General features: G+C 46.5%; 25 protein-coding genes, 4 long non-coding RNA genes and 1 pseudogene across 62 annotated transcripts; 21 read left to right on the top strand and 9 right to left on the bottom strand.

The window, feature by feature from the left end:
- Positions 1 to 50618: 50618 nt before the first annotated feature.
- Positions 50619 to 58435, bottom strand: THNSL2 (threonine synthase like 2). Of its 3 annotated transcripts, none has more exons than XM_085545854.1 (9): positions 58377 to 58435; positions 57277 to 57785; positions 56413 to 56607; positions 56006 to 56158; positions 55308 to 55538; positions 54392 to 54540; positions 51938 to 52063; positions 51225 to 51376; positions 50619 to 51098 (listed from the first exon to the last, which is right to left on the bottom strand). In XM_085545854.1, the coding sequence occupies exons 2-9, from the start codon at positions 57560 to 57562 to the stop codon at positions 50843 to 50845; spliced, it is 1548 nt and encodes a 515-aa protein (XP_085401980.1). In that variant the 5' UTR covers positions 57563 to 57785; positions 58377 to 58435; the 3' UTR covers positions 50619 to 50842. The 3 variants fall into 3 exon arrangements, with proteins under 3 accessions (XP_085401980.1, XP_015718385.2, XP_015718384.2); XM_015862899.2 differs by having other exon boundaries at positions 55994 to 56158; positions 57277 to 57524; XM_015862898.3 differs by having other exon boundaries at positions 57277 to 57524.
- Positions 58436 to 65003: 6568 nt separating this feature from the next.
- FABP1 (fatty acid binding protein 1) lies at positions 65004 to 68295 on the top strand. The gene is made up of 4 exons (XM_015862881.3): positions 65004 to 65108; positions 65735 to 65907; positions 67529 to 67621; positions 68142 to 68295. The coding sequence occupies exons 1-4, from the start codon at positions 65042 to 65044 to the stop codon at positions 68190 to 68192; spliced, it is 384 nt and encodes a 127-aa protein (XP_015718367.1). The 5' UTR covers positions 65004 to 65041; the 3' UTR covers positions 68193 to 68295.
- Positions 68296 to 69788: 1493 nt separating this feature from the next.
- On the bottom strand, positions 69789 to 89406 carry SMYD1 (SET and MYND domain containing 1). 5 transcript variants are annotated; one of them, XM_015862876.3, is made up of 10 exons: positions 89226 to 89406; positions 81407 to 81583; positions 80520 to 80733; positions 79984 to 80114; positions 78064 to 78102; positions 75314 to 75506; positions 72961 to 73053; positions 72301 to 72464; positions 71374 to 71542; positions 69789 to 70182 (listed from the first exon to the last, which is right to left on the bottom strand). In XM_015862876.3, exons 1-10 carry the CDS (start codon positions 89360 to 89362, stop codon positions 70024 to 70026), a joined length of 1476 nt encoding a protein of 491 aa, XP_015718362.1. In that variant the 5' UTR covers positions 89363 to 89406; the 3' UTR covers positions 69789 to 70023. The 5 variants fall into 5 exon arrangements, with proteins under 5 accessions (XP_015718362.1, XP_015718365.1, XP_032300257.1 ...); XM_015862879.3 differs by lacking the exon at positions 89226 to 89406 and adding an exon at positions 81919 to 82058; XM_032444366.2 differs by lacking the exon at positions 89226 to 89406 and adding an exon at positions 81895 to 81938.
- Positions 89407 to 90847: 1441 nt separating this feature from the next.
- KRCC1 (lysine rich coiled-coil 1) lies at positions 90848 to 100603 on the top strand. Of its 3 annotated transcripts, none has more exons than XM_015862873.3 (7): positions 90848 to 91069; positions 93698 to 93813; positions 95584 to 95694; positions 95784 to 95955; positions 96472 to 96675; positions 97160 to 97274; positions 98108 to 100603. In XM_015862873.3, exons 1-7 carry the CDS (start codon positions 90913 to 90915, stop codon positions 98859 to 98861), a joined length of 1629 nt encoding a protein of 542 aa, XP_015718359.2. In that variant the 5' UTR covers positions 90848 to 90912; the 3' UTR covers positions 98862 to 100603. The 3 variants fall into 3 exon arrangements, with proteins under 3 accessions (XP_015718359.2, XP_015718360.2, XP_085401978.1); XM_015862874.3 differs by lacking the exon at positions 90848 to 91069 and adding an exon at positions 92165 to 92396; XM_085545852.1 differs by lacking the exons at positions 90848 to 91069; positions 93698 to 93813 and adding an exon at positions 92288 to 92396.
- Positions 100604 to 103057: 2454 nt separating this feature from the next.
- On the bottom strand, positions 103058 to 106539 carry LOC107314051 (uncharacterized). Its single transcript, XM_015862921.2, has one exon. It carries the CDS (start codon positions 106537 to 106539, stop codon positions 103837 to 103839), a length of 2703 nt encoding a protein of 900 aa, XP_015718407.2. The 3' UTR covers positions 103058 to 103836.
- A 46-nt stretch (positions 106540 to 106585) lies between these two features.
- Positions 106586 to 110101, bottom strand: LOC146761174 (protein NYNRIN-like). The gene has a single exon (XM_085547748.1). It carries the CDS (start codon positions 110099 to 110101, stop codon positions 106586 to 106588), a length of 3516 nt encoding a protein of 1171 aa, XP_085403874.1.
- LOC107314049 (uncharacterized) lies at positions 109866 to 112596 on the bottom strand. Its single transcript, XM_015862920.3, has one exon. The coding sequence runs from the start codon at positions 111944 to 111946 to the stop codon at positions 110249 to 110251; it is 1698 nt and encodes a 565-aa protein (XP_015718406.1). The 5' UTR covers positions 111947 to 112596; the 3' UTR covers positions 109866 to 110248.
- A 2645-nt stretch (positions 112597 to 115241) lies between these two features.
- On the top strand, positions 115242 to 120844 carry CD8B (CD8 subunit beta). Its single transcript, XM_015862945.3, has 5 exons — positions 115242 to 116249; positions 118263 to 118613; positions 119857 to 119952; positions 120329 to 120418; positions 120502 to 120844. The coding sequence occupies exons 1-5, from the start codon at positions 116183 to 116185 to the stop codon at positions 120540 to 120542; spliced, it is 645 nt and encodes a 214-aa protein (XP_015718431.2). The 5' UTR covers positions 115242 to 116182; the 3' UTR covers positions 120543 to 120844.
- Positions 120845 to 124757: 3913 nt separating this feature from the next.
- On the bottom strand, positions 124758 to 190476 carry LOC107314060 (uncharacterized). Of its 10 annotated transcripts, XR_014946073.1 has the most exons (7): positions 190187 to 190476; positions 190010 to 190087; positions 165209 to 165280; positions 146489 to 146882; positions 141770 to 141855; positions 131884 to 131969; positions 124758 to 126049 (listed from the first exon to the last, which is right to left on the bottom strand). It is a non-coding gene; the product is annotated as an uncharacterized LOC107314060 (long non-coding RNA). The 10 variants fall into 10 exon arrangements; XR_014946076.1 differs by lacking the exons at positions 165209 to 165280; positions 190010 to 190087; positions 190187 to 190476 and adding an exon at positions 150959 to 151590; XR_014946075.1 differs by lacking the exons at positions 165209 to 165280; positions 190010 to 190087; positions 190187 to 190476 and adding an exon at positions 146985 to 147204.
- On the top strand, positions 127435 to 130753 carry LOC146761173 (uncharacterized). 2 transcript variants are annotated; one of them, XM_085547527.1, is made up of 5 exons: positions 127435 to 127798; positions 128376 to 128741; positions 129024 to 129119; positions 129489 to 129605; positions 130337 to 130749. In XM_085547527.1, the coding sequence occupies exons 1-5, from the start codon at positions 127753 to 127755 to the stop codon at positions 130351 to 130353; spliced, it is 642 nt and encodes a 213-aa protein (XP_085403653.1). In that variant the 5' UTR covers positions 127435 to 127752; the 3' UTR covers positions 130354 to 130749. The 2 variants fall into 2 exon arrangements, with proteins under 2 accessions (XP_085403653.1, XP_085403652.1); XM_085547526.1 differs by having other exon boundaries at positions 127435 to 128741; positions 130337 to 130753.
- Positions 132678 to 133840, top strand: LOC107313873 (uncharacterized; annotated as a pseudogene).
- Positions 134621 to 136132, top strand: LOC146761172 (uncharacterized). Its single transcript, XR_014946080.1, has 3 exons — positions 134621 to 134743; positions 134901 to 135020; positions 135868 to 136132. It is a non-coding gene; the product is annotated as an uncharacterized LOC146761172 (long non-coding RNA).
- Positions 137955 to 140525, top strand: LOC146761171 (uncharacterized). Its single transcript, XM_085545954.1, has 3 exons — positions 137955 to 139009; positions 139379 to 139495; positions 140222 to 140525. The coding sequence occupies exons 1-2, from the start codon at positions 137955 to 137957 to the stop codon at positions 139389 to 139391; spliced, it is 1068 nt and encodes a 355-aa protein (XP_085402080.1). The 3' UTR covers positions 139392 to 139495; positions 140222 to 140525.
- On the top strand, positions 142480 to 145997 carry LOC146761170 (T-cell surface glycoprotein CD8 alpha chain-like). 2 transcript variants are annotated; one of them, XM_085547552.1, is made up of 6 exons: positions 142480 to 142548; positions 143126 to 143491; positions 144049 to 144129; positions 144522 to 144605; positions 144763 to 144882; positions 145730 to 145997. In XM_085547552.1, exons 1-6 carry the CDS (start codon positions 142503 to 142505, stop codon positions 145744 to 145746), a joined length of 714 nt encoding a protein of 237 aa, XP_085403678.1. In that variant the 5' UTR covers positions 142480 to 142502; the 3' UTR covers positions 145747 to 145997. The 2 variants fall into 2 exon arrangements, with proteins under 2 accessions (XP_085403678.1, XP_085403677.1); XM_085547551.1 differs by lacking the exon at positions 145730 to 145997 and having other exon boundaries at positions 144763 to 145328.
- Positions 147484 to 150197, top strand: LOC107313872 (T-cell surface glycoprotein CD8 alpha chain-like). Of its 3 annotated transcripts, XM_085547532.1 has the most exons (5): positions 147484 to 147552; positions 148131 to 148496; positions 149079 to 149171; positions 149329 to 149448; positions 149893 to 150197. In XM_085547532.1, exons 1-5 carry the CDS (start codon positions 147507 to 147509, stop codon positions 149907 to 149909), a joined length of 642 nt encoding a protein of 213 aa, XP_085403658.1. In that variant the 5' UTR covers positions 147484 to 147506; the 3' UTR covers positions 149910 to 150197. The 3 variants fall into 3 exon arrangements, 2 of the variants coding, with proteins under 2 accessions (XP_085403658.1, XP_085403657.1); XR_014946061.1 differs by lacking the exon at positions 149893 to 150197 and adding an exon at positions 149778 to 149804 and having other exon boundaries at positions 149079 to 149448; XM_085547531.1 differs by lacking the exon at positions 147484 to 147552 and having other exon boundaries at positions 147577 to 148496; positions 149778 to 150197.
- On the top strand, positions 151653 to 154606 carry LOC107314071 (T-cell surface glycoprotein CD8 alpha chain-like). Its single transcript, XM_085547556.1, has 5 exons — positions 151653 to 151746; positions 152125 to 152493; positions 153089 to 153187; positions 153343 to 153462; positions 154310 to 154606. Exons 1-5 carry the CDS (start codon positions 151701 to 151703, stop codon positions 154324 to 154326), a joined length of 651 nt encoding a protein of 216 aa, XP_085403682.1. The 5' UTR covers positions 151653 to 151700; the 3' UTR covers positions 154327 to 154606.
- LOC116653328 (uncharacterized) lies at positions 154201 to 159555 on the bottom strand. The gene is made up of 2 exons (XR_014946082.1): positions 159371 to 159555; positions 154201 to 155464 (listed from the first exon to the last, which is right to left on the bottom strand). It is a non-coding gene; the product is annotated as an uncharacterized LOC116653328 (long non-coding RNA).
- Positions 156424 to 158919, top strand: LOC107307678 (uncharacterized). Of its 2 annotated transcripts, XM_085547529.1 has the most exons (4): positions 156424 to 157111; positions 157662 to 157754; positions 157912 to 158028; positions 158632 to 158919. In XM_085547529.1, exons 1-4 carry the CDS (start codon positions 156478 to 156480, stop codon positions 158646 to 158648), a joined length of 861 nt encoding a protein of 286 aa, XP_085403655.1. In that variant the 5' UTR covers positions 156424 to 156477; the 3' UTR covers positions 158649 to 158919. The 2 variants fall into 2 exon arrangements, with proteins under 2 accessions (XP_085403655.1, XP_085403654.1); XM_085547528.1 differs by lacking the exon at positions 158632 to 158919 and having other exon boundaries at positions 157912 to 158597.
- On the top strand, positions 160738 to 162485 carry LOC146761169 (uncharacterized). The gene is made up of 3 exons (XM_085547562.1): positions 160738 to 161411; positions 161829 to 161921; positions 162078 to 162485. Exons 1-3 carry the CDS (start codon positions 161075 to 161077, stop codon positions 162326 to 162328), a joined length of 681 nt encoding a protein of 226 aa, XP_085403688.1. The 5' UTR covers positions 160738 to 161074; the 3' UTR covers positions 162329 to 162485.
- On the top strand, positions 165649 to 169587 carry LOC107313871 (T-cell surface glycoprotein CD8 alpha chain-like). Its single transcript, XM_085547555.1, has 6 exons — positions 165649 to 165893; positions 166471 to 166836; positions 167384 to 167476; positions 167883 to 167966; positions 168124 to 168243; positions 169083 to 169587. The coding sequence occupies exons 1-6, from the start codon at positions 165848 to 165850 to the stop codon at positions 169097 to 169099; spliced, it is 726 nt and encodes a 241-aa protein (XP_085403681.1). The 5' UTR covers positions 165649 to 165847; the 3' UTR covers positions 169100 to 169587.
- On the top strand, positions 171404 to 172102 carry LOC146761168 (uncharacterized). Its single transcript, XM_085545953.1, has one exon. It carries the CDS (start codon positions 171419 to 171421, stop codon positions 172100 to 172102), a length of 684 nt encoding a protein of 227 aa, XP_085402079.1. The 5' UTR covers positions 171404 to 171418.
- LOC146761167 (uncharacterized) lies at positions 172781 to 176081 on the top strand. Its single transcript, XR_014946081.1, has 3 exons — positions 172781 to 173027; positions 173652 to 173768; positions 174748 to 176081. It is a non-coding gene; the product is annotated as an uncharacterized LOC146761167 (long non-coding RNA).
- LOC146761166 (T-cell surface glycoprotein CD8 alpha chain-like) lies at positions 176934 to 181557 on the top strand. Of its 2 annotated transcripts, XM_085547554.1 has the most exons (5): positions 176934 to 177750; positions 178329 to 178694; positions 179276 to 179368; positions 180081 to 180197; positions 181179 to 181557. In XM_085547554.1, the coding sequence occupies exons 1-5, from the start codon at positions 177705 to 177707 to the stop codon at positions 181193 to 181195; spliced, it is 639 nt and encodes a 212-aa protein (XP_085403680.1). In that variant the 5' UTR covers positions 176934 to 177704; the 3' UTR covers positions 181196 to 181557. The 2 variants fall into 2 exon arrangements, with proteins under 2 accessions (XP_085403680.1, XP_085403679.1); XM_085547553.1 differs by lacking the exons at positions 180081 to 180197; positions 181179 to 181557 and having other exon boundaries at positions 179276 to 179864.
- On the top strand, positions 183589 to 184998 carry LOC146761165 (T-cell surface glycoprotein CD8 alpha chain-like). Its single transcript, XM_085547561.1, has 2 exons — positions 183589 to 183737; positions 184294 to 184998. The coding sequence occupies exons 1-2, from the start codon at positions 183692 to 183694 to the stop codon at positions 184728 to 184730; spliced, it is 483 nt and encodes a 160-aa protein (XP_085403687.1). The 5' UTR covers positions 183589 to 183691; the 3' UTR covers positions 184731 to 184998.
- Positions 185026 to 187832, top strand: LOC107313870 (uncharacterized). Its single transcript, XM_085545952.1, has 5 exons — positions 185026 to 185035; positions 185204 to 185296; positions 185673 to 185756; positions 186336 to 186452; positions 187429 to 187832. The coding sequence occupies exons 1-5, from the start codon at positions 185026 to 185028 to the stop codon at positions 187443 to 187445; spliced, it is 321 nt and encodes a 106-aa protein (XP_085402078.1). The 3' UTR covers positions 187446 to 187832.
- A 225-nt stretch (positions 190477 to 190701) lies between the features above and the next one.
- CD8A (CD8 subunit alpha) lies at positions 190702 to 195213 on the top strand. Of its 2 annotated transcripts, XM_085547530.1 has the most exons (6): positions 190702 to 190841; positions 191342 to 191710; positions 192023 to 192118; positions 192772 to 192888; positions 193319 to 193349; positions 194350 to 195213. In XM_085547530.1, exons 1-6 carry the CDS (start codon positions 190796 to 190798, stop codon positions 194402 to 194404), a joined length of 714 nt encoding a protein of 237 aa, XP_085403656.1. In that variant the 5' UTR covers positions 190702 to 190795; the 3' UTR covers positions 194405 to 195213. The 2 variants fall into 2 exon arrangements, with proteins under 2 accessions (XP_085403656.1, XP_015718418.3); XM_015862932.3 differs by lacking the exon at positions 190702 to 190841 and having other exon boundaries at positions 190987 to 191710.
- A 2635-nt stretch (positions 195214 to 197848) lies between these two features.
- Positions 197849 to 218441, bottom strand: RMND5A (required for meiotic nuclear division 5 homolog A). 4 transcript variants are annotated; one of them, XM_015862854.2, is made up of 9 exons: positions 218172 to 218441; positions 213641 to 213783; positions 207797 to 207931; positions 207526 to 207626; positions 204786 to 204952; positions 204443 to 204608; positions 202106 to 202208; positions 200851 to 201005; positions 197849 to 199538 (listed from the first exon to the last, which is right to left on the bottom strand). In XM_015862854.2, the coding sequence occupies exons 1-9, from the start codon at positions 218311 to 218313 to the stop codon at positions 199475 to 199477; spliced, it is 1176 nt and encodes a 391-aa protein (XP_015718340.1). In that variant the 5' UTR covers positions 218314 to 218441; the 3' UTR covers positions 197849 to 199474. The 4 variants fall into 4 exon arrangements, with proteins under 4 accessions (XP_015718340.1, XP_015718341.1, XP_085403649.1 ...); XM_015862855.3 differs by lacking the exon at positions 218172 to 218441 and adding an exon at positions 214622 to 214911; XM_085547523.1 differs by lacking the exon at positions 213641 to 213783.
- Positions 218442 to 221349: 2908 nt separating this feature from the next.
- RNF103 (ring finger protein 103) lies at positions 221350 to 236334 on the top strand. 3 transcript variants are annotated; one of them, XM_085547521.1, is made up of 5 exons: positions 221350 to 221686; positions 223230 to 223369; positions 232664 to 232779; positions 234265 to 234675; positions 234967 to 236334. In XM_085547521.1, exons 1-5 carry the CDS (start codon positions 221461 to 221463, stop codon positions 235835 to 235837), a joined length of 1764 nt encoding a protein of 587 aa, XP_085403647.1. In that variant the 5' UTR covers positions 221350 to 221460; the 3' UTR covers positions 235838 to 236334. The 3 variants fall into 3 exon arrangements, with proteins under 3 accessions (XP_085403647.1, XP_015718117.2, XP_085403648.1); XM_015862631.3 differs by having other exon boundaries at positions 234265 to 236334; XM_085547522.1 differs by lacking the exons at positions 221350 to 221686; positions 223230 to 223369 and adding an exon at positions 232233 to 232363 and having other exon boundaries at positions 234265 to 236334.
- A 185-nt stretch (positions 236335 to 236519) lies between these two features.
- Positions 236520 to 239681, top strand: CHMP3 (charged multivesicular body protein 3). Its single transcript, XM_015862633.3, has 6 exons — positions 236520 to 236614; positions 236883 to 236943; positions 237380 to 237559; positions 238333 to 238454; positions 238828 to 238942; positions 239132 to 239681. The coding sequence occupies exons 1-6, from the start codon at positions 236570 to 236572 to the stop codon at positions 239263 to 239265; spliced, it is 657 nt and encodes a 218-aa protein (XP_015718119.1). The 5' UTR covers positions 236520 to 236569; the 3' UTR covers positions 239266 to 239681.
- A 1408-nt stretch (positions 239682 to 241089) lies between these two features.
- On the bottom strand, positions 241090 to 266294 carry KDM3A (lysine demethylase 3A). Of its 5 annotated transcripts, none has more exons than XM_015862629.3 (26): positions 266181 to 266294; positions 265488 to 265680; positions 263019 to 263174; positions 260965 to 261075; positions 259955 to 260057; positions 258939 to 259063; positions 258374 to 258446; positions 258201 to 258289; positions 255614 to 255765; positions 254056 to 254588; positions 252706 to 252907; positions 250699 to 250913; positions 249527 to 249679; positions 249310 to 249405; positions 248849 to 248976; positions 247273 to 247459; positions 246830 to 246999; positions 245963 to 246199; positions 245379 to 245550; positions 244952 to 245042; positions 244685 to 244815; positions 243967 to 244086; positions 243713 to 243852; positions 242316 to 242492; positions 242099 to 242233; positions 241090 to 241952 (listed from the first exon to the last, which is right to left on the bottom strand). In XM_015862629.3, the coding sequence occupies exons 2-26, from the start codon at positions 265656 to 265658 to the stop codon at positions 241872 to 241874; spliced, it is 3948 nt and encodes a 1315-aa protein (XP_015718115.2). In that variant the 5' UTR covers positions 265659 to 265680; positions 266181 to 266294; the 3' UTR covers positions 241090 to 241871. The 5 variants fall into 5 exon arrangements, with proteins under 5 accessions (XP_015718115.2, XP_085403643.1, XP_015718114.2 ...); XM_085547517.1 differs by having other exon boundaries at positions 243713 to 243849; XM_015862628.3 differs by having other exon boundaries at positions 265488 to 266271.
- Positions 266295 to 277680: the final 11386 nt, after the last annotated feature.

Below are 277680 nucleotides of genomic sequence, written 5' to 3'. Positions count from 1 at the left end.
CAAGACAGAGAAGGGTCATGTATTAAAAGGTTATTACCTTTGCATGGTTTCTTGTACTTGTTAAGTATGAACAAAGTGTGCTAAATGCCTCTAGTATATTTTCCTGTTCTTGTTCAACATCTTCCAAATGATCATTTAGCACACAAGACATGAATATACAGAGGTGAGATGCTGAAACATGCCCAGTGGATGTGAGCACACAGTCAATGCTCTGCAATGAGCTCAGCACTCCCTGTCATTCATTGACATGGGGAGACCTACGGATATATTTCATACTTGACTGTATAAAATTAACTTCATTCGTTGTGATCGTGCCACACCTGAATAGCCTGCAACATTTTCTGGATCTAAATTACAGAATCATTTCTTCTGTTACCATGGAGAATGAATGAGATTTCTAGATTTGGTTTCACGTGGGGATATTTCAGAGATTTTTATTGCCACCAGCCTGGATTTCTGCATTATGACTGGGAATCTAACTCATCATAGTGTCCCTTCAAATTTGTTTTGAAATCATCTTCCAAAAGGAAAGCTGTCATTAAGGCTGGTGTAGAGATGGATGAACATGGGAAGGATGGCCAGAATGTGATGAGAAATGTGTGTCACTACAAGTGATGAGAAGGTTTAACATCTTTTAATGCAAAAGTAACTCTCCAAGCCCCCCAGCCTCCTTTCCAGTTTCATAACCATTTTATTTTATTAGGTAAATGAGAGTTTGACAGCTTCTCTGCTGCTTCACCATTATGGGAACTTTCACACCCAGAGCAATTTTGTGGTCAGAGCCCTGGGCTAGTAAGCAGAAAATTAAGTTAAGTCGTGGCTTTGGAATAGATGTCTACATGCCTGAGTCAGCTCCCCATCTAGAAATCTAAGATATTGATGTTTTCTTATTCCTGCTGACTGTCTTATGTTCTTAGCCCTGATGGTTTCTGTGAGAACAGTGGTTCCAAATGGAGCCATCATGGAGTGGGATCTGATTTTGCTCAGACCCTGTGGCTGCACCTGTACCCATTTCCTCCTTCTTCAGCAGCCCTCAGCACAGCAGGTGAGTTCCTCTGTTCACTAAGACACAGGCCAAAGACTCTGAGACACTGTTTTTATTGGGAGATTGCTGTCTTCAACTGGTATTTCTGCTGAGAGAACCTGAAGACGATACCATGCCCTTCCCTTTTCTATCTGCCGCAAGAGACTCTAACTACAAGTTGAAGTTCTGGCACAGAGGTACTCAGCTCTGCATTTCAGAGGCTGAAAGATCTCAGGGAAAAATCAGCACTTCCTTTGTAAATAAGTAGACTTTAAAGCACAAGAGAAATCTTCAGTCTTATCAAAACTGTGAAAATGAATATAATCCTGCAGTTCAGTAGACCTTCACTACACGTGTACTCAGTTCTGTGCTATTAATGTGCATTGGCATACTTTCATTTTCAGATTCTTTTGTTACCGATGGTGATGCTGAAGCGTTGAATGAAAATTCTATATTTCAACACAGGTTTGTTCTCTGAAAAGAACTGTCATTTAGCCACCCCTGAGATGATGCAGTCTTCATTCACAATAGATATGCAAACACATTTATGGTCTCATGGTTCACAGAATCATAGAATCACCAAGGTTGAAAAAGACCTACAAGATCACCCAGTCCAACCATCCACCATCACCAATAGCTCTCACTAAACCATGTCCCTCAACACAACATCTAGTCGTTCCTTGAACACCTCCCGGGTCAGTGACCCCATCACCTCCCTGGGCAGCCCATTCCACTACCTGACCACTCTTTCAGAGAAGCAGTATTTCCTAACATCCAGCCTGAACCTCCAATGTTAAGATTACAGACAAATCATATGGTATTTCTTTTGTTCTTTGACATATTGATAAATTTGACAATCATTTGGATATTTACATTTGCTATATTTCTGCACAAATGATGCTGTGTGACTTAGACATGAATGATGTAGCATATATAGAACGATGGAGTCACTATGGTTGGAAAAGACCACTAAGATCATGTAGTCCAATCATCAACCCAGCACTGTCGTACCTCATTGAACCAGAAGGTTGAAGAGGCCATGTGGTGAGCTGCATGTTTTTGACACCTGTTAAGGGAGTACATGGTAATCAGTGACTACTAATTACAAAATACCACAAAGTTTTTGAAGTAATCTACACTAGAATTTCACAGGCTACTCAATGACTTGTATAAGCACTGCTGTCACAGCGAGCAGAGTTTGATACCAAATGACAGCTCTTCTTAAAATATCATATCTTGGTATCCCTATCCAAAAGTGGTCTGTTTTTCTTCTTAAGTAGATTTTAGAAGTCCAAATGCTCTTACGAATGCTTTTAGGAAAATGACCTTACAGTGCTACTACTACTTATATTGCCATTAAGGGCATGTGTATCAACCATGGGTGCATTTCTGTGGTACTAAACACAGAACATTTAGTGAGCAACAGGCAGAATCTGCTCCATGTCAAAGATTGTTACGTATTGAAGGCAGTGGCGGCAGTAACTGCTTGTGGTCACATGCAGTCAGTGGGTAGCAAAGAACCGTGCTGTGTGCGGTGCTCCTTTTGGGGGCTGATTTAGTAATGGAAAAGATTGGTAACCTTCTCTCTGTAGAGAGCTTATGCTATCTCTAATTTGGCTCCTTGCGCAGTTCCCATGGTATAGAAGTACAAGTGTTTTCTGCCGAAAATATTTGATTCATTAATTGCATTTCCTCAACCCAAGAAATTCCTCAGCATTCTTTTAGCTGACAGCTTTCCTACCTTCCACTCTAGGACTTTGTCAGCACTTGGCAAGCTGGACACTTTCACCTCTCATGATCTTTATCCCTAACACAGCCTTAGTGAGGACTTCATTCCTGCAGTTAGTGCTGGGTATCTGATTCATGGCTCCTAAATCCATTCAAGTTGAGTCACCTGGTAACAGGGAGCTGCAAGTAAAATTGATGTCAGCATGTCTAAAGATGAGATCTGTTATTTACGACTGAAACGCTGTTTCTAGACTTCTAAGATTGAGGACTGTGCCTTTAATGGTTCTTTCTTATTTTTAATGAGGTGCAGAGGTAACTTCCAGCACAATGAGTTACACCAGTGCCTAATTGCAGAGCAAGGAGGAAGCACCAAAATACAGAAACATGCATGGGTGTGACTTTTGCATGACTCTGATATGCCGCGTGCTGTTCTGTCACCTTGAGAAATTGAGCACCAATGCTAGATGTGGGACAAGGCTGAGAAGCCAAGTGAAGCCTTGAGGCTGCAAGCACAGTAGCCCTGGTGGCTGTCAGCACTGCATTCACAATCCCAGGAGGCACGAAGAGGGCTTGCAAAGCTGTGCTATGTGGAAACACATAGCTCAAAGGCTGCAGAGATCACCAGAAACCTGGAGGTTTTTCTCCCGTAGCAGGAAAAGGAAGGGCGAGTGCAAGGACAGTTCGAATCCCGAGATTACTATTCTTTTGCTAATGTGCTCCACGCTGTTCTCTTTATAAATTACTGAATTATCCTTAGGAACAAAAGGTATTAGGGTCCTGTAAGCTTCTCTCAGTTTGTGGTAGGACTAATTCATTAATGTGGCTCCAACAGGAATGTGTGCAATGTTCTTTTTAATTGGACATGACTGGTCAAGAATGACTCGGCCTCCATCCAGATCACACTGTCACTTATGCTGTATAATAAGCTACTACTACTGGCCCATGAATCAATTTTTAAACAATCTCCAGTAATGAACTTGGACGGCCCATTGTTGTTGACAAAGAAATGCACAGTCCCACTATTGTCAAAGGGCTCAATTATGGGTTCTTGCTGATAAAATAGAGGAGGGGGGAGAAGGGAGGGCGGTCTGCGGACAGTAGTGACAGACTGAAAGAAGTGTTTCATCTCTGGGGTCCTTACTGAGAATGACAAGCCAAAAGGTCAGTTTCATAGAGGTTTAACTTGAAATGTCTGAGGACAAAAAAGGCATCTGGAATCATTAGGAAATGCAAAGTTTGACTTGCACCATTGGAAATCCTTAATATATTATTTTAACTGTAGCTCTGACAAACTCTTTGCCCGCTGGGTGGGAAAAAAGAGGTTAAGGGAAGTAAAACCTTTATATTTATCCAGTGGTGGGGAATAAAAAGGTTAATTTTAGTAACTCTGGGAAGAGTCTGTGGGGGAACCATCAATGCTTCAGCCCATTCACCATTGTCCTGAGCCAACAGAGTCAACACGGGTAGCAGGAAAGGCTGCTGCCGGCACTGGCTGCTGGACACCAGGCTCTGAATGTTTTCCCCTCAAATAACCTCATCAGTCACCGAAATGTCAGAGCTCTGCCCAGTTCCTCCTGCCTGAAGCAGCCTCGCCAGCACAGCAATACTGAGCCTCTTCTTCTCACTTTGTTCAGGATTACTCGCACGTTACCAGAATACTCTGAGCCCTCCAGCATATAAAATGAAATAAATTTATCTGCAGTGGTTCCAGCAAGCTGGGTCTGGCACGGCGAAGCATGTGCTTGCAGTACTCTTTCCAGTTGACCAACACCTTACAAAGCGAGCTCTTTGTCATTCCCAATGTGGAGCAACACTGCCAACTCCTACTTTAAAGACTCAAAAATACCACACGATATCAGAAATTTGGTTCCAGGTTTCTTTCAGTGGTAGAGGACCTTGGGGTATGCACACCCAAATTCAAGAACAGGTAGGGTGTCCATTTGCTAAGGAATATGGGTGTTTGGTCCATGGGTCAAAATCTTCCCCCTTTCCTGGAGGTTTTGCAACAGCACATGAGTAGAAGGGCAAATTGCAGCCTGCATTGACTGCCACATATTTCCCAGGTAGATGAGTAATTTCTCCATCTGGATAAGACACTTGGTCTCCATTCTCCAGCCACAAAGAAAGACTGCCTTGGTACATTTGGAAGGCCATGCTTGAGCAAGAAGAGTGGGTGAGATTTAAGCAAGAATAGGGGCTGACAGCCCACCTATATTCTTCAGAGAATTAGGGAATCAAGCCAAGGCTTTGCCAGAGCAGGAATGAACGTGGACGTGCATGGCTAAAACCTAGGAGAAGGTGGAGTCTGAGCCACACCTGCTGCTGTGAAGGTTGCTGGGGCTTGTCTGGCAGATGGGCTCATCTCTCAGGTAGTTCTTCCAAACGCCTTCAGAAGAAAGGAATGGGAAAGTGCTGAGAGGACGTCATGCTCAGCACACCCCAATGTCAGTTTGAGCCAAAGATAGGTGTTCCAGAACCACAAAGGGGAACCTGGTGGAGCTTGTAGTGCTGGTACTTCATGAGAAAGCACCCCATGTGGAAGCATAGAGGTTGCTACTGTTGGCTTTCTGCTGTTGACCAGACCTACAGAATGGGTGAAAAAGTCTCCTGGTGAATTAGGAGTAGTGGGACCAAGTGTAGGGAGATCCTCAGTAGAGGAAAATGCTGGACAACAGACTGCAAGGACCTTGAAAATACAAGCTGTGAGTACTGGGATTCATCCTTAGGGCAAGCTTCATTCTGGTGGCACTCTCTTACTGAAGTTCCAAAACAGACATTGTGCAGATGGTTCTCAAGTTTCTCAAAGAAAGAAAGAAAGAAATTTTCCTTTCCTTTTCACCCAACTGTTAAGAAAAACCCTTTTTCTCCTCCCTAATAATGTACACCTTGACCTCTGGTTGCCAATGGTCTGTGATTCACCAGGCAGGAATGCATCTCTATGTCCAAGCACTGGGCTCTGGTTTGTCCATTTCTTCCTGGGCTGCGATGGAAAATCAAGCAGAGGGAAGGGACCTGAGTCCAACAAGAGAGAGAGGAAATGTAGGATTAAGAGCTACAAGTGAGGACTGGTTTTCAATGGACCTACTGCTCATTTTGGTCATGAGAGAGCTGAAGAGAGCCCTTGAGCCCACAGGCAGTGTTTTGAAACTTCTCCTTCCCTGGACAAGCTGTATTGCAACTGCCCTACAGCCCAGGACAAAGCCAAACGTTCTGGTGGAAGTGAAGCCTGAATCAGCCAAACCTCCAAAGGGTTTGAGTGGAGAAGGGTCTCAAGAGCTGGAGATATTTGGGCACTGGGTGAAAACTCTCCACTTTCAGAGCCAGAGACTGCAGGGGCTGTACTCGGTGCCTGACTCAAGTCTGGGCAACCCTGTCTGTTCCCATCAGGAGGCCCAGGCGGTAAATTGGGCCCTGAATATATAATTAAGCAAAGGGCACCATCCTGAAGCCAAGGTTCACACTGGTCTGTTGTGGCTGGGGTGGGAACAGCCCTTAGCAAATCGGTCTCAGGATGTTGCTCCTAGTCAGCTGGAAACTTGGTAGCTCCACTCCATAAAAGCTGGATCTAACGCTTCAGCTCCCCAGCTGGCTTCGGCATCCTGACCGGCACGCAATTCTGTGGCTTGCTTTTCTGCACGACAGTCTGGAAACCTTCCTTGAGAGCCTCTTGTTTGCAAGCTGCCAGGATTTGCCATGCAGATTCTTGCCAAAGGGATAATATAAACAAAGCATAATGTCAAGTTTCCCACACAAGTAAGATGATCTATTAGCACTGCACTTTGTACTAATTATTGCACAGTGGGTGGGGGCTTGTGAAAGGAGATTTATGCATTCAGCTAGCCTCACTTTTATTATTTGTAAGTACTTTTTGGCAAGGAATGAGCGAGATATGTATTTTATTGTTACGCTGTTGCAAACATCCTAATCTTCCACACTCATTAAAACCTCATAACAAATAGTAAGAATGATATATTGCAGCCACAGTAAACGTCTCATTCATCCCCAGGTCGGGGGGAGGGGGCTGAGACACAGGAGTGAGGGAGGATGGGGGAGATGAGAATGTGGTTTTTTGGGCCATGGGCATAATCTCAGCACATGGAGATCCAGGTGCCCCAAGGATGGAAATAACATGTTAGAGGTGGTAAGGTTGCTGGGGTGATAAGGCAGATGGAGGGCTCTGAGGTTAGCTCACCATGACATGGAAGAAGACAGTACTACCTCAGAGTATGACTTATTACTCTCAGAAAGTAAGAGCCTTCCTGGCATGAAGCAATTCATCTCTACACCCATCTACTCTGGAGGAGCATGTCAATGTCACCATCCATGGAGCAGCCTGGATTGTGAGGTTTGTGCCCATGTGTCAGGATATTGCTTGAGGAATAACCCAGGAAGGTATCTCAGAGTATTCCTGCACTGCCTGGACAAGTAGGAAAGGCCCCAGAAGTTGCCCAATAAGTCAGTTTTTCCTTAGGTAATACACTGCTGGGTGACGAAGGCTGGATGTTGCACTGGTGCAGTTGGGTCAGTGTGAACTGATTCTCTTTGATAATCACCCTGATAATCTCTGATTGTGATCACACCTCACTAGTGCAGCCCTTGGCTGGTAACCCAGGAAGGAATGGGGTGAGCTCAGAGCCTGATCCAGGGGACGTACAGGTGACCACTCAGCTGGGGATAATTCTGCTGTGCCAGCTTCCTTTGAAGACTCTGCATTCTCTGCCCACTCTCACAGCATCCAGTTAGTATTGGTAGTAATGCAGAGCCAAGATGGACATGCCTTGAATGTCTTCATATGTGAGCAGCTCACAACAAGGGTAGGAGTACGATAATACTCATATTCTCATTTTCCAAACCAAGTTTGAGAAGATCTGCTCCCACCCAACTTTCCTCATGGCAACAGGAGGACAGGTACAAAGGGTGACCATTGGGTGGGGTGGTGTAGTACCCTTTGGGGAGAGGCTGGGTAAGAGCTAAAATAAGATAACCAGCATTTTAGGAGAACAAATTCAGTGCAAAACAGAACTTTTTCACAGGTGGAAGGGCTAAGATGGCACCTCCAGAGCATCATGACTGTTACAGGACATTTCTTTACCAGTATTTTCCAGGTGAAGTCCAGAAAAGGCAACCTGGACACCTGCATATGACACACTGAAGAAGACACAAAGAAAAAGGAGGAGGTGGATGGTGTGGTGTCTCACTAGTGCTCCCACCCAGGCCTGCAAACCATGGCTATCAGAGCCAGCTGTGTCCCATCCCCTGGATCACACTTACTCAGGATGGTAGGACAGATTGGTGCTCTTCTTCATAGGTTCTGGGTTTTGACACCATTTTTTCACATATTTGGAGCCCTTCCTGCTGCACATGACACATTTGGAGGTATTGAGAAGGACTTTCATCCTCGTTGTTCACTATTCCTTTCGATATGAAAAGAGTATTTTGAATATGCCAATGAGAGCTTGCCCTGAGAACCAAGCCACTGCTAGCCCAGGACCATTCTCTTATCCTGTTTGTTCTTCAGTTTTAGGCAAATAAAATCTTGTGAATGGTTAAAATTCATGAACTAAAAGTTCTGCAATACCTGGCAAATGTTTCCTTGCCACATTGTCTTCGCTCCCACATCTTTCTACATTTTCCAGATGGTGCTTTGTTAGCTCCAGGATGTTGCTAGAAAAAGAAAGGTGAGGCAGAAGGGGAGAGGAGAGGTTGAGCTTAGGAAATGAGAGGTATTGGTTGGATTTTGAGTTTGTGACAAGTACAGAAGGAAAGAATGTATCTCACAGACTTTTAGGGGGCTGTATTTTGGAGATGCTATTTCTAATTCTGAGTTTCATCCTACCTTCCTCTAATTATCACTGTTATTATCATGGCATTGTTCTCCAAGTATGTCCCCCAAGGAAAAAAACTCCAATTTGCCCTTCGATAATATATATAAATGGAGGTTTAGGTCAAATCCTCCATTTGTTTTGGACACTGCTGGAAGACAGCCCTGGATGAGAGGTTGGCTCCCATCCATGCCATTGGGATATCTAACACAGGACACTGTGGAGATGTTTTCAGGAGAAATCTTGGCTCTTCTCTGGAGAAAAGAAGTAGAGCTGTTGGAGGGAGAAACCTGGTGTCTGAGATGGGAAAAAATGAGGATTAGTAAGGATGTTGACATGAGGTAACTCGTCTTGCAGGCTTAAGAAAGTTCCAGGTTGCCATAACAGAGATCACAGAAATGCACCCAGCAAAGAAGGGCTTGATTCTTTCTTGAGAGCCATGGGTGTGAACATAAAAGTGCTCTGCTGAAATCCCAAACTGCAGCACCATGCAACTGAAGGAGCAATTGTTGAGGCTGCTGTTGTCCTCAGTGATAGTAAATGTGCTCCATCATGGTATAAAACCCCAGATGGACAACTTTATTTCACTCCCAGCCATCACCAACAGCCTCTCCCGTAGACAAATTCTGCCCCAAGCCTGTCGAGCCATAAATTGGTCATAAAGTTCATCCAGAAACAGAAAACTCCCTCCTTCAAGCAGTGCCTATCACTATTTTTCATCCTCATCTTCCTCCCCAGCCAGCCCCAGCACAACACAGACAGTTGCCCCATCCCTTCTGTCTCCCCCTACCTTCACACTCCCGCTCTGTCTGCACAAGCTCACCCTGAACAAGCCTCTTTTGTTGGGCCACCCCACACAACAAGAAAATTAGCATCATTCGGGCATGTTGAGGCCACCACAGCAGCTACAAGCCGTGATTATGGTGCATGTGGTTAGCACAGCCTGCAACATCAAACAGCTTGTTTACAACAGATGTAATCCGTAATGATATAACAGGTGTATAACAGTCAATACCAGCATTGTAGCGATCAAATAACTTTGTGGCACATTCACATTGATCCAGTATTAATCCAACTCCCTCGGGGTTTTGGTCTATGATTTATATGACTCACTGGGAGGTTTCGGCAGCTATTTGGCACGGCACCAAACACCAGGTAGGGATCAGTATATAATTTACCTTTGCAGTGAGAGCTTTTAAAATCCGTGCCATTAGCAAGTCGGGTTTGTCAATGGCACTTTGAAAAGGAGGGCCTGTTGGAGCACGCAGAGACACGTTTCCTTCAAAGGATGATTCATGCGCTGCAGCTTCAGCGACTGTCCTGGTTTTACACGCTTGAATGCTGATAAATTAAAGAAGTAACAAGACCTTTGTCATCTCTCACAGGCCCGTGCTATGAATTCCCTCCACATCCCTTTATACCTCTGCCCAAACTGTTTACCTTAGTGAGGAGGCACAGAGGAGAGGATAGGATAAAAGCATACCAAGGGAAGGAGGACCGGGAACTTCTGAACGGGCATCAAAGCGAAATTCCATGGTGGCACATCCAAAACTGGAGGGGGAAATACTTTTCCACCCAGGCCCTGGTTAAATGTTTCCCACTGTTGAAACCAAAAACTGGGCAAGATTCAAGAAGATGATAACTATTCCAAGGGATAACGAGAAGTTGTCCAGCCATGTAGGACATGGGTTACTTGCCCAGGGCAGGAACCAGGACCTGGCCCAAGTTTTGCTCTTGTGTTACAAGAGCCTTTGAATAGTCAAGGGTCCACATTTAAAAATTCATCACATGCCTAATTTTAGTTAGCACCTCTACAGGCAATTTGCAGGCAAAACAGTGGTGATCAAGCATTCACGGCAAATTAGAAGCCGTCTTTTAATAACAAGAGTGAAATATGTTGCTGAAGGAGCATGGAAAGGAAGCTGGTATTGCGTGTGCCGTAATCCAACAAATGAGCTTCGCTTGCAGTGATGGCAAACTGGTAACTTTCATGAGTATTAAATGCAATTAAAGAAACAAACACTCTCCATCATTCCCCAGAGTGAGAGATATTATCAGTTGCGGCTTTGTATTTTTACATAATCACAGTTTAAAGGAACATTTTTCCATATGTGGAAATTCCCTGTTTTCTCCTCCAAACGCTAACAAAATCCTTGCCGCTGGCTGGCTGCGCTCTCTTCGTGGCTCTGCACTATGGCACTCCTGCTTGCCCCAAGGCCTTGGGGAGAGGAGATGGGCCCAAAACAACAGCCAGAGGTGAACGTGCTTGAGATCCAGTCCTACACCCAAGCAGTGCACGTTCCCTCAGCTTGGGGTGTTTTTGGAAAATTCCCCTCCCTAAATGTTAAAAAGGCTTTTGTGATCTCCAGGCCCTCCTCTTTTGGGTTGCCTGCCCATGCAACCTGATCAAGAAGCATGGCTCCCTCCCGCTGCATCATTCGGCCCCACTGCCCCCAAAGCAGCGTCCCCCTTGGGGTATGCAGCATAAAGGGCGCAGCACGCCCGAGCTGCACTCCTGTGACCTCCTTGAACTCCAGCCTGGCTGCATTAAACCCACCACATGGCTGGGTGGACACCCTGGGGCTTGGCCAACCACGTCAGCTTTCTCCTCTGATTCAACACAAGGCCTTTGAGCATGGCCGTGCTCCAAGACGAAACAGGCCATGCACGGGGCTTTGACTCAGAATTCAGCTGCTCTGAGGTAGCTCCGCGCTCCTCACTCTTTGACCCAATGACCGAATTGTTTGCCCCCTTGCCATGGATCAAGGTTGGGTACAGCAGGCTCAGAGGGAGACTCAGGATGCCTGTAGCTTGCACTAACATGTTCACAGGCCTAAGCTGTCTCGCACACCCATCTAGTGTCCACACATTGTTGTCCTTGCATCTATCCACACCCTAGTCCAACCGCAATCACTACTCCCCATGAAGACAGATGTGTTTCTCCCACATCTTCACAGCCTTGGCCCAACTACCCTTTGCACTGAGCGTTGATTTCTGGCTTGCTTGCATGGCCTTTGCTCGACTTGTTTGTTTATTTGCCTTGCGTGTTGTTTGTGTGCAGCTTTCCTGCTGAGCTTTTCTCTGCTGGCACTCAGTATGTGGGCTGCCTGCTCCACTTCTGGATGCCATCTCACTTGGTTGTGAGTCTGTAGAAATTTGTTGTCTCTCCTGTCCTCCACCACATAACCCACGAGCAAGCCCACAGCATGACCAGGACTACTACAGGTGGCTAAGGTGAAGAGCTTGGGGCATCCCAAGTTCTCCCACCACTTCTACACAGCTCCCAGACAGATTCTTTGCAAGATATACACTCATGCATCAAACCTTGAAACTGCAAAGGTCTTTTTCTCTGATGGCAGGAGAGGATTTAATGGCAACAGCAAATAGTGAGTGGAGGTATTCTGCTCTCGTGACCTCCATGGGCACTTATGGACCCTTAAAAAAGTGTAAGAGTGTGTAGCAGCCTCTCTCTGAGCTGTGTCGTTATATAGTTAGAATTCATAGAATCTTGTAGGGAAGAGCTTTAAGGTCATCTAGTCAACCCATCATCACCATCACCATGCCCACTGACCGTGACCTCTGTGTCTCATCTTCACAGCTCCTGAACACCTCCAGGGGCAGTGATCCCACCACTCCCCTTGGTTTGCCTGTTCCAATGCCTTACCACTCATTCCAAGAATAAATTTTTCCTAACATCCAGCCTGAAATTCCCCAGGAAGGTACCAAGCTCTGTGAAACACCAACCCATACTATATATTCACTCTGTCCTGCATACATGTTCCCTGTTTGGCAATAGGCAGACAAGGAAACCCTGAGGCTTTGAGGCTTTTCTCAGACCAAGGTAGTGACTGCTGTTATGTTCCATTTGGTGAGACTTTGAGGACTTCTGGCAAATTCCAAACATGTTTTTTTGGAATGTTACAATATCAGAAGACATTTAGATATTAAGCATCACTGTTTATGGGAAAATCTTGTTAACATGGAACCACCATCAGGAGCTCTCATTAAAAATTCCTTTCTGCTTGATAAGGGCTTTCCTTATCTAAACAGTGGTTTGGTTTCCTCCCTCCAAAGGTTGGTGTTGTGTCATGGAGCTTGGGAAAGCTCTTCCTCTTGGGCGAAGTTGAGAAGCCCAGACAAGCACTCTGCCATGCCTGTCAGGAGACCAGTCCTGGTTATATCCTAGGCCCTGTGTGGACACAAGCTCTACCTAAACTAAGACTTTGCTGTAGACTTGGACCATTTGCTGGTTATGCACTCAACCCAGTCCTAGGATCTGGATCAGCCACTCCATGTGTGACATGCTGGCTGATGAATAAATGCAGAAATGTTTCTACCATCTCTCTATTTTTCCCTCCTATTCTTCCCTTGCCAAAACTGAACCATCCTGGATATTGATCATCTCTGATGTTCATGCTGATTCAGGCACTCTTGCTAAATGTTGCTGTTGCTACTTCATTTTATTTCAGGTTCGTTAGCTTTTTCTTTTTAACTAATTCCTCGTAAGCCCTTTTTAAGCAACTCAGAGACTATCCAGGACTGATCTCCAGCCTGAACTTTCAGTTCCTATTTTCTGTGGGACAAGGGGTCCTAAGGCTTTTGGATTGTTGGCTTGCAATAAGGAATCTGAAAGCCTGGTGTAGATACACCTATATATTCTCAATCTATATGTCTGGTCCATAAATGCTTGCTGAAGCCCAGACCTTCCCTGCAGAGGGAATAACTGAGGCAGAGTAGTTTGGCATGTTTCTAGAGTGTTTCACTTTCAGGGTCCTTTGGCTGTGGCCAGGTTAGCCTGGATCTCCCACATGCAGCGCTTGTCCTGGAGGGACCTCCATAAACCAGATCCCAAATATTCACTCAAACCCACCTAAGCAGACCAACCACTGATGTTTGGGAACCTGGTGTATGGCCATGGCAGATCCCACTAAATTCTGTTTGCTTTAAGCTTGGGAATATCTGCAGTCCTGAGCAATGCTGTATTACCTGAGCCTTTATCACTCCTCTTCCTCCAGCTTGCAGAGCTACAAGGTGATTCCCTGCAATAACTGAAGGATTCGTTGCAGAGCATTGCTTGCATTTTTGATTATGCAGTTCCCAGCCCTCGAAAGAGCCCTGCAGCCACTTAGCTCATGATGACGACTGATACCAAACACCGTTTCCTCTTATTGCAAGCAAGTAAAAATAAACAACATCCTACTGTACCTGCCTCTATCCAGGAAAGCACAGTAACCAGTATTTATAGATAAACAGAGATACATTGCCTGCTAGGGTCTGCTGCAATGAATTTAGACCTGAAGATTGAAAATCCAATTGTGTTTATAAATCAGCTGTGACATGCCAGTGTCATGTCATCAGCAGAAGGCAAAGGGCATGTTTACTACAAGCAAAGGCACACGCTGCAGTCATATGCATAAGCAAGGCTCTGTGCAGACAGGTTATTTTTTGCATAGTGGTTTCTTCATTTTTACATGACTTAAGGATAATGCTCTAGGAGCCTTCTTTTTTTCTTTGTACATTTATTTTTTTATAGTAACACTTGGGTTGTTTTTTTTTTCCCTTTTGTGATTGACTGGAGGTTTTGTTCTTTTTTTTTTAATGTTCTGGAGAGTGTTTGTGCTTTTTTTGGCATCTTATTGCATACCTCAAAAAAAAAACAACAACCACCTGACTGCAGTCTGGCTGCTCGCACTGCTCCTGCCAAAAGGAATCTGTGCTTCTCTAAGTGCATTGTTTCCATTTCTCAATCTAATCTTTTTAATAATAAATACAGTTACTAAGAATAGCTGTTTACCACCTTTGTCAGATCCGGGCTTCTACTTGGGCTCGGGTCTTGTCCTTGGGTTAACTGTTTGCCTTGAACTAAAATCAGCATCATATGAAGACCTTGTGTGGCCCTAAGAGAAAATTGCTAACTGTCCTTAGGATCCACCCCATGGGGTCTTGCTGCAGCCCCATCAAAGCCCTCCTGTTCCTACCCATTCGGGATCTGATAGGTGCTGTGATATACATAGCCAAGCCCAATTTTCCTCCAAGAATGGTGACTCCCAGCCTCTCTCTGTCCATCACTTTGTCTTCTCCTTCAATATGTGCTGCTTATCACCAGCTCAACATCCACCTCCAACCATTGCAACAGACAGCTGATTTGGGGTATTTTTGCTGCCTTTTTTTTTTTGTTGTTATTCTCCACACCAAGCCCTCTTATTAGTTGTACCCTTTCCACTGACCCTGAATTATTACTACCCATGGTCTCAGAAGAACAGCACTGTTTGTTAGTCTAGGACCACATGTGGCAACCCTCTTCCTGGCCAACACCAGAAGGTAAAGCGAAGAATCCTAGGCCAAAAAGCAGCAAAAGGCACTGAATGCTCATGGTGGGGTCGGAGGAGAATGAAGGAATCAGCATCTATTTGGGGACCTGCTGGAAAATGCTCATCAGAGAAATATGCACAAATTCAGTTTGGAGCATGCAGAGCTTTCCCCAGTGGAGTGGCAAACATCCCATTCCCACTGCCATGGGGCTGCCAGCAGGAGATTAATGCCCAGAGTTTTACTAGGGTTGGGTTGGGGCACGGAGTGCCCAGCAGTTGGGACGCTCACAGGGAAGGGCATCTCGGTCCAGAGTTCTTTAGGGCTTACAACAATTTGCAGATTAGTGTTGGCACTTCCAAAGCTGGGCTGGCAGCGAGACCTTTAACCAAGACAGACAGATTCCCTGCTGAGGCACTGTTCAGCGGCTCTAAATGGAATAACGACATCTCTGCAGCTTGGGTGATATTGGGTCAGTCTCCTCTGTTCTGCTGTGTTCTTCCCCTCCCCTTGCTGTGGGTCAGCGCTGCAGCCTGCCTGCTCACTGCTGCCTTTGTGTTTTGGGGAGGCGGGGGGGGATCATTTTTATAACCAATGCAAGCAGAGCTAATGGTAAAAGGCAATCAAATCTTCTGCTCCAAGGCGTAAGCTGGTTGCACGCAGGGTCAGGGAGGGATTTTGCCCTCCCACCTCTCCAGGGCTCGGCAGCGGTACAGTGTGAGCTTCACCCCAAGCAACTCTCTGATTCTCATCATGCTTTCTTTTTAATTTTTTCCATGTTCCATAGCCATGACCATAATTATGAAAAGGCTGATAGGTGCTAATGGGGCCCCGGGGGAACGTTGCACGTGGGGGACAAATAGGGGGCTCCTGGTGGTCTGCTGGACAGTGAGCAAAGCCATTTGTCTTGGGAATTTTGATTGCTTCCCTCTGCTGTCCTACATCCATGGCACATTTTCCTCTTTGAGGCCTTTCCTTTTTTAATCCAGACCCCATTGGCTCACTCAGGGTGCTGGTCCCCTGGACTAAACCGCATGGCAAACCCCAAGGTGGGCAATACTCCCACCACCGCCCCTTACCCAAGGAACAGCTCCAATTCATGGAGCACACCCAGCTTGGTCAAGGCATACCAGTAAAGCACACGGCAAAAATGCAAGCAGGCACAAGCCGAGAAACAACCGTTGGGAAGCCAGGAGTTCAGAGGTAAGCCGGCTGTCCTCGGGTAACAAACTCTGGGCCACCCACATCAGAGCCCCAACCTCAGCTCCCTCCCAGCAGAAATGACCAGGGGCAAATCTCAAAAGGCAGAGCCAAGGTGCGAGATGTGTGTTTCTATCGGCATGGGCTCATGGGGAAAGAGCAGCCATGAAAAGGATTGTGGCCTCTTCTCCCAAACTACAGCTGGCTTGGGATGCTGTGGTGGGCTCTGGGCTCCCCTATTGTCCAGCCAGACCCATGGCCACTGCACGCAGAATGGAAAAATTATACGGATGTGGAAAAGAGGTATGGGAAAAATATCTTTCTTTTTTTTTCTTTTTTCTTTTTTTTTTTTTTTTCTGTTTGAGTTCTGAAGCCATGTAGAAAAAGAAACCAATAATTAAATTTAAAGAAAATAATAGCAATTAAAGGAAATTAAGTATGAGGTCTGGGCTACCGGTTAACTCAAAAACAGCAAAGGAAGCACTTCTGTTGGGAGTCCTGAACATTCACCTGGGAGAGGAAAACAAGAGAAATCAGGGCTGAGCAGAGGAATATCAGACCCCTTGGAGCTGCTGTAAGGGATGTGACACCACCTTCCCACCCTCAGTGTGCAGCACTTGCAGCTTTATTTTTGCTTTGCCATCTCCAACATGCATGAATTGTGTTTTGAAATGCTGCCCTAAAATCAGAGTGCTTTCAGTCATTCAAAGGGATGGAGGAAGAAACGTACAAGCAATCCTGTGTCCAAGAGTGCATTTGCACCACTTATCTGTCCTGATTATCTTCTTTTGGGCGTTGGCATCTCCAGGCAGAAAATCCCACTATCCCTTACAGTCCTTCCTACCTCTTTTCCTCACCTTCTAGAGGGTGTTTGGGGTCTCTTTTGGTCCCAGCCACTAAATTAATCCAAACCTAGGGTAACTCCAGCATACACCCACACACCATAGCCACTGTGTCATCCCACTGGCATGGGTGAACACCTGGATTGCCCCAGGCACATCTAGCTCACCTCTTTCAGCCCCAGAATGTATCCCTGGGCTCCACACCTCCAGAGAATGAAACCCCATAGCCTGTCCCTGTCATAAACTGGGGCCAGCCTTCCAAACTCACCACTGCCAACACCTCATCCTGCTGATGGTGTGTGAGTTGTGCTGTCTGACCTGTAGAAAAACAAACTCCCAGATTGCTTTTATTTTTCATACTGGGACTTTCTGCCCCTCCCAGTGTAGATGAGAATGAAGGACTGGAAGGCGCCTGGCTGCCCACTGTGGGCGCTGGAGAGCATAGTGATATAAAACATCCCATTTTCTTGGCTTTCCAACTTTAGGGTACCCCAAAAGAGAAGACCATCTATTCCAGGGCACTCTCAAGGATGGGGTGGCAAAAGGCATCTCCCTCATCTTCTCCCCACAGTCCACTGCCTGCAGTCCCTCCATCAGCCCCTCACCCATGGCCTTTCACTGGAGGAGCCGCCGCGCGGCGCATTCTGCCCAGGGCTGGCAGATCCGCACCCAGAGAGAGACATCAAAGTCTCTCCTGGAATGTGTGTGGCTCTGCCGGGCTGTGAGAGATACAGAGCCAGGGATCATTAAAGAGATACTGTGATGGTTATCACCCCAGCAAATCAAGGGGAAGCTGAGCATCAGGCTTGCCAACAATACCTGTTATTGTTCCTCCCCTGCGCAACACTTTATTAAGCGCTGTGATCATTTTAATATTCATGTATCTCCGCAGCCATTCCACCCCCCTTCTCCTCTTTGCTTTTCAACATATTCCACATTGGAAAGTGCCTTTCTTGCATTTCCTGGGAACTTGCTTTCCCTCCGGGCAGCAGGTGTCTTGGTCCACAGCACCCAGGCACCGTCCCTCTCTGCTCTGAGAAAAGGGGATTTTCTCTCTGTCTTTTGCTTTGCTCTCCCCTCACCTCCCTCCATCCACCACTGCCTGCTTTTCCTTTGAGTACAAACTAATTGAACACTGCCCTGCTACACAATGGCATTGTTTCATGCTCAGTGCTTAGAGACATGGTTTAATGGGCAATATTGGCAGTAGGTGGATGGTTGGACCAGATGATCTTGGAGGTCTTTTCCAACCTTAATGATTCTATGACTCTATGATTTCATGTGATGCGAAGCTGGAAGCTGCCCATTGCAAGGTGTGGAGTCACGCCAGGATATCCCATCCTGGGATATCTTGAGAGCTTTCAGATGTGTCCCCACAGCCATGCTATTAGACAGATGTTCTCCAGCAGCCACACATGGAGCTGGAGTTTGCACTCAGCTACTGGGACTGTGGGTGAGGAATTGAGGCACAAAAAGTTCTGGGGGTCCTGGAGGGCACTGAATTGAGTGTGAACCAGCAGTGTGCCATGAAACTGTTCATTGCAAAGTATGGTCAAGAGAGGTGATCCTTCCTTTTCACTTAGCATTAATGTGGCCTCACTTGGAGTGCTGGGTCCAGTTCTGGGACCCTGGTACAGGGGAGACCTAGTATACTAGTAAGAGTCCAGCAGAGGCCACTGAAGTGCTGTAGGGACTGGGGCAGCTTGGCTGTGAAGAGTGGATGAGAGAATCAGCCAGGCTCTGCTCACCCTACCCATCCTGCAGCACTGCTGTGCTGGGCCATGCAAGAGCACTGGCACAGGGACCAGTGGGGTGTGGGGTCTCCCCCTTGGGGAAGTCTAAAATCTGCCTGGCTGTGAAACGGGGCATCCTGCTCGGGATGACCCTGAGGTGCCTCCAGCCTCAGCCATGCTGTGGTTCTGTGAATGGATCGCATCACCTTGGCAAGATGGGAACTGTCTGTGAGGTGGATCTGATTGTGGGTACTCTTCAAACCAGGGCTCTGCTTCAAAAACATCCCTCAGCCCTCACAGCGAAGACTCACTGGGGATGTATGGGATAATTTGGAGAATCATAGAATCATAGAATGGCTTGGGTTGAAAGAATCTTGGAGATCATCTAGTTATAATCTTCTGCCATGGGCTGGTTGTCCCCTGATAGACCAAGCTGACCAGGCCCCCATCCAACCTGCCCTTGAGTACCTCCAGGGATGGGACACCCACAACTCTCTGAGGGGGCATTTTGGGGCAGCTAAATCCATTTTAAAACACCTTTTAAGACTCTTTCCCAAACCCCAATTTTCTGCTTGAACTACTATTTTTGGGTAAAACCTTCTCCAGTTAGGTGCATTGGGAACACCTCTGGCCAAGGGAACCTGTGTGCTTTTGGCTTCTGGTGAAAACAGTGGAGGATCCTAAAACACCACGACTCACGGGGAGACAGCAGCTCCCATGTAGAAAGAGGAAGGTGCCGGCACATACCATGACCCAGCACCTGGTTCTTTCCCTATCACCATCAGCTCAGGACAACCCACCACAAAACAAGATGAGGCTTCAAGGTTCCTGGCCAAGAAATGCGCTGCCCATCCTGTGAAAACCCCTTTTGCTGCAGCAGGGCTCTGGGCAGGCGCTCAGCCCCATGCAGGGTGCAGGATGCAGCCCCTGGCTCCTCCAGCTGCTGCTGAGGTATGCACAGCTGGGACCACGCACCACTGGGGAGTTCCCCCAGGTTCAAAGCACCGCTGCTCACTTTGTACCCCACTGGAAGACTCTTCCCCTCACCGCCTTCCGGGTGTGATTTCATAGCTTCAGGAGAGGGAGCTTTTCATCCTCTGGTCTCAGCCTTCTTTCTCTTTCTTTTTTCTTTTTTTCTTTTTTTCTTTTTTCTTTTTTTGGTAACAATATCCTATATAGAAAGGAAACAAACAAATTAACCACTCAGACTCCAGGCTTAGCAGCCTCACCCACACCCAGCAGCCATCTCCCTTGATCCCCCAAAGCACTCATCCCTTGCTGACGTGCAAACACGCCTCTTTCCCACTCTCCTTCTGCACAGTTTCTCTTTTGAGCACAGAAAGTAACAGGTACTTTTACCAGGGAAAGGAAAGCAGCAATGCTAAGGCATATTGATATGGTTATTTTGGTAACAGTCATGCCTCACATCTGCATTTGGTGCCCTCCATCCTTTTGCCCACCCTGTCCATAAGCAGTTCATCCCACGAGGCTCAGACAACACTATCTCCATTAACTCAAGAGCCCCCTGGGAGCCCTCAGCCCCTCTGCAGGTGTTGCCCATGGAGCTGCAGAAGTCCTTGGAAATGCATCATCAGGGATCTTCCTGATGGCACCACAGAGGGCTCCAGTTAGGGCATAAACCAGATGCTATGAAGCAAAAGTGAGTCCTCGGGGCAAGCAATACTACAGAAGAGGGATGATCTGCTCTAGAAATGTACCTCTCTGATTTAGAACACCTGATGATGCCTACCAGTGCACCCATCCTTTTGTGTCTGTCGCCCCATAGGGCAATTGGGCTTGGCCAGGATAGCATCCCGATTGGTGGGTCTCAGCAAATGCCCATGAACAAAGGTAAAGACAGTGAGAGAGAGGAGGAAATCCATACAAGAACTTAAACACTGGGATTTGTGAATATGCCTATTTTCCTTCTTCATCAGTCACTGTAACTTGAAGCCTTCAACAGAGCAGAAGATGTAGCTCAGCTCTGGAGAGGGGAGCAGTGGGAGAGCAATTGGGTCTATATGACCAGAGCAGTGTAGGACCATGGACTGCAGAGTGAGTATGTGGCTTTAAAGAGGAAAATGAAGCAGTGCTGGCACTGATGCACTGAACATGAAGTAAGGCAAAGTCATGTGAGCACCAAGACTCCTCAAGCACAGTTGCACCGACATTATTTCAAGACACAAGAACATATTTTGGCAATCATGCACTGGATGACCAAGATCCGCTTCCTGATTCCCAAGCAGTGTAATTCTAATATTGAACCAACAGCATGAAGCAGCCTAAGTTTATCATGGGGCACACGGTCATGCAAACAGCTTACAGTAAATATGAAAGTCAGACAGCTGAGTGGATAACGATCATGTTCAGGGTCAGGGTATTGTTAGGAGCTGTTCTACACAGATAAGATTTCTGACATCCATCATTGCTTCTGTCATACCAGAGAGGCTGTGAGCACGATAAGAAGCTGTCGTGGTTTCACTTTGTTAGGCTTTCTTGAGCACAGTGAGGAGGCTTTAGCAATGATTTGCTCTTCAGTGCAAGCATGTAACAGGCCCTAAAGCATCTTAAACTGCTGTCGCACAGCTACTTCAAGAGGCAGTTCTGAGAAACATTACACTACTTCTATAATCCATCTATTTTTATCTATTTTCTATCTTTTTTATGTAATTTATCCAAACCCACCTCTCAGCCCAGGAACTCAGCCCAGGGAAGAGGTAGAGTCACTGTTCCCAGGATGCTTAAGGAAAAGGTAGATGTGCTTAGGGACGTGGCTTAGTGAGCTATATTGGTGGTAGGTGAATGGTTGAACTTGATCTTAGAGGTCTTTTCCAACCTTTATGTTTCTACAGTTCTATGATTCATGGGCAGCAGCATTATGGGCATTTAACAAATGACCACTTGTCAGTCAAGCTGCACTGATTTGCCATAAACAGGATAATTCACCCCAAATCTCCCTCACTGATGTTTTCTCCTCATTGGAGCAGCTCTACATTGCTCCTGGCCTCCTCATCCTCTCCAGGAAGCAGAGAAGAAAACCTCCCTATACCAGCAGCTCAGACCATAGAAAAAAACCACACAGAGGGATTTCAGTGTATAGACATGTGGTGCATCTTCAAAGCCCAGCAAAGAATCTGCTTATACTGTAAATAAACAGACACAAATAGCGGGTGGAATCCTTTTCCTTCTCCCTATCTTCTCTGGAGGAGAAGTGCAGCTCAAGAGCTGCTGTGTTTGAGTGCCACAGCTGTAAAACTCTCCTTATTCCTTTTTTGTGGGATAGAAGGGGACCTATAAAATGACTTGAGGCAAACAAGCTGAGTTGGCTAGAAATGGTGAAATAGCAGGATCTCACTGTCAGCAGCATGTGGTGGTGGATTTGTTTCTACATCCCCAGATGCTGGAGTTGCTCTCTGAGAACATCCTGCTCTTTCATCAACATGATCTGCACTGGGAAACAGTGGAAATTTGAATCTGATCCCATCGATCCCACCTGAAATGCAGGCCTGGTGCTGGTTTCCAAGAGAGAAAAATAGACTTTTGATGAGCAAGAAGTGAATCATTCACTGCAGTCTGATTATTAAAAGAAAACCTAGGACAACAGGTTTAGTGAGAAGGAGAGCTCTGGCTGCTGGTACCATGGTGCAGCACAGGCGTAGCATTCCTCTGGCATTGCTGCAGGCTGACAGGGTTCTGTATGTAGGAGCTACAGAAATGAGCCCCAGAATCAGCCCAGAGTGAGCTGTGGAGGTTGGGGAGGAGGAATGGCTGAGTAGGGAGGGGAAAAAGGAAGGGAAGAAAAAGGCCATGGCACAAGAGCGAGGTGACATGAATAGCCACAGGACATTTATTGGGGCTTTCAGATCTATTGGTCCCCTTGAATTGGCCATGTAGCACCCTGACAATAGGCTTTGAAAGAAGAGAGCAGAGCAGGAATGCTGTAAGCCTGGACATGCAAGAAGCATGAGATTTTGATACGGCCAAAGATACATAGCAGCAATCAGAGATCTGTGCCCAAAAGAAGGTGTGAAGCAGTTCTGCAGGGTCCTGGTGGATTGGCTGGCATTGGGTGGACCAGCAGCTTTGCAGCACATCTTGGCTCTTGGCCACTCAATGCACTTTCTTCTCCTGTCCGGCCCTGTGGATTAAACTTTCTTCACCAGGTGCTCTGTGGTTGGTACAGGGCTTGGTGAGGCTGGTTGGTGGTAGGCGAGAGAGCTCTAAAATAACACAGGGTGTGGACATCTCACCGGCAGTTGTGTTCTCAAGGGCCTCACTTGCCCAAACAGGTCTAGCCCTGTGTCCTCAGACCTCAGCAGTGGGCACCTCCACTATTGCGGAGGTAGCAGTGGGTTCACTCCCATTAATGTGAATTGGGAAAGATCGAGAGTGCCCATGGTGCGCACCAAAATCATTCTTCATGGGTCTCGAAGTAGCACAGCTTTGAGTCAGATTGACCCAGGGCTCGTTGCCAAGCCTTGCAGTGCTGAGAATGGGCTAGATGATGTTTGGATGTCTCGCTTCACCTGAATTATACTGCAGGAGAAGCTGCTCTGTGCTCTGTGTACGTGATTATCTGTTCTGTAATGAAGTTGTACCTGAAGTTCCTCCAGATATGTCTTTTGTCATGCTGACTCTTGTTATGAAGATGCTACCATCCCAAACAGGGCAACAGGATCCTCTTGTAATGTGTTACATAATGGAGGTATGGGAAGGTGAATGCCCAGGTCCAGGGATGGGATACCACCAGAAATCAGCCGTTGTTTATGGGGTAAGAACCCAATCCCATCACATCCTGAGAGTGTACAGCCAAGCCAGTAGGACACCTGCATGGTACCTGGTCTCCAAACCAGGCTCCAGCCATGGCCATCCCCACCTTTGTGTGTTCATTTCCATCTTGACTGCTGCTGCTTAATTCCCTACTACTGTCCCAAACCATTTCTACCATGGAGTTGGTTCAGAGTATCTCATCTAGTCAGCCAAAATTGGTGAGAGGACGAGGTGAGTTGAAACACCTGCTTCAGCTCCCTCCTGCTGCCAGCACAGCACCATGGGCCTTGCAGCTGCATGACAGGAGCTTTTCAACATCCAGCTCCTCACTCCACCAAGGTCTCTGCATCCCCCAGTGCCATCGTCAGTGCTGTCTTTGCATGAGAGAACACTAATGATGAGATCCCATGTGTTTGTATTTGTGCTAGCTTTGCTGAGATAATTGACGGCAAACACTGCAGCTTGATAAGCAAAACATTGGCAAGCTGCAATTTCTAAAGCATCTTTAGCTAAATTTGTAGTGGTTGTCTCCAATTTGCAGTCCTGTTTGTGTCTGTGAAGAAGACACACACTTTCTCAGCTCCCATCTCATGTTCTCACTTGCCTCTCACAGTCATGGAGGTAGAAGGAGGATTCCCCTCGCTTTATGCAGCTTGGCTTTGACTGAATAGCTTCCAGTTACCTTGAAACCTAATCTTCTTTTGAACTCATTTTAAGTCAGTTGCATTCTTGGAAGGAGATGAGCCTATGAACTTGTATCATCAGATGAGAGAGATAACAATCCTGCAGAACCTACGCCCAGTGGCAGGCACAAGCCAGAAAACATCTGCACCTGCTCACATGGAAAAAGCACCCGGGTATTAGAGGAGGCGATTTGCCTTTCATGAGTTTTGGGATGTTTATTCCATCAGGGAGCTTCTCATATGTCCTGGCTGCCTGCATTTGGGCAACCTCCCACCAGTCCTACGTGAGATCTGGGATGTGATGCAAGATGAACCTGAACTCCTCCAGATGAAGCTGAGGTTCACAACTTGGGTTCTTGGGGGCGGTTTGGTGCTGTTTCTCAGCTGGTAAAATCAGTGTATGGGACAAAGCTGAGAGCTCAGCCTTGCTTAGATCCAGGTTTCACAGACTTTGCTGTTCCCAAAGTAGGGACTGAGCAACAAGATATGCACAAAAGCAGACTCCTCCTTGACAACAGTGAGCCATGGCTACCAGCAACCATGGAGGGAGTCCAGGAGTTATGTAATTTCTAATGTCCACGGGCTGGTCACCCTGTTCCTTACTGAGTCTATGGAGATGCTCCCATATTTGGTCTCAGCCCCTACTCCTTGGGTTAAGATATGACATTTGGGTAGTCAGTCTGGTTTCTTACACCTAGGTACTTCCCTGTAAACATCCAAGATTCTCTGACATATCCGAGCTTTCACCTGCAGGAGCATGGGTTTGGTGTTCAGCAATTCTTCATGTGGAGACAGCCTTACTGCCATAAGTTTTGCATTGGTAAAGATATGACTGCTAAACAATGAACTTGAGGAAGCAAGGAAGGAGAAGCAAGGTCTACGTGAGAGAAGGAGCCAGCTCTGTTTGTTCTTGCCCATTCCTCCACCCAAGCTGGTCGTGAGACAAAATGGCAGCCGCAGTCTTTGGTCTCATTATGGAGCATCAAAAGAAAGGAGGGCTAGAGAGAGGGACAAAAGATGCTGTGTTTGACATTGGGAGGCAAGGCTGGGCACCGAACACAAAGCAACCAACAACTATTGCAGGGCAAAGACCTGGGCCCTGGGGACTCCCTCGGGGAATAGGGATTACACCATTTTTTTGGTGAGCCTTTTGTGTTCCTTCATGGCTCCTTGGATCCTCAGCTTCAAACACAACTGCTTATCTTCCTACATTACTCAGTCTTTCCCTACCTGTACTCTAATGCAGCTTCAAAGCACAGCACTTACCACAGTGAACAGACCGGTTGATTATATTAGAGCAACATCTTCTAATCATCAATGGTAGAGACTGCAACTCTGGAGAGAAGTTTTGGGGTATCTGGAAATAAAGTTGCCCTAAAAGTGCTGGTTTCATTGTGAGGCAAGACCCACACTGACTTAGGAGCAATGTGTAAGGTCTCAACTTAGAGGAACCTTTGCAAGAGCAGACGTGCACTGATGGGTTTTCCCTTTTTAGTAGTGTGATCTCCATCAGGATGATAAAGGGCTCTCAGACCATCTGGGCAAAACTGCTCCTTCCCTCAAAACCCAGGGCAGTTCACCAGCCCAATCCATTTGCTCTGGGTTGTTCTCAACGTGCTTTGAATTCCCGATACAGGTTTCAAACAGTAAGAAATGAGACAAAACAGCCGTGCCTTTTCCCTCCTTGGAATTCCTCTGTGCATTAAAAAGAAGGTGAAAAAGGTGTAAGTCTAAAGATTGGATCCAGGCTGTGTGAGAGCCCTTGACAAAAGCTTTTGCTCCCAACAACCTCCTGACCATCCATGTCAGGATTTTCTTTTGACATATTTCTATTTTTTTTTAACCGTGGCGTTGCTGTTTATTTTCAGTTTCATCCAAGATGGCAGTGGCTGCATTCTCCAACAAGGGGTGACAATGTTGGTACTCCCCAGATGACAAGAGAGGCACCTCATCTTTGGGTAACCCAGCTGGAGTCCTCCCAGTGGGTGACGATCACATGATGGTTGTGAGGCTATGGGAAAGAAGGCAAGTGGGAGTGGGACCGCCGGCTGCCAGAACAGTTCATACAGCCCACAGCGTGCTCCTGCCCACATCTAAAGAGCTCTGGGGAAGGTGAGTGAGAAGGAGTGAGCTGCGGACCAGATGGATTGCTCTGGTGGGCCGTATCCAGCCTGCAGGCCATCGGCAAGGCACGCCTGCACCAACGCTCCTGGCAGCTTTTCTTTGATAGGTGCTGCGGAGTAAGATCGTGCATTGGAGAGAGCGGTGGAGTGATCCAGTCCGGGAAGTCTTGTCTATCTTTGTTCTCCTCCTACCTGATTGTGGGATGACTCATCCCCCTTCAAACCAGCGAGGCTATTTCTGACATGAGGTGCTACTTGGCGTGAGTAAAGATGGAAAAGCCTGCCCCATAACTTGGATGATAAAAAGGATAATAATTATGCTTTATATAGCAGACTTACAAATAATGGCTTGCTTCTTTGGCTGTTCAAGACCACACACGCTTTTTTTTCTTTTTCTTTTTCTTTTTTTCTTTTCTTTTCTTTTCTTTTTTTTTTTTTTTGCAGGGGGAGAGGTGTGGGGGGTTAATTTGGGACTTTTTTAGCTGGAATGGGAGATCTGTGTGGTCCCGTAGGCTCCTGTATAATAATTCTTTTAGCTTAATATCTTTTGATCTCCTCCTAAGTTATTCATCAGCCCTGAATAACACACTGCTTGACAGTCAGAACGTTTTATTGGTGAAATGGTGCTTCATTTCACCTTCAAACAAAAGCAGGCTCAATGCTGCACCTCCCCAGTTACTGCAGGAACCCATAGACAGGTGTCAGTGCTTTAGGAGAAATGGGATATTAAGTGGAGACAGGAAGGAAGGGCATGAAAAAAAGGGAGAGAGGTCAACAAAGAAAAGCGCAGCTTAAAGGAACAAAAGGAAAAGAAAGAATATCCAAAAGCGTGAGAGCTGCTGGAAAGGTAACAGCCAGTAACAGTATTTGTTCATTTGCTTTAGTAAAAAGAGCAAAGGTCTGAAATGAGGGACAGGTAAAGAGGATGATTCAAGACTTCACAGTGCCACACAGAGTATGGAAGTTCCTGCAGTGGAGATGGGTGATACCATATGCAGGCAATCAGCAAATTGTATGGAAAGTGACAGCTGAAGAGAATGGAGGTCATTAATCAGTAATCAATTAATCAATAACAGATCCCCAAGGATCAGCTTTGGAATTCATCTCAAGTCCTCCTTGGTGACTTCAGCACAAAAAGCAGCAGTATGGTGCTAAATCAGCTGATGGCAAATAATGAGGGAGGGAGGAAAAATATCATAATTCTGGAAAAGGATATGAAGTCCAGAAAAACCATCTACCTCCAAGGATGGGGACAGCAGGAATAGGGTGGCAAGGAAAGAAAGGCACAGAAGGCAAGGTCATACATTTAGAAGGGCATTCATTCTGACCTTGCATTGGCTGTCTGAAAGCAGTCCAAGCCCATTCTACATCCAGTGCAGAGAGAAAGGCAGGTCCTGAGGGCTGTTTGCTCCACCTAAGCTGTGTCTGACTTTTCTGTGTCTGAAATTAATGGCAGAAATGAAGGAAGAATGGCTGTTTCCGTACATACACCGTGTATGAGAGCATCATGCAAGCCTGGATAGGAGGAAAAAAATGACTGCTCTAATATGTGGTTTTCCCCATGGAGAGCCACACAGAACAGGGTGCAGGGCAGGGTGCAATCACAAAGACACTGAGCCCTGTGGATACCGCCAGTGTCACTGCTATAACTGCTTTAGGAAGTGATGGTCACACAACGGTGCTGGAACATGGAAGTGTGGGAGACCACAGTAGTGCGGAGAACACTTGGCTATCCCAGGTGGCTGCAAGGATGGCTAATCAGCTTGGGGCTGGCTGCTGGCACATCCCCAGCTCACCGTAGTAGGGATTTCAAGTTTCATCATCAACTGTAGTTGGGACAATGATCATTCATCCTCAAGTGTCCAGTAGTGCTGCTTTAAAGGCTGAGGGGTATTTGTTTCCTGGCAAATGTGGAAGATGATATGACTCTTCCAAGGCCTTTGAAGCTTGTGAATATTGTAATATTCACTTCATCTATCCCAGTAGGGAGAGACTTCAACATCATCAGTTGCTGGGGGATAGTATTTCCTTTCCTTCCCCTCCAGGTATCTGTATCTCTGTCCTGCTGGGTATAAAGAGTCCAAAAGGAAGTGAAATGGACAGCCTGGTCTAGTGAAAGGTACTCCTGCCCTTGGAAGAGTGTTGGAATTAGATGGTCTTTAAGGACCCTTTCAAATCTAAGCCATAGGATTCTATGAAATGAAGGCCATCTCAAGACATCCATAACAGGGCTACCATGCTTCTGAGCTGAGGGACCTGCTGCTGCCAGGCTAGAGATACCCTTCCTGGGAGCAGATATTGGGAAGCATCTCTACACTTTGGTGCCCAACATATGTCCTTGTGCTGAGACCAATCTCCAGATAGAGCCCTGGGCCAAGAGCAGAAGAGAGCAAGTAACTTCTAATACCTGGCAAGCAAGGGAATAGATGCAGCGGTCAGTTTCTCTCTCCAGGTTTTAACTCCATCCTTCCAGCACAATAGACAGGTCAAAGCCTGCTTTAAAGCGAAACTCAGGCAGTAACCTATATGCCCAGACAGGCACGCAGCCAGGTTCACACTGAGCATTAACACAGGCTCACAGGGCTTGTGTGTGGACAGTCTGGGCTGAATGCTTTGGTGGAAGAGTCAAAGCTGCGTGGGAAGGGTTGTCCTCAGGAAAGGGGCCAGTGGTGCAAAGGCTGCAGTTTAGCTGGCTGTTGAATGGTAGAGATTGAACTGGTGAGAGTAAAAGCAGGGCTACAGCTGCCCAAGAGATGAGAGATGAATCTGAGGATGAGAACTTGCAACCTGAGAGGCAGCCGAAGCCTTTAGGAAAGCACTGGAAGGGGGAATGCAGGAAGGCAGAGTCACTAATACACAGTCTGAATCTGGAACACCTGCAAGGTTGCAAGCAGTATTGATATTTTGGTTTGGTTTATTAAAGTCAAAGAGTAATGCATGTTTTTTAGGTAAAGATTAGAAAGGAACAGTAAATACTGGGCAAGAATAATCAGGAACTGGATGATTTCCTGTGACAAATGACAGAGGCAGGAGCTAACTACAAAATCAGGATTGAGCAGCAGAAGGAGGGATGCAAAGTAAATTGGAGAGGCAGACTGGCTAAAAATCTCCCATATTAAGAGAAGTGTTGAGGTGCCATCAAATATCACCTCAGCCACTGCTCCAGAGGAGCATCAGTCCCCTGCAGACACATGAGACAGTCCATGGGGATGTGTATGTTCTATGATTCTATGATTCTATGATTCTATGATTCTATGATTCTATGATTCTATGATTCTATGATTCTATGATTCTATGATTCTATGATTCTATGATTCTATGATTCTATGATTCTATGATTCTATGATTCTATGATTCTATGGGTGGGCTTCATTTCCATGAGGCTCAAATCATCTTTGCTACATTTGGATGAAGGCCGTCACATCAGTTTACACCTGCTGGAGAAGTGGACCAAAGGAATTTGAGGGGAACTTCATCTGTTGTGACTCCACTTTGCAAAGCCGGTAGTGAGGCCACTGATGGAGTGAAACATTCAGATGCAATATGATGCAGCACTTCCATGCTCAGAAGAAAAAACTTGTCCTAGAAAGATCTTAATAATGAAAGGGTCACACTGTTGGGCAGCCACTGTCCTCATTGTGTCTGCTGAAGAAGATCTACCGTTCATCCTGGTGCGCAAGTTTTCCTGTTAAACCTGACTCCTAGGAAAGACTAATGCGGAAGGAGATGCAATCAAGGCAAGCCAGAGGAAAGATAACCCATCAATTACCCAGCGGCCTGGGATATTCCTTCAAAGGCCCATTCAATCAGACATCTGATTTGCATGTCTTTCCCATTTGCTGCAGGTACTCATTAGGAGCATTTAAATACAACCCTGACTGCAGCCCCACAAAGCCTTGGGTGGATACTTTCGAGAACCTCATTTTAGTTTATCAGGGTTGTCAGAAGTTGCAATTACTGTAGAGCATGAAACAAAGTCCTTTATCACCCCTTTGAATCTGCTGGGATTAACATCTCCCCCTTGCAAAAATAAGTGTCTTCACAGTATTTAGAGATCCCAAAGATCTGCATCTCTTCTTTTAAGTCCCATCAGGAAAACAGTCACAGTGACCCCCAAACACTGGACTGATGTGATGCTCAGCTCAATGGCACCATCTTTTCCCCATTTTTTAAAGAGCTTTGTACCCCAGAGATTGATTGCCAGCCTGGTCTGTATCTACTCATACCCATGTTCAGACTAAAATAGGGACAGCCTATTTCCCTTCAGCAGGAGACCAGAGCTGGGTCCTGCCTATCCTCAGTTGCAATAAATTGCTTTTTGGCCACAGAGATGGAATCGCTCTGCAACAGGTCAGTCCTGTCCCTCCTCCTCCTTGCCCCTCACTTCCCTGTCCCAGCCTTGCACATTGTCTCCCCACTTTGCAATCTGAGCTGCTATTTCAACATAGTGCCATTTGGACTTCAGTCCAGCTACAGATAGATATTTGACCAAGAGTTTGGATTCTCGGGCATTTAACAAAATGTCCAACCCCACCAAGCTTGAGCCATGGTTTGGATGTTTGTGCTGTCTCTCTCCTGTACATGCAGACCGTGATCTCTACCAAGGTCAAATCTACCTGGAAACTGCCCAGGAGTCTATTTTCATGTAAGATGTAGGAACTGAATGTCCTCCAGCCTGCCTTCCCCCTGTAAATTTGCTTGAAGTCAGCCCAAAGCTTCAAAGGTTACCGTGGAAGGAGAAGGTTGAGAGAGATGATAGACCCTTGAGGAAAACAGTTATAAAATCACTCCTCCCTTTCTCCTTCCCCCCTTTGGCAGAGCAACACAAGCAGACGTGGTGTAGACACAGCTGTACCCACACACGAGGGCTTCGGTCAGCATAGTGTGTTATTGTGGGAGGCAGCAGAGCAAAACACGCTCTGGCAGGAGAAATCCTCGCAGCATTGGCCCAGCCTCGGTCAATATTTGTCCTGAGTTTGCTCGGAGTCAGTCTGTGGTTGGCAAGGACAGCTGCACTGCCTCACACATCTGTGGGTTGGTAGCCTCCAAATGCAGAGATGGTGCTGGATGGGCACTTCAGGAGGTACAGGAGAGGAACCGATAACCCCAACACCAAAATCCCAACCAGTTTGGTCCATCTGAACCTTTTGTGCCCCTCTCCTGCACCAGCATCCCAAATAACAGCAAGAAAGCTTTTAAAGGAATAAAACCATGTTATCCTTACGCCAGCCTTTGATTTCTCCTTGGATGCTCTTGTACGAGGTATAAAGGTAGTGTCTCTAATGAGATTACATATCATAGTCAGTCGGGAGCTGTTAAAGAGCTGTTTCTAATGGGATTAAAATGTATAGCACCCAGTTATAGCTGTAATTGCATTACACCCGTAAGGAGAGCCTGCAGTGTAAACCAAAGGCAGGTCAGGGATTCGGCGCACACTGCTTCGCTTCAGCATCTCCTGAGATGCTTCCCTGTTTTCCCCTTTTTTCTCCCCCCTGTCTTGGATGAAGAACAAAGAGGGAGAAGATTTAGCAGAGTGTCAGGAAGTGACTGGAGGCTAATCCCTCGCTGACACTCCCCAGCACCAGGGGGAAGTAACTGAGATCAGCCAAATTGGCATATCAAAAGCCTTCTAATTATGTCACTGGTGTCTTGAGCCAATTCCTAACATTCTTATTCATGGAGTTTCCAGCACAAGAAAACCCTTCTTAATCCAAGCTGCTGTTGTGCAGAATGTAATGTCATGGATGGGGTTCTCTTTGTCAGCGCTGGGGGGCCACCGGGATGGCTCCTACCCTTTGCAACGCAGAGGGTGAGCTCTGGGTGCACCCAAAAGATCAAATCCTCCTCTTGCTCACTTGCATGTTGGTTATGGAGTGCTCAGCTCAATTTTTTTTTCCCCAAAAATATGATGGGGTGAGAGCAGAGCTTCTGCCACCGAACATCATGCCACTAAACCCCAACTGGGAGCAAAGCCTGCATGGTGACCTGATGCTGCTAAACCCATTGGAATAAGCATTTCAGTAGCTCCAGCCCTTAAAAAAAGGTTCTATGCCAGGCTTGTGTTCCTTTCTGCAACCCCAGTTAGCAAGGTCCTCACATGGGATGGTGAGCAAGCACACGATAGATTTGCCCACAGCCACTGAACACTCAGCAGTGAGGCTGAGCCTAAAACCCAGTGCAAAGAATTATTGAATAATTTGAGTTCGAAGGGACCCTTAAAAGCCATCTAATCCAACTCCCATGCAATGAACAGGGACATCTGTACCTCGGCCAGGGGGCTCATAGCTTGGTCTGATCTGACCTTGAGTGTCTCCAAGACAGGGCATCCACCAAATGGGACAGGGCATCTTGGCAGCCAGAGTCTGTCCTACCTGTTGGGCTGCACGCTCCCTTTCAGCAGGGCTGGGCAGCTGACTGGGAGGGTGTGAGTTAAGCAGTAACAGCGCCGGGTCTGTAGGTAGCACTTTTCATCTGCAGTCTCCAATCTCTTGACAAATATTGCTCGCAGTAGTGAAGATCTGAGAAGAACAAAAGGATTGGATCTGTGCCCATCTTTCTTCTTTGTAATATGCAAAGAGGGCCAGAAATCGCTTTGTTCATGTTAGATTTTGTTTTTTGTTGTGTTATTTTCTTTCCTAAGGTATTAGAAATGCAGATCTTTATTGCTTAAGAGAAAACAACATGTTCACATTGTGAATAGACACTGAGCAGGTGACACTCAAGCAAACAGGGAAATGATTTGTTCTCAAGTTATTTAAATCACTACCTTTTGTGTCTTTACTGTTGTTGTTGTTACAGCTCAAGAGTCAGCAAAACACTTGGGAGCAAAGAGACTTTGAGCAGGACACTGTCATGATGCTCACCGCCTCTGCCGGCCTGGGCTTTGTGTCCACGGTTGAACATGGCTGCTATGATTTTCTGTCAAACTCCTTTTTTTTATGGAAAGCCCAGGGGACTTTTCTGGAATTTCCAGGGAGAAAAGCCAAACGTGGCCTGAATGGCAGAAAGTGGGGACAGGCACCTCACCCTCCCAATTCCACTGGTAATGCGTCATTCCTATCCTAGAACCACCCTTCCTCAGCACCCCCGAGACAACCCCATTGTGCAAACTACTTCTCCAGGCTCCCTCTGCCAGCCCTGGGACACAGAATCTCTCCCAGCCCACACAAGCCAGGGCAAAAATCTGACACCCACTCACTATCCAACAGCTTTCCATGAAAGGGAAAATGTGTAGAGCGGAGTTGGATGGCCAGGGGGCTCCTGGAGAGCGTAGGGTGAAGCAAGGTGTGTTGGTCTTCCATGGGATGTTTGGGGTGAGAGGGTCCCATCTTACGCAGCAGTGGCAGAGTGGATGGAGTAGTTGGTTGTGGTGATCAGAGATGGGAGAGCAGTGGGAGAAAAAGGACCTGGCCCCTGTTTTTGTCAGAGAAAAGCACTGTGGCCCCATCCGTTCATCTGTCTGCCATCTCTATATCAGCATCTCCAGGACAGAGAGAACACCCCCTCCCCAGCCACAGCACAAGTCCTCCCTTGGCTTTGCACTGGAGATGCTCAGGGCTGGGGGACCCATTTCCAGCTTTCTTCCTGGCCAAGCAGCAACAGAAAAGAGTCACCCAGCTGCCAAAACCCCATGATGATGATGGCAGAATGGGGCTGGGGGTGGGTGTGCCAGATGCATGCTCCATCCCCTACCCCAGGCGCCTGGTCCGACTCGCCTCCCCCAGCTCCAGCATCACCTGCCTGTTTATACGGGAGATTTGAAAGCTGTTACCTCCAACTCTTTTTATACCCTGGTCTAATCTAGATACTGTTAATGATATTTACTTTCAAGACGCTCACCTTAGATTGGCTTTTCAACATCTAAATTAAGTGTTCCATCTCAGTCTTTGATATCATGACGGCACTTCAGCTACCTTTGATCATATCTACTAAGTATTCTCATTAGTAATCAACATTACTTACTTAAAATAAACACATGTTTTCTTGAAGCTTTGCGGTTACGCTTAATCAGCCGCAAAAATTCCCCTTAAGACGGTTTGTATCATTCAAGGGCATTTGCGTCCATCACCCCATAAATAGCTGTTGTTTTCTGTGCTCTCTCCCAAATGCTGTCTGTTGAGATCTGGCTTTCCATTAAAAGGACGTGATAGTCGTAACATCCCCCCTGCCTAAACCATCCAGAAATTACAGTGGATGTCCCTCTGACATGCGGAAAATGGTGAGAAATCATTGTGTTTTAGATAAGCTGTTTGTGATTGTAGTCACACCGCAGTTCAGAGTATCAGATCTATACTAAGTCCTGTCTCGGTCAGAGCTCTGTATACAGTATACACGAGCATCCCTGCACCCATCCGAGGAAGACACCAGGGGAGGCAAATAGGTGTCTCTCACCTTCCAGCCCTGAAAATGTCACTGTATCCCACGCTCTGAGCTCCTGTGAACCCCACATCTCAGGGCCTCAGACCCACTCAAATTATCACCAGCCAGGTGGCAGGGAGGAGGTGACCCCTCAGAAACATCAGTGGTGATACTGGGCTCCCACAGTGCCTTCTCAGTCCAGCGGGACAGGACCAAGGCACCTCCCTGCCCGCTGGCCATGGAGGGATTAGGGACACTAAGCCCCTGCCAGGGAGGGATTTGGCAGAGTTTAAGTCTTTCCTGCTGCTGATAACGTTTCCTCCGGCTTCACCCCATCCCCTCCGCCCTTTGATGTCAACTGGAGGCACCAGGTCTAAAAAAGCCACTGCTGTTGATTAGACCTAATTAGTCCCTAATGCCCTCTTAAATCCCATTTAAAAAAAAGGAGCCATTCAGCATGCCCAGGGCCAAAGGAAACGGTAAGGTGTCCATGATCAAAAGGAGGGAGAGTGCTCTCCAGGTAATTCAAGATGAGCAGTGTGCTTACGGTGGGCACCAGCCCTCCTAGCAAAGGCTCATGCAGACTGAGGGCAGAGGGCATCCCCAGTTCCTGGGGGCATTCCAAAGCCATGTGTTCTCCTCCCCAAGCCAATTCTTAACCTAGTATCCTCCACTGGGGCAAGAGGCTGATTTCCAATGCAGGAAGCTGCATCAGTGAGAGGAGGAAAAGGGATGAAAGCTCCAGCATTCCAAGAATAGTGGTTGAGTTCTCAAATCTTTTTTCCTCCAGATGTCATTTTAGCAAGGAGTTACACCATCCAGTCCTGTGAACTGATAATCCTCGGGGGGCCTTTCCTTGTGTGGGGAGAGGTGCACAACCTCCCTTTACCCACCTCCTCCCTCACCAACACAAAAGGGAACAATACAGCCAGGACTGAGAGATTAGGGCATTGGTTTAGGAAGACACAACCGGGATGAAGTCCCATTTATCACATGCTTGAGTCCCACTAACCTCAGCAAGTCCTTGCTACTCCATCCTCATCCCATCTCCTCCACCAGGCTCAAGAGCTGGGAATGAGATACTCCTCATCCTGGGTCTTTGCCTCAGCCACACGACCAACCTCCCGCCTTTAGGTCCAACTTTCTCTAGAAACCAGGCCTGCATCCAAATTAATTTTCTGTATGTGTTGTTGGAGCGATTAGATCTGCAAATCAACATAGCCACAAACTGAATAATGCACCAGCTCTTAGCGCTGTCGGGGCAAAGCCCCAAGTTCCTCATCAAGTTCAGTCCTGCAGAGCCTGTAACTAATGATTTTTCTCACTTGGCCAGGAGTCAGCGCTGTATCTCTCACATGCACATACAAACATTGTACGTGTGCCTTGTTAGCATAGAGCGATCTGTAGATAAGGGGCAGCAGAGTGGAGCACCATGGGGCACTGGGACACTCACACGGCACCTCATCCCCAGCTCAGCTGTTCATGCTGAGCCTGGGAGAGCCAGCTGAGGGCAGGAGGAACATCTCACCACCCACAGCTCTTCATGTTGGGATGGTTATCTCTTGCTGGGAAGTTCTGAAGGTCTCTTATTAGTCCCAGTACTAAGAGCTGGCCCAAAGCCCGCTGATGTCAATGAGAGCCAAGAATGAGTTCAGTCTTACACAGCAGAGTCATCTCAAACCTAGGTTTGAATTGCTGTTGACCTGGAAGGCCCCACCTGCAGGTACCACCACCCTGACCACACCAGCATGGAAACAGACAGGGACTGCAGCTCCCAGGAACTCCCCAGGCATCACCAGGGACTGAAGCTGGGTGAGATAAAGGTTTAGATTTCTGCATTAGAAACAAAGATAACCAAGGCCCAGATGGAACTAGGGTAAAAGTCCCATAAAATGAGTTTAAGGAGTGAAAAAATAATCACCATAGGGATGTCCCTGCTTGTGCTGGTGACACCTCAGGGCAGAAGGGACAGCAGTGGTGAATGACATCTCCAAGAACAAGGTGAGTGTTTAGCCTAAGCTCCTCACTTCACCTAAACCCCAAGAGAGATGCCACTTTTCAGAACTACCTCGATGTTCTGTGGAGGAGCCTCTTTGTGATTGGCTCCATCTCCCAGCCTGGCACCTCTCTGTCATAGTCATTATGTTTAGTGCAAAGCACCACAGCAAACTTCATCCCCTGTTGCTGATTAGTCTGGGCTTGACTAGAGCTTTATCCATGAGCATAGAAGAATGGAATGGAATGGGATGGGATGGGATGGGATAGGATAGAATAGAATAGAATAGAATAGAATAGAATAGAATAGAATAGAATAGAATAGAATAGAATAGAATAGAATAGAATAGAATAGAATAGAATAGAACAAAATCCAATCATAAAATCATTCAGGTTGGAAAAGACCTCTAAGATCATCTTATCCAACCATCAGCCCATCACCACCATGCCCACTGAGCTATGTCACTTAGTCCAACACTCATTTTCTTGAATCAGTTGGGTTACCCTGTTACCCATTTAATTTCCTTATAATAAAACTGGTGCTTACTCAAATGATCATTTATGCTGTAAATCAGCTGTGATACCTGTTATTCTTCAAATTATACCTCCTAAAAGCAATGGTGCTTCCAAAGTGACAGCAGGACCTGATCTACCTCCATCAATTTCTTGCTCCTGTTCCATGAGTTGGGCAAAACTGAAAAGGATGGGAGCATCCCTTAACACTGTTTGTTGTTGTGCAGCACCTCTAAATACACTCCTTCAAGGTCTGCTCAAAGGATATTGCCTTACCATGAATGTGGAGACTGATGGTGTTTGCTCACACCAAGCCCATTTCTCAGTCCTGATCTCTTGATGTAGCCCCAGCTCACACCAGCAGGAAGGGAATGGAGTCCTGCTCATGGGGCTTGTGCTGGCTTGCCAGGCAAAATATCACTGCAAAAGAATGTACCTACAATTATAACTTCATGTGTTCTCTTTAAGGCCTATGATATTGTAGAACTATCGACCCAGCTGACAGAGGTTGACAGAGCAAAGGTTTGGGGTGAAGTCATCCTCCGGAGAGAAGAAGCCAAGAGAACAACTGCCTTGGCCTGGTTTTGCACTGCTTGCATGGCCACAGGAGGGACACCCCATGGCTAACAACAGACATCAGTCAGCCCAACTCAGGGCCTCTGCTGGACACTGTTCTGGTGGAGATCTCTTTCCACAGTTTTCTTCTGGGAAACAAAGAGATGGAGAAAGCCATGTGGGAACAGATTATCCCAGAGGCCATGGCTTGCATCCACCATTCAGTCTGAGTACTTTCATGGACAGTGGGGTGAAATCAGTGTGTGTCCAGCAGCAGTGCTTGCACAGACACCCATCAAGAGAAATGGTAACCTTCTGTAGCCCTCATCTCCTCTTGGGTGGCATCTGAGTGGCTCGTGCAGTGAGATGTAGCACTAGGACAAGGACATAAAGGCGATGCATCCCATCTTTTCCATGGATTGGATCCTGGCATGGGAAAAGCATCCTGGAGCTGGGCTCAGCCACCTACTCATGCTGTGGTGGGAGCTCAGTATCTCCTGGTACCCCATCAGGCAGCTTCTCCTCTCAGCGCCTTTGCTCTGCAGTGAGATCAAAAGGCATCCAGCCCACTGATGGCTCCGTTTGTGTCGAAAGGCTCCCTGATTACCTCACCATTAGCTGCACCCATTAAACAGAATCTGAAAGGTTTTAGACAAAGCTGAGGTTTCAGATGAGAGGGTGAAGGAATGACTCAGTGCCTTTAAACGCCAAAGTCTTCTCCTCCGTCCTGTTTGTACAGCACCTAACACGAGGGGTCCAGGTGCACGCCTAGGGCTCTGAAACACCGCCACAATTAAATAATAAGGGTAATAGCAGCTGTACTCCCACCAGCAGGGTTTTATTATTTAAATATTCAGTTGTGCTTGGTAGCACCTCGCAGAGATGCAGTTTGTTTCAATAAGTAGGAGGGTGACCCCCCGGCCAGACATTGGCACCTAATGGGTATGGCCATAGCCCATGGGGCAGGAAGCAGTGACCCCAGGGTCCTGACCTTCCCCAAAGGCTGGATGGGGCCGGCCAATGACTTTCCAACTGATATTAGCTGCCCATGGAGACTATAAGAGTGGTGAGCCAAGGTTTGGGTCACCTCCAAATAAAACCTATGGATGGAGGTTTATCTGTAACCAAGAGCATCCAGGGGTGGCAATCACAGAGACATCAACATGAAGCTGAGTGCAGGTGAAGAAGAGCAGGCAGAGGCACAGAAGCTGTTCCCTCCTCCCTTTCCACCTGTAGAATTAGCAATAAACACCAAATTTCAACCCTTAAAAAAGAACTGATAGAAAGCAAGCAGTGTCGTGGTTTGGCAGCAGTGCCTGAGGTTTGGGCTGGGGATTGTTCGCTCCCCGTTGGGCACCAAACCCAACACAAGAGCAGCCTTCAGGAGGACAAGTCTCTGCAGAAAAGCCCTGGAGACCCTCTGATTGGATCCTGCCATTGGTTGACCATGGTCCCCCCCCAAGATCCCACCACAAAGCTCTTCCCAGGGTTGAGGGGACTCTTGGGAAGCAGACTGCCTCCAGCCTGGTCCTTCTCCTCAACATGGCCCAGGGCATCCTATCTCAGGGTGGTCCTGCTTGAGCATGGGGTTGAACCAGGCAGACCCCGAGGTCCCAGTGCTTCTCCTGCCAGGTCCAGCTCACAGTTCAGATTCCTGGTGGGAATCACCTGCGTTTATCACAGAAGAAATAGTGCCATCTACTGACATTTATATCCATATTCCTAGAAAGCAAATGTGGATCCTTATCTCCTTTATGCCAATGAACATTTGGCTTTATTTCAGAAAACCCATGGAGTCAGACTGGTGGTCATGTAAGTGATCCACATCCTAGGTTGGTACACACTGGCAGCCTGAGACCCCCATAGACATCCAGGGTAACCCCATTGGCTGCAGTGTTCTGTAGGAGTGGCCACAGCACCAGGGACAGACCCCAAGACCCCCTGGGAGAAGGGCTGGAGGTGAACACGCTGTTCACTGCTGAATTTAGTTTATCTTTATCCTCTTCACTGCAATTCTTGAACAGAGCTAAAACCTTCCAACAGGCCGCCCTTCAAAGGTTATCCCCTACACCATTCAATTTCCTGGTATAGTTTTTCAACCTTGATCTGCGGTCTGATTCCTATGATGCTGATGGCTTTTGGAGTTACTGGGGCACCCAGAGGTGATAGGGGCTGAGATATCTCTTAGCGGTCCTTCTTGACATCATGAAAGCTTCAGTTCTCATGTGAATATCCAGGAGGTAACAGCACTTAGCATGATGTGAGCTCAGAAATGAAATAAAGCTCAACTTCCTGTTTTGTTCTTCATTATTCTACACATTATATGTATTATATATGATAAGTAGTTTATTATACTGTGTGCTACTCTATTATCATATGAACACCAGCCCCTCTGTCTTGATCCATCGCTGAGGCCACCAGGGAACATGATGGAAGACATCACAGGTCTCAGATTCTGGCAATGCAAAAAAAAACTCCACCAAAAGCTGCTCCAAAACCACTGGGAGAAACCACTCAACCCTTCTCTCCCAGTGACAGGAAAGGCCCAGGATGACAGTCTGCAGAAGCCCCTTGTTGGGGAGAGGGTCCCACCCCCACCACATCCCTGGGGACGTGTGAGTCACAGAGAGCAGGTTGAGAGCAAGTCAACATGAGAGTCAACAAAGCGGAGTGAATCTCAGCTTGGGAACTGACCGTGGAAAGCAAAGCTCCTGATTTTCTGATTTTCCAAGCTGACCTACCAATAGTGAAACCATCAAAGCAGGAGGCACATTCCTGAGGTTTGACCCAGCATGGCAAAGTCAAGGGAAGGTTCCCTCTCAATGGACACTGGACCACAGCCACAGAACTTGCAGGTAGCCAAGATCTATTTATTTTTCTCTCCTATGGTTTTGTCTAAGGCTTCATCCTGCCAGGGCTCTGTCTCATCCTGCAACAAGGAAGTCAAGTTTCTCCTACAGAGGTATTTTAACATGACAGATAACCAAATACATATAGTTAGAAACATTACCAAGTATGTATGTATAACATATTTTGTATATACATACAAATAACCTTCTAAGTGAGAGGCCAGCATAAAAGACAATCAGAGTAAACACTGTAATCGTTCTAATTATGCAACATATTCTGCCTAACATATTTATTTTTAATGGTAGTCATTTTAATAACTCTAAGGCCCTGAATTAGTCCAATATGTTCTTAACTATGTTCACTTTAAATACAAATGATAATTACTTTTTCCAGAGGGTCCAGCACCATGGATGGGCTTGCTGAGCACCGGTCTACTCTGCTTAACGTGTTTACTTTTAATAACAGGTTTAATGATGTTGTTGATGACGAGTGCCTAATAACCATGTTTAGTCACAAAGAGAAAAAACAACTACAAAATACCTTCTCTACAAACTAGGCTACAGGGGACCGTTGGCCATCCTTCAATGCATCTCAATATGTTTCAGCTCTGCTGGCCCCCAGGCAGGGTGCTGGGATTTATAGGGAGGGCTTTGGGGTGACCAACAAGAATAGGGTGCTGCAGGGAACTCAAGATACCTAATCTGGCTTCACCTCCTCCCACCCCCGGTGCTCAGTGGATGGCTCTGGGGAGATGAATGGAGAGGGCTTCAAAGGGAGGCTTCTGTGGGCATCATGGAGCTCTTGATGATGGAGATGAGCCAGAGAAGAGTTTGCTTGAAAATCACACCCACTACGTGTTAAAAAAATAATAATAATAACACAGAACCAACACCACCAAAACCTCAACTCCTACCTTCGACTTTAAGCGGATCCCCAAGAACTAGAAAGGCGATTAAATCAAGCAGCAGATGCTCTCTGCTCTCATGCTTGAATCAAATAATTCCCCCCAGCCCAATTCTGGGGACAGGTGGGACCCCTTGGGCACATCCAACCTGGCACAGAGCTTCTTTTCCTAGCAGAGCACTAGATCCCCAAAATATGCTTCACAATGTGTTGTGTCCAGACTTGTCCAAGCCCAGAGCTATGTTCAAACCTGTGCAATATCACACAGCAAGGAGATGCTTGGAGCCACATCCCACATAGGATCATCCCTTCCTGTACCAGATTTGACGCCCATTGGATGTCACATAAATCCCCAGTGCACAGCAATGTTTATGTTTAGTCATCATGGATTCATCTGTGTTGGAAATGACCTTCAAGATCACCAGGCCCAACCTACTGAATCGCTATCCAGTGCCATGTCCACGCATCTTAAATACTTCTAGGGATGGGGACCCCACCACTTCCTTTGTTCCAGAGCCTGTCCACCTTTTTCATTTGAGAAATCCTTCCTAATATCCACCCTAAACTTCCCCTGTTACAACCTGAGGCTGTGACATTCTGTCACTTGTCAAAAGCCAAAACTCCTCTGGGCATCATGATTCTTACCCCGGCCCTTTAGCATCCCACGACACCCAACATGCACCAAAACCCTTCCAAACGATCCTAAATAGAACTGCCACAGATCTCACCAAGCTTCAACCCTGATTACGTGAAAAAACACTTGTAAGACTTGAACCCGCTCTAATTTGTATGCCTCCTGCCCCAGGGCTCACACAAAATGGGAGGGTGGAATCCAATAGCGTGTTGTGCATAAAAAGATGATGCCAAAGATAACCTTATTGCTAATAATAACTGTGGAATCCGTCCCTGTGAACAGGCCCCATTGAATGCCCAAACATAAGCATTCCTTGGTTAGGTTTTTCTGCCTACAAATATTTCGTTGGGAGTCTTTAAATACTAATCACAGAAGTCGGGTGAATGCTTTTTATCTTCAAAGTGCTGCAGAAAAAAAAAAATAAATAAATAAAAATAATATAAAAAAATAAAATTAATTCATTAATCAAAGATAATTATAGGGCACAAAATATGCCTTGCCAAGAGCAAGAGTCAGCCAGCAGCCCTACACAACACCGTCCTGAGGACTCCAAGCATCGCTTCGATACAGAGGTGATTTTCCCAGCGCAGTGCCCGAGCCGGATCCCTCTTGTTACTGCTCAAGCTGTCCGCCTGACATGTGTTAGGCTGCGTGTCTGCCGTGCAGGAAATAGGGTTTGAAGCTCACAGCCAGGAGCAAAAGCTCCGATTGAGGCTTTAATGAAGCTGGGATTGAGTGGCGAGGGTGGTTCAGTGAAGCAGTAAATGCAAACACATTATCACCTGAGAACTTGCTCCAATTTCACACCAATTAACTAGGAATGAGAGAGGGCTGGGGCTGGCTGCAGAGATGGCTGATAATCCCATGAATGGGCAGAAATGGCTCCTGCGCAAGAGGCTGTGCCAAAATGAGCTTGTTAGATAACGGCAGGCCCAGCAATTTTGTCTTGGGGAGTAAGCATGTCGTTACTAGAGCTGCTTTTATTAGCAAACGCTACAGACGTGCTCAGAAATACAGATGCCTGTGAGGGAAACGGGGTTGGAAGGCAATAAAGCAATAGCTTATTATCTCACCCCTCTGCCAATGCAGCGTACAGCAGGAGAAGGCAAGGATGTGTGGGGAACTGAGCTTGGGATGCACGGGGAATGACCTCTGGGATATTTTGGGGTAAAAAGATGCTTTTGGGTGGGTTTTAGTTCCAACAAAAAGAGATCTGCACTTGCTAAATGGGTCTGTAGAACTTGACCAGGGGTCAAGAATCCCCATCCGTTCTACCTGCACCATTTTCAACATGTTTCAATGTTTGAGTAATTTCCCTGTTTTCCCACTGGGTTTTACTTGCAGGTTAGGAGAGAAAAGGGAGGCAGTTTAAGCAAAGTGCTCTTTAAGGGAATTTTAGGGATTAAACACTAAACCAAATCACACACTGAGTGTGCAGAGCCCTCCCTTATCCCTTCATTAACTGCTGGGCTCGATGCCTGCAGCCAGCCTGACCCTCGCACACCGTGCCACGAGGCTTCCTACAATCAGCAGCATGAATGAGAGCAAACTCTAGTCCTTGAATGAATATTTGAAGTCTCATCTTCATTTTCAAATACATGGTCTACTGCAAATGCACGTGAAAGGATGCCTTGCTGGGCATCACAGTGGCTGCAGATCTCATGAATGAGTGGATATTGGGGGTGGTTTCCATTTGGGCAGGAAATATTTCAGGCTTGATGGAGTCTCCCATCTCCTGTTAGGGAAGGTACTAGGATGATGTGGAGATTGCTCCTAGTCTAATCCAGCTGGTCAGTCTATCAGAGCTGCAGTGATGGGCTTCTCCCATATCCTTTAAGCATGACCCATAGCCCATCACTGACCCTTCTGCTTCAGAAGGGACTGGGATGTCTACCTTAAAATTCAGGAAGGTGTTTTCTCTGAATGTGGAGAATGAATGGTCAGAGACCACATTATATCCTAATATCCTAAAAAAAAAAACCACCCACACGTATTATTCACTCTGAGTTGAGTTCTGGGGTTGTGTGATAATGCTCTCAGCCCTTACCACAGCCCACCCCAACTGGTCAGCGGGTTGGGAAACAATAGATTGGATAACAGGAAAGATTCATTCTCAGTAAGAGTGGTCAGGTATTGGAATAGGCTGCACAGGAAGGTGGTGGAGTCACTGTCCCTGGAGGTGTTCAAGGAATATGAAATGGCATTTAAGAACATAGTGGGCATGCAGGGGATTGGGTTGACTGACTGTGATTCCATGATAAAAGAGGGGAAATTTAAATTGAATATAAGGAAAGAAGCTTTTTACAATAAGGGTAATGAAGCTCTGGCACAGGTTGCCCAGAGAGATGGTGGATGTCCCATCCCTGATGATACTCAAGGTCAGGCTGCAGGGGGCTCTGAGCACCTGATGGAGCCGTAGGTGTCTCTGTTCACTGCAGGAGAGTTGGACCAGATGATATTTAGTGGTCCCTTTCAACTCAAATGATGCTATGATTCTAACAGTTTGGGTTAGTGACCAACCTGCTAAGCCATTTAACCCTACACCCCCAGCCAGGAGATGCTCTCTGTAGGGTACCCAACTCACTCTGGGGTAAATCTCCTATACTGTGAACAAGCCCCAGTGTGAATCCACAGGACTCTTCCTACTTGCTGCCCCTGGCCTGTAATTATCTTAAAGGTAACAATTAAACCATTGCATGCATGCGAGGGGTTGAGGGAGCACAGTGCCTAATCCCTGTGAGCATCCCAGAGCTGGGATGGTTGCACTCCACAGGGCAGTGGGGTTGAGATGGGCTGAGCCTCAGCAGTGCCCCGGGGCAGCAGGAGCCCCCCAAAAGCCTACAGATGCAAAGGGTCCCATTGTGAGCACCTGATGGAGCTGCAGGTGTCCCTGCTCACTGCATGGGAGTTGGACTAGGTGGGCTTTAGAGGTGTCTTCCAATTAAAATGATTCTGTCGTTCTCTAATTCTATGATTTCTCCCCCCATCAATTCCTCCTCCATTCAGACACTGCAACTTTGAGAAGGAGGGAATCCTTCACACTAATGTACCAATAGGTACCATTTTCACTGGACAGGGTGTTTTAAAGATTTCCAAATCTCCCAATTTTTTGGTAATAATCTCTTTTTTCTCCCTTCCCCCCCAAAATTAAATACAATTCCAGCCAATTTGAGTAAAACTGAATCCATATGTACTGAATCTCTATTTAACTCAAACTAGGTTTTGAAGTACATGGTCAAAAGCAGCTCATTATGGTGGAACAAATTGCTTTATTATAACCCAAACAAGTCCAAATCCCTTTTCAATTAAGTATATAATTTCCAAACACAGCCAGCTTTTCTTTCTTCCCTTCCCTTTCTTCTCCTTCTTCTTTCCTTTCTAAAACAGCAATAACTGGGGAAAATCCCCATCTGGAACCCTTGTGCTGCTGGACCAGGCACCGCTGTAAATAATGCAGTAAGTGAAGGTAGGATATCATCAAGTCAGGAGTAGTGTTGGGTGTAGGTGCCATTCTAGATCACTGAGCACTTCATTTATGGGGTTGCTTTCCATCCTGTGAGCATCTGAGCTTTTAATTTACATTTCTAGAGGGTGTTTGCATTGAGTTTCTATTGGAAGGCAGAGAGGTGAGGGGAGCAGGTTGGTGGTTCTCCCCACCCCCTCAGTACTGACCACAGGAGCAGCACTGGGATGGGCACTCACAGCACAGCCAGGTAGAAAAAGCCTAAAGAAGTGAGTGGGAGGGATGGACTCTTATCTGTAGATCTTCACATCAAAATATTCACTAGCCAACAAGTTGCTGGGCTCGATGAACACGGCAGCGCTGTACTCAACAGCCGGCCTTTAAATGCATGAAGCTGCAAAATGTTGAGGGCATACAAACTTACTTTGATTGCAGGGCTGGTATCTTGGAAGCTGCATTCCTTTAATTTCCTTTGACTGCTTGCTCTCCCCATGAAGGACATGCACAGGGTGTTGAGTTTGCAGTGGAAACTGGTTTTGCCTCATTTTCCACTTCTCTCCTGCTACAAGGAAAGAAGTGCAGCACTTCGGAGGCCTTCCTGCCTCTTTCTATGCAGACAGAAAGGGCTGGGTGTCTGTGTTTAATTACAGCCTGAAAGAACTGCATTTAAAAGACAACAGCAAGCTATTTAATTAATACTTATCATTAGCACACATAGGAATGCCTAGCAGCAAATTGCAACAACAAAGCAATTCCTTTTTTGTTGTGTTTTTTTTTTCCTCCTTGCACTTGGGATAAATTAATTAAAAAAGAAAAAGTAAACAATTTGAACCAGATTTGGGATGACTTTTTGTGTAGTGATTGCACAGGGATAGTAGCTCTGACCCTAACACAGCCCGGATCTATAGGAGCCTTCAATCCTCAGCTTTACTGGCTAAGGAGCTTATCTTCATCTATCCAACTATCTATCTCTCTATCTCGGCATTCACACTGGGCTCATACCCATGTCTGAGCGCCTACTTGTCTTCATACCTGTCCATAAATTATACAGTGCCCCCGGGGCATTATAAATAATAATTCAACTCCCAAACCTTCAGAACACTGTTTTAAAGAATTGGCTTATAATTCAGTGCACTGTGGACTCCTCCTTCCAGCCTATAAAGGCGGTGCTGGAGGAGGACGTGACACAATGGACAGATGAGGAAGTGCCCCAAAATCAGGCCTGTGCATAGGAGGGACAGGGTAGATGCCCATGGGCAAATAGATGGGGATGAAGGAAATCTGAGCTGCTCTGCTGGTGTGAAATAACATCCTCATCCTCAGCCTTTCTGAGATTTGTAGAACTCATTTCATCTCAGCTTGCCCTGCAAACATCCTGTTGTTCAATGCTTCCCTTTAATTAATAGCATTTTTAATGACGCTATCAATGACTGGGGTGATGAATTGCAGTGTGGCACTGGTATCTCCAGCATGAGGCAATGACCACTAACCTGGAAGCAGATGGCTTCAAGGGCAGAACTCCATGTTTAGGTAGGCAGACTCAACCCATACTAAGAAAGGGGTCCCACATCCCAAACCCCATATTTCATACACCAGAAATGCTCACAGGACAGCAAGATGTGGAATGCAGGAACTATGGGGTAGAAAACTCCAGCTGAGCAATGAGTGACTGCATTGTGTCCCAACACACTGTATCCCCATCCCAATGCATCTTCTTCTAAACACACTGCACTCATCCCAACACAATACAGTTCCATTCCAACACATTGTATCTCTATCCCAGCACACTACAGCTCCATTCCTATACACTGTATCTCCATCCCAATACACTACAGCCCCATCCCAACACAATATGTCTTCATCCCAACACACTACAGCTCCATCCCAACATACATTTTCCCATGAAATACATGGGAAAAAGCCATATTGTCCCTTAGTGTGAAGAGTGTCCCAGTCTCTAGGGAACATCCCTGGTGAGATACATGGTCCCCATGGAGGATGAATGGAGGCTGTGGGCATCACTGTTTCCTGGGACGCATGGATCAGACCTACTTGGGGAAGTTTTTGCTGGGGAGAAGGATAAGCAGCTGATATTGAAATGAATTATTTCATGATACAGCCTGGATTTGTGCACAGCTCTGGAGGCACAGAAGTATTTGTCTAACTAAGAAGGATGTTGAGCTGCCAGAGCCCTCAGCCACCTGTTAAGGTGTCAGATATGGAGGCACCACCAGCATCCACCTTTCCACATGTCCTTCCTCCTCACATCGTTCATCTTCCCATCAAATAAAAGTTATTCCTCTCCATTCAGCCAGCGCAGAAGCTGTGAGCACTGATTTTGGGGATGAATTGTGTCCCTGAGCCTCTCATGGGAGCAGCTGGGAGATGCCCCCAGGCCTGTCCCCACAGCAGGGCTGGGTTGTGTGGCAGTGCATTGCCCTCTGCAGGGCACAGCAATCCTACAGCATCCCTGCGTGCCGCGCTATGCCTTCCCCTCCATCCACCAGAAAACACAGAATATCCCAATATCATAGAATATCCTAAGTTGGAAGGGACCCATAAGGATCACTTTGGCCCCACACAAACCAAACAGGCTTTTCCTGCCTTGAGAGCATTAAAGGATGTTCCATGGTGCCCTAGATTTGTCCACCCTATAGGATATTTGGGAATTAAACCCCCTGCATAGGACACTATCTCCAACAGGATGTTTCAGGGATGATAAAGGAGAAAGGGAACCTATTCACCATTCAGTATTCCCTTTCTGCTTGCAAACAAAGCTCAGTGGGACCCCTCACCCATGTATCCTGCTGCTCCCAGCCAGCTGGATTTGCAACCTTTCTCTTGGATGCAGAGCTGCCTGCAATTTCAGGCCTCTCCCCCCCTCACAGGGTGGGTTAAGTTATGATTAAGAGCTAAATTACAGCAGGGCAGTTGTCCCTGTCTGAGAACCACAAGGTTTGGGGAGGTGGCTATTAGAGGTGGTGGAGTCCAACCCATATAACATGCAACAAAATGTAAAGACCTGCTGATGGTGGGGGTCAGATGGCATGGCGGGGGGGGGGGGGATACACAGTTGTCACCATCACTGCCATCATTAATTAAGGGTGGTGACGCACTGGAACAGGTTGCCCAAGGAGGCTGTGGATGCCCCATCCCTGCAGGCATTCAAGGACAGGCTGGATGTGGCTCTGGGCAGCCTGGTCTGCTGGCTGGTGACCCTGCATATAGCAGGGAGTTGGAACTGGATGATCATTGTGGTCCTTTTCAACCCAGGCCATTCAGTTATTCTATGAAAAAGCCAGCACCAGGAGCAAGTTATTGCCAAGGAAGAGGCTGCATTGTTACTCCACTATGAGGCCTTTAGCTGTGTTTGTTGCATCAATTTTAAACGCTTCATTTTGGGGATGGAGGTGGCCTTGCTGGAGGCACAGATCCCTTCTCTCCTACTGACTTTGGATGGGAAGCAAGCAGCGGGTGGTGAAGAGCCAAGGGAAAGGCTGCCTGGGCATGGCAGCCTGCAGCCCAGGCTATGCTCCCTGCTCTCCCCACACACCCTGCAACCCCCCGTGCTGATTTACTTCAACAGCATTTTCTTTTACCCCACTAAATGCCACCAAACTTCAGATTAACCCTCCCATTACAGGCCTTCCTTTGATGTCAATGGGGAATTTTTATTATTATTTTTTTTTTTTTTTTCTATGGCAAAAGGGGATTTTTCCCCCCTGGTGTAATTATTCCCTTATTTTTTTTCTTTCCCTTTTTAGGCACAAAAGAATCCTGCCAGATGCATGGCTTGTGGAGACAGCTCCCACATGAGGTATTTATATATTTATATGTATATGATGGGAACGTGGTATTGAAAGTCCTGAAGTTTCAGTCTGAAGATAAGGGGAATTTCCCATTTCCTATTTCTTTCAGTGGAAATTGCCCTGGAAGAGCCTGCAGCAAGATTTGGACCAAAAAGCTGAGAGATACAGCACTAGAATGTAGTTCCAGTGGCTGGCACCCCTATAATAACCATACCCAGGGGACACATCCACTATTTAATACTAACACTGAGCAAGTTTGTGTAGCTGGGATGATTCCTACAAGCAGATTCACTCCAGCCCTGGGTTCATTTCCAGCAGTTATGGAACAGAGGCATTTACTGCTTTGAACATTCTGGGCTATTAAACGTGAGTTAACCCAAGGGCAGCGCGTTGCTTTGAAAGATGTGTATTGCTGTGAGGTCGATTCCAGCTCAGATCCCTGATCCTATGCTGTTTTTTCTCATCCACTTTACCATAAAAACCCACTAAATCTTTGCCTAAGCTCTGGGAAGTGGAAAAGCTCTGTGGGCAGCACACGAACCTCCTCTCCAAAGTGCAAACAAGCACCTTGTAATCCAGCACAGCACAACTTTACAGGATACAGCTCCCAGAAGTGCCCAGTTCCTATCTCGGTACCCAAAGATGGTATCAAATATGTCACAAGTCCTTGCAATGGCAATTCTGCTTCCTAGAATGCTTTCACCCAGCCCTGTAGCTTCATCCTTACCTTCATATGTGCACCACTTGCATCTCAAGCCCCATCTATGTACAGTCCAGAACCCAGCAGGTACCACAGACCTCTTGGGGTGATCCCATTCTCAGGAAGGTCTGGGAACCCCTCACACTGCCCTCATGCTGTTTGAGTCTGCTGTAGGATATATCCAACTACTAGATGCCATCCATGCAAACAAAGTAAAACAAAACACAGGAATCAGTGCAATAGAATCGTAGAATGGCTTGGATTGGGAGGGACTTGAAAGCCTACCCAGCCACAACCCCTGCTATAGGCTGATACCCACCAGGCCAGGCTGCCCATGGCCCCGTTCAACCTGGCCTCAAGCACCTCCAGGGATGGGGCATCCACAAACCCTCTGGGCAGTGTTCCCATGCCTCAGCAACCTCTGAGCAAAGGATTTCCTCCTAATACCTAACCACAGAGGCTTGACAATGACACCCAGCATTACTCTTTCTGGTAGGTCTGGAACAAGAGGGACAGAATCACTGAATGATGTTCAAGTGGGTGATGATTGCGGATAATTTTAAGGGAGATTTCTGTGATGGCTAACAATGACAAGACAGACATGTTTCTTCTGCATTTAAATCAGCATTCATGACTTCACAGGAAAAAAGAGAATACAATTGCAGAGTTCTGTGAAAAATTAAAAAGTCTAAAAATTCAGTGTCAAAATACGTCCCTACTAATGATTAGTTGCACAGAAAGTGAAGGCTTCTATCCCAGTGTAACAAGGGGCTCGCTGGGGAAAGGAAAATGAGCCCTGGGGGCATCATCCAGCTACATTCCTAAAGCTCACGCCTGTCCATTGACACCCTGCAGTCCTGGGGGAGTCAGACCAGCACCCTGCTTCCCCCACCACTGCTCTACAGCTGTGATGCGATCCCGGAGCACTTGTGTCCAATCCTCGCCTCGCTGTAGGACAGCAAACCGGGTCTCCATTGCCTTTAGGGCAGTGATTTCAGGAGGGATTTCGGGAACCAGGCCGGCTCGCAGCACAGCATCCTGAAATTTGGCAGCAGAGGCTGGAGCCAAACAACACCGGGGTGTGCTGAAAAGGAAAGCGAGAAATCTTTGGATGTCAGCCCCAAGAGGTAGGCAGAGAAGCAAGCTGGAAAGTGATGCTCTGGTCCTTTGACACAGCTGACCCACACACCCATCCCCATGCAGGACCTACCCACTGGCACAGCTGTCCAGATGTGAGTAGTGGTAGTGAACAGCCACGGCTGAGTGTGGGCACAGCAGGTAGTGATTCTCCTCCCAGCAGCGCTTCATGGCTTTCACAATGTCCTCATCAGAGGCTGAGCATGAGCGCAGGGTCTCCGAGACCTACAGCAAGGGAAACAGAGGTTCTCAATGGGCATCATCACCTCACGTGTTCCTTTCAATTGAGTTGATGCCATGGGCACTTGGGATCTCACCCAAAGAGCTTCACAATTCAAACCTTCACTTTTCTCTTGTATTTCATGCTGCTTTGTACTCACAGTCCCATTCACTGTGCTATCAAGGCACCCATTCCCAAACACCACACTCAATTTGTACCAGTCCACCCTGGCCTGACTCACTGCACTGATACAAATGCACTGACATAAAGCTCCTCAAAGATTTTAGTTTGGAAAGTCTCCCAAAAATGTGATTAGTTTTTTATTCTGAAAATGGGTCATAGAGTCATAGAATTATAGAATGGCCTGGGTTGAAAAGGACCACAATGATTATCCTGTTTCAACCCCCTGCTATGTGCAGGGTCACCAACCAGCAGACCAGGCTGCCCAGAGCCACATCCAGCAAGGATGGGGCATCCACAACCTCCTTGGGCAACCTGTTCCAGTCAAAACCAACTGGAAACAGTAAATCTCCTTCCACACAGAGGAATGGACACGAAGGACTGACCTTTCTGTGTAAACCCTCCGGCAGCTTCAGGCTTTTGGACACAGTGAATTGTTCCATCAGAGTTTTCGTCAGGTGGCTGTCAGAGCCTGAGAGCAGCCAGAGGATCCTCTCCACATTGTAAGGCTCCTGGGATGACAAGGGTACGTGTGAGTAGTGGAAACAGGAATATCTATCTCAGGGTGAGAGCAGCTGTATGGATTCTCTGATGTCTAATTTGGGGTGAGGCCCTGTTGCTCCCTTTTCTTGCTGGTAGGCTTTGTGCCTTCTCCCTGCACACCTACATCCTCAGGTTCTCTTTGGGAACTCAATGTCCTTCAGACTCCTGACCTGTATGAGTAGTCTGGCAGTGACCATCAGATTAAAACTTAATGAGGGGACAACTGATAAACTGACAGCGAGACCACATCTGTATGATCACCTTGAGGAAACCAAGTTAATAACATGCTATGTATTTAAGAACCAGAAATATACAGTGGTTTTCTGAGTGCTGCAGATGCTGCTGTGAATCACACAGCTCCCATGTTACTTAATGAGACACTCAGCTCCCTGCAGGGCTGACCGATAATCTTTATAAACATATAAGGAACATATAGGGCCTGACGGGACTGTACAGCTATGTAGCAATCGGCGTTGCGACACTGCAGCAAAACTCAATGCAATACCAGACAAAAGGGTCCCAAAGGGATCTCACTGCTTGCTCTTTCATTCCCATGTGCTCAGAATCACTGAGCAATGTTCAGCCAGGTGGTTTGACCAAGGTATATTATAGGAATAGACAGGATGAGGGACACCAGATACAAAGTCCTCACCACATCTCTAAAATTCCTGCTCTGTTGCAGTAAGTGCTGGCTTTAAATGAGTTCTATATACCTGACAGTGCCTATGACCTCTTGTCTCTCCCCATCCTGTCCTACCTTGGCAAGTCATCAGGACTTACTCAGCCTTTGATGTCCTTATCTGGGTGGCTTACAGCCCCATTCCTGTTCTACATCTTCCCACCAACATCTTCCACTGCCTTCAGCCTGTAATCTTCATTGCAGTTTGGGTGTTGCCTGCCCTTTGCTTTAGGCTGTCCCCTGGTTTAGGCTGTCCTGACCCAGGTGTCCTGAGAAACTACATCTTAGCACGCTTGGACTTTGATGACCTGCTACCAGAGGTGCCTCCAGCACCATCCTCCTGATGCCTTTTCTGCACCCCTTTCTGCTTTTCCCACTCCCAAAAGTTTCCCTTCCACCTCCATCTGTTTCATCCTATGCTTTCCACTGCTCCTAGACTCAGCCAGTCTGGGCTGGACCACCAGTGGAAGCCTTGATCTTCACATTATCCATCTCTGTGGTCTGTTTTTGTCCCATGCTGCCCAGGATACCTGGGCCCACTTCAGAGGAAGGATCACGCTGAGAACTGTTCTCAAGGAAAGTTTTGGCTTGTGAACAAGAGCTAAGTTGTGCTGTCTGACTTCAGACCCAGAAAATGAACCCCTTGGTTGGCTTCTGATGCCAGAAGTCACAGCATGCCCTGTGATTCCCTTGGAATTGCTCCTTAAAGGGGTCATCCACACTATAAGCTCTGCTATATCTTCATCTTTCCAGTTGGTCGCTGGCTGGAGACTGCAGAAAAGGCAACTAAACTGGAGAGAGAGCCCCACATATTCATGCTTCGAGAGGAACTTCAAGCTGCAGGTAACAGCAGCCCAGTGATGGGAGAAAATAACTTGCCCTCTGCAAAACACAGCATTCCTCAATGCTCCCAAGTCCTCCCACAGTGTTTGAACAGCACTTGGAAAATTCTAGTAGCTTAAGGCCATGGTGATACAACACCAAGTATTTCAGACCTAGGTCACTTGTTTGGAAGCAGCTCCAATCCCTGTGGATCACAGGGCAGGTATGAAAGAGTATTTGCTGTTATTATTTCCTGGTATTTGTCTCCAGGCACCTTTCTGTCCCTCCATGACTTTTTATTTCTGATGCCTTTGCCTGCTGGGACTTGTTTCTCTCTGTACAAACTGCAGACAGCCATAGATGAGGCATTTCTTCAGGGCTACTCCAGCTTCTTTCCTTCTTCTCTTGCTCCTGATGGAGCCTTCCAGAAGCACCAACAGAAACCTCAGGACATGACAGGATTTATACTTTTCCAAGTGTCACAGAGGTTTTGAGAAAATGGCCCTTTCTTTCCAAGCCTGTACATAGCAAATCTCCAGAAATCCACCATTTAGCAACAAAGATTACCAAGGAGAGCCTTGAAAAGTATGAGAGAAGGTGGTGTTTGATGTATCTCAGCTCAGCAGTCTGCAGCATCAATGCTAAGTATGATTCTCACCTCCCAGTGCATCACTAAGAGGCACTGCCAGTGGCAGAATTACAGTCTTATAAACCAGGTATAGCAAAGTACAAGGAAAAAAAACACCTAAAAATGTGCACATTTCTTATCTTCCATTTGCTCCAATTCATCATCTACCTGAATATCCATGGCTGATGCTAATGTAGCCTTCACACGACCTGAGAGTGAGAAATCTCCATCTTTAACAGTCCTGTGAATGATGTCATTGCTGTTAACCACAGCAACCAGCTGAATTGGAAGACCCATCTTCTGGGCAATACAGCCAGCTAGAAACAAAAGTGAAAAAATACATGAATATTTGAGAAATAAATGTTAAAAGCAGATTGAACAAAGAAGTGTCTGGGTAAGTTGACTAAGTATCCAAAGTTCAGAAGTGAGCATAAATGACAATCCCTAATAAACCTCCAGATATCTAGCTTAAACACCTTGGAGAGCCCCATATTGTAAAATCCTAGGACACAATGTGTCTCCTGGCAAACCAGCCCAATGAACGTCTCTGGATCTGCAGATGGAGACTGAGAGGTCAGACAGGTGCCACTCAAGCAAAAGAGATGAAGTTTGGGGGCTCTTCATACTACTGCTGTGTGTCTAATTCAGAATAGAGGTAATCAAGGACTCACAATGAAAGAGACAGATTAAGCAAAATTAGGAGTGGTTCTCTTGACAGCACTATCTAAATCAGGTAAGATATGGGAGAACTTCACACCACTATTGAAGTCTTACTTGGGAAACCAGAGCCACAGTATTTTCCCTCTTTTCTGTATCAAACATGTTTTGTCCTTTTCCAATGTGTCCACCCTCAAGACAACTACAGTCATCATTAAAGGGTGGGTTCAGATTTTCTGCACCTTGCGAATCATCGGTGACACTTGAATGAGTAATAACCAGACATGAGTAATAAAATATAAGTGGTTCTGAAGAAATCCTACCAGAGAGTGGGTGTTTTAATAAATAGCAATGCCCAGCATTTGCAAAACATTTTCAGGTCACAGAGCACTCTCTCTCTTCCCTAACCCATCTTTCTTCCCTTCACCTGTGATATTTCCTCCCCCTCCAGTTGGCACAACAATTTCCACCACTGGCAGTGGGGTGCTATCCAGGGTCGGGGTGCACTGGAAGTAAGCGTAGAAGTAGTGAGCAATCTGCACCATAATCCTTGACCAGTTGACTGAATTCAAGCTCATCACGTTGTTCCTTCTGGCAAAATCGACATCAGCAAACACTTCCTTGATAGGCTCATCGATTTCATCGCTGTTCCCATGAACTGTCAGAAAGAGAAAGGAAAGGGTAGATGTGCTGACATCAGGGCATCAGTATTTCTGTTCAGAAATAGGCCCAGACTGAAGCCCCTTCAGCCAGGATTGTCCTGAGCTGTCTGTCTGTCTCAGGGGCTGCTTGAGTTGGGGTTACTTAAACCATAAAAGTGAGGGGAAAAAGAGGTAGGTCACCCCTTCACCCTTTTAGTTTCAAGAAACAGTGTTCAATTCAGTGCAAGTGAATGGAGAGGGCTCTAATGTGAGTCCAGGAGAAGAGAAAGCCTTGAACCACTCGGTCATCAAACTGGGGACACTTGCTAAGAGCCTCTCCTTAGCAAGACAGCAGGGCATAGTGATTGTGATGGAAATGACCCTGCTGGGTGCAGCAGCAAAAACAGCAGCGCCTGGAGACATTTAGGGTCACAGTTTCAACACAGCAAGGCCACAACACGGACAATCCTACAATAATGCCAACCAACAAAGACGTGGACATTGTCTTCAATGACGGTGGTCATCTGAAGTTCCTGTATCTGGGTGCACAACCCTTTAGGTAGCAGAACAAAGATGTCCACATTCTTCTGCCCTCTCACACTCTCAATTGCTGAGCTCCCCGTGTCTCCTGAAGTCCCTGTTTTAAAGCAACGAAGAAACAAGCAATGCAAACATTGACACGGCAGTCAAAATTGCATCACCAGACTTTAAGATGTGGAGATGCTCCGGGAGATACTTTGGGTTAGAGGAGCCTCCTTGGCATTGACCAAATCCCTCACCAGCCACCCAACACCACTACTCAGGGGCATCCACATGGCGGGCTGTAGGATGATGGCTCTCAAGGCAAAGACCTGCCCAGGAGCTTTACCCCCTCCAAAGAGAAATACTCACCCACCAGAATAGTGACATGCTTCTGCTTTTTCTCCAAGAAATATTGTAAAAACTGCCCAGTGCAGGACAAGGACAGATCCTTGAAAGCATAAGTAACCCCATGCCAGAGCTCCAAAACATTCAGCCCATCCTTCAGCCTGGACAGATGGACAACATCCTTGTGTCTGAACTTGCTGAAAGCCCTGTCAATCAGATCTAGAAGAAAAACAGTTGAAAGTGCTGTCAGAATAGGGACAGGATAACTTTTCTTATCCGTGGTTGCCTGCATCTGTGCTCTGTGTGCTCCTGAGAAGCACTGCCAAAGACTCTCTGTTGCTGGAGAGGTGACATATCCAAGTTGTTCTTAGCTATTAGGAGGAAGCCAGCCAAGCTCCACTGCCTTCAATAGCTCTACAATGAGGAAACCGGACACAACCAAAGCAAACTGTGTTAAATCACAAAATAAAGGAAACCCAAACTTGTATCATTAGCACAGTTGAGAGAGAGGTTGTAGCTGCCCTCTGGTGGAAAGGATTACAAAACATTACAAATGGAATCACAGAGAGCATGGAGAAGCTAAAAGCCATTGGCAGGAAGGTAAGGCTTGGAGCTAGCACTGCACTCCCCCAGCAGTAAGCAGGGCCACAGCACTAGCAGTTCCTACTGCAATCACCACAGTTCCCATGTGCATGCAGGGTACACATATTCCAAAAGGTAACAAGCCCCAGCAAGGTGATAGAGGAGCAAAGGGCAGAGTAAAGGTCAGGCAATAGAGCAGCAGACTCCATCTTCTGGACTTTATGAAGATGATTAAGCTAAGGCAGCATCCAAGCATCCCCAAATCCTCATAGGCATCTCTGCAAGCAGCTCCCACTTGAGGCTCACCGCTAAGTGTGCTACGTGGGATCAGCTCAGGCTTGACAAAGAGGAAACATATCTCCTTCACCAGCTCTGGGTACGAGAGGCTGCTCCATTGCTGCAGTGTGGCCCTGTCCAGCGAGGGGATGCAGCTGGGCATGAAGAGCCCACCATCAGGTGCATAGCCAGAGAAAAGGGCTCCCTCGAAGTCCACGGCCCCCGTGCCTCCCCGTGTGCTGATGTACTCCATCGGTGCTGGGTGGGCACTGTGATTACTGCCAAAGGCATGGATTATCTGCTCTGCTGGGAGCATTCAAACCGACCCTCAAATATATCCCATGTGGACACGCAGGGCTGGAGGATGGCATTACATGGGGTTCTGTGAGCAATTGGGTTTGCACCACAGTGGCTGGGCTGTGAGGAGCTCACATCCAGCTCTGCCTGTGCCCTTCTCACCCCACCACTGACATGTCTCTGCTGGTCAGGCACCGTGCGGGCACCTGATGGCCCCTGAGGGCTGGGTGGAAAAGCTGGAGCTTTAAGATAAAATGAATTAAGAAATTAAAAAGCAAAGAAGGAAATGGGAGAGGAGACAGTAAGGGGAGGGATGGGAAAAAAGAAGAAAAAGGGAGGGACAGGAGGAAGAAAGGGGGGGAAAGAGAGGGAAGGGGAGGGGAAGGAGATAAAGAAAAGGGGGCGAAAGGGGTAAAGAGAAAGGAGGTAAGGGGTAGAAATGTGGGGGGAAAAGAGGGGAAAGGGGGATAAATAGAGAGGAAAAGGGGGAGGAGAACAGGGGGGGGAGAAAAAAAGGGGAAAGTTAAGGGGGAAAGAAAGGGGAAAAGGGAGAAGATTGTGCTTCTGGAGCTGCCTGATTTGTTTCGAGGGTGTTAAACTAAGGACGGGATTTAACCCAAAGGGTGATCAGTACAGCAAACCTACAGGATCTGTGGGGTTTTATTGCGGGGGAGGGGCGAAGGCAGCCGGGCCTTTTTCAGCCACAACATTTCTGTCCTTCTCCAACCCTTTCCCACCATCCCTCCTTCCAATAACCCATCCCGGTTCCCCCCCTACCCCATCCCTCCCCTCCGGGCCCACACGGCTCCGCTCGGCCCCGGGGCCTTCCCCACCTCCGCGCTGCGGCTCCGGGCCTTCCCGAGCCTCCCGAGCCCTTGGCCGGCTCCGCCCCGAGCTGTGGAGGCGGGTCGGGTTGTCTGCTGTATCAGCAAACAGGTCGTTGGGTGGTTTTGCTGTAAAAGTCCTTCTCGTTTTATTCAAAGTAAAAAGGTCGATTCGCAGCAGGCTGGAATGAAGAGGCAGGGCATTGCACTTCGAGGGCAGCTCAGGCTTCGATCTGTGGTGAAAGCAACCCCATGGCCGCTCACCTCAGCCGGCCCCAGGACACAGGGCAAACCCTGCAGTGCCAGCGGGTGGTTTTGGGTCCTCGTGTGTTTAATTCTCTGTGTATTTTTGGAGCCTTCCATACACCCATAGGTTAGTTATTAATCCCTTGTTTTTTGGGATTCATACACGTTGTGAGCAGGAGGAAGAAAATCCACACGGACTGACGGCTTGTATTAGCAATGCAGTGCAATTTAAATCTATCAACATGCATCTGATCATCTTCACAAGGTGCCCTGCAGGGTCACCCTGGTGGGTCCTCACCTCTTCCACCACCACCAGACACTTTGTTTCCATGTGTAAATTAGCAGCATGGGATTAATTAAGAATGAGATTAATAATCAGCTGCAGCAACAGATAAAGAGCTGGGAAATGAAACAGCCTGAGCGTGCCAAGTGCCTCCGTGTTTTTGGACTTGGACCCTGTTTGTCCTTTGCACTTCGTGGCTGCTCGGCTGCTCTTTGGACCTGAGAGAAATCAGCTGATTGCAGGCACCAGCTAAAGCTGCTGTGTCGTTTTTCATTGGTTTCTTTAACGTTGCATCAGTTTTTATCCCTCTGAACTGGATCTCCTCGGCCTCACAAGGGAAAACAGCAGGGCATATGCAACAGTAGAGGTGGGGGTGGGTGCCTTTTCCAAGATACATCACTGGATGGCAGCAAAGCCTCGCAGCCACGGAGGAGGTGCTCAAACGCAGCTTTGTCCTGGCTGTTCACACCCTCGCTCGGTGCCCTTCACCCTCACTGCACCCAAGCCCTGTGTGCAAGGAGTTTTCAGGTAGAACCTGTAGGGTTTAAGCCAGAAATCAAAATAATTCATTTCTGCTATTCTCACCAATGCGTGTTGAGGTTTGGGATCCATGGCAGGAAGGACAGAGAAGGATGCAGGGTGTCTGCAAATGCATGGGCAAGTTGGATCTTAGATGCATTTCTTCCAGCTTCAGGTCAAAGAAAGGAGTCACAGTGGAAGAAGCTGTTCCTTTGTTCATAGAATCATAGAATCATTGAATGGCCTGTGTTGAAAAGGACCACAATGATCATCCAGTTCCAACCCCCTGCTATGTGCAGGGTCACCAACCAGCAGCCCAGGCTGCCCAGAGCCACATCCAGCCTGGCCTCGAATGCCTGCAGGGATGGGGCATCCACAGCCTCCTTGGGCAACCTGTTCCAGTGTGTCACCACCCCCTGGGTGAAAAACTTCCTCCTGACATCTAACCTAAACTTCCCCTGTCTCAGTTTAAACCCATTCCCCCTTGTCCTATCACTATCCACCCTCTGTAAACAGCTGTTCCCCCTTCTATTTAAACTGTCCCTTCAAATATTGGAAGGTGTTGAGGTGAATTTGGTTCTTTTCCCCTTTTTCTACATCTGAAGCTCATTAATCTTAACGGTAGCTGTCTCACTTGACATGAGATAGGATTTCTCCACGTAACAACTTCTACTCCAGTGTACAAATGTGTAACCCTACACTTTTCCCCCCACACCCATGGTGGTTTTACAGTGCAATGAGCCGCCAGCATGTCGACCCTTTCACCATAGGTAGGTGTGGCACTTCCCTGGCACAAGGTGTTTTACAGCGGGTTCAAGGACATCCATGTTGTGGTTTGGGTCTTGTGGATCAAAGTGCAGAACCCAACTGTAACAGTAGAACAGGAAGGGAGCATGAGGATGGGGTTGTGCAATGGTCAGTTCCACGGGGAGACACTGACAATGCTCTTTCCAAGAGAAGGTTGTGCAACCCAGTCCAACTCAGCCAAAGGTTACATTGAACACGCTGGCCAAATTTTATCTCAAGAACTGCAGTCAGGATGTGGGTTCTATCACTGCCCTCCAGGAAAGAAGAGGAATGAGGATAAGGAAAGTGCTGGGGTAGGTGCACAGCTATAACTTTATCAGCTTTCCCAGGTGACTTTGGGAAAGTTTCTCAGTCTCTGCACACTTCATTGTGTATAAAGCATGGATACCTGTGCTTATGGAGGTACTTTGAATAAAGTAAATGTGGCAGAATCACCATGTAGGACTGTATGGTGGCAATTCACTGGAATAGGTTGCCCAAGGAGGCTGTGGATGCCCCATCCCTGCAGGCATTCAAGGCCAGGCTGGATGTGGCTCTGGGCAGTCTGGTCTGCTGGTTGGTGACCCTGCACATAGCAGGGGTGTTGAAACTGGATGATCATTGTGGTCCTTTTCAACCCAGGCCATTCTATGATTCTATGTATTTCAGACTGAAGCTCTGGCCTGTGATCACCATGGTTATTTCTCATGGAGTGTCCCCCTAGCCATGAATCTGCTGAAATTTGGATGCCATCAGACCACGCACAACCTCCCAGCAGTGTCATGCCTCAGCCTGGTTTGCTCAGTGTTTCTGTGTCAATGCTTTCCTAATTTGAAGAGCACTATTTGTTAGGGGAGGTCATGGGAGTTTGTTTGTTTGTTTACATTCGTTTTAAATATACACTGTGGTTCTGTGGTTGACTCAGACTAAGACAGAAGAACAAGTCTTTGCCATTCTGCATTCACTTTGCAGCATGAAGAGTTAAGTGCAGGTACCAGTGAGGATCATCACAGTGTGTGAGGCTCCTTTAGGTATCCTGGGTGTGGGACACCAAGTGAACTGCTCTGACAGGGACATAAAAGCCATTTCAAGGACAGGGACATCAACATACTGCACACAGAATCATAAACTCGTAGAATAATTAAGGTTGGAAATGAGTTGTACATCAGGACTCACGTGCAAATGGCAGGGCACGCAGACACACAGGTTCCTCCTCCTGCTTGTACGAGCCTGAGAAGCTCTCCCTGATTAATTTGCAGCTGTTCACTGTCAGCAGACATTAAATGAGCCGCTTCGCTTGATAAATCAGGATCGAGGAATGCATGAGCCAGCTGCAGAGGTGAGCATCATCTCAAACTGACAAGCAGGTATCTCTCTGGGATGGAGTACACCCAATGACCTGTGGGCACTCTGATGCTGCCGCTCTTAGCCTCCCAACATGCAATTCTCCACTTGGTCAGATGAAGGTTTGCTTATCCACACTGTATTCTAGGGGCTATTCATACACTCAGATCATACAGAGACATCTGCACTGCAGATGTGCGGTGGGATGAAATGAAAGGCAATTTCCATCATTTAAAAGCTCACTGGCTCTTCCAGATCATTCTCACTAATGGCTAATGACTCCATTTCTCTCTCAGTGTTTTCTTTCCACACACTGACATGAACTTGGTCCATAAGCAACAAGAATAATTTTCAGTCCCAGTCCCTTGACTCTATAAACTAAGTGGTGGGATGAAGGACAGCCCCATCCCCATTGATAACAACAGCAGTAGTCAGCTCTTCTCTAAGCTCTGCTACCCGACTGATCATTGGCAAGCAAAGCTAAGACAGGTTTCATGCTATCCATGGAAATCTTTGCCTTACCCTTGAAGAAGAAATGCTGGGCTTTTGCTTCCTTTGGATCAAAGGTCTGAAGAGGACATGGCTGATGACAAGGGCCAAGGGCTTCCTCCTCTTTACTTCAGCATTAATAGGAAGTTTTATCAAGCGGCAGTGCTTTGTGCAAGCCATCACTTTCAGCAGTCTTATCGAGGCTCTGATATTGGCTTATCTAATCTAAAACAATATGAACTGGCGCTTGCATATCTACAGCTTGAAAGGTACAGCTTGGAGCCAGCCAGCCTGGTCCTGGTTCCATTAGACCATCAAGACAGTTTTATAAAGAGAAAAAAGCTGGGAAAGGTGCCACATTTAATCTTAGTGCTGTCTTGGCAATGCAACCCAATGAAAACTTTGTGGATGTGAGGACAGAGAGTTAATTGCCACGGAAGCATCTTTTCCTGTTCTGTCCAAACTTTTAAAGCAATGCAGCCATGTGGCCAACTTAAAGAAAACTTTGTTCCTGAAATAAAAAAATAAGCAGACCAAAGATGTGAAAACTGGGCAGCAGACCATGTTCCCATACAAGCACAACAAAAATAGAGATGATCCAAGGAATAACATGGCTTGAAATAGAGGGAAACCCACATGGGAAGCCATAGTTGAGATTGTTACCAAGTCCTTTGAATAATGGCTGTGGGTTTTGAAATACCCAACTGGGTTTGCATGACAGGAAGCTGTGATTCAATCAGCAACAACTTGAATTAGAACTATGGCTCAAACTGGAGTAGGCAGAGACCCTGAGATGCACCATAGCATCCAAGTGACCAAGAAGCAGTGCGTGTAAGAGGGTGTTTTCCCAGTGCCCTGGCAGACAACGTGTGAAAATGTTCACAGTTCATGGGAGCTGAGAATGGGAATCCAAGGAAGGGCTTGAAGGAAGGTGATAAAAGCCTGCAGCTGCTTCAAGGGCAGCTCTATGGTTATGGCAGATGATACAAGAGTCACCAGCCAACTGTAGCCTGAAGTGCAGCAGGTCCAGCACTGCCAGGTGATAGAAGGGATTGTCCTGCTCTGCTTTGCCTGGTGCAGCCTCACTCAAGCAGTGTGTGCAGGTTTGGGCACCACAACATAAGAAAGATATGAAACTATTAGACGGGATCCAAAAGAGGACTGCAAAGGTGGAAGAGGGTCTAGAAGGCAAGACATAAGAGGAGTGGCTGAGTCCCTTGGTTTGTTCCTTTTGGTTATGATCTTGCTTTGAGTGAGGGGTTAAAACAGAGCCTTTTGGAGGGCCCTCCCAACTGGCATTTCTGTGATTCATCGCCTTGAGACACAGAGAATTTGGATACCTCCATGCCCAGGAGGAAGCTGAGACGTTTTGCATGCCTTTATCTTTGATTCAGAAGAAGAAAGAGAAATGAGACACTTATGTCCTTTTTTTCAGACAAGTTTCTAAGGCCTTGTGCATGATTTTCAAAGCAAGTTAAGCAACTCAGTACCTGATGGCTTTCCACAGGACACTGCCTCCTCAATAATATTTGAAAATGATTCATGCTTTTCCTCTTCCTACAAACCAGATCCAAGATTTAGGCTATGAACTGAGTTTTAATTTAGGCTATGAACTGAGTTTTAATCACATGGCTAATAGACTCGGCCTTGTTTCTGGAAAATTAGAAATCTCATGTTTTAAGATATCCCCTATTCAGGTGGAGAGATGTACATATATTCTGAACTTTGCTATTGAGATTAAGTTTATCTCACCTGCCGTTTGCTTAGCAAGCCTGCCTAGGTAATAATTACCCTGGCCAAATTTAATTCAATAAAGATTTCTTCTTTCTTCTTCTTCTTCTTCTTTTTTTTTTTTTTTTTTTTTTTTTTTTTAGAAGAACTTTAGCATTTCTTTTGTATGGGGATATAGAAAACCACAGCGAATGATGAAGCAGTGGCTGAGCTGTCAAGCTTCCTTAGAGGTGGGGACATCAGCTGCTCCTTCAAGCTCCTACAACTGGGTTCACCTTCCCTAATAGAAAATGTTTAGAAACACCCTGTTCACATAGGCTTCTTTTGAAGAGGTTGGAGGGGGATAAGCAGCCTTGGGATACTCCTCATGCTGTATTTTCTTTCTCTCCTTCAGCTCAGCTACACATCAGCTCAGAGGCAGTCACTGCACTGCACGTGGCTGGGGTTACCTGAGGAAATGGGATGCTTGGCCATGGGGGCAGTGCTGGGACTGGAGCCCAAGCACAAAGCTCAGCACTAAGGGAAGGAACTGAGAAGAAAGGGATTTCAGTATTGGCCCCTGGTAACAGCCTTGGTTGATTGATCACTGGTGCCACCAATTCATCCATCCATATGAAAGCTCTTTCTGGAGCCAAGGTCATAGTGATGGAGTGTGCATTTCAGTCTGGGCTGCTCCAGTGTAAATTTGAGTCCTGTTTTTCCTTAGGGGACAATGATGGTTTTGTGATTAGTTCTACATCTGGGTTACACCAAAAACCACACTTACAAAGGACCACAAGGCATCTGCAGGAGGTTGCGAGCTACTCCTGCCATCACACAGCCACAACTATTTGTGCCCATGCTGAAGACCCAGCACACACAAACCAGAAATCCCATTAGTACCATTTCCAAGGGAAATCATCACCTCTCCCCACTTTCCCCCTTCAGATGCACACGTCCAAACTGTAAGCTGATTAGATTAATTCTCTTGTTCCTTTCATAATTAATCTTCTTGCAATTCTTTTTCTTTTTACTGTTTGTTTATGGATGCCACGTTGCTGCCTCCATAAAACACAGGACTTTCTCTGCCCCTGCACTGTAAATCGAGCTCTCTAAGTTGTAGAGCAATTTATCACTGACCATTGCCCAGTTTTATGTTAATGTTTGAACATGGCAATAAAGGAATTACATCATTTTACCTCTGACCAACTTTAGGGCAAAAGGTCCTTATAAAACCAAGCTGTGCATACCAGCAAGGCATCTTCTCTTGTGTTGGTAGCACAGAGAGCCTTCCATCATGAGCTTCACTGGAAAGTATGAGCTCCAGTCCCATGAGAACTTTGAGCCTTTCATGAAAGCCCTTGGTAAGTACCCGCATGCATTGTGTGCTGCTTTGCCTCAGCAGTTTCCGCTGATATTTGGAATAGCCCAACTGTGCTGATGTGCTGCTGATGTAGACTGAAAGCAATCTATCAGATTTCCTATTTCTGTCTGTTACTCCGCAGTTGCTGTTTTCTATATATGTGTGCATGGAGATACGACCTCAAAATAGAAGGAACACGTCACTGACGGCCTGAGGTCAGGCGATGCTGGGTGTAATTTTACAGCTTGCAGGACAGTCCCAGCAGTCCCTGCAGCCATGTGCCAGCAGGCCGGGTGCTGCAACACGTGCTAAGCCAGCGGGACCTTGCTAACTTCAGGCAGGGTAGATCTGACCCATTAGGTTGTGAAATGTGAGAGCGAGCTGCTCACCACTGCACAGCTCCAGATGCTACCATTCAGACAGAACCAAGGAGGGCGTTATTTGTTATTCCTCCTCTCCATCGGGTCCTGTGGCCATTGTGGAGCTGCCAAACTTGAGAGGCTCTTCCACAGTAGAGGAGAAATCCTCCAAGCTGTGTGTCCTCAGATCCCACGGTGTTCATTAGGTGTCGGCAGTTCACCCAGTGATGGCTCCAAGGTCCTCCTAACATCTCTTGTTCCTGTACAGGGCTTCCTGATGAACAGATCCAGAAGGGTAAAGACATCAAGAGCATCTCAGAAATTGTGCAGAATGGGAATAAGTTCAAGATTACCGTGACTACTGGCTCCAAAGTAATGACCAATGAATTCACCATTGGGGAGGAGTGTGAGATGGAGCTGCTGACAGGAGAGAAAGCCAAGGTGAGCCATCAGTTCCCCCTCTACCCCAAGCTGAGGGGTTCAGAGACATTGCATCTTATGGATTCATAGATTCATTGGAGTTGGAAGGCACACTGAAAGGCTTTTCAGTCCAACTCCCCTGCGATGAACAGGGCAGCTACATCCAGATCAGGGTGCCCTGTCCAGCCTGACCTTGGATGTCTCCAGGGATGAGGCAACCACCACATCTCTGGGCAACCTTTTCCATTCCAGCCATCCCCTGCACATGGGCTAAAAGAAATGACCACATCAAGGGTATTAAATCTGACACTGGGGCAAGAGCTGGGTAATTCTCCAGCCCCTTTCTGCCTCTTGCAGTTTACATGTGTGATTTAATGCAATGGGAAGGGTCTAATTGGTGAAACCAAGCCTGTAGGTGTGACACTCACCGCCCTGCTCCTTGCAGGCCCTCTGCAAGTCTCTTAACAATAACTTTCTGAATGTGACAGTGTATTGCTGTGTGACCTTCTGACAAACTCACAGCCTGGCTTGCTGAGGTTTCCACCTCCCCTCTGCTTGTACAAGGCACCGTACATCCTCTCCTCTCAGAATCTCTTCAGATAAAGCTCTGCATTCCTAAGGCTATTTTGTTGGAAATACAGGAAGCCAGTGTTTCAATAGCTGGTTTGGAAAAGGAGGATAGAGAGGCTTTGTTAAGTTCTTCTGACTGCAAAAAGTCTGAAAGATTTGAAGTGAAACGTGGTTTGCTTTGTTATGCTGCAAAACAAAACACGCTCTCCCTTAATTTTGTTGACTTAAAGGTAGCACAAGAAAGTCAGCCAATGAATCATAAACCAATAAACCTGTCCTTTTAAGTCCCAGAGGCTGTTAGCTTGCACTGCTGCTGTTTACGCTGAGTGAGATGATTTGGCAAGGTGAGGATTTATGGCTCTGGAAACTTGGTCAGCTCCAGTTCCTGGACAATACTTCTCAATGATTCATGAAATGTCAGGATGGCACCGCTGGCAAATATTGCATCTCAGCTCTACACTGGGGGGGGCTGATACTGCAGGGACTTTTGAAAGCAGGAGGAATGATCACTAAAGAAATATCCCAGTGAGCTGGGCTCTGAGAGCAGTATTTGCCTCGGGTAGTTTCCAGCATCCCTGAAGATCCTTGAACAGAAACCAGGGGTTACATGAAGAGTTTTACCTTCCATAAATCAGCAGCTTGAGGGCAGATGAAGATGTGCAGGTGGACAAACAGATGAACAGAAATGGGTTTTGCTGTGTTATTTCTTTGAGTAATTTCAACAATCAATCAAGGCTGCCCTGAGGGTGTCAGTGCTGTCTGAAGCCTTTATAGACATGTAGTTCCCTGGGGGCAGAAACTCAACAGACATACCCATTCAGCTGAGATCTTTCCAGCAAAACTGTATCTCTTTCACAGAGCGCAAGGTAAACATCCATCCCCTTGCTGTGTTGTAGTCATCACCAGCACAGCAATCCCTCTTCCTCTCCGGAAAGCCAAAATCACTGGGGAGCAGTTTGCTCCCAACAGTTTTCACAGGAGATAGTAGCAGCTCAGTACAGAAGGGGAAGGACAAAATGCAGGGTGTGTGCAGTGCTAACATGAATGCCTTTGTCTCTTCCCTTCTTCCCAGTGTATTGTTAACATGGAAGGTAACAACAAACTGGTTGCTAACTTGAAGGGGCTGAAATCTGTGACCGAACTCAACGGAGACACCATCACCCATGTAAGTGGAGAAGAGAAGGGCAATGGCTGGATTAACAGTGCAGACAGCTGCCTTTAGGGGTCCAAGAGGGGCCAGGCTCTGCAAAGCCTCCAGTGATGCTAGAGACCTTAAACAGGTGCTGGAGATGAGCACATACTTGCACTCAGGCTCAGTAGCTAAAGCTGATCAGTTGGCCAGGCCATGAAGGCATTGTTTTTGAAACAGTCTGATTCACTAAGTGCCCTCTGAGACCCTACTAGGCACTGCTGATCAAAGTTATATGTAACCAGGGCATGTTTTCAACCAGATTTATAGCTTTAGGGTGGGGCCTGGCACCTATAAAGAGGAGATGTGCAATTCTGATTCCAGTCAATGTCAGATTATCCTTATCTATATTGAATATATCTCAAGCTTTAATAACTTGATTTATAGATGATTAGATCGGAGATCAGCCCTGTACTGATTTGCAAGACAGGATCCTTTCCAAGTAGGGTTTGGAGCCAAGTGCAATGCAAAGCTAACAGTCTCTATTGTTTTGCAGACAATGACGAAGGGAGACCTCACCTACAAGAGAATTAGCAAGAGAATCTAGAGACCCTGCACACACTTATCATTTTACTGTGTAAAATGTGTCCATTAAAGTAAAATTTGTATTAAAACATCTTCATAATAAACCTCTTTGATGTTGCTATAAAGTGATGTGAGACTCTAAGACTCACAAAAACCCTGGGAAAAAAACTGGGCAGCAGGCTGTGCCAAGCTATTGTGAGACCCTCTGTGCTGGTTGCTTGTCAGCCCCATTCTGAGAGACAGGCACCACCGTCCTTGGGATGTACTGCTGGGTTGTACATCCACAGCTGGGTGGATGGGAAAGTACTGTGCCAGGGCCAGAGGAAGGGTTCTGTCCCCTTTCCATAAAGACTTGGCCAAAGTGACGTCAAAGTAATTAGCAGGGCCAAAGGATGGGGTGGTTGAGGGTGGCAGATGTTGGTGAACCTGCCTGGAAAGCTGCTTGGGGGCAGAGACCAGCACTGGGGGAGTGAAGGCATCCCAGCAGCCATCCCTATGCTCACTTATTCATAAGAGGAAACAGCCCTACAGGCTCTGGCCAACCCATCACCATCTCCTTCCCATCCCTTCCAACCAGCAGAAGGGCACCAGACAGCCTTTAGCTGTTCAGTTTTGCCACAAACTGTGCCTGATAAATTGGGTTACTGGAACTAAGCTCTGGGGTGAAATAAGGTTTTCTCTGCTGGCAGGAGGTCAGCACTGGTTATTCACATCTTAGACATAGGAGCACCGTGGTCGACTCCAATGCTTGGTGCTGCAGGCTGGATGGAGACCTGGTTTTCTGAAATCGAGAGGAAATTCTCCCTTAGCTGACTTTTCCAAGCAAAATCATGAGAAACATCAAGAGGAAAAGACCTAGTTTTGTTTCCTTGCTATTCTTGCTGTTTTGCTGAGGAGCTGGTAGGGGATTTTTGAATAAACAGTCCTTTTTCATCTCTTTGTTATCAATGAAGATCTGGAACAAATTGTTTGGATTTAGAAATGGGCAGACAGCAAAGATTTTTTTGTTATTTGGAAATCCATCCACTGCCATTAGACTTCTCCTTCTCTCCTTTCAGGCTCAGTGTGAAATTGATTAAGCACCTGTCTAAGATGCAGGATGGGTATGGATAAGAATCAGAGCCCCCAGCTCTGAGCAAAGGGTGTTCCCCCTCCTGGAGAGCTGCCTGTTCAGTTAAAGCAATCCACACAGCCACTGCACCACACTACTGTGACTGGTGTCTGGCATGGACTTATGTCCATCTGCTGCCACCACAGTGGACACTGTGTGATTTTTAACAAGCTAACTGCTCTTATTTAATTTATCTTTGGACAGGAATCCCATTTAGGCACCAAGTCACTATGGATAGAGTCAACGCAAATTGATATTGCACCCATAGAATCATAGAATCACATAGAATTGGAAAGGACCTACAAGATCATCTCGTCCAACTGTCCTCCTTTTACCATACCTACAGAAAACCACTAAACCATATATCCTAGCTCCCTATCCAGATGCTTCCTGAACACTGACAGGGATGGCGTTTCCACCACTTCCCTGGGCAGCCATTCCAGGACTGCAGGACTTGCCTGGAGAGAAACTGGTTTTCAGTAAGAATGTAAATAATTTTATAGCAGGTTTCTTGCTTTGATTTTTAATGCTTGTGGTAGAAAATGATGTTGTTTTTGCCAAGAGCTCCTCTGCTGTGAGCTCTCAGGAGATTTTCAGGACTCTCCGCACTGGTCCATGCTCTCAGACTGCTGGCACTGGAAGCAATCCTTGGGGATGTATCACATTCACTTATCGCATTCCCCATGTCTGGAGATGCCACAGGTGGTGTTACCTAACAGGCTGACTGTGTCAAGCTCAATATTTATTCCTTCTTGTGGAAGAGGCTGGGTGGGGCCTCATTGCTGGGTTCAGGCATGACTTGAATCTTCTGGTTTTTGAGGGCAGCTTCCCTCATCTTGTAGTACATGAACTCATTCTGCTGGAACATGCGCAGTTCCATCTCCGTCTGGACACGCATGACCTGAGGGACACAACAGATTAAAGACCTGTGATGCAAGAGATGTCAAAGCAAGTGAAAAACACGCAGCCCAAAAATGGGGACTGTCCATCAGGGATGTTTTAAGCCAGGTGATGAGTGATCCCTCTTGCTCCAGATGTCCCAGCAGTAGAACCAAGGCTGACTGGACAGGTGCACCATTTATTTTCTCAGAGCTGGCTGCCTGTGACCTATGAAGGTGAATAAGGCACCAGCCCTTCCTGCACCCAGCTCTTCTACAGGCTCCTAGGAAACTATGAGCAGTCATTTGTAGTGCTGCATATGACAAAAGTTCAAAAGGGATTTTAGGAAATCTTTTTACACCGGTCTATAAGATCCTTCAGCCCTTGGTTTGGCAGCACAGAGGTAGGCTGTATGTGTCAGAGATTTTCATCCTTAAGAAAGTGAAAAGGGAAATACAGAAATGAAGGTGCTGGAGTCTTAACCTGTGAGATATACATGTGAAGAGGAGAACAGTCAGCAGGCTATTTTAGTTTAGGCGCAAGACAATCAGTCTTCTGATTGTATAAAATTGCTCTAAGGTCATAGCTTTGCTGTTAGGACAAAGACATTAATAAAGGATTTAATTTGGCACCGTGTACATTTTTTTTTTGTTAATAAAGGAGAATACCATAAAGCCAAAAGGCCATATTGAGTGAGTTATAGGATAAAGAAATGAGCAGTCCTCAGATGCCGTTATAAATACTTCATCAAAGCTCAGCATGTGTAGTTCTCCTGGGATCTGCAGCTCTTGACCTTAAGCTAGGAAATACTCATATCAGTCATTTGAGAAAAAAAAAAAAGAAATAAATTGAAGCCCAGAAGGACTAAGGAGTGGTAAATAAAGAAGAACGGTCATCAATATAAGATGAAGAGTATTGGGTTGGTAAGTGGGGAATAAGTTCATCATGTGTAATTTGATACAGCCAAATTGGAATGCCATCCAACTGAGAGCAATGAGGTCAGGCTGTTTGAAGAATGGGAGGCTCTGCCCTTGGGCTCAGTGGTTTCAAAAAAAAAGATTCAGGGGCTCAATGGCTATTTTTAATGCATGTCCTAGTAAGAAGCCATAACTTGACCTGTCTCTCTTACAGATGGGTCATACCTGCAGCTTGAATGTAACACCATCTCATCTAGGCAGATAACAGAGGCAAGAAGGGCGATCATGATACCTACCTCCAGATCTTTGGTAATTGGGTGGGAAGGTCCGTGGGTTATCAGTAGAATGGCATAGGCTTTACAGATCATGCTGTGTCCGGCTTCAATGAGGCCAGCATGCCAGTGGGTCACTCCTGCTCGCATCACAGCCATCCCCAGCTGTGCATTGTTGGGATGGTATATTTTCCTGGAAAAGCATTGAGTAATTTTAGTTCAGGAAAGATCTAAATTCCCAAATGTTTGTCAATGATGTGACCTGTTTTCCAAAGAGCAAACTGTTTGCTCAGTTGAAGATTCTATTGAATTTGTTGCCAGGAAATGTCCAGCTCTGCTAGGGGCAGGAGGACATGAGTTACACAAGGACACAAGGTATTGTGAAAGAGAATGAACAGCCTGAGGGCAGTGTGAGATGGACACCTGGGTTGGAGACCTGATCAGACAGCCCACATGTCACCAAGTTCACAGATGTAATGATGTGCTTAAATTGAAAAGGTAACGATCATCAATATCTCATTAGCTAAGGCCACATATTACTCGGGAGCAAAAAGATATGTTGAATGACAGCTATGTGACACAGCTCCTCTTTTCTCTGCAGCTTATCTTTCCAGTGTGTTGTAGGGGAACAGACCAAGTCCTGAAGTGATGGCCTGTCTGTCCCACACTTGGGCTCTGTGCTTTGCTACTTGAACTGCCCTGAGATGCTTCTGACCAAACCAAAGAGGCTAATGAAAGATGACCCAAACTACTCGGCATTTAAAGTTAAGTAATTCAAGGTGTTTGGAAGCTTCCATGCATTTAGGAATGGGTTCCTCTCTGTCTGGTGATCAGCTCAGAATCTGAATGCCAGAACTTCTGAAGGGAGCAGACTAAGAAAGTAAGTTCTATAACACACTGCCTAGCAGTGCATAACCACAGAGAGCTACCAAAAACAGAGCAGAGCCATACATGTAGCCATCCACCATCCTCTTGGCATATCCAGCTGCTTCCTCAAACATCTGGAGGTAGGAGAGAACCTCAGAGACAATGCTGAGGATCCTCAGGAGGTAGATGTTTGTGTCTCCCAGCACAGGCTCCTGTTTCTTCAGGCATTCACGGCACAGCTTCACAACCTACATCCAGAAAGCATGGAGAAGGAGGAGAAAGTCAGAGCACCACCATCCCTAAAACTGCTACTCCTGAGCCTTGTGTGGTCCATACCAGTCCTAGAGGCCAAGTCAGACTGTATGAAGACTGGAGAAGATGGGACCTTTTATGTGTCAAGAAGCACCAGCCTAAATGATATACACTCAAATCTTCCTCTCCCAGGGTTACTTTCATAAAGTAAGGAAGAAGTGATTATGCCCCTCCTGCCATCTACCCAACACCTTGATGCAAAGAATGCCCCTAATCTCCCTGTGGAGGTAGAGATGTGAACTGACCCATTCCCACTTGCTTCTCTGTGTCAGCTTTTGTGATCTGAACTGCCGAGAAGACAGGAAGCACATGGAAAAATTCAGATTATGGAGATGGAACTTTGTTTCACCCATCAATCTTTGACTTAGAGGGGAAAAGACCTACTTCCCCTGGCACCACATACACAGCGAGAGCAAAAACACAGGGACTCACTTCGTGGTAAGTTCCCTCCAGGCGGGCCTTGTTGATCTTCTCCAGCGTGTCCTTGGAGAACTGGATAACCTCCTTCACTGTCTCTGCAGAAGGCTGGGGACAAAGTTAGGAAAACTGGTGAGAAATATCCACCAGCTGACACCCAGGAACTACACACATCCAAGCATGTCTGATGAAACACTAACCAGCCCCTAATTAGCCACCTCCTCTTCCTCTGTTTATTGCTGAAGTATAATACAATTACTTATCCTCTGTGTTTCCAACCTGTTTGAATTTGCATTTTCAAACCATTCTAGCTATCACAATCTTCCTTTTGGTAAATCGGAAATCTGAAATCAGGACACAGCTGCCTGGTTCTGGGAACCTGCAGGAAGAGCCTGGCCAGGAGACACATGACCAAGACAGAATACAGGCACGTGGCCAGTGGACAGAAAGCAGAGACACAAAGATGCAATGAAGAATGCAAAGATTTGGACTTACAGGGCAGGACAGCTCCACTGTCTTTTTGCCATACTTGGTTGATCAGACTTGAGGAGTCTGGGATTTACCTAGTTCAGAAAAGCTCTTGAAAATTCAGTATGGGAGGAAAAACAGTAGCATTTCAGAACTATGTGACCCATATGTACATGGTTATGTATGTGTTATGATGAATTGTTATGTATTATTAGACTGAAACTGTCACAGCTAGTCAGACTTTAGCAGCTGTTTGAGCAGCACATGGAGTGTCCTAATGGCAAGAGCACATTCATTCAAAGGCAATGTTAATATCACTACGCTGTCTGAGTAAAGACTCCCAGAACAGGCACTTCAACAGCACTTCCACAGCAGTTTTATCTAATAAAATTATCTCCCTGCATTTACTAGACCACTAACCCTGTTGCCATTATAAACAATGGGAGCTTTGCTACTATTTGGAAGGGGTGATGAGCCAGAGGCCAGAGCGGCTGTTGAGGATGTAATCTGTCCATCTCACGTTTATTCATAGAGCTTTTTCCACACAGCTGTGAGTGCTGCTGCTGTCAGACAAGTGAGCCTGAATTCAGGGAATGCGATACAGCTGATGTGCTCTGAGGGTGAGGTCAGCACAGATACTCATTGTCTGTGGAAGGAGGGTATTTATAATAGCTGAAATCATATCTCGTGTAAAGATACCAGAAGGCTTTTTCTATGCCAGGACTTCAGATAGTGGAGCGTATTTCCCCCAGAGTACGCAGTGCAGAACGTATGGAGTGTTCACTATGAGGGGATGGTGCACATCAATGCTTGATAGCAGGCTCTGAATGCGAGATGAGATTTTTTATGCAGCCCACTGCAGGAGTGATTTGAAAATGCTTTTACAGGAAGTCAGACGAAAATGCTTCTGCATCTGCAACAGCTACTGGGAGTTTCAGTAGACAGGATTAGCTTTAAAATGAAGCTTGATAGTTTAGCAATGGGATTTTTTAGCAATATCTTTTGCAACAATTTATCTTTTGTAGAGCTTACAGGAATAGAACCCCCCTGAAGCTAAGGCTGCCACAGAGGAAAAACAGATTTAAGTAATTATATCCTTGGGCTCAAAAACAAAAAGAGGAGATCTTAGAGCTATCAGCGTGCTCTGAAAATAGGAGCTGCTGGCCAAGCAACACATCCTAATGCCGACAGCAAGACACAGCCTTACGTCCTTCTACTTGATGAGTTGTCAGGTTTCCCAGCAAAATGCAGATGACTGAAAAATGAATGGTCCAACACACTAATTCTTCCCAGTAGGTCTGCCCAAGCAACCAGGCACAAATGACAGGGCATAGAACAAATTCACTCTTACCAGACAGTGCAAGGAGGGCCTGATGACTGGAGCCAACATGATGATACATATTTACAGACTGTCCAGCTTAGGTAGGGCCAGTTGGTCCTGTTCTCATGGACTATTATATATATATATATATGTTATATTATACACAACCCACATATATATATATGATATAGTATTTTCTGTTCTGCTGTTGTTCAAAACTTTGATTCCATTCAGTTCCTGTCAAAAAGTCCAATCTAAACACCTTTATTTTTCTCAGTTTTAGATCTCATCTTCTAATATTTTATCATTCTGCCTGTTGCTGGACTGTTAGGTTAGAGTTAAAGGCAACTTTTCTGTTGGCTTTTTAAAAATGAAAACCTGTGTGCCTGTTACATAATAGAGATTAAACTGACTGCGCTTATTTGACTTGATGTTGGGCTCAATTATGTTTCAGTCCTGATCTCATTTTTTGCACTGGTGCTGTTCAGACAGCCACAACCTGACTCTGGCACTGCTGGGTGTCCCCAGGCTTTGGAGGAGAAACAGCCATCTCTGTTTGAGGGCACCACAGGACCATACCTTGTTGTCCCCCTCCTTCACAGCCAGCATCAGGTCATCTTTGATCTTTTTCTTGCAGTGCTCACAGGTGCAGTCGAAGTAATATTGCTTCTTCAGCTGCTTCTGCCGCTCCTCGCTCACATTGAGGAAGTCCACATAGGACACAGTCAGCTCATCTCCTGGGGAGATCTTGCTCAGTGCCCGCAGCTCAATCCTGGGTGCAAAGAAGACAAGATATGCAATCGGAGAAGCAAATGCAGCCATAGATAAATCAGGGACAAATCCTGCTATCAAATCAGCTCTTGCCCTCAGGTACTGCTTTAGCTGTAGTAGTGCAGAGATGTGCATCAGTCTGGTTAACTGAACAGTGTCAACAGTTTGTCCTGCCCTCCTGCCAGTCTCTGGCCAGGATATGCTGAAAAGCAGAAAGGGTCCCATCCATGGAGGGATAAACCCAGACATAAAATCTTATTATGCTGGAGAGAATCTCATCACAAGAAAACCCCTCGATCAGAAGCACACGACGAGCCTTGTAAAATGCTGAGTTTGGACTTTAGGTCTTTTTTAAGCACAGCTTGCATACTGCTTGTAGAGCTCTGGCTAGACTCCCAGATCCTGAGCTGGGCTGCTTTCAGTATCATTTTCACTCTGAAAAATTGAGATGTACCCTCTGGGTGCTGAACAAGAGATGCCCAAATCCATTTTGTGCATCTCTACCTAAAGCCTTAGAAACAGTTGACCAGGAATAGTTTATTTTCTACATAGCCCATCTGAGCTGATGCCTAACACCAACATCAAACACAAGGAAATCACCAGTCTGTGACTAACCCAAAAGCCATGGCAAACACTTGCACTGATGACAGGCCTTTGGAAAGCCAGATTTTTGCACCTACCTTTATCTCAGTTCTTTCTCTGTAAGACATCTTAAATAATGTGGACACTCAAATTCCTTTGCTGTTTTACTCCAGCAAGATAAATATCTTAGTTCCTCTGGGCTATCCCTCCAACATGGGGTCTGGATAAGCTGCCTCCCTTAGGTCTCGCTGCAAAGCCAGGATGTTTGTATCAGGTCAGCTCTGTGTTTTAGAAGAAAGCTCCTGGGGGATGCTCCTGGGTGGTGAGGCACTGACACAGGCTGCCCAGGGACCAGTGGGTGCCCCATCCCTGGAGGTGCTCAAGTCCAGGCTGGACAGGGCCCTGGGCAGCCTGGTCTGGTGGGGGTCAACCAGCCCACAGCAGAGGTTGGAACTGGACAGACTTTAAGGTCTCTTCCAACCCAAGCCATTCTGTGATTCTATGCCAAAATGTCTTACCAGGACAGGGAGCTGATGACCTGAGCACTGCAGGCAGGCTGGTAACTAAAAGCTATCTGGTTCCTTAGCTTTGCTAAAGCTGCTGTGAAAACTACACATTGAGGCTGGCCTTGACTTTCTCTGGGCATTAGATCATATCAACAGCATATTTCATACTGAATTTAATACTGAACATGTCATCATAATGAAGGGCATGTATTAGACCTGTCAGAACCACAGGAAAATGCCAACCAGAGAAAGGTGCAACCAGCTACTCCAGGAGAGAGCACACAAAAAGGAGTAATTTCCATCAGAAGGGTTTACACATAGAAACATTCCCCTTCACACTTAACAGGATCCTCATTAAAGTGAGTCATGCAACCAAAGAAGCAAGCCTTTGACTTTTATGATGCCCCTGATAGCCTAAGTACCATAGGTATATTTTAAGCAGTCATCCATGGTGACGAAGGGATTGATAACATTTCAAACAAGCTTGGACACACATGGTATATTTTAAATCTACAGTTAGAGAGACACTGTCAGCTGATAACCTCACCAAGCTCGTCCTCTGCTCTCTCCTTCCCCAGTGTCTGCCCCAGGCTCCCAGGACCTTGAGAGACGTGCACAGAGAGCACTGGGGAGTTCAAAACTCAAATGCCCAGGAAACAACAACTCTAATCAGAAGCAAAACACAATTGCTCACTTTTATGATCCTATCTGTAACACTCCGAGTAAATGGTAAAGAAGTATTTCATCTCTTATTACAGGAAACTTCATGGGATTTTTGGAAACAAAGTTTGAAAACAACAGTGTCTCTGTAACTGGACTGCATGTAACATACCAAGTGTATAAGCTGAGGTAAAGAATTTTTCCTTCTTTTTTTGGTACTCTTTTCTCGAGCAAAAGAGAATGCTCGCATCAGGTAACAGTGGCATCATCAAAAGGTAAAACATTAATCATGTACTGTGATAAAAAAAGGATGAAGCCTACATCTCACGGTGTTGCTATTGTAGTCACTGCATTCACAGGGCACTGTTTGTTGCAGGAGAGACGTGGACTATTTAGTATGTCAGTAATGCGACCATTTCTCATCTCGTAGTACGCAAGGTTTTATTTTGGGCTATGTAAGATTAGCAAGACCTTGTTCTGACTTTCATGCTCTTGCTGCACTTGGGGGGGAGAAATGAGAAGTGGAGGGGAAATATTGAAACAGAGGAAGCCACGGGAGAGGGCAGTAAGGAAGGGAGGGAATTTGCAGTCAGGGAGACATTACTGCTATTGGTTTAATTTACTACAAAATGCAGAGTTAAGTGAGGTTTGGGTTTAGTGGGGAGGCATAGAAGTTCAGGAAACAGAAAGTGAAGTTTTCTGCAAGCAGAGGGTTTTTGGAACCCCTCGGTGCTGTTTGCAGCTGAGTAATTAACGGGGCATGAGGGATACATGGCAAGGGGAAGGACAACGCTTTCAAGAGTGACCCACCTCATCTGTGTGTGGAACATTGATCTTACTGCCTCATGACTGAAAGACAAAACAGATATCTGCAGTTTACACCGGTACAAGCACAACAAAAGAAACTGGGTGAACTGGGATCATCTTGGTTGGGGGCACTGGAGCTCCAGATGCCTGTCTCATGTTAGTCAGTGTAAAGGTACAAAGAGCTCTGCTGTCCCTGTACAGCTACTATAACCAAATCACACATCACTGGCTCACAGTGGTTTTAACGACAACTGTCCTGGCACTGTGATTTTAGGAGTGCTGTCAGCCAGTGGATGAGTAAAATCCCCTGCTGACATTTTGCAGGGCTGGTTTTGTGCTGACCAGAAACGTCTCTCTGACATCAGTAGTCATGCTCTCCAAAATGCAGCTGGAAATGGAAATCAGACTGGGATATCAGCAACTGTGCTCTGTAATGAGTTTAGTGGGCCCTCAAGCCCAGCATTGTGCCTCAAGTGCTGATAGAGAGCTCAGCTCCTGCAACAGTAGCTGCACTTGCCTCCAGGTTTCCTGGAAAAGAAACCTTGATAATTTACCTGGCCAATTTGCTAATGTAAGCAGATGGTCATGGTTTAAAGCCATCACGAGGATTAACGCAGGAAATTCATCAGGCTGCCACGCAAGCAAAATGTCATTCCTCTACTTACCGCCCAGAAACTGAAGTTTGGGGGCTGCTACCTCTGCCAGTTACCTTCTCCAGCACCCAGGCTGGTCAGAGAGGCTCCCCGTCACCCCATATGTGATCCAGGGCAACTGGCTTTAGAGCCTAGGCTCCAGCTGCTTCTGGATGACAAAGGTAACCATCCCAAAGCACTTTTCTTTTTGTTCATTCCACAGCTGCTTGATAAATACCGGCATCATTTTAACAGATAAAACTGGCAGTGAGAACTGGAGTGCACAAGCAACGTGTTAGTTAAAGGAGAGGAGGCTGTGGGCTTACCTTAGGCTCAGCACTGAAGTTTGTTGAACATAGGAATGTATAAAATCTTAAGACTGAGCAGAAAACATTGATAAAACACTGTGGCTGTGGAGTTTTTGGCAAGCAGTTTCCTGCAGTAATGCCATGCACACGGTGCTGCTTGATGGATCGGCAGCAGTTTAGGCTCCTCCTGGCTTAGGAGGGGGTGGAGGGCAGAGTATCCCTCCGGTGGCTGTGTGAGAGCAGCTGCCTAAACTGCCTGCTCTGCTGGGACATCCCTGCAATCCCACTGTGCCTTTCAAGCTCTTCCTATCTCACACATCCTGCAGACATTTTCTTGCAGGATTTGGGTGGGAAATTGGAATGCACAGCACGCTAGGGCATCCAGCACTAACATGTGACTCAGTTTGCAGATTACAGTCACATTTCTCATTAAGAACCTATTGCTAAAGAGTTTATCAGTAATTAATAGAGACTGCACGTTCCCAAAGAAATGAGGGTTTGTGTCAGGAATGGCCATAAACACATCAATGATGGTGATACATGGCTGATTGAAAGCTTCAGTAATGAGGAACTCTTGGACTGTGGACTCAATTTAATCTTTAATAATTCATTAACTGTGAGTATTCCTTAACTGCTTATGAAGCCTTAATTGAAACTATCTAGGTAGCTACTTGCCACTCTGTCTATTTTGAGTCTGATTTCAAAACTCACAAGGGAAAACTACTTGCTGGTTCACTGGATTTGAGGTCAAGCCCTGCTGAAAAGCTCTGTTGGGTCTATCAGACAGCATTTTTTTAAATAATAAGAGAAAAAAAAACAGCTCTTCTTTAAAAAGAAAATCCTAGCTTTTTGTTTCTGGACTAGAGAAGGAAGTGAATCGATTTTCTGGGACAGGGATCTGACACTCTGAGGTTAGCAATCTGCTTTGTGCGTTGGCTGTTAGGATAGATGCCCGCTATACTTGAGGAAAGCAATGCACTCACTTGCCATTGTTGAAGATGACAGTGCAGTTGGGCCAGCAGTCATGGTTGGCCTGGCAGAGGTTGGGGAAGATTCCCACGCCAACAGCTTGCAGTCCTCTTTGGTCACTGAGGGTAAAGGCATTGCAGTTGATCTAGTCCCAAAAAACAGGCAGAAAGAAGCATGAAAGGAGAAATGGCTGAATTCAGCTATTAGTATAACCTCCAAACCTCCCACCAAGTATCCCACCTCCAAACTTTAACAAGGAAGGAGGAGTGCCTACAAGATTATCATAGAAGGTAATTCCAGAAATGATATGTGGTGAAGGTGCACTGGTCTCTTGTATGGATTTCTCCCTGTGCCCAGTGGATTTGTCCACTGGGATGCTGTGTGTCCCTGGGGGAAGCTGATGACCCATGGGGTTAATGAAGCCTGACACGCACTGACTCACAGCAGGGCTGGAGGCAGAGCTGCTCAGCCTCACAGAATTTCTCTCTTTGCACCACAAAAATGTATAGTTAATATTTTAGGAAAGGGTATTATGAAATCTTTGACATACCACTCCAAATATGTGGGAGATGTACTGCATGCCAAACTGTTGGCTCTGGGCTGGCCAGAACTCCAGGAAGTTTTCCACATCAACACGGAGGTCCTTCTTCTCCTCCTCATCAAAGCTCTCCACATGGTTTTGCAGGTCGTCAATAGAGACCAGGCAGTTCTCTGACAGCCCACTGCCTTCTCTCTCTATCCGCCACAGGATCCGTGCTGCCAGCCTGGCCAGGAGAAAGCCCAAGGTGCTAGCACCATGCAACAACAGACCCTGGTGCTCATCTACTCAGGTTCTGGTGTTCCTCCACCCAGCACAAGGATGGGGACTGAGAGGCCACAAAAATTCATTTACGGGTGGGACACTGTGTGCAGCCTGGCCATACATGACAAGTTCATGGCTGGTCCCCATCCATGAGTTTTGAAGGGAAGGAAGCCACGGGGGTTTCCCATCATGGCATATATGTTCTTATCTGGAGAAGTCTTACAGAACCCCAGCCCTAGACAGCTACTTCCATTTCTGTGGGGATTCCTATCATTTTCTCACTATGGAGCCAGGAAATGAATCAAAATCAATACATACTGGAGCATCCCTGTTTTTCCCACTGAAATTGCACAAGGTGGCTTTTCCTCACCTCATTCAGCTGCTGTAGGGTTTTGGGTGTCTAGGACCAAATAAAAGCAGGAACACAACCCCCTCACACTGTGGACATTCCTCCAAGCCCCAACCCATGAGCTCGGGGATCTTTGTGGCCTTCCCAAACCAGTTTCCAATACCACACATCCAACTTGGGACACCCAGCTCTCTCTCACCATCCCCAGAGGGATTTCCTGTCTTCCCCCATGATTTCCCAGCCTGGTGGTGCACCAGACAGCCAGTCCCTCAGGGCCCACTCTCACCTGATGTTCTCGGTGGGTGCCTTGCCGTGCTTCTTGATGGCAGAGCACTCATTTTTGTGGTTCAGCCAGGCATCTCTCTGGCAGGTCCGGTCGCAGTAGTAGGCAAACTTGCACTGGCCGCAGCGATGGAGCCTCTCCTGCCGTTTGAAGCAGGTGTGGCAGACTACATGTGTCAGGCTGGAAGGACAGAAAGACGTGCAGGCTTATGCCTCAGTGACAGGATCATAGAGTCATAGAATCATTAAGGTTGGAACAGACTTTTAAGATCACCATGTCCAACTCCAACCCATCCCCACCATGTCCACTAACCCATGTCCCTCAGTGCCACATCTACACAGTTCTTGGACAGTACAGTGACTCCACCATCTCACTGGGCAGCCTGTGCAAATGCATTACCACTCTTTCAGAGAATAAATATTTTCTAATAACCAACCTGAACCTCCTCTGACACTACTTGAGGCCATTACCTCTCACCTTATCACTGTTACCTGAGAGAAAAGGCTGACCCCCACCTCATCACAACCTTCTTTCAGGGAATTGCAGAGCAATAACGTCTCCCCTGAGCCTCCTCTTCTCCAGACTGAACCATCCTAGTTCTCTCAGCCATTCCCCATTAGACTTGTACTCCAGATCCCTCACAGCTTCATTGACTTTCTATGGGCAAATGTCTTTTTGGTAGTGAGGGGCCCAAAACTGAACTAAACTTGAGATGTGGCCTTACCAGGGTCATATACTGGGGGACGATCACCCTTGCCCTGGCTGGCTGCACTACTTCTGATACAAACCATTGACCTTCTTGGCCACCTGGACACACTGCTGGCTTATGTTCAGCTGGCTGTTGACCAGCACACTCAGGTTGTTCTCTTTTGCACAGCCTTCAAGCCACTCTGCCCCAAGCCTGTAGCATTTCATGGGGCTGTTGTGACCAAAGGGCAGGACACAGCTCTTGGTCTTACTGAACCTCATACAACTGGCCTCAGCCGAGTGATCCAGACTACCCAGGTCCCCCTGCAGGGCTTTCCTACCTTCAGACCGACTGATGCTTCCTCTAAACTTGGTGTCATCTGCAAACTTACTGAGGGTAATGGGTCAACTCCTTTCAGCTTTCTGCCTATGGGCTCCTCCTGCACAGTATGATGGAACCTCAGACATTTTGGGAGGACAGATAAACATCTCACCTAGCTTAATCCTCATGCACTTGTCTGATTCTGTTCCTTCCCTATTTGGCTATGCCAAAGAGACAAATATTTTGTTTAAAGGAGGAAAGCAATAAAGCATTCCCCAGCTCTCAGCCCTCTTTTCTGCTGCTTGTCTGCTCCTCCTCAGCACCGCTACTGTTAACAGGATTTTCAGTCTGGCTTTGTTTTCTGCCTGGCCCATGCTAAGCTGAAAGCAGACATCTAATGAGTCTGTGTGGTCCTAGCTGCTATCTCAAGCTTTATTTAGGCACAGTCATACTGTAGGGATAAAAATACACATCAGAAATGCTCTGATAATGATGACTGACAGATAGAGGTGGTTATATTGGGAAATCCTGTGTTTGTGCTGCTTGAAACCAAGCTATTTTTCTATGAAAAGCAGCTTTGCTTGACAATTCTTTCTGCCTCTGGACCTGAACTGCATCTATATTTGGGAGACCTGCACCTGGTATTGTGTTGGAAATGACATAAGAAGTCCAAGAAAACAGCCTCCTTCAAAAGTAGGTGTCTTCATCATAAAGTCTTCTCTTGTATGTCTTCTCCTCCCTTCACCAGTCTCTTGGCTGTCTAACACCAGGCAATACCAGTCTGGGTGGCTTTGGGGCTCTCCTGATTCCAGGAAGATGCTTAGGATGGACAAAGGGACAAAGGGCTGAGGAACCCATTCAGCCAACCCCAAGCACAACTGCCCAGGCTTGTATGCAATTCCAGCTGCCCCAGGGACAGGCAAGCAACACCAAGTAGTTGAAAACAGAAGAAAGCTGAACTCAGAAGCGCTCATGGAGCATTGTCTGGGGTAGGACAAGGGGCAGACTGACTGTAATACCAAGTTTAGGAAGCAGTATTTGTGTTTATGAACACTGTAAGATGTTATTCATAAATCCAAGAGGGTTTTCATACTCAAAATGACAATATGGTGCTGAGCTGAGAATACTGATGATTGAATGCTTGTTCCAGAACATGGCACCCATGGGGGTGCCATTAAACAGCAAAGTAACACGGGCAGTGCCTGATGTAGGGGTGTGTTCTGCTCTGTTTAGTCTGGCATCAGCAGCTGCACACTTCTCTGCCTCCATCCAGGCTCAACAGCAAGGGGGAGTTTAAACTCCTACTGCTTAGACACCTCTGTGTTTGGGGGAAGTTCTCCTCATTGCAGAAAGCTCATTGACCCCATGGAACGTGATCATTGCCCACAGCAAGGAAACAGGCACGGGGAAGGAAAAAATGAGTTGGCAATCACAAGAGAAGGCTGTGCCACAAGTAATAATCACTCCCATAGTCACAGGACTGTCTTGCCTCTTCCCCCCCTTATATATATATATATAAACATGTGTGCGTGTTTATTTCTATCCCAGTACATTTAAAATGCTTTTTCATTCCTCTGGCACTAGTACATGAGCTACTGAAACCACCCACCCTGTGTGTTGGCTCAGGCAGGATGGAGAGGGCCACTGATGGAAAGCAGGTTGATTTGCAGCAGGCAACACCACGTGCAAAAATGAGGTTTGGAAAATGACAGCAAGCAGTGCTGGTGCAGGGGAGGGAGCCCAGTGCAAGGCAAGCAGTCAGCACGGGGAAAGAGGGAGTGCGTGTCCATGCAGCCAGCTCTGTTAATGCAGATGAAATAGCTGGGAGGTGATGAAAAATGCAACACTGCAGTCTGTCAGCTGTCAAGTCAGGGGGGCAGAGAGGTGCAAGAGAGATTACATTCCTTGTAAGGCAAAGGAGAGACAGAAGAGCTGATAAAACCCACATGGTTGTGTTGAGAAGGGAAGCACGGGGAGATATCTTGCACAGGGAATGGGGCACCCTTCTGCTGCTTGCCCCTTTTGAGGGCAGACAGAAAGTGAATGGGCAGCTAAAGAAGCTTCCCTCCACGGAGGAATGATAGGGTAGGGGTGAACACAGTGCAGTAGAACCCCAGTCCAGAAGCAGGATTTCATCTCTCAGCTCCCCCAGAATGAAAAAATAACCAGAATGCTGGCTGCAGATAGAATTATTCAGTAATCTGAGTAGGTGGTGATTTCACAATCTCCCCTGCAACCCACTCTGCAATAGTTAAGATCCTGCAAGGACACAGGGAGCAGCCTGAAGTTAAACCCAAGTCTCTCAGCCTGTGGAAACCATTGGTTTATAAGAACTTCTCTATCTTGTTTTGAAAGTGCCTGACACAACCCAGTGTGGTTCCAGACAGAGATTCTTCTCCCCGTAGGGATAGCAGCCCATGGTCAGGACCCTGCATGGCCACGCAGCACTGAAGGTTTCTGGAGATACATGTAGATCCTGCCCAAGATTTCTGGAGGTCTGAACCCCTGAGGACTATGTGTTCTGCTCCCTTGCTTTAACACAATACAACAGTACAATTGTTTTCTGCTGTGTCAATGTACACTGCGGCCTCTGAGGTGACCTCTGGCCATTCATCCACCACCTCATTGTGTTCATGTGGTATAAACTGTGAGTGTACATACATCTTTTTCTTAATACTGGTCAAAAGCATGATCTTCATTAGCACAGTGATTTCTTCAGCCCATTTCAGCCCTGCCAGGTTGGGGATTTAGAACTGACATGGAGGGCAGACGCCACTGACTGACTCACTAAATGACTCTATGAGGAGCCTCAGGTTTCCTTGGCTTCTCCTCCAAGTGTCAGCTGAATTGGACTTTGAGGGGCTCATGAACTCTGCTGTTACATGGATGAGATGTACAACCACTGCTAATCCTGGACATAGCTGCTGTCACAAAAGCAATGACTCAATATGCCAGCCAACTAATGCAAGAGGTGACAGTGCTGTCAGCTAAACCACGGCTCCCGCAAGCACAGCTCTCAGTGAAAGCAAAAGAAGCAAATACCTCTAGCGACAGCTTGGACTGGATTCAGATGGATTCAGATCTGTAGGACCTGCCAGGACAGAGGGCTGAGTGCTGCCGTAGGAAATACATTCACCTCATCTTTGAGACACGCACAACGTAAACATCTGCCAACCGTTTCCCACCCACCTCATTCACTGATTTGAAAAAGCAAGTCGAGATGGCTGTACTGCAAAAGAATAGAGGAGGATTTCACTGAATAGCTAATGGAAGTGGTAAAATGATCAAAAGCCATTTGAAGTGAGTGTACTTCATTCTGTACATGATAAATGTCACACACAGGTGATATAAAATACACCTAAGTTCACCTGTTCCATTTCTGCTCCGGCTGGCTCTCAGCCCTCTTCTCAGCAGCATACAGAGGATGTTAGAAGAGCTTAAGAAGCAGGCAAAGTAAATGTATTTGGGTCCCACTTCATACATCACTCATCAAGCAAATCTTCACGTGATCTTAGCTTTCTACCACATGATGCTGTTTGCTTTGACTACTCTCCTTCAAATCCTACAAGCTAAAGAGCAAGCTCATAAAGAGAAGGTTGACAGAAATATATCAGGCTTCCCCACGCCTGTAGGAAATGTAAACTCTTACAAACTTGAGAGCTGACATACATGAGAAGGTCACATACTGTACATTGAGCCCAGGTGAAGGGAATGTCATCGTCCTGAAGGAAGATGTGAGGGAAGGAGAGCTGAGATCATCATAGAGAGAGTGAAGAGGGAAGGATTAAACTTTTAGTACATAAGCAGAGCACGATAACACACTTCAGTTAGAGATAATGGCCAACCAGGCATGCACAGTGGCTTTGCAAATTGACAATTAAGACCCAACAGAGGCAAATAATTCCTTGAGAAAATCGATTATTTCCAACTTTCTGCATCTATTTGAGGGAAAGAGAAGTGCCCTGGGTTAACTAGAGCTCCAGTCAAAACACACAGTACGATCCAGAAGGCAGTTTTGCTTACTGTGGCGGTGTCAGCCTTCCATATGCAATATTGAGCTCCACTGGCTGTAATGGGCACTTAGGGCTGGATTCACTTGCCTAGACATAGGAGCCTCATGTTATTTTAAGCTCTGCAGGGACTCTCATCTGCCCTGTAATGCTGTTCCAGAGGAGGCCTGATTCTCATAAATCCCAGCTTGTACCTGTCAGCCCTAAGAGGATGTCTCAGACAACCTGGAGCATCTCAAATGGCACTAAGCACTGATACCAACTGATTCCTGCCCTCAGTTTTGTGCAGTCACTTAAATCAGAACTTCACTTTAGGCATCCTAATTTGCAAGCTGAGTCCCAAAGTGAAGTGCTAGAAGAGGCATCACATTGCCCTGTAGGAGAATCCACTTAACACTGGTCTTATTTGCTCAGAGTACAGTGGCTGGTTATAGAGTTTTTCAAAGAGGATATTTTTCCTTTGGTTTTCAAAACCAAATTCTCAACACCTCCTCAGACTCATTCTCCTAATGGCAGCCATTCATGCAGTGCAATTGCTGACAGCCTCAGGTCAAAACTGCTTCTGCACTTTCTGGCATCAATATGTAACTGTACAGTTTACAGCAGGTGGCTTTCCCCACTGTGTGGCAGAGTAGGGCCCCTGCATAACTTAAGCCCAAGTGTAATTTATCCTCCCTTTCTGCTGTGAAACACTGTATTTACACTTTCTGTTCTTCACTAGGTCAAATGGTCATCAGCTTTTCTGGGTCTCCACTGTTTATCAGCACCTCCCATGGCGTAGCAGTTTCATACCTGTACACAAACACAAGCTGATTTCCACCCTATGGTGTGGCCACACAAATAAAGCTGTTGTACTAAAGAGCTGCTCCAATTAATCAAGAAAAGGTGCCTTCACTTTGCCTGCTGTTGCCACAACACATGCAGTCACATAGGAGATCACAGTGTGGTCATTACAGTATGGTGGCCATCCATATCAATCACAGCGCAGACACGCACAGGTTTTCAGAGGTTCAGCATCCACTCTGTGACCAGATTTCCCATAGAACTGAGCTCCTGAAATGGTTGCAAGATACAGACCAAATTTTCCAATCACTCTGCACTCTTGTGCTTCAATTGTTGTCTGGATAAACAAAGAAAATTGAGCTCCATGGAAAATCTGATCACAGGTTTGGTAGGACCTGAGCTGAAAAATGAAAGCTACCAGTCATTCAGATTTGAGTTCCCTTTCCATAACTCATATACTCACTGCTTTCAGCAAGAGACTAAGATGCTGAGTACTAGAAGGATCCAGGCTATCCTTCAAGAGCAGTCAGCTCAATGGAGTCGTGTGCCACAGTTACATACCACTTGGTCTGTGCTTAGAAGGTACCTTGAAAACCAAAGCCCCATCAGCGTGTGACAAACATCAGAGCAGTTTTCACAAGCAAAATGCATGTTTACATTCCATATCAGGCTAGGATACAGCACTAACCAGCAAACATTATGCTGGCAATATCTGCTTCAGAGAGTTTGGGAATGTATTTCACTGCTGACACATATAAAGTACCTTGGGATGAAACAGGCCACAGGAGGGTAAGAGTCAACTACTATTGCATGGGAGCATGAAGAAGCAGCAGAGAGATAAGAATGACTGAACCCATTCCCATCCGCTGCAGTCCCAGAGATGTGTTTATTTAACAGCTTTGCTGCACTTGGAGTTAAATAAACACAGGCTGGGGAGGGAGGGAAGCACAGCTCTGCCCGCCCAATGTTTCTTGGAAATCTACACTGACTGCAGCCTGGGCTGCTTTCCTATATGTGCGATGCTCACAACATTTAGTGTAGGAGAAAACAAGTCGACCAGCAAACAAAAGGCAAAATGTTCTCAATGCTCAAGTTAGTATTTTTAATAAGGTGTAGGAGAGAAGTCGTTGTCCATAGGAACTTCTGAATAAAACACGGAATCCAGCAAGTGACACAAATGGAACTGAAGTATGAGAGCTAAGAGGGCACGTCAAGGAGAGGTGGCTTTGTTACTGATCACTATAATTGAATGCAAGGTTAACAATTCAATAATTTAACATTAAAATAACTAAATGAGGCCACTTAAATGGTGAGTTCTTATAACGACTGTATCCATTCACAAACATGTTCATACACTGTTATCCCTTGAAATAAGTAGCAGAAAAGAAAAAGGCATCTGCAGCAAAATCAGTTTATTGGCTGTATGGGTATGAACAGAAAGTTAAATTGCTCTTGCCTAAGAGTGAAAGTAGAAACTCGACTTCAGTTAACAGAGCTAGTTATAAACATAAAATTACTTAAGGAGAAATAACACCACTTGCAGATCTTCCAGTCTGAAGACAGCTGCCTGTGGAGCTACACATACAGCTGGGTAGTGGGGCACACAAGCAAAGCAGAGTAACTCAGTGTTATCTCAAATTATACTCTGGAGACTTCAGCATAGTGTCTGAGGCTGCTCTCACTGCATTCCACTTACTCCTGTAACTCAGTGGAATGCAGCACGGGTCCAGCTCTGTGAGGCACTGAACACACACAACTTTCACTGTGTTTAGTAAAAGCAGGCAGCATCGAGCACCTTGCAAGCTCACATCCTGGAAGCAGATTGTGCCATATCTAAAGTGAAAAAGCAGCTCTGAGCCCTGGGAAGGATATCGCTGTACGCTGGGAGTGGATCAGTACAAAAGTGTTTCTAACTTCCCTTCGCACCCTTCTCTGATGCTGTCCAGACACTTCCAAGCTTTCACCCACCCAGCCATTGAGACGACTTCTGAAGTCAGTTTTACAAGTCCTTTTCTCTTACCTATCAAAAACCACAGCAGCGTAGGCTGGCTCCGCAAAGATGACATCTCCAGGCAAGAATTCCTTCTGTGCTTTCAAGCCCCTGCCTTTGCTTTCAGTCGTGAACACTTCAACTGACTCCATTCCCCCTCTGGTCATTCCCAGGTACCTTGCAGTGAGCCAAATCTTCTGTCACAACTGTCAAATTCTCCTTGCCACAAGACCACGTTTATAAAAGGGTCGGCCTACCCCCACCCCCAGATGCACCATATCCCATAGGAGGGACAGGGGGTGGGAGCACAAAAGGCAGGAGGAGATCTTCTACGTACTATTGCCAACCTACACAGGGCTGCGTCTTCTGTTTCTTAGGAAACCCCCTCCAAAACCCACGTTTGGAATTGTTTCTCCCAGCCACAAGCAGTTGTATATGTTAGGACTCAGACTAATTTATACTCTCCCATTGGACAGGGAATGTATTCTCTTTGCTAGGGTATTTTTAGCAACCACATGCTTCTGTCTCTCAGAAAGCAACAGCTGAGACAGTGGGATGAGGAGTGCTGGTATGTGTATTTTTTACCCCTTCCACTGTCATCCAGCTTTTTCCAGAAATTAAACAATGCTGCTTTATTTTTAACTTCGAAGAAATGGACATTGTGTTTGGAGGCAGGGAGAGCAGTGAAACACATGTCCTGCAATCCTCTGCCTCTTCCATCACCACTGGAGACTGGAAAAGGAGTTTGCTTCCCAAACACCAGCAGTGAGCAGACAGAGCAGTGTGGAAGGAGCTGGAAGGGCAGCAGTGGTTTGGCACGAGCTGAGGAAACAAGGACATCTTAGATATTTGCATGATTTTGGATGCACTAAACTCTTTGAGATGACAAAACATGGAGGAGATGCTTCAAGGCCAGGCTGGATGTGGCTCTGGGCAGCCTGGTCTGCTGGTTGGTGACCCTGCACATGGTATTGGGATTGAAACTGGATGATGATTGTGGTCCTTTTCATCTCAGACCATTCTGTGATTCAGTGATTCCATGATTCTATGAGGGAATTTGCCCCACTCTAGTGTAAAAGGAGGATGCAGGACAAGCAGAGAGAGCCCAGTCCCTTGCTTTGTCTTTTGTCCCCATCAGTCAGTGCATGTAAAATGAAGGCTTCCACATACAGCAGTTAATCTCGCTACAGAAATTGATCCCAGCTTAGATTTTCATATAGCCTTTATGCTTTTCTTTTTTCCTCTGGTAGCATTTTGTGAGGCTGGTTTTCAGCCATCTCAATCTCAGTGACACAGAGCCATCGTTTCATACCCAGCTGTGGGTCATACCCCCACCCATCTGGTTCACCCACCAGATACGATGGTAAAACTTAAAACACTGTGGTAAAAAGTGTGAAAAAAATATCACCGGGAAGGCCGGAAAACACCACGAGAGGCCGTGTGACGGTGAGCCCGGCTGAAACACGCCTGTTGGGCGGCTCTCCTTTCAGCTCCGTGGAAAAAGGGACATTTCAAAGCCTGATGGAGAAGGCAATTCGGAGGGCTGAGGATGGCTGATAAGTGACTTGTGGAAGGCTGTCATACACGGAGCTTGGGCGGGACGCGGGCGCTCTGGGCGGGGCGCGGGGCGGGCTGCTGGGCGGGCTGCGCTCCCTGAGGTGAAGCGAAGAGCGGGCTGGGCTCTGAGGGGCTTTAACCGGCACCTCCAGCCCTCAGCATGAAGTGGCGTTGGGTTGAGCCGTGGGAGGGGGCTGATGAGATGTACTGGCCCTCAGGGTTTAATTATAGCCAGCCCTGGCCCGTAAAGAGACTCCGAAGGCGGCGGTCCAAAGGGCGAAGTGGGCGGCGGCGGCGGCGGAGGCGGCGGGGTTCGGGTGAGCGCTACCGCCGTCCCAAGGGCTGTGAGTGAGGGTGAGAAGCTCTGTGTGGAAAAGGCGAGGCTGTGAGCCGGCTGTGACACACAGGGCCCCCGTGTGGAGGATCCCTCACATGTTCAGCGTGTTACCCTCTTGTACAGCTCATTTCCAGCCTCAAATCTCTGCCCTGAGTAAGCTGGGTGTGTAAAATACCACACGCTCAAGCTCCCGCTAAAGGAGAAGTGGCTATTTCGTGTCATCCCTGCAATGAGTGTCGTGGTGGTGGAAGTAGCAGGAATACACTTTGCTGTCCCCTCTACGAAATGGTTTTGTATGATGTCTGTGGCAAAAAGTAATGAGAATTTGAGCCCAAAGCAGGAATTAAAGAGCAAAGCGCAATGGGAGACTACTTGTCAGTGTCCCAAGTGTGTAAGGAGCAGGTATCTGACAAGTCCAAAGTGATACTGAGTTCTTAAAAGATAGACTTACATTCAGTTCTTCGGACAGTTTCTTCTAACATCGTACTTCTGGGAGTGCAAGCTGTCCAACAAGTTACTTTCATACACTGAATGTGTGACATAAAGCTCTGAAAATCTGTCTTGCAGTTGGAGAGTTTCTATCACATCCGAATTCTGTGTTCCCTCCTTACCAGAAAATCTATGGGATGCTATAGATCTAGCAAGTGGGGTGAAAAACAGTGCTGAGCTTCCAGGAACATCAGTATTTGTACTCTGAAAGGCTTTGGTTCATGCTTTATAAGTACTGACTGGTTCATAGAGTCATTTGACTTGGAAGGGACCCTAAAAAAGGCCATCTAGTCCAGCTCACCTGCAATGAACAGGGACACCTACAGCTCTATCAGGTGCTCAGAGCCTGACCTTGAATGTCTCCAGGGATCAGGCACCCACCACCTCTCTGGGCAGTGAGGAATCTGTTATTCACTATACCCAGGCTCTCCTGTTTTAGTTTGAAACTAAATATACCTGAATACCTAGCAAGGAAACTAACAGCTCACCCTGCAGTAGTTAATTAGTCTAATGCTACTGTTGCTTTAAAAGGAGTCAGCCTCCCCACACAGGCTTCAATCAGCTTTCTGTTGTGCCCAATTAACGTTCTGATTGGCTTTGAATGAGTGCAGCTGGATTTAAATATGCCCATGGAAATTTTTTCAAAGCAATAGAAGCATCAGTTTGTTTTCTGAGATCCCAAACTTTTGTTTTTGTTTATTTGTTTGTGGATTTACTGTATTTCTATTTTAATGCTTTCAAGCGGTTTCTGTTTCATTCACAGCACTGTATAAGGGAGCCAGCAAAGTGTCTTGTTCCTGTTTGCCCTGGGCTAAAGGGTGAGCACTGTGCTTTCCATCAGCTGTAAGGTGCACTTGCTGTGTGTCAGGGCAGGTTGTGGGTCTCTCCAGTGCTAAAAGGTGGTCAGCACTGTTTTGAGTTTAGTTTTGTGATGTTTGGGCAACACTATATTTAACTCTTATTTGGATGGTGGGTGTAGTTGTGTGCTCCATAGACCTGTGCTTGTGTGCAGGCTTAGGCATGTGTCAGCTCTGTGGTAGAATATGGCATTTGAAGATGCCTGTAAATGTCTTTAAGTTATCTTGCTATACTATTCCATCTGTTAATGGGTTGCAATTGTTGAACTTGACTCCATCTATTTCTCATTAAAATGTTATGTTTGCTGCTGGCACTTGAGGGCAGAATTTGGCTGTGTCATCTTCTGGGTTTACTCCTTTGAATGTGAAATTTCATATCTTTGCCTTTAGGGATTTCTTTAGCCTGTACTTCTTCCTTACTGCATTATTCTGCTCTCAGCTCTCCTCAAGAATTAGGAAAGAAAAATTAATAACAGTCAGAGTCTGATCTGGAATCGGGAGCACTTGGAACCTCATTCAGGAGCCCAGGAAAGGAGATGGTTGTTCTGATACTTGTGAAGGTTCTGTATACATTAAGGAACCTTCTGACTGCCTGGAAAAGAACCTAGATCTGAAACAGGCTGAGATTCCTGGTGGGGTGGTACAGTTATTAATATTAAAGGCTTGAGAGGCAACCTGATCCAGCTGTGGTGTCCCTGTTCATTGCAGGGGAGCTGGACTGGGTGGACTTTAAATGTTCCTTCCATCTCTTATGATTCTATGCAGTTTGTTGTAAGACTGAAGAGGAAAGCAAAGTGAAGGGCAAATATGTTTTCTGGAAAGTCAGCTAAGACTCTGAGACCTCTTGGTCTTTCTCATGCACTGAGCTACTCCCTGGCTTTCTGTATTCCCATATTTAAGTGTGTGACCTGATCGAACTAAAATGCTTCTTGTATTTTAGGCCATTAGTCTAATATATCTGATAGCATGTCTGGAAAGCACAATGAAGAAGCTCTATCTTCCTTAATTTTTGAGGTACCTGAAGTCCAAGTAAGCGTACAATAATATTCCTTCAGTCTATGAAAGCAATATCTCTGTATGTAGGAAGGTGTAGGTGGCTTTACAGCCCTGCTCTGAAGCTACAACAAGGCACGATTCAGTGGATGAACATTAGTTCACTCATATGCTGCATGTGAATATTCAAGTGGTCAATACTTTGTAAGTGAAGACACACACGTGTTTCCTGTCTCCTGACTGGTTTTTGTTGTTTTGCTTTCTTTCAGGACGTTCAGATGACATATTAGATGAGGCAACAAGGCACCACCTGTTCACAGACACTTTCTGTAGGGTTTGCTGGGCAGTGCTGCCGTTTGAATCCCAAAGGATGTCACACTATGAGGTAGCCTGAAAGGGAAGATTTCTCCTAGCAAGTACTGGGACTTTGGTTGGTTTGAGGTTTCTGTATGGTGTTAGAAAAGGCTGCTTAAAGCCTTTCCTGAAGCTTATACTGGGCTTAGGCACTAGCCAGGCTTGAAGGTTGTGAATGATGTGGGTTCAGCTGTAATGAAAGGCAATCACCTGCATTTTGTAGGATGGTTATAGAAGGAACTGGGTGGGTTCAGGCCATGCTGTACATGGGATGAAAGCAGATTTGCACCATGTGACCCAGGACATAAGAGTGGCATGGGGCAGTTCTAACTATAGAGAGTAGGGGTTGTGGCCCCTGGTGCTTTACCCAGTGATACACACGTGCTGCTATGTCTGTCCATGTCTTCACGAGTCAAGTTGTATTGAAGAGCAAAAAGGACCCCATAATAAATGAAAAGGGAACACTTTGCTACGGAAAGGGAAAGGGGGCCTCACAGAAACCAAAGCAAAGGGTAGTTACAGATAGTTTATGTTAAGGGGGGCAGAAAGAGGGGGAATTGCAGACACTAAGTTTGGGAAAACAAGGGGAAGAAGGCCATAAAGATAGGAGTTTGGGAGCAGCCCGAAGGCAGTTGGCAGAAAGGCGATCAGACACTCACAGGGCAAGATGACACTGATGTGTGGGGGTGCTCCATCTGCAAGGCCAAAAGCTGATGCCAGAAGAAAACAGGAGCTCTCACAGCAGGAGAGGAATCTTCATCCCAAAACAATGACGGGGGGAGGGGGGAGAACTGTCTTTGCCAATGGGGTTGCAGGGAATTTAGTGAATATGTAACTAAACTCAGGGGGAGGCAATTGATTATGTATTAGTTTGGCCTATATCTGTAGCACGCTTTTTCCCTATGGCACGCAAGTTTGGAGTGTTAACCCCTTGTGCCAGGGCTGTGTGCACATCTCTTTACTAAACCTGCTTTGTATCCTAACAGGCTATAGAGTTTGATTCTGTACATCAGTATGAGTCATGCAGAAGGCATTTCTTGGAACAAGTGTATGCCTTGGGGTAGTGCTATAGATATAGGAAAGTGAGCTATATTTTGAACCTTAATCTTGAAGGTTTGCAGGCACAGACGTTTCATTTTCTTGCTGAAGTTAAAATGTCAGTTGCTCTCAGGAATCTTTTTTGTTATCCTCATCAATTAGTATTCAGGTCTTGAAAGGTATAATACTTCCTTACTTTGATTTATGTTAAGCAGTGCTTGTATTGTCATAACTGAAGAGTTCAGACTCTCAGTTGGAATTTCTATTTCTAGGATCCAAATCCAGTTGAGGACAACAGGTGCAATTGAAATGGTGAAATCAGATAAATTCAGGATGAAATGACACAGAAATCAGACTTTTATTTCCAGTTTTGCTGATGTTGTTTAGTCAAGTACGGTAGCACTTTTTCTTGGTAACATTATCAAGATTTCCTAATGCTTCTTCTCAGAATCCTTAACAGACTCCTGGAAAGCATCAGATTAGATTAGACAAGTCACTTGTTTGGGTTTGTGGGTTACCTGTGTACAGTGTGACATGTAAGTACACTATAAAAGTGCAGGAGATGGAAGATTGTGTTGAGAGAGAGCATCTAAGAATTAAAAAAAATAATCACAGGTGAAGCAGGTACGCATAACACCCAATTTTAGATACTTAGGCTATTGAATCCTCAGACCTGTTTTGGATGGATAAAATTCCTGTTGCTGGACATGCCACTTCTTGGCTCCTTAGTAATGGAACAGGAATAATTCCAATTTCTTTTCAGGGCAGAAAGCATGCTCAGAACGTTTATCTTTATGTCCAAAGTCATGGCAGGAAGGATGAGAGAATGAAGTGTGACAAAAAGAAGGAAATAATGGATTGTACCAGTTCTCAGGTGACTATTCTTCTTCATAGCTGACTTAAGTGCTTTATTGTCCTTCAGTGAATGCTTGTATAACTGAGCTTGCCTTTGTTTAATTTCAGATGGATGGAATGAGAATAGTAGAGAATAAGTACTGTAATCTCTGCAACATAATTTTGGCTTCCCCAGATGTTGCATCATCTCACCTCCAGGGGAAGATCCATGCTCAGAAGCTGAGGCAGTTGGCAGAAAATAAAGCCCTGGTGGAAGCACAGAGCATGCAACCTGTTTCCGGTAAGAACTAAATTTGCACTGTGTGCATTTTCCTGTCACTCTCTGCAGCAGATATAAAGAGGTGTTGTCCTACACCTGTGTATCTGTATGCCTTTCTGTTCTGACAAAGTCATGGACCTGCCATATGGTAACTTCTTAGGTGAATAGCAAATAGTAACTACCCTTTACAACTCTGAAGCTAGGGAAGCTTGCTTTCAAATTCCTTATTTTTCCAACTAAAGGTAAATATTTCTGATTATTAAAGAACGTGCTTACTGTTGCTCTGAATATTAACTGTGGCCCAAACTCAGTTTGATGAATTAGCATATTTAATTAAAAAATAAAAATAAATTAGTCCACAAGCAACAGTGAACTGGTGTGAGTGCTGTGCAAGTTACTGAACTTTATTTCAGGATGGAGTGTAGCAAATATGTACTGAATAACCCTCTGCAGGGTAAAGCTTTCTTCTTGGACCTTAAAATGGCCGGCCATCAAACACATAGATATTAGTGCAGGTATCTAACAATGAGTTTTCAGTTCCTTCAGAAACTGAGGTGCCTTCATCATCTTCAAAATTGAGCTTGGAAATGAACTACTGCAATCTCTGCTGTGTTCCTCTCAATGGTCCACATTCAGCCCAGAACCACTATGTTGGTAAGAAACATGGAAAAAATCTTGCACGGAAGAAGGTGATGGAGGAGCTGGGATTCAAACCTGTCCCAAGGGAATCCATGACAAGTGGTAAGAAGGACATGAAAAAGTGAGGGTAGCTTGAATGTTCAAGGGGCAGCTCTGATATGTGCAAGAAAATGCTAGCCTTCTCCTTTGATACAGAGCAAGTTCATTTCCTCCTTTCTGTTTACTCCTTGCTGTTTTGTTTGTTTAATACATTTAAATCTGTAGTGAGTCAGCTTTGCAGCTTGTAGGAGAGGAGAGCATGACAACCTGGAAAACATAAGGTTTAACTTAGATTTGTCAGTCTGTGCGTGGTGTATTCATAACACAGTGTTTGACAACTCCGTCAACTTCTGAAGAATAGTTACACTGCAGCAGTACAGCTCCCTTCACTAATACTGTTGGAGTGTAAAACTGAGTTACCTTGCAGCAGAGACTTTGTATCTCATATAGAGCTGGTTTGGGGAAGGTTATGTTAGGCCTCTCACATGGGGAAAAATTGTGGTAGCTCTGGATTTTGCCTCTCATTTATAGTATTTCTGACCCACAGATTCCTTCTTTTCTGAGGTTGGGTTTGGCCATTACATATGCCCTGTTTGCAATGTTGTACTTACAACTGTACTTGAGTATCAGTCCCACATGAAAGGAAAAAAGCACCAGACCAGGTAAGCCTTTTGTTACTCTGTAGCATGTACTTTCAAGTTTCTATGAAAGACTTTGCTTCTTCATTAGCCCTGTTGTGCGCTGTTAAAAACCTTTGAATTACTGTTTTTTATCATTATTTTGTTGTGGTTTTTTTTTTTTTCATCTGATTCTGTTTGGTTTTTCAGCCTTTAAAAGTGACTAAGTGACTACTTATGACTGACGTTCTGTCTTGGAGTTGCCACGCTTGCATTTCAGTGGCAGCCCACAGGAAAGGTTCTGGAAGTTGTGGTTTTTTTACATACTTTGCTATCCTCAAATATTTGCTTCTTTGGAGACAGTAGCACCTATTTTGGTACAGCATCTTCTGTGCTTAGTCAGGGTTTGTCATCATGCATCTTATGTTTGGTGTAAGATGTTGTTTGGGATAGATGATAGCTCCTACCTTCCCTTTAACCTAAAGAAGGGATTGTAGCTTTTGTTAACGGTGGAATGGATATTGTATCACTATTGTTATCACTACTTTTTTGAGGCTGCTCTTCAGTTAGGGCCAAATACCAAGATTTCATTCATGTTAGGCATGGTTGGGAAGGCATTTTATGTGAAGGTGCAATAATAATATAACCACAGTAGTGTGACTGAAGGTATTTCCTGTAGCTGATTTTTGCAGGTAAGATCTTGTGTTGGAGGCTTCATGTGGGTACACAGAACAGCATGCTTGGAATAGGTTCTTTCTTGTAGCCCATGAAATAATTTTATCATACATGTCTCTCTGTCTTCATGATTTTAACTCAACAGATCCTAAGCAAATTGATCAACATTAATAACTGGTTGTTGTTGTTGCTTTTCTGTCCAGTTTATGCAGAGCAATGAAGATTCACCGTCTCACAAAGAGATCAAGAAAAACTTACTATTCCATTCAAGGTCAGAAAACTACATGTCTTGAGGAAAGAATGGATGTGAGAATAGCAGAAGAGTTTAAAGATGGAAACCTTGGTGAGGTTAAACCTTCAGCCTTTACGTACAAACAAAACCAGCATTCCAGCCTTTTCTCAGAAACCCAAACACCCACAAATACTGGGAAAAAGAAAGCACCGAGTAGCTCGTCAGCTTGTGAGCGTGCACTAGAAAATACATCAAACTGTCAGTACAGCACAGCACAATCAGAAGGGCAAGCATTTGGGGCAGCTGCCATCACAGATGGCTTTGGTCTGTCAGCTGTAGAATCTAGAGAGTATTGCAAACTTGTGCTTGCTGAAACGATTAGCATCTCCTACAAAGAAGAACAGAACCTTCAGGTAGAATATACTGAGGAGAAAAAATACATTAGTGAAGAGTTGAAATGTAAGAAAGAAGACTCAGAACTGAAAAGAAAGGAAGATGGTGAAGGTGCAGATTTGCAGAAAGAAAGTGCAAAACGAAAGCGAATTAAACCTGAGGTAGGGTTAGTAAATGAGAAGAAATCGACACCAAATAAAGGTAAAAGGCCTAAAAAAACACCTGTTAAGAGACAGAGAAGAAAACGCACCAAGAATCAACAGAAGCCCCAGATAAAGGTCAAAACAGAAAATGAGCTAATTTGGGATGACTCTGCCTTTACATGCTGGTGAGAGTTTTGCTAAGCTTCAAGAGCCTGATCCAATTTGCAGATTATCTTAACTATTTTGTATCATACTATGGCTGTTGTGGTTTTTGTTGGTTTATTGTGGTTTTTTTGTTTTTTTTAAGCAAATTTGGGGGTCTTTTTGGAAGTGAGAAAGTCTTCTGAAAATGTTTGGTAGTTGACATGCATCAGGTTTTAATTACGTTACACGTACAACAGTCATTGCAGTGATGCGAACTTAGAAGTATGAAGGCTCTTCTGGAATATACCTCAAACAAGGGTCAGTAGCTTATGGAACACTCTTGGAAATTCATTAGAATGTATAGCTTTATTTTTTTTACTATTAATGGTGCCTATGCAGGGGGTTGCTTTCTTTTTTTCTCCTAGGAAAGTATATAAGCTTGGTAAGACACATAAGGGCACTACAGTGTGCCAGGGTGAAGCCATATCGGTAACCATTCCACTGACTGCTTTAAAGGAGAGTGAGGAAGGCTTTTGATCCCAGAATAAAGCTCAATTTATGAGTCAAACAGTGCTCTGAAGAACCAGCAACACTTCACATTTGAAGTAGTGTCAGTAGGTTTGCGTTATTGTGGCGTGTAGTACATATGTAGGACACCAGTTCATGTATTTAAAAGCAGTGTCACAAGACACCGTTTAGTAACACTCAGTGCCTTCATGTTGCAGAAAAGCTTTTCCTTAGCCTTGATGTGGGATCTGAAAGCCATTATGTTGTCAAGTAGCACAACCAGATAGTTGTTTGTAGAGGCACCTGTGCCGAGCTGCAGCTTTCAGCAGCTCTGCCCAACTGAAACTTTTTGTTGTGGGTTGTTGTGGTGTGGAATGGAGTAAAAACCAAGACCCTCAAGCCTTGAATTGTCTTGTTTGTTTTAGACTTGCATTAAGAAGTTGTTTCAAAAGCCTTGAGAATAAGGTATCGTGGGCTTTTTGTATGTTGTTTCTTGCAAATTTATTTTGTGGTTGGTTCCAATCTTGGACTTAGGTTCCTGTGTTATAAAGTTATAAATGAGTGGTCGGGTAAGGCCATGATGTGGTACTCTGCGTATACAAAAGAAAAGTTGAAGAGAAATAAGTGTTGAAGAGAAATAAGTGTTGAAGAGAAATAAGTGCCAGTTTACTTGCTTTTCAAAGAAGACTTGCAGTGCTAGAAGTCAGGAGAAGATGAGCAGCTCTGAAAATGTGGCAAAAGCATCATCTGGGAGTTGATTTCTGCCAGTGATCAGTTCCAAATCTGTATTTGAACTCCTCACCATCCTGCCCTACGTGGGGAAAACGTACGAGCTATTTGTAGGACACATGCACAAGCTACTCTAAATGTAACTCTACGACTTCCTTGGCATCAAAGGTGATAATAAGATCCTGAAAGAAGGACTCCTGCTGTATTTAGATGCAACTGATTAGCTGGTGATGTAAATGCTGCAAACAGGCATAGCTGAAGAATATAAAAATACAGCCTGAATTTAGATGAGTGATGCTCATTTTTCTGAAGTTATTTGGTTATTGTTATGTGTTTCCTCACTGTCTTATTCTTAGTCTCTAATGTCAGTGATGACAGTCATTTCCAAGCCTAGGCATTTTAAAATATGAGGCATATAGGCTGATGGCTTTATTTTCCCTTTACTGTAAATGTCTCTTTTTCCACTTAGTAGCAAAGGAATCCACATTGGAAGCTGATTCTGTTTATCTATTATTCTCATTAAACTTATCTGTTCTGATCTGAGAAACAAACTGAGTCGTGGATCTCTGTCACATCTGGGCAGACACAGCAGCAGATCTGTCTGGAGACCCCTTGGAGTTTTGGAAGCAGGTACAGGGGCTTCTCCCTGAAAGCCCAGTCGAGCTGCAGGAAAAATGCCTGCCTGGGTTTGCTGCTACATGTGTGTTGGCTTCCACTGCTGCTCAGGCATAAAGATCAATTTCCATTGGTGATGGATGTTCCCAAGTCCTGAGAACCTGAAGGAGTCTGCTTTGCACTGCGTGCTGATTGCCACTTGCATCATAGACTGAATTTACTCTATGATAGATGCAAAGCAACACCAGGCACAAGTACAGGCTCTCATTTTACAAACCTACTTGAGCCTGCAGGTCCCAGCCATTTCTCTACTTAAGACATCAACGCTTGCAACAAAACCAACATTTCAGCAGGGTTGAGGAGTAAGAATTGATGCATCGGGCCTTTTTTTTTCCCCCTCTAAGATCTGAGGGGAAAACAAAACTGTCTGTGGGTGGGAGAGGGGATTTAAAAGAAATCTTCAAAAGGAAGCAAGATTTCTTAGAATTAACACTGAAACTGATCACAGTAGTGTTCTGATGCTGCCACTGCTTTTGCAAGGCACTTCTTTTTGATATCTAACAGTTTAAATGCAGTTGTTTTCCTCACAGCTTTGTGCATTTTCGAACCATCTGCTTTATAGGTTCCAGTTCCTTGGTCTGACTCACACACATTGATAGGAGGCTGTGAGAAACAGACTGTATGTGATACCCTTTCTTTATAGTTAAGCTTTTTCTCCAAAAATATTTGTTCTTTAATTGCAAGTTTCAAGAACATGATGGAGAAGCTGTGGTGAGCTTACATATGCTTGGTTCCTTCCTACCCTGCCTTCAGCCTTTATCAAATCCATCTATTGTGACTAAAGAAGCATCTCGAAAAGAACTGGCTCATTGGCCTAATTCTTAGAGGTTGGTAGAGGTGCTGCTGCAACATCATGCAAGTCTAAACCAAAAGGCTCTGTAGGATGCCTTTGATTCATGTTGGTTTATCTCAGGCAACACCTTTGCTGACTTCAGCAGCAACATCTGCTCATGCCCTGAAATTCCTGGGCCAAATAGCTCATGGTCGTGGTAGCCCTGATGTATGGCTCTGTAGTAAGACCCCTTTTGTACCTCTGTTGCATGTTGTGTTTGAATGTGCATCTGCAATTCCCCCTTTTTCTATCACTCCCAGACCCCATAACAAGTTGGTAACCACCCTGCATATGGTGTAGCAAGAAGCATCAGTGAAAGAGAGAGAGGTGAGTGCATACCCAAGAGCTGGCGTCCACCTCAGCCTCCGCAGTGTGGGCTCACCCAGCCTCATATCTGTGTCATCTTTCATTATGATTCAGCGTATCGGGGTTCCGCGCTGTCTGTAGCGATTAACCGAGTTAAGGTGATCAGTCAGCTTTGTGAACAGCATGAAGGAAGTGAGGACAGACACCACAGCAGTGCTGTGGCCGTGCTTTCCCACAGCGTATCAGTGTATGTGCTGCAGAGGCCAGCAGGTCTTTTTGTGTTCTATTTTAATGATGTTTTGTAAACTGTTGCTTTGTAGGCTAACATCAGCAAACATGCATCTTTGTAACTACACTGCAGAATTTGCTGACAGAGTGGGATCCTGGGCACTCTGATCTAATAATGGCAGCCCTGCCCAAGGCGGGGTGTTGGAACTCGATGATCCTTAAGGTCCCTTCCAACCCAAGCCATTCTGTCCTCTTTCAGGGGAGGTGCAGGTATGATATTAGGAAAAAGTAATCAGAAAGTGTGCTGAGGTGCTGGAGTCACTGTCCCTGGAGGCACTGACCTGACATGCAGACGTGGCACTGAGGGGTGTGGGTTAGTGTGCATGGTGGGGATGTGTTGGTGGTTGCACTGTGTTGATCTTAGAGGACTTTTCATCCTCAGTTCTAAGATTGTTTTCAGGTAGCTCTGATTCCTGCCCACTACTCAAGCTACTGAGAGCAGCTGCAGCAATGAAATCATTTTGATTGTGCCGTGATTTAGTTCTTTATTACTCCACCTTGTGTAAGTTTCACCAGTGGGTGGAGGTATGAAAACTGTGCCTTGGATCGATGCGGAGGGCAGCAGCTTTCTGCAGCTGCAAAGGATGCTGGTGCCACATCCATGGATACATTTTAAGGCTCCTTTCCATTTTAGAGATAAAGGCTGTAGGATGGGAGAGGCAGAATAAAGAGGAGACTGTGTGTGTATGTGGGCTGTCGTGTCAGGTCAGAGCCCTGCTCCTCAAGGCAGAATTCCCTGTGTTTCAGTGGGTAGTCTGAAGACAAATAGCAAGGAAGTGAGTTTGGCCTGGAAAAAGGAGAAAAAGAGCACATCTTTTCTTTTTACCAGAATCTCTCTTCTACAGGATACCTAAAGCTATAAATGTGGGCGAGTTGTGAGCAGGAAATGATGCAATAGACAGTCTATCCTCTAACAGATAGATTTTATTGGTTACACGCACAACTAAGCAAAGCAAAGCGGTGATGTCCAGGCTCCAAGATCTCACCAATCCGTTGGCCAGGCGTCTTGGGAGTCTTGGGAACCCAGAGAAGGCTGCTGCAAAAGTCCATGTGGATTCAGCTCCTTTAAGTCCAAGGTGATCACACGATCCTTTGTTCTGCTCCTTTATCAGCTTTCCAAGTCTCTGAGGCTGATAATACCTCTGCCATCTTCAGTGTCTGCTTTTCCACACTCAGGTGTTACATTCCCTTCTGTATCCTTCCAGAAGCACTGTCCGTAATCTCCTCTGCTTAAGGAGTCTTAAACCACACAAAAGCAGCTTTTGTCATTAACATTTGGGAGTGAGATATTCAGAGAGAAGTTACTTTCTTACTGAGTAGGTAATCAAGTACTGGAACAGGTTGCCCAGAGAAGTTGTGGAGTCTCTACAGTCAAAATCCAGCTGGACACAGTTCTAGATAATCTGCTCTAGGTAGCCTTGCTCTGAACAGGCAGATTGGGCCATGTACCTCAAGAGGCCCCTTCCAACCTCAACCATACTGTGGTTCACACCACCTGCAGGCTGCACGGCCTGCCCTCTGCTCCTGGATGGCTCTCTTGTAACAGCAGAGGTAACCCTCTCACATCAAGGTCTGGTATGGCTTGTGTCCCCACCGCTCAACGCCTACTGGGTTGCAGCCAACAGCGGAGCTAAAGGTTCTTCTTGGTGGCAAACACAGAGGCCAACCCAGTCTTGCCCTTGACTATGGTAGGAGGCGCTTGGCTATCTCCAGTCCCTTCACCTGGCTCTCAATGCAGAGCCTCACCTTCCTTATCCAGTAACAAGTAGCAACCATGGCAAAGCACACACAGATTTGCATTAGCAGTATGATTACAACAGGATGCAGGAGCGCGTTGAAGATGCCGGTCGCTGTTGGGGACCAGCCAAAGAAAATTTCCCACCAGTGGTGCTCTCCCGCGCTCTTAATCCGTTCCACTACCTGCTTTATAACGTTACCATCATGATGTACAGTTATTAAGATCTTCTTGGCTTCTGCCTTAGCGTTTTCTAATAGCTGTTGTAAATTTGCATGCTCTAACATTTCCTTTACTAATGACAAATCCATACCTATTGGGGTCGGGGTTATACTACGATACAGGCTATAGTTTCTGATTAGCAATTGGCTAGTAAAAACTGGTGGCTTATACACAAAATCACAGCCTCTAATAATCGCTACATTGCAAGCACACATATTTGAATCATTGAATACGGTCTGATTGTAGATGTCATTAATTTGCACGTATTTACACGCTGTTCTAAAGCACACACACCCTTTCCCTACGTAAACTAACACGGTTTTGTTATTGCTGCGAGGATTGATCTCAAAATGGCACACCCCCTCGCTGGTATCAAAGCAAACATCGCTCGCCTTAAGGGCATCATCTTCGCATATGAATCCCAACCCCCGTTCCAAAATGCAGGCTTCCAAATCTACAGATTGCCATTTTCTCTCTGATACTCTCGCCCACATCCGGTGGTCCAGGGGATAAACCACAGACCCGTTTGTGTTAATCCCCAGGGCCACGATGGGGTAGACCTTTTCGATGCGGGCATCCACCACGGTGAGGACGTGTGCGATGACTGAGTTGAGGGCCTGGTCGTGGGTGAAGTTCACCAGCCTCCACCAGGCTTGGAGCTGCCGCTCCTTCTCCGTGGCTGCGTCCCACACGATCTTTCGGATCTCGGTGGGGAGGATGCCATTGTCGCCATCCCTCAGGATCCCTGCAACGACGCTCTGCACCCACATCTGGGCCTGGATGCAACTGAGAGCAAGGGAGACATTATTTTGCTCGATTCCCAGCGCTTGCAACAGCACCTGGTGGTCTTTCTCACTTACTTGTTCCCAGGTAGGCAGCACCTCAGACACAAGCCACTGCCCCATCCCCAGGCTGGCCAGGGATGAATTCAGGGGGGTGAGGAGGCCCTGCACACCTGAGGTGACAGCCTCCAACTTGTTGGCCAACACCTCAACGTTCATGGTGTTGAGCACTCCCAGCCCAGCACTTCCCCCACCCAGGGCTGTGGCCAGGAGGTCTCTCCTGGCACGGGTCTCCTGCATGGAGCGGCTGTGAAGCCAAGCCAGCCAGCCGGTGTAGAGGGTGGACAGGAAGGGAGCACAGTGCGGTCTGATGGATGAAATGTTGGCAGTGGACAGGGACAGCACCACCTTCTTCAGTGATCGCACAGGGCTGGTCAGCAGCTCTTGGATGTGATTTTGCTTGACTACGTATGGGCCTATTTTGGAAACAAAGGGACGCAAGACAGCAATGATGGGAAACTCTTTTTGAAATCCTTCGGGGCCGCTTATTGACCACTTTCCTCCAAGCTCAGGGGACATTTCTACACTCAACTTTCCTTGACACCACACCCGGAGGTTTTTCAGTGGACGTGAACAGTATCCATAATCCTGGCTGTACCATGATGTCTCTGAGTTTAATTCAGATCTACTAAACGTTTTGCTCTGGGGAAGGCAATTTACGGACACAACCCACTTACGGCCATTAGGAGCAGTGAGAGTCACAGTGGTGCCATTAATTTGCTTTGCATCAGTTACACTTTCTTGAGAGTACCTAATTTCTAATTTTACTTGGTTCCCCACTTCAGCATATTGGGCCGCACGCCAGGCCAAAAAGTGGCACCTCAGGACCTTAAGGGCAGCAAGTGAATGCATCACGGTGACAATCTTGAATTTAAACGACAGCCCCAAGCTGTTTTGGGCCCAGAGACAGACCACAAAGACCGGCTGGACTAATGTAAAGTTGTACCAACAGTCCAATTTTTCCAGGGCACAGGTTTTTTTCTGACTCTTCCTGGTTTTTATCTCAGTTACGGAGATTTGAGTTACCTGCTGATGAGTGGAACCATTAATTACCCTGCATCCTACTTTAATTTCTTGCCCCACCTTCCCCAGCAATTGTGGAAGCCTGCTTGTGCTGTCCCAGCTCCACTCATTTTCCAAATACACTTCAGTCCCATGCATAACTACTGTTGACAAATTTAAGCCTCTGTTTGAATTTAATCCCATACTACCTGTATATTTTACACGAGCTTGAGACCAAGGCCAATCTGTGTCAATTTTTACATACCGCCTGGCCCTGCTGGGCAGGGGGGTTGGTACTACATGATCCTTGAGGTCCCTTCCAACCCAGGTCATTCTGTGATTCTGTGATTCTGTGATTCTGTGGGCTGTGGACCTTTTGTTGGGGTGCATGTCTAAGTTGGAACTGGCTTTTTCTTGGAGGTGCTGGTGGGTTGGCTGGGCATGTTGCACACTCAGCGCTATAGACATACCAGAAATCAAAGCAAATCCTGCAACCACAAATTTGAAAGCATTTTCCCTGCAGCACACATAGGGATGGTGATGCCACGAAGTTCGCCTTTCCCGCCGGTCACAATCACCTTCCATTTTCCTTCATCTGCAAAACATAAGCAAAGCGGGCTCTCCAGCCCCGTTAATTTCCCTTCCATGCTTTTAACTGTGAAGAATGGAACCATTTTTCCTGTCTTTTCGCCCCCTTTCTGATTTCTACCTGGTACACGGAGGAGCTGGCCTTGTTCACAACCCTAACCGGTCCCATCCACTGGGGTTCCATCTCCTGGTTTTTCTCTCTAACCCCTCGGTATGTTACCAGGTCCCCTGTGTTCCACTCCATGGGGCGCAGCAGCACTCCTAGCTGCTTATCCATCTTGTGGATGTTGGCCTCCTGCACTGAGGCGAGTTGGTGGTATGTATCTGACACCGTTCTCAGCATGTCCTGAACCCACCTGTCTGTCAGCACACGGGGCTGCAGCTCATCCGGTGGTGCCCCTGTCTGATACCAGTGCTCCAGCATCTTTGGGTCTCTTGCTGGAGCCATTTTTGGGGGAGAAGGTACGTGAGATGCCACAGCTCCCCGTAATGCCAGGAGGACAAGTGGGAGTTTCTGATCCCAGTCCTTCCTTTGTTGGTTTATGATCTTCTTCAGTGCCATCTTCAGTGTTTGGTTGGGCCCCTCCATCAAGCCAGGCTTATGAAAATGCCCCATGATGTGAAGTTTTTGCTTAATGCCCAGCACCTGGCACACACCTTTCGAGACCTCTCCGACAAAGCGTTGTCCGTGGTCTGAGTCGACTTCCTTTGGGATGCCCCACCGTGAGAAGACGTGCTCTACCAGGATCTTGGCAGTTGTGTTAGCTGTGTTATTTCGAGCTGGAAATGCTTCCACCCACTTGGTGAAGTTATCACTGATCACCAGGCAGTACTTGTTCCCTTGGGCCGTCTGGGGCAAAGGACCAATAAACTCCATCTGCAGCTTGCTCCACGGCCCAGAAATCCTCTGGTGGCCCAGGAGGGCTTTTGCTGTTTTTGCATCGGGATTGTTGGCTGCACAGGTGAGGCAGTTGTTGACATACCTCTCTACATCTTCTCTCATCTCAGGCCACCAACCAGCACCCTGTAGCCTTGACAAGGTCTTATCTATTCCCAAATGCCCCTGCTCATGAGCCAGAGCCACCAGCTCTGTCCGGACAAGTTCCGGCACCACCCAGACTGGGAAATCTGCCCCCTCTCTCCGTGCCAGGACCAGACCCGAGACATCCTTCCAGACCTTGCACCCTTTGTACTCCTTGCCCTGTGCCAGCTCCCGGACACCTGGGTCTTGTGCCTGCAAGCCCAGCAAGTCCACGTTCTCCCAGCTCCTGCCTGCAGCCACCAACAAGGGGCCATTCTCTGAGGGCCTACTGGCCTTCCACATCTGCCCTTCCTTAGCTCCTTGTTTGGCTTTGACATCCGCCTCTTTGTTCCACTTAGCCTCCTCTGTTCCCTTCTTGTGGGCCCTGACCTTAATTATCTGGGCTGGGTGTGCCCTCTGTTCTGCCAGCTTGGCGAGGTACTGCAGCTTTTTGGCATAGGTGACAGGCTTGCCATCAGCTGACTGCATGTCCCTCTCCCTCCAGAGTGGCAGCCACTCCAGTGCCACCCTCACCACCCAGCCCGAGTCTGAGAATATGGCCAGTGGCTGGTCTGCTGGGGTGTTCTCAAGGGCCACTGTCACAGCCACCAGCTCGGCGGCCTGGATGGAGTGCGGCAGGCACTTCCCTTTGATCACCTCCCCGGTGCATCGGTTGATGGCAGCATAGCCTGTGTAGGGCACCCCATTCTCATGATAGTTGGAGCCATCTACAAACCACACCACATAGCCTCTGTCCTTGGCATCCCCCAAGCTAATGCTGCTCTCAAACAGGGGTGCCCGCTGTCGCTTTGGCTCCCCCACCCCCTCCCCGTCCCTCTCACTGCTGATGACCACCCCATAGGTGCTGGGTGGGGGCTCTTGAGCCTGCCCAGGGGGGTTCTTGTTGGGCAGTGCCAGCACCCAGTTGGCCATCCTGGGGCTGCGCAGGGGTCTGCTCCCTCCCTTCCCTGACAAGAGGTACCTCACTGGGGCGCGGGATGTCCTTAGCAGCACTGGGGCAGACCCCACCAAATACTCCCAGTGCTGCAGGGCCCAGATCAAAGCCAAAGCCTCCTTCTCGTATGCAGTGAACTGCTGCTCTGTTGGCGTCAGGAGCCGCGAGGCGTAGGCAACAGGCTGGAGGAGGGCACCATGATGTTGGCTTAGGGTGGCCCGCAGCCCTGACCCCACACAGGCCAGCTGCAGCACATAGGGTCTGTCCCTACAGGGCCACACCAGCATGGGGGCTCGGACCACGCTCTCCTTTAGGGTTTTAACTGCCTCATCCTGCTCTGGACCCCACTCCCACAAAGCATCTTTTCTGAGGAGCTTGCATAGTGGGGCGGCCTTCTCTGCAAACCCCTCAATGAACTCTCGGGTGAACTTCACGAGAGCCATAAAGGACCTTAAGGTGGTAACATCAGCCGGCGCTGACAATTTCTGTATCAACTCAACCCTCTGCTTCTCCAAAGAACGTCCTTCCTCCCCTAGGGTGACCCCCAAATACGACACCTCCTTCCAGCACAGCTGGGCCTTTGTTGGGCTGACCCTGAACCCTGTCTTCTGGATGGCCTCCAGCACCTCCCCCAGCACCTCCAAGTTCTCCTCCTTGGTCCGAGTGTGGATGATGATGTCACCAGCACAGGACAACACGCTCTCTTTGCGGCGGAGCTTCTCCCACATCTTCAACACATGTGTGTGGCAGATGGCAGGGGTGCTGTGAAAGCCTGGGGGGAGCCTGGTAAAGGTGAACTGCCGTCCCTGGATAGTGAAGGCGAATTTGTGCCAGGACTCAGGGTGCAGGGGGATGGCCAAGGACGCGCTGGTCAGGTTGAGCACTGAAAACCACTGTGATCCCTGGAAGATGGCTTCCATGACATCAGGGTATTTGGTCACTGTGGATGCCTTCAGTGGGGTGACCTGGTTGAGGGCGCTGTAGTTGAGCGTCAGCCTCCAAGTTTTCCTGTCAGCTTTTCTCAGGGGCCAAACCATAGCATTGCTGGTGCTCTGCTGCTCCACCAGCACCCCCTGGTCCATCAGGGTTTTGACTGTATCCCATAAGCCCTCCTCAGCCTCAACTGGGTACTGGGGCTGCTGCTGAGGAGGGGGATCTGGCCCTTTTATCACAACTACAGCATCGATTCGCCCACAGTCCAGCTTGTCCCTTGCCCAGACCAGTGGGAACTGCTCTGTTACCCGTTTCACTCGGGGCTCCCATTCGGGGTGGATCAGGAGCTCAGGAGCTTTGATTGACATGACTCTGTGGCTTGCCGGGATGACGGGCACATCACTTTGGGGGCAACGTAACAGTGTTTGGTTTGCCAGGTCCACTACCACCCCCATCTTTGTAAGGGTGGAGACGGCCAAAATCCCTGGCTTTCCCTTCATTTCCATTTTCCCAAATTTTTCAGACCCCTTGGCAGTTCCAATTTCAAAGGATATGGGCTCTGTGAATGGCACTGAGGATTTTTGGCCGTTTGGTTCAGTTACTTCAATAATTTCATGTGTTTGGAAGAGCCCAGTTTCACCAGGGATCATATTCAGAATTGAATAAGAGGCACCAGTATCAATTAACATCACTTGTCCAAGCACCCCTCCTCCAATAGTTATATCAACTATCAGGCGCCCCCACAAATCGGTCTTAATCGGTGCCACAAAAAGGGGCGATGCGGGTGCCTGGCAGCCCTATTGCTGAGCCTTAGACCCCGGGTCGATGGGGTTGGAGCTGCTGTGCTTCTTGGCCTCGTGCAGCGCCAGCTTTCTAAACAGCTCAGCATCTGGCAAGCCATCAATGTCCTCCTGCTTCTCATATTTGATCAAGCGCTTCCTCAGCTCAGCCCGCCAAGGGTTGGACTTCTGAAACCTCATCCCTGGCTGGTTTTCCTTCCCCGAGCCGTTCTTGCCATCGGGATCTTTGCGGTTGTCCCCTTGCATTTTTCTCATCCCTGCATTTTGGAAGGACATGGCTGAGGGTTTCCCTTTCTTCCCCCCCAACATGTACCCTGGGAACGCCTGCTTTTGTAGTTCAAAATTCTGGTTCAGGATCTGCTCTAGCTCTGACAGCGGCTTCCTCGCCGCATCCCCACCCGCAATCACCCTCAAAGGGGGGGTCAGCCCCACCACCAGTGGCTCCTTGAATTCAGGCCTGTCAAAATCCAGGGGGGACTCCTTGGAACCGGGCAGCCCCGCCATCTGGTAGAGCATCTTTTTACGGTTGACATAGGCATCTGGCCGCTCTTCAGGGTTTTGCTTCTCCTGGTGGAAGAGCACCAAGGGATTGACCTCTGGGAAGAACACCTTTAGCACAGCCGACTGGACGTCCCCGATATCCTGGACATTGCCCATCTGCACATCCCCTGGCAGGGCCGCAAAATCATCGGGTTTCATGCACTTCCTCACCACGTCTATCAGGTCACTGACCGCGCTGCCGCTCTGGCACCGGGGCAGCCTCTGTGCCCTGGACAGCCAATTGACCGCCGTCTCTTTGGTCAGCGGTCCCAGCATCTTTCCCACCGTCTTGAGCTGCTCAGGGTTGAACCACAGCATGGCCCGGTTGGTATCGATGGCCTGCAGTGGGGTGTGGCTGACTGGCTCGTCGGGGGGACTTTTCTTAGTTTTAGCAGCCTCTGCTTCATTGCCCTGCAGCTGACATATCTCCTCCCTCAGGGGAGCGTATGGGGATGGCCTGGTGGGGCTATTGGCCCCCCACACATCTTCCTCATAGTCATAGTGGGGCGGGTGCGGATCGAGACAGTCATCCCCCTCACCATTCCCAAACCGGCTCCTCTTGCCCTGGATGGCAGCCACAATGCCCCGCGACACCCCCAGCTCCGCCTGCAGCTCCTGGATCTTGGCGTGGCACACCTTGTGATCGGGGCCGGTGCCACGATCCCGCTGGGCATCCTGCAGGACAGCCCGCACCGCGCTCTGTGCATCATGCGTCTCCCCAATCCATTTGCCCACCTCCTTCTCTAACTCCTCTGTTTTCAGCTTCTCATAGCCCAGCTTGTTCTCCAACCGGGTTATCTCCACCGCGCTCCTCAGCGAGTCCCCACACAGACCCTGCACCTCTGCCCGCAAGTTATCCACCTGCATCTTGAGCTCGCCCTTGGCTTGCTCCAAAGTCTGCACACTCTCAAGAGCCTCCTTAAGCAACCTGGACAACTCCCTGCCCACCATAAGCAAACCCTGCAAAGCCGCTCTCTTTTTGCACTTGTTAGTGGGTTTGGGCTTTTTGTTCTCCTCAGACCAGCTCTCCCACTGCTGACACAACTGCTGGTATGCCTCAGGGCCCTGAAAGGCCCCAGGGGACCAAATCGGAGGGAGACACTTCTGGAGCACAAATTGCTCCAGCTTCCAGTTGCTAACGATATCAGACATCATAGTGAAAGTTGGGGTAACGAGCTGACAGATGGACACGTCTCACAACACAACTACCATAACACTGGGACCACACAGAACCACAAACCAACCCTCCAAAAAGCCCCACGACCTCCCTGGACACCAAACCCAGCAGCAAGAGAAGGGGACAGTGGGGATGAGGGGACAGAGGGGGACAGGGGACCGCGGCCTAGCAGGCGGCCGCTGCAGCCTGCCGGCACCCCGGGGTGCAAGCAGAGAGGAGAAAAAAGAGGAGGACCCCAATAATAAGATCTCACCAATCCTTGTCGGGTTGCTCTGGGAGTCCCGGGGACCTGGAGACGGATGCTGCAGAGTTCCGCTGGATTCGGCACCTTTAGGGTCAAGGTGCTGGCAGGGTCTCGGACCTGGTGGCTCTTTATAGCCATGGCAGGTCGTTGTTTGGGGATGGTATCTCCTGTTTGCTTCCTCGGTGCCTTTCCCTCCCTCAGGTGCAGCATCTCCACTGCTATCTTCCCAAGGACAATTTATTTGGCTTCTCTTATCCTCCCCGGCGCTGATAACCGCGGAGCAGGTGCTTTGCTCATTATTTGTTTTTGCAGGGGGGGCTGGATTAGTCACCGCTCCATCTCAAGAAGCTCCGCTTGCACCAAGTGCCCTCAAGAGGGAGATCCGGAGCAGCCACTGCCGCCTGTCCCAGACCACTCATACCTCGAGGTTCCCCTCATGGCCCACTTGCTTTCTGCACCCCTCTGCTAACCCCTGAGCCTGGAGGACATCACACCTGGGCCCTAAACCATCTAAACCTGTAACACTTGTTGCCCCTCAATTTACACGATGAGTATTTCACATCCATTTTTTTTTTTTTTTTCTCTTAAACTTCAGCAGCAGAATTTCAGAGCTGGGGACCATCCCATTGCACACTGGTGTGTAGCTGAGGGTGAAAGCCTGCTCCCTCACAGCATGGACGGGGGCTAAGCCCTGCTGCTGCATCAGCTGAACTGCAGCTGGAGGTCTGCACCTGCAGAGACAAACAGAGCCCCAGCTTCACCCCACAAACCACACTGCAGCTCAGAGCCCTGCACACCACTCAGCCCGTTTCGTTTTCCTCTGCCATTACACAGAATAGGGCATTACTCATTCTCTTGTCATTCTCATTCTCCTTCTCTCCCCCCAAATACTGCAACTAACTCATTAAAAATAAGGGAGGAAAAGAAAGCAAAACTGCTCCCACATAGCTACTTGAGCCCTGGGGATTACCCCTTGGGGACCCCCACCACCCTATGATCCCCTATCTCCAGTAACTGCATTCCTGGCTGTGCTTCACTGGGCTCAAAGCTGAGCAGCTCTCTCCATTCCCAAAAATACCGTAGCCCAAAAAGCACTGAGGGTGCAGCTCTGTCCTTGTTTTTATGCTCAGTGTTCACATTTGTGGCTACTGAGGAGCTCCAGGGCAGCTCAGCCCCCTGGGTCTGACCATCCCCGGTGGGCAGTGCCCCTCTCCAGCCCCTGCACACCCAGCACAGCCTGGCTCACTGCTCTGCTGCAAAATGGGATTTCAGTAGAGCTGGGGACCCCACTGGGTCGTGCTTCTTCACTGCAGTGACCCCTTCTTTCCCCATGCTTTGCTCCAGTTCCCCAAAGCAACACATTGTGCTGAAAGGAGGACATCACGGGTGGGGGAATACAGCTGGAAATGTTACAGAGCTGGCAAAGGAGCAGGAAATTGGTGCTGGGAAGGTGAGGTGAGGGGATGGGCAAGGAGAAGACTGTGCAGATGGGACAGGGATGTGGCTGGGCAAAGGATCGAGAAGGTTGGCTTTCACTGATGATATTAAAGACTTAAATCTCACTAGAAACTGTGAGGCAAGCAGCACAGACGCATGAAAATTCAAAGATTCCCCTCCATCTTGCCCCAGCCGCCAGCAAAGCTCGTGATTAGGGTCCCACAGGAGCCGCTGCGCCCCAGCAAGGTCACAAACACCTCTTGTTTGTGCCAACAGATGGGTTCAGCTCAACCCCCCTGTGCTCTTCCCAGACAGCAGCCCCAAACAAAGCGGGGATGCGATAAGCAGCACCTGGCTGCCTGCACGCTCCCACGGCTCTGGGGCTGTTGTTGGCGATGGGCTGCCAGACACAGGCATCCCACCTCTGGTGTGTTTACTGGGAGCAGCACCCAGCCCTGAGAACGGTCTTGTTTTGAACAGAAAAAGAAAGAAAGCCACAAAACTCTAACAGCTTTACACTTTTACGTTGTTAATATTCTTTTCTTTCCATTGTACAAATGTATGTTAAAATGCTGCAGGGAAGTACCTCTAAAGCTGCTATAATCCTAAGATCATTTGAGTTGGAAGGGACCCTTAAAGGCTACCTTGTTCAACCCCTGCTACAAAAACTTACAGCCCCATCAGGTGCTCAAAGCCTGGGGAACCCTCAAAACTCAAAGTGTCTGCTTTCGACAAGCCACTGTCACCAACCTTCTGGCAGCATTTGAAGCCCACAGTAATGTGCCCCGTGCCCAAGGATGTAACAGTGCTTACTCCATCTCTGGGAGCACTCTGGTCCTGGCCAGGAGGTCAGAAGATGAGCAGGGGTCAGCAGACAAAGAGGTGGAAAAGGGGAGATCCAGCCATGGCAGCAGGCAGGACAACTCACATGCAGTGGGAAAACCCACTTGAAGTGGCATTTCTGAAATGAAATCCCTTGATATAAAGGACCCCACAGCCTCTATGTGTGGGTCCTCAAATGGGAGCGTTGGAGCGGGGAAATACAACCATGTGCTAATGATGGGGACCAGCCCCATTTGGGGACAGCATTTTGAGTTCACTGCAGCCTTAGTGAGAATACTGCACTCCGTCACTCCCTGAAAATGCAATTAAAATCTGCCTGCCTTGTCTGAGTCACTGCACTGCAGTTCCCCTCCTCTCCCCTGCAACCAGGTGCTCTCCCTTGCCTTTATGTGCAGCCTGGAGCTGGGCTCGCTCTCCTTTGGGGCCACCACAAACCTCCCACCACCCCAAAACCTCTCAGTGTCCTCCTGGTGGGCCTCTACCCAAAGAAAGGCACCAGCAATAAGCAGAAACTATAGAGAATGAGGTGCTGCCAGCACAGCTCTGATGGAAGGCTGCACCCTGTGAGAAGGGCTGAACACTTAAAGGAATGAAATGAGCTGGAAAGCACTGAAATGACCTCTGGGCTGTTCCTTCCAGGAAAGAGTTAAGGAACAATTCAGCCAACCCAACATGTTACCCTTCACCGCAAGGCTCTGGGTGGTTGTAGCAGGAAATCGTATTAAACAGAAGGGTGGAGGGGTGCGGTGTGGGGGGGGAATGTGTTAAAGCAGCATAGAAAAATCTGGTGAAAATGTGAAAAAAACTACATCAGATGAGATGGAAAATCCTTTTTCTCTTCCCATTCATCTGGCAACTCACAGCTTCAGGGGGGGCCTCATGTCTGTGTGTGAGATGCCCAAGAGTGAGGGATGGGGAGCTGCACAGCCCCCCTAAAGGCCCTGTGGGTACGAGACAGCAGGGAACCCCAGCAACGGGAGAGAAGAAAAGGACAGCACACCATCCATTTCTTCCCAAAGATGGGAATTCTGAGGGCTTGCAAGCCCTGCACCCACCGCTCCCTGCACTTTCACACTGTGCATTTCACTGCTCAAATCCCAAACCACTCGTGCTTCAAATCCTTCACCTATCACTTCAATACTTCTGTGAATGAGGCACTCGGTGTCAAAGCTCAGGGTCAGGTGAAGAGCCTGAGCAGAATTTCCTTACTTTTGTGGTTTGTCAGCCACTAAATTTGTTTGAGGTTTCTTGCTGTTGTCTTCAAAGCATTCTGCGATGCCTCCCTCGTGCGCTTCATGGGGAGCTCTCAGCATTTTCCAGGCCCAGGACGGAATGTTTCCTGCACGAGGATGGTTTGATACGCAGTGAACCCCGGAGGCTGCAGTTAATTCTGCTGCCTTCTGCTGAAGCAAATGGCAGAGTGCCTGGAGTTGCATCTTCTCATTTAGAACGCAAATTGATTTCTACAGAAAACAGCCAAAGGGGGTTGTTTTATTCATTCCGTGCCCTCCGAGCCAGCTTGCTGCTCTCTGATACACAGAGGCCAGATTTTACAACAGGAAGAAATGCCAGATGGTGAAATAGGAGGAAATCATTAAAAAGCAGCAAGCCCGACCCGTCGCCCCTACACCTGATTGTCAGAGCGGGGACTTCTCACCAGCCAACACCAGCAGCACCTGCACACAGCTGGATGATGATGGACATGGCCACCATGGCCCGGCCATGGCTCTGGCTCTGGCTCTGCCTGCAGCTCCCAGGTAAGAGGGATACCTCTGGATGAGGGCAATTGAAATCGCTAATCCCAGGTAATAGTGATAGGATGAGAGGAGATGGCTTCAAGTTGTGCCAGGAGAGGATCAGGTTGGGCATTAGGGAGCATTTCTACTCAGGAAGAGCAGTGAGGCACTGGAACACAGTGCACAGGGAGGTGGTGGAGTCACTGTCCATGCAGATGGTCAGGAACCATGGGGATGTGGCACTGAGGAACATGGATAGTGGGCACGGTGGTGGTAGGTGGATGGTCAGACTGGATGATCTTAGACACCTTTTCAAACCTTAATGATTCTACGGTTCTATAATTCCCATCATAAAACATGATGGCTGGGGGCTTGCAGGGGATATGGACTGAATGTACAGTCGGTGTACGTATTCTACATATATATAGTACATACAGAGTTGTCCCAGTGCAGTGGCAAGGACATCCCAGGCCCCCAACAAACCCACCAGTTGAACCAAAAGCCCCAGATGGGGAAAATTAAATAACTAAGACAAACAAGAAGGTGCCTGCAGGGAGAAAAGCACCACAGTATGGTGGGGCTGGCTAGTTTCCCTCTGAATAAGATCACAGCAAATCCCAGTTTGCCCCACATGGGTAAAGGGAAACCTATTGGCCCCCATGGCTCCATTCCTGAGCTGCTGCCCCATTCCCACCTGACTCCCTGCTCCCAGCCAAACCACACACCAGGATGGGGCAGCCAGGGCCAAGCGCTTGGCTGTGCAGTGGGCTTGCAGGGCTAGGGCTGCACAGGGCAGTTTGCAACAGAGGCCATGGGGTTTTGAAGGAATATGCACATTTTAAGGCAAAAAATAAGGGGGGGAAAGGGCTCTGTTCAGCTTTCTGCATGGCTCTAAATCTTGCCTGGGAAACAGGCAGGAGAAGGGAAAGCATCCTTATCTCCTGAGGCTGTTTTTCACAAGGATGTGCAGCTGCACAGGATTATTTACTGAACAGAAAGCTCTGCTCCAGCTCCTGTTTTCCTTCCCCAAGGCCATGCCAGCTGCCTCCTCTCACACACAAACACCACTCCTATCTGCTCGGACCTGAGATAATATTTCCACAGTACCTGAACAGCCCAAACAAGGCGATACGACGCCAAACTGAAGCTTTCAAATCCTTTTGCTACCTTTGAGTTGTTCTTCTTCTCCACATCGCAAAACTCTTATGAAAAAGATCCATCGAAAAATAAATACCAAATAAAATGAAATGGCATTAGCTTTATATTCATTTTCCCAACCTTTCCACATTTTCTCTGCCATTTCTAGAGATGTGTTTTAGGAAGAGAGCAACACATCCCACAGCAACAGCTCTGGAGTTGTTCAGAGGTTTATAAATACGAAACAACAGAAATAATCTAAAAGTTTTAGCAACTAAAATAAGGGAGTGAAGGGGGCTCAAAAGGATCTCTGGATTCCAAAACTGAGAGAATACAAAGAATATAGCACTCTTAAAATCATTCCTCCATACCTCTCTGCCACTGAGCTCCATTTCTGGATGACTGGTTGTGGGGTGAAGTAGTTGGTTTTGCCAAAATATATATACAAAGAGTAGCTGGGAAGCCAAAAAGGCCTCTGAAGGAATATCACAGAACCACAGACCAGGCTCCAAGCACCTGATGGAGCTGTAGGTGTCTCAGTTCATTGCAGGGGAGTTGGACTAGACGACCATGTAGGGTCCCTTCTAACTCAAACGATTCCACAATAGAATCACAGAAAATCAGATTTGGAGGGGACCCATAAGGATTACTGTGTCTAGCTTGTAATACAGGCTGATGTTTCTGCCAGAGGGGCTCTGGTTTGATGCTATTTACTGATCACAGAAGGAAAAGTTAGGCTTTAAGAGACAAGTGAACGTGGCACTGAGGGACATGGGTCATGGTGGGATCCAGAAGGTCAGGCTGATGGTTGGACCTGGGGATCTTGAAGATCTTTTCCAACCTATGTTTCTAACGAAGGTAAAACACACAGCTCTGTGTTCCTGCCTCTTTTTGTAGGTTTCTGTACAAATCTACTTTCATCCTGGACTCCAGAACATATTTTTGCCCAAACAAACAACAGCACAGAAATCGTCTGCCCGATGAAGAAGGAGCACACCGGGGTTTACTGGTACCGCTGGAACCAGGACAGGCAACACTTTGAGTTCTTGCTATTTTCCAGTCTGCTGGGAAAAGCCACGTACGGCACAAACATCAGCCAGGAGAAGTTCAGCATCCGCGGGACGAGTTCCCACCACTCCTACAGGCTGCACATCAGCCAGCTCCACGGCTCCGACAATGGAACCTACTACTGCTGCACCATCCAGTCCTCACAGCTCATCATGGGCACTGGGACCCAGCTCAGTGTGGGTGAGCATCACTCCTGGGGCTCCAAGTTGTGCGGCAGTGGGCTGGGATGATGGGGAGCATGTTGGTGTATGAGTTCCCAGTCTGGAGGTGTAAGGTTGGGGTTTCAGGGCTTTATGAGATGGGATAAGTCAGAAAATGCATCAAAGAGCTACACTGCATTTCTTGGTGGGCTTCTGGGGAGACAAAAACATACTGAATTGAGATGCAGCTGGCTCTAAAACACCCCTACTTGCTTTTTGCACATATACCCCACATCTCACATTGACTGTGCTGTCTCAAAGTTCCCTTCGGGATCGGTGCTGCTTCAAACAGAAGCTGGTTTCAGATAAAGGAGAACTGTTTTCTTTATCAGCTATGCACCTATCTATGTCCCAAAAGCAAGGCATGAAAAACATGGCTGAAATTCAGCACCGCCAAGGACACTCCAATTTATAACTGAGCCCCAGCAGATGGCTGGAAAAGATTCAACTCTGCTGAATATATATATTTTTTCCCCTTCAATAGCCAGGATAAAACAAATCGCCTCTAAGTCCCCTTAGATCTATCATTTTATTAGACAAAATAGTGCAGTTCTGAGCAACAACTGAAGTAATGTGAATACAGAAGAGATCTAGAGACCCCTGAGAGCCCCCTGTGCTGCTGCAATTCCTGTGTAAAGAACACGGGGTTGGAAACCAACAGGTAGTAATGTAAAACCTTAAAATAAATGGTGAGGTTTGCCTGGCTGTAAGCGCAACCTGGGGATTTTTCCCTTTTTTCTGCTTTAATCCTGCCTGTGTTTGCTCACTTAACTTTTTATTAACACTATGGGACTTTCTCACCACCGAGGAGCTCAGATGCTCCTTACATCCCACCCAACATGCAATCTCAAATGGTCTCAAGATGTTTTGGGGTTTTTTGTTTATTAGGAGATCCAAACAGCTCTCAATTTTAATTAACATCAACGTTTGCAACGGTGCACGACCTGATACAGGCTGCCCAGAGGAGCTGTGGGTGCCCCATTCCTGGAGGTGCTCAGGGCTGGGTGAGATGGGACTTCAGGCACCCTAATCTGGTGGGAGGGGGGTTCTATGTCAGGGAGGTTGGAACCAGATGGGCTTTAAGGTCCCTTTCACCAGATTATTCTGTGATTCTATGATGGGTGTCATTTTAAAAGCTGCCATTTCCAGCTCCCCTCCCCCCCCCCCCCCCGCTTGCTGTGCTCAGTGTGACATTAACACTATTCTACCTCTCTCCCAAACAGTCGATGTTTTGCCTCTGCCTTCAAAGTCCACGCTGGCCCCGTTCACCAAGAAACCAACGAGGTGTAAACCCATAAACAAATCTATCAACAAAAAAGGTACGGGAATGCATCAGCTCTGGCTGCTTCATGGGGAGCTTTGCTCCAGGAGCAGTGCCCTGGGTTCTACGTGGGTGTAGGGGCCAGGAAGGGTTTCCTTTTGGCTCCAGTGCTCCCCAGGGGTGTAGCCCCCCTGGATGCAGCATCAGGTGGATCCCTGCAGCAGTAAGAATGCCACAAAAAAGGTTATCAGAACCTAAGTTTCCCATGAGTCTTTGGTTTAGTGCATCCTCAAGGGATACCCTGGGGTGATGCTCATGGCCTCACCCTTCCTGAGAACAAGAGCTGCTTTTCTCTTCCCTCACCCCGTGCTCCTCCACCCAGTGCTGCAGTGCTGAGCTGAAGGGGCAGCTCCTCACCCTGTCCCCCCTTGCAGGTGCCTGCAGCCCCCTGGTCTGGATCCCGCTGGCTGCCATCAACCTGCTGCTCCTGCTGAGCCTGATCCCCACCATCCGCCGCTTCTATCGTAAGCACTGCACCCAGACACAGCCTGGGATTGGGGTGGAGGGGTGGGGGGACCAAAAACTGATTGGCATTATCTCCCCACAGGGCTGCGAAGGAGGCTGTGGCTTAGAGCTCACAGAAAGTAAATCCTGCTAGGAAAAGCTGTGGAGCATCGCCTGCGTGCTTCTGAGCCCTGCTGGGATATGACCCAGCGAGGATATTGCAGAGGACTGGCTCAGATCCTGCACTGTGCTGAGCCTTTCTCAAGGAGACTTTGGGAGCACAGCAGCTGGATCTGCACTGGGACTGGGGTACCAGATGGGTGCAGCCGGGCTGGAAAGATGCTCTGGGCTCTGCTGGTTGATGACTTTTGTAAGGAACACTTTGAGAGGTGACTGCACACCTCGTAACGATGTTAGAAGCAGTAAATATATCATTCAGCTCTGCAGGCTGGTGCCTTGTGGCCCTAATTTGGCTTGGATTTGGTCGACAAGGGATTACAAGCTCAGCAAGGAGCTGGGGAGCAAGAAGGGGTTAAAGCCTGCAAAAATCTGCGGAGGGAGTTCAGCCCGCAGACAGACACAGCCTGTCCCAAGGCCGAATCAGTGGAGCAGCAGCTGATAACAGGCAGAGGAGCCCAGCAGCACGGCACTGCCCAGCCTTGGGGATGTGCAGCCAGGTGCATATTTTCTGGCAAAAATTCAGTTCTGTGATGGGTGTTCAGCTCTGACTCCCTTTCCATGGGTAAATGACCGTAACAGGCAGCTAGAAATCCACTTCTCTTCTGAATTCCCCAATTCAGTTGCTCCATTAGAGCTCAAACAAAACCTGCAGCTCAGATGCATGCAATCACAGGAGAGGACAAGTAGCAGCAGCCCAGGGCTCTGCGCCTGCTTCCGAAATGCAGCTTTTACACTTCACCAAAGGAAACTGTGAACAAAATCTGATAATGCCACCACTCATCAGTGGGGGGTTTTGGGGTCAGTGTGCCTCAGAGATCTGAGAGGATGGTTTCACAAATGCAAGAGCTGGTGGAAAAATCACTCCCCTGTCATAGAGTTCTTCCAGAGTGTACGTAAGAAAGAAACAGGACCACTGATGAAAAGAAGCTTTTGCATCTGAGAAAACGAGCCCCCAGTGTGTTGGGTTTTTTCTTGTTCTTAACCTGAAAGAAGTTGAAAGCTCAATGACAGGCAAAGGTCAGGGATGCTGCACTGCAGGGCGAGTGAGAAAGGGGTGTTTGTGGTGAAACCCCATGGAAAAACAGGTGTGTGACTGCTGAGGGCAGAGAGCAGGAAGGCCTTGTGGCCACAGTGTCACCCAGTGATGTTCTCCAGGTGGTTGCCTCCCTGTTTCTTCCTTGTTTCGCTTGTCCTCCCAGAAACCCTCCAGCCTTCTGCCCCCTCCTCACTGCACAGAAGGAGGCTCACAGCAGACAGAGTTGCTGAATGCTCAATTATACATACAGTTATACATACAGAAATGCTGAGGCTGCACAGAAATTGAGCAGTGGAAAAGCCATTGCAGAAATACGCACCTTCCCCCCAGCCAGTTTGTTCTCAGTTGGCTCACTCATCACTGATGAGGATCACTAAGGATTTACTGTGCTGTCACTTAGAAATGCCTTTCTTTGGATACACACTCAGGGCAAACCGTGCCTTGCTGGCACTCCAACACACGCTGGCCCAGGATGCAATGGTGGGTCCCCATCCCACTGTACAGAGTCACTGTACTGTCACCCCAAGGAGACGCTCTCCTGGTCCCCAACCCTGTGTCCCTCCTCTCCCCAATTCCTGGGCTCACAAACAAAGGCATTTTGCCAAGTCCTACACCTTTTTTTTTGACATCCACTGGGTCAACAGGCTGTGGGGTTTTACAGCTGAGCTTGTGTATGCATCTCCTTTAGACTGAAATGTACACACGCACTGAAAATGGGTTCATGCACCCTGCCCTTTCTCTGTGGTTAAGAGGACAGAGATGCTGGGAGAGCCACGCAGTGCTGCAGGGCTCATCCCTGGGGATAAACGTCCTTGTGAGACCAACAACAGCTAAGATTCAACTGCTCTGCATTCAAGAATGAGATAAATAGAAAACTGAGAGTGTTTCAGGGGAAACGGGTGTTTTTTTGTAGCAAATGGCTTCCTTAAAATGACACATTGTAATGAGATCTTATATTTTAAGAACATTAAAAAGACAGGTTTGATTCAGAGCACGTTCAGGTACATTCAGACCTCTGTTCTGTCTCCATGCAGATGGGTAAGGAATAATGACAGGACAGCTATATGTGATACATCCCCTGAGTATTTCAGCCTTGTTCAGTGAACAAGATTTCCTGAGCCTGGTGCCAACTATGGAGTAACACACAACAGACCCCTTTTCCAAGTGCTTGTCCAGGCTCTGCATGCTCAGCGCTCCTCAGCAAGGATATCTGTGGGTGATGGATGGCTGCTTTAGACTTAATCCTGACCATCAGCAGCTTCATCTGCTGCCCCTTACTTTTTGTATTGATTGAAAGAGGCAGTGGGCCCTCAAGCCCCTTCTGCACCCACCTGCCAGTCACAAATCTGGAGACCTCCAGTGAATACTCATTTAGACCACGTATTTTCAAGCTAACAAGTCCCAGCCTTAATACTCCAAATCCATCTCAGACATCCAGTCCTCCTTTTTGCCCTTTTCTGAACCTCCTCTGGTATGGAAAACAGCAAACACTCCCCTTTAGAGCAGTGGGCACCAGGCTGCTAAAAGTGAAACCTAGCACTGAATTTAGTTTGTCTTGTTGATGGCAGAAGGGTGCATTAAGGCAGCCTCTTTTGAATAAGATATCCTGTTTGAGGGTTGTGTTCACAGGTTTCATTCTACAGTGAGGGTTGTTGTTTTTTTGTTTGGTTTTGTTTTTTTTTGTTCCAAGGTAATGCGAAATCTAGAGGAAATAACAAGTTGAAATAACTAAGCAACCAACATCATCAATAGTGACCACAAAACAGATGAAGCAAAGCCATAGGCTGCCATACAGCCAGCACTGTTGGCAGGAAGGATGGACAATCAGAACCTGGTCCATTCCCTGAGCTGTAACCAACCACAGAAACTGAAGTTCCCTCCTAAGATGTAACCATTGAGGATGCATAGCACTACCCCGTCCTGGGAAAGTTATCCTCCACTGCAGAAATGGCCCCAGAAACCCTCCAGTCCTTGTCCCTTTTAGGGAGGGCTGTGTGCTTCCTTGGTGAATGCTGAACTGATGGAGGTGGGATCAGAGCTGTGGGGATAACAGCACAGCTACGAGAACCCACCAGAAACCTGACTGTGGGAATGGGGGCTGCAGCAGAAGGTGGGAATTGTGAGTCCCGTTCACTGATTAAACACTGGAACTGCTCTTCATACAAAAATGGATGCACTGGAGCAATCATCACCATCATTTACCCGAGGAAAGCCCATAGGTGGTGCTGGTAGACATAAAGCCTTGAGATTCAGTGCAGAACTACAGCAAGTCTCTGCGGTGTGCGGGAGATCAGAGCTGCAGAACTGCACGCTGGTTGCTCCTGCCTCCAGCTGCAGCAAAACCACTCTGTGCTGCAGGAGTCAATTGTCACCGGCTCCCAAAAGGTGGCAGCATTGGAGCTCATTTACCGACTGGCTGCACTTCCCAGCTCTAAGGCATTGAGAGATGAGGTGCACGAGGCCTGTGCAAGCTGCTTGTGCAAAGCTATCATCTTCTTGCACGAAGCAAACTCTTTGACACTCGGCCCTGGTATCAAACTCGCAGCACAAGCAATGCATGTGTGGAGATATCTGACCTACTGCTGGGGTTATAGGGCAGCACTGTGGGGGGATGAGTGTGCAGGAGCGGTTGTGGTTTGCAAACTGTTTCTTAAGGCAGGTGAGGTTTACAGTAGAAATATCCAGTGTGTAGTCTTGTATTGGCTGCTGTACTGGAAACACACAGTGGAAAGATGTGTGAGTGTTGCACATGAGATTTTCCAAAGCCCTTCAGAGCTGCAGCTCTGCAAAGAAAAGGGGACAGCGAGTTGCTCAGAAACCACAGCTCCATTTCACACCGGAAAAGCTGCATGTCTGAGTCTGATGGGTTTTGGACCCCTCAGTTTGAAACAAAAACTTGTGATTAGAGACTACAGCTTGAAAACTTCATTAAAGATTTCAATTCCTCCGTACTAAAGAGGTCAGATATTCTTATATTAGCAGCAGGGAGCATCAGCAGTGCTGAAATCAACACAGCCATGCGTTACACGTGCTCACCACAAGCCCATCCCTTGCAGGACATCCCTGCTGTCACACAGCCAGACTGTAGGAGACATGTTTCTAATGTTTCAGAAGAAGAAAAGCACCCTTTCAAAAGACACAGGTTATGTTGATATAACTTTATGTCTGACCAAGCTCCGTGGTAGGAATGAACTCCTAGCTTTACTATCTGAAATTTCGTTAAGTATGGATACAGGTAGTTGACATCTGTTGCCATTCCTTTGTTTACCAGCGTTATCACTCCATCACAGAAGGCAAACAGATTGGTCAGGCACAGTCTGCCCTTGGTAAAGACGTGCTGGTTGTCTCAGATCACTCCTCACTTTGCATGTGCCACCCAGAAGTATCTTCTCCATCATCTCCCCAGGCACAGAGATGAGGCTCACTGTTCTGTAGTTCACCAGGTCTTCCATTCTTAAAAATGGGAGTGATGTTTCCCTTTCTACAGTCACTGGCAACTGCACCTCACAGCCACGGCTTTTTAAATATGATGGAAAGTATCTTGGCAACCACCTCAGACAGCTCCTTCATGACCCTGAGGTGCCAAGGACTGATACTCATTGATTCTCATGAGACAGTCTCAGACTTGCTCTTCTCTTACAGTGGGAGGTATTTTGCTCCCCCAGTTTCCAGCTAGAGCTTCAGGGATGTGAGAGTCAAGAGAAGCCTGGCTGCCAGTGAAGACTGAGGCAAAGAACTCGCTGAGTACCTCAGCCTTCTCTGTGTCTGCTGCAGCAAGTTTTCCCCTTCTCATTTATCAGAGGGGTACACTCTCCTTGGTCTGTCTCTTCTGATCAATGTACCTGTAGAATCCCTTCTTCTTTTTCACATCCCTTGCCAAACACAGTTCCATCTGCACTTGGCTTTCCTTACCCATCTCTGCATGTCCAGACAGCATTTCTGTATTCTTCCCAGGCCACACATCTCTGCCTATACAAGAACATCCCACAGTTTGCTCCTGTGCTCTCAGAAGGGCATCCTTCAAGGGCTGCCAGTTCTGCTACACTCCTTTGTCTGTAAGGACAGCTTCCCAGGGGAACTCAGACAGTAAATCCTTGAGCATCCTGAGGTTTGCTCTCCTGAAGTTCAGGATCATGACTTTGCTTTTTGACAGGTCCGTTTTCCTCAAGATCACAAACTCCACCAGAGCGTGTCCAGTGCATCCCAGAACACCTCCAACCTTAACCTCTTCAATGAGCTCCTGTGGGCTGGTGAGGAACAGCTCCAGGAACATTACACCTCCAGTCAGTTTGTCTAATACCTGCACCAGAAAGTTATCCTCAACACATGTCAGGAGTCTCTGGGATTGCTTGCAGCTCACTGTGTTGCTTTCTCAGCAGACATCTGGGTGTTTCAAATCCCCCACCAAGACGAGAATGTGAGATTACGACAATTCCTGCAAATAAAACAAGAAGGTCTCATTAACAGGCCAGCAGTAGACCCCAATCTTTATTACCTTTATTGATATGGAAATACTTGGAGGAAATTGGGAAGTAAGATGCCCCTACTAAGGAAGGCAATAGGTCTTCCTGAACTTTCCTGTACTCCTCTTGTAGAGTTTCATCTAACACATCTCTAAAGACAAGATGCTGTGTGTAGGCAACCGTGCTCCATGGCAGGATGAGAATACAGTCCCAAGAAACATTCAACCCAATGCATTCACCAACGGGTTCCCTTCCAAACAAACCACACTGAACCACTAAAAAGAGAAGTTGTTCTGCTTTGGTCACATTTCTGGTATAAGGCAGAAGCAGCTCAGTGCAGCACCTCACAAAACATGTGACAGCTTCAGCCACACACAAGGCATGCCCACAGCTTCAGCTCCTGCCCCACGTTCCTCCATCAGGCAGTGAAGTCAGGCACTCCTCAAAGCTCTTGATCTCACTTCAAAGGTAGAATGGATTCTATTTCGACTGAGAAGAATGTATTTACAGCAGACCCAAAGAGCATGCTTGTGATGCTATTAAATGGATAGACAAACCAAATGTTCTCATTTTATTGTAAAAAAAAAAAAAAAGCTGCTCTAAGTGATGCTGTCCTAAAACCTCCAACAAAGGCCTAGAATAACAGATTCTAGAAGGCTCCACAGCAGCTTTCCTTACTCACCAAAATACGTTGAGGCCCAAAGAAATGAGCCCAGGAATAACCAGACAATTCTGACCCATTTTCTCACAAAACAGCCCTTGCACCACACAGCATTTCATGGTTTCTGGCATTCAGGAACAGGGGGCTTAATCACAAAACAGGAATACAGCAACACATCACAAATAACAGCAGAGCCAGGAAATAACAACTGAAGACAAAAATAACACCAGCACAGGGAAACTGTTGTTACTGCATATGTGCAAAGCTGCAGCGCTTACCAATGTGTGAGTGGTCAACTGGAGGCAGCATCAAAGGCCATGAATGTTGACACATATTTGTCAGGGTGGTTATAGAATAAGACCACAAAAATTCTGCTTTGAAAAAAAGAAGTAAAAATTTGCATGCCACTGGCACATGGGGCTTTTTTGATGGGTTTCACATCACGGACCTGCCTTGAACAAAGCAGCATCTGCAAAACAATTGCAAAGAAGAAAAGGGCTGGGGAAGAGCCATGTCAGAAATAGGTGGACTTGGAAATCAAAACTGCATATGAATTTGTGCTGTAAAACATTCCCACTTCTTGTTTGCTCTCGAAGAAAACAGCGTGCTTTGAGATCAACACCAGACCACTTAAGGATGAGCAAGAGAAGGTAGAAGAACGTCTGACGAGAAACATAGCCTGAGGCCAGAGTCCACATCATGGAACTTGTTCCATTTTGAGCAGGTCTGGATGTGATGTGAGTGAACCAAATGGCAGAGAGACATCAGTCTGTAATGGATGATTTAATTTCAAGGAGTGTTGTCAGTCTGAATCTCAACTGAAGATACTGCAGCAAAAAAACACAGCCCGAGCTCCGGATCTCTACTGGACTTCTTCAGAAATCAACCTTCAGTGAACGCCACCTCTTCACAGAAGAGGGTCCTGATGACATCACATCCTCTCCTATAAGTTACGCTGCCTCCAAAGTTCAGTGACAAAGATCAGCCGCGCTGTGCTGCACCGCCCCGAGGACGATGGCCGGGTCTCCTGCACTGCTCCTCCTGCTCAGCCTGGGGCTCTGTGAGTATGGAAGCGGGCTTACGGGGCACCTGTGCTGGGAGGAAGGAGGACACTGGGGGAAGGCATTCCCCCTGCACCACGGCCAAGAACATGGGCAAAAGGGACCATGGGGAAAGAAGGGGCAAACCCAAAGGATGGAATTCAGGGCTAAACAGGGATGCGCAGGGAAGTGGGACCGGTGGGACTGCAGTGCAATACGCAGCAGGAATAGAGTCTGTTCAGACTGGTGTTGCTGGAGGGGATGGGGAAGGGGAGAGAGGGGGCATGGGGCAGTTGTTAGTGGGGAACCACCTGGCAAAGAAGCTGGGAAATGGCAGCAGCCCACACAAGGCAGCTGAAGGGCTGCTCTCAAGGCCAGCATCCATCTCCAGAGCCCGGCGCTCCCAACGCTCAGTCCCCAGGGACTCCAGCACAGCACACAAGTGTGCTGGACACCGATACCTCCCTCCGCATTCACCCTCACAGCCCACCTGCCTGCCTGCCACACACCGCACCAGCAGGGAAGAGCCCTGCACAAAGGCCCCGGGAGCTCTTCCTGAGCAGCACCTGAGGGGACATGGCCGACTTCTGCCCACAGGCTGCACCGGCGCCCAGCGACAGAGGGATGCAGTGGTGGTCAGTTTCAACAGGAATATGAAGCACCCCCAGCAGGGACAGCGGCTGGAGCTGGAGTGCTGGAGAAACAAAACCTCCTGGAGAGTCTCCTGGATCCGCCTGGACAGGGATGGGAATCTTCATTACATTCTCTCCAGTTATGGTACCAATACCACCATCTTCCAAGGGGGTGAAAGAACATCTCCACGCTATGAGGCAACATGGACTGAAAACATCTGTAGGCTGGTGGTGAAATCCTTCAGTACAGAAGATGAGGGGATCTATTTCTGCATCAGCTTCAACAGCGCGATGCGGAACATCAGCTCTGGACAACCTGCCTTCTTCCCAGGTCAGCAGCAGCTTCACCCACCTCGCTTACACTCAGCTCCCCTGCCCGTGCCTTCTCAACCCGGCCCATCTCCCACACTCCCCATGGCCCTGCTTCTTTGCCCAAGCCATCTCATCACACAGGCACTGCTCCTCCTCATACAGGCTCCCTGCCCAGCAGCTCCGCTCACGGTACCGGCCCTGCCCAAAGACAAAGCTCCTACAAAGTCCCCCCATGTCTTGGAGGGCTGAACAAAAGCTCATCTGTTTTAACTCTGTGTATCCACACACTTCTTCCTTCCAGTCACATCAAGAGCTTTACTCAGCTCCTTCCTCACTGCCAACACCCAGAGCAGCCAGGTCACCATGAAGGACATCTCCCGGCACAGTCCGGGTCCAGGTAACTCAGCTGTGGGGAGGATGGGGCTCTGCCAGCAGCGCTGCTTTGCTCTCAAGAGCCTAAATTAAGGCCTGTTCTGACTGATGTGTGGAGAGATGACTCTCAGGAGCCATCATGGACCAATTAAAGGTCACCTAGGGGATCAGGCCCAGTCAGTGTGGGTTCAGGAACGGTAAATCCCATTTGAAACACATAACTATTCTATGATTGGGGTTCTGTTTAGTGAATCAAGGTATGGCTGTCAGTGTGGTAGATAGACCAGACAGATCCCTTTGCCACAAGACCTCCCGATAGCTCTGCCATAGCCGAACATATCCCCAAGCATGAGGTCGGTATCTTGACATTCCCCTCTCGTCTTTCTTCCTGCAGGAACAAACAATGAGAACACACCACATTTCTGCCATGATATAGTCATGAGTGTTAACCTGGCTTGCTCCTGCCTCCTGCTCCTCACTGCCATCACCATCACCATCACACACTGCCAAAGTAAGTCCCACCTTGACACCCTGCAGAGCTTCCTGGAGCCTCACTCCACAGAGCACAGCCTGCTTCTGCAGGGGAACGGGCTCCCTGCTGACTGCCCTCATGCAGTCATTGCATGTCCAGGACACAGGGAATGGAAAAGGAGAGCTCTCAAAAACCTTTTACAAATTTGCCTTATCTCTAGGTTCAGTTCCAGAAATATTTAATATATTCTAAAGTGTCAGACAAAAACTGAAAACACAGAAACATTCTACAGGGCTGCATTACCTCTACCATCCTGATTTCCAGAAATCAGGGTTGGAAGAAGCAGAATCAAAAGCACTGTGAAATAACAGGAGAAACATGCATAAGAATGTGTTCCGCAAAGCCAAATGCCAACACTCACAGCAGCAATTTGAGCTATAGCCAGTTTACCTCCTTAATTAGACACATTCAGAGGCTGCTTAGCTGAAAGCAGAGATGCTAAACCTCAGGGAAGGAAAAAGGTTTTGGCACAACTTTTTCTGAAATCTTTAACTTACCCAGAGAATACAACCAGTGCAAAGGTATGTTTGAGAGCCAACATTTCTCTTTTCCACCCTCCAGTTGAATCAAAGGTTGTAACTGGAGAGGAAATTCTGACACTTTCAGACAACTCTCAGTTCCTCCTTACCACAGAGATCAAATGTTCCAAGTGCACAAAGGAGACGGATGATCAAAACCCACCACATCTCACACTCCGTTGTCACTTGCAGGATCGAGCTCACCGTAAGCAAGCAGTGCTGCGTGGCTGCTCAGCAGAAGGCACACAGGCGTCCTCCTCAAGCACCACCCTGATCCCATCAGCAACACACACAGCTGCCCTGATGGAGTGCGGCCATTTGGACGATCCTTCTTTGCCTACACATTAATTACACCCAAAACTCAGCTCTCATACCCCAACCTACCTCTCACCTCCAAGGAATTCCCTGTTAAAAGCTTCTAATTCTTAATGCTCTCAGCATATTCTTTGGTTTCATTCACAGTTTTCAAATAAAAGAATGTTTCAAATAAAAGAAATTGACTCTAGCTATATTCAAATATATCTCTCTATCTGACCAGGGATCCATGGTGGGAAATCCCTCCCACTTTTCCAACTGAAATCCCCACAGGAAGCACCAAGATCACTCATCTCAAACTCACGTCCTCCTGAGGCCCATTACAAAACTTCTCAGCCTCTCCTCTCCCACCAGGATTTTGTCGACACTGTACACAGCCATATCTCATTGATTCATTCTTTAACATAAGAAAATTAAATACAGACCAATTTCACCATAGCCTCTACATTGTACTGTGATGTCTCTGTCTGTAAGGGCAGGAAGAACCCCCAAACCAAAGAGATGAGAGCTCATCTCACTTTCCCAGCTCCCTCAGTTGCACCATCAGTGCTGCTGATGGTCGCTGCTCAGCAGGTGAGGACTCAGCATGTCTTTGTATAAATGCATCTGAAACATCACAGTTTAACCTTGGCTGACCTTCCTGCACGCAGAGGAGCTTCTTAGGTGGGAGCTCACCTGCAATGCCCATAGCTTCAGCTCAGGATTTTTCCTACTTTGCTGACAATGCTGCTGTAAGGCAGAAGCAGCTCAATGCAGCACCTCATTGAGACAACTTCAGTCATTCACAAGGCATGCCCACAGCTTCAGCTCATACCCCACATTCCTCCACAAGGTGTGAAACCAGGCACTCCCCAGAGCTCCCGATCCCATTGCAAAGTCAGCATGGATTCTGTTTGGATTGAGATGAATAAACTGACAATGGAAAAAGGCTGCACAAGCATAAAAGGCATCCCAATAGGAAATGGACTGTGGCCGATAAGTCCATAGTTCACACTTGCTTGAAGGGATTTCAAGACACAGAAAACTGTAATGAAATTTATTCAATGAAATACATTTTCTATTTGTTTTTCAAAAAGAAAAAGCCGATCTACTTTAATCTGAAAACTCAAACACCAAAACCTACAAAATAGGCTTCACAGTGGCTTTCCTTACTCAACAAAATGCTCTGAGGCCCAATCAAATGAGCCCAGTGATACCAGTTTTGGCCCATTTTCTCACAAGACAGCACTTGCACCACACAGCATTTCCTGGTTTCTGGCATCCAGGAATAAGGAGCACATTTGCAAAACAGGAATACAGCAACACATCGCAAATAACAACAGAGCCAGGAAATAACAAATGAAGTCCAGTTAATAACAAATAACACCAAAACAGGGAAACTGCCGCTACTATAAGTGCAAAGCTGCAGGAAGCCCAGCACTTACCAACGTGTGAGTGGTCACCTGGAGGCAGCAGCAAGGGCCCTCAGTGCTGAGGCATAGCAGGGTGTTTTTTGGCAGGCCGGAAGTCCCTGTGGTTGTAGAACAAGAACACAACAATTTATATTAAGAAAAGAATTAACATGTGTGAGTGTGGGACATGGGGCTGCAGCGATGGCTGCCACATCACAGACCTCCTGCCCTGCAGACACCACCTTCTGCACAGAAAGGTTAAAGAGAACAGCTGAGCTGAAGCACTCAGATACATGTCAGCAATGCACGGACACAGAGATGAGAAGTCTGCGTGGATCAATCTGAAAACAGAAGAAAACATCATAAAATCTGCTGCATAAAACATAACATGCAGCTTAAGACAATGGAACATATCTTATCCTTGTTATCAACAAAGGTGGACATGAAGAGAGTGCCTCAAAAGGCTGAGATACAGCAGGTTGTAGAGACTTACTTGATTTCCAGCAGGACCACTGTCTGTTTGAATCTCAACTGAAGACACTGCAGCAAAATCCCTGAGGCAACATTAAAAGCAACATTATCACGATAAACCCAAGTCCTGGATCACAGATGAAGAGCCGCAGAAATCATTTCTCACTGTTCCACCACAGAGGCCGAACACGGACTGCACACAGAAGAGGGTCCTGATGACATCACATCCTCTCCTATAAGTTACGCTGCCTCCAAAGTTCAGTGACAAAGATCAGCCGCGCTGCGCTGCACCGCCCCGAGGACGATGGCCGGGTCTCCTGCACTGCTCCTCCTGCTCAGCCTGGGGCTCTGTGAGTATGGAAGCGGGCTTACGGGGCACCTGTGCTGGGAGGAAGGAGGACACTGGGGGAAGGCATTCCACCTGCACCACGGTCAAGAACATGGGCAAAAGGGACCACGGGGAAAGAAGGGGCAAACCCAAAGGATGGAATTCAGGGCTGCTCAGGGACAGTGCAGGGAAGCGGGAGTGGTGGGACTGCAGCGCCATACGCAGCAGGAACAGAGCCTGTTCAGACTGGTGTTGCTGGAGGGGATGGTGAAGGGGAACAGAGGGGGTACGGGGCAGTAGTTAGTGGGGAATTACCCGGCAAAGAAGCTGGGAAGTGGCAGCAGCCCATACAAGGCAGCTGAAGAGCTGCTCTCAAGGCCAGCATCCATCTCCAGAGCCCGGCACTCCCAACGCTCAGTCCCCAGGGACTCCAGCACAGCACCCAAGTGTGCTGGACACCAATCCCTCCCTCTGCATTCACCCTCACAGCCCACCTGCCTGCCTGCCACGCACCGCACCAGCAGGGAAGAGCCCTGCACAAAGGCCCCAGGAGCTCTTCCTGAGCAGCACCTGAGGGGACATGGCCGACTTCTGCCCACAGGCTGCACCGGCGCCCAGGGACAGAGGGATGCAGTGGTGGTCAATTTCAACAGGAATATGAAGCACCCCCAGCAGGGACAGCGCCTGGAGCTGGAGTGCCAGACATCCAGAATCATATTTGGAGCCTCCTGGGTCCGCATGGACAACAGTGGCAACCTTCACTTCATTGCCTACAGTAACTCTCGATACAACACAATCTTTCATCAGAATAAGAGAGTATCTCAGCGCTTCGAAATATCATGGAGATATAGCTCCCCTTGGCTGGTGGTGAAGTCCTTCACGGCACAGGACCAGGGGATCTATTTCTGCATCAACGTCATCAACCAGGAGCTGCACTTCAGCTCTGGACAACCCGCCTTCTTCCCAGGTCAGCAGCAGCTTCACCCACCTTGCTTACACCCAGCTCCCCTGCCCGTGCCTTCTCAACCCGGCCCATCGCCCACACTCCCCATGGCCCTGCTTCTTTGCCCAAGCCGTCTCATCACACAGGCACTGCTCCTCCTCATACAGGCTCCGTACCCAGCAGCTCCGCTTGCATTACTGACCCTGCCCAAACACAGAGGTGATCGCACAGCCCAGCTGCACCTCTGAGGGATGAGAGTTACAAAGGCCACAGTCACCATCTCCTTCCTCATTTCACCTGGCCCTCTTAGTCCCAACACTCTCCATATACTTACAGCACCTCAAAAACATCCATGTCTCTCAGGACACGTTTTATATGACACTTAACAAATGCGCCACACAAACTGAAGGTGCTGATAAGAAATTAGATGCCTGGATCCTTCTGTTTCCAGGGCTGGACAGCATTCAAACAGACCCCGCAGTAGTTTTCCCTATGCTGGCTGTGTCCTGGCACAGACAGGGGGCAGCTTTTCAGTTGTACCTTGCTGAGTTCGCTTATTTCTTCTTTCCAATCACAACAACAGCAGCACCCACCATACCTGCAGCCACCAACCAGGGCAGTCAAGTCACCAAGAAAGACATCTTCTGGCACAACCCAGATCCAGGTAACAATCTGCAGTGAAGCAGACACTCAGCCAGCAGTGCTGAATTTCTTGCAACAGCATGAACTAAAGGCTGTGCTGACTGCAGGCATTTGGGGATGTGAGGACAAGAGAAAGACTTAATATTTCTCAGAGCAGCAAATGAGGACGTGGATTTACCTAAAGAGCTCAGAATTTCTGAGGGTGCTGGGAAGAAACTCTGAGCCCACAGCCCTCAGATTTCATAGCTGAGCAGCTCAGCAATGCAAGCAGGCTTCATATTAGAAAATCATAGCATCACAAAGTAGGCGCTACAGGGTCCCCTCATTGCTGGCCATTATGTTCATCTATGGCCTGGCAGGAGGGGGAGAAGGCTGATTTGTTGTATCTCACTGTATTCATCCATTTTTCCATCCACTCACAACAGCAGCAGAACACATCACACCCACTGCCACCACCCAGAGCAGCCCGGTCAACAAGAAGAACAGCTCACAGCATGGTCTGGATGCAGGTAACCCAGCTGTGGGGAGGCAGGGGCTCTGCCAGCAGTGCTGCTTTGATCAGAAGAGCCCAAATTCAAGTCTCTGCTGACTACAGGCATTTCAGGATGCAGGCAGATGTCTGCAACTGGGCCTTTCCCCTTTCCTCTCTCTCCTTTCTTCCTGCAGGAACAAGCAATGAGAACACACCACGTTTCTGCCATGATACAGTCATATGGGTTAACCTGGCTGGGACCTGCCTCCTCCTGCTCCTCACTGCCATCGCCATCAACATCACACACTGCCAAAGTAAGTCGCACCCTGACACCCTGCAGAGCTTCCTGGAGCCTCACACCACAGAGCACAGCCCGCTCCTCCAGGGAATGGGCTCCGTGCTGATTGCCCTCATGCAGCCATTGGCAGGACACAGGGAATGCTGAAGGACCACTCCTAAAACACTTCTCCAGATTTCACTCATCATTAGCTTTAGATTCAGGAACCTTCATCACATTTTACACTTACAGATAAGAAGTTATAAAAACAAATTATTAGAATTACATAGAAAAATTGTAAACGGACAAGAAATTATGAAATGTGTTGGCGATGCCATCCTGATGTCATCCTATTGGTGTTTAAATTGCCAAATTCCAAAATATTACTCAGCCATTTAATACAGTTGATTCACGTAGATCAATATTACCAGTGAAGATGCATTACCTGCATTAATTTCTGCAGCAGGTAGCACTTATGGTGAAGGAGAGATTGTTACACAGCATCTGCATTTACTGCAAAAATTTCTTACTCAACATTGTAATTCACTGAAAGCAGCCCACAGTACTGACAGGAAAACAAAATGGGGAGAATCATGGAGTGAGATCGATCCTGATGGTCTCTAAATCAGCTTACAGCCAACACAGAGCCTTTAATAGATTCAGTCTTAAGGCAGAAATCAGTATTCTTCTACACTGTTGTCAAACCTCAATTTCAAATGCAGGATTGCAATTCAAGAGTAAATTCAGAAATCTTCATTGATATTTTTACTTCTTCCTTGCTAAAGTGGTCAGGTCTTCCGACACCAACAACAGGAAGCATCAGCAGTGCTGAAATCAACACAGCCACGCGTCACACGCGCTCATCACAAGCTCATCCCTTGCAGGACCGAGCTCACCGTAAGCAAGCAGTGCTGCGTGGCTGCTCAGCAGAAGGCACACAGGCGTCATCCTCAAGCACCGCCCTGATCCCATCAGCAACACACACAGCTGCCCTGATGGAGCGCTGCCATTTGGATGACCCTTCTATGCCTACACATCAGCCTCATCCAAAACTCAGCCCTCATACCCCAACCTACCTCTCACTTCCAAGGTATTCCCTGTAAAAAGCTTCTAATTCTTAATGTTCTCAGGTTTTTTTTTCTTAGCTTTCATTCACAGTTCTCAAATAAAAGAATATTTCAAATAAAAGAAATTGACTCCAGCTATATTCAAATATATTTCTCTATCTGACCAGGGATCCATGGTGGCAAATCCCTCCCACTTTTCCAACTGAAATCCCCACAGGAAGCACCAACATCGCTCATCTCAAACTCACGTCCTCCTGAGCCCTGTTCCAAATCCTGTCAGACTCTCCCTTCCCTCCAGGACTTTGTCTACATCCTCCACAGCGAAATCTCATTGATTATTGTTTAACAGAAATAAACTAAATACAGACCAATTTCAGCACAGCCTCTACATATACTAAACAGTGATGCCTTTGTTTTTAAAGGTAGGAAGAACTTCCAAACCTGAGAGCTCATCTCTCTTTCCCAACTATCTCAGTCGCACCATCAGTGCTGTTGATGGCCGCTGCTCAGCAGGTGAGGACTCACCATGACCTTGTGTAAATGCATCTCAAACATCACAGTTTAACCTTGGCCGACCTTAGTTACCCCATTCCAGAAAGTTTCACAGTGGCTTTCCTTACTCAACAAAATGCTCTGAGGCCCAATCAAATGAGCCCAGCAATAGACAGTTTTGGCCCATTTTCTCACAAAACTGCACTTGCACCACACAGTATTTCCTGGTTTCTGGCATCCAGGAATATTGGGCACATCTGCAAAACAGGAATACAGCAACACATCACAAATAACAACAGAGCCAGGAAATAACAACAGAAGACACAAATAACACCAGCACAGGGAAATGGCCGCTACTATAAGTGCAAAGCTGCAGGAAGCCCAGCACTTACCAACGTATGAGTGGTCACCTGGAGGCAGCAGCAAGGGCCCCCAGTGCTGAGGCATAGCAGGGTGTTTTTTGGCAGGGCGGAAGTCCCTGTGGTTGTAGAACAAGAACACAACAATTTATATTAAGAAAAGAATTACCGTGTGTGAGTGTGGGACATGGGGCTGCAGCAATGGCTGCCACATCACAGACCTCCTGCCCTGCACACACCACCTTCTGCACAGAAACCATAAAGAGAACAGCTGAGGTGAAGCACATGGCTAAATGTCAGCAATGCATGGACACAGAGATGAGAAGTGTTGTGGATCAATCTGAAAATAGAAGAAAACATAATAAAATCTTCTGCATAAAACATAACATGCAGCCTATGAGAATGGAACGGGTCTTATGCTTGTTATCGACAGGGTGGATATGATGAGTGTGACCCAAATGGCTGAGAGACAGCAGATTGTGTCAGTCTGAATCTCAACACAAGACAACGCAGCAAAATCCCTGAGGCAACATTAACAACAAAGCTATCATGATAAACCCAAGTCCTGGATCACAGATGAAGAGCTGCAGAAATCATTTCTCACTGTTCCACCACAGAGGCTGAACACGGACTGCACACAGAAGAGGGTCCTGATGACATCACATCCTCTCCTATAAGTTACGCTGCCTCCAAAGTTCAGTGACAAAGATCAGCCGCGCTGCGCTGCACCGCCCCGAGGACAATGGCCGGGTCTCCTGCACTGCTCCTCCTGCTCAGCCTGGGGCTCTGTGAGTATGGAAGCGGGCTTACGGGGCACCTGTGCTGGAAGGAAGGAGGACACTGGGGGAAGGCATTCCCCCTGCACCACGGCCAAGAACATGGGCAAAAGGGACCATGGGGAAAGAAGGGGCAAACCCAAAGGATGGGATTCAGGGCTGCTCAGGGACTGCACAGGGAAGCAGGAGCGGTGGGACTGCAGTGCAATACGCAGCAGGAACAGAGTCTGTTCAGACTGGTGTTGCTGGAGGGGATGGAGAAGGGGAGTGAGGGGGCATGGGGCAGTTGTTAGTGGGGAACCACCTGGCAAAGAAGTTGGGAAATGGCAGCAACCCACACAAGGCAGCTGAAGGGCTGCTCTCAAGGCCAGCATCCATCTCCAGAGCCCGGCGCTCCAAATGCTCAGTCCCCAGGGACTCCAGCAGAGCACCCAAGTGTGCTGGACACCAATCCCTCCCTCCACATTCACCCTCACAGCCCACCTGCCTGCCTGCCACGCACCACACCAGCAGGGAAGAGCCCTGCCCAAAGGCCCCAGGAGCTCTTCCTGAGCAGCACCTGAGGGGACATGGCCGACTTCTGCCCACAGGCTGCACCAGCGCCCAGCAACAGAGGGATGCAGTGGTGGTCAGTTTCAACAGGAATATGAAGCACCCCCAGCAGGGACAGCAGCTGGAGCTGGAGTGCTGGAGAAACAAAACCTCCTGGAGAGTCTCCTGGACACGCCTGGACAGGGATGGGAATCTTCATTACATTCTCTCCAGTTATGGTACCAATACCACCATCTTCCAAGGGGGTGAAAGAACATCTCCACGCTTTGAGGCATCATGGAGCGAAAACGCCAGTAGGGTGGTGGTCAAATCCTTCAGTACAGAAGATGAGGGGATCTATTTCTGCATCACCAACATGAACCAGGTGCTGCACTTCAGCTCTGGACAACCGCCTTTTTCCCAGGTCAGCAACAGCTTCACCCACCTCGCTTACACTCAGCTCCCCTGCCCGTGCCTTCTCAACCTGGCCCATCTCCCACACTCCCCATGGCCCTGCTTCTTTCCCAAGCCATCTCATCACACAGGCACTGCTCCTCCTCATACAGGCTCCCTGCCCAGCAGCTCCGCTCACGGTACCGGCCCTGCCCAAAGACAAAGCTCCTATGAAGTCCCCCCATGTCTTGGAGGGCTGAACAAAATCTCATCTGTTTTAACTCTGTGTATCCACACACTTCTTCCTTCCAGTCACATCAAGAGCTTTAGTCAACTCCTTCCTCACTGCCAACACCCAGAGCAGCCAGGTCACCATGAAGGACATCTCCCGGCACAGCCCAGGTCCAGGTAACTCAGCTGTGGGGAGGATGGGGCTCTGCCAGCAGCGCTGCTTTGCTCTCAAGAGCCTAAATTAAGGCCTGTTCTGACTGATGTGCGAAGAGATGACTCTCAGGAGCCATCATGGACCAATTAAATGTCAGCTAGGGGATCAGGCCCAGTCAGTGTGGGTTCAGGAACGATAAATCACATTTGAAACACCTAACTATTCTATGATTGGGGTTCTGTTCAGTGAATCAAGGTATGGCTGTCAGTGTGGTAGATAGACCAGACAGATCCCTTTGCCACAGGACCTCCCGATAGCTCTGCCGTAGATGGACATATCCCCAAGCAGGAGGTCGGTATCTTGACATTCCCCTCTCATCTTTCTTCCTGCAGCAACAAACAATGAGAACACACCACATTTCTGCCATGATATAGTCATGAGTGTTAACCTGGCTTGCTCCTGCCTCCTGCTCCTCACTGCCATCACCATCACCATCACACACTGCCAAAGTAAGTCCCACCTTGACACCCTGCAGAGCTTCCTGGAGCCTCACACCACAGAGCACAGCCCGCTTCTGCAGGGGAATGGGCTCCCTGCTGATTGCCCTCATGCAGCCATTGCATGTCCAGGACACAGGGAATGGAAAAGGAGAGCTCTCAAAAACCTTTTACAAATTTGCCTTATCTCTAGGTTCAGTTCCAGAAATATTTAATATATTCTGCAGTGTCAGACAATAACTGAAAACACAGAAACATTCTACAAGGCTGCATTACCTCTACCATCCTGATTTCCAGAAATCAGGGTTGGAAGAAGCAGAACAAAAAGCACTGTGAAATAACAGGAGGAACGTGCATAAGAATGTGTCCCGCAAAGCCAACACTCACAGCAGCAACTTGAGCTATAGCCAGTTTACCTCCTTAATTAGACACATTCAGAGGATGCTTCGCTGAAAGCAGAGATGCTAAACCTCAGGGAAGGAGAAAGGTTTTGGCACAATTTCATGTCTGAAATCTTTAACTTACCCAGAGAATACAACCAGTGCAAAGGTATGTTTGAGAGCCAACATTTCTCTTTTCCACCCTCCAGTTGAATCAAAGGTTGTAACTGGAGAGGAAATTCTGACACTTTCAGACAACTCTCAGTTCCTCCTTATCACAGAGATCAAATGTTCCAAGTGCACAAAGGAGACGGATGATCAAAACCCACCACATCTCACACTCCGCTGTCAATTCCAGGACCGAGCTCACCGTAAGCAAGCAGTGCTGCGTGGCTGCTCAGCAGAAGGCACACAGGCGTCCTCCTCAAGCACCGCCCTGATCCCATCAGCAACACACACAGCTGCCCTGATGGAGCGCGGCCATTTGGATGACCCTTCTATGCCTAAACATCAATCTCACCCAAAACTCACCTCTCATACCCCAACCTACCTCTCACCTCCAAGGTCTTCCCAGCGAAATGCTTCTAATTCTTAATGCTCTCAGCATATTCTTTGGTTTCATTCACAATTTTCAAATAAAAGAATGTTTCAAATAAAAGAAATTGACTCTAGCTATATTCAAATATATCTCTCTATCTGACCAGGGATCCATGGTGGGAAATCCCTCCCACTTTTCCAACTGAAATCTGCACAGCAAGCACCAAGATCACTCATCTCAAACTCAGGTCCTCCTGAGCCCAGTTACAAAACTTCTCAGCCTCTCCTCTCCCACCAGGATTTTGTCGACATTGTACACAGCCATATGTCATTGATTCATTCTTTAACATAAGAAAATTAAATACAGACCAATTTCACCATAGCCTCTACATTGCACTGTGATGTCTCTGTCTGTAAGGGCAGGAAGAACCCCCAAACCAAAGAGATGAGAGCTCATCTCACTTTCCCAGCTCCCTCAGTTGCACCATCAGTGCTGCTGATGGTTGCTGCTCAGCAGGTGAGGACTCAGCATGTCTTTGTATAAATGCATCTGAAACATCACAGTTTATCCATGGCTGACCTTCCTGCACGCAGAGGAGCTTCTTAGGTGGGAGCTCACCTGCAATGCCCATAGCTTCAGATCAGGATTTTTCCTACTTTGCTGACAATGCTGCTGTAAGGCAGAAGCAGCTCAATGCAGCACCTCATTGAGACAACTTCAGTCATTCACAAGGCATGCCCACAGCTTCAGCTCATACCCCACATTCCTCCACAAGGTGTGAAACCAGGCACTCCCCAGAGCTCCCGATCCCATTGCAAAGTCAGCATGGATTCTGTTTGGATTGAGATGAATAAACTGACAATGGAAAAAGGCTGCACAAGCATAAAAGGCATCCCAATAGGAAATGGACTGTGGCTGATAAGTCCATAGTTCACACTTGCTTGAAGGGATTTCAAGACACAGATAACTGTAATGAAATTTATTCAATGAAATACATTTTCTATTTGTTTTTCAAAAAGAAAAAGCTGATCTACTTTAATCTGAAACCACAAACACCAAAACCTACAAAAAAGGCTTCACAGTGGCTTTCCTTACTCATCAAAATGATCTGAGGCCCAATCAAATGAGTCCAGAAAGAGCCAGTTTGGGCCCATTTTCTCACAAAACTGCACTTGCACCACACAGCATTTCCTGGTTTCTGGCATCCAGGAACAGGGGGCACATTTGCAAAACAGGAATACAGCAACACATCACAAATAACAGCAGAGCCAGGAAATAACAACTGAAGACCAGTTAATAACAAATAACACCAGCACAGGGAAACTGCCGCTACTATAAGTGCAAAGCTGCAGGAAGCCCAGCACTTACCAACGTGTGAGTGGTCACCTGGAGGCAGCAGCAAGGGCCCTCAGTGCTGAGGCATAGCAGGGTGTTTTTTGGCAGGCCGGAAGTCCCTGTGGTTGTAGAAAAAAACCAAAATAATTTATATTAAGAAAAGAATTAATGTGTGTGGGACATGGGGCTGCAGTGATGGCTGCCACATCACAGACCTCCTGCCCTGCACACACCACCTTCTGCAAAGAAACCATAAAGAAAACAGCTGAGCTGAAGAACTCAGATACATGTCAGAAATGCTTGGACACAGAGATGAGAAGTGTGTGTAGATCAATCTGAAAATGGAAGAAAACATCATAAAATCTGCTGCATAAAACATAACATGCAGCCTAAGACAATGAAACAGGTCTTATCCTTGTTATCAACAACAGTGGACATGATGAGAGTGCCTCAAAAGGCTGAGATACAGCAGGTTATAGAGACTTATTTGATTTCCAGCAGGACCACTGTCTGTCTGAATCTCAACTGAAGACACTGCAAAATCCCAGACGCAACATTAAAAGCAACATTATCACGATAAACCCAAGTCCTGGGTCACTGATGAAGAGCTGCAGAAATCGTTTCTCACTGTTCCACCACAGAGGCCGAACACAGACTGCAAACAGAAGAGGGTCCTGATGACATCACATCCTCTCCTATAAGTTACGCTGCCTCCAAAGTTCAGTGACAAAGATCAGCCGCGCTGTGCTGCACCGCCCTGAGGACGATGGCCGGGTCTCCTGCACTGCTCCTCCTGCTCAGCCTGGGGCTCTGTGAGTATGGAAGCGGGTTTATGGGGCACCTGTACTGGGAGGAAGGAGGACAGTGGGGGAAGGCATTCCACCTGCACCACGGCCAAGAACATGGGCAAAAGGGACCACAGGGAAAGAAGAGGCAAACCCAAAGGATGGAATTCAGGGCTGCTCAGGGACTGCGCAGGGAAGCGGGAGCGGTGGGACTGCAGCGCGATACGCAGCAGGAACAGAGCCTGTTCAGACTGGTGTTGCTGGAGGGGATGGAGAAGGGGAGAGAGGGGGCACAGGGCAGTTGTTAGTGGGGAACCACCTGGCAAAGAAGCTGGGAAATGGCAGCAGCCCACACAAGGCAGCTGAAGGGCTGCTCTCAAGGCCAGCATCCATCTCCAGAGCCCGGCGCTCCCAACGCTCAGTCCCCAGGGACTCCAGCACAGCACACAAGCGTGCTGGACACTGATCCCTCCCTCTGCATTCCCCTCACAACCCAACTGCCTGCCTGCCACGCACCGCACCAGCAGGGAAGAGCCCTGCACAAAGGCCCCGGGAGCTCTTCCTGAGCAGCACCTGAGGGGACATGGCCGACTTCTGCCCACAGGCTGCACCGGCGCCCAGCGACAGAGGGATGCAGTGGTGGTCAGTTTCAACAGGAATATGAAGCACCCCCAGCAGGGACAGCGGCTGGAGCTGGAGTGCCGCACAACCAGAACCACATGGGGAGCCTTTTGGGTCCGCATGGACAACAGTGGGAACCTTCACTTCATTGTCTCCAGTAATTCTCCGTACAACACAGTTTTTCATGAGCATATGAGAATATCTCTGCGCTATGAGGTATCATGGAGAGGTAGCTCCCCTTGGCTGGTGGTGAAGTCCTTCACGGCACAGGACCAGGGGATCTATTTCTGCATCACCAACGTCAACCAGGTGCTGCACTTCAGCTCTGGACAACCCGCCTTCTTCCCAGGTCAGCAGCAGCTTCACCCACCTCACTTACACCCAGCTCTCCTGCCCGTGCCTTCTCAACCTGGCCCATTGCCCACACTCCCCATGGCTCTGCTTCTTTGCCCAAGCCATCTCATCACACAGGCACTGCTCCTCCTCATACAGGCTCCCTGCCCAACAGCTCCACTCATGGTACCAGCCCTGCCCAAACACAGAGGTGATTGCACAGCCCAGCGGCACCTCTGAGGGATGAGAGTTACAAAGGCCACAGTCACCACCTCCTTCCTCACCTCACCTGGCCCTCTCAGTCCCAACACTCTCCATATACTTACAGCACCTCAAAAACATCCATGTCTCTCATGGCATATTTTATAAGAGACTTAACAAAGATGTCACACACTAAGGTTGCTGATAAGAAATTAGATGCCTGGATACTTCTGTTTCCAGGGCTGGGCAGCATTCAAACAGACCCCGCAGTAGTTTTTCCTATGCTGGCCATGTCCTGGCACAGATAGGAGGAAGCTCTTCAGCTGTACCTTGCTGAGTTTGCTTATTTCTTCTTTCCAATCACAACAACAGCAGCACTCACCAAACCCGTGTCCACCACCCAGTGCAGTCAGGTCACCAAGAAAGACATCTCCTGGCAAAGCCCGGATCCAGGTAATAATCTGCAGTGGGGCAGACACTCAGCCACAAACCATTGCTTGCAACAGCATGAACTAAAAGCTGTGCTGACTGCAGGCATTTGGGGATGTAAGGACAAGAGAAAGCCTTAATCTTTCTCAGAGTAGCAACTGAGGGCATGAAACCACCTAAAGAGCTCAGAAATTCTGAGGGTGCTGGGAAGAAACTCAGCCCACAGCGCTCAGATTTCATGGCAGAGCAGCTCAGCAATTCAAGCAGACCTCAGAGAGTCATAGCATCACAAAGTAGGCGCTACAGGGTCCCTCCAGACCTGGCCATTATGTTCATCTTTGTCCTGGAAGGAGGGGGAGAAGGCTGTTTTATTGTATTTCACTGTATTCGTCCATTTTTCCATCCACTCAAAACAGTAGCAGAACACAGCACACCCACTGCCACAACCCAGAGCAGCCCGGTCAACAAGAAGAACAGCTCACAACATGGTCTGGATGCAGGTAACCCAGCTGTGGGGAGGCAGGGGCTCTGCCAGCAGTGCTGCTTTGATCAGAAGAGCCCAAATTCAAGTCTCTGCTGACTACACGCATTTCAGGATGCAGGCAGATGTCTGCAACTGGGCCTTTCCCCTTTCCTCTCTCTCCTTTCTTCCTGCAGGAACAAGCAATGAGAACACACCACGTTTCTGCCATGATACAGTCATATGGGTTAACCTGGCTGGCACCTGCCTCCTCCTGCTCCTCACTGCAATCACCATCAACATCACACACTGCCAAAGTAAGTCGCACCCTGACACCCTGCAGAGCTTCCTGGAGCCTCACACCACAGAGCACAGCCCGCTCCTCCAGGGAATGGGCTCCGTGCTGATTGCCCTCATGCAGCCATTGGCAGGACACAGGGAATGCTGAGGGACCGCTCCTAAAACACTTCTCCAGATTTCCGTCATCAGTATCTTTAGATTCAGAAACCTTCATCACATTTTACACTTACAGATAAGAAGTTATAAAAACAAATTATTAGAATTACATAGAAAAATTGTAAACGGACAAGAAATTATGAAATGTGTTGGCGATGCCATCCTGATGTCATCCTATTGGTGTTTAAATTGCCAGATTCCAAAATATAACTCAGCCATTTAATACAGTTGATTCACGCTGATCAATATTACCAGTGAAGATGCATTAGCTGCATTAATTTCTGCAGCAGACAGCACTAATGGTGAAGGGGAGATTGTTACACAGCATCTGCATTTACTGCAAAAATTTCTTACTCAACATTGTAATTCACTGAAAGAAATCCACAGTACTGACAGGAAAACAAAATGGGGGGAATCATGGAGGGAGATTGATCCTGATGGTCTCTAAATCAGCTTACAGCCAACACAGGGCCTCTAATAGATTCAGCCTTAAGGCAGAAATCAGTATTCTTCTACACTGTTGTCAAACCTCAATTTCAAATGCAGGATTGCAATTTAAGAGTAAATTCAGAAATCTTCATTGATATTTTTAGTTCTTCCTTGCTAAAGTGGTCAGGTCTTCCCACACCAACAGCAGGAAGCATCAGCAGTGCTGAAATCAACACAGCCACGCGTCACTCGCGCTCACCACAAGCCCATCCCTTGCAGGACGGAGCTCACCGTAAGCAAGCAGTGCTGCGTGGCTGCTCAGCAGAAGGCACACAGGCGTCATCCTCAAGCACCGCCCTGATCCCATCAGCAACACACACAGCTGCCCTGATGGAGCGCGGCCATTTGGATGACCCTTCTATGCCTACACATCAGCCTCACCCAAAACTCACCTCTCATACCCCAACCTACCTCTCACTTCCAAGGTATTCCCTCTTAGAAGCTACTAATTCTTAATGCTCTCAGGTTTTTTTTTCTTAGCTTTCATTCACAGTTCTCAAATAAAAGAATATTTCAAATAAAAGAAATTGACTCCAGCTATATTCAAATATATCTCTCTATCTGACCAGGGATCCATGGTGGGAAATCCCTCCCACTTTTCCAACTGAAATCCCCACAGGAAGCACCAACATCGCTCATCTCAAACTCACGTCCTCCTGAGCCCTGTTCCAAGTCCTGTCAGACTCTCCCTTCCCTCCAGGACTTTGTCTACATTCTCCTCAGCCATATCTCATTGATTATTGTTTAACAGAAATAAACTAAATACAGACCAATTTCAGCACAGCCTCTACATATACTAAACAGTGATGCCTTTGTTTTTAAAGGTAGGAAGAACTTCCAAACCTGAGAGCTCATCTCTCTTTCCCAACTCTCTTAGTCGCACCATCAGTGCTGCTGATGGCCGCTGCTCAGCAGGTGAGGACTCACCATGACCTTGTGTAAATGCATCTCAAACATCACAGTTTAACTTTGGCCGACCTTAGTTACCCCATTCCAGAAAGTTTCACAGTGGCTTTCCTTACTCACCAGAATGCTCTGAGGCACAATCAAATGAGCCCAGCAATAGCCAGTTTTGGCCCATTTTCTCACAAGACAGCACTTGCACCACACAGCATTTCCTGGTTTCTGGCATCCAGGAACGGGGGGCACATTTGCAAAGCAGGAATACAGCAACACATCACAAATAACAGCAGAGCCAGGAAATAACAACAGAAGACACAAATAACACCAGCACAGGGAAACGGCCGCTACTATAAGTGCAAAGCTGCAGGAAGCCCAGCACTTACCAACGTGTGAGTGGTCACCTGGAGGCAGCAGCAAGGGCCCTCAGTGCTGAGGCATAGCAGGGTGTTTTTTGGCAGGCCGGAAGTCCCTGTGGTTGTAGAGCAAGAACACAACAATTTATATTAAGAAAAGAATTACCGTGTGTGAGTGTGGGACATGGGGCTGCAGTGATGGCTGCCACATCACAGACCTCCTGCCCTGCACACACCACCTTCTGCACAGAAACCATAAAGAGAACAGCTGAGGTGAAGCACACAGCTAAATGTCAGCAATGCATGGACACAGAAATGAGAAGTGTGCGTGGATCAATTTGAAAATAGAAGAAAACATCATAAAATCTGCTGCATAAAACATAACATGCAGCCTATGAGAATGGAACAGGTCTTATCCTTGTTATTGACAGGGTGGATATGATGAGTGTGACCCAAATGGCTGAGAGACAGCAGATTGTGTCAGTCTGAATTTCAACACAAGACAATGCAGCAAAATCCCTGAGGTAACATTAACAACAAAGCTATCACGATAAACCCAAGTCCTGGATCACAGATGAAGAGCTGCAGAAATCATTTCTCACTGTTCCACCACAGAGGCTGAACACGGACTGCACACAGAAGAGGGTCCTGATGACATCACATCCTCTCCTATAAGTTACGCTGCCTCCAAAGTTCAGTGACAAAGATCAGCCGCGCTGCGCTGCACCGCCCCGAGGACAATGGCCGGGTCTCCTGCACTGCTCCTCCTGCTCAGCCTGGGGCTCTGTGAGTATGGAAGCGGGTTTACGGGGCACCTGTGCTGGGAGGAAGGAGGACACTGGGGGAAGGCATTCCACCTGCACCACGGCCAAGAACACGGGCAAAAGGGACCACAGGGAAAGCAGGGGCAAACCCAAAGGATGGAATTCAGGGCTGCTCAGGGACTGCGCAGGGAAGCAGGAGCGGTGGGACTGCAGCGCCATATGCAACAGGAACAGAGTCTGTTCAGACTGGTGTTGCTGGAGGGGATGGGGAAGGGGAGTGAGGTGGCATGGGGCAGTTGTTAGTGGGGATTCACCTGGCAAAGAAGCTGGGAAATGGCAGCAGCCCACACAAGGCAGCTGAAGGGCTGCTCTCAAGGCCAGCATCCATCTCCAGAGCCCATTGCTCCAAACGCTCAGTCCCCAGGGACTCCAGCACAGCACACAAGTGTGCTGGACACCGATCCCTCCCTCCGCATTCACCCTCACAGCCCACCTGCCTGCCTGCCACGCACTGCTCCAGCAGGGAAGAGCTCTGCCCAAAGGCCCTGGGAGCTCTTCCTGAGCAGCACCTGAGGGGACATGGCCGACTTCTGCCCACAGGCTGCACCGGCGCCCAGCAACAGAGGGATGCAGTGGTGGTCAGTTTCAACAGGAATATGAAGCACCCCCCGCAGGGACAGCGGCTGGAGCTGGAGTGCCAGATATCCAGAATCACTTGGGGAGCATCTTGGTTCCGCCTGGACAAGGATGGGAAACTTTACTTCATTGTCTCCAGTAATTCTCCACAAAACACAATCATTCATGAGGATAAGAGAGTATCTCAGCACTTCGAGGTATCATGGAGAGATGGCTCTCCTTGGCTGGTGGTGAAGTCCTTCACGGCACAGGACCAGGGGATCTATTTCTGTATCAGCTTCATCAACCAGGTGCTGCAATTCAGCTTGGGACAACCCGCCTTCTTCCCAGGTCAGCAACAGCTTCACCCACCTCGTTTACACCCAGCTCCCCTGCCCGTGCCTTCTCAACCCAGCCCATCGCCCACACTCCCCATGGCCCTGCTTCTTTGCCCAAGCCGTCTCATCACACAGGCACTGCTCTTCCTCATACAGGCTCCCTGCCCAGCAGCTTCATTCACGGTACCGGCCCTGCCTAAACACAGAGGTGGTCACACAGCCCAGCAGTGACCATCCCATCCCACCAGCAGCTCTGAGTGGTGGCTACAACCACCACCTCCTTCCTCACCTGACCTGCCCTCTAAGTCCCAACAGCCTGCACATACTTAAAGCAAATCAAAAATAAACTCAAACAGCCCCATGACTCTCAGGGCATTTTTTACAAAAGAGGTAACAAAGAGCTCACACAAACAGAGAGGGTGGATAAGAAATTAGGATCCCAAGTCACTCAGTTCCAGGGATGGGCAGCATGTGAAAAAATCACTGTTCCAAGGAGATCCTATGAAAGTGCTTTCTCTGCCGGTCATTTCATGGCACAAACAGGAGGAAGCTCTTCTGCCATATCTCACTGTATGCACTTATTTCTTCTTTCCAGTCGAAACAACAGCAGCAACCACCACAACCACCGCCACCACCCAGAGCAGCCCGGTAACCAAGAAGAACAGCACACAACAGGGCTCGGATGCAGGTAACCCAGATGTGGGGAGGCAGGGGCTCTGCCAGCAGTGCTACTTTGATCAGAAGAGCCCAAATTCAAGTCTCTGCTGACTACAGACATTTCAGGATGCAGGCAGATGTCTGCAACTGGGACTTTCCCCTTTCTTCTCTCTCCTTTCTTCCTGCAGGAACAAGCAATGAGAACACACCACATCTTTGCCATGATACAGTCATATGGGTTAACCTGGCTGGCACCTGCCTCCTCCTGCTCCTCACTGCCATCACCATCAACATTGTACACTGCCGAAGTAAGTTGCACTCTGACACCCTGCAGAGCTTCCTGGAGCCTCACACCACAGAGCACAGCCCCCTCCTCCAGGGAATGGGCTCTGGCTCAACATTGTAATTCACTGAAAGCAATCCACAGTACTGACAGGGAAACTAAATGGGGGGGGGGAATCATGGAGGGAGATCGATCCTGATGGGCACTTAGTCAGCTTACAGCCCACACGTATCCTTTAACAGATGCTGCCTTAAACCAGAAATCCGTATTCTTCTACACTGTTATGAAACCTCAATTTCAAATGCAAGATTGCGATTTAAAAGTAAATTCAGAAATCTTCATTGATATTTTTAGTTCCTCCTTGCTAAAGTGGACAGATCTTCCAATACCAACAGCAGGAATCATCAGCAGTGCTGAAATCAACACAGCCACGCGTCACGCGCGCTCACCACAAGCCCATCCCTTGCAGGACCGAGCTCACCGTAAGCAAGCAGTGCTGCGTGGCTGCTCAGCAGAAGGCACACAGGCGTCCTCCTCAAGCACCGCCCTGATCCCATCAGCAACACACACAGCTGCCCTGATGGAGCGCGGCCATTTGGATGACCCTTCTATGCCTACACATCAATCTCTCCCATAACTCACCTCTCATACCCCAAACTACCTCTCACTTCCAAGGTATTCCCTGTTAAAAGCTTCTAATTCTTAATGCTCTCAGTTTTTTTCTTAGCTTTCATTCACAGTTCTCAAATAAAAGAATATTTCAAGTAAAAGAAATCGACTCCAGCTATATTCAAATATATCTCTCTATCTGACCAGGGGTCCATGGTGGCAAATCCTTCCCACTTTTCCAACTGAAATCCCCACAGGAAGCACCAAGATCACTCATCTCAAACTCACACATCCTCCTGAGCCCTGTTCCAAATCCTGTCAGACTCTCCCTTCCCTCCAGGACTTTGTCTACATTCTCCACAGCCATATTTCATTCATTATTGTTTAAAAGAAAAAAAAAAAAATACAGACCAATTTCAGCACAGGCTCTACATATACTAAACAGTGATGCCTCTGTTTTTAAAGGCAGGAAGAACTTCCAAACCTGAGAGCTCATCTCTCTTTCACAACACTCTCTGTCGCACCATCTGTGATGCTCATGGCCACTGCTCAGCAGGTGAGGACTCACCATGACCTTGTGTAAATGCATCTCAAACATAACAGTTTAAACTTGGCCGACCTTAGTTACCCCATTCCAGAAGGCTTCCCAGTGGTTTCCTTACTCAACAAAATGCTCTGAGGCCCAATCAAACGAGCCCAGCAATAGCCAGTTTTGGCACATTTTCTCACAAGACAGAACTTGCACCACACAGCATTTCCTGGTTTCTGGCATCCAGGAATAGGGGGCACATTTGCAAAACAGGAATACAGCAACACATCACAAATAACAGCAGAGCCAGGAAATAACAACTGAAGACACAAATAACAACAGCCCAGATAAACTGCCGCTACTGCATGTGCAAAGCTGCAGGAAGCCCAGCACTTACCAACGTGTGAGTGGTCACCTGGAGGCAGCAGCAAGGGCCCTCAGTGCTGAGGCATAGCAGGGTGTTTTTTGGCAGGGCGGAAGTCCCTGTGGTTGTAGAACAAAACCACAACAATTTATATTAAGAAAAGAACTATTGTGTGTGAGTGTGGGACATGGGGCTGCAGCAATGGCTGCCACATCACAGACCTCCTGCCCTGCAGACACCAACTTCTGCAAAGAAAGGTTAAAGAGAATAGCTGAGCTGAAGCACCCAGATACATGTCAGCAATGCTTGGACACAGAGATGAGAAGTGTATGTGGATCAATCTGAAAATAGAAGAAAACATAATAAAATCTCCTGCATAAAACATAACATGCAACCTAAGACAATGGAACAGGTCTTATCCTTGTCATCAACAAAGGTGGACACGAAGAGAGTGCCCCAAATAGCTGAGATACAGCAGGTTGTAGAGACTTATTTGATTTCCAGCAGGACCACTGTCAGTCTGAATCTCAACTGAAGACACTGCAGCAAAATCCCTGAGGCAACATTAAAAGCAACATTATCACGATAAACCCAAGTCCTGGATCACAGATGAAGAGCTGCAGAAATAATTTCTCACTGTTCCACCACAGAGGCTGAACACAGACTGCACACAGAAGAGGGTCCTGATGACATCACATCCTCTCCTATAAGTTACGCTGCCTCCAAAGTTCAGTGACAAAGATCAGCCGCGCTGCGCTGCACCGCCCCGAGGACGATGGCCGGGTCTCCTGCACTGCTCCTCCTGCTCAGCCTGGGGCTCTGTGAGTATGGAAGCGGGCTTACGGGGCACCTGTGCTGGGAGGAAGGAGGACACTGGTGGAAGGCATTCCCCCTGCACCACGGCCAAGAACATGGGCAAAAGGGACCACAGGGAAAGAAGGGGCAAACCCAAAGGATGGAACTCAGGGCTGCTCAGGGACTGCACAGGGAAGCGGGAGCGGTGGGACTGCAGCGCGATATGCAGCAGGAATAGACCCAGGTCAGACAGGTGTTGCTGGAGGCCATCCCTCCACATTCACCCTCACAGCCCACATGCCTGCCTGCCACACACCGCACCAGCAGGGAAGAGCCCTGCCCAAAGGACCTGGGAGCTCTTCCTGAGCAGCACCTGAGGGGACATGGCCGACTTCTGCCCACAGGCAGCACCGGTGCCCAGCGACAGAGGAACACGATGGTGGCCAGGTTCCATGAGTGGAATATGAAGCACCCCCAGCAGGGACAGCGGCTGGAGCTGGAGTGTCTGCATTACGAGAAAAACAGACCCATCTTCTGGATCCACCTGGACAAGAGTGGGAACCTTCACTTCATTGTCTCCAGTACCAATTCATATTCCAACAGAATGCAAGAGGGTGAGAAAACATCTACAAACTTTGAAGAGTTCTGGAGAGGAAACTCCCCTCGGCTGGTGGTGAAGTCCTTCACGGCACGGGAACAGGGGATCTATTACTGCGTCAACTTCGTCAACCAGGAGCTGCACTTCAGCTCTGGACAACCTGCCTTCCTCCCAGGTCAGCAACAGCTTCACCCACCTCGCTTACACTCAGCTCCCCTGCCTGTGCCTTCTCAACCCGGCCCATCACCCACACTCCCCATGGCCCTGCTTCTTTCCCAAACCATCTCATCACACAGGCACTGCTCTTCCTCATACAGGTTCTCTGCCCAACAGCTCCATTCATGGTACCAGCCCTGCCCAAACACAGCAGTGGTTGCAAACCCCAGTTGCACCTCTCTATCCCATCAGCAGCTCTGAGGGATGAGAGTTACAAAGGACACAAAGATACCACCTCTTCACAAACTGCATCTGGCACATTAAGTCCCAGCAGCAATCATATGCTTACAGCATCTCAAAAAGACACTCAAAAACCCCCATGACTCTCAGGACATGTTTTATAACAGAGATAACAAAGAGCTCACACAAACTGAGGGGACAGATAACAAATTAGGAGCCCAAATCCCTCAGTTCCAGGGCTATACAGCATGTGAAAGCATCACTGTTCCAAGCAGATGCTATAAATGTTATTTCACTGCTGGTCGTGTTCTGACATAAATAGGAGGAAGCTCTTCTGTCATAGCTGTCTGTATGCACTTATTTCTTCTTTCCAGTAGAGAAAACAGCAGCAGGACAACACATCACACCCACTGCCACAACCCAGAGCAGCCCGGTCAACAAGAAGAACAGCACACAACAGGGCCCAGATGCAGGTAACCCAGATGTGGGGAGGCAGAGGCTCTGCCAGCAGTGCTACTTTGATGAGAAGAGCCCAAATTAAAGTCTGCTGAATACAGGCATTTCAGGATGCAGGCAGATGTCTGCAACTGGGCCTTTCCCTTTTCCTCTCTCTCCTTTCTTCCTGCAGGAACAAGCAATGAGAACACACCACGTTTCTGCCATGATACATTCATATGGGTTAACCTGGCTGGCACCTGCCTCCTCCTGCTCCTCACTGCCATCACCATCAACATCACACACTGCCAAAGTAAGTCGCACCCTGACACCCTGCAGAGCTTAATGGAGCCTCACACCACAGAGCACAGCCCGCTCCTCCAGGGAATGGGCTCCGTGCTGATTGCCCTCATGCAGCCATTGGCAGGACACAGGGAATGCTGAGGGACCGCTCCTAAAACACTTCTCCAGATTTCCGTCATCAGTATCTTTAGATTCAGAAACCTTCATCACATTTTACACTTACAGATAAGAAGTTATAAAAACAAATTATTAGAATTACATAGAAAAACTGTAAACAGACAAGAAATTATGAAATGTGTTGACGATGCCATCTTGATGTCATCCTATTGGTGTTTAAATTGCCAGATTCCAAAATATAACTCAGCCATTTAATACAGTTGATTCACGCTGATCAATATTACCAGTGAAGATGCATTAGCTGCATTAATTTCTGCAGCAGACAGCACTAATGGTGAAGGGGAGATTGTTACACAGCATCTGCATTAACTGCAAAAATTTCTTACTCAACATTGTAATTCACTGAAAGCAATCCACAGTACTGACAGGGAAACTAAATGGGGAGAATCATGGAGGGAGATCGATCCTGATGGTCTCTAAATCAGCTTACAGCCAACACAGAGCCTTTAATAGATTCAGCAATAAGGCAGAAATCAGTATTCTTCTACACTGTTGTCAAACCTCAATTTCAAATGCAGGATTGCAATTTAAGAGTAAATTCAGAAATCTTCATTGATATTTTTAGTTCCTCTTTGCTAAAGTGGTCAGGTCTTCCCACACCAACAACAGGAAGCATCAGCAGTGCTGAAATCAACACAGCCACGTGTCACACACGCTCACCACAAGCCCATCCCTTGCAGGACCGAGCTCACCGTAAGCAAGCAGTGCTGCGTGGCTGCTCAGCAGAAGGCACACAGGCGTCATCCTCAAGCACCGCCCTGATCCCATCAGCAACACACACAGCTGCCCTGATGGAGCGCTGCCATTTGGATGACCCTTCTTTGCCTACACATCAATCTCACCCATAACTCACCTCTCATACCCCAAACTACCTCTCACTTCCAAGGTATTCCATGTTAAAAGCTTCTAATTCTTAATGCTCTCAGGTTTTTTTTTCTTAGCTTTCATTCACAGTTCTCAAATAAAAGAATATTTCAAGTAAAAGAAATCGACTCCAGCTATATTCAAATATATCTCTCTATCTGACCAGGGGTCCATGGTGGCAAATCCTTCCCACTTTTCCAACTGAAATCCCCACAGCAAGCACCAAGATCACTCATCTCAAACTCACACATCCTCCTGAGCCCTGTTCCAAATCCTGTCAGACTCTCCCTTCCCTCCAGGACTTTGTCTACATTCTCCACAGCCATATTTCATTCATTATTGTTTAAAAGAAAAAAAAAAAAATACAGACCAATTTCAGCACAGGCTCTACATATACTAAACAGTGATGCCTCTGTTTTTAAAGGCAGGAAGAACTTCCAAACCTGAGAGCTCATCTCTCTTTCCCAACTCTCTCAGTCGCACCATCAGTGCTGCTGATGGCCGCTGCTCAGCAGGTGAGGACTCACCATGACCTTGTGTAAATGCATCTCAAACATCACAGTTTAACCTTGGCCGACCTTAGTTACCCCATTCCAGAAGGCTTCACAGTGGCTTTCCTTACTCAACAAAATGCACTGAGGCCCAATCAAATGAGCCCAGCAATAGCCAGTTTTGGCCCATTTTCTCACAAGACAGAACTTGCACCACACAGCATTTCCTGGTTTCCGGCATCCAGGAACAGGGGCACATTTGCAAAACAGGAATACAGCAACACATCACAAATAACAGCAGAGCCAGGAAATAACAACTGAAGACACAAATAACACCAGCACAGGGAAACTGTCACTACTGCATGTGCAAAGCTGCAGGAAGCCCAGCACTTACCAACGTATGAGTGGTCACCTGGAGGCAGCAGCAAGGGCCCTCAGTGCCGAGGCATAGCAGGGTGTTTTTTGGCAGGCCGGAAGTCCCTGTGGTTGTAGAACAAAACCACAACAATTTATATTAAGGAAATAATTACCGTGTGTAAGTGAGGGACATGGGGCTGCAGCAATGGCGGCCACATCACAGACCTCCTGCCCTGCACACACCACCTTCTGCAAAGAAAGGTTCAAGAGAACAGCTGAGCTGAAGAACTCAGCTACATGTCAGCAATGCTTGGACACAGAGATGAGAAGTGAGCATGGATCAATCTGAAAATAGAAGAAAACATCATAAAATCTGCTGCATAAAACATAACATGCAGCCTAAGACAATGGAACAGGTCTTATCCTTGTTATCAACAAAGGTGGACATGATGAGAGTGCCTCAAAAGGCTGAGAGACAGAAGGTTGTAGAGACTTATTTGATTTCAAGCAGGACCACTGTCAGTCTGAATCTCAACTAAAGACACTGCAGCATAATCCCTGAGGTAACATCAAAAGCAACGCTATCACGACACACCCAAGTCCTGGATCACAGATGAAGAGCTTCAAAAATCGTTTCACACTGTTCCACCACAGAGGCTGAACACAGACTGCACACAGAAGAGGGTCCTGATGACATCACATCCTCTCCTATAAGTTACGCTGCCTCCAAAGTTCAGTGACAAAGATCAGCCGCGCTGCGCTGCACCGCCCCGAGGACGATGGCCGGGTCTCCTGCACTGCTCCTCCTGCTCAGCCTGGGGCTCTGTGAGTATGGAAGCGGGCTTACGGGGCACCTGTGCTGGGAGGAAGGAGGACACTGCAGGAAGGCATTCCCCCTGCACCACGGCCAAGAACATGGGCAAAAGGGACCATGGGGAAAGAAGGGGCAAACCCAAAGGATGGAATTCAGGGCTGCTCAGGGACTGCGCAGGGAAGCGGGAGCGGTGGGACTGCAGCGCGATATGCAGCAGGAACAGAGCCTGTTCAGACTGGTGTTGCTGGAGGGGATGGAGAAGGGGAGAGAGGGGGCATGGGGCAGTTGTTAGTGGGGAACCACCTGGCAAAGAAGCTGGGAAATGGCAGCAGCCCACACAAGGCAGCTGAAGGGCTGCTCTCAAGGCCAGCATCCATCTCCAGAGCCCGGCACTCCCAACGCTCAGTCCCCAGGGACTCCAGCACAGCACCCAAGCGTGCTGGATGCTGGGGCCTTCCATCTGCATTCACATTCACAGCCCACCTGCCTGCCTGCCACACACCGCACCAGCAGGGAAGAGCCCTGCACAAAGGCCTCGGGAGCTCTTCCTGAGCAGCACCTGAGGGGACATGGCCGACTTCTGCCCACAGGCTGCACCGGTGCCCAGGGAGAGAACAACATGGTGGTCAGGTTCCTCAACAGGAATATGGAGCACCCCCAGCAGGGACAGCGGCTGGAGCTGGAGTGCCTGTATTACAACTATTATAAAGGTATCTTCTGGGTCCGCCTGGACAACAGTGGGAACCTTCACTTCATTCTCTCCAGTTATGGTTGGGATTTTACCACCTTCTATGCGAATCAGAGAACATCCCGGCGCTTTGAGGCATCATGGAGAAACAACACTTGCAGGCTGGTGGTGAAGTCTTTCCAGGCAGAGGATGAGGGGACCTATTTCTGCATCAAGTACATCAACCAGGTGCTGCACTTCAGCTCTGGACAACCCGCCTTCTTCCTAGGTCAGCAACAGCTTCACCCACCTCGCTTACACCCAGCTCCCCTGCCCGTGCCTTCTCAACCCGGCCCATCGCCCACACTCCCCATGGCCCTGCTTCTTTGCCCAAGCCGTCTCATCACACAGGCACTGCTCCTCCTCATACAGGCTCCCTGCCTAACAGCTCTATTCCTGGTACTGGCCCTGCCCAAACACAGAGGTGTTCGCACAGCACAGAAGCACTTCTCAATCCCATCAGCAGCTCTGAGGGATGAGAGTTACAAAGGCCACAGCCAGCACCTCCTTCTAACAGCATTTCATAAGGAATATCAAAATATCTCCTGAACCTTCTCACCATCTTTCCTAAGACTGATTACAGTGCTCTCATAAATTCCAAGAGTGCTTATATGAAATTTGGAACACAGTTTCTCTGTTTACCATGGCTTCGGGCTGCCTTAGAGCATCACAGTTAAAAGGGACTTGATGAAGTCCCCCCTATGTTGACTGTTTTCTGGTAGGGCTGGGAGGATGCACTTCTCTTGTCTCACAATATATCTGTTTATTTTTCCATCCAGGCAGAACAGCAGCAGCACCCAACACACCCACTGCCACCAACAAGAGCAGCCAGCTCACCAGCAAGGACAGCTATGGACACAGCCTGGATCCAGGTAAACCAGCTGCAGGGAGGCAGGGGCTCTACAAGCAGTGCTGCTTTGATTAAAAGTTGCCAAATTAATGCCTGTGCAGACTACAGACATATTGAGACACAGGGAGATGTCTGCAGCAGGGCCTTCCCTTTCCTCACAGTCTCCTTTCTACCTCCAGGCACAAGCAAGGAGAACACAATGAATTTCTGCTGTAAATTCCTCCTGTCTGTTAATGTAATTTGCACCTGCCTCCTGTTCCTCACTGCCATCACAATCACCATCACACACTGCCAAAGTAAGTCGCACCCTGACACCCTGCAGAGCTTCCTGGAGCCTCACACCACAGAGCACAGCCTGCTTCTGCAGGGGAATGGGCTCCCTGCTGATTGCCCTCATGCAGCCATTGCATGTCCAGGTCACAGAGAATGGAAAAGGAGAGCTCTCAAAAACCTTTTCCAAGTTTGCCTTATCCCTAGGTTCAGTTCCAGAAATATTTAATACATTCTCCACTGTCAGACAACAACTGAAAACACAAAAATTTCTACAAGGCTGCATTACCTCTACCATCCTGATTTCCAGAAATCAGGGTTGGAAGAAGCAGAACCAAAAGCACTGTGAAATAACAGGAGAAACGGGTCAGGATGGGACTTGCAAGTGTCCAAATGCCAACACTCATAACAGCAACTTGAGCTATAGCCAGTTTACCTCCTTAAATACAACATTCCGAGGCTGCTTTGCTAAAAGCACTGTGGCTACACCAAAAGGATGGCAAAAGGTTTCGGCACAATTTCATGTCTGAAATCCTTAATTTGCCACGAGAATACAGCCAATTTTCTACATGAACAAAGTAGACGGATGAACAAACCAAACAAATCTTACCCTCCACTGCCACTTGCAGGACCGAGCTCACCGTAAGCAAGCAGTGCTGCGTGGCTGCTCAGCAGAAGGCACACAGGCGTCCTCCTCAAGCACCGCCCTGATCCCATCAGCAACACACACAGCTGCCCTGATGGAGCGCGGCAATTTGGATGACCCTTCTATGCCTACCCATCAATCTCACCCAAAACTCACCTCTCATACCCCAAACTACCTCTCACTTCCAAGGTATTCCATAATGCTCTCAGGTGTTTTTTTCTTAGGTTTCATTCACAGTTCTCAAATAAAAGAATATTTCAAATAAAAGAAATCAACTCCAGCTATATTCAAATATATCTCTCTATCTGACCAGGGATCCGTGGTGGGAAATCCTTCCCACTTTTCCAACTGAAATCCCCACAGCAAGCACCAAGATCACTCATCTCAAACTCACGTCCTCCTGAGCCCTGTTCCAAGTCCTGTCAGACTCTCCCTTCCCTCCAGGACTTTGTCTACATTCTCCACAGCCATATCTCATCGATTATCGCTTAACAGAAATAAACTAAATACAGACCAATTTCAGCACAGCCTCTACATATACTAAACAGTGATGCCTCTGTTTTTAAAGGCAGGAAGAACTTCCAAACCTGAGAGCTCATCTCTCTTTCTCAACTCTATCAGTTTTACCATCAGTGCTGCTGATGGCCGCTGCTCAGCAGGTGAGGACTCACCATGACCTTGTATAAACGCATCTCAAACATCACAGTTTAACCTTGGCCGACCTTAGTTACCCCATTCCAGAAGGCTTCACAGTGGCTTTCCTTACTCATCAAAATGCTCTGAGGCCCAATCAAATGAGCCCAGCAATAGACAGTTTTGGCCCATTTTCTCACAAAAAAGCCCTTCCACCACACAGCATTTCCTGGTTTCTGGCATCCAGGAACGGGGGGCACATCTGCAAAACAGGAATACAGCAACACATCACAAATAACAGCAGAGCCAGGAAATAACAACTGAAGACCAGTTAATAACAAACACCAGCACAGGGAAACTGCCGCTACTATAAGTACAAAGCTGCAGGAAGCCCAGTACTTACCAACGTGTGAGTGGTCACCTGGAGGCAGCAGCAAGGGCCCTCAGTGCTGAGGCATAGCAGGGTGTTTTTTGGCAGGGCGGAAGTCCCTGTGGTTGTAGAACAAAACCACAACAATTTATATTAAGAAAAGAATTATTGTGTGTGGGACATGGGGCTGCAGCGATGGCTGCCACATCACAGACCTCCTGCCCTGCACACACCACCTTCTGCAAAGAAAGGTTAAAGAGAACAGCTGAGCTGAAGCACTCAGCTACATGTCAGCAATGCATGGACAGAGAGATGAGAAGTGTGAGTGGATCAATCTGAAAATAGAAGAAAACATAATAAAATCTGCTGCATAAAACATAACATGAAGCCTAAGACAATGGAACAGGACTTATCCTTGTCATCAAGAAAGTTGGGCATGAAGAGAGTGCCCCAAAAGGCAGAGAGACAGCAGGTTGTAGAGACTTATTTCATTTCCAGCAGGACCACTGTCAGTCTGAATTTCAACTGAAGACACTGCAGCAAAATCCCAGAGGCAACATTAAAAGCAACATTATCACAATAAACCCAAGTCCTGGATCACAGACGAAGAGCTGCAGAAATCATTTCTCACTGTTCCACCACAGAGGCTGAACACAGACTGCAAACAGAAGAGGGTCCTGATGACATCACATCCTCTCCTATAAGTTACGCTGCCTCCAAAGTTCAGTGACAAAGATCAGCCGCGCTGTGCTGCACTGCCCCGAGGACGATGGCCGGGTCTCCTGCACTGCTCCTCCTGCTCAGCCTGGGGCTCTGTGAGTATGGAAGCGGGCTTACGGGGCACCTGTGCTGGGAGGAAGGAGGACACTGGGGGAAGGCATTCCCCCTGCACCACGGCCAAGAACATGGGCAAAAGGGACCAAGGGAAAAGAAGAGGCAAACCCAAAGGATGGAATTCAGGGCTGCTCAGGGCCTGCACAGGGTAGCGGGAGCGGTGGGACTGCAGCGCCATATGCAGCAGGAACAGAGTCTGTTCAGACTGGTGTTGCTGGAGGGGATGGGGAACGGATGACAGGGTCACGGGGCAGTTGTTAGTGGGAACCACCTGGCAAAGAAGCTGGGAAATGGCAGCAGCCCACACAAGGCAGCTGAAGGGCTGCTCTCAAGGCCAGCATCCATCTCCAGAGCCCGGTGCTCCCAACACTCAGTCCCCAGGGACTCAAGCACAGCACCCAAGCTTGCTGGACGCCGATCCCTCCCTCTGCATAGAGCCTTACAACCCACATGCCTGCCTGCCACGCACCGCACTAGCAGGGAAGAGCCCTGCACAAAGGCCCCGGGAGCTCTTCCTGAGCAGCACCTGAGGGGACATGGCCGACTTCTGCCCACAGGCTGCACCACTGCACAGCAACAGAGGAACACAATGGAGGCCAGGTTCCTTGATAGGAATATGAAGCACCCCCAGCAGGGACAGCGGCTGGAGCTGGAGTGCCTGCATTACGAGACAAACAGACGTATCTTCTGGATCCACCTGGACAAGAGTGGGAACCTTCACTTCATTGTCTCCAGTACCCAATCTTATTCCAACACAGTGCAAGAGGGTGACAAAAAATCTACAAACTTTGAGGTAATCTGGAGAGGAAACTCCCCTCGGCTGGTGGTGAAGTCCTTCACGGCATGGGAACAGGGGACGTATTACTGTGTCAACTTCATCAACCACGAGCTGCACTTCAGCTCTGGACAACCCGCCTTCTTCCAAGGTCAGCAATAGCTTCACCCACCTTGCTTACACTCAGCTCCCCTGCCCGTGCCTTCTCAACCTGGCCCATCGCCCACACTCCCCATGGCCCTGCTTCATTCCCAAGCCATTTCATTACACAGGCACTGCTCCTTCTCATACAGGCTCCCTGCCCAACAGCTCCATTCGCGGTACCAGCCCTGCCCAAACACAGAGGTGATCGCACAGCCTAGAAGCACCTCTCAATCCCATCAGCAGCTTGGAGGGATGAGAGTTACAAAGGCCACAAAGATAGCACCTCATCACAAACTGCATCTGGCACAATAAGTCCCAACAGAAAATCATATGCTTACATCATCTCAAAAAGAAACTCAAAAACCCACATGACTCTCAGGACTTCTGTCATACCTCTCTGTATGCACTCATTTCTTCTTTCCAGTCAAAACAACAGCAGCACCCACCACAGCCACAACCACCACCCAGAGCAGCCCGGTCACCAAGAAGAACAGCACACAACAGGGCCCGGATGCAGGTAACCCAGCTGTGGGGAGGCACAGCTCTGCCACCAGTGCTGCTTTGATCAGAAGAGCCCAAATTAAAGTCTCTGCTGACTACAGGCATTTCAGGACGCAGGCAGATGTCTGCAACTGGGCCTTTCCCCTTTCTTCTCTCTCCTTTCTTCCTGCAGGAACAAGCAATGAGAACACACCACGTTTCTGCCATGATACAGTCATATGGGTTAACCTGGCTGGCACCTGCTTCCTCCTGCTCTTCACAGCCATCCCCATCAACATCACACACTGCCGAAGTAAGTCGCACCCTGACACCCTGCAGAGCTTAATGGAGCCTCACACCACAGAGCACAGCCTGCTCCTCCAGGGAATGGGCTCCGTGCTGATTGCCTTCATGCAGCCATTGGCAGGACACAGGGAATGTTGAGGGACCGCTCCTAAAACACTTCTCCAGATTTCCATCATCATTAGCTTTAGATTCAGGAACCTTCATAACATTTTACAGTTGCAGATAAGAAGGTATAAAAAGGCATTATTAGAATTACACACAGAAATTTTAAACGGACAAGAAATGACAAACTGTGTTGACGATGCCATTCTGATGTCATCATATTTGGGTTGAAATTGCCAAAATCGAAAATATTACTCAGCCATTTAATTCAGCTGTTTCACTCTGATCAATATTACTCGTTATGATGCAGTAGCTGCATTAATATTTGCAGCAAGCTGCACTGAAGCTGAAGGAGAGATTTTACACAACCTCTCCATTTTCTGCTTGCAGGATGGAGCTCACCGTAAGCAAGCAGTGCTGCGTGGCTTAGTGTGCTGCGTGTGCGAAGGCACACAGGCGTCCTCCTCAAGCACCGCCCTGATCCCATCAGCAACACACACAGCTGCCCTGATGGAGCGCGGCCATTTGGCTGCTCCTCCTCTGCTGCCCACCAGCACTGCACACCTCCCGCCACCTGACATGTGCTCCTGCCCCACACTGCTGTCACACAGCCAGACCGCGGGGGACAGCGCTGACCCCAAGAAGCCCAGCAGCTCCGTGCCACGCTGGGAAAGGCACCGCTGTGCTGCACAGCTGAGCCTTCCACCACATCACCAATAAACCCAGCACATCAATACCCACTTCTATTGCCTCAAACTCTCAATTCCAAACTCATCCCTACAAGCTGAGTCTAACTTCTGTCTCTCTCACTGTGGAGTTTAGTATAATTCACTAATGGCATTGGAGGCAGAGAGACTCGTAACGCAACATGCTATCCCACTAGTATTGACCAAAACAAAATCGCACCATTAAGACCCACTCCAAATGATGTTGGAAGAAATTAATGTCAGACTCATTTCTGTAATGGCAACTGAAATCTCCTCAGCAGGCATAGAGAAATTTCATCCGTGCTGCTGCTCTAAATTGCCACCACAGCTGAAGGTTTCAAATTAGAACTGTTCCTGAAAGTCCTCCTTCTGTCAGAAGCTTTTCACAATAGAATATTTACAACTGGGATAGTAGTTCTAATGTATTAAAATAACATATTGTTTATTGAAACATATGTATTGTTCTATTACAACAGAAAAAAATAGACGGCTTTTTGCAAAGATATTTAAACACAGAACCCCGCAAAGTGCAATCTTTGCCCCAGTTGATTCCTTCCATAGGAGATAAGAGGTGGGGACTCAGGAGCACAGTATCTTCATCTGATCACACACAAATGTCTCCATCAGAGCTAAGCCAGCTCGGGTCACTCACTGGCCCATGAAGTGTGTCCCTGCTGGGAAGGGATACATGATAACACCATACTGCTCTCTCTGCACTGACAATAAGCTTCCACATTTCCATAAATACATGTATTCATTAACAGATTCTTACAGGCAGCAGAAAGGAGTGATTCCCCCAGAACACACCATATGACACAGCAGAGTCGTCATCATTCCACGTGGCACGATGTGCAGCATCAGAAGATGCAGGGGATGGTGGTATCTTTGTTGTAGCGATGACTCACAAAGCAACTCAGTAAATAACAAGCTGAATATGAAAAGCAGTCTTCTGATCTGTGACTCAGGGCCCAGGCCCTGAGGACTTCACAGCAGGGGGTGGCCTCGTGTGCAAACCAGCTCCATCCGTGAGCCATGAGGACCAAGAGGAAGGGCAACTCCATGTTTAGGCAGGGAAAATCTGGGTACTGGTTAGGGAGCTGGGAATCACCCATAGTAGAATCACACTGTCACAGAGAGAGAAGAAGGAAGAAAGATGTCCAAACTGAGAAAGGAAATAGCCATTTCTGGCCTATCCTGCACTCCAACTGTAGAAAATATCCCAACACATCACTCAACATGAGATGGTAGGAAACCGTGCTCCATGGCAGGGTGAGAATTCAGGCCCCAGAAACATTCAAGCACCCTCATTTGTCTACAGCTCCCTTTCCAGTCCCATCATACTGATCCACAGAAATCAGGAATTTTCCTGCTTTGGTAACAGTCCCGGTGTAAGGCAGAAGCAGATCGCTTCAGCACCTCACAAAGTATGGGACAACGTCAGCCATCCACAAGGCAAGTCCATCACTTCAGCACCTGACCCCACTGCAAAGGCAGCACGGATTCTGCTTTGGTTGAGGAGACTAAACTGACAACACAAAGAGCCCACACAAGCAGCATAACCTACACGCCTTGCTGGGAAATGGATGGAGGCCGAGGAGTCCATGGTTCAAACGTGCTTGATGGGAATTCAAGACAAAGGCTCTTGTCATGTTCTTTAAAAGATTAACCCTCTTTAACAACCTTTTTGCAACACACTTCATCAACTTCAGGCCCACATTAAATGTCTTACAGCCTCATAAAACCTTCTGTTTCACAGGCCTCAGCAGGCCTCAATCCAGCTTTCCGCACTCACCACAAAGCTTAGAGGCCCAATGAGATAAGCCCAGTTCCCAGACAGTTTCAGCTCCTTTACTCACACAACAGTACTTCCATCAGTCAGCAGTGCCTGGCTTTTTAACATCCAGAAGATATTCTTGCAAAGGTAATAAAACAACAACTCACACAGTATCAAAATAGAGCAGTCAAGCCAGGAAATAACAAGAGAACAAGCAAATACGACCAACATACGGGAACTGTTGCAACTGTATGTGCAAAGCTGCAGGAAGACAAAACTATCAGTAGTGTACGAGAGGTCACTTATAGACAGTGGGTAGGCCTCAGAGTGTTATAGCAGCTAAAATGGGATGGTTGTTCTCTTCTTTAGAGAGGGCGGAAGACACAGTGGTTGAAGAAGAAAACCAAAGGGATATTAATAAACACATAAACTCACCATACCACTGGGACACGGGGCTGCCTTGATGTGTATCACAGCACAGAGCTCCTGCCTTGCACACAGTGGATTCTGCAGAAACAACGAAGAAGAAATGCAGAGAACTGCTGAGCTGCAGAACACAGCAACATATCAGCAATGCATGGACTCAGAGATAGGAGCAGAAGGACACATGCTGTAAAACATTCCCAGGTCTTCATTAACCTGTAAATTAAATAAAATAAAGTACAATCAAATGAATTATCTCCTAGGAAATATAACATGTTGCCCATGCCTGTGGCCACAGTCCTGTCCTAATTTCAGCAGATATGGATGTGAAATGAGTGGGAAACATGAGCCTGCGGTGATGCAACCAATTTCAAGCAGGACCACTGTCAGTCTGAATTTCACCTGAAGACACTGCAGCAAAATCCCTGGGGAAATATTAAAAGCAACATTATCACGATAAATGTGCCCCAAGGTATGGATCACAGATGAAGAGCTGCAGAAATCGTTTCTCACTGTTCCACCACAGAGGCTGAACACGGACTGCACACAGAAGAGGGTCCTGATGACATCACATCCTCTCCTATAAGTTACGCTGCCTCCAAAGTTCAGTGACAAAGATCAGCCGCGCTGCGCTGCACCGCCCCGAGGACGATGGCCGGGTCTCCTGCACTGCTCCTCCTGCTCAGCCTGGGGCTCTGTGAGTATGGAAGCGGGCTTACGGGGCACCTGTGCTGGGAGGAAGGAGGACACTGGGGGAAGGCATTCCCCCTGTACCACGGCCAAGAACATGGGCAAAAGGGACCACGGGGAAAGAAGGGGCAAACCAAAAGGATGGAATTCAGGGCTGCTCAGGGACTGCACAGGGAAGCGGGACTGGTGGGACTGCAGCGCCATACGCAGCAGGAACAGAGCCTGTTCAGACTGGTGTTGCTGGAGGGGATGGGGAAGGGGAGAGAGGGGGAACGGGGCAGTTGTTAGTGGGGAACCACCTGGCAAAGAAGCTGGGAAATGGCAGCAGCCCACACAAGGCAGCTGAAGGGCTGCTCTCAAGGCCAGCATCCATCCCAAGAACTAAGCGCTCCAAACGCTCAGTCCCCAGGGACTCAAGCACAGCACACAAATGTGCTGGGTACGGATCCCTCCCTCTGCATAGAGCCTCACAGCCCACCTGCCTGCCTGCCACGCACCGCACCAGCAGGGAAGAGCCCTGCACAAAGGCCCCAGGAGCTCTTCCTGAGCAGAACCTGAGGGGACACGACAACTTCTGCCCACAGGCTGCACCGATGCCCAGCAACAGAGGGATGCAGTGGTGGTCAGTTTCAACAGGAACATGAAGCACCCCCAGCAGGGACAGCGGCTGGAGCTGGAGTGCCGGATACCCAGAATCACATGGGGAGCCTCTTGGTTCCGCCTGGAGAAGGACGGGAACCTTCACTTCATTGTCTCCAGTAATTCTCCACAAAACACAATCTTTCATGAGTATAAGAGAATATCTCACCGCTTCGATGTATCATGGAGAGATAGCTCACCTTGGCTGGTGGTGAAGTCCTTCACGGCACAGGACCAGGGGATCTATTTCTGCATCACCAACGTGAACCAGGTGCTGCACTTCAGCTCTGGACAACCCGCCTTCTTCCCAGGTCAGCAGCAGCTTCACCCACCTCGCTTACACCCAGCTCCCCTGCCCGTGCCTTCTCAACCCGGCCCATAGACCACACTCCCCATGGCCCTGCTTCTTTGCCCAAGCCGTCTCATCACACAGGCACTGCTCCTCCTCATACAGGCTCCGTACCCAGCAGCTCCGCTTGCATTACTGACCCTGCCCAAACACAGAGGTGATCGCACAGCCCAGCTGCGCCTCTGAGGGATGAGAGTTACAAAGGCCACAGTCACCATCTCCTTCCTCATTTCACCTGGCCCTCTTAGTCCCAACACTCTCCATATACTTACAGCACCTCAAAAACATCCATGTCTCTCAGGACACGTTTTATATGACACTTAACAAAGGCACCACACAAACTAAAGGTGCTGATAAGAAATTAGATGCCTGGATCCTTCTGTTTCCAGGGCTGGGCAGCATTCAAACAGACCCCGCAGTAGTTTTCCCTATGCTGGCCATGTTCTGGCACAGATAGGGGGCAGCTCTTCAGTTGTACCTTGCTGAGTTTGCTTATTTCTTCTTTCCAGTCACAACAACAGCAGCACCCACCATACCCGTGGCCTCCACCCAGGGCAGTCAGGTCACCAAGAAAGACATCTTCTGGCACAACCCGGATCCAGGTAACAATCTGCAGTGAAGCAGACACTCAGCCAGCAGTGCTGAATTGCTTGCAACAGCATGAACTAAAGGCTGTGCTGACTGCAGGCATTTGGGGATGTGAGACAAGAGGAAGCCTTAATATTTCCCAGAGCAGCTACTGAGGACATGAAACCACCTAAAGAGCTCAGAAATTCTGAGGGTGCTGGGAAGAAACTCTGAGCCCACAGCCCTCAGATTTCATGGCTGGGCAACTCAGCAATGCAAGCAGACCTCACATTAGAATGTCTTAGCATCACAGGACAAAGTGGGCACTATAAAGTCCCCCCAATGCTGGCAATTATGTCATCTATTGCCTGGCAGGAGGGGGAGAAGTCTGTTTTATTGTATCTCACTGTATTCATCCATTTTTCCATCCACTCACAACAGCAGCAGAACACATCACACCCACTGCCACCACCCAGGGCAACCCTGTCACCAAGAGGAACAGCACACAACAGGGCCCGGATGCAGGTAACCCAGACGTGGGGAGGCAGGGGCTCTGCCAGCAGTGCTGCTTTGATCAGAAGAGCCCAAATCAAAGTCTCTGCTGACTACAGGCATTTCAGGATGCAGGCAGATGTCTGCAACTGGGCCTTTCCCTTTTCCTCTCTTTCCTTTCTTCCTGCAGGAATAAGCAATGAGAACACACCACATCTCTGCCATGATACAGTCATATGGGTTAACCTGGCTGGCACCTGCCTCCTCCTGCTCCTCACTGCCATCACCATCAACATCACACACTGCCGAAGTAAGTCGCACCCTGACACCCTGCAGAGCTTCCTGGAGCCTCACACCACAGAGCACAGCCTGCTCCTCCAGGGAATGGGCTCCGTGCTGATTGCCCTCATGCAGCCATTGGCAGGACACAGGGAATGCTGAGGGACCGCTCCTAAAACACTTCTCCAGATTTCACTCATCATTAGCTTTAGATTCAGAAAACTTCATCTCATTTTATACTTACAAATAAGAAGGTATAAAAACGGCATTATTAGAATTATATAAATTGTAAACAGACAAGAAATTACTGTGTTGACTCTGCCAACCTGATGTCATCATATTGGGGTAGAAATTGCCAAAACCGAAAATATTACTCAGCCATTTAATTCAGCTGCTTCACGCTGATCAACATTACCAGTGAAGATGCATTAGCTGCATTAATTTCTACAAAAGCAGCACTGATGCTGAAGGAGAGATTGTTACACAGCATCTGCATTCTCTGCTAAATTTCTGGCTCAACATTGTTATTCACTGAAAGCAATCCACAGTACTTAAAGGGAAACAAATTGAGGGAGAATCATGGAGGGAGATTGATACTGACGGGCTCTAAGTCAGCTTACAGCCAACACAGGGCCTTTAACAGATGCTGCCTTAAGGCAGAAATCCGTATTCTTCTTCATTGTTGTCAAACCTCAATTTCAAATGCAAGATTGCGATTCAAGAGTAAATTCAGAAATCTTCATGGATATTTTTAGTTCCTCTTTGCTAAAGCGGTCAGATCTTTCCACACCAACAGCAGGAAGCATCAGCAGTGCTGAAATCAACACAGCCATGTGTCACACACGCTCACCACAAGCCCATCCCTTGCAGGACCGAGCTCACCGTAAGCAAGCAGTGCTGCGTGGCTGCTCAGCAGAAGGCACACAGGCGTCATCCTCATACACCGTCCTGATCCCATCAGCAACACACACAGCTGCCCTGATGGAGCGCGGCAATTTGGATGACCCTTCTATGTCTACACATCAATCTCACCCATAACTCACCACTCATACCCCAACCTACCTCTCACTTCCAAGGTATTCCCTGTTAAAAGCTTCTAATTCTTAATGCTCTCAGTTTTTTTTCTTAGCTTTCATTCACTGTTCCCAAATAAAAGAATAGATCAAATAAAAGAAATTGACTCCAGCGATATTCAAATATATCTCTCTATCTGACCAGGGATCCATGGTGGCAAATCCTTCCCACTTTTCCAACTGAAATCCCCACAGGAAGCACCAAGACCACTCATCTCAAACTCGCGTCCTCCTGAACCCCGTTCCAAATCCTGTCAGACTCTCCCTTCCCTCCAGGACTTTGTCTACATACTCCACAGCCATATCTCATTGATTATCGCTTAACAGAAATAAACTAAATACAGACCAATTTCAGCACAGCCTCTACATATACCAAACAGTGATGCCTCTGTTTTTAAAGGTAGGAAGAACTTCCAAACCTGAGAGCTCATCTCTCTTTCCCAACTCTCTCAGTCGCACCATCAGTGCTGCTGATGGCCGCTGCTCAGCAGGTGAGGAGTCACCATGACCTTGTGTAAATGCATCTGAAACATCACAGTTTAACCTTGGCTGACCTTAGTTACCCTATTCCAGAAGGCTTCCCAGTGGCTTTCCTTACTCACAAGAATGCTCTGAGGCCCAATCAAATGAGCCCAGCAATAGCCAGTTTTGGCCCATTTTCTCACAAAAAAGCCCTTCCACCACACAGCATTTCCTGGTTTCCGGCATCCAGGAACAGGGGCACATTTGCAAAACAGGAATACAGCAACACATCACAAATAACAGCAGAGCCAGGAAATAACAACTGAAGACACAAATAACACCAGCACAGGGAAACGGCCGCTACTGTATGTGCAAAGCTGCAGGAAGCCCAGCACTTACCAACGTGTGAGTGGTCACCTGGAGGCAGCAGCAAGGGCCCCCAGTGCTGAGGCATAGCAGGGTGTTTTTTGGCAGGGTGGAAGTCCCTGTGGTTGTAGAACAAGAACACAACAATTTATATTAAGAAAAGAATTAACGTGTGTGAGTGTGGGACATGGGGCTGCAGCGATGGCTGCCACATCACAGACCTCCTGCCCTGCACACACCACCTTCTGCACAGAAAAGTTAGAGAGAACAGCTGAGCTGAAGTACTCAGATACATGTCAGCAATGCATGGACACAGAGATGAGAAGTGTGAGTGGATCAATCTGAAAATAGAAGAAAACATCATAAAATCTGCTGCATAAAACATAACATGCAGCCTAAGACAATGGAATAAGACAGGTCTTATCCTTGTTATCAACAAAGGTGGACGTGAAGAGAGTGCCCCAAAAGGCAGAGAGACAGCAGGCTGAAGAGACATATTTGATTTCAAGCAGGAAAACTGTCAGTCTGAATTTCAACTGAAGACACTGCAGCAAAATCCCTGAGGCAACATTAAAAGCAACGCTATCACGATAAACCCAAGTTCTGGATCACAGATGAAGAGCTTCAGAAATCGTTTCTCACTGTTCCACCACAGAGGCTGAACACGGACTGCACACAGAAGAGGGTCCTGATGACATCACATCCTCTCCTATAAGTTACGCTGCCTCCAAAGTTCAGTGACAAAGATCAGCCGCGCTGCGCTGCCCCGAGGACGATGGCCGGGTCTCCTGCACTGCTCCTCCTGCTCAGCCTGGGGCTCTGTGAGTATGGAAGCGGGCTTACGGGGCACCTGTGCTGGGAGGAAGAAGGACACTGGGGGAAGGCATTCCCCCTGCACCACGGCCAAGAACATGGGCAAAAGGGACCACGGGGAAAGAAGGGGCAAACCCAAAGGATGGAACTCAGGGCTGCTCAGGGACTGCGCAGGGAAGCGGGAGCAGTGGGACTGCAGTGCGATACGCAGCAGGAACAGAGCCTGTTCAGACTGGTGTTGCTGGAGGGGATGGGGAAGGGGAGAGAGGGGGAACGGGGCAGTTGTTAGTGGGGAACCACCTGGCAAAGAAGCTGGGAAATGGCAGCAGCCCACACAAGGCAGCTGAAGGGCTGCTCTCAAGGCCAGCATCCATCTCCAGAGCCCGGCGCTCCCAACGCTCAGTCCCCAGGGACTCCAGCACAGCACCCAAGTGTGCTGGATGCCGATCCCTTCCTCCACATTCACCCTGACATCCAACCTACCTGCCTGCCATGCACCACACCAGCAGGGAAGAGCCCTGCCCAAAGGCCACTGGAGCTCTTCCTGAGCAGCACCTGAGGGGACATGGCCGACTTCTGCCCACAGGCTGCACCGGCGCCCAGCGACAGAGGGATGCAGTGGTGGTCATTTTCAACAGGAATATGAAGCACCCCCAGCACGGACAGCGGCTGGAGCTGGAGTGCCGCACATCCAGAACCACATGGGGAGCATCTTGGGTCCGCCTGGACAAGGATGGGAACCTTCACTTCATTGTCTCCAGTAATTCTCCGTACAACACAGTTGTTCATGAGAATTTGAGAATATCTCTGCACTATGAGGTATCATGGAGAGGTAGCTCCCATTGGCTGGTGGTGAAGTCCTTCACGGCACAGGACCAGGGGATCTATTTCTGTGTCACCAATGTGAACCAGGTGCTGCACTTCAGCTCTGGACAACCCGCCTTCTTCCCAGGTCAGCAGCAGCTTCACCCACCTCACTTACACCCAGCTCCCCTGCCCGTGCCTTCTCAACCCGGCCCATCGCCCACACTCCCCATGGCCCTGCTTCTTTGCCCAAGCCGTCTCATCACACAGGCACTGCTCCTCCTCATACAGGCTCCGTACCCAGCAGCTCCGCTTGCATTACTGACCCTGCCCAAACACAGAGGTGATCGCACAGCCCAGCTGCGCCTCTGAGGGATGAGAGTTACAAAGGCCACAGTCACCTCCTCCTTGCTCACCTCACCTAGCCCTCTCAGTCCCAGCAGTCTCCATATACTTACAGCACCTCAAAAACATCCATGTCTCTCAGGACATGTTTTATATGACACTTAACAAAGGCGCCACACAAACTGAAGGTGATGATAAGAAATTAGATGCCTGGATCCTTCTGTTTCCAGGGCTGGGCAGCATCCAAACAGACCCTGCAGTAGTTTTCCCTGTGCTGGCCATGTCCTGTCATGGACAGGAAAAAGCTCTTCAGCTGTACCATGCTGAGTTTGCTTATTTATTCTTTCCAATCACAACAACAGCAGCACCCACCATACCTGCAGCACCAGCACCCACCATACCACAATCCAGGGCAGTCAGGTCACCAAGAAAGACATCTTCTGGCACAGCCCGGATCCAGGTAACAATCTGCAGTGGGGCAGACACTCAGGCAGCAGTGCTGAATTGTTTGCAGCATCATGAACTAAAGGCTGTGCTGACTGCAGGCATTTGGGGGTGTGAGGACAAGAGGAAGCCTTAATCTTTCTCAGAGCAGTAACTGAGAACATGAAACTACCTAAAGAGCTCAGAAATTCTGAGGGTGCTGGGAAGAAACTCTGAACCTGCAGCCCTGAGTTTTCATGGCTGAGCAGCTCAGCAATGCAAGCAGACCTCACATCAGAATGTCACAGCATCACAGGACAGAGTAGGCCCTATGGCGTCCCCCCAGTGCTGGCCATTATGTTCATCTATGGTCGACCAGGAAAGGGAGAAGGCTGTTTTCTTTTATCTCACTGTATTCATCCAATTTTCTATCCACTCACAACAGCAGGACAACACAGCACACCCCCTGCCACAACCCAGAGCAGCCCGGTCACCAAGAGGAACAGCACACAACATGGTCTGGATGCAGGTAACCCAGCTGTGGGGAGGCAGGGGCTCTGCCAGCAGTGCTGCTTTGATCAGAAGAGCCCAAAACAAAGTCTGTGCTGACTACAGGCATTTCAGGATGCAGGCAGATGTCTGCAACTGGGCCTTTCCCCTTTCCTCTCTCTCTCCTGAAGGAGCTGGGCATGTTCAGCCTGGACAAGAGGAAGCTCAGGGGAGACATTATTGCTCTCTATAACATCCTGAAGGGAGGATGTAGTGAGCTGGGGTCAGCCTCTTCTCACGTGTCATTAGCGATAGGAACAGAGGGAATGGTTTCAAGCTACAGCAGGGGAGATTCAAGCAGGACATGAGGAAGTATTACTTCTCAGAAAGGGTGGTCAGCCACTGGAATGGACTGCCCAGGGAAGTGGTGGAGTCACCAAATGTGGGGGTGTTCAAGGAATGACTGGATGATGGGTTGAGGGACATGGTTTAGTGGGAGCTATTGCTAATAGGTGAACGGAAGGACTGGATGATCTATTAGGTCTTTTCCAACCTAAAAAAAAATAAAAATAAAAATAAAAAAATAAAAAAATAAAATAAAATAAAATAAAATAAAATAAAATAAAATAAAATAAAATAAAATAAAATACTTTTTTTCCTGCAGAAAGAAGCAATGAGAACAAGCCAAACTCCTCCTGTGATGTTTTCCTCTGGGTTCGAGTGGCTGGCACCTGCCTCCTGCCCCTCATTGTAATCACCATCATCATTATGCACCACCAAAGTAAGTTATAGAATTGCAGAATCGTAGAATGGCGTGGGATGAAAAGGACCACAATGATCATCAAGTTTCAACCCTCTGCTATATGCCAGGTTGCCAACCAGCGGACCAGGCTGCCCAGAGCCACATCCAGCCTGGCCTTGAATGCCTGCAGGGATGGGGCATCCACAGCCTCCTTGGGCAACCTGTTCCAGTGTGTCACCACCCTCTGGGTGAAAAACTACCTCTTAATCTCCAACCTTAACCTCCCCTGTCTCAGTTGCACCCTGACACCCTGAAGAGCGTCCTGAAGCCTCACACCACCCAGCACAGTCCGCTCCTCCAGGGGAATGGGCTCTCTGCCGATTGTCCTCACTCAGCCACTGTGTATCCAGGACATGGGGATGTCAAAAGGACCGCTCTCAAAGTCCTATGCCTAATTTTCCTCAATTTCAGTTTATCTTTTGATATATTTATCATGTTCTGCACTGTCAGATGGTAGTTGATAACACAGAAATACTATTCTACCAGACTGCATTACCTCTACCATCCTGAAATCTGTATTTCAGCTTTGGAAGTACCAGAACCAAAAGCACTGTGAAATAACAGGAGAAACATGCATAAGAATGTGTTCCGCAAAGCCAAATGCCAACACTCACAACAGCAGATTCAGCTATAGCCCACCTCCTTAATCAGACACATGCAGAGTCTACTATGCTGAAAGCAGTCAGGCTACATGTCTGGGAAGGCAAAAGGTTTTGGCTCAATTTCATGACTGAAATCATTAACATAGCCCAAGAAGACAGCCAGTGCAAAGGTATGGTTGAGAGCCAACATTTCTCTTTTCCACCTATACTAGAAGAAATGCTTAACATTGGAGAGAAAATTCGGACACTTTCAGTAAACTCTCAATTCTTACTTAAAAAAGATCAAATGTTCTACCTGCACAAAGTAGATGGATGATCAAAACCAACCACATCTCACCCTCCATTGTCACTTGCAGGACCGAGCTCACCGTAAGCAAGCAGTGCTGCGTGGCTGCTCAGCAGAAGGCACACAGGCGTCCTCCTCAAGCACCGCCCTGATCCCATCAGCAACACACACAGCTGCCCTGATGGAGCGCGGCCATTTGGCTGCTCCTCCTCTGCTGCCCACCAGCACTGCACACCTCCTGCCACCTGACATGTGCTCCTGCCCCACTCTGCTCTCACACAGCCAGACCGCGGGGGACAGCGCTGACCCCAAGAAGCCCAGCAGCTCCGTGCCACACTGGGAAAGGCACCGCTGTGCTGCACAGCTGAGCCTTCCACCACATCACCAATAAACCAGCCATATCAGCACTCAGCTCTGATGGCCAAGCAACTCTCTTTTTTTGCAATATCTTTCCCATTAAATGGGTTTAACTTCTCTCTCTTTGAGTTTTTTTATTTAACTATTTCCATGAGTGCAGGGAAACTCACCATCCCACTACCTGCCAAACAGTGTTTCAAAAGAAGAAAAGAACCCACTGAAAAGACACTCCAAACTGTGCTGAAATAGCTTCATGTCTGCCCAGAGTCGATGACGTGATTTCTGTCCTCCCTTTTCCAGGTGAAATCTCCTCATCAGGCAGCACGAAAATTAATTCTCAACTCCCCTCCTGCTGTCATTTTGCATCAGTATCTAAAGGCAGGGAGGGCCTACAAAGCTGAAACTTCATCTCTCCTGACATGCCAAAGTCTGTAAATTCATTTGCCTTAACTTGAACCACCCATCATTTGTTTCATTTTGAACACTGCTATGGCTTGAATCGCAGCACAGGTAAGTTGGGTTACACCTGGAAGACGTATGTTTCACTTAATTAAAGAGAGGCTGTAACCACCAGAAGCATTCCATCTGTGGTGTGTTTTCAGCCTCACGTTCTGACACAAATGTTCCTTTTGATTCCAGACATGATTCCATTTCATTCTGCACATCCTAAAACTGCTCAGCATTTTACCACGACTTACACACCTCACTTTAAAAAAGTAAACGACCATTCCATTATCAGCATCTGCACTTTTAGGGAATGCCTGGAACTGGTGATGGTTCAGTCCCTTGGGCTTCATGAAATTCACACAATTGATGACAACTGACATGACAGGTCCCATTTTTAAAGCTTTTCCGCTTATATTTCCCTGACATTCCATGCAGAGATGTTTCACCAGACCCGAGTTCCTGGCAGCATTTCCATTCTCTTCTATGAATCCCATAAGCCCCTCTTCTTTACCAACCACAGCCTGGGCGCCATCAGTAGCTCTACCAGATGTGTCAACAAATGTTAAATAAAATCACTTTACTGCCAATTTTGACCTCTTTGTCCACATCCAAATTGATTTCTCTGTGTCTTTTGATGGCACTGAGGAATCCATTTCTTCAGTGACGTCATGCTTCGCATCAATAGCTCCCATGCAAACAGTGAGTTGAGTCGTATCTGTAGCATCAAGGATTTCATATCCGGCCAAAGGAAATCTCCTGAAATAGCAGCTTTACTCCGCATCTTTCTTGCCACAGGTTTGTCTGTTTATTCAGACCACTTGGCAAGAGCTGACTGACACCAACAGATTTGAGGGAAACCCCCCTTTCAATCAGGGCCAATTGCATCTCTGATGCTGTCCATGCTCAACAAACTCACCACCAGCAGATGGTTTTGCTGCTTCTGCCATCAGATTTCACAATGCATCTCTGGCCTTTGTGGCCGAGTCCATCTGAGGTGTAACTCAACAGCAATAACTCGGTTTTATCTCAACAAAAAAGTACTCATCAGTCCTTATTTCATTGAACACTTCTCCTTCAACCACAATTTTTCTTCATTTGAAGGTCCTGAAAGAAGGCTGAAGTCAAAGGGATGCCCTATTTCATCTCACATCCCAGGCATGCCTCCTGCTGTGGAGATGCTGCTTGACCCAACTCACTGTCTTGTTGCATTCTTTGTTTTCCAGCTCACTTTCACGCACAACAGCAGTTTCATCACTCAGCAGTGCCAGGTTTCTCACAGCCAGGAACAGGGCTGTGCTTTCCAAAGCAGTCATGGAACAACACCTCACACAATGAAAAGGAGAAAAAGCAAGAAAGCCAGAAAATACCAACAAAAGAATCAAACAGCAGCTGAACAAAGCTGTTGAGACTATTTGTGCAGAGCTGCAGGAAGTCAAAAGCCTTACGAGCATGTGTGGTCACCTAGAGATGGCCTCTGAATGCTGAAGCAGGTATGGAGTGTTTTTTTGGCATGGGGGAAGTCCCTGTGGTTGGAGAAGAAAAAACACAGGGTAACTTTCTGTTCTTTATATCTGTGTGCCACTGGGGCACGAGGCTGCCTTGGTGGGTGCCACATCACAGACCTCCTGCCTCCCACACAGCAGCTTCTACAGAGAAATAACAGAGAAAAATTGCAGAGACCAGGGCTGAAATCCTCAGATATCTATCAGCAATGCATGGGCTCGGGGATGAAAAGTGCAGGTGGAGAGATGCGCTAAAACATTCCCAGGTCTTCATCTGCAAAAAGAAGAAAATACTACATTAAATAAAATATCGGCCAAGAAATACGGTTTGTGGCCCATGTCCATGACACGGGACTTGACTTCTTATGCTGCACATCTGGACACGATGAGAACGACCCAAATGGCTGGGAGACAGCAGTCTGCAAAGACTGATCAGACTTCAAGAAGGAACGTTGACCATTGGCATCTCAGCTGAAGACACAGCAGCTAAATCCAAGAAGCATCAATTAAAACAATGCTATAACAATAAACCAACCCAAGATCTGGGTCACAGTTGAAGAGCTGCAGAAAGCTTTTCTCACGCTGTTCCACCACAGCAGCTGAACCCTTGCTCTTCACAGAAGAGGGTCCTGGTGACATCACATCCTCTTCTATAAGTTACGCTGCCTCCAAAGTTCAGTGACAAAGATCAGCTGCGCTGCGCTGCACCGCCCCGAGGACGATGGCCGGGTCTCCTGCACTGCTCCTCCTGCTCAGCCTGGGGCTCTGTGAGTATGGAAGCGGGCTTACGGGGCACCTGTGCTGGGAGGAAGAAGGACAGTGGGGGAAGGCATTCCACCTGCACCACGGCCAAGAACATGGGCAAAAGGGACAACGGGGAAAGAAGGGGCAAACCCAAAGGATGGAACTCAGGGCTGCTCAGGGACTGCACAGGGAAGTGGGAGCGGTGGGACTGCAGCACAATACGCAGCAAGAACAGAGCCTGTTCAGACTGGTGTTGCTGGAGGGGATGGGGAACAGATGACAGGGGGCACGGGGCAGTTGTTAGTGGGGAACCACCTTACAAAGAAGCTGGGAAGTGGCAGCAGCCCACACAAGGCAGCTGAAGGGCTGCTCTCAAGGCCAGCATCCATCTCCAGAGCCCGGCGCTCCCAACGCTCAGTCCCCAGGGACTCCAGCACAGCACACAAGTGTGCTGGACGCCGATCCCTCCCTCCGCATTCACCCTCACAGCCCACCTGCCTGCCTGCCACGCACTGCACCAGCAGGGAAGAGCCCTGCACAAAGGCCCCGGGAGCTCTTCCTGAGCAGCACCTGAGGGGACATGGCCGACTTCTGCCCACAGGCTGCACCGGCGCCCAGGGACAGAGGGATGCAGTGGTGGTCAGTTTCAACAGGAATATGAAGCAACCCCAGCAGGGACAGCGGCTGGAGCTGGAGTGCTGGAGAAACAAAACCTCCTGGAGAGTCTCCTGGATCCGCCTGGACAGGGATGGGAATCTTCATTACATTCTCTCCAGTTATATAACCAATACCACCATCTTCCAAGGGGGTGAAAGAACATCTCCACGCTTTGAGGCATCATGGAGCGAAAACACCTGTAGGCTGGTGGTCAAATCCTTCAGTACAGAAGATGAGGGGTTCTATTTCTGCGTCACCAACGTGAACCAGGTGCTGCAATTCAGCTCTGGACAACCCGCCTTCTTCCCAGGTCAGCAACAGCTTCACCCACCTCGCTTACACCCAGCTCCCCTGCCCGTGCCTTCTCAACACGGCCCATCGCCCACACTCCCCATGGCCCTGCTTCTTTGCCCAAGCCATCTCATCACACAGGCACTGCTCCTCCTCATACAGGCTCTCTGACCAACAGCTCCATTCATGGTATCGGTCCTGCCCAAACACTGAGGTGGTCGAACAGCCCAGCGGCAGCTCCCATCCCATCAGCAGCTCTGAGGGATGAGAGTTTCAAAGGCCACAAAGATTCCACCTCCTCACAAACTGCATCTGGCACATTAATCCCAACAGCAATCACATGCTTACAGCATCTCAAAAAGAAACTCAAAAACCCCCATGACTCTCAGGACATGTTTAATAACAGAGATAACAAAGAGCTCACACAAACTGAGGGGACAGATAACAAATCTATCGGTTCCAGGGCAATACAGCATGTGAAAGCATCACTGTTCCAAGCAGATCATATAAATGTTTGTTCACTGCTGGTTGTTACCTGGAACAGACAGGAGGAAGCTCTTCTGTCATAGCTCTCTGTATGCACATATTTCTTCTTTCCAGTCAAAACAACAGCAGCACCCACCACAACCACAGCCACCACCCAGAGCAGCCTGGTCACCAAGAAGAACAGCTCACAACAGGGCCTGGATGCAGGTAACCCAGCTGTGGGGAGGCAGAGCTCTGCCAGCAGAGATACTTTGATCAGAAGAGCCCAAAACAAAGTCTCTGCTGACTACAGGCATTTCAGGATGCAGGTAGATGTCTGCAACTGGGCCTTTCTCCTGAAGGAGCTGGGCATGTTCAGCCTGGACAAGAGGAGGTTCAGGGGAGACATTATTGATCTCTATAACATCCTGAAGGGAGGTTGTAGTGAGCTGCTGCCAGCCTCTTTCTCTCGTGTCATTAGTGATAGGAGCAGAGGGAATGGTTTCAAGCTACAGTAGGGGATATTCAAGCTGGGCATTAGGAAGTATTACTTCTCAGAAAGGCTGGTCAGGTCCTGGAATGGACTGCCCAGGGAGTTGGTGGAGTCATTGAAAGTGGGGGTGTTCAAGGAATGACTGGGTGTTGTGTTGAGGGACATGGTTTACTGGGAGCTATTGCTAATAGGTGACCGTTTGGACTGGAAGATCCTCTAGGTCTTTTCCAACCTTACAAAAATAAAAATAAAAATAAAAATAAAATAAAATAAAAATAAAATAAAATAAAATAAAATAAAATAAAATAAAAATAAAAATAAAATAAAATAAAATAAAATAAAATAAAATAAAATAAAATAAAATAAAATAAAATAAAATAAAATAAAATAAAATAAAATAAAATAAAATAAAATAAAATAAAATAAAAATTTCCTTTCTTTCTGCAGGAACATGCAACGAGAACAATCCAAACTCCTCCTGTGAGGTTTTCTTCTGGGTTCGAGTGGCTGGCACCTGCCTCCTGCTCCTCATTGTCATCACCATCATCATTATGCACCACCAAAGTAAGTCATAGAATGGCAGAATTGTAGAATGGGCATGGGATGAAAAGGACCAAAATGATCTTCAAGTTTCCACCCCCTGCTATATGCCGGGTTGCCAACCAGCAGACCAGGCTGCCCAGAGCCACATCCAGCCTGGCCTTGAATGCCTGCAGGGATGGGGCATCCACAGCCTCCTTGGGCAACCTGTTCCAGTGTGTCACCACCCTCTGGGTGAAAAACTACCTCTTAATCTCCAACCTAAACCTCCTGTGTCTCAGTCGCACCCTGACACCCTGCAGAGCTTTCTGAAGCCTCACACCACCCAGCACAGTCCGCTCCTCCAGGAGAATGGGCTCTCTGCCGATTGTCCTCACTCAGCCACTGTGTATCCTGGACATGGGGATGTCAAAAGGACCGCTCTCAAAGTCCTATGCCTAATTTTCCTCAACTCCAGTTCAGCTTTTGAAATATTTATCATGTTCTGCACTGTCAGATGGTAGATGATAACACAGAAATACTATTCTACCAGACTGCATTACCCCTACCATCCTGAAATCTGTATTTCAGCTTTGGAAGTACCAGAACCAAAAGCACTGTGAAATAACAGGAGAAACATGCATAAGAATGTGTTCCGCAAAGAAAAATGCCAACACTGGCAACAGCAGGTTCACTTAAAGCCCACCTCCAAATGGCACATATTTGGAGCCTGATATGCTGAAAGCAGTCAGGCTACATGTCTGGAAAGGCAAAAGGTTTGGGCACAATTTCATGTCTGAAATCATTAACTTACCCAGAGAATACAGCCACTGCAAAGGTATGTTTGAAAGCCAATAATTCTCTTTTCCCCCTATAGTAGAAGAAATGCTTAACATTGGAGAGAAAATTCTGAAACTTTCAGTCAACTCTCAGTCCTTCCTCACCAAATAGATCTAATGCTTTACCTGCACAAAGTAGATGGATGATCAAAACCAACCACATCTCACACTCCGTTGTCACTTGCAGGACTGAGCTCACCGTAAGCAAGCAGTGCTGCGTGGCTGCTCAGCAGAAGGCACACAGGCGTCCTCCTCAAGAACCGCCCTGATCCCATCAGCAACACACACAGCTGCCCTGATGGACCCCAAGAAGCCCAGCAGCTCTGTGCCACGCTGGGAAAGGCACCGCTGTGCTGCACAGCTGAGCCTTCCACCACACCACCAATAAACCCAGCACATCAATACCCACTTCTATTGCCTCAGACTCTCAATTCCAAACTCTTCCCTACAAGCTGAATCTAATTTCTGTCTCTTTCATTGTGTCGTTTAATTCATTATTGATATAGTTTTCATTTTGTAGTAGGACAAGAAGGATTGGCATAAGTTGCGCCAGGGAAGACTCAGATTAGAGCTTAGGGGATAATTCTTCTCTGAGAGAGTGGACAGGCACAGGAACAGGCTGCCTGGGGAGCTGGTGGTCTCACTGAAACTGGAAGTATTCCAGAAAGGATTAGATGTTGCACTGAAGGACAGGGCTTAGTGGGAATATTGGTGAGGGTGGAATGGTTGGATTGAATGATCTTAGAGGTTTTCTACGACCTTGGAGATTCTTATGATTCCACAGAAAGGAGAAACTGCTTTTTGCTAAGATATATACAGACAGTGAACCCAACAAAGGAAGACCCCTGCCCCAGACAAATTGTTACTTAGGATACAAGAGATGGAGGCTCAGGAGCACAGTGGCTTCACCTAATCAAACACAGATGTCTCCATCAGAGTTATATTTTGTCAAGGTCTGCTCTACTTCACGCAGACGTCACAGGGCTCACAGCCTCACACCACCACAGGCCTCACAGAGCTCAGCAGGCCTCAGTCCTGCTTTCCTCACTCACCAAAGCGCTGTGAGGCCCAAAGAAATGAGCCCAGTTCCCACATCACTTCAGCTCACTTTCTCACACAACAGCACTTCCATCACTCAGCACTGCCGCTTTTCTGGCTCCCAGAACAACAGAAACACTGGCACAGGAGCCATACAGGCATGCACAACTCCGCAGCCCACACGCTCCCTGGCCCAGCCCTCCCATGGCCGACCGCCACCATCATGGCGGCAGCGTTGCCCCAGCCGTGCAGCCATCGCTCACAACCCAACTCCCATGATAATCAAAGGGTGTGCACTGAAAATTAAATTAATTTCTTACCCACGTGTTAAGAATACAGCCAGTTTTGAAAGGACTACTCTGAAAGTAACGCCTCCTGTTTTACCCAGTTGGCTCATGATGTCAGAGGCAGAAGGTGAGGGTATGGCAGTAGAACCTTCCCACCAGTTTTCCACCACGTTGGGTTGCCACGTGACAGACGGCAGCAGAGGGGCAATCTGACAAAACGGCATCTGACACGGAAATGAGCACTGAAATCCTCCATGCAGAACAAATGGCACCCACTGATATCCACTGATGTTTGTTGGGTGTTTCTGGAGACCAAGCAGTGGATGTGAGCACTGCGAGGTGCTGGGAGGAGCATTTCAGCAGTGACAACAGCAGCCACCTGTGCTGGTGCCTAACACTGCTCCTCATCACTCAGTGCAGCCCAGGCAAGACAAAATGTTGCACACCCACAGAGTCATTGAAAAGCACCTCAGAAGTGAAATCTAACTAAAAATTAAAAAAAATTTTAAAAAATCAGGATAACCAGGAAATACTAAAAGAGGAAACAACACCAGGCTACTGAAACAGTCAGTCAAGTACAAAGCTGCAGGAAGTCCAAACCACCACCGGCGTCTGAGTGGTCACCTGGAGGCAGCAGAAAGGACCTTGAATGATGAAGCACACTGGGGTTATTCGGCAGGTTGCTAGTCTTTGCGGTTGGAGAAGAGAGTCAAAGGATGTAAAAAAAAAAAAAAGAAGGAAAAAAAAAACAACTCAGCATGGCAATAGAGCAAAAGGCTTTCTTGATAGATGTCACATCACAGCTCTCCTGCCTTCAACACAGCAGCATCAGCACAGAAACTACAAAGTACAACTGCAGAGAACAACTAAGATACAGAATTCAGCTACGTGTCCACAACGTGTGGACTCACAGATGAAAAATGCAGATGAACCAACCTCTACAATGAAATGAAATCAAATAAAATCTCCAACATAAAAGACAACTTTCACTCCATGGCCACTGAAGGGGTCATGGCATGGTTTTCTGTAGATCAGGTCATGATGTGATTGCCCAAAATATCTGGGAGACAGCAGCAGGTAGTGACAGATCAGACTCCAAAATGGATCACTGTCAGTCTGAATCTCAACTGAATGCACTGCAGCAAAATCCCTGAGGCAACATTAAAACCAATGCTATCATGATAAACGAGCACAAGTTTTGGATCACAGATGAAGAGCTGCAGAAATCGTTTCTCACTGTTCTACCACAGAGGCTGAACACAGACTGCACACAGAAGAGGGTCCTGGTGACATCACATCCTCTCCTATAAGTTAGGCTGCCTCCAAAGTTCAGTGACAAAGATCAGCCGCGCTGCGCTGCACCGCCCCGAGGACGATGGCCGGGTCTCCTGCACTGCTCCTCCTGCTCAGCCTGGGGCTCTGTGAGTATGGAAGCGGGCTTACGGGGCACCTGTGCTGGGAGGAAGGAGGACAGTGGGGGAAGGCATTCCCCCTGCACCACGGCCAAGAACATGGGCAAAAGGGACCACAGGGAAAGAAGAGGCAAACCCAAAGGATGGGATTCAGGGCTGCTCAGGGACTGCACAGGGAAGCGGAAGCAGTGGGACTGCAGCGCCATACGCAGCAGGAACAGAGTCTGTTCAGACTGGTGTTGCTGGAGAGGATGGGGAAAGGGAGAGAGGGGGCACGGGGCAGTTGTTAGTGGGGAACCACCAGGCAAAGAAGCTGGGAAATGGCAGCAGCCCACACAAGGCAGCTGAAGGGCTGCTCTCAAGGCCAGCTTCCATCTCCATAGCCCAGCGCTCCCAACGCTCAGTCCCCAGGGACTCCAGCACAGCACCCTCCCTCCGCATTCACCCTCACAGCCCACCTGCCTGCCTGCCATGCACCGCACCAGCAGGGAAGAGCCCTGCACAAAGGCCCCGGGAGCTCTTCCTGAGCAGCACCTGAGGGGACATGGCCGACTTCTGCCCACAGGCTGCACCGGCGCCCAGCGACAGAGGGATGCAGTGGTGGTCAGTTTCAACAGGAATATGAAGCACCCCCAGCAGGGACAGCGGCTGGAGCTGGAGTGCCGCACATCCAGAATCACATGGGGAGCATCTTGGGTCCACATGGACAACAGTGGCAACCTTCACTTCATTGTCTACAGTAATTCTCCACAAAACACAATCTTTCATGATTATAAGAGAAGATCTCAGCTCTTTGATATATCATGGAGAGATGGCTCCCCTTGGCTGGTGGTGAAGTCCTTCACGGCACAGGACCAGGGGATCTATTTCTGCATCACCAGCGTCAACCAGGTGCTGTACTTCAGCTCTGGACAACCCGCCTTCCTCCCAGGTCAGCAGCAGCTTCACCCACCTCGCTTACACCCAGCTCCCCTGCCCGTGCCTTTTCAACCCGGCCCATAGACCACACTCCTCATGGCCCTGCTTCATTCCCAAGCCGTCTCATCACACAGGCACTGCTCCTCCTCATACAGGCTCCCTGCCCAACAGCTCCACTCATGGTACCAGCCCTGCCCAAACACAGAGGTGGTCGCACAGCCCAGCAGCACCTCTGAGGGATGAGAGTTACAAAGGCCACAGTCACCACCTCCTTGCTCACCTCACCTGGCCCTCTCAGTCCCAACACTCCCTATATACTTACAGCACCTCAAAAACATCCATGTCTCTCAGGACATGTTTTATAAGAGACTTAACAAAGATGTCACACGGTAAGGGTGCTGATAAGAAATTAGATGCCTGGATCCTTCTGTTTCCAGGGCTGGGCAGCATTCAAACAGACCCTGTAGTAGTTTTCCCTATGCTGGCCATGTCCTGGCACAGATAGGGGGCAGCTCTTCAGCTGTACCTTGCTGAGTTTGCTTATTTCTTCTTTCCAGTCACAACAACAGCAGCACTCACCATACCCGTGGCCACCACCCAGGGCAGTCAGATCACAAAGAAAGACATCTTCTGGCACAGCCCGGATCCAGGTAACAATCTGCAGTGGGGCAAACACTCTGCCAGCAGTGCTGAATTGTTTGCAGCTTCATGAATTAAAGGATGTGCTGATTGCAGGCATTTGGAGATGTGAGGACAAGAGAAAGCTTTAATCTTTCTCAGAGCAGCAAATGAGGACATGAGACTGCCTATGCTGGGAAGAAATTTTGAGCCCACAGCCCTCAGATTTCATGGCTGGGCAGCTCAGCAATGGAAACAGACCTCAGAGTGTCATAGCATCACAAAGTAGGCCCTACGGGGTCCACCCAATGCTGGCCATTATGTTTATCTATGGCCTGGCAGGAGGGGGAGAAGGCTGTTTTCTTGTATCTCACTGTATTCATCCATTTTTCTATCTACTCACAACAGCAGCAGAACACATCACACCCACTGCCACAACCCAGAGCAGCCCGGTCAACAAGAAGAACAGCTCACGACATGGTCTGGATGCAGGTAACCCAGCTGTGGGGAGGCACAGCTCTGCCAGCAGTGCTGCTTTGATCACAAGAGCTCAAAACAAAGTCTCTGCTGACTACAGGCATTTCAGGATGCAGGCAGATGTCTGCAACTGGGCCTTTCCCCTTTCCTCTCTCTCTCCTGAAGGAGCTGGGCATGTTCAAACCTGGACAAGAGGAGGCTCAGGGGAGACATTATTGATCTCTATAACATCCTGAAGGGAGGATGTAGTGAGCTGGTGCCAGCCTCTTTCTCTCGTGTCATTAGTGATGGGAATGAGAGGGAATGGTTTCAAGCTACAGCAGGGGAGATTCAAGCAGGACACGAGGAAGTATTACTTCTCAGAAAGGGTGGTCAGGCACTGGAATGGACTGCCCAGGGAGGTGGTGGAGTCACCGAATGTGAGGGTGTTCAAGGAACGACTGCATGTTGTGTTGAGGGACATGGTCTAGTTAGCACTATTGCTAATAGGTGACTGTTTGGACTGGAAGATCCTCTAGGTCTTTTCCAACCTTAAAAAAATAAAAATAAAGAAAATAAAATAAAATAAAATAAAAATTTACTTTCTTTCTGCAGAAACAAGCAATGAGAACAAGCCGAACTCCTCCTGCGATGTTTTCCTCTGGGTTCGAGTGGCTGGCACCTGCCTCCTGCTCCTCACTGTCATCACCATCATCATTATGCACCACCAAAGTAAGTCATAGAATGGCAGAATCGTAGAATGGCGTGGGATGAAAAGGACCACAATGATCATCAAGTTTCAACCCCCTGCTATATGCCGGGTTGCCAACCAGCAGACCAGGCTGCCCAAAGCCACATCCAGCCTGGCCTTGAATGTCTGCAGGGATGGGGCATCCACAGCCTCCTTGGGCAACCTGTTCCAGTGTGTCACCACCCTCTGGGTGAAAAACTACCTCTTAATCTCCAACCTAAACACCTCCCCTGTCTCAGTTGCACCCTGACACCCTGCAGAGCTTCCTGGAGCCTCACACCACTCAGCACAGCCCGCTCCTCCAGGGGAATGGGCTCTCTGCCAATTGTCCTCACTGAGCCACTGTGTATCCAGGACATGGGGATGTCAAAAGGACTGCTCTCAAAGTCCTATGCCTAATTTTCCTCAACTCTAGTTCAGCTTTTGAAATATTTATCATGTTCTGCACTGTCAGATGGTAGTTGATAACACAGAAATACTATTCTACCAGACTGCACTACCTCTACCATCCTGAAATCTGTATTTCGGCTTTGGAAGTACCAGAACCAAAAGCACTGTGAAATAACAGGAGAAACATGCATAAGAATGTGTTCTGCAAAGAAAAATGCCAACACTCACAACAGCAGATTCAGCTATAGCCCACCACCTTAATTAACACATATTCGGAGGCTGCTATGCTGAAAGCAGTCAGGCTATATGTCTGAGAAGGCAAAAGGTTTTGGCAGAACTTCATGTCTGTAATCTTTAACCAACCCCGAGAATACAGCCAGTGCAAAGGTAGCCAATGTTTCTCTTCTCCCGCTATAAGTAGAAGAAATATTTAACATTGGAGAGAAAATTCTGAAACCTTCAGTCAACTCTCAGTTCTTACTTAAAAAAGAGATCAAATGATCTACATGCACAGAAGAGATGAATGATCAAAACCAACCACATCTCACACTCCGCTGTCACTTGCAGGACGGAGCTCACCGTAAGCAAGCAGTGCTGCGTGGCTGCTCAGCAGAAGGCACACAGGCGTCCTCCTCAAGCACCGCCCTGATCCCATCAGCAACACACACAGCTGCCCTGATGGAGCGCGGCCATTTGGCTGCTCCTCCTCTGCTGCCCACCAGCACTGCACACCTCCCGCCGCCTGACATGTGCTCCTGCCCCACTCTGCTCTAACACAGCCAGACCGCGGGGGACAGCGCTGACCCCAAGAAGCCCAGCAGCTCCGTGTCATGCTGGGAAAGGCACCGCTGTGCTGCACAGCTGAGCCTTCCACCACATCACCAATAAACCAGCCATATCAGCACTCAGCTCTGATGGCCAAGCAACTCTCTTTTTTTTTGCAATATCTTTCCCATTAAATGGGTGTAACTACTCTCTCTGTGAGTTTTTTGATTTAACTATTTCCATGAGTGCAGGGAAACTCACCATCCCACCACATGCCAACCAGTGTTTCAAAAGAAGAAAAGAACCCACTGAAAAGACACTCCAAACTGTGCTGAAATAGCTTCATGTCTGGCCAGAGTCCATGATAGGATTTCTGCCCTCCCTTTTCCAGGTGAAATCTCCTCGTCTGGCAGCACAAAAATTAATTCTCATCTCCCCTCCTGCTGTCATTTTGCATCTGTATTTAAAGGCAGGGAGGCCCTACAGAGCTGAAACTTCATCTCTCCTGACATGCCAAAGTCTATAAATTCATTTGCCTTAACTTGAACCACCCATCATTTGTTTCATTTTGAACACTGCTATGGCTTGAATAGCAGCACAGGTAAGTTGGGTTACACTAGGAAGACGTGTGTTTCACTTACTTAAAGGAGAGGCTGTAACCACCAGAAGCATTCCATCTGCGATGTGTTTTCAGCCTCACGTTCTGACACAAATGTTCCTTTTGATTCCAGACACGACTCCATTTCATTCTGCACATCCTAAAACTGCTCAGCATTTTACCACGGCTTACAAACCTACGACTGTTCAGCCTACAGAAGAGAAGGTTGCGGGGTGACCTCATTGCAGCCTTTCAACACCTGAAGGGAACTTACACCCAGGAGGGGAGTAAACTCTTCAAAAGGGCTGACAAATAGCAGGACACGGGGAAATGGTTTTAAGTTAAAAGAGGGAAGATTTAGGTTGGATGTTAGGGGGAAGTTCTTCACTAGGAGAGTGGTTAGGCCCTGGAACAGGCTGCCCAGGGAGGTTGTGGATGCCCCGTCCTTGGAGGTGTTCAAGGCCAGGTTGGACGGGGCCCTGGGCAACCTGATCTAATAAAGGTGTATGTTTGGTGGCCCTGCCAGGCAGGGGGGTTGGAACTACATGATCCTTGAGGTCCCTTCCAACCCAGGTCATTTTGTGATTCTGTGAAACCTCACTTTAAAAAAGTAAACGACCTCTCCATTATCAGCATCCACACTTTTAGAGGATGCTTGGAACTGGTGATGGTTCAGTCCATTGGGCTTCATGAAAGTCACACATTTGATGACAACTGACATGACAGGTCCCATTTTTAAAGCCTTTCTGCTTATATTTCCCTGACATTCCATGCAGAGATGTTTCACCAGACCCAAGTTCCTGGCAACAATTCCATTCTCTTCTATGAATCCCATAAGCCCCTCTTCTTCACCAACCACAGCCTGGGCGCCATCAGTAGCTCTACCAGATGCGTCAACAAATGTTAAATAAAATCACTTTACTGCCAATTTTGACCTCTTTGTCCACATCCAAATTGATTTCTCTGTGTCTTTTGATGGCACCGAGAAATCCATTTCTTCAGTGATGTCATGCTTAGTATCAACACCTCCCATGCAAACAGTGAGTTGAGTCGTATCTGTAGCATCAAGGATTTCATCTCCAGCCAAAGGAAATCTCCTGAAATAGCAGCTTTACTCCGCATCTTCTTGCCACGGGTTTCTCTGTTTCTTCAGACCACCCGGCAAGAGCTGACTGACACCAACAGATTTGAGGGAAACCCCCCTTTTAATCAGGGCCAATTGCATCTCCGATGCTGTCCATGCTCAACAAACTCACCACCAGCAGATGGTTTTGCTGCTTCTGCCATCAGATTTCACAACGCATCTCTGGCCTTTGTGGCCAAGTCCATCTGAGGTGTAACTCAACAGCAGTAACTCGGTTTTATCTCAACAAAAAAGTACTCATCGGTCCTTATTTCATTGAACGCTTCTCCTTCAACCACAATTTTTCTTCATTTGAAGGTCCTGAAAGAAGGCTGAAGTCAAAGGGATGCCCTATTTCATCTCACAACCCAGGCATGCCTCCTGCTGTGGTGATGCTGCTTGACCCATCTCACTATCTTGCTGCATTCTTTGTTTTCCAGCTCACTTTCACGCACAACAGCAGTTTCATCACTCAGCAGTGCCAGGTTTCTCACAGCCAGGAACAGGGCTGTGCTTTCCAAAGCAGTCATGGAACAACACCTCACACAATGAAAAGGAGAAAAAGCAAGAAAGCCAGAAAATACCAACAAAAGAATCAAACAGCAGCTGATCAAAGCTGTTGAGACTCTTTGTGCAGAGCTGCAGGAAGTCTAAAGACTTACCAGCATGTGTGGTCACCTAGAGATGGCCTCTGAATGCTGAAGCAGGTATGGAGTGGTTTTTTGGCATGGCGGAAGTCCCTGTGGTTGGAGAAGAAAAAACACGGGGTAACTTTCTGTTCTTTATATCTGTGTGCCACTGGGGCACGAGGCTGCCTTGGTGGGTGCCACATCACAGACCTCCTGCCTCCCACACAGCAGCTTCTACAGAGAAATAACAGAGAAAAATTGCAGAGAACAACAGGGCTGAAGTACTCAGATATCTATCAGCAATGCATGGGCTGGAGGATGAAAAGTGCAGGTGGAGAGATGCTGTAAAATATTCCCAGGTCTTCTTCATCTGCAAAAAGAAGAAAATACTACATTAAATAAAATATCGGCCAAGAAATACGGTTTGTGGCGCATGTCCATGACACGGGACTTGACTTCTTATGCTGCACAACTGGACATGATGAGAACGACCCAAATGGCTGGGAGACAGCAGTCTGCAGCGACTGATCAGACTTCAAGAAGGAACGTTGACCGTCGGCATCTCAGCTGAAGACACAGCAGCTAAATCCAAGAAGCATCAATTAAAACAATGCTATAACAATAAACCAAACCAAGATCTGGGTCACAGATGAAGAGCTGCAGAAAGCTTTTCTCACGCTGTTCCACCACAGAGGCTGAACCCTTGCTCTTCACACAGAAGAGGGTCCTGGTGACATCACATCCTCTCCTATAAGTTACGCTGCCTCCAAAGTTCAGTGACAAAGATCAGCCGCGCTGCGCTGCACCGCCCCGAGGACGATGGCCGGGTCTCCTGCACTGCTCCTCCTGCTCAGCCTGGGGCTCTGTGAGTATGGAAGCGGGCTTACGGGGCACCTGTGCTGGGAGGAAGGAGAACAGTGGGAGAAGGCATTCCCCCTGCACCACGGCCAAGAACATGGGCAAAAGGGACCATGGGGAAAGATACGCAGCAGGAACAGAGCCTGTTCAGACTGGTGTTGCTGGAGGGGATGGGGAAGGGGAGAGAGGGGGCACAGGGCAGTTGTTAGTGGGGAACCACCTGGCAAAGAAGCTGGGAAATGGCAGCAGCCCACACAAGGCAGCTGAAGGGCTGCTCTCAAGGCCAGCATCCATCTCCAGAGCCCGGCGCTCTCAATGGTCAGTCCCCAGGGACTTCAGCACAGCACCCAAGCGTGCTGGATACTGGGGCCATCCCTCCGCATTCACCCTCACAACCCACCTGCCTGCCTGCCACGCACTGCACCAGCAGGGAAGAGCCCTGCACAAAGGCCCCAGGAGCTCTTCCTGAGCAGCACCTGAGGGGACATGGCCGACTTCTGCCCACAGGTTGCACCGGCGCCCAGGGACAGAGGAACAGAATGGAGGCCAGGTTCCTCGATAGGAATATGAAGCACCCCACGGAGGGACAACGTGTGGAGCTGGAGTGTCCAAGTTACAACAGTGACAGTGGTGTCTCCTGGATTCGACAGGACAAGGATGGGAAACTTCACTTCATTGTCTACATTTCCATGTTTTCCAAGACCACCTGGCCAGGAAACGTGCAAGCATCTTCACAGTTTGAGGGGTCAAAACAAGGCAACATCTTTCGGCTGGTGGTGAAGAACTTCAAGGCGCAGGACCAGGGAACCTATTTCTGCATCACCAACGTCAACCAGGTGCTGCACTTCAGCTCTGGACAACCCGCCTTCTTCCCAGGTCAGCAACAGCTTCACCCACCTCGCTTACACCCAGCTCCCCTGCCCGTGCCTTCTCAACCCGGCCCATCGCCCACACTCCCCATGGCCCTGCTTCTTTGCCCAAGCCGTCTCATCACACAGGCACTGCTCCTCCTCATACAGGCTCAGGGCACTATTAAGAAATTCGGAGTCCTCAGCACTCAATTCATTTGGTTTTGTAGCATGTTGTGGCATCACTGTTGAAAATCCCTTCTGTGGTGGCCATGTCCCAGCTGGGGTGAGAGAAAGCTCTTGTATTCAATCTCACTGTATTCATCTCATTTATTTTTAGTCACAACAACCACAGCAGCACCCACCACACCTGCTGCCACCACGCAGAGCAGCCTCATCACCAAGAAGGACATCTGCGTACAGAGCTCGGATCCAGGTAACCCAGCTGTGGGTAGATGAAATAAAAGCCTATGCTGACTACAGGCAATTTGGGATGCAGGGTGAGGGGAAATATCTTGAGCTTCATCAGTGAGCTGCTGATGAGGGGATGAAAGTAACACCATTTTGGCACAGGATGCACAGGGAAGCAGAGAAGTCTCCTTTCCCAGAGGTGTTCAAGAAATGAGTATACGTAGTACTGAGGAACGTGGTGGCCATTCTTGAGCTAGATTATCTTAGTGATCTTTTTAAACCTCATTGATTTCATGATTCCAAACCCAAGTTTTACCCCACTTGGGATGACTTAAAAGACTCAAGACTTCTGATAACTGGGCAACACCAAAAGAAGGGAAAGCATTTGGAGCCAGCACTGGTTTTAGCCCTAGAAGGCGACTTCTCAAGTCTTCTGGCTACACGTCCTCCCTCTGCTCCCCAGCACGATGCCCACAGCTGGGAATGTCACCTGTGGACATGCCTGGTCTGCACCCCTCTCTCTGTGTCCTACATAAGCCCCCTCCTCACCTACACCTACCATCAAACTTGCTCAGAGCCCTGTGCTGCAGGACCTCCCAATGGCTCTGCCACAGCTGCACATCACCGCAGCCGGGAGATGGGCCCTTTCTCTCTCCTCTCTCCCCTTTCATCCTGCAGGAACAAGCAACGAGAATCTGCTGAATTTCTACTGTGAGATTTTCATCTGGGCTCCCCTTGCTGGTGTCTGCCTCGTGCTCCTTGTAGCTCTGATCATCACCATTGTGCTCTGCCAAAGTAAGTCGCACCCTGACACCCTGCAGAGCTTCCTGGAGCCTCACACCACAATTACAGCCCGCTCCTCCAGGGAATGGGCTCCGTGCTGAATGCACTCATGCAGCCATTGAGTATTCAGGACACAGGGAATGCAGAAGGACCCCTCTTAAAACCATTTTCCATATTTTTCTCATCCACACATTTAGCTTCAGAAATATTTATCACCTCCTATTGCCAGACAATAAATTACAAAGAGAGGAATGCTACTCTACCCAATTGCACTGGCTCTACCTTAGATCCTAAGACCAGGCACAGTGCCTTTAGCAAGCGTCGGCTGAAAGGAGCACTCTGTATCCCTCTGCCCCCCAGTGTATGTTTGTAGCAGCAGCGAGGATTGAAACTATGCTGTGACTTCATATCTCTGAATTGTTTGCATTTTTTTCCATCTTAGAGACCAGAAGACGGCGATGCAGGTGTAAAAGGTCAGTAAGCGACAACGGGGATGCTTTTGTCTTGAAGTCTGTAGCATTAATACTGGGCTGTAAGGCAAGCAGGTGGCACAGGAAACACCAAAATGCACCTGGACTTTCTTCTTCCAGCATACAACAGATAGGAGGGGGCTGTGTCATTATTGAGGGTGGGAGAGGGGAAAGAAAAAGAGATAAGCAAACAGAAAAGTTTCTATCATTCGAATCACTGAGCGCTGATGACAGTGCACACAGAGCCAGGAGGCAGCAGCAGAAACAAGAACCCTCTGCACACCCCCCAGTGCTCATCCCTCCCCATCCCCCTCATCATCCCAAGAACTCGCTGTCAGAACAATAACGTCGCAGGCTGCAGTTCAAACCACTTTTGAACAACAACTCCCATTGCCCACCAGCAGCACAGACCTCGCTCCTGCAGCCTGATCTCACCAGCAGCTGGTCTCACCCCGCCTGCTCTGCAGAAAACCACTTCTGCACTTTGCAAGGTTGGCGCTGAGCCCTTTGCAGGGCTTGCACAGAGGGGTGTTGAACCACGTGAGCGCTGCCAAAGCTGGTGCTGCAAGAGAGGCTGCAAACAGCCCTTTAATACCTCTGCAAACGGAGCACCTTGCAGCTGATAAATTCAGCCTGCTGGTTACGCATCCATGAGTTTTATAATCAAGAAAGAGATGTTTTATAATAGAATTTGAGTCACTCACTGCTACTAATAGGGAAAACCTCTAGTTGTGTTAGCTGAAAGCAGATCCCTCCATCTACATGGAGAATACTGGGGCTTTTATTTAGAGGAGCACCTTCTGTTGCCACTGCCTGAGACAAGGCACACTGGAAGCCTATTTCATTATTTCATGTATTGCTTTGCAGCACACAGATGCTGCATGAATGCAAAGGGAATGCAGTGATGCTCACAGCTGGGAGGTCCCAGGCTGTACATTGGGATGGGAACTACCCCCCTGCTCACTGCACACCCAACTAAATCCTTTCTTTCCCTTCTCTCTAGACCTCCAAACGGGAAGCCTGGTGCGAAACCCCCCGTGCCAACCCGACACATATGAGCAGCTGCAGCGCCCGGCTGCTGGTCAGCATCTGGGAGCCAGTGCTGCCAAAGGCCACCTCGCACATCACCCACACAGCTACCCTGAGAATAGGACACAGTGACTCAGCCTGCACCTCCCCGAAGCACAGCTCTTACAGAACCAGAGCTTTTCCATTGGATTCCAAAGGCCCAGTATCAGCTTTTGACCCAGCGCAGCTCCGTGGTTCCAGCAGCCCCGATGCAAACACCCACTGGTGATAAGTGGATGAGGAATAAGGATATAGACTGGACACCTGCCCTCTTTTTCGTGCTGCTGTGCACCCCCTCAGAGTTTCATAAAGTCACAGAATGGCTCAGGTTGGATGCCTCCTTATAGACCTTCACATCCCAACCCCAGCCATGGGCTGGGTGCCCAAAGCCCCATCCAAACCCAGCCCCGAGCAAAGCTTCATCTCATATAACACAGGGCTGCGCTGAGAAAGCAAACACGGATATAAGGGCTGTACTTTTGGGGGTTTTACACTCCTGCAGGCTGAAGTTTCCTACTTCCCCTTGGCTCCCTTCATCCTGCTGCTGGCCCCACACCCACTGCTGCTCAGCACTTCCACCTGGGCACGGAGCGGGATTTCCCTTCTTTCTGGAATAAATGGTTCTGTATTATTAAATCAACAGCCTCTGTTACTTGCTTTGGCTAAGCGGGACTTTCAGCATGATTCTACTTGGAGCACTGTGAGAGAGAGTTCTGTTTATCTTTTCTGATGTAAATAATCCCTTGTTACACTGACACGTCAACACCTGAGATAAAATAAAGCAACGTTTCCAGCCAGATTCACTAATTCTTTCTTTCTTTCGCTTTCTAGTCTCAGAGAAGCCAAAACCCCATGTGCAAATATAACTGAGGGCTGGAGACAGTCACATGAAAGGGCATCGGACGCCACAGTTTAGGTTCCAAGTTACTGCAGCCTTGAGACAATCTCTGCACTGATTTCCTCAGGGAGACGCAGGATGGGCCCAGAAACTCCCCTGCACCGTGAAGGTGGAGGAGATAAAGGTTTCAGTGCTGTCTCCAAGGGGCTGATAAAGGCCTGGGGAAAAACAACATGAAGCTCTTTGCAGAGGGGGGGACAGTGGGGGATGAGAGAAACCGAGTGAGAAGCAACTTTATAGCTTAGTTCCTAACAGTGTAAACTGGAAAAAGACAGAGTAAATGAGCACCTCTAAAGCTCATTAGAGTGCACCAGAATCACTGCTTCACCTTTAGAGCTGTTTCTTCTTGTTCTCAGTCACTGAATTGCAGCATTGGGCAACCCCACATGCAGCCACACTCCTGTAACCCATCAGGCAATGCTCCAACGATGTCACCCCCAAGATCCTCTCCCAGCAGCTCAGATGGCTCCATACCAAGAGCAGCCCTGGTGCAGTTATTATCCCCATACCTCACTTGGCACAGACGTATCCAGAGGTACAGAGATGTAAGAAAATAAGAAGCCATCCTAACCAAAGAAATACAAGAGGCAGCTCTTCGCATTGATGTTAGCTCCCCTTGGTTGCTACTTCTTGCTGTGTGCACAACATGGTAGGTGATATGCAATGAGATAAAGGCATTAACACTGAACAGAGAACCTCGCAGAAGCATTTACTCTGTATTCTTTCCCCCGTATGCTCTGCTGCTCTTTAAAATGACACAACCCATGTGTGCAATAATTAGCAGAGCTCTGCTGCTACGAGAGCCTCCAGAGGTCAGTCCTGTAGGGAAAAGCACAGGAAAGCAATACCCTAAGTAGTGTGAAACACACATATTTGGGCATTAGCAGCTACAGATGTTATACAGATGCACCATCGTGCAGGGCTGCACCAAGATTCTGGTCCTGCAGGGAGACTGACACAGCCAAAGCCAAAGCCATCCTTACAACGTGTTGGTTGTAAAGCAGAACCCAAACTGGGGCAGACTACCAGGGCTTTGTAATTGGAATGTGCATATAAAGCTGTGCTTCCCTATAGAACCTATTGATATCGCTACCCAAACACATCCCATAAAGGCAGAGCTCAGGCGCAGCCAGCAGTGAGGAAAGCATGGAGGAAACAAGGCCTTACCCTTCACAGATTGAAAATCACAGAGGAAAAAGCCAAAGTTTAACTTCCAAAGGCAGCTGGCAAGGAACGACAGACTGTTATCTCACTCATCTTGTTAAACCACGCTTCTCTTGTGCATAAATACTGAGGCTTGCATTAATTTTTGTGTGGTAACCCAGCACTGCATTACAGCTTTACCCATTACAGACCATCTCTGGTGCTCTCTCATCTTTTTCTTCTGTTCTCAAAGCACTGTTCCCTATGCAGGAAGAAAGAGCACGAGAATGGGGATGGTTTATAGGGCATAATGTTTCCAGAGACACATCAGTGTCTACACAGAAAAGCAGACAGAAGAAAACAGTATATTGCAGTAGGCAAACTAACCTTGCAAGGAAAACCAAACCCAAACTTACTGCTCTGTTAAACCTGAGCAGCCATAAATAACCTGAAGGGTGAAGTTTAGCAGCAGCCACGTTGTAAGATGTGATAAAGGAAGAATGAAAGCAACAGGAGGAGTGAGATCTAAGTTAGCAGGGATCAGAAGCTCTAACCTGTTGTTTCTAATGCATAGCTCTTGCTGCAGCTGCTGTGCAAGTTAATTAAGCTGACTTATGGACAGAAGACTCAAAGCACTGCAGTATTTCAGCAGAGAAACACTGATTTTTAGCAGGCATAGCTGAACATCCAGCCTGCAATTGCTGCCTGCAGCTTACAGCACTGAAGTCCCTGCAGGAAAAGACTTTCCTTAATCACAAATACCTCACAGAGCAGCAGATCGTCAGCAGGACTGAGGGAGACAAAGGACATGGGTTTGTTACAATGCCACAGTACCAGGAAAACACTCAGTAGCTTTTAAGAAGCACTTGAAACCAAAGGTTACGTACTGGTTTCATTCCAGCTCTGAGACCAGTGCAGCAGTGATCTGGATACATACAGAACCTTCCTCTTACTCTGCATTGCAGTGCAAGGGGATTCATAAAGGTTCCGAATTTGGTACAGAAGCTCAGAAATGAGTGCAGCACTTCAAAATGCTTTAGAAGCATTTAGCAGAAGTATCTGATTTTAAAAACACTGTGGATGTTTCCAAACTGCAGTAGAGAAAATGAGACTCATTGGCTGCTGATCGGATCTGAAATAAGAATAGAAAGATATTATAGTAAGAAATAACTCACTCTTTGGGCAAAGGAAACAACTCAGGCAGTAGTAGGAGATAAATAAAGAACCAAAGCACAGGCAGTGCCTCACAAACACACCCAGCACCACATCGCGCTGCCTCGCACATAAGCGCTCTATAATCAGACCACGAGCATCACCTGTTGGCGGAGCTTCAAAACTGCAAGCAGTAACCCAGCAGGTAACCCAGCAATTCACCAAGACTAGGAAGCCTACGTGGAAAATAATATCCTCACCTGTTTATTTTTGTTAGTTTTACCACTCGGTAACCTGGTTGGTTGGAATTCAGTGTGAATACAATCGAAGCTTTGCAGAAAGTCACACGTACCAAACACACTCCAGGCTCAAAACGTGTCTGCCTTGACTTCTCTTTTCTCTCTCAGTGTCTCTATCCAGGACGTCCATCGTCAGGGATCCAACAGAGTCCAACTCAGTCTCTCAAGTCAGGTGCCACATGGATTCAAAAGGTGGAGATGTCTCACAGACGGTCTTCCTTGTAGTGCATTGTGTCAGTGAGTTCGACCAGTGTGTCAGTATTCAACTTGGGGTTTTTTTACTCCACAATACAGAAATAGAACTTTACACGTAGCTTCGCATGCCTTATGGCCGCTCGCCCTACTATAGGACAGTGCAATAAATACAAATATCTGCACACTAGAAAAAGATCCAACTGCCATGATCTACACCTTGTTCATGAATACAAACCTAGTCAACAATATGACAAATTCAGCAGAAAAAGTGGCAATGGCAGTAATAGTCTACTACAAAAACAAGGCTAGAAGCAAAGTGTTGTCAAGCTACAGAAAGTTTGCTACCTCCCAGTATGTGACGTAGGGCCCAATCCTGCCAAGTGACCAGAAGACTGCATCAGAACATGCTTTTCCCCCATTTAACAATGAATACTTATACAATTTATTTGGTTTTGATAACTGTTTATAAATAGCACACTATCATGACTATTCAACTATACAGCAACATGACATTTATAGCCTAATCCTGAATACAAAGTCCAAAGAACATGACTATGAAGGACAGAGAGCAAACGTTGTCAACTAAAAGCAGTTCCACTTCAGAAGTTTGTTTTATTGAGTATTTTTTTACACAAACGTTTGAAACCTAAGGAACAGGATTTCCTCTTCCCTCTGTTCCAGCAGTAATCTACCCACACATCACCCTTATAAATTAGTGATGGATTTTAACAGGTAAGCCCCTCAGGGCTATATATTTATATATTTTATATATATGCACATTTACTTTGAATTCTATGTAAAAGTTGAAAAAAAAAACAAAAACAAGTGTTGGAAAGAAAACCTCAGAATATATCACAGCTCTTTCAGCAAAAAAAATACAAATTAGTTTTATAACCACTATTCAATTTATCAAACTCTTCTTTTTTTTTTTCTGTTTAATTATGTACACATTACAGGAAATAAAACTTCTTCCACAAACATTCTCTAAGGTGACGGATACTGATAGATGATAGCAGGAGGAATATTAAACAAATGGGGGGGGGGGGGGGCATCCGTTTCTGCTTTTAAAAAGTAAAAAGTCACCATATAATTGAGTACAAAAACCTGCATTGAATGACAACTGCTGGTGTAGTAACTTGATCAGGTATGGAGACCAAGAGTACAGTAAAGCCCTATGGTAATAATATTTCTGTAGCGTTTTCCACTCGGTATGTGTATACTAAATGTTGGCAAAGTTTCTGTAGCATTAGCTTATACAAACATAGGAGTCCTCAGTCTGCTGCATAAAATGGAACAGGTGTGTTTTAATTCTCCTGAAATGCACCTGAATTGCAGAGTGTCACTTACAAACCGCATCATAACGAAGCTTCTCTTCAGAAAAATATCTGTTTGGCATCTCCAGGACTCTGTTCCATCGGACAATAGGGGCATTTTAATCTGGGGACAAAAACAACACGTTAGGATGGCAGTAATGCAGGCAGAAGCCTGCTGAAACACAGCTAAGCACAAAGCTTCTTCCTCCACCAGACTGGCAAGGACAGCCCTTCCTCCTTTCCCCCAGCAGCACACAACAACAATACCTGAAGGCTCTGCTAAAAGTTACCTTTCACAGAGAGAAACTTTATCCCATTTTTTTCCCCCCTTTAATCATGTTTTCTCACCTTTTACCCACTCACCTCTGAATTATTAAATACCAGGAAATTATTCTTCATGGCTAATCTATTATTTAAGCTTTGGGGTTAGTTAGTTTGTTGCATTGTAGCCGTTTTAAGCAGGCTGGTGGCTTTCAGTGTGATTTCATTAACATCCAGTCAGTTTTGCTCTCCTGTGCCCAAAATGCTGTCATTTCTCAATCCACACAGATCAGCACCTGCAGGCTATGGCTAAATAGGTCAGCCTGGCCTCCCTGCTGAGGTGTCCACCAGCACAACTCCATCTGCTCACTGTATTTCTTCTAGCACTGATGCATCTTTCCCCTATCTCTAAGTTTGCATCTTTCATTCCCCAAAGTCAATTTTGTCAGAGCTGTTCTGGCAGTAAAGCTGATGAATAAAAGCATCAGGAATGAGTGACCAGGGACAGGAATAACATAGCAGTAAGCTTACTGGCTTAAAATGGATAAAGTTACCCAAAAAGTATACCCTCCCCCTTTTTGTTTTGTTTTGTGTTTTTAAACAGAGCAAAGAATGCAAACATTACTCAGTGTTTTCAATCCCAGGATCACTTATTTTCAAGCTGGATGTCACAAAACAACCAAGAGCTCTAAAAAAGCCAACAGCCTTCATAGAAGCTTCATACATTCAACATGTTACCTTCTTCCTGATCGTGCTACCAAGGCACGATCATTCAACTACCCACTCAATTACTAAGCCAAAACCCCAGAGGTTTACTTCCCCTGCCTACTTTAAAGGGGGTTTCCACCATTCCTAGCCTTGCTCCCAGTGAAAAACCAGGTGTGCAGAAATATCTCTTTGAATTTTGTGACAACATGATGGTATTTACAGCTTGGAACATTACTCCTTTGTCTACATTCCTTCACGTAAACCCTTTCAACAACATCAGAAGGTTTCTTATGCTATCCTCCAGCACATCAGCTCAGCCATCTGACTTCAAAGTCATACTCCAAGACTTACAAGCTTCCACCAGTTATGGAATTGTGGAGCCAGCTTTCCTCAAATGCCATATTCTAGTTTTAAGATTCATCATTCTCTATACTTTGCTTGGAATGCAAAAAAAAAACGGTACTTACTTGCTGCCATTAAACATTTTATTCAAAGCATCTCTTGATATAATATGACCACAGACTAATTTCATAGGTGGATTATTATCTGTTGTTTGCTGACGGAGAATGGGACAGGCAAATATTGAATGGTACCAGCACTTTTTACCAAGATCCACTTCAATCTGTAAAAGAAATGAAGATAATTTTATCTTGGGAAGCAACATTTCCAGACAATCATTCCTTTATGTCACAAAATTCCTTAAGTAAGAACTGTAACTCAGCACTGAAGGCAGCAAAGTCCATCAAGTTGATGCTTCACAACTTGAGGACTGAAAACTGCAGGGCTCGAATGTGCACACTTGAGAGTTCCACTCTCACTGTTATAAAAGAAACAGCTGAGAGAAAACTTGACACACACACTGAAGCTACATATGAATCTCTTCTAGGTTAAGACAGTGAGGCTAACTCAGACCATGCCCAGTTTGCATTAAACAGGATTTATGAGGAGCAGGTCATTGGAGAGCTGCGTGAACCCAGTAAAATCTGTAAAGGGAAAACAGGATTTTGTAACAACTGAACTTCATTTTAACTCAGTTGTGCTGAAAGCATAACGCACTGGATCCCAGTATATTCCCAGACACAGACATAGTACTATATCTTTTACCTCCTATCTGCCTGATCAAGTGTCAATGCAAAGCAGCCTACAAACAGACCTCAAGCCTAGCTGGAGGAAGTTCATGTTCCTCAGTGAGATTCAAACTTTATCAGCCACAGAACAGGAAGAGGACTCAGCTGTCCATGCTTATGTTTTATGCAAGTCCTGTACGTGGGTGCTGCTGAAGGCAGTGCCTTGTCTGTGGCAGCCTGCACAGCTGGTCATACCAGTGGGGCCCTTGTACAAGTAAGTATGGGTGGGTGGTGACTCACTCTCAGCTTTGCTATGGGTTGAACCTACAAACAGAAAAGCAGCAGCCAAGTCTACCAGCCAGCAGGGATGTGGCTCTGGGCAACCTGATCTGGTGGCTGGTAACCCTGCACATAGCAGGGGGCGGGGTGAAACTGGATGATCATTGTGGTTCTTTTCAACCCAGGCCATTCTATGATTCTATGATCAGCCCAAGCAGAGATCCTGAGGTCTCTGTATAGGAAATCTCAGACCCTGGAGCTGCTGGAGCTGGCAGTTATGTATGATATCCCTTACCATTCAGCACACAAGCAGCCTGAAATCTGCATTTCCCCATTAGAGATCTGTCTGCCCCATGACAGCTCAGCATTAACTCACCGGTAGTTCATCCTTCTGGTTCCAAACACCTGTGCACTGCCTTTGTTCAATAACTGCCTTGATATTAATTAGAGCTGGTAATGCTACACAACCTGCTGAAAAACTGCAGGAAAAAAAAAATAAAAAAGAAACATTAACATAAGGTGAGTTTTAGCAAATAACTATTTCTTGTATTTCTGTTTTAAAAGCTTTTAGATACAACAGTGTTATACTACTTCATTCAATTTGTGTCCATGCTTCCAAGTAAAGAAAGAAAACAGATGTAGGAAAATACTGGCAAGCAAGAGAAGGAAGGAGAGCACAACGTGTAGTGACTGGAACAGGAGCAGCAGTATACAGCTGTACCATGGCAGAGCCTTAACATTCTGCCTGCTCTGAGTTACCCGTTTCCAGAACTTCCCACATTATTTTAGGGAAATACTTCAAAGCGTTAACAATGGTTTCTGACAATTTAACAGACATTTTGATGGACAATAAGTCTAATGACAGTGCTATGGGCCTGGAAATCAGCAGCAACAGAAACAGGATTTATCAGCCTGCCCTGCTTCTCCGGCAAATCATTTTGTTATCTGTGCATGGTTTATTATCATGACCTTCCCCTCCTCTGCTCCTCCAGATACTTATCCTTAAGGTTTCTACAGCAATACTGTGGCTAGGTTTCTTGTGAGGGATGTGCCTGAAGCCTACCAGCCTGCTGCCCATTATTATAAAGAAAAATGAAATGAAGCACCTCTCCTAATGACTGGCCTTTTCATTCCTCACACTTGGTTTTTGTTGGTGTCAGCACTGAGCACAACCTGTGTTAACTCTTTGGGAAGTTAATACAGGTGGTATCATAAAAGCAAAACTGCTTTAAGTGTTCTGTACATCTCTAGATGAGTCCTATGGGCGTCTTAACAATTCAAGTAAACAGTAAATATGAATAACAATCTGGCATCTCGTTGTCCTTCAAGACCGTGAACACTAACTTTCCCTATTGACTCCACACAGTAATTCAGACCAGGAGACCAGAATCAGACACATATGGAAGAAAGCAATCAGCCTTTAAAAGAAAACAACAGCAGGTGACTGCTATCAGCGTGCTGAAAAGCCGTCCATCTGATAACAGGGATTTCACTTGAAGCTAGTTTAATTTTTAAAGGATTTGCAGCACCAAAGGTCACTACAGTTTCAAACAGCCTTGCTTATGACAGGAATATCAACATCACTTGTGCAGTAAGCACGTTGCAGCGCAATCAAATTCATATCGGGCTCAAACCAAGTGACCAATGGATCCCAACAAGGGATTTTTCCACTGCATTGAAAATCTCAGACACTTGCACTGAAAGCTGCAGCATTACAGTGTCAGTGCGAGGAAAGCACCAAGGGTGGTTATTCATTTCACTGCAACAGGAACAAGATGAGAACTAACAACCAAAGTTATAGAAATTCATAACTTTGGCTATCTATAAAATCCTCCAACTCATGTGGAAGCACCCCCTTTGTTGTAGCTTATGACAGAGGTTTGAAACAGGAGAAGCAGAAGGTATGACAACTTTAAACAGAGCTCTAAAGGAGAATAATAAAACACAAACAGTAGTTGAAAAACAGACCCAAGAAGAGCTAAGGAAGCTTCTGCTGAGTACTGAAACTAGCCCAGCAAGATGCATGCATGTAATTCATTTTCCATTAAATGCTTGAAACAGAAATCAGAACATCAGGCAATTGGCAGCCAAAGGTTAAATAGCAGCTGATCTGTATTATCTTCTGAAAAGCCAGGAGATTAAACTGCTTTTTCTTAACATTTCCAGCAGCCTACGATCGATTTGCATTTTGTCGGATTAGCCTCTTAGGCTTCAAAGTGCCTTTTTTCTTTCGAAATGAGGGCCAAGAAAGAGTTTGGAAATTTGAGCAAGCTAAAATCACAACTTGATTCAAACACTCCTGTAAGGAGAAGACAGGTGAAAAAATGTGTGTATTAAAAAGAGATGATCAAGTGCTGACAATGTGGCTGGAGCTTTAGTGCTTTGTAGGGACACAGCAGGAAGGGTTCCCACACATTTGTTGTGGAAATAAAGGGCTGATGGCCATCCTCATCCTTCCCTCTAAGCTACAGAAGCCAAGGTCCATCCATGAATGCTTCCTTTTGATGCTTCCTCTCCAGCTGAGAAAGTCCAGTGCACCAGAATCTCTCATCATTTACATCTTTGCAAGTCTCACTGGAGCTAAATGTAACCACACTCTTTACTTCACACAAGCTAAATAAGACTATTTGTCAGCATTTACTCTGTCCTCAATTAGAAACAGAAACCAAAACTCTACGTACTAGGTCTTAGAAGCAAGCATAAAGCAGCATACCTAACACTGAGCGGTGATTCAACTGAGAGACCCAGAAGAGCACAGGCATCTCTTGTGAAGATGTCACAGATGTCCGCCCACTGATTTGCATCTAATAGATGAACGTACGGTGAGTTCTCTATGCCTTGCCTCAGGTACACCAGGCTGCCCATCAAAACCTGAATATCTGTGAGGGATTAGGAACAGTTAGTTAGTTTATGCTATGAACAAAAGCTGGTGTCTTCACTTTTAGATTGTATGAAGGAAACAAGCAGAAGTGGAAGATATTGGAACATGATTTGTATATAACTTCCACATGCCACTTCCAAGTGCCTTGGTCACAATGAGGGAAATAAAACCTTACCTTTCTGATGGTTTAGGGCAAATGGCTGGAAGTTCTTCGCGTACTGAAGTGCTTCTCTTTGATTTGCTGTTCCTCCCATCAATAAACTAATGAAATATAACCTGTGTAGTTTGAACTCCAGCGAACTATTCTGTGCCATAAGCATTTCTCTGTTGGATACCGCCCACCTGGAAGAAACGAGGAGGTACAAAAGGACACGGAACAGGAGTAATTAGATGTCAGCCCACACGATATCAAATTATTACAATTATCAAGCATCTATTTCAAGATGACTGTTCCTTGAACTTAGCCTACATGGAGCACAGAAAAAGAGTTAAGATCTTTTACAAGTAAGAGTCATGGTGCACACACAATATATGTACAACATGCTTCCAGTGCTGCATAGGTTAGCCTCTGCCTTCTAACACAGCAACTGGAACGCAAAACTGATTTAGACATAATAGAAGGTAGAAACATAGGAATGAATTTCAGCTATTTGAATTAATAGCACTGAACCTTAACAATTACAGTCTTCTGCTGCATGCTATACAGCTTTGACCAACACTGTCAACAACATGTTTTTCAGCTTCCTCATTCCCCAAACATCATCTGCTGAGCCACCGTGTTTATGTGTACGTTGCCCTGGAGAGGGGAAGTTCATCTATGGAATCATCAAAGAACAAGTCCATGCACTGCAGGTACAAGGGGAAGAGAAATCAGTCTGGATACAATACTTGGCTCTGCTGAAAACCTGATCTGTGTTATTTTCAACTGGTTGCAATAGAGACTGTTTTTCCAAACTAGCTTTCAGGCAATCTTTCTGGGCTTTTTTGTACTCTGAGTGGCAGCACTGATTTGGATGAGAAGAAAGCAAATACAGAAGCAAGGCCTGAGGTGTTTGGACTAGCGTGTTCCATTCCCATTCAAAGGATTTGCAATAGAAAAAGAAAAAGCAGAAAATGATGGTTAAAACATTTAACTCACATGCTCCCCACCACAGTTTAACATCGTCAGTAATCACAACACCTGTCTTCCTAACGCCTATCAAAATGATGCTCAGAGCACTTTCAATTCTGTGACTCAAATCTACCTGAAATTTTTGAAGTACATTGCACACTATACAAACCACAGCTCTCCTCTAGATCCTATGTGGAATTTAGTTGGGATGAATCTCACAAAGCCTGACAAAGATTAAATAAGCTTAATCCACGTCCCAAAGGTCACAATGAATACCAAGACCTCTCTGCTTTACAGACACAGAGGCAGAGAGTTTTTGCCCTGAAAAGTCACACTATAAGCAGAAACGAGGCAGGGTGGGGGAGGGAAGCCAGCATACAAACTGAACTAACAATACACTCCATTCTTCATCTAATTCAGCTGTCTAGGGAATAAGGCTTCCTTTGAAGAAGGACCATTCCTTCTCCTTTGTTTGAAAAATATTTAACACATTGCAGGAATGAAAAGCCATGGCTAAGTTGCAACGAATAAGACACAGGGCCTGGGTAATCTGAGCTAAAATGAACACAGTGAGTTGAGGTATATAGACACACAAGCAATAATTTACTGCTCCTCAGAGAGAGAGCATCCTTTACTTGAGTTTTGAATATCGGAGCACCCTGCATGTATCGTAGATGACAATGACCTCTGAACTGACACACACCTGAGCTGGTATTAAGATCTGGAATGAAACACATTTTCAATGTTTTGTTCCATGCCTTTCACATTTAAAAGGTTGCTAAAAAGCTATTCTTGCTTTTGAGTAAGCTTACCAAAGCCACAAAAATAGGCTGAGGGTTGGTTTGCTACTTTGTTGTTTTTAAAATAAAAGCTGTTCTGATTTGTACCAAATAGATATGTACCCACTCCTGGAAACTATAAGACAGTAGTTCATGAGATATTCCATCATCTTTCCCTTACAGAAGCATCCTACGTGTCTAATGGTTGTGAAGTCTATTAAGGTGATGAAAACATCTTAGTCTAAGGCTGATCGATAACATCTCAGCCACTCTCAGACTTCAGGTAATGCTGAATGCTCAGACAGAACCTGCAACTCTTGGACTCACCGAGCTGTTCTGCTCAGATCACACTTTCAGCCCACATTTCCCCTTGTAGCCCACACACCAGAAACACTTCCTGGCCACCAGGGCCATATCTCTGTCCCAACACTAATGACCACCTACCTGGCAGCAGTAGCCCTTACAGGTCATAGCTATTCTTTCACTCCCTCTTCCCAGCCTTTATCTACACTAAACAGGGAACTGTCTTGAGGAAAAAGCGATACAGTTGATCCTAAATCTAAGTTTTGCTCACCACCGGGGCTCAGTGAAGCAAAGAAGACTTGGTGATACCCAACACCTTTATTAAGTCCTATTATCCTCAACAGCTAGACCTTTGTGCATAACATTCTATAGTGTTTCACTGTAAGTACAGTAAAGAACCATCATGACAGATCCCTGGTTAAGTTTCCTCCCCAAACCTTCAATTAACTCTTAATCCTTTGTGGTTGGACTTAATAATCTTTAAGGTCTTTTCCAACCTGGGCAATTCTATGATTCTATTACTCTTAAGAAAGAGACCCTTAGTTAAGCATTGACCACTGGGAGGAACAACAAGGGAACAACTGGGAAACGTTTGCTCAATAATGGGATGTCACAAAGAACAAATGAGGACACACCAAAACAAAGATTAAATATTTAAAGTGAAAAACTATGGATTTAATAAAAGAATTTTTAAAAAAGAGGAAAAAAAAGAGCAGACTCACTCTAACGCAGGTCTCAGAACTCTAACTTTTAATGCTTCCAATATTCGATTTAATTCCACAAATGGTTCTTTCTGACTCTGATCTATTGATAGACCAGATTCCTGAAAAACAAAGGCACGCTTCAGGTTAAAGCCTAAAAAAGACACAATTAAACTACTGTTTTCCTGACAGTTTCAATATTCACCTGGAAAATTAACATTCAGATAAGGATGCTACCACAAAGCACAACGCTCCACATTCAATACCATTCAACATCCACACTTATCATTACCTGACACAGCTCCTCGGCCACATCCAACATCCCCTGCCGGAAGAAGTGCTCCACCATCACCTCGTTGAGGATCCGCTGGCTGTCAGCCTGCCAGCACCCATCTATCCCCACGCTGCTGATGTCAGAGTCGAAGTTCTGAAAGGTACAAATTAACATTTAATAGGTTGGAACAAAGAGCCCCGTGTAATTTTGCTCGCATTACGCAGGACACCTATGTCTCCACTCCGGTGCTTTCTGCCTATTACTCAGTTTGCCCTTAATTACCTCCTGTTCAAAGTGAAATGTATCTGTCAGCTGCTTCATTATCTCCTGTGTACAGAAGACATCCTTTGGCTTGCTCATCTCACGTCTCAATATTATCCACTGTAAGGAACTACACTGACAAATTACAAGTTAGCTAGCAAATGAGAAATGGAGTTAACTAATAAAGACTGCAATGGGTTTCTGCAGAAAGTATCTGCAGAAAAGAGTTTTCCATACATGAAAACTGAAGAGCATAAAGAACAGAAGACAAAAATCGCCCACGTCAAAATCAGAATAGCATTATCAATGCATCACTGTCACTACAGGGCACCAAATTAGAAGTAAAAGTTTTAACTCGACAATTTTTGACATAATTGGGGGGGGGCAGACAATGCTGGAAAAGGAAAATGTCACTTCTCCCCAGGCTCCCAATGACTATGAAATCCACATCTCTGCAGATCTCGATATACCGGCACCTGAACTTTGAAGATCTGAGAGTGTTTTTGCAGATCTAACCCCAGTGATCCCACTGCTGCGTATTTTTAAGTCAGTGGCCTCCGGACATGTTCCAGGAATAAGTAGAAATGTTGTCACGGTGATTCTTTAGTAACACTTGGCACTGTGCCTCTTGGCAACAGGAGAGCAACGCTTACTCCAACCCAGAATATAAAACATGATTTTAACTGCTAACACGTTCAGTGCTCTGGGCAAGCAAGATAATTTGAATAAATACCCACACCCATTGCCCAAAATAAACTTTTTGCAAGAGAAACAGAGCCTGGCAGACAGTGCATTGCCTGATTGCCTGGTAACTACTGCTGCCTTCTAGGAAGTAACTTCAGAAACCAGAAGCTCGGTGAAATTAGCAATGCTTCAGCTTTGGTTCTGTGATGATGGCTCTCTATCAGCCAGCTAACACTGGAGCAGCAGGTTAGCCTAAACCCAGCCTGGTAAGGGCTGCTGGTACAGAGTTGGGTAACCAGCTTCTGAGCAAATGGGAGTCGGCAGCACTGGTTTGCATCAGATCAGCACTTTGTATTCCAGTGCTGCAATACCTCTGACCTTCAGAAAGAGCCCAACAAGTCAGATGATGTTTTGTGACAACACACACCAGGCAACAGACATTTGCAGAGCAATGCTGTCAAGTGCAGTCAGAAGCCTCCGATTAACCTGTTCTAGAAGTGAGATCAAGTTTGAAGGAGATTCTTAAAAAATAAACAACAAAAAAAACCACAGTAGAGAGCGACGTTCCCCTGAGGTCCACGCAAAGAAATATGCAGAGGGAAGGCACAGCAGTTCTGCACTCTGCTGAGCCCTCCCCACCATTCAGGGAACACGGCTGGGTGACAACAACACCCCCAGAGCTCCATATCTGAGCTCCCCCAGACCTAACCCAGCCACTCAACCTCCAGACCGAAGGGCTCACTTTGAATCACACATCTCCCCCACGATACCCACATGGCTATGCCTGCTGCCTTGTAATAGGTAGCAAATACCTACGCACCCTTCAGCTGCAGCCTCCAGGGCTGAAACTGCTCCGATGCTGCTCTGCAACATCATGAGAAAGGAGCAGCGTCCTCAGCCTCACACATGCAGCTTCAAAGCCACCACTCCCTTCATAAACCTTCAGTAAAACACTCACCTCAGGCTAGCAAATTCTCTTCCATCTTTTGGAGATGGTGGGGCAAGACAAGCATCTAAATCACTGTCACTGAGACAAGTCTCAGAGCTAACACTTCCAGACTGGTGTCTCGACTTCTATGTTCCCTGCTGTGCTGCTTATCTTCAAACTTTGTATTGAAAAACATAAGAATTTTGAAGATTAAATAACACTGTTCTCATCTGTGCCAATCCTTTGAAGCCTTTACAGTTCAATACCATTGCTGATTCTGGTACTGCTTTCCAGACAGCCCTAGCAGGTAACAAATCCATAGAGAAGATATTAAACAAATAACAGAGGTAGCACTGAGAACATATAAGCTCTTTTTTTCATTACTTTGGTTTCTGGGATAGAAAAGAAGATTCATTATCAATTAAGTTATTCTTTGTTCTGTTTCAACTTCTAGCACACACACACATATGTATTTTATTCTGAGACAAACCTACGAGATTCGAGAAACTTCTCAAAACCCCACTGCAAATTTGATTTCTTTTTAATCCCATCAACGATGGTAACAGTGACTCACACCAACCTAGAAGTGCTGTAGCTTCATGTCATATAATACAATCCAGGGACCTCAAGAAATGATTTTTTTCCTCCCCCTCACCTGTTCTCTGATGAAGCCATGTTTGATCAGGCTCTCATTTCAATTAGTTTTCTTTGAAGAAAAAAAAAACAAACCCCAAAACGAATGATTTCTGGGGTCTTTATGATATGTGGGATCCTACAGTTCTGCTTCCAGTGGGTCCTGAACAGTTTCAAGAACCAACAGTGCACAATTGAGCAAGTGACTGTCACATGTCAGAACAAATGACTGCTTGCCTTTCGCTTACTTATTTCATAGCTGTCATGCCAGCATTATACGCTCGTGACTACGTATCTCATAGCTTTGTTTTCTAAATGCCAACAGTGTGCCAACCGATGGCATGGGGAATTTCACAGCGTTTCAGAAGTTAAATTACATTTAACTTCCTTACATTACAGACCCCAAAATGTTTATTTTACACTTTCAATGTTAAGCTTAGAAGTGTGTCAGTTCTTATTACAGAGCAGCAGCCACTCTTTAAGGAGCCTAACTAACAAGCCTAAGGGAAAAGTGTAGAGTATAACGTGCTAAATTTACCGATAATACAAATACACTACTGATAATTGCTGAAATATGAGGACTCAAGGCACTCATATGACGAACCATTTCAACCAACACAACCTTCCCTATTAATAACATGATAAGAAGAAGGATGATGACTAAGGACAGTTGTATTCACCAGCTTTCCAGCATAGTTTACTTTGGGCATTCCTTCCTTCTTCTGAGTTCTGACCCTAAACACAAACACAACGCACTTGATAGAAGTTCTCTGTTCAGTTCGTTGGTTCACAAGATCATGCTCAACTTGCAAAGACATCTAAAGCTTTCTTAAACAAAGGCATTTAACTACTGCTCACATGGTTACTAGAGGGAAACATTTATTTGCCCCATTTAGTTGTCTCATCCATGCTTGGGGATGAACTCATTGCAGACAAATGACATACACAGGGAGCAATGAGTAAACTACCTGCTAACACCATGCTGAACAACATGGAGGTGGATGAACACTGGAAGTGAAGCAGATGCAACTGGATGCAAACATTCCTTTCCAAAGAAGACAACGCTCTTCAGAAGGAAGGGGCACATATGCACGTAATCCATTAGATCCCATCCAAGTTAGTAAGTAATGACTAAACCAACTTAAAAGCAGACCAGACTAAAACTGACATAGATGTACCCCCCCACACCCATCAACAATGTGGGGAAAAAAATTAAACTTTTTGGCACAAAACGAAAATGTAGCAAATTCTTTCAGTAGGATTGTTGATTCTATGTGTAACAACAGCTGTCATTTGGACGTGTCACATTAAATTGGTACCAGCATCAGCATGTCTCCCAACCTCAAAGCAGGCAATAAAATCATGAGTTATATTTATCCGTGCCTGAGCAAACACAGCTACAACCACCACAACTGGTGTTCCAGAGATGTTAATCCAGCCATAAAATAAATGAGAAAATGCTGGGTGAGGATTTAGACACAGCAAACGGAACTCAGATCTCCTGAATCAAAGCAGAGGCTGCTTCTTTAAATTCAGACAAGCATTTCATTTCTGAAGCAGTAATATTTTGTCCAGAATGTGTCAAGAATCAATTTGCAACATCAATTACAGTTAATTACTGCTATTAGTTTCAGCTTAAGTATATTATAGGGAAGCAATGTGGAGAAGGCAATTTCAATAGTTTTTGAGCACGTTTTCCAGCAGCATGGAGAAAATGCACTGAACATACATGGAAAGTTCCCTTCAGGTGTTACTGTCCAGGGTTTAAACTTTGCACTTTCATTTGACAAACATGCTGGGATTTCAGGATATACCTTCAAGTAGCAGTGAGAAGTGATAAATCCAAACTACCTGCATGCTGAACAGCTCCTATCTAAGGAGATAATCCTCACTGGTGCCCAGTAACGTGTCCTCAGCTCCCAGCAGGACAGGGGACACGTGCAGTTTCCACTGGAAGCCTTTTGTTGAAAACATTATAGACGTGTAGCAAGAGCGAGAATCCAGGGGAACAAGCAGGTCACACAGTGCAAGTTGAGCTCTGTATGGAACAGCCCTCTGAAACAGCTTTTCTGACCCCTTACAGGCACACAGTAGATCACTGCATCCCTTCCTGCTGTTTATAAAACCAAGCACTTCAAATTTAACAAATGCTTTCATTTATAGCCGTTCTTTTTAAAATGAAACCAGTAGACAGAATGCTAAGACAGCAACATCGCTGTCAGAACTATGCACAAGACAAAGCAGCAGCAATTCGAATATCAGACTCAAGTCTCAACTTTATTAAGCTTGTATTCATTGTCTCCGTCAGCCCCTAAGAAATATTGCCACTAATTTCCATGGCAGATTTACACCCTTTATACAAGACCAAGGGCTGCTGTACCTCAGACTATTGAAATGAAAAAGGTACACCCAAATCTGAAAGCTTTTAATACACAGTCCACATGGTAAGGCAGAATAGGAAAGTTTCAAACAGAGGACAAGATTACATAGATTTATTTCAGGCTTCACACCAGTAATAAGGATGGAATTTTACTCTAGTTAATAGGTTTAGATGCAGCAGCAAGGATTAGAAGAGGCAGATGCACCCTTAAGCTTTGGATAACAGTGATGCTTGGATTAAAGCTATTAGTACAAAGTTTGAGCTCTCCATGATGGTCAATCATAAGCAAAACAATCCCAACAGCTGCACAGACATTCTGCCCTACAATGCAGCACTATCCACTTCATCAGCTTGTTGTGTTACTGTTAAATGATGCTTTAATAGCTTACCACTACTAACAAAGTTGAAATGAGATACTCAAATGATGAATTAGTGCCCTGTAATGACACAAGTGTCCAGCTGAAAAGTTGTTTTTAATGAAAGTAGAATAAATTCAACCACAACGTTGTGAAATTAAGCCCTAAGAACCGATGACACATCTGATATATGTAAGGATGTCTGTCTCAAATTCTCTCAGCTTCTAAGCTGCCTTCAAGAACAGAATACTACTTCCTGGTCATTTGCCATGGACAATTAATCAGAACTGAAACACACATCTATAAATAATACTCCTTATCAAGACTATTGTTGAGGCAAACATTTTGCTATGCAGATATAATACTTTCTGTTACCAGGTCTAGCAGGACCTCCATGCCACGTTCTCTTGTTAATGACAGATTCGAGCTGCTCCAAAATGAAGCACTCTGTATAGGAGTTCTGAAGTGCTGCTGCACACCCCATGCTCTTACGTCTACCTCCAACCCTACACTGCTGCAGCTGAAAGGAAGACTAAAGATGAACTGATCACAGTTCTGTGAGAGAGTATCTGTGATCACGGAATACATGCAGTAACACCATCAAGCCACAGTACACATACCTTATCAATGGCTTTTCCAACTCGGGATACACTGCTGTGAATGTCTTTGTGATCAGAGGCCAGTTTTTGAACTGTGTCCTTTATTCTTTTACAACACTGCGTCATAACAAGTGAAATTGTCCCTGACAAGTCTCCATCTTGATCTAAACGCAAAAGAGAGGAAAATTACCAACTCTGTTAGAAAGAAACAACTTAAATGACTCAACATGCAACATCATATAAAGACAAGAGGTATTAAAAGAAAGAAATATGATTAGGAAGCATTGGTGAAGCTTAAATTAAGTAAAACACACAGGACACGGCTCAGCCCACGAGGAAACCAGTGTGGTACAGAAATAACACTTGGTAAGTGCAGCACTTTAAAAAGTAACATAAATATCTTGTGCATCCAACTTGAGTTCAGCAGATTAATAAACAGGTCTCCAAGAAACACCCCCAAACACACATAACAGGAAACTGCCTCTAAACTGCTACAGGATCAGTTCCCTTCTAAACCTCTCCCTGAAGACACATCGGAGCACTGTGTTTAAAGTCAACAATGTGACAGCAAAGTTTGAATTGATGAGGTCCCAATTCACTCACCCTCAAACCACCTCCTTACTCCATAAGGTGTCAGCCTGCATTTGAGCTGTGCAAAACGTTTGCATCCTGAGCAGTGGGAACAGCCCCAAATAGTGCCATCAGTCTCAGCCTCTCCTTGAGGGATGCAAAATAACCCATAAAGGCCCTGAGTGTAGACATCAGGGTTCTAAGAAAGAGTGGATGGTCAGGTAGGATTTATCTCTAGCAGTACAACGTTAAGCTCACCCAACAGTGCAGTGCTGTATGACCGGGGCTGGGGGCAATATAAATATGCAATGCTCACAACCCCCTTACCATCTCCTCTCATCTAATTCACATCCCTCCTGCCACAACCAACAATAGCGTTAAAAGCATCCTTCTGTGCTTTACTGCTTTTGGTTTCTAACTTGCCAGCCTTACCTCTGCAGGTCTCTCCTCTCTCCAACTTCATTCTACTTGAAGATGGATCCTTTTAGGCACACACACTCAGCACTTCAGCTCTACTGAACGCTACTTTAAATAGACCAGACCAGAAATGCTTTCTAACATCCCAGATCCAAACAATTCACGTGGAAAATAAAAACCCAAACCATTTCTCTGAAGATTTTAAAAAGCAAATCACTTCTTTCATCAAGTTTGTTCCCTTCTCATTCTGTACTTCAGCAGGTTTCTGGTTCGAGTGACACCTTAAGAGATCAGTTCCAATGCTGGCAAGCTGAGAACAATAGAAACAAACAGTAACTATTACAATGCACGCTTAACAATGTGCCTTGGAGAGGGCAAAGGAAACCCAGCTCACAAAGAACCATTCAGCAGCCCTTACTCTTAACGCCTTCTCTTATGCATCCCAACTTTCAACTCTGCTATTGGCATCAACAGCAGAAACAAGCTTATGTTGTTACATACTACAATTGATCACCCCTAGGTAAGTAAATAACTCCACACCCCCCATGCACCAAGTTTCTTTCTCTGGTTCCATGAAGACAATGTTAAGCTCTGACAGAGCTCTTCGTTTTTCCTATTGAGGATGGAAACAGTCCCTTGAGTGGACAGTCACCAATTTGGCTCAACACATCTCTTACCTTCAATAATAACCATTAGTTCTGTTACTGTTTACTTCTTGTGACAGGCATTTTAAACTTACATAAAGGATTAAGTAACTTTCTGGTGCCTTCTCCCAGGAAGTTGGATTATACCACAACCGAAACATAAGTGCTCGTTCCCCAAATCTGCCTCCCCCAACAAACAGAGAAGATCAAACACATTAATAGCCTTTTTTTTTCCTAGAAAAGCCATTAAGCTAAAAGCCAAACAACTTATACACACACTACCTTTCTACCCCAAGCAAATAAGTGGATTATTGTCCCCTAACAGCAGAAACGCCATCAAATGTATATGAGGAAAAGATTTCTCCCCCTACACACATCTCTTTCTGCTTTAATTAAGCTCATGATTATTTGCAATAAATCAGCAGAAGAGAGCCTGCAGACAGACCCCCCCACCACCAGCATTCAGTGCTCACAGAACCAGACGGACTGACAGCTTCACTACACAGGGTGTACAGAGCTGCAATTTAAAAGGAGATACTTCAGCAATCACAGAATGACCCGGGTTGGAAGGGACCTCAAGGATCATGTAGTTCCAACCCCCCTGCCTGGCAGGGCCACCAAACACACACCTTTACTAGATCAGGTTGCCCAGGGCCCCGTCCAACCTGGTCTTGAACACCTCCAAGGACGGGGCATCCACAACCTCCCTGGGCAGCCTGTTCCAAGGCCTAACCACTCTCCTAGGGATACACTGCTGTCTGAAGAATCAGACACCAGGCACTGAGCAGAGCTCAAAGCCAAGTTCAGTCAGCCAGGCACTGAGCAGACATTGCTTCCACCATCCAAGAAGAATAAGCAATCCTGCCTTGGCTGCTCTAGGAGATGAGATGTATTAAAGGGAAAGAAAAGCAAACTTGGTCTTCCTATCCACATGGCTCAACACGGGGCTGCTCAGCGCTTGGGCTTTAACATGAAAAACAGCTCAAGAAATATTAAGAGTAGGAAAAAAGAGCACAAGATTGAAGCTGCTTTGGCCTCTAAACTCTCAGGCTGTTTTCTCTCCACCCATTTCCTTTTGATAGACACTGCCTTTCCATATGTCTTTGCTTCCATATTTCGTCCCACAGCATCAACTTCTTTCTATTACTTTTGGATCTGTCTTGTCATTTTGTTTCTATTTATTTTCCCTTTTAAACTACACATGCAGTGGGATATTTCTGCAGTTCACACCCCCAAATTACAGAGCTCCACATTAAGATACCCGGCTGCTTATATGTCCATCAATTCTCAAAAACAATTCAGGTCACAGCACATAAAGCTGCAAGCAAACAGTCTTACTAGAAACATACATGAAACCTATAAAAGCTGCCTACCCACAGGCATCAGAATTGAATAGAGCCCTGAGATATTTGAGCACGCACTGCCAACACAACATTAGTTTCATTCTCGAGTGCTGACTAAAAGAAAATTCAGTGTGGGACGCACTGTGCTGGGACAGCATCACCAGTTGGTCAGTAAATGCTGAGAACACATCTAAGGTTTTATAATACCAGCCCAAAACACTTGCAAGTGGAGCCTGGAGGGAGCACGCTGGAGTTTCACTTTACTACAACAAAAGTAAGAGCTCTGGATGTGGAAATGAATCATAGAATAGTTGAAAAGTACCTCACAGATCATTCAGTTTCAACCCCCATGCCATAGGCAGGGTCGCCAACCACCAGACCAGGCTGCCCAGAGCCACATCCAGCCTGGAATAGGATGCTGACAAAAACCTTTACAGCCCCACAGATTCCCACAAGTATCAACACAATCCTAAGGGTCGCACCACAAAGTTTCCCAAACAAGGTCAGCATCTGTTTATGAGGATAAGCATTAAGGACTGTCAGTAAAACATACAAGCTCAAAGTCTTTTCAAAGCCACTGAGCGCATTGACTGAGATGCGCTTCCAAAATAACACCAAAAAAGACAGGCCATGACTTCATCCCAAACAATTGCCTCAGAACCGCATTTCCATATTTGCTCTCTATGCAAACTGCTCTGTACACGCAGCAATTCCCACACACTTCTGTTTATGGTCCTGGAAGTAAATGCTAAGTAAGAACTGCACCTGTATTTGTAACAAATCCACAGTAAATATAATTTACTGCGAACCAAACCAAAGAAAGCAGGGAAATAACACTCTGCTGTCAAGTTTAGGCAGAGGAACCGGGGCAGCTCCCACTCCTAATCCCTGAGCCACCACTCACTTCCTGCAGGGCGCTGGGTGAAGTCGCTTCATCCTCCTCATCACCCCTCCCACAACCATCATCATAAACACGGCGCTGATTTTGCAAGCCGAGTGTCTCATGTTTACAGCGCGCTTCGGAGACTTGAGCCTGCCCACACCAGCTGCAAAACAGAAACTCACGAGGCCGGGTTTGCTTCCAGCTGAAGGAGCTGCCACAACGAAAGTAAACAAGTGACAAAAGCATTAAGAAATAAAGAGAAAACAAAGAGGAAGACGAAACGAACAGTGGGCTCGGTGCTTTATTACGAGCCTGTTCTTTATCTCCTGGTAGTCCTGCAGGGATGAGAGCCCTGGGTCACACAGCGCTGAGGGCACAGGGCTGTGTGTGGGCCTGGCTTCCACATTGATGGGTTTAAAGACCTTCTGTTTTGCCCTGACGGATGGGGAAGGAGGGATGGGGACGGACGGCGATAGGGAAGCAAAGCGGGGTTGGGGGGGATGAAGGAGGGGAAGGAGAGGAGGGAGAGGAAGGGGAGGAAGGGGAGGAAGGGGAGGAAGGGGAGGAAGGGGAGGAAGGGGAGGAAGGGGAGGAAGGGGAGGAAGGGGAGGAAGGGGAGGAAGGGGAGGAAGGGGAGGAAGGGGAGGAAGGGGAGGAAGGGGAGGAAGGGGAGGAAGGGGGGGTTCCTCACGTACTCTCGGTCTGGAGGATCTCCCTCCTCAGCCCTCCCGCGTACTGGATGAGCTCCTCCAGGCTCCGCTCGCAGAGCTGCCCGTAGCCCGAGAACTTCTGCAGCACCTTCTCCAGCTCCCTCTCCACCGTCACGCACTGGTCCATAGCGGCCGGCACGGGGCCGCCTTCTTCTTCTTCGTCTCCCCCCACCCCCGTGCTCCGCGGCCTGGCCCGGCCGCCCTCCGTCAGCCCCGGCCCGGCGTCCAACTTCCCGTTGGTTCTCCCCCAGCTGTGCTCAGGCAGCGCTGCGGGCAGCCGGGGACCTTCGGGGACAGAGGGAGGGGCGGCGATTATTGCTCAGGCAGCGCGGCGGGCAGCCCTGACCTACCGGCTTGAGGGAGCCGCCATTTTGTTTTGATGCTCTCACAGAGCGTCTCGTTGGTTTATTTCATTAACATCACATAAGTAACATTTCATAACACACAGAAATATTTGTTGAGACCCCCTTGGTCTCATTCTCTCAGGAATCCAAGTGAAATATCCTGTCAATATGGTGTAGCGGCAGATCCATACTTTGTGTTTCCATTTAAAGGTGGAATTTATACCCCTATTTCTCATTAAACTGTTTTATTTGCTCAGTGAGCATAGAACTGTCTGTCCGACGACTGTTTAATATCGTTAATCACTTTGAGTTAACCCCGAGGTCTTTAAAATGTCAGTGCGTGTCTTCACCCCAATAAATTTTTAATTCACTGCTGTGATATTCAGATTTTCCAGCTAATTATAACTCTCTGGGTGACACGTCAAAGATGTTCTGAGTTACAACTAGAAACCAACAAATGCCAGCCGTATCTAGAAAATATCATAGAATCGCGGAATTATCAAGGTTGGAAAAGACCTAGAAGATCATCTAGTCCAACCATCAGCAATACTTCCCAGTTAAATCATATCCCTCAACACCACATCCAGACGTTTCTTGAACACTCCCATGGTCGGTGACTCCACCACCTCCCTGGGTGCATTCCAATGCCTCACTACCCTTTCTGAGAAGTAATACTTCCTAGGAAAGGGTAGTCAGGTACTGGAATGCACACATGAAATATCACATCAGGTTTGTAGACTAAAGGTGCAAAGACGGTGTTGATTCAGGAAGTCTTTCTCAGCAGATCAAACATGAGTTGGAAGGAGGAAAAAAAGCCAAAATTCTCTGAATATGAGAATGCTCCTCAGGTTTGTACCAGTGCAGCCCTCAGTGCTGCTAAAACAAATCTTTGCAGAACCAATACTGCAACACAGAGGGCCCAAACTCAATGCACAGCTCCCTAGTGTTACCCCTTTTGCCCCCCAGGCCTTCAGCTGACCCATCACCTGCGGTTCATGCTCATATTCATCCCTGTCCCGCTCTTCACTTGCATCTTTCCCCTTCCCTCACGTTTCTGTTGCCTTTGTACTGCTGTGCTCACAGTTGCTTTGGCTTTGGGGGTGTGTGTATGTGTTGGGTAGTGGTTTGAAACAATACTTCTACTCTCTTGAAATGACTCCAGGGTTTTGAGTTCTGGCAGATGATGAGCTCAGTATCTGCAGGGGACTCATCATCAGTTACCACTGGGGAATGTTAAGAATTGATTTAACTCAGCCCATGAGCAGTAGGAAATAACATACTGGTGACAGCCTCCCCAGCAGTTGGTGTTGCAAATAGTTGAGCTGTGAGCGTAGCTTTAATTAATGCTAGGTGCTTTCCAGCTGGAGGAAGCAGGGCATCCCTCAGCTCAGCACACAGCCAAAAGATTCAAAGATACACGGGGAGAACAGGGAAATGGAGCTGCTTCTTGTGTATGTGACAGAAGTAAAAGGTCTCCATTAAATGTCTCTGAGAAAGAAATGTGGTCTTGCAGTGTGTTCTCAGCACTCAGCCTGTTTCTGGTCCTACCGACAGGTGACATTAAATGTGCTTTGTATTGAAAATCCCTCGGCTCTGCCAACTGCGATAACAAAGCCGCTCTTGGGTGTGTTGTTGCCAAGAGGGAAGGATTAATCTCCCTGATGCTGTGCCACTTTCTCATCAGGGAGGTGGGCCCTTGGAGGGGGGTTTAAAACATGTAGAAAACCCTCTAACTGTTTTTTAACAGCTCTGAAGAGTGTGGCCGTTTAGATGCTTCCTACAGGTCAATATTTATGTTACAATTCGGTTTTCATGCCTTAGTACAGTATTACTTCAGCGTGTGTGCGCTCCGAGGGGCTGTCAGGATTCTTTAGAGGAAGCTGTGCTATTTCTGTGTTTGTGTATGAGTTGGCAATTTTAATGCAAACTGTGGTTTCTTAAAATAACCAAACCCACAGAGGCGATGCTGAGTTCCCTTTGGAGGAGAGCCTTCATCTCAAGGACCGAGTGTGACTGCAGTGTGTTTCGAAGCAGCCTAAATCACCTCTTACAGCCTTCCTCATGCTTCTTGTGCAGAACCCCAGTGAAGTGGGTTGGTCTACAGCCCATAGCAGGGAGGGTTGAAACCAGCTGATGGTTATGGTTATTGAATCAACCTAAGCCATTCTATGGTATGATTCCCTGTGGTCCCATTGGGTTTCTGGACGTGTTCAGGACCCTGGAGATGTGGCACCCGGTGGTGGTGGTGGGGATGGATGGGTCGGTGGTTGGACTTGGTGATCTCAGCGGCCTTTCCCAACCTTAAGGATTCTATCTATGATCCTGTGAACTGTCCAAGCACTTCAGCAGCACTTTATGCAGCACTTCTGGCTGCATAAACATCATTCTCCAAATGAAAAACCTCAGTCTGGGTTGCACTTTACCCATTCTCGCTGTTTTCTTACACGTATTTTATACAACCGCAGCAATCGGGTTCTGAGCTGATACCGAGTGCAAGCACAACCCCTTGATTTACGGCACAACCTCTTCATTTATGGCGCAGCCCATTTGCTCTGCAGGCCTTCCCTCTGCCGTCAGCGGGCGAGAGGCGGCGGGGCCGGGGCTATAGGGACCTCCGGGGCCATAAGGGCCTCCGGGGCAGCGAGGCGGAGGCTCGGTGGGGCTCGGCTCGGTTCGGCTGGGTTCGGCTCGGTTGGGCTCGGCTCCGTGGGTCCCCGCCCGCCCTCTCACGTCACTTGTTATGTCTCCGCCGGCGGCCGCGGCTCCGCCGGGGCGGGGACAGCGGCGGGAGGGAGGCGGGGGGCGCGCAGCCCCGCCGCGCTGACAGCCCCGCGCCGCCTCAGCGCCGCCACCCGCGGGGCAGCGCCGGCCGCCCCCCTTTCCCCCCCCAACAACCCCCGGCTTGTCCGTCCGTCATCCCGCCGGGAAAGATGTGGCTGAAGCTGTTCTTTTTGCTGCTGTATTTCCTGGTGCTTTTCGTCCTGGCCAGGGTGTTCGAGGCCGTGGTGTGGTACGAGACCGGCTTCTTCGCCACGCAGCTGGTGGACCCGGTGGCGCTGAGCTTCAGGAAGCTGAGGACCATCCTGGAGTGCCGCGGTTTGGGGCACTCGGGGCTGCCCGAGAAGAAGGATGTCCGGGAGCTGGTGGAGAAGTCAGGTAGGGCCGCTTCTCCTCCTCCCTTCCCTTCCCTCCCTCCCCTCGGGCCTAAGGCGGCAGCTCCGGCCAAGGACATCGCGGTGCTGCGGCGCTCGGACGGCGGCATTAGCGGCATTAGCGGCGCTCCCCGCTGCGGCAGCGAGCCCAGCACGGGCCCGGAGTGACCCCGGAGCGCCCCGAGCCCGGCACGGTGTTGGGGCGGCTGCGGAGGGAGGCACGGGGTGGAGGCGTTCAGGAGGAGGAGGCCTCGGAGAGGCTGCCGAGAAATGGTTTCCCTTCGGGGAACGGTTCCCTTTGGCCCGGCTGAAAGCGAATGTCATCCGCCGTGAAAAACGAGGAGGAAAGAATCCAGATACCCGCAGGCTGCAGGGTTGCTATTTACAGTCGGGGCCGGGTTGTTAAGCCGCGTCCCTTTCCCTACGGTGCGTTTAAAGGTGCCGTCAGGACGGGGATGGGGGAGGCAGCGCTGTGGGATCGGTGGCTGCAGCGTGGAGAAGGGCAGGGAAGTGCTGCAGAAGTTGGTACAGGCTGGTTAAAGTGGGGGCTGCAGCCCTGAGGGTGCGTGCAAAGTCCAGGTGGTGGTGGTGGCCCAAAGGGAAGTGGCCCAAAGGGCTCGAGATGGGCTGATGTAATCAGCGTAGTGCCAGCCAAGCAGGACATTGCTGCTTGTAAATCACTGGGCAAAGGGCTGCTGTTAGAGAGAGAAAAATCCCCGTGCTACATACAGGAAGGGGACTCAGGAAGCCAGACAGAAATAAAGAGAAGGGTTTGGGTGAGTACATGGAGGGCCACAAAACTGGCTTTAAGAATTGATGGTAAAGCCGGCCATCTAAATCTAATTCGCTTGTATTGTTCGTTGTTTATTTATGTTGTTTATTCACTTTGCTGCTTCACCAGTCGGCACCAGGAGGCAATTTGGGTATTGTTTCCAATCACTTTCGCTCCTTGGCTGTCACGTACTTTCATGATGTCATTATGTTTGGGCTGCAAATGCTGCAGGGAAGTGTTTAACGCCAAACAAACTGTATTAACTGACTTGAAATGTCATGGAAACAACTCTGGTGCCAAGAGGCTTTGCAGAATTTCTCTCATAATTTCAAAGTTGGAATTCCACGAATACTTTTTGTAAGCTCTTGAGCCTTCCAGCTGTAACAAAGCACTTCTTTCCCCCCTTCATATTGTAGGAAGCCTTTGGGCAAGGCTTCACTTCTTCCAGTTTAACGTATTAGTTGCCAAAATAGCAGTTGTCATGAAGGGTTTTCAGGTAGGGAGGCTCAGGAGATGCTCATTTGCTCTCACGTGGGATACGTCTGTGTATTCATGAGCGCCGTCAAATTGTTCGTAGTCAGGTCACTATGGATGGAACTAAAGTAACTTCAGTTCAGTGCCTTCCTACTGATAAGGGTTTTGAGCACCCATTTAAAACCTGCATAGTGAAACTGCTGCTTTCTGAAATAGAATCATCATTACTATTAGAATTTGCTGCTATGAAGTGATCTGTCATCATGTTCAAACTGAATGTGTCCAGTTGTCTCTTTTTCAGGTGACCTTATGGAAGGGGAACTTTATTCTGCTCTCAAGGAGGAAGAGGCCTCGGAGTCAGTTTCAAGTACAAACTTTAGTGGTGAAATGCATTTCTATGAGCTTGTAGAAGACACAAAAGATGGGATCTGGCTGGTACAGGTATGGATGTTTTATCATGTATTTTTTATCTATTTATCTCATTCAAAGTAAGTTTGGAAGCAGGAATTGTTGGGAGTGGTTAACTAGTAGGAAAAGTGCACATCAGAGAGATGGTGGCAGAGATAAACCACATCAAGGAGATCAGAAAGAGCAAATATGTTCTAAAACCTGAGCAAGACTGGAAGCAACAGAGTTCCTACACAGAGAAGAAGAAAACCTGTTACTCAGTGGACTGCTTTTAGAAGACAGCCAGCAAACAAGCAGAGTAGCACACATGTAGCACACAGGCCCTGATACTGTGCAAGTTTGTGTATTGTATGAAGTGCATTAGGTATAGATGCTCCCAGCTGGCACAGGAGCAGTGCCTTTGGTCTTGCTCTTCTTTTATTATATGCTCAGACCCGGTTGGTTTAAGTGTCTATTTATCTAAGGGGCTCAGAGCACTTTAGCAGTCTCTGTTACCTCTTCATTCACAAATGAGAGAGGTGCAGCTTTCCAATCCAGAGGCCTGTTTGCGCAAAACATTCTGGAAGCTCAAAGTTTGCCTTTACCCAGACCTTATGGGCACAGTGATTTACAGCGTGCTTCCCCAGGGCTGCATGAGAATGAGAAAACATTCAGACTGCTGCAAATGAGGCTCTGGAACAATTTATCATCACTGTTGGGAACATATGAGAACATAAGATAAGTAGTCTAGATTAAGAATGTGAAAAAATACTTTCCTTCACCAACATCTCCATTGATAAGAGATCTTTGTAGGTGCTACCAGCCTCAGTGGGCAATCAGATTTTTCCACCAGGTAATTCACTGTTTAGTTGACAGCTCTCCTTCCTGCATTAAACTGTTTGTCTGATCTCCCCCCTTCATGTTTTCTATTTAAATTGATTGTCAGGATTCAGTGACTTTCGGTTACTAGTGCTCTGCTATCTCCACCTCTGAAACAGGCAGTGAGATGACGGATTACCTTTGTATCAAAATGGTGTTGGCATTTTGGAAGCAATCAATGAGTCCTAATTTCAGGCTTAAATCATACAGGAGGGGATCCTGCAGGCAGAGAGAGGGCTGCTACTGAGTGACACTGTGCTCACTGTGCTGACAAATTCATATGTGAGTACGATGTGAAAGAACTCCACTCCATACAGTTCATAAGAGGAAAATGTGGTGGTTCTCTGTTGTCAGTTGTTTGCTGAATTTTAATGGTGATATATTTCCAGCCAGCTCCGTAATAGCCAATCAATCAGGCTGCGTTTTGATATCTCAGATGTGATGAATGTTGTCATCGTCTTGGAAATATTTGCACAGCTATTCAATTGGTCACAATAGCTGTGGAAAGAAACATTATTGGAATTTACTGAATAATTTACTTGCTGAATGCTGTTGGTCTCTTTCTCCGCAATGAAAACCACTCAAGATATCAAATTTCTTTCTTTCGTTTTTGCCTTCCCTCAAGTTTTCATCGCTGTGTTTTCATTTGTTTCCCTCACCACAATTACTTCACTCCTGCACTGGGTTCTTTGTGTCCTTTCACAGGTTTTTCCATGCTTTTTTCACGTGCCTCTTCCCTGCAAATCTTCCTGTCATCACTTCCAATTGCAGCTCCTGATTGCTCTCATTCTCCTTTAGGCACACTGTGGAAACAGCTGCTCAGCTCAGAGCTTAGGTAGGGGACAGAGCAGGAGAGAGGATGCTTTATATAGAGGTTCAGTGACCACAGAGAAGGGGGGAGCGTTCCCTGCTCTGTTGTTGCTGCTGGCTGGGAAGCAGAAAGGAGCTCCAGGTTCTTTCCTGACCCTGAATCTGTTCCACGTGGGCTGGGAAAGCAGTGGAGGGAGAGGAGCAGTTCTGGCTCAGCTCACACATTGCATGTTGGTTGAATTGGTCTGGGAGACTTCATGATGATGTATCAGAAGATGAAGACTCGGAAGATGATTTTAATTTTCCAGTGCATGTAAATGAGATTTCTGGGGTGGTAATGTAATAGCATGCCCTGTCTGCAGAGAATGTGAGTGAAATGAGGAAACTACGATTATTTCTTGATGTGTCTGAAAAATTCAGAGGTGAATTTTCATTTAGAACCAGCAAAATGAAGCAGTGTACATAGCCATTAAGGCTTTGTAAAAACATACAGTCAAGGATCTACAGATTAAAAGAAAAATCTCTTTGAGTGAAGATTAAATCTATGCTTTTCTTTTGTTTAGAAAAAGACCTTTTGTAACATGGTGTTAGAAAGAAGCAAAGAGAACTTTATTCTTGGCTTCAAGGCAGCAGGAAAAACATGTCCACCATCCAGCATGGCTAGGAGAGATGCAAAAGATGTGACCATGGGTGGAAAATAATAGCACCGTGTCAGCTGGAGTAGATCTTCAGGATGACCAATCCAGCCAGCAGCCTGATCCACCATGTGCCAGCACTGAGCCACATCCCTTAGTGCCATGTCCACATGCCTCTTACATTCCAGTCTGTTCTGCATCCAGGTTTCATGTTCAAGTGGTGTAATCACAGAGGGAGGGATGTTTGTGCAGAGTTTTGGGGATCTTTCTTCTGATTTGCTTTTGCTTGCATGCAGAGTAATTTTCATATTTGCCTTCTCAAATTTGCCAGGTGACTGCTTGTTCTCATTAGAAGGCAATTAGGTGTAAGCACTTAACCCATTTAAAATACGTTGTTCAGTGTTTGTGCCATTTTTTCCAGTAGCCCATCAGGATCATTTACCATAGGATACCCCATTTTAGCTTTCAGAATCCTTCTGGAGAGCCTTCTTATGCAGCCAAAGGTGTAGAATACCATCAGCTGAAATGAAATAGTCCTCACAGTGCCTGCATATCTTTGTGAATTCATTATAGCAGCTCATTCATTTTCAGCCCCTGCATGTGGAGAGGACTCAACAGAGCTGTTCAGATTGGTGGGCAGAACAGCTTGCCTGCCTTGAAAAGCTACATGTAATTTCCAGGTAGTTAATTGTTATGTGCTATGATGGATGCGCTCTTCTGTCTTTGCCTATTTTAACTGAATTTCTCATTGCTTCTTCCTCAGAAAAGACAAGTTAAGAAATGAAAAAAAACCAACAAAACCCAGACATCTTTAATCCATAGGGATGGAGTGTGAATTATTTGTGAGTCCTTGGGACAGAGTGACTGTGTGGAAATTCAGTTTCATCAGCACAGAGCAGAATGATCAACTGTGTGTGAGATGTCTCAGAGTGAATGAAGGTGCAGACATTCTTGTATCATTGTAGAATCACAGAATGGCCTGGGTTGAATAGGGCCACAATGATCATCTGGTTCCAACCCCCTGCTATGTGCACAGTTGTCATCCACCAGACCAGGCTGCCCAGAGCCACATCCAGCCTGGCCTTGAATGCATCCAGGAACAGCAGAAATAGGCATTTTCCCAAGCTTCTAGTAGATAACACACCAGATCGGTTTTAATTAGATATATTGCAATGACTTGTCCCAATATCTCTACCGTTTTATCTGTGGAAGCATAGTAACATAACAGTTAATGACCAAAAAAAAAAACCCAACCAACCAACCATGTAAGACAACCAGCTTAATTAATGGACTGATGTTCTTTAGCTTTTATATCCTTGTGGATGAAGTCTTCCATAGAGCATGTGTGCTTTGTGCAGTGCTATAAGGCCGCCTTTGCTCACTTACCCTCTGCAGGATTCTGACTGACTTCCTGGACCTGTGTGAGTCTGGCTATCTCAGACTGGAGCGTGCTGAGCCGTGCTGACAGCTCTCACACACGTGTGACCTTACCAGTTCCTTAAATAAGATTGAAATGGGTTTTGCTTTTGGCAAAATCACGCAGATCTTTCCAGCTCGGCGGTCTGTGTTCCTGCGTGCAGGGATTGCCTGGCTGACTGCTCCTCGGAGGGCTGCCTGCATGTGTTTGTGTGCAGAGGGTGATGATGGCTCTTAAATTCCCCTTACGATTTAATCTGTGTTACAGCTCCCCGGTGCCTTGTCTTGATGGGTACTTGGAGCTGTCTTTGTGGCCAGGCTGTAAAACCAAGTTTTGACTATTTGGGTGTATTCAGAACGTTGTGTGCTTGGTATGAGCAGGTGTGCCTGACACCTGGTATCTCGGCTAACATCCAACTTGGATAATGTTGGAGCTTCCCTTGGTGCTTTCATTTGGATAGGTTTCTCTTCCTTTAATGGCACACACTCATGTCCCATAATGGCTCGGAGATGCTGCCAACGTGAATACTTTTCCATCACAAAAAAAAAAAAAATAAATACTAATGTAGAAAACACATGTGCATTGCTTAGCTCTGAGCTGCTGTTGTGTCCCTGCAATCTCAGTTCTGCCTTTCTATTTAGTTTCCTTTTTTCCTTAGTATTCCCATCTCTGGCGCAATGTAACAAATACAAGTAGAGCGGCTCTTAATCAAACCAGCGAAGCACAAGGGTTGTTGAGTAGCAAAGTAAATAATCTGTCAGGGTGTTTTTCTCTGTAGTGCTGCTGAGGTTACTTGAGGTTTCTGAGGCCATTGGAATGGGTAATAACTGGATTTAAGGAGTGGCTTTTAAATGTGCTCTACAGAGCTGCCTGTCAAAGGTCCTCAGGGTCTGTATCCTTCAACACACTTTGCTTTGCTACATGGAAGCTCTCTCCTCCATCTTGCAATAGTTCTTATGCACCTAATGGTTAGTACATTCCTTTTCTCCGTACGTCTTAACTATCAGAGGAAGAGAAAATAACGAAAGGAGCTGGAATTGGTTAAAATAACGAGAGCCGAAGCACCACAGAGTGTTGTTTGTTCTTTGTTTTTCATTGTCTGACTTTCCTTCTCGTGCCTTATGATGTTGGAATAGTCTCCACGGTGGGTGAGCCTCAAAACTTACTGAGGCCACTTCTTGTTAAAAAGGCCCGTTTTGAAATCTCGGTGTAAAAGTGATGGAGCAATATCTGATTTGAATGAGCAGAAAATAGGAGCGTGCTTCAAATGAAGCTTGTGTCATGTTGTGCTCACACGCTGCTGGGCTACCAGGGCAGGGATCCCTTTGTATATTGCTACAGCAAATGTTTCCTTGAGTCTCTTTGACAGCCATTATGACTTTTACTGGTATTTATCCTCTTAAAGTTTCATAGAATAATTTAGACAAATCCTTAACAATAGCTGGGAAGTTACAGTGCAGCTGCATCAGTGGAAGTTATGAAGTGGTCCCTGAGGTGTCTGTGCATCTACTTGAGGAGCTTTCCTTTTGGATTAAGCAAATTGGATTAAGCAAATGACTGTTTACAGAGGGTGGATAGTGATAGGACAAGGGGGAATGGTTTTAAACTGAGACAGGAGAGGTTTAGGTTGGATATTAGGAGGAAGTTTTTCATCCAGAGGGTGGTGACACACTGGAACAGGTTGCCCAAGGAGGCTGTGGATGCCCCATCCCTGCAGGAATTCAAGGCCAGGCTGGATGCGGCCCTGGGCAGCCTGGTCTGGTGGTTGGTGACCCTGCACATAGCAGGGGGTTGGAACTGGATGATCTTTGAGGTCCTTTTCAACTCAGGTCATTCTATGATTCTGTGGAATGTCTCATTGACACTGTCTTATTTTTTAAAACATTTATGTTTCTTTCCCTGGGTTATTTGTTCTTAAAGTCTATTTGCTTCTTTAATGCCATTACTGTGGCTATTTTAACTTACAGATCAAAATGATTCTATTAATTAGGTTCTTAACTGGCATCGCCTGTTTATGTCCCATGGGACTGTTCTAATTCAGTGTCAGAAGAACTCAGCAGGATGTTCATACTTCTAAAATGATATCTCCAGTGTGTCCCTCCATTCATATTTTCTATGCTCGAGGGGAGATTGAGGTTGGGTGTTTGGAAGAACCTCTTTGAAAGAGTGGTCAGGTGCTGGAATGGGCTGCCCAGGGAGGTGGTGGAGTCACTGACCCAGAGGTGTTCAGGAAGCATTTAGGTGCTGTACTGAGGGACATGGTTTAGTGAGGAATATTGGTGATGGGTGGTTGGTTGGACGGGGTGATCTTGGAGGTCTTTTCCAACTGTGGTGATTCTGCGACTCTATAATTTTGTGTTTTTTGTTTGTTTTCGTGTGGTATCTGAAAACCGTCTTTTTAGGTTGATGATTATATAGTGGAAAGTGAAAGAGAAACCTCAGTCACAAGGCACAGAAATTGAAGAGCTCTCCAAGTCTTTCCATATTTGCATTGCACATCTTGGTAGCATTTGCCTGCAGTATTTCACAGTAGTTGCTTGGGAGTCTCCTGACCTCTTGGTGTGTTTTGTGGTCCTCCCAGATTCACAGATGACATATGAAGTCTGAGACTGCAGAGGAAGCTCGTAGATAAATAAGAGTCCAATGAGGGACGAACCTTCTCTCCAGCTTCTTCTTCCACACTAGTTGTTCCACTCATGCAGATTGACACTGACATGAAGAGGAAGCACAGAGGTTCTGATCCAGTCCTCTGGCCTGGGTTAGGTGTACAGTAGGTAGCAGATGTATTCCATGCCATAGGGTTGTCAAATGGCAGGGTAACCTTGATCCTGTTGGATTCTCTTAGCCCATTAAGATGATTAATGGATTAATTGGATTATCTTCTTTGTATTATTTGTCACTCTGACAGATGACATTTTGCAGAACGTGAATGCAGCTAATAACAAGAAGAGCTTGGAGGGTTTGTATTCCTGAAAATGTCATAGATGTTTCCCAGCTGTGCTGGCTGATATCATAAAAGATACCTGTTATTTTTCCTATGAGCTTTCTCTTGATTTCTCCAGTTTAAGTGGAACATGAGGCCAAAAGGGACCTTCTTGATTAGTGAGTTCACCTCTGCTAGGCTGTGGAGTACGTGTTTATAAAGTGGCTTGCTCTCTCTTTAAAATAGGTTGTCTGTGTGTAGTATTCCTGTTCACTGTTCCATTCATCTTGGAAATGTGCCTTGACTTTAGGCCTAAGGGTATTCATGGCTAATTTGTTCTGATTGTGCTTGAACTGACATTGCCCTTCAATTCCAGCAACTCCAAATACCTACCTCGCTACTCCCAGTGCATGAAATCAGTCAAGCAGTTTGTTTTTGCCAGGTGTAATATTTCCTAGTGCTCGCTTATCGCAGCCAGTTACAGCTGATGCCGTACAGCCCCGCTGGATCAGCTGGCAGCCCCACGCTTCGCATCCCACTGTGTTTCCTACCTGATGAACTCTGAGTGTCCAGTTTGCTATTGATTTCAATTTCATTTCTGATGCTCTGTGAGGTCTGTGCAGACCCGTTGATGTGCTCCCCAGCCGTATGGCAGCTGTGAATGGCTCTGGGCGTTCTGCAGGACGGGCAGTAATAAGGACAGATACAGAGCAGATCTCAGAGTAATCCATCCAGAACTCTGTTAATATTTTTCTGGCACTTTGATATTTTCGTGCCTCAGCCAATTTCTGATTTATTTCCTGATGACTTTTTTATTCATTACTAAAATTGATCTCCGTTTCACCTGCAAGCTTCCCATGCAGCACCCTGCCAATGCTCTACCAGAGCATGAAAAGATGACTGCCTCTCCTTTGTCTTGCAAATTGAGATTGGTTATTTGAACTCTCATCTTAAGCAGGAATGATACAACTTCAGTAATTCCAATTCTATGATTCCATGCTGAAGGGGATGGGAAATTCCATCATCTCTATGCCTTTAATATTTGCTTTGCAATTGGTTGAGATCAAAGTAGTGGGATGATTTCTTCACTCGCTCTTAAAAATAGTTACTAACTCCTATCAGAGCGCAGATCACCGTGACGGAGGTTTTATAAGAAACATTTGCAGGTTGATCTGTGATTTCATGTGCTCGTTGTGTTACTACTCCTATGATTGCTTTCCAGAGTGCCTCCGTGCAGTGAACTCCCCATGCTGTCAGTGGGTGTTGCCTACAAGGAACAGCTGCAACGATCATCTTTGGTTGTGTTGTTTTTTGGTAACGATGACATAAAAAATGATGAGCTCAGAGCATTTTGAAGTGTGCGGAACCACAGGAAAGTTCTATTTGGTTATGAGACAAAAATTGCCAATTTTACCCTCATCTTCCAAAGCAACTTTCTCCAGGAGCACAGACTTCTTGATAGGATGGGAATTAGAATCACACCATCACAGAATCCTTGGAAGAAGCCTCAGCAGTGTCCCCAGCTGTTTGTCTGGGTGCCTGAAGGTCACACTTAACCCATGGGCAGGCAGGCTACATGATGTGTGTGTTCTGAGAGCAGCTGGAAAGATTCCCATCTCAGTCTTCAACTGTGATTTAATTTAAACACATTGAGCAGTGCAATCTGTAGCTTCAGTTTAGCTTTGTGTCTCTGTGCAGGATATCCTGTGCAGTGAATCCATTTATTTTCCGTTTCTGATTGGATGCTACTTAGCACAAAGCAGATACACATTTGATGCTCAGAGGCCAGGTGTGCTTTCCAGCCCAGTGTCTCAGCCTGTACACAGCTTGCTCTTCATCATGCTGACCGCCTAACTTAGGGAGGAGAGCTGAACATTTCAGGTTATAAAGCCCAGTTCAATGGGAGCAGTTCAATGGTGGGTAAACAAATAACAAATACAAGTTTCAAAACTTGATTTAAAAACATGTTTCAAGTGGTTGCCAGTCAGCTTGTGTCAGCATGTGAGGCACTTCTAAAATAGAAACCATGACGGCTCATGGAATAACGCATGACCAGTCATGTCATCCAGCATTACCTGCAGGCAGCAGGCAGGCAGGTTCTCCTCTTTTTCCCCCTTCCCTGTACAGTTATTAATCAGTCCTTATCCTTTGTCATTTGCACCTGTAGAAGCTTTAATCCAGTAGGTTATGGCAAATTAGACCTTGGGATCTATTCACAGTGAATTAACAACTTGAAATTGCAGGCGGGACATGGGAGTTGGTGGAACAGTCACATAACCTCATGGACTGAGTCACTGGCAGATGATTTTCAGGCGTTATCTGGGAGTTTAATTATTAGTTTCCACTGCTCAGAGGTGGTTGATGGCAGAATAAACTGATATCAGGTACATATACTATACCTGTATGTGTTCTACCTGCTTTGAGACAGTGTTTCTTTGGTGTGCTGTAACTTAAAATGGCAGTGTGTGTTTTTGCCTCTCTGCACAAGGAGTATTCCTGTCCTAGAGTGTCACTCATCAAAGACACTTGGTGAGATGATCTGTTCTGTGTTCCTGTTGTATTGTCTAAGGGAAGGGGAAGATGATATCAAGAGTGACCAGATCTCTCTTTTAATGAAATTTGCTCTTTATTTTGGAAAGCAAACTTACTGTGACACTGAATTATTATCCTTTTTTTGGCAATAGGTCATAGCAAACGACAGAAGTCCGCTGGTGGGTAAAGTCCACTGGGAGAAAATGGTGAAGAAAGTATCCAGGTTCGGCATCCGTACTGGCACTTTTAACTGTTCCAGTGACCCCAGGTATATTCTTAAAGGATTATCTAAATCCAGAATATTTAATGCTGAGCTGCATTCCGGCAGCAGGGCTTCCTACGTTGTAAAAGCAGCTGTGATAGAAGGTGCTTTTATTTATATCTCCGCTAAAGTCTGTTCAGAATTCTCTGCTGCATTATTTAACAGCATCATAAACGCAGGTCTGCAGCTTGCTAAAGCATCGTGGGGGAAATACATGATTAGACTGTGTAGGGCACCATACAGCAGTGGTAGAGAATGAGTAGAAGAACCCGCCTTAGGGCATTCATGGACAGGAGCTGGGCTTGCTTAGAATGAAGCTGCATACAGCCCATATAAGAGAGCACTGGGTTGTAGAGTTGCTCTTTTGCCATCCAGAAAGGAGAAACACAGATGAGCGCAAACCTTCAAAGCAGTGCCTGCCATCCTGTTCCTTGACAAATATATGCCTGCTTCCATATAAACACAAACACACCCTTTGTCAGCAGACAGCGTGCTGTGCAAGACTCTCTGTTGTTTACATATGATTTCAAATGAGGAAGAAAAGCAGAGTCAAAGAAGCTATTAACAATCCTGTGCTGCTGCAGTCGTTTTATAGCATTTTGCTGGAAGCATATGCTTCACATGACAGGAAACCTTGTCTAGAGTGCACCTTAGGTATCTCAAATGCTAAATGTTTACAGAGATTGCAATATTAATTGAAATGGAAGATTTTTACGTAGTGAAAGCACCAATATCTGAGCATCTTGAAACTCTGGCAATGTTTCTCTTTGCATAGCTCCTGACTAGCCTCAATTTTATCACAGAACCATAGAATCCTCATGAGTTCATCCCATCTCAGCCTCTGCTGGTTTTATGGTGAGCTCTCACCATTGGTTGGCCTACCTGAATCCCTCCAAAATGGCCCCAGTAAGAAGTGCACACCCTTCTCGCTTCATTGAAGCAGCTGTGAACTCACCATTGCCCTGTTAAATTCACCCTGCTGCTGGGTGGCAAAACTGAGTTGGAAGGAAGCACTGGAAAATCTGAGAGCTGCAGGACAATGACTTGCATTTGTAATGGTTATTTTTTTGGGCCAGAATGCCTATGAAAAATAGCTCCACTACCAAAGCTCTGTGGTGTAGAGAAAAAAGTCTACTTGTGTACTTCTCAAAGCCAGTTCCAAGGCAAGGTGACTCTAATGTAGGGCCTTGTTTATAAGAACCAATGAGAATGAACACTGTGCCTCTTTCAGCATCTGACAAATGCTTGTCTGCTCACGGCTTTCTTGTAAGATAGATAACAAAGAGACAAAAGATGGATAAAAGAGATAACAGATGTGTTGTAAGAATAAGTGCTCTCTGTCAGAGCCTATTGGATGCCTGTACTTCATGCTGTTATGTGTAAGAACTCCCAGGTGCTCACCGTGTCTAATTTTTGGGCTCATTAAGGAGATGTAAGGACTGAGCTGCAGGAGGATACAGCTCCTAATCTAACTTGCCATTTCCTTTGCAGATACTGCAAGAGGAGGGGCTGGCTGAAATCCACCCTCATTATGTCAGTTCCACAAACCAGCACCTCCAAGGGAAAAGTAATGCTTAAAGAATACAGCGGGCGCAAAATTGAAGTGGAGCACATTTTCAAATGGATCACAGCCCACGCTGCTTCTCGGATCAAAACCATCTACAACTCTGAACATTTAAGAGAAGAGTGGAACAGGAGTGACCAGTACCGTGTGAAAATATACCTGTTTGCCAGCCTCGACCAGCCCCCAGCCTTCTTCTCTGCACTAAGCGTGAAGTTTACCGGGAGAGTAGAGTTCATTTTTGTGAACGTGGAAAACTGGGACAATAAAAGTTACATGGCAGAAATTGGTATCGACAAGACACCATCCTACATACTTAGGACTCCCGAAGGGATTTACAGGTATGGAAGTAATGCTGGTGAATTTGTATCACTGCGTGCCATGGATTCCTTTTTGCGCTCGTTGCAACCAGAAGTTAATGATTTATTTGTTTTAAGCTTAGTTTTGGTCAATCTGATGGCTTGGATGGACCTGTTCATTACGCAAGGCGCTACTATAAAGCGCTTTGTGGTTCTTATAAGCACTTTAGGGACGTATAATTCCCTGCTAATTATTTCCTGGCTACCCGTGTTGGGTTTTTTGCAACTACCTTACTTGGACAGCTTTTACGAGTACAGCTTAAAACTCTTCAGGTACTCCAACACAACTACGTTGGCTTCTTGGGTAAGAGCCGACTGGATGTTCTACTCTTCACACCCAGCGCTCTTCCTCAGCACATACCTTGGTCATGGTTTACTGATCGATTACTTTGAGAAGAAGAGAAGACGCAATAACAACAACGACGAAGTCAATGCCAACAATCTGGAGTGGCTCTCAAGCCTGTGGGACTGGTACACCAGCTACTTGTTTCATCCTATCGCTTCCTTCCAGCACTTCCCTTTTGACTCAGATTGGGACGAAGACCCAGATCTGTTCTTGGAGCGTTTGGCTTTCCCTGATCTCTGGCTTCACCCTCTGATACCAACAGATTACATCAAAAACTTACCAATGTGGAGGTTTAAATGCCTCGGCGTCCATTCAGATGAGGAAATGCTGGAAACACTTCAAGACAGCGAAAGTGACTCTGACAGTGAGAACAGAGAGGTGTTCAGCAGTGAAAAAGACATCTCGGAGGACGATGAGCCCAATACATTTCACAGTCCCAGGGCAGGAGATCCCCGCTGCCGTGCCAACAGCTGTTTGTGCACCAGTAAATGCTGCTCCAAGGAGCCGTGTGAACGCAAAGCCAGGTCGTACGGGTCATACAGCACCGCGGACGAGCCAGATTGGTCATCGTGGCCCCCAGAGATGTTGCACTGTACAGAATGCGTGGTGTGCCTGGAGAATTTCGAGCGGGGCTGCCTGCTGATGGGCCTGCCCTGCGGCCACGTCTTCCACCAGAATTGCATTGTGATGTGGCTGGCGGGCGGGCGGCACTGCTGCCCCGTGTGCAGGTGGGCTTCGTACAAAGCAAAGCAGCCATACACGCACCCACAGCCGCCGCCCAGCGACAGCCCGTCGTAGCCGCACGTCCTTTGTCAGCTTTAGGCCGTTACTGCTTGCCTTGTAAATGTTAGTCACTTCCAGATTACGTGGTTTGACGTTTTAGTTTAAATGTTAGTGCAGTGACCTACAATATACACCATGCTCACGTCAATGGCAGAGCTGTTGGGTTGCCTTGTGTGTTGAACCGAATGCATCCTTACCCTACAAATTAACTTCTTTATTTTCAATGTCCAGATAACTGACGCTGGTTTTTTGTAAGCACAAAATCAACGTGTCCCAGCAAACGTTTAAATTCTAAATTCTATCAGAGGGAATTGCTTAAATTCAGTGTTTCTTATGTTAAGAGTCTGTTCATCCTCGTTGTGAGACGGTGCCGTTCAAAAGAGAGACGTGAAATAAATTATTTTAAAAAGGAACAGATTGGTAACGTTAATCGTTTCGATATTTTGTGTGTGTAGTTCCCAGATGTCTTGCTGGTCTGGTTTATCTGTGAAGACAATAAAAATATAACTCAACTCTTGTGACTAATGGATCATCTTCCAACCTGCACAAGACTATTATCTATTATCCATTATCTATTATCAATATAGATAGATATTATCTATCTCCTCACACGCACTAACAGGGAGCTCGGAGCCCGGCCCTGAGGCGGAGCCGGACATACGCACTGAGGGCGGGCGGTGGCCATTGACGCTTGCGCAGAGCGCTGTGCGACGTGAGGCCCCGTCAGCGGGCGGGGCGGGTTCCGCCATGGGGCTGTTCGGGAAGACCCCCGAGAAGCCGCCCAAGGAGCTGGTGAGGGATGGGGGGGTCGTGGGCTGTGTTGGCAGGGGGGTCCTGTGAGCAGCGGGGTCCTGTGAGCAGCGGGGTCCTGCGCCGAGTCCCTGCGCTGCGTCTCGGCTCTCGGCCGCTTCCTGATGGCGGTGTGTGGAGAACTGCGGGTATTGGGGATGGTATCGGCCGTAGGTGTGGGTTGGTGTGGGGGGTTACACTGTAAATATGTAGCCATGGTGACCCGACTGCAGCTGGACGGCAGCTAACATTCGTACTTTGTCGTTTTGAGGTGAACGAATGGTCCTTGAAGATAAGGAAGGAAATGAGAGTCATTGACAGACAGATCAGAGGTGTGTGCTGCTGCCTTTGCTTTGTGCTTCCCTGCCGTCCTTATAGAATCATAGAATGGCCTGGGTTGAAATAGACCACAATGATCATCCAGTTCCAGCCCCCTGCTGTGTGCAGGGTCACCAACCAGCAGCCCAGGCTGCCCAGAGCCACATCCAGCCTGGCCTTGAATGCCTGCAGGGATGGGGCATCCACAGCCTCCTTGGGCAACCTGTTCCAGTGCGTCACCACCCTCTGGGTGAAAAACTTCCTGATCTCCAACCTAAACCTCCCCTGTCTCAGTTTAAACCCACCCCCCCTTGTCCCATCACTATCCACCCTCACAAACAGCCGTTCCCCAGGTTACAAAACCTGAACCAGAATATGGCTGGTTTTTTTTTCCTTCCAAATCCACAGCAGGATGTAACTGTTAGTTACACTTCTTCTTCCGTACTCCAGATATTCAGAGAGAAGAGGAAAAGGTGAAACGGTCCATAAAGGATGCTGCCAAAAAGGGGCAGAAGGACGTGTGTGTGATCCTGGCCAAGGAGCTGATCCGCTCTAGGAAGGCTGTGAGCAAACTCTACGCCTCCAAAGCTCACATGAACTCCGTTCTCATGGGGATGAAGAACCAGCTTGGTAAGAATTGTGCGCCCCGGTGCAATGAGTCCCCCAGCTCCAGAGGTGAGGGCTGAGTTTCCATTTTCAGAAGGTCATCTGTAGGATGAGTTGAGAGAGGTGGAATTTGGAAGCAGGCATCTCCTGTTAAAGGATGATGATTCTGGGGGGGGGGTTCAAGACCTGGGGACATTCCTCCTGCTCCTGGCCCTTAGGTCAATGGCTGCTGCAGTTCTGAGTCCCCACATCCAGCCAGGATGGGCACTTATCTCCCTGTAGGCTCACTCATGGCAGTGCATCTGCCAGCACTCCATAAACACACAGCTTTGAATGAGCATCAGCAGCACTGACAGCTCAGTCCTGATCCTCCTCTCTGGTTGATCTGACTGAGATCCACTATTAGGTTGCATGTATGTGATCTGACGTTGCCAGTGCTTACAGTGTGATGGCAACGAGGAAGCAAACGCCCAGACTCCAGGTTAATAAGCTACTGAAGCTTCACATTTCAAAGGTCAAACGCGACTCCCCACATTCTGGGGCCATTGTTGCAGATTGGGATTTTCTTTAGGAGGAAAAATGCAGAGCAGCCTCCGTGTTCTGCTGCCAGCACCTTCATCGCACTGTGGATGCTCTGATGTGCTGACCAAGCAATGAATGTAGAATTCAGCCTGGAGTTTGTATTGCAGGCTGTACGTTCCTTTTAAAATCAAATGGCCTGAATACAGGTTTTTATCTGTGTTTCATCTTTGCTGACGTGGGGATCATTCAGGTTATTCTATGCCTCTCCTTCACAGCTGTCCTGAGAGTAGCAGGTTCGTTGCAGAAGAGCACAGAAGTGATGAAAGCTATGCAGAGTTTAGTGAAAATCCCTGAAATCCAGGCGACCATGAGAGAATTATCCAAAGAGATGATGAAGGTAAGATCTGTAACACATCAGGTGTGGGTGAACAGGGGCTGGCTGTCCAGTGAGCCAAAGCACTGTGCAACTTGTACCATTATACACCAGAACACTTTGGCCCTGTGCCTGCAGACCCTGTAGGGGGGTATATAAAGACGTGTGTCTTTAATCCTTGTTTCTCACTGCTTTCCCTTTGCACCTGGTGTACAGATACAGGCTCAGAATGAGGGCGTGTGTGTTGGCATGCAAGCAGCCAGTCTTATTCATTATTCATAAAAGCTTGAGCAGTGGTTGGATGTCCTGCATGGGACAGTCTGATACTCAGAGTGGGAAATGACCGCTGTCATCCTGTTTCCAAAGGCATCACCCGCTGTCTTTTTGTTCCTGTTAGGCTGGTATCATAGAGGAGATGCTGGAGGACACCTTTGAAAGCATGGAGGATGAGGAGGAAATGGAGGAGGAAGCAGAGATGGAAATTGACAAAATCCTGTTTGAAATTACAGCTGGTGAGTCTTTGTGGGCCACCAGGAGCCCAATGAGTCCAACCGCCCCAGCCACGAGGGGCTGTAACATCAGACAGCTGTTGTGTGTTACCTGACAGGGGCTGGTGGAATTATTGAAACACTTGTACCTAAAAAAGCTGCTGATTATTAAATGACTGAATGCTCACTAATGGCTCTTTGCGTCGTCCACAGGGGCCTTGGGTAAAGCACCGAGTAAAGTCACAGATGCTCTTCCAGAGCCAGAGCCCATGGGAGCAGCGGCTGCTGATGATGAAGAAGAAGACATTGAAGCAATGCAGTCACGACTGGCTACGCTGCGTAGCTAAGGAGGAAATGTACAGTCTGCCTTGTTTTCCACGATGCGATGTTGTATCTTCAACATGCAAAACTTCAGATGTGCAAATATTTTATGTAATATATATTTTTTTCTGCCTGAGCCCCGTGCTCTCCAAGGAACTGCTGTAATACACGCTGCTGCTTCTTGGGGGCTGCGGTCTCAAGAGATTATTTCCCCCCCCTTTCATTCAGCCTGTCTCATGTGGGAGATGATGGTGAAAGGGCAAAGGTGGGGTAGCGTTATGTATTTTTAGATAGCAGGTTTGGAAGTATATTCTTGGGGAAGGGATGATCCTTGAAGCTAAACAGCACTTTGGCTTAATCAGCTACCAAAAAACCTTCGGTGGTGTAAGGTCTTTGTTTTACTGATTCATTCCAGATTTGATTAAAGCTGCTCTTAAAGTGATGGGTGGACAGAGCTGCTCATTTGCACCAGAGAAGGGAGAAATGCTCAGAACTCCATTCTGTATGTGGTATCTTAACACTGATACCAGGTACTTCTGTGTCACACTCGGTGAAGTCAGCTGCTGTTCAAGTGACACATAGTTGGGGTTTGATGCCTCCTCCCAAAGGAAAACTTCAGGCAAAGCTCTTGTCTTGATGCATGCAGTAGAGGCAGCCATGCTTCCTCTGTTCCAGCAGGTCAGTAGCAAAGTAAACAGTCTCTAACTTTAAGACAGACTTACTGAATAATAACACACAGAGCTGGTTGCTGCCCAACAGCTTCCAGTCTCAGCTGACATAGCAAGGAGGAGCCAAATGTTGATCACGTTCATGCTGGAGGCAAACGAGCACAGCCCGCAACAGCCCTAATGCTTCTGGGTTGGAGCCCAGCTTTGGAGCAATGAAACTCAAGCACTGCCTTTATTTGCTTTGCAGCAGAAAGAGCTGAGTGATGGGGCAGTCTGTTTCTTCATAACTCAGAAAGGAAAAACACCTGGAAAGCCACAGAGCAGCAGTAGTTAAAGCTGGGGTAAGATGAGGTTATTTAACAGCAGTAGTAAGGAAATGCAAAATCCACCTTCAACAAGTGGGATTTCAGATGTATGTGCACGTGTGTGTGAAATCAGTGTGACTCACTGCACTCACACATCCTCCAACCAGATCCAATTAAGCTGCTTTATTTCATTTCCTTGAAGCTCGCTACTGCAAGAATGAACGCTCATCTGAAACACGGCGATGTCTTGAAGGGTTCTTCACTGCTCCAGACACAAAGTGCCAAGTGAGCATGTTGTTTCTCCTTGCAGGAGGCAGATGGTGGCTGACCTCTTTCCTGCCATCTAGAGACCTCAGCAAGTAAAGATGGAGGGAAGTTCCTACTGAACGCACAGTTGTTCAGCAGACTTCAAGGTAGCAGCAGGAGTTCAGTGCATGGGAGCATCTGGGTGCACACTGAACTAGAGCACAGTGCCTGCACTGACCTGCTGCTGCCTCCTGTCCTCGAGGAGTTCACACTGAGTTCAGAGAAACAACTTCTGGCTCACAAAGCTGCCTTGTGCCTGGCTCAGCCCAGCTGCTGTCCTGCGTGTTCCAGTGCTCAAAGGGGCACTGAGAAATAGACAAGCTGATGTTATTTGAGCTTGTGGCAGTAGCTGACAGCTGCATTTCTCCTCCTCTGATTGTTTGTACTATTGGCGATGTTCTGGGCCTCCAAATCATTTTAGAGCAGTGTGCTTTGTGAAATGGAAGCTGCACAACTCATTCAATACAGACCACAGGAGCAGCTGAGAAGCAATAATCAGTCTAAGCCACGTTGTGGTAACTAAAAAAGGCTGCAATCGGATCGCTGAATTAAATACACCAAAGCTTTCAGATACTTTAAAAAACCTCTATATGAACAATATGATACACAATTTACTTCTGCATTTCAAAGCACTGCATCAAATCAACCGCTTTTTTAAAGAGTCAACTGAAGAAGCCGGGCAAGGAACAGTATCTGAAATAGAAGAATTTTATGTAGACCATTCAGTGTTAAAAACCAGAGAATCAAACGTAAGTTCAAATTAAAGATCGCTTTCAAACAGAAGACATTTGATTAAAAGTTTCTTTTAACATTTAGAAATTTAAATACATTTACCTAAAGATGGTTAATCTCCATCTCTATGTTACTATACAATAGCTTAAAGCTACTTTTAAATGCTAGTTCTATGTTAATGTGAAGTTACAGAACCGCATTCTTAGTTAACGTAAGTTGGTTATTAGTTGGGTGACTCCGTATTTCCTCCCACCCCAAAATATGTATTAAAAACTGGAGCTTTACAACATCTCAGATAATAGTTTTCAAATGAGTAGTTTGGAATAATTCCCGACAGTTCTAGAGGAGGTATTTTGTACAGTTTGGAGAGCAACTCCATATAAAGTTCTATTGCAACTGAGCATTCACAGTATGCCACAGTCCATACATATTACTACATATACATCTCAGGTTTGTAAACATTGGAAGAATACACAGAACATAGTACCACGATCCTCTGGTACTGCTGAAAGGAAGATGAGGTAACATTCATATAATCTCAAAGTCCACAGAGGTCCTGACTGAGTAGTTAAAACAGCTGCCAACGCTTCTGTTTCATAGTGTGTGTTAAGGCTTTCTACTTTATGATCTGCTAAGGCTGGATTCGTTAGCTCTCAATATCCCGACTGCATCTTTAACAGCGTGGTATATGACATTCTTCACCTAGGAAGGAAAGAAAAGTAATGTAATCCAAACATGAAAGGTTGTATGGATGGATAAATCTTCAGGGCTTTGGTGAGGGCTTTTGTTTGTGGTTCTTTTTAATGGGAGAAAAGGAACAGGCTTCTCTTTGAGCACTGGAAACGTACCTGCAATTTATCTTCGTGGTTTGTATGCGTATGTGACAGATATCTAAATTCCTGAGTGAGCCAGAAGCAATGCTTGACGTGCTCTGGGGATACAAAGTCTTCTGCAACTTTAATACAACTGTACAAATTATGAACCTGGAGAGAACAAACAAGCATTAGCCACACATGCAAAGTCTGCCCAAGTGGTCAGACTGCAAACAGTGGCCCCGGTCCTTGCCTGGTGCGGAGCTCCTGCTGGAATGAAAACTACATCTCCTAGAAACTGTACAATAGCCCAGCCTTGAACTCCATACTCCTGGTGAAGGCGTTTTCTTAGAGATCGGTCCAAATACCAACTTTGATCGTGAATGGGATCGTGATCTACAGGATTTTCTTGACCTTGTTCTTCAGCAACCTGAAAAATCAGGGAAAGAGACTCATTACAACACACCGGTCCAACAGGATAATCAAGACGTGCATGTGGTGTTGCATATGCACGCATTCCACATAAAGCAGCTTGTGCCACATGATCAGAGACAGGAGTTACATGCAAGATTTGGATTCTTTATTCAGTTCCTGTTCGTCAAGGCTACATCATCTCTCATTTCCACTTGCTTCACAAACATGCTGCAAAGGTGGATATGGCACATTAAAATCATTCCAATTTACATAGGAAAGAAGAAACGGGGTCAAGTGACTCATGTTCACAACAGGAATCTCTCATAGAGGTGAGATCATTTCTCTTACGCTACTCTAACATGTAACTGGACAAAACATCCTGGGTGCCAAATGCAGCAGGTGCCTGCCCTGAGGCCTCCACTGCTCTGCGTGCTTGCTGACCAGAACAGTCTGCTAACAAGAGCTCCAGAAGTTACCAGGCAGGGAGGCATGAGGACTTCATAAAGGAAAACTGAGGGGCAGGAGAATCAGACCAGATGTCTGAATCTTAAGAGTTCATTTGGAAGGAGATGAATATCTTGGTTCTACCCTGAGAAAAGCTGCTGAAAGTCTTATAACTGCAGGCACGTATGCCACAAGAGACTAAGAATCAATTAATCAATGCTTATAAAACTCACTAGCAAGTTTTACCAGATACAGTATTAACAAAAAACAAATCTTAACCAAATTGGCTGTAGCTCCTCCAAGCTGCTGTTTAAGACAGTAGTCAGGCTGACAAGGCCAACAGTTGTTCAGACCATCCCATTTATCCCTTTTAAACACTGAAATTTTCATTTCCAATGCAAAGCAGTTCCAGAATTGAGACTACCAGGAATTCTTGACCACCTGCGGTAAATAGCGAAAGGGGCCCTTTTTGATGTGGTATCACCTCTTTCCTTTCTCAGACCCCTTCCCTCCCATGAAAGCTACTTGGAAAACCTTCATTTCTCCCTCCATCCAAACCTGAAAGCTATGGAAAGAAATACATGGTGTAGGAACATGAAAGAAGTGAGACTTCATAAACCACAACTGACCTTTCCAAAGACCATCTCATGCACATTTTTAAGGGTTTAGTTTAAGACTAAACTGACTTTCTGTTGAAACTGGGACAGGAAGAAGGTGAAAAACAACCCCTAAGGATTTGTATTTAGAAGTCTGCATCAACAGTAAAGGTGTTTTTGAGATGGAACAGCCCACCTTTTTAAGGAACTCCCGGATCTTCTCTGTATCCTTAGCAGCATAGATGTGCCACAGAGCTCCGGGTTTCTCTCGACTTTCAGTAAAACGTTTAATTGTCAGCTCATCAGAATCACCATCTTGTATGGTCTTCAGTACTTCTGGTAAGAATAAACACAAGCAGTTACTCTACAAAGACCTCCCCACCAAACACATTTGGAACATGTTTTTTTTGGAGGGAAATAGTTCCTCCAGCACAAGAGAAGAAACTTCACCTTCTTCTTGATCAGCCTGGCCTTTGGGGATCCCCACATACACCATAACGTTAGCTGCATCAGACACATCCAAGTGGAGATTTGTTGTGCCGTATTTCCTATCTTCTGGTGTTATTAAGCCTGAAATAAAAAAGCACCCACTACATTAGTGAGATAAAGAGAAATCAGCTGCTCCTCTAAGCAGAACTATCTGAAAAGCCCAGACAGCTTTTACTTTTATCAGCCAATTCTTCCAGGCAGCAGTTTCCTTTTATCCTAGGACTTCACAGGGTCTCCTTTGTATCATGCCAACTGTTAAGTTTACAAGCTAACAACCACCTCAGTCTGCACCTACACCCTGACTGTATGACACACAAAAACCATGTTACTGTTACCAGATGGTTTCTGCAGCAGTTTGAATAAAGAACTCTCAGCAACAGTTTCTACTTCACAGCATTTGCAAGTCAGGATCTCTTTACTGGCCATGATCAGGCTTAAAGTTTGAAGCATTCTCTGAGTGGCAAGTTATCACAGGAAGAATCTACTTTTATGTTTTCAGAGTAAGCTTTGATTCAAAGGCAGCTGGATGGGGCTGTGAGCAACCTTGTCTAGAGGAAGGTGGTCCCTGCCCATAGCAGGGGGTTGGAACTAAATGATCTCAAAGGTCCCTTCCAAGCCAAACCATTTTGTGATTCAAATACAATGGGCAGAACGATCTATAGTATGACAAATTCCTTACCATAGGCATTGTACATCTTAGGGCCCAAATCTGGTCGTACAAAATAGTTGGGAAGTCGAGAGGCAAGGTTGAGCTTTCCACCTCTCCTCGTGTACTCCGGCAGCGGAATATTTTTCATCAAATCATCAAACCTAAAGAAATACAGCACAGTTCAGTGTTAGGTCATGCGATCAACAGCTTTTGATAAAGCAGGTGTCAAAATGTAACAGTATTCCTACAGGTTATTCTTTAGTAAGCACAGCACACAGTTTCTTTGTAAATCCATACCGAGAAGGCATCATATCTCTGAAATCTTCTCCCGGAGGCCAATCTTTAAGCTTCAACACCATCGGCTCTCCTTCTTCTGTTCTCAGGCGACCTATTGTCAAACGTTAACATGTCTTAGTTTATAAGAGCTTGTACAACTCATAATGCAAATAATCATGAAATCTTGATCTTCTTTTATAGCCATGTTTGGCCTGTAACTATTCACATAGAACTGAAGACACGCAGGTCACTTGATGCCACAGTCAGGCATCACTGCCCTGAGAAACATGCTGTAATAGTGCAGTGTAGGACAGATACTGTCCACACAGACAAAGCCTGGAGCATCTTTTATTCTGCTCCATGCTGCTCAAGGATGGCAATGTCATGCTAGAGTAAGATTTTCACTGTTTAATATTATACCCATTGTAAAGGAATTCACATTGCTTACTCGAAATATCTTCAAACCCATCCCAGAAATCCCCCACAGTAGCGCCAGTGATGATTTCGTTGGTCCTGCAGTTAACCAGGTCTACTTCCTGTTGGCCAAACTCTTTCCTGAAGGACTCAGGTCTCCAGAGGTCGGCGTTTAATTTGTGATGTACTCCTGACACCATTACGGGCTGTAAGGAAGAAGATACCCCAAAGGATTATTGAACATCAAAAATCTTAATTCTAACCACCCATAAGATGCACCAAACATTTAAACACGGGCACTCTGCAAACATCCCATTTTGTAGCACAAACATTCTGCCATACAGGAATTAGACCAAACATTTGATTATTTCAAGTTCCAAAGCAGCACTTTCTTTTTAAACAGAGAGCCATAAGCTCAGCACTGTATTTGGAAACTGATTTTAGTTATATATAACATATATATATAATGTATGTCCTTTTATCTAAGGATTTCAGTGTTCAGGTATTAAATCTTACAGAGTTTCAGGGTTGCTTATGGTTGCAGTGAGTTTGCACCTGCCTTTCAAGTAAGAGATCAAAGCACACAATGTGAAAATGGTAAGAGGAGATGTTCACTACCTGTCCCTGCTTCCAGCACTCTCTGAAGACGTTCCAATTACTTTCATTGTTGGGATCTTGAAGACACAGTAAGCGGTTATCACATAACCAGTAGTGAGGCGTATCAAAGCCCATTATTGTAGGCTTTATAGTCAGTCCTTGTGGCTTCTTAGGCATGTCTGTAACGGTTCTGTTTTGCACCAGGGAAGCAAAAATGTCGTCAAGGATTTTGGGTGTACTCTTGAGTCCGTTGTCTGTCTGGTTTATTAAAAAAAAGGAGAAAGAAGAAAAAAAAGTTGGTGTGTTTTTCTGTCAGCATCCTCTGCAATTCAAAGAGGATGTATTTAATATTCTGAATGCCACTGAATGCTGCATGGAGGAAGACTTTCTCTATATCAAAGAACTGGGATGCAGCTTCTTTGAGGAACCCCAAGGACAATATTTCACCCCATCTCTTTGGGGTTGTGTCTGTAAGAGCAGATTTAAGCCCAGGAACATCTGAAGTTCACACCAGGTACAAGCCAGTCAGTCACCCACTGCAGAAGGAGGTTTTAGATCCTTCTATAAGCCCCTTAATGGTTCTTTTAGAGACTACTTAAAGGAGATGTCAATAAATGCACCTGCCAGTCATTATGCTGAGTAAATTTGTCAGCTTCATCACCTGCCTCCCAGCCCTTCACTCAAGCAAGGCTTGCATAAAGCACTATTAAACTACTGTTCTAAAAAGCACCACAAGAGACACTGAATTAAACCCTTCCCTCTCCACCCCCCAAAGGAAAACAAAATATTGGCTACTATGACAAATGCCCATGGCAGTTGATCACAGCTACAGAGCAGCAGCCTAAGCCTGGTGTCAACTCAAACCAGTGAAACAGAGATGTTGCATACCTTTCCTCCAGAAGAATTTAGGAGATTCCGCAGGAAACCTGTGTTGTTGTTGCTCACAGGCGTTAGTATTGCACTGTTGAATGTCTGCAGGGCTGCAGTAGGCTTAGCTAAGCTAGGGAGTGTCTGAAGAGGTTTGTTCTCATTCTTGGAAATGGGCACGAGGAGTTTCTCTGCAATGAAGAAGAAAAAGGAGTAGAAGAAAAAGAAGTAATCTGAACTACAACAAACATCCTTCGAATAAAATTCAAAGCACAGGAGATACTCACATATATTTATATGCACATACATATGTATGTGCAATATGCATGTGCTCTGCAATACAAGCACTGAACAACATTCCAGTAGTCAGACTGTGTCATTCTCAAAGATATTGCTGGGTCCTGGACATGTTTTTCTAACAAACAGCCTCAGAAAGGTTTGCTTTTCACTTTTTCTCTACATACCTTTGTTTTCTTTATTCACGTTTCCACTTGTTATATTTGACAGCCAACTTAACGAAGGAGAAATATTTACTGAAGCAGTTTGTTTACTCCCAGCTGCTGGTTTGACAGGAGGATCGTGCGGAGGGACCTGTGGGCTCAGGACTAAGTTGTTTTGCTGAAGGCTGGTCCTCTCTCCAGGTACCAAATTCTGAAAAACAAAGTGAGAACCTGATTAAATATAAACACAGCACTCAAGAAGGGGAAAACAAACGTTCTTTCGAAACGGAACAAAATTATGAGTTGCCCTCCTTTAAATAACTTCATCACCACAAGAGGTCAGCATTGCATCTTCGTACTGAAAAGAGATCCAGGAGAAACCACAACTTCCCAACTTCAAGAGTTTAGGGAGTCCATCTCTCTTCGTGATAAGCAAAGAAAGCTGAGTTTCAGTACAATTTCAGTAGCTGCTTCTTGCTATTCTAATAATAGATTATCATAGAATGGCCTGGATTGAAAAGGACCACAAAGATCATCCAGTTTCAGTTCCCCCCAAGTCTATGTGCCCAACTATCCAAAAAGAAATTGTTATATGCATTTATTACTGCTACATTCTTTATTTCACACCTTAACGACTACTGACGCTTGGTAAGAATTCTGAACATGACATAATACAAAAAGTCTCAAGATTACTTAAGTTATTCTCACTGTGTCACAATATAAAACACAAGTTTCTCATTTTACAGAGGGAGAGGCATAGAAGACACTGAGAAACAAAAGACCCAAGCTAGATCAGTCATATGCTAACTTGAACCACATAACCACATTCCTTGCTCTTCATACTTCATGATATTCTACACCTCTTACATGGATTACCAGCCAAAAAACAAGCTAAGCCTGCTACTAGGGCTCAAAACAAGTTTATGAATAAGCATATATAAAAAACACACATTTCTTGTAATGCTTCAAAAATAGGCCATTAACTTGTATATATTTTGGAAAGTAAAAAAAAAACTACATCTAATTACAAATCACCTTCCACAAAATGAAAGCCTTCTTAATCTTCCCATAGCAATTAAGATGAGTTACTTAAATTAAATCATCGAGATAACCCAAACTTTATGGTGTTTCTCTGCTTGTTAACAAGCTTCCTACCAGGAACACAGATAAAGTAATGCTTATCCATACTGCTCCAGTCCTTACCACTTCATCCATATTCAGCTCTTTCATGCATTCCAGTACTTTCCTACACTGCTTATTCTTATTCTTTTAGGTGCTGCACATATTACACCCCCAGGACACAAGGGCTAGACCTGCACTCCCAGCCATTACCCCATCTCTGTTGTTAAGACTCTAAGTCCTCTCAGTCTAATCTTATGTTTTTATATAGAGAAACAACCAATAGGCCCACATACAAACTCACATTTGTCAAGAACAAGTTACTCATCAAGTTACTAGCTGTTAAAAGAACATCAGACAAAAACCCAGCAGTGGTTTGGACTGATGTGCTTGTGCCAATGGCTTCAAATATGGGTAGACTAAGGGAAAAATATGGGTGTTTCAGCTACACAGACAGCAGTGAGAGACAATACAGCAATACCTGTTTTGAATCCTCCTTTAGAGTTGGCTTTGACAGCGCCTTGAACTGCTTATTTGCACAGGGGCAGTTTGCCTTTATTCCCCATTTTGTTCTTACAGAGTGAACAATGTCACCAACATCATAGAGAGCTGAAGGAAAAAAAGAGTAATTAATGAGCTTGCTGAGTGTTCTAATTAAACAAGAAGTTGTGTATACTACTCAGCTAAACAATAGCCAAGTAACAGCTCATCTCTAACACAAGATTTTGCTACTACTTAGTAAAGGTCAGGATAATGAAACAAGTAGTAAGCACACAGGCTGTTCCACTTTATGAACTTAAACATGTTGACAATAGAACTAAACTTTGGTTAACCTTAAAACTACAAGAAAAAAGAAGCCACTTAGTACAATGCCAACAGCACAGAAAAGACAGCAAAAGGCTACAGCTTTCCTTCAGTCTCCCAATCAAATACTTAAAATACCTCTTCCAGGAATTATTTGTGTAGGCATTAGATTCTCTGGTTCGTGCTCCTGCCCCTTCACGCATTTAAACCATGAGAAAGTATCCGAGTCATCATCTGTAAAACAATGATGAACAAAGCCATTACTTCATTTTTCCTCAGCTGTAAACTGTATCGTCAGCTCCAAACACAGGCTCTTCGCACTCTCCCTTAGCCTGAAGCAGCAACATGCACTCACCTTCACATATGCCTTTTTTCCTCATCCTGTAGCAATCGACACACACGCCAAAGCCGCACTTAGAGCAGACCCAGTGAAGGTTGAAGATTGTGGTGTCACACACATCACACATCTCTCGAACTCCACGAACTGCACGTTTCCAGGCTACTTGTCCTGTGGTAATTGACATGATAGAACAGCTGTTAGTTTTAAAGAGAAATTAAATGCTGAATCCTTTGATACAAGAAAGGCTCAGTCTTGTTCTCTACCAGAACTCCCAAACCAAGCCTCTGCAGTCAGGTTCAGAAGAAGTACATTCAGAACAGACTAAACTATCAAGACCATTTCACCTTCTCCTGTGCAGCACTATTACTCCTGATATGCACCTGGCCACGTTAACACGCACACCTGTTGGCATTCCCTTAAGTAGAAATTCCACAGCTGTCCTAAAAAATCCTTAAGTTGCTATTAGCAAGCCAGACTTAACATTGAGCATGCTACAACCAGCTTCCATTTGTCACCTGCTCTTCCTTTTTAGTAAGTTTTCTACACGTTACAGTTGTGCATCAGACCTTCTCACAATAGTTACCTGCTCAGTTATTCTTATTTGTGCAAGTGACCATTGCTGTTCAGGTTATCACATACCCATAATATATCATCTCCTCACTCTTCAAGTCACTTTCCCAAATCATCTTCCCCATTACAACTGCCTCCCTTCAGGCTCTAACAGTCTCACTCAAAGGACTTCTTTAGCACTAGCCCCTCTTTTGCTAAACAGCAGCAAATTCCTTCTATACAGTCACTCCTCCTGCCTCTACCAAAATCAAGAGGAAAGCATAATTTTATGTACATATTAAAAACAGATGGCAGGCAGCTGCCTGTTATTTTAGCTTCTTCTCCTCTTTTAAGACACTCCATTCACAAGAGAAATGCACTTTCCCTTCAACAGCGAATGTAACTATAAACTGAGAATTATTCTGACAGACATGAAAGAATTATGTCCCCTTCCATAAAGAAAGAGCTGTTAAAACTAGTTCATGCTAGATCTTCACCTTCCTCTGAGAATAGAGGGCAACGCTGAAGGCTTCAATGACATTTCCAAATGCTTACAACTCATTTTCACACAAGTCAAAAGCTTAAAGTTTCACATGGAGTTATTAAGGTAGGAGTGATTTAATACAAATTGATCTTACTGTGTGGTTCAATTGTAGACATAACTTCCTTTTCAGATATTACCAGCTGACAAAAGTGGTCTCCGATGTTGGCCAGGATATACTTCGCTGTGTCTAGATCCAGGCCTACAACATTCTTGGCTAAAGGCAGCCACAAGCTGATAGCCTCAGGGTCATATTTATTGGGAGTTAAGAAGCCTTCCTCACGCAGTATCCCATGCTTATTGAACTGCAGCCTGTGAAACGAGCAGGGAAGAAAGAACCATGAACTAATGAGACATCTGAGGTGATATTTCCTCCTATGTGTCAATGCCTATACTGCAAATACGTGCAACATACATCAATAGTCAAAACAATTGTTGCAGAGGACATGGCTAAACATATTTGTCATAAATACTAGACATACTTACCATTAGTAAGGCTTTTTAAACAGGCACTGTGATGTTTTGGGTTGAGATAGTGAGGTACATTTCCTAAAGACTTTTATTCATGCAAAAATTATCAGGTTAACATTGTTTGAAAATTGTATATCTATTAAGGATCATATGCACAGAAAGTGATAATAAAAGCTCCACCTTGAACAAACTGCAGCTCACAACAGACATCAGAACATAAATACATTGTATTCTCAAGTAGCATTTAAGAAGCAACTAATTAGGAAGCAGTTGCCAATAAGATTTTAAGAACCAATACAGTTCCTACAGCAAAGCTTGAAGAAGACATGCCCTGGAGCAATTCTAGTAGTCTGCAGGAGACAAGCATTGTTAGTAGCTTATTAAATGAGAAAAGTTAGAGTTACATTCACATTTTCAGGAACCTTTTTACCAAGCACTATAGAGAGAAGTTAACATACAATAACAACACATGCTCACAATACCACTGTGAGCAGCAGTGTTGGCAACCACTGTAACAGAGCACTGTGATTTGCAGACTCTGAAGATTTCACATTCAGTAAACAAGGATAGTTCCACTGGCACTGACTTGTAAACCAAAGGACTCAGGCATTCTGATGCTTGTCTCAGCTAATGTCATACCTACCCCACAGCACACAAACATCTGGACCAAACAGCTTATGGAAAAGTTTATGCTACTCCAACACAGAAGAAAGGATGTGTTAAAAACTGTCAGACCACAGCATTTGACAACATCCACCCTGGGTATATAGATGTGTTTCAAGTAGCACTTCAAAACCTTCTCTGAAATGGTTCTTTATTTGTCTTAAGAAGAGGAAAATATCCAGGGACGCTGACTGTTCAGCTTGAGATCAGGCTCATAGGAACACAGGGGATCTGAAGCTGCAGATCAGGGTTGGAACATGCCAACAGCACTCAGCACTCACTGTGCTTAACTCAAAGTCCTCCTGCCTGCCCTCCTTGAAATCCACTAATTACACTGATGACAGAAATGGCACAACGCTCAACTATAAGGCAAAATAAAAAGATGAAGCAACACGACCAACTATTGCTTTGCCCGCTGCTGTTTTAGTCCTCTAGTTTGAAAGCCCACGGTCACTTGTAACTGCAGAATATGTCTAACATTTCACACTTCTAACTGCTAAATGCTGAGAGACATGGAGTCTAACATCCAGTACTATCAAGCTGAAGCATTCAAGCTATACTCAAGTTATCCCAGCTGGCATTCAGCCCAGAACAGCAAAATAAACACCTCAAAGTTCTGCCAAAATATTTTCTACTCAAAAGAAGCAGTTATAAAATTTTTTAAGTGTTAGAAAAACACAGGGAACTTCTCATTGGTTGGGAATACTGGGCTTATGGTTAGGAATACCAGGGTTATGGCTTGATAGCTACACACTGACATCCAGCAGTTTTAAAGCAGAGATTTACATAAGGCTGCATTGAGCAAAAAGCTGGTTTTCATCTGGCCTGGAATGAGAAGATAAATGCTGTAGCTAATAGTGAGAATCCAACAGCATGCCTTCCAGAAAAAAGGTCAGATATCCAATTCCAACAAACTGTTATTCACATTTAAAGAATACCAAGGTCTGCATACACTCAATATTGTTCTTACCTTCTAAAGTGAAAGAATCGACAAAAGACAGTGGAATCCTTCTCGCCTTTGTTCTTTCGATAGCTGTCCAAGCGGCATTCCCTGCATTTATGCAAGTGAGGTGCAATGTTATTGCAGGACCCATCCTGTACAAATGCTTCTCCACTCTGCTGCAGCTTCTTCACTTTAGAAGCGTCTGCTAAAATGGACTTGCGAACTATTACTGTAAGGAAGAGCAGTGAGGATTACACAAGCTGTACTAATCAGTTTGTTATATAAATATGCAAGCAAATGTTTTCAAGTGAGAAACAATCCAGCAGCTTTTCTTACATGTTCCCCATTACGTTAAAAGAAATTAGCTGTAAAATATTTGCAGTCAGCAGGAACTTCCTGAAGCCGCTGTCCCATTGGAGGCACAGTCAAGGGACCCACATTTAACAGCTGCATTCACCTTTCCACAGCAGACTTTTGAAGCAGTGCCTGCTTTCACTGAAAGCACTTCAAGTATCAAGGCTTGAGAACCTGGCTGTGGAGTTGACCAGGGCATGCATTGGAAGTAATGAAGTGAGAAGTACAAACAAGCTCTTCTTTAGCCTGTTTCTCCCACACAAAGTGCAATGGATTTCAGCATCTTACTATAACAGACAGCGAGCATCTCTCTTCCTCCCACACTGAATGTGAAGCCTAGCAGGGCTCAGTGATTGCTTGGCTGGCCATTCATCCAAGCCACTTACTAAACAGCACATGGTAGACCAAGACCAAGCAACATGAGTTTGAAAACAAAGAGATGGGTGTGTAGGGAGAGCCCTAGAACCCAGAACAATCAGCTACACTGTCTGATGCACAGCACAGACACACCATCAGGAGTCCTGCTCCGTAAATAACTGCAGCGCTCCCCATTCTGCCCCATATAGAAAACTCAAAGAGCTCAGCAAGCGGAACTGGGCCATAGATAACACAGAAACAAGGCAGTTCTTTAATGTTGTTTGAGAACAATTATTGAATGAAAGTCCTTCTTGATTAAAGCTCCATTGAGAACAACACCCATCTCTCATAACACATTTTTAGCTGCAGCCCTAAATTTAATAAAGCAGTCTCATTACACCATTAGTATCTGCCTTGCAAACCAAACCTTGCACATGTAACCTGTTAAGCCATTCTATCCCTGCATGCTTTGTAACAACTGTTTGTTCTCCCCATCTAGCAAGGAAAGCACCTTTCTCAATTTTACACATAAATGACTTACATTGCAGGTCACTCTCCAACAAAACTGAAATAGCTATTTTAGTCAGTGTTACAAAGAATATACTTGCAATACATTACACAGAAACAAGGATACCTTCAAGCGACAAGAAGTTAAAAAGCACCCACCATTATCCTGGATCTTGGTACTCCCACTCCAAAAGCTTTCGTTTTCATTTCTCCTAATAAAAAACTCCATGTCTGCATGTTCATCCACCTTGTTTCCTTTTTGGCTGTTACAACCAATGTGTGATTTAGCTCCAGCCTCAGTAAAAGGGAGAAGGTGAGCATCTGATGTTGAGGGCCTACAATCTAAAGTCCTCTGTAGATCAGAGCTATTGACTCTTGGTATTGCTATGGAAGAGTTAAGATGTTGCAATGGTTTTGCAGAAATACACTCTTTTGGAAAGTTTGTTGCAGGCTTCAGAAGAGGTTCGCTTATATTTTTGGGGCCGGTTTCTTTTCCATTAGTTGAATCACTCAAAGATGAAGATCTCGAAGATATCAGAGAGGTATATTTACCATTTTGATCATTAACATTTTGTGTTTGTTCTTTAGGTATATATGTCACTTTAGGAAAGAGCGTCAGATTTTCCTTCAATGGTTTTGTTCCAGCATTAAGACAAGAGGGATGGACTTCTGGTACGCTTCGTCTACACGTGCTGAAAGACAACAGGAAATACTTTGACAAGGGCATCAGGCAAACCAAGGCATCAGTTTCTCAACACTAATCACATTTAAATCTTGAAATTTAATCCAGGACCTCTGATATTTGTGCAAAGCTCAACAGGTTTGTGTTCAATTTTTTCCTTTCATTATTCTAAGTGCTGTTACCAAATGCTCAAGTTCTATCTACCTGTAGATCCACTCCAGTTTAGCTACGGTAGCTATTCCACTACTTCCACAACTAAAGTTACTTTCTCATTTCTAACATGTAACAGCTAAATAACCAAGTGCCTTCCATTTGAGTGTCACACTCAGGAAACTCCAGCAGGGACAGCGGTCCCTACAGCTACATTGAGCCAGTAAAACTGCTCCTGTACAAGAAGATCAGATGAGAAGTCGTGCTTTCTGCAAACCAATATCACTCCTTGCAAAGCTAATATACAACATCACTTACTCTCCCTACCACACCACTTCTATACATGTTAATCTTCGTGATAGAGTTGTAAGCACAGGTACAATATTCTAACCTTTAAACACTGCTAGATGAGGAAACTGCAGCTCACACTTAGGAAAATGTTACACCACAGCACAGTTCTCAGACTTGGTCTGGTTTGAAAATGAAATAAAGCAACTTGTATTTGAGACATTCACATGGTTGAAACATGCCTTGACAACAAGATTCCTAGAGTTTGTTTCATAATGGAAATGCAGATCAGCTCAAACTTGGGCAAGTTTAGAGTGGTAAACTCAGTGCTGGAAGATTTTAAGTCTGGTGGGACATCTACCTGGCTTCTAAAAGTAACAAACAAGTTTAAGGCCAACATAAACTGGTATGGAACAAAAATACAGCGGAGGACCCATACTTATCTACAAGCAGTTAGCCTACAGGACAGCTGTTCCAGTGTTGTAAAAGATATGAATTACTGCACGTCCTTAAAAAACAAACTATGTTTATTCTGCTACAAACTTGAGTTACTTCTGAAAGAATAAAAGTCCATGAATGTATGAATTGATTTCTTACCCCTGAGGAGTTTCTGCACCAAGATTGGGAGGAGAGTTAGCTGGCAAGGGCAAGCCTTGATGCCTTTGGTCTTTATTAGCAGGAGTACAACCCAGCAATGCTTCACCAAACACAGTTGGTACTGAGTGCACATGTCCCTGGCTCTGAGAAACCTGCAAGGGAGATTTTAACAGTTAAGAACACTGAGAACATCACCATCAAAATAAATACCACATTGCAAGGTTAAGTTTAAAAAGAGAAGCACATTAAAGCTCTTCTCAGCATGCTTAAAAGCTTGAAGGCCATTTTGTACTCAGTCCATTAGATGGAAATAACTTAAGAGTGTCCTTTTAAATCTCAGTGGTTTGGCGAAACACTGTTCCTGCTAATTCATTCCCTCATCCTCATTCCTTCAACTTCTATTACAAATTTAAGGGTGGGGTATGGGTGTAACAGAATGGCCTGGGTTGAAAAGGACCACAATGATCATCCAGTCCCAACCCCCTGCTATGTGCAGGGTCACCAACCAGCAGACCAGGCTGCCCAGAGCCACATCCAGCCTGGCCTTGAATGTATCCAGGGATGGGGCATCCACAGCCTCCTTGGACAACCTGTTCCAGTATGTTACCACCCTCCAGGTGAAAAACTTCCTCCCGATATCCAACCTAAACCGTCCCTGTCTCAGTTTAAAACCATCCTCCCTTATCCTATCACTATCCATCCTAGTAAACAGCCATTCCTCCTCCTGTTTATATGCTCCCTTCAAGTACTATAAGTCCACAGTGAGGTCTCAATGAACCTCAATGACCAAGATGAAAACTGTGAAGGTAGTCTGACAATATTACCAAAAATCTGTATGCGAACTTCCCTGAAGTGGGGAAATATATACACACATATACACACCAGGATTCCACAAAGAGTTAAGTGAAAAAATCCTGTGCAGATTAAGTAACCAGCTTTATAAATCTACAATTCTTTTAGAAATACGTCAGGAATACTAAAATCAGCAAGTCTTTCAAAACAGTAGTTTTCCATGGGGCTCCCTCCCCAGCTCTGACATCCATATTCCACTCCCACATCCTCAACTTACTGCTGCAAATCACACAACGGACTCATTATCATCAACTCTGAAGTAGTTCCTTTCTGCTTTGGTATAACACAGCTGTCAGACATAGAAACAAGTTCACAGAAAACCCCTGGAATTTATTAACTCTATATCAGAAATCACATACTGAGTTTGTTTCTTTAATATAGAAGAAGGCTATAGCTTCAGCTGACCAACCCCACAATCACATCCCTTCCACTGAAGACCAAGAATCAGCTTTTCTTCTTTAATAGACAGAGTGCGCTCACTTGTCACTATTTAGTTGCAAGACATTTCCCAAAGAGTACAAAGATCACGAAGGAACAGACCTTGGAAGGCAGACCAGAAAACTACAACTAAATAAACAACTGCTTTATTTAACAAAAAAACTACAACTAAATAAATAACTGCTTTATTTAACAAAAAAAACAAGCCGTGAGTTCAGATCGTGGTAACTCTTTTGCAGCACGTTTGGAGTATGAAATAAAGACTGGCTTTGTCTACACCAAGCAAACTGCTCAGTAAGCAAATATGCAGAAAGCCAAAGAATGGCAAACTGAATGCCTGAAAGACACTAAAGGTACTCAAGCATGAGTTCTGTAGTGGAGTACAATTACAGCATGTGAGCTACTTTTGCTGCACACTTTTCCTCATCAGTAAATACAGGATGGATCACTTTCCATAGAGGAATCTCGTCTCTTACTTGTTACCTCCTGCTGCTCCCCCTGTGAAGCTGTTACAGATTTCTATTAATGATACCCAGACATCAACCAAACCCAGACAGTTGACACAGCACAGAGCTGAGCACACAGAAGCTAAGAATCAAAATTGACAACAAGTGATCCCCTACTACCTGAAAGATTCCACAAGGTCTTCCATAGCCATATCTAAAATACAATTTTGGACTGAAACACTCAGACAAAATAACAGGTTAAGTTAGGAGTTCTGTGGCCAAGCCACTTCTTTCATTTACATTTCTATACTTAAGTTACCCAGATCTTCTTTTGGCCCATCAAGAGGTTTTGTTTTTTTTTTTAGAACTCCCAGATCACTCACAAAAGAAAGAAACATAGACATGCAAGTACTAGAAGAGCAGCCACATTCTCTCTTGGTACCTCGAACCCTCAGAGCATACAAGTGTAGGCACAGGTTTGGGGTTTAAGAATAAAACAGTTAAAAGAATGAACATGAAAAACAAAAGTTATGCACTCGAGAACCACCCTGTGTTTAATCATACTACAGAGTACATGACTAGGCAGGCTGACACTTAAGCACAAGGAAGGGGCAAAAAACAGTTAAAGAAAAGGAAAAACCTGAACTTCAAGGCTTACTAACAACTTCTCTGATTACCACAAGGCAAGATACTTTACCCGTGCCTAGACAAGTTTCAATAAACTCAACACATCCTCCAAGGGATTATGTTTATTATTTAACTTTTCCACTTAATCCTTATTTAAGACTGTTCTGAGAAGTTACGTGACTGTGTTATGTAACACAGCTGTACATAATGCAGTAAGGCATTACCTCAGGAGAAGACTTTGTGTGTTTGGCATCAACGCTTCCACTATTTTCTGATGGTTTCCTTTTCACACCCCCAATTCTCTTGGATTTATCTGGAATAGAAGGTGATCAACGTTAGCCTGTTTTAGCACAAGAATGTTACTTGTCTCTGCAGAACAAACAATAACAGCTCTTACCACATTTTCCATTATTGTCATATATTATTTCCACATGAATTAACTCTGGATCAAGAGTTTTTAAAGCTGGAATCTTGAAAAGGAACAAAAAAATATACAGAGCCAGTTAGAGATGGAAGTTATAGTTTGAATGCATTTATTTTAGATGCTGTGGTATAGATGAAGCTTAAATACTTGACTTTTGGATTCTACAAACATCAGGCTAAATTTGACAATGCACAGTGATGACAGTGCTATTGCTTGAAAGAACACATGTAAGCTGGTGCTTCAGAGCACTGCCTGCACAGCAAAGGACAAAGGATCACATGTTTATCTTGCTCTTCACATAAAACTACCATGTCTCCTTTCTTTTGTGTGATAGCCACTTATTTGACAGTTGTGCCAGCAGCATGAAGTAGCACAAAAACATTCTGGAGTAACCAAAGCCACCTCACTATAGTGACTTCCACTCTTTGTTTTAGCTTAATGTATTAAGAACAGAATTTAAAACAATACTGATGGCATAAACAAAAGGTTGCACCCTTGACCCATCTCTGTTTGTAAACCCACATCAGCTGGTTCTTACCTCCTGACAGTTGACTTCTAGAGTTCTTGTAGCAGGGTTACCATTTACAACAACTGCTGTGAACCACTGGGTAGATGGATCCAGGCTATAAATTCTAATTTTTGAACCAATTATATTTTTTCCACCTTAGAAAACAGAGGAAAAAAAACAAAACAATAAACAAATAAAAACATCCAACATGCCTCAGAATGAAGGTGCATGAAGACCATCACATTATCCATGTTCCAACATGAACTAACCAACAGTACTGTACAGTAGATGCAAGTAAAAACAAACCGAGATCTTAAAGACAACTTCCACATCACTGAGGGGGAAAAAAAGCCACAATAAAACTAAGTCCCAAGTATCTATTGCCTTTGGATAGGTCAATTAAGCTTTGTGGAGCTTCAGACACGCAGCTGGAGACAAGTCTGACCTCCAAATTTCAAATAGTGGGACAAGTCAATAGATGAGGAAATTAAAACTTATTTATTGGATGTGGAAATTCCTCCTTTTTAAAGCGCTGCAAATGAGGACTCTAAACTGTAATACTTTCCTTGCCATATAAGCATATGCAAGAAGTGCCTTCCAAGTAGATGACTAAAAAGATGCTTGCATGAACCAGTAAGAAAGAACATGGTCAACAAAACCAAACCCAACAACTTAAACTAGACTAAAAGATCAGTCTCTATGAAAAGCTTTTGAAGTTTGGGAAAGAAGAAAGAAATCAAGCTACTTGAAAACAACAAACAGTGCCCACTAATTCACTTCAGCAGGAATCGCTGCACATTTGATATCTCTCCCACAAGAGTGAGGTCATCTATCCACATCTAAATTCTACACTCATTCCTACAACGGAAATACCCAATAGTGGAATTTCCATATTGCTTCAATGTCTTACATTCATTCCTCCAACATGAAGACCAATCTTTTTTAAACTAAAACAGATTACTACAGTTTATACCATCAACACAAAGGTTTCCCTTTTGTCTTCATTACTTATTGGCAGATCTTCCTGCTACAGAGCACGCTCATACCTTGAACCAAGCGTGTTTCATCCAGGTGTTTCTTAACTAAAGCTTGAATTTCTTCATTGACAGTTTGATCATCCTTCAGAGGAAGCCTGGAACTTTCCACATCCTATTTAGAAGCACAATATGTAAGTTAGTATTGAGGGTAATGCTTCTTATTAACAAGAAATCATGAGTAAATACTCATAAGCTAACAGTCAAAGAACTGCTATTTAAGATGCCAGAAAAGCAGCTTTCTCCCCTGCAGTACTGAGATGAGGCTCCCATGTAACAAATCTGTAACTTAAATGTAAGTGATTCCTGTGCTAGTTTCTCAGAATATGATCTATTTGCTGATTGTCAACGGGTCCAAGTAGTTGAATATTAACAATGGCACTATCAGCAGTCTCAGTGTGGGATATCTATAATTCATCTCATTCATGCTGTTTATAGGTCTTTAGAGCAGCTTTCTACAACAGGTTAAGTCCTTTATCAGCTGCAGATACTATTCCTCAAAATGCCTTACCAGCCAGTCACCTGGGGCAACTATTTCAACATGTTTCTGCCTTATTTCCACTAACAAGTTCTCCTCTGGGTGCTCAATAGAGGTATTATAATTCAACCATCCCATTTACATCCTGCCTGCCTCCACAGTTGTTTAGGATTAGAAATCATGTGTTTCCATTAAGCAGTAAGACTTATTCCAGGCATGTCTGCAATTCCTTTCACAGCCATAGCAGTCACGTCCACAAGACAAAAGGAACTATTCCATGCTAACCCCCTATCATCAACATGATGCAAGTGCTGTCACCTGAGCTGAATGGCTGCCCTAACACACTCCCTCATGCAGCTGCCTTAAATGCCTGTGTCCTGGACACGCACATTACATTCAGAACTGATAATTAACAGTTATGGCAATAGATACCTTCTCCATGTTTTCACTGCAAGTCTGCATTTAGGATACATTAACTTCAGATATCTTAAATACCAAGACAAAGAGATTTATATTCTATTTTTATAATGCCATATAAAGTTACCTGAATGGGCGTCAAAAGGTCTTTAGAAAGAAAAACACATTTCTCTTCACCAAGGTAGCGTATTGAAACCATTGGTCCCAAACCAGCTTTGTCCACTAAGGATTTGTAAGTCTAGAAAAGTGATAAACATTTTCTCAGAAGCAAAGTAAGGTCTCATTTCTCATATTCATTTTAATTCAAATAAATTTAGTTTTACATCTGTTTTCCTGCTTAGATCTCACATCTCTGCAAGGCAGAGTGGGGGAATAACCAGCAAATCAATGCCAGCTTGCTGCAGGGCTCACATTTAAGTTCTCAAAGCTCACACAACACTGACAGAGTACTCAAGTCTTAATTTAGGCATATGTGACAATTTAAATAGCCTCATAGTTATCACACTGCTCTGGTACAACCATGTCCTCAGGTACACCAAAGGCTTTGAAAGCAGCCATGAAACAACCATCTCCTTTGAAAAGCTTCTGAACTTTTCTTAACATGTGCAAGGTTAAGCTCTGTCTAGCCTTCAGTTAACAGCTCTTGAGCGGGTACATCAGAGGCAGCAAGAGCAGCTCCTCCCTGTGCAGAAGGTACATTTACACATCATTTAAGAAGGAAAAAGAAAGAAGTTAGTTCTGATAAAGAACATGTGGAGTTCCTAAACTAACTCATTAATCACTCACTAAATCACTAAAAGTGATTTTCTTCACTTTTGCTGCCTTCAATTCAGTTAAGATAGCACTGCCAAAGGGGCTGCAGCATCATATAAGCAGAAGAGTTGTTCCAGGAACAACTGAGCAGCACAAGAGTTTTACAGAACTATTCCACTCTCAGTAAGACATTCTACCATGTACTCGATTCAACTGCTCCAATCAAGATTCATTGAAATCAATCCCCTTTTTGTGATTTGCACCTCTTGTGATTCTTTCATTCCTTCTTTGTCTAGTGAGAAAGGGAGGAAAAAAACCTTTGCAAAGGCAAGTTCCAATGTTGTGTTTTACTTTATTCTATGTTGCTCCTACAATGAGCTTCTGACACGCACGTGGCATGAACTAACCCTTTAAATACATCGATGAAGGAAACCTCACACATAAAACAAAGGTGAGTATCCAGTCAGAACAGTTTAGATGTATGGAAACAAGCAGGTCTTCAGAATGTCCTATCAGGAAATCTATTAGTAGACATACTAATACTGTGAGGCAAAGAAAAGAATATGAAGGAGGCGTTATCCCACCTCGTCTCCCAGTGTTTAGCTCTACTTCCAACTAATGTCTGCTCAGATTGGCTCTGCTTAAGACAAACCTCAGCTAAAACAGCAACAAGTTACACTACACACTTCTTAACTTCGCTAGGGATGAGGTATTAAATACGGGCTACCACTTTAGTGTAGTTGAAGTTGGGCAGATCTTCATCCTTGTTTAGTTCACAACTACTTCTATGTAGCAATATCCAAAGCAGTCAAGTAAAACTACACTGCTGGAATACATTAACCAAGAAAAATTCTTTTCACCTCCGCTGGCTGATCTGCATAACCAGCCATGCACGGCAGCTGCAGGAAGCTTAGATTTCTGGCTTGGACAGTGTAGCTTTAGTTTTTATGCACATAAAAACCCCGATCTCACAAGTGATCAGTGGCAGTCAGCCATTACGTAAGGGTTATTCAAATTACTTTTGTCTCAGATCAGAAATCACTCAAGAATTAACAGTACTTGATGCAAAGTAAAGCAATGATTTAAGACAAACACGTAGGCTTATCCTTACAGATCTGTTCTTTGTCATTTCTCTCTCTATTTTTAACCATGATTCCATGAAACACAGTTACAGGGAGAAGGGATTCACTCTCTACAGAATAGTAATTTGGGAGGGAAGTAACATCATAAAAGTTCATCCTCGTACCCCTAGACAAAACAAACCAACTTAAAATGCTTACAAGCTCTGCACTAAGCTTCAGTCTCTGCATGTTACATGTAAAGCTTTACAACACAAGAAATTACTTGAGAAATTCACACTTGTAACAGGCACAACTATCCCTAGAAGATGGAAGAGCAGAACCAGAGTAAGGCCAGCTGTGTACTTACCATTGCAGGCCACTGGACAGGTGATATAGAACCACCATGAGATCTTCTTTCTGCCAATACCAGCTTTTGCTCCACGAGGAACACTTTCATTCTGGGGCTGTAGACTTCTATCCATCTTCTTTTTTCCCATGACTCATCATCAAATTCTACACAAATCTACAGATAGGGAGTAAAGCAAAAGAGTGACTAATCTCCTGAATGCTCAGGCACACACAAAATAGAAATGATAAGCAATTTCTTCTAAACAAATCATCTAAATAAAAGCATGAATGTTGCTTTTCTGTCATACAATTAAGCCATCACTAAGGCATCCTGGATTGATTTAGTATTTTATCAGCGTAGTCAACATCAACTGGTTTGTCATCATTAGTGTCACATAAAGCATTAATATTCCTATTAACTCTACAACCTTCCCATCCATAACAACTGATCAAGTTCAGGTAACAGTGTTAGTTCTGCCACCCGTGTTTACAGTCAGGGGAAAAAAGCAAAGAACCAAGGAGTGAATCCTGCAGTCGTTTCCACAAACTATAATTCAGAGAACTCAAAGCCAACCTGTTTTTCCAGACATGTTTTACAAGCAAGTCCCAAAGAATAACTTCAGCAGTTTTATTGAGAGCACAAGTGAGAACATGCCACTGAAGGGCATCAAATAATAGCGTGAAGAAGGGCATTTCCTGCCTGCTTTTAATTGGTGTTTACCTCTACGAATCTCTGAAGCATAGAAACGAACTGCTCAAGAGGAAAGAGGCTGTCACTGCATGTCAAAAACAAGGAGAGTCCGACCAATGTCAGGAGTGGCATCACTGTCCTTTCATAACATCAAATGATTGAGGAGAATAAACCCACATAGATAAACCCCCACCTGGCTAAAGGAATTTAGGTACAGCACCTTCAGAAGTACATGGCCCTGCTTCCATCAAGCATCACTACCTTAAATACATCATCTAAGTGGTTTACTCTACAAGTATAACTGTGTATAGAGACTTCCCCTTTTGCCTCTTCTCTTACAGGGAAGCTCAACAAGTAGAAGCCTAAACAAGTAGAAGCGTGCACTCCAAAGGCCATTATCACATCCAGGAGTTCTAAGACTAATGGGCACAGAAATGAATTTACTCGTTTTCAAGTTCATAGAAGCAGTGAAAGAGATAAGTAAACAGCACAACTCCCAGAACCAGAATGGCTTGTTTTGCTTGCAGAATGAATACTGCACAAACAGGAAAAGGCAACTGAGAAAACATATTCAGAAGTTATTAACCATCCTCCATTTCTGCACGTTAATGCTTCCTAATGCTCAATGAGAAGCAAGATTGTCTATTTCCACTCCTTTAGATACTTCTATTCAATCCAGCGCTACTTTGGGTCTTCCCATACAGTCCTCTACTACAGGGCTGCAATAGGAGAAAGGCAGCAGCGTGTATTTTTTGCTACCAAATGTTCTTCATGGCTCATCAGTTACTTCACAACTTCTTTAACACTTTGAATGGAGAACACACAAAGTTAATCACTAAGAGCAGAACTGACTCCATGGCACACAGTAAAGCATTAAAGACCCCAGCAGCAGCTGCCCCTCCTCCAAGTCCCAGAGAAGGTCCTTAAGAGCTTCCTGCAACAATTCCTCCTCCTCACCCCAATCAGGGGATGGTTATCCATAGGGAAAGCTCTATTGCAGATACACGACAAGCTCAGCCACCACAAACCTGGAGGTCTCCACAATACAACCCTAAGTCTGGGCATTCAAGAGTTAGAAACACAAAGGTTGACTCGTTTGGAAAAGAGCAAGTGTTTCCCTGCCTAAGTCCCTTGAAGAAACAACAGTAACACAAGATTCTCTTATTGTAAGAGAGTCCAGGACCAAACAGTTTGTATCCTACAGCAATGATTCAGGCACGGTTGGATAGTTTTCCTGGCTACAGTTGACAAAGGGGCCCCTTGAGAGCTTCAAGTTGTCAAAGTCTCCCGGTTCCCACCCTTAACATGGAGTTAATGAGTTACACAAAGCCTGCGGTAACTGATGGTGCCATCAGCAACCATTAATGAGAAGCAGCCGCCATGCAAGAAGAGCATGAGGTGCCTCCAAAGCCACGTGTGGATTTCATACATCTACACGGAGCAAAAACACCCAATAAATAAATAAATAAATAAGTATTTGGGTTCCGTAAGTAACTCCAGCCTGGAGGGAAATCAAATCGTTTCCAGCTGACGAGGTCTTAAATCACGGCTGGGAAATGGACAGAGATAAAGGCCAAGGAAACCAGGCACGATGCTGGATACAAGTTGTCACCACGCAAATCAACACGAGTTGGGGAGAACTTCCGGCAACAGCAGAGCACGATAAGAGCAGAAATACACACCTTCCAAGCAGGTCAGTCATGGAAACTCATTATGAAGGGCTGACCAAAGCATGCATATGAGGTACAAAGTATACACGTACACAGACACTGTTGGCCCCTTAGAGAGCCCCATTACCTTCAGGTCCGGTTTGGAGATATCAGTGTGGGAGACAGCCCGGATCCTGCCCGCCTGCCACGGCCATTCCGCCACGCGTTCCGTGTCCCACGGCCCGTCGTCTTCCCCGACCAGGCTCAGGAATCGCTTCCCAACCAGCAGCGACCAGCTCCCCTCGAGCCTCAGGACCATTTTACCTCATCGGGAGGCCTCCCTCAAGGGCGGGCGGGACAACAAGGCGGCTTTAAGGCCCAGCGAGAGGCTCGTTCCCCAACCCGCCTTCTACCACACGGATCCCCTCACAGAATCACAGAATGAGCCGGGTTGGAAGGGACCTTATGTAGTTCCAACCCCCCTGCCTGGCAGGGCCACCAAACATACACCTTTACTAGATCAGGTTGCCCAGGGCCCCGTCCAACCTGGTCTTGAACACCTCCAAGGACGGGGCTGTGCCCACGGGGCTGTTAATTATCGCTCCAGCAGCAATGGAGGAGGGCAGCAATGCCCAGCAATGCAATACCCTGCAATGCCCCTTTGTTCCCAGCAGCCGGAGCGGGGGGCGGCAGCTGAAGGAGGCGGCCGGGCCGAGCGCCTTCCGGGTGCCTCAACCCAACACCTCCCCCCCCCACACAACACACACAAACAACACCGACCTCCCCCACCCCCTCCTCTCCCCCCTCCCCTTCCCCTTCCAGCCCTACTCCCCTCTCTCACCTGCTGCCCCCCGCCCTCAGCCCGTCCCCCCCCTCCTCCACACGTCGCCCCGGTCCCGATAACGCTCCGCTTCCCGTCCGCCCCCGGCAGCAGCCGCTGCGCCCAGCGCTGTGCGCACACCCCCCTCAGCCAACCCCCGCCGCTCCCTCTCTCTCTCCTATTGGTCCTTAAGCCTCGAAGGGGCGGGGCTAACGGCGAGCCTCCCGCTGTGATTGGTCCGGAGAGGCGGCGTCCGCGCCCGTTGGCCTGGCCTCGAAATGTTAGTTGAGCTTATGGCGGTTAAATAAAGGGATATCCTTCCGCCGAGCTGTAAGTGAAATAGTCCCTCGAGCCGCCCGCGTTCACAAATAACCCGAAGATGGGGCTAAATGGGAAAACATACATCGTTGAGGCCGTGACGCGCCATGACGTTTGTACTGATGCCTCAGGCGGGCTGAGAAATAAGCGCTAAGTGTCGTCTGCGGGGTCGGCGGAAGGATCCGCGGGAGTCAAAACGAGTGAAACGGCCGCTTATACGTGCAATCCGCGGCGTACTCACATAAAGCACAGGGGGGAGGGCGCTTCTGCGCATGCGCGCAGCGACCAGGCGCACCTGCGGGGGCGCTGCGGGCTGCCTTCTGCGCATGCGCACTCGGCGCGGGGCCTGCCACCTGCTCGGGGGCCGCGTCTGCGCATGAGCACGGGAGTCGGCCATGCTGAGGCGAGGTGGGCATGGCCGCCATCTTGTCTGTCAGCTTGGGGTGAGAGAAAGAGCTGGTTCCTGTGTGACAAAGAGATGGATGTTTGGAGAAATAACGTGGTCTAGAGGTTCCTTGAGGGTTTGGGAAGATTTTTGAGGTGTTTTAGTTGTAGTTGAGGTGGTTTATGTAAGTGTATCTAGAAGCAAATGGCTTCTGCTGCCTCAGATCCCTCATTCCTGTCATGGCAGACCTGTATGTTCCTATGAAAGGCTGTGGCCAAAGTCTAAAAACCAAGCAGTTAAACTGAGAAAACACTAAAGAGCAAAACATCTTCTCAAGCTGGAGCTGCTTGTGCTGAGTTGTTCTGTTGTTCATTTTCTAATAACCAGTTTGCTGTGGAACCTCTCACTAAGTTCTGACCTTCTGTTACATTTAAACACATTCATCTACAAAGCTCAAAGGGATAAGAATTCCTTGCTCATCATGAGGGAGCTCCCATCCTTGGCACAAGAGAAATCAGGCAGCATAGGTGCATCAGTAGCTCTAAGACCTCTACAGTGGTTCCTTGCAAGGAATCATTGGATTGTTAAGGTTGGAAAAAGACCACAGCGATCACCTGGTTCAACCATCAAGGAGATGAACCTAGAGCTAAGTCACATTTCCAGCAGGTGAAACAAAAGTGGATAATATAAATTGAGTCTAATTGATAAATAACTACGTGTAGCCTGGAGGAATGTCCATTTACAGTTATTGAAATGAAGAACAAGCAAGTTTGCTTTACGGAGTTAAAAGCAGCTTTAGATGTTTAGCCTGTGGACCAGCCCTACAAAATGCAACTCATGATACAAGACTCTATGAGGTAAGTAAGTTTAAGCTAACAAATTACTTGTTATTGTAGCAGTGGCTGTACAATGTATCCTATATCACACTGCCTGTTTTGTACTCTTATTTGTAACACTTTGTTTTTATACATGGAAAACACTTTGCCTCAGAGGTTGACTGATAAATACATTCAGGAAGAGCAGTGGTAGGCACTAAAGATACAGTAATATTAGTTGGTACAATGGATCTAATCAGTAGACCAATTGTTGAATTCTATGCCAGCAACACAATGAAGAAAAACCTTAAGGAGGGATTTGAAAGACAGCAAAGTGGGTTTGTGAATGGCCTGCTCCCAAAGAGTAACGTGAATGTTTCTCAAAGGTGGTTGTTCAAACAAGGAAATGTAATAGCTTTGGTAGGATACCAGCCTAGAGGACCAAGGGTAAAAGAGAAAGGACTGTTTAGTAGCTATGGTGAGTGACATACTTACCTTGGATTCTTTTTCCCTTGTAGAAGTTAGATCAGATCCAACCGTTTTTTATATTATCCAGCTCCTTTAGAAGGTCTAAATTTGGGATGATCAGTGAAATCCTATGGCAAGAATCCAGAGATGTAGAACATTAAGTTGTGGCTGCTAATATCTGTGAGTAAAATTCTCCACAAAAACTTATTATTTACTAGAAAATATTTACATTTCTATATATACCCTCACTCACACAGTATTCCAATAGAAATACCAGAGTATCCAGAGACCATTTACACACAGCTATCACTATGATAATGGCACAGATGCAATTAACTCACTGGGTTATGTGCATCTCAAGAACAAAACACTGCTTGAAATACCTGCAAAGCAAACGATTGTGGTAAATACACTGAACTGATTAAACTACAAAGCAGCACATTTAAACCCATTCTGTTGCCTGCAAGGAGTACCACATATTTTCCCTTTTACAGCCAGCTCTACCTACTGGGTTGAGATGCCAATAAGTAAACCTTTAGCTCCTGTTTGAGGAAGGAGCAATCTGTGCAAACAGGTGCTCTTTAAACAGTAACTGCAGAGCACACTTGAACAAATTCTTCCCTTCAGCCCCCATTTTAGTGATCAACAGCAGGTTTCTCTTGCCCCAGTCTCACTAGAAAAAAAACAAGAGGCTTCAGGTGATGAGAAATGCCTTAATTTTTTAATTATCTATATGTTATAATTATATATTAATTTTGTAATTATCTCTATATATTATACATTCAGGAATTGAAGCTTGCTTCCCCACATATGAAATCTGGCTGTGCTATTCAAATACTTCTGCTTGAAAATCAGGCTCCCCCATTTAAAATATTTGATATCATTAATAATAGATGCTTTGCAAGAATCACAGAATTAGCAAGGTTGGAAAAGACCTAGAAGATCATCCAGTCCAACCATCACCAATACTTCCCAGTTAAATCATATCCCCCAACACAACATCCAAACGTTTCTTGAACACTTCCATGGTCGGTGACTCCACCACCTCCCTGGGTGCATTCCAATGCCTCACTACCCTTTCTGAGAAGTAATGCTTCCTAATGTCCAGCCTGAAGTTTCTATGTAGAGTAGAGCAGGCAGCTAATACTAACTACCAAGGCACATTTATGCTTTGTGTGATCAATGGGGACAGCTGGTTTTTCAGTGTTCTCCTCCTGCATTCCCGAGATAAGCCCACTAGTTTTCATGCAGTTAATGGTTGCTGCAAGGTTTTATGGTTATTGCTTTTTCTTAAACCTCTACAAGATCAACATTTGAAGGTCTAAGTTCTCAATCAAATCCCCTTTGGAGAAGGGAATGTGCAAGCACAGAAGAATAGAAGTACTTCACCCTGTCACGTGGATAACGTTGAAGGGGTAATGACATGCAATGAAATATGAAAGCAGATACGGAATACAACCACACCAGCTGGACCAACTAGAAACATGGATCTGGGAGATGCTTAACAGTTTCATTTCCTCAGTATGTCTTGAGACAGAGTGTTGATGAATGAGCCATAAGGGACTTCTGGAAGCTTCGGGTTTTATTAGCACCCAAACTGATGTAGTTTCATTACTCCTTAAAAAGCTAAGGTATATTTGTTACTACTCCTGCTCAGTCTAGTTCTAATTGAAGTATGAACAGATCTCACTTCTGTGTGATCTCATTTCCCAGGTACAGTCATTACCTCAGTACACCGCACATTGTTTAGCTTTCCAGACTAGAAGAACTTGTTCCTTCTTTCTTTTCCCTCTTATCTCTTTACCATAGGTTAGATAATTTATGCCTTGCATGAGTTAATATCCTTTCCCTGTTAAAGGAAGCATATTTTAATACAAAGTATGTTTTAGTGCTCCACAAATAAGCTTATGAAGAATCCCATAAAGAGTGATGAGTTTAGTATTTGCCATTACCACACATACACTGCGCTGGAGGTTAATTTGCTTTTCTTTTGCAAGTAACGATTTAGTAGGATTTAGATTTGCTATCACAAGTGTAGAAACAGAGTATTGTGAGGGGGTATTCAAGGATGATAAATTAGGGTCAGCCGTTGAGTTTTGGCTGACTATTAATTTACCGTTTAGTTATTTAATTATTAAATTGGATGTTAAATATTTGGGACAGGATGTTACTTTTTTTTTTTCAGATTAGTTCTAAAACGAAGCAAGTTGCAATAACAACCTTTAAATAATAGCCATGAAGGAACATTGGATGTAAGAAATGTGGTTAGTAATGACTTACCAGTTTTATTTATCCTTGGCTGTTGCCAAAGGAGAAGGGCTGCTTTGGAAAAGAAAAAAAAAAAAGCCCATTTCTTACAGGTGTTACTGCCTTGTCAGTTCATAGGAACAGTTCCAGAGATCAGTCTTGATAATTAAAGAATACAAATCTCTATTAGCTTGATACATGTGGTTGGATCAGGCCTTCGAGACCAACACAGCAGGAATGTCCTGGTGAAGTCATTAACCACATACAGAAAGAACTGCGGAAAGCTGACTTGAATTATGTACCAAACTATGAGCAACATTGTTTAATGAGCTGAGGAAAATTGGGCTTTGTTAGTTAGATTTGCTACCCAAAAGCCAAACAACAAACCAAAAGCGTGTCATATTGGTCAGATTCTCCTACTTAATAATTTGGACAAGTGTTTTACTTGGTTTTGAACATAGATTCTCTAAAATGAGGCTCAGCTTTTGGAGGCAGATGTGAAGAAGACATTGCCACAAGCAGGTTGTTTATGTTTGAATTCTTCCTGATGCAGTTTAATTCCTTCTGCTCACACAGGGCACACTGGCTTCCTTGACTCCTATTCTTTCATCCTGCCACTTACCAGCAGTCTTTTAAGCAGGAGCAGTGAGAGTACCAGCTGTTCTATGGACTGATGTAGTAACTCTCACTCCATTAGGAAGATACAGGATCTTTTGAAGCTGCATGTTTCTAAGTGTGACCCAGTTGGTTTAGCACAGATCTGGAATCTAACGCTGTATTATTAGGCAGATAATTTAATTCACCTCATTTCTCTGTGAGATGGGGATAAGAATAATCATTTTTGAACACGATTCTTATGAGTTGCTTTGTGTTGTGCACCTGAAAGATGATGAGCTGTTAATTAAACATTATTTTAATCCTCTAATTTCCCTCTAAACTTTTGTCTTTGCACTCCATAATGCCAGGGAGAAAAAAAAGTATATATATGAAGCAGCTGCTAAGAAATCATTAATATTAAACTTGGATTGAGTCATCTGCTTCAGATAAAGGGACAATGCAAAAGGCAGTACATGAGCAAGAGTTGAGATTTTGAGTCAAATATGTTCAAGGCAATGAAGTAGCTGACACTTGTGTTGCTTTAATCTCTCTTTCACCTTCACCATTCTCTCAGTCCAGACATGGAAGCAAGCATTGCGTTTCTCAGGTTGCAGATTGAGCTGCAGGTTTGGAAGTGATGCTCTTCCATGCTCACCTCTCTTGCAGGTGCTGTGGCTGCTTTCTCAGCAGCAGCCAGCTGGGCCAGCAGGAATACTGACCACTTCTGATGGACACCAGCTGGATTCCAGTCTGAAGCTTGACGTTGATACTGGTAATTCTGGTATACTTCGCTGTGTTTGTCACCATAAAACACTCAGTAGTTTCCTGCTCCTCACTGTGAAGCCCCCCATATCAATTATACGTCAGTGAAATGTAGACTATATGGTTACATCACTTTTCACAGTAGCCAAAGTCTAATGCCTATTTTCCTAACACAAGATTTTGGAAGTAGAAATACGTGCCTAAAGTTACAATAGATTTAAAGCAAAATCTTATCAAACAACTAATTTTTTAGGAAACTTCATGTCAGCCCTGTCTTCTCTTGAAGTGACAATTGTAAGCTGATTTGTGTCTTTCCTCTTCTCAAAAGTATAACAAGTCAAACTGAACTTTTCTTGCTTCTGAACATGCAAAGCCCTTTATAGCATGAGTACCAAACTGCAGGGAGGGAAGGTGGAAGGAAAGAGGAAAAAGGAAAGGAAGAAGGGAAGGGGGAAAGGAGCTACAGTCCCAATTTCTTTTACAAAAGAAGGTGTGTTGTAGCATAGGCTTCTGGTGCTGCTTCCAATTCTTATGCATAAATCATCATAGAACCAAATTTATTTCTACCTTGTGATGGCTGGAGATGGATTTGTCTCAGAAACAATTAGGAAAAATATTGTTAGGGATTGGAGATACTTGGTAAAGCTGAAAGGGATTTTATAAATGCAATACTGGAAAACTAAAATCCAAGTTTGTGGGAGGACTTTGGATTTTAGAGGGCTGCCTGTCAGGTGATGGTTTCCCTGCCTTGCACCAGAGGTACGGTTAGCATTTATGGCTCTGGTTGCAGCAGACATAGGCTGCATGTAGGTCACAAGTTGCCAATATAGAAAAAGAAAATGCATTTAATAAACTTCATCTGCTAGCAGGCATTGAGTTGTCTGGGCATACTCTGGAGGGAGAAGCATCTCCAGAAAGAGATTTATGCTAAAATAAGTGTCTGGGTTAAGTGGGACAAAACACCCCCTAGAGATATCTTGACTTCCTCATCTTCTCTACAGGCTTATGATTACTGACTTCACTCTTTTGTTTAGAGTAAATGTTGAACTACATGCTAACATTAGGCAGGATGAAGCCTGTGCTACTCTTTGGTTTAGAGTTTGTTGCCCAGAGTAGGTAGGCACTGAATTAGTTTTCTTTATTGAAAGCAAGCTACCATGAGTGAGTGTTGTTATGAGTCACTGAGGAGATAGGAGGTAATACAGTGTATTTGCAGGGTTCCAGTAGTAATTATTAATATTAGAAGAATAATATCTAAAGCTGGGAGTCACTGGAATTGGCTGCGACCCTAAAAGATCTTACAAAGGAGAAAGAGAAAGCATTATACTTAGTTATTTTATCGGAGTATTTTATACGTGTATGTTGTTTGTACACAAAGAACATAAAATAGTCATTGATGACCATAGGCTCTAAAAGACAAGAAGGACACGCTGTAATTTTGGGGACTTTATGAGAAGGCTGTCTGGCTTAAACATTCAGTGTTAGAGCATGCAACTAGGGATATTGCTAGTACCTCAATGTGTAACTGGCTTTATTATAGACTCAATTCTTTTATTTCCCATTCTGGGATTAAGAAATATATACCCACCTTTAAGAAGTACCTTCTGTTCTTTAGAGAAGTACTAGATAAAACCAGCATAGTATTATCAGCAGCAGCAGGTAATCCTATTAATCTAACATACGCCCTATGGGTATATGGAATATGTTCAGTATTACTTGATCGTTGTAGTTAGATTAACAAAATCTATTACAGGGATTAACTCCTAAGTAATGTCTACAGCTGTCCACCATGTGTGTTTTCTATGGCCCAAACCCAAGGGCTGAAATCCTCTTCCTTGTAGTTCATAGAAGGAATGCTCTTGGCTTCTGCAGAACCAGTTTTCCTTTCGAAAGAGGAAGAGTTTTGTCACGGACTGCTGTAGAGTGCTCTGATACACTGCTGGAAGACAACCTGAGTGCTAAAACAGCTTCTGGTCTCTGCCTGTCACCTCAGTTCTGCAGGGTTGTAAGGTTAAGCTCTCTCGTGTTCCATTCTACTGCTATAACTGCAGCTCACAAACTCACATCTAGACTACTCTATAAAGTAGTATCTGGAGACAGGCTCTCCCCACTGTGGTGTAATTTCAGAGCTGGCCCTGCTTTGAGCTAGAGGCTGAACCAGATGACCTGCAGAGGATGCCTTCAGCCTCAATTATTCAGTTATTCTGCAAAGTCAGGTGTGGTCTCAGCAGCATGGAGCTCAGCATGAATTGAAATCACCCCTTGGGTGCTGAGGATATACTCATGCAGCTGTCTGTGGAAAGCTCTGTGTTGCTACAGCAACACCTTTATCAGTATCCTCACTGGTTTCTGGCTAATTCTGGGAAGACAGTGTGATTTGTTGGCATGGAACGTAGATATATTTTCACAATCTGCTGTTGGCAGTGAGATTCTGTGGCTTTGTTTTGTCTGTTTCTTTGCAATGGTACCAGGGAGAACCTCTCAGCTGTAATAGACGCTGGAGATATTTTCAACATAGGATGGCTGAAATGGGGTCTGAGGGAAAAGAGAGTGGAGAAAACACTCTATCTCCTGCATGCATTGCAGTTTAGTCTCTTACTGAAGCTGGGAGGGACAGTACCAGCTTTCATATGCTTCTCTTAGCAGCTCGAGGTATTAGATCTTCTGATTTCCAGCTGGAGCATGGCTGGAAACTGATAGCAAAACTGGAGGTCCATTGCAAAGGCTTCTCTTTTTCTGTTTGTTGTTGTTGTTTTTAGCAGTTGGGTGCTGTCTTTTTTTCCCCTCTCTTCCCTACCTTTATAGAGCACTTTGAGGCATCAAAGCAGAGACTTTTAGAAGTCCCATTTCCAATTGTAGCCTTTTGAAATCCCTTGCTAAGCAGTAGGACTGGATCACTGTTTGTGCAGGAAAGCTGCTGCTGCTTCCCATGGTCTGACGTGTCATTAGGAGATGCCTTAGAACATTATCACTACTCAGTACCAAATGCTGGGATGCGCTATTCTCACACCGCTCACCCTGGAATTTTAACATTGTAAGCAGACAAAAACCACTGATCTCATTCATGGTGGCATTAAGGTGAGTTGTTACAAGTTATGAAAAGGGAGATGGGGTCCTCTATGAATATGTAAGAGACAACTTAGTTACTCTTATCACAATAGAGGTATTTTTCCTTTGTTTTCTGCAGCCTTCACGTTGTTTATTTGGATCCTATATTTGTTCCATTTCACTTCTGGCGTTCAGCCTTTTTAATCCCCTGGAAGGCCATTAATTCTTGTTTGTACTGCAATGTAATGAGTGAGAGAAGCAGGATGATGCTGCAAGTTTTTCTTAGACCCCGACTGCAGAGAAAAAAAGTAGTTACATAACATGCCCATATAAAGAAACTTATTTTCCTTGTCATCTTTTTTTTCCCTTTTTCTAGAATTAAGTAGAACAAGATCTGTCTGTTTTTTGTGTGTTGGTATTTCCTGACTGTGTTTATAGTACAAGAATCAATGTCTCTCATTTGCCCCATGCACTGACACTCAGCATTCCTCTTTGCTTTTATAACTGAGGAGAAAGCAGGTAGAAAGCAATGGCTGGTTTGCATGCCTTGAGAGGAACAGAATGGGACACACATGGAAGAGGCATTGGCGTACAGGAAGAGAAAGAAACAATTAGAAGTATGGAAAAATCCCTGGAGAAATTAGTGCTCTCACTGTGAGGTTGCTGCTCACTTTCAAGTACTTCTGAGGGGCTCCTATGGGAAGGCATCTTTGCCAGGTGTGCCAGTGCAGCTCATTTTGTTCTGCCTCCCTCGGGGCTCTGTGTGCAAAATTGAAGCCTGTAGTTTCCATGACCTGGTTTGCAATGGGATTTACACTCTTCCTGAGGATCAGTGAAATGGCATTTATAGGGTTATGAAAGTTTGGTTTTATAGAACACCAGCAGTCTAGAAACTGGTAAGTAATTTCACCTGTGCGCAGGGCATTGCTAAGTAAAGAAGTGCCTGCAATGCTGCATTGGTTGGTTAAAGGCCATTCAGCAAAGGATGGTGAAAAACTCCACTTTGCTTTCTGTTCTTGTAGCCTTCAGTTTTTTTAATACATCAATCCATGAAGAGCGCTTGTCTCCAGAAGCTGTGAAGACCAGTCTGCAGCCATCCTTCATCTTTCGCCTAGGATAACCACAGCTGGCCATAGCCTCCCTCACATTTATCTCTGTCTCCTTGAAGGAAACCTTGCCTCTTCTATACTTGAGAGGGGCCCTTTTCACTCATTATTTACAGCTTTTGGTTATCTTCAACATTCCCATCTGCATGGCACCTCAGTGAGGCCTCAGGGCCGTGCACTGACCGTATTTCTTTCAGCATTCCTCTTTAATGATTGTCACATTCATGCTAGTATTTACTTCACACAGAATCACAGAATCACAGAATGACCCGGGTTGGAAGGGACCTCAAGGATCATGTAGTTCCAACCCCCCTGCCTGGCAGGGCCACCAAACATACACATTTACTAGATCAGGTTGCCCAGGGCCCCGTCCAACCTGGTCTTGAACACCTCCAAGGACGGGGCATCCACAACCTCCCTGGGCAGCCTGTTCCAGGACCTAACCACTCTTCTAGTAAAGAACTTTCCCCTAACATCCAACCTAAATCTTCCCTCTTTCAACTTAAAACCATTTCCCTGTGTCCTGCTATTGTCAGCCCTTTTGAAGAGTTTACTCCCCTCCTGGGAGTAAGTTCCCTTCAGGTACTGAAAGGCTGCAATGAGGTCACCCCGCAACCTTCTCTTCTCCAGGCTGAACAAACCCAACTCCCTCAGCCTGTCCTCATAGGGGAGGTGCTCCAGCCCCCTGATCATCTTTGTGGCCCTCCTCTGGACCCTTTCCAAAATCTCCATATCTTTTTTGTATTGAGGGCTCCACACCTGGACACAGTACAACAGATGGGGCCTCACAAGAGCAGAGTAGAGAGGGACGATCACCTCCCTATCCCTGCTGACCACCCCTCTCCTGATGGAGCCCAGGATCCCATTTGCTTTCCGGGCTGCCAGAGCGCACTGCTGGCTCATGTTAAGTTTCTACTTCCCTTCTTCTCATCTCTCTGTGTCTGCTTTCAGGGCAGGAACATGCTCACATCATCCTAAAGTATTTTCACTCTTCTATTTAGTCATTATTAAATGGTATACAGTATCCAAATCCACAAAAGCTCATCTTTCTTGGGCAAGAATGTAAGAACAGATATAGTAGATCGATCCAAAGCTCTGGATGTCTTTGTATCTTCTCTCTGGCAGGGACATGGCAAGTGCTTCTTAAGAATGAGGGAGTCGTATGCCACATGCCAAAGAGAACACTTTAATCCAGATCTCCCTTCCAACAGTCAGTTTTTGGATCATTTTCTTTGCTCATGCATCATATATAATGTTCTGTCAATCTGTTGCCTTTCTAATTACATTTCTGTTATAAGCTGTCCACATGGAGTGATAAGGATTGACAGGAAGATAATTCAGATCTATGGAGTAGACTGGTTGCATACGACGGGGTTGAGGTAGAAAGATGGCAGAAGGTAGCAATGGACAAATAGGCTAATTTAATGGTCAGAAATACCATAAGAATAGTGGTAACTTAATAATGTCCTTCTTGGAATTCAAGGCAAAAAAGAGTGAGTTCCATTTTAAAGTACAGCCCTTTTCCATTGATTTATAAAATGCTGTAATCTGAGCATTTTCTTCATCCTGAAATGGTAGAATGGAAAACATGCTAAATGGGATAGTTTCCCATTGAACTGTTGGGCCTGTGGATACTTCAGTCACTGATGAATTAATCCAAGACACATGGAAACAATCCAAGGCAGGGAAAACTTATAATGCCTACATTACCAGAGATGATCATAGAGTCATAAAATAATAGAATTAGCCAGGTTGGAAAAGACTTTGAAGATCAT

Source organism: Coturnix japonica, chromosome 4 (assembly GCF_054131305.1).
Source record: "Coturnix japonica strain WE chromosome 4, WE-NBRP24, whole genome shotgun sequence".
Lineage (NCBI taxonomy): Eukaryota > Metazoa > Chordata > Aves > Galliformes > Phasianidae > Coturnix > Coturnix japonica.
Note: the sequence above shows the minus strand (reverse complement) of the source record. Positions and strands in the feature narration are given on the sequence as shown.

Coding starts and splice junctions, on each gene's coding strand:
- LOC146761165 (XM_085547561.1), top strand. CDS start 183,692: ATGGCCGGGTCTCCTGCACTGCTCCTCCTGCTCAGCCTGGGGCTCT. Junction 183,738..184,293: donor CCTGCTCAGCCTGGGGCTCT/GTGAGTATGGAA, acceptor TTCTGCCCACAG/GCTGCACCGGCGCCCAGCGA.
- CHMP3 (XM_015862633.3), top strand. CDS start 236,570: ATGGGGCTGTTCGGGAAGACCCCCGAGAAGCCGCCCAAGGAGCTG. Junction 236,944..237,379: donor CATTGACAGACAGATCAGAG/GTGTGTGCTGCT, acceptor TCCGTACTCCAG/ATATTCAGAGAGAAGAGGAA. Junction 238,943..239,131: donor CCTGTTTGAAATTACAGCTG/GTGAGTCTTTGT, acceptor CGTCGTCCACAG/GGGCCTTGGGTAAAGCACCG.
- RMND5A (XM_015862854.2), bottom strand. CDS start 218,313: ATGGACCAGTGCGTGACGGTGGAGAGGGAGCTGGAGAAGGTGCTGCAG. Junction 207,627..207,796: donor TGGCCGAGGAGCTGTGTCAG/GTAATGATAAGT, acceptor TTTGTTTTTCAG/GAATCTGGTCTATCAATAGA. Junction 199,539..200,850: donor AAAATGTTTAATGGCAGCAA/GTAAGTACCGTT, acceptor TTTTGTCCCCAG/ATTAAAATGCCCCTATTGTC.
- CD8A (XM_015862932.3), top strand. CDS start 191,074: ATGGCAGCAGCCCACACAAGGCAGCTGAAGGGCTGCTCTCAAGGCCAG. Junction 192,119..192,771: donor CGTACAGAGCTCGGATCCAG/GTAACCCAGCTG, acceptor TTCATCCTGCAG/GAACAAGCAACGAGAATCTG. Junction 192,889..193,318: donor CACCATTGTGCTCTGCCAAA/GTAAGTCGCACC, acceptor TTTCCATCTTAG/AGACCAGAAGACGGCGATGC.
- LOC146761166 (XM_085547553.1), top strand. CDS start 177,705: ATGGCCGGGTCTCCTGCACTGCTCCTCCTGCTCAGCCTGGGGCTCT. Junction 177,751..178,328: donor CCTGCTCAGCCTGGGGCTCT/GTGAGTATGGAA, acceptor TTCTGCCCACAG/GCTGCACCGGCGCCCAGGGA. Junction 178,695..179,275: donor ACAACCCGCCTTCTTCCCAG/GTCAGCAACAGC, acceptor TCTTCTTTCCAG/TCAAAACAACAGCAGCACCC.
- LOC107314051 (XM_015862921.2), bottom strand. CDS start 106,539: ATGGAAGGTGATTGTGACCGGCGGGAAAGGCGAACTTCGTGGCATCAC.
- CD8B (XM_015862945.3), top strand. CDS start 116,183: ATGATGATGGACATGGCCACCATGGCCCGGCCATGGCTCTGGCTCTGG. Junction 116,250..118,262: donor GCTCTGCCTGCAGCTCCCAG/GTAAGAGGGATA, acceptor CTCTTTTTGTAG/GTTTCTGTACAAATCTACTT. Junction 120,419..120,501: donor CACCATCCGCCGCTTCTATC/GTAAGCACTGCA, acceptor ATCTCCCCACAG/GGCTGCGAAGGAGGCTGTGG.
- LOC146761168 (XM_085545953.1), top strand. CDS start 171,419: ATGCACCACACCAGCAGGGAAGAGCCCTGCCCAAAGGCCACTGGAGCT.
- SMYD1 (XM_015862876.3), bottom strand. CDS start 89,362: ATGACCAGAGGGGGAATGGAGTCAGTTGAAGTGTTCACGACTGAAAGC. Junction 80,734..81,406: donor GCACCCACCGAGAACATCAG/GTGAGAGTGGGC, acceptor TCTCCTGGCCAG/GCTGGCAGCACGGATCCTGT. Junction 78,103..79,983: donor GTCATCTTCAACAATGGCAA/GTGAGTGCATTG, acceptor TTTGTCTTTCAG/TCATGAGGCAGTAAGATCAA.
- LOC107314049 (XM_015862920.3), bottom strand. CDS start 111,946: ATGATGTCTGATATCGTTAGCAACTGGAAGCTGGAGCAATTTGTGCTC.
- LOC146761173 (XM_085547526.1), top strand. CDS start 127,805: ATGGAAGCGGGCTTACGGGGCACCTGTGCTGGGAGGAAGGAGGACACT. Junction 128,742..129,023: donor ACAACCTGCCTTCTTCCCAG/GTCAGCAGCAGC, acceptor TCTTCCTTCCAG/TCACATCAAGAGCTTTACTC. Junction 129,120..129,488: donor CCGGCACAGTCCGGGTCCAG/GTAACTCAGCTG, acceptor TTCTTCCTGCAG/GAACAAACAATGAGAACACA.
- THNSL2 (XM_085545854.1), bottom strand. CDS start 57,562: ATGCTCCCAGCAGAGCAGATAATCCATGCCTTTGGCAGTAATCACAGT. Junction 55,539..56,005: donor CAATGTCCACGTCTTTGTTG/GTTGGCATTATT, acceptor TCTTTCTGACAG/TTCATGGGAACAGCGATGAA. Junction 52,064..54,391: donor CATCAGCCATGGATATTCAG/GTAGATGATGAA, acceptor TTGTCATCCCAG/GAGCCTTACAATGTGGAGAG.
- FABP1 (XM_015862881.3), top strand. CDS start 65,042: ATGAGCTTCACTGGAAAGTATGAGCTCCAGTCCCATGAGAACTTTGAG. Junction 65,109..65,734: donor GCCTTTCATGAAAGCCCTTG/GTAAGTACCCGC, acceptor GTTCCTGTACAG/GGCTTCCTGATGAACAGATC. Junction 65,908..67,528: donor TGACAGGAGAGAAAGCCAAG/GTGAGCCATCAG, acceptor CCTTCTTCCCAG/TGTATTGTTAACATGGAAGG.
- KRCC1 (XM_015862874.3), top strand. CDS start 92,180: ATGAGTGCAGCTGGATTTAAATATGCCCATGGAAATTTTTTCAAAGCA. Junction 93,814..95,583: donor AAAGGATGTCACACTATGAG/GTAGCCTGAAAG, acceptor ATTTCTTTTCAG/GGCAGAAAGCATGCTCAGAA. Junction 96,676..97,159: donor AAGGGAATCCATGACAAGTG/GTAAGAAGGACA, acceptor TCTGACCCACAG/ATTCCTTCTTTTCTGAGGTT.
- LOC107314071 (XM_085547556.1), top strand. CDS start 151,701: ATGGCCGGGTCTCCTGCACTGCTCCTCCTGCTCAGCCTGGGGCTCT. Junction 151,747..152,124: donor CCTGCTCAGCCTGGGGCTCT/GTGAGTATGGAA, acceptor TTCTGCCCACAG/GCAGCACCGGTGCCCAGCGA. Junction 152,494..153,088: donor ACAACCTGCCTTCCTCCCAG/GTCAGCAACAGC, acceptor TCTTCTTTCCAG/TAGAGAAAACAGCAGCAGGA.
- LOC107313871 (XM_085547555.1), top strand. CDS start 165,848: ATGGCCGGGTCTCCTGCACTGCTCCTCCTGCTCAGCCTGGGGCTCT. Junction 165,894..166,470: donor CCTGCTCAGCCTGGGGCTCT/GTGAGTATGGAA, acceptor TTCTGCCCACAG/GCTGCACCGATGCCCAGCAA. Junction 167,967..168,123: donor ACAACAGGGCCCGGATGCAG/GTAACCCAGACG, acceptor TTCTTCCTGCAG/GAATAAGCAATGAGAACACA.
- LOC146761170 (XM_085547551.1), top strand. CDS start 142,503: ATGGCCGGGTCTCCTGCACTGCTCCTCCTGCTCAGCCTGGGGCTCT. Junction 143,492..144,048: donor ACAACCCGCCTTCTTCCCAG/GTCAGCAGCAGC, acceptor TCACAACAACAG/CAGCACTCACCAAACCCGTG. Junction 144,130..144,521: donor CTGGCAAAGCCCGGATCCAG/GTAATAATCTGC, acceptor CACTCAAAACAG/TAGCAGAACACAGCACACCC.
- KDM3A (XM_015862629.3), bottom strand. CDS start 265,658: ATGGTCCTGAGGCTCGAGGGGAGCTGGTCGCTGCTGGTTGGGAAGCGA. Junction 252,908..254,055: donor TACCAAGATCCAGGATAATG/GTGGGTGCTTTT, acceptor TCTTCCTTACAG/TAATAGTTCGCAAGTCCATT. Junction 241,953..242,098: donor ACCACGAAGATAAATTGCAG/GTACGTTTCCAG, acceptor TTTCCTTCCTAG/GTGAAGAATGTCATATACCA.
- LOC146761169 (XM_085547562.1), top strand. CDS start 161,075: ATGGAGGCCAGGTTCCTTGATAGGAATATGAAGCACCCCCAGCAGGGA. Junction 161,412..161,828: donor ACAACCCGCCTTCTTCCAAG/GTCAGCAATAGC, acceptor TCTTCTTTCCAG/TCAAAACAACAGCAGCACCC. Junction 161,922..162,077: donor ACAACAGGGCCCGGATGCAG/GTAACCCAGCTG, acceptor TTCTTCCTGCAG/GAACAAGCAATGAGAACACA.
- LOC107313872 (XM_085547531.1), top strand. CDS start 147,818: ATGGGGCAGTTGTTAGTGGGGATTCACCTGGCAAAGAAGCTGGGAAAT. Junction 148,497..149,078: donor ACAACCCGCCTTCTTCCCAG/GTCAGCAACAGC, acceptor TCTTCTTTCCAG/TCGAAACAACAGCAGCAACC. Junction 149,172..149,328: donor ACAACAGGGCTCGGATGCAG/GTAACCCAGATG, acceptor TTCTTCCTGCAG/GAACAAGCAATGAGAACACA.
- LOC107313870 (XM_085545952.1), top strand. Junction 185,297..185,672: donor CTGGCACAGCCCGGATCCAG/GTAACAATCTGC, acceptor TACTCACAACAG/CAGCAGAACACATCACACCC. Junction 185,757..186,335: donor ACGACATGGTCTGGATGCAG/GTAACCCAGCTG, acceptor TTCTTTCTGCAG/AAACAAGCAATGAGAACAAG.
- LOC107307678 (XM_085547528.1), top strand. CDS start 156,478: ATGGCAGCAGCCCACACAAGGCAGCTGAAGGGCTGCTCTCAAGGCCAG. Junction 157,112..157,661: donor ACAACCCGCCTTCTTCCTAG/GTCAGCAACAGC, acceptor TTTTCCATCCAG/GCAGAACAGCAGCAGCACCC. Junction 157,755..157,911: donor TGGACACAGCCTGGATCCAG/GTAAACCAGCTG, acceptor TTCTACCTCCAG/GCACAAGCAAGGAGAACACA.
- RNF103 (XM_015862631.3), top strand. CDS start 221,461: ATGTGGCTGAAGCTGTTCTTTTTGCTGCTGTATTTCCTGGTGCTTTTC. Junction 221,687..223,229: donor GGAGCTGGTGGAGAAGTCAG/GTAGGGCCGCTT, acceptor TCTCTTTTTCAG/GTGACCTTATGGAAGGGGAA. Junction 223,370..232,663: donor ATGGGATCTGGCTGGTACAG/GTATGGATGTTT, acceptor TTTTGGCAATAG/GTCATAGCAAACGACAGAAG.
- LOC146761171 (XM_085545954.1), top strand. CDS start 137,955: ATGGGGCAGTTGTTAGTGGGGAACCACCTGGCAAAGAAGTTGGGAAAT.
- LOC146761174 (XM_085547748.1), bottom strand. CDS start 110,101: ATGATCCCTGGTGAAACTGGGCTCTTCCAAACACATGAAATTATTGAA.